Source organism: Salmo trutta, chromosome 10 (assembly GCF_901001165.1).
Source record: "Salmo trutta chromosome 10, fSalTru1.1, whole genome shotgun sequence".
Taxonomy (NCBI): Eukaryota; Metazoa; Chordata; class Actinopteri; order Salmoniformes; family Salmonidae; genus Salmo; species Salmo trutta.
In genome coordinates this window covers 7,772,866-8,025,918 of record NC_042966.1, presented here as the reverse complement: position 1 = coordinate 8,025,918, position 253,053 = coordinate 7,772,866, and the positions used below count along the sequence as shown (strand labels likewise).

The window sequence follows — 253,053 nt, the reverse complement described above, 5'->3', positions numbered from 1 at the left end:
TGCCTGTCACTTGTTCTCAACAGGTAGTCAGTCTCGGAAGGGGGACTCAAAGAGGAAGACAGTGAAGTCCAGGTACTGGTGCTCTGTTTGTTCTGAGTGTTTGCAATGCTAGTGTTTTTAGTTAATCTGTGTATCTCACATTATGTGCCCAGTATGATAGAGCAAGAACATTTCTTAGCAGATAATGACAACATGACAATAACAGTAGCTGTAGATTATGTAATGAAAAGTTGGAGGGTGGTTGGTAATGGAGGACTTCAGGTGGATCCATTTCTAGGTGTTAGGCAGAACCCCTAGGTCCTGGAGAACAGGAGCAGAGTAAAGGGAACAGGGTAGGAGACGGAGACGTAAACAAGCAAACACACAGGTTACAGTTTCATCAGGTATGTAAAAATACAGTTATTCAATGATTTCATTTAAATGTTTGATTAGACATGCAATATTGTTAATGGCAGACAGAAAAGAAAGGATACCCGTGTGTCATTTTTTTATGTCAGTGGGGTGGATGAGGGAGGTAAGGAATGGTCCCTGGAAAAGATGAGAGCGGTGAGTTGTGAGAGAAACTCTGGGGTGGTGTCATATCCCCTTGAGTCATACACCTTAACAGTACCTACCTGGCAGCGGAGGTTACTTAATGTGACCCAGTAGTTAGCCTTCATATTGACTATTTGGAGAAACGCCCGGGCCAGTTTTGGAACTGCTGACAGCATGGCGATGCCGCCCACCGAGAGGAGGAAAATACAAATAGTCATCATCTGAGATTTTTATATTCAACTTAACGGATGGTGACCCCATCTACTGTAGGAGTGAAAGAGAAGCAAGGTTTCCCAGGTCTCGCCTTCCATTCGTCCTTCAAAACCAAGTCATTCGCCCAGATGTCGAAGCTCTTGGTCCCCTCCTTGAATATCCTCCGGTAGCTTTCCTTCTGTTTCTCCTGCGCCTTGTCCATGTTCAATCTCACCTTGATTGATAATAGAAATAAATACCATTTATATTTCATATTATTACAAATACATCACTTACGTATCTCTCAGAGGGCCAGAAAATAGATTTACAGCGGCCAATAATTTTTACCTGGTCAAAAACCTCCACATCCTTCTCAGCCTGTGCCCGAAGGTGGTCCTCGAAGGCATTCTGATCTGGTTCGATAACTTCCACCATATCAGGTGGAGTTTCAGTGATCTGAAAGCATGTTATACAAAAATAGCAATATACAAACAAGATTAAGTCAATCACAAAGTTGAAATACTACAGTATATCCAATAATTGTAGACACAATTGCATTGTTTACCTCAAGTCAACAGGTGCAGCTCCCGTTCATACAGCAGGCAATAGGGTGAGTGCTCTGGAGGCCTGGACGCTGATTTTGTGTGCAAGGAGAATTACCTTCAGGTTGTCCTCCCACCATTCCTGGAACCATTCAAGGGACTTTCCCATGGCAGTCTTGAGGGTCTGGTTGGTCCGTTCATCCAAATCTGGAGGAGGGGGTAGGAAAGGGATATCTATTGACAATGGAAGATATTGAAATGTCTGATTATGTACCATTGAAAAACTAAAACTAATTGTAAAAAATGTTTTAACAAACCATTGGTGACAAAATATAACCTATAACATCCGTACCTTGTTCCAGAGTTGAGGACCTCGGTCACTCAAGATGAGAACCGTGGGTGTTGAAGATATCCATCATCGCTTTGGAGGTGGCCTCGCCAGTCTCGTCCTTGATTGGTATCATACAAAAGAAAATACATTTTTGGTTCCAAGCACCCTTTTTAAATGGGTTACAGAAGGGAATTCAGAGTTAAGCACGTTCTCTTCCTTTACATACCCTAATGGGTATTGCCTCCACCCACTTGGTAAAATAATCGGTCACCGTCAGACACCAGCAGTTGCCATTCCTGGATTTGGTGAAGGGTCTGATGAGGTCCACCCCTAACATATAAAGTCTTAGAGAGAAGATTACTTCATTCTTACCCGTATCTGTGTCATTCAGTATGCAGATTTTCATATTTGTAAGGATATGACACACAATCTATAATATTGAACTCTGCTGTGGTCAAATAAAGCAACTATTACAAAACAACTTATCAGGGCAAAATTTGAACTGTGACACTTACCGATCATGTGCCATGGTGAAACAACTGATGGGCTTCAACTCCTATGCCACAGTCTTCACCCTCTCAAACTTCTGTCAGGCTAGACAGGTACTGACCTTTAAGCACAAGGTGACAAATTGAATCATTGTATTCTCTCGAATATGACATTCATTGAAATCATAATCATTTCAGATATAATAGAATGTGATCGATAAACAAAAGGTTATTTCACTTGCCCAACTGTCCACATCCTTGACAATCCCAAGCCAAAAGAAGCGTATGTTTATTTTGGCAATCATGAGCTTCACTCTGAAATGGCCAACATGCATCTCGGTCAGCATGGTCTCCTTTTCCTCAATGAAAATCACCCTCCTGTGTGGCTGGCCATCCTTACACCGTAGGTACATGTGCCGAACAAGTTTGAAGACAAGAGTTGTTGAAATACTCAAGTCTAAGTAACTTTGTACGACTGTCTTTGTCTGTTTCTCCCCCCATCTCTCTCTGTCTTTCACTCTTTTCCCACCTCTCTCTTTCACTCTCACTTTCATCCTTTCTTTCTCCCCCCCCCTCTCTGTCTGTGTGTCTGCCTAGCAAAGACAACTAGTTAAGGGCAGTTGGAAAGACCATAATTGCTTAGACCTATCCATTTGATTGATCAGGGTTAACTTATAGCTAGATTCCTCAATATGACAGACATAACTAAGTGTATAACTAGCAACTTCTAGATGACCAACTACCTAGATGGAAAATGGTTGTTGAAAAATGTTTGTTCATAACTAAATCCTTCCAGTTATGTAATAGAAGTTAACTGCTTAACGTTACCCTGAATAGTGAATTTCTGCCCCCTACGATTGTTGCGCCCCTTGTCGAGATCAGTAGTGCCTTCATAGTACTTTGCCTGAACACTCCTCGAGGGATTCCATGGTAGTGCAAGCTACATACAAACAGAAAGCTACAAAACAGTTAGCTAGCTAGCTAACATTAGTTAAACAAAACTGTCTGACTAGCTAGCTAGCTGACTAGGCAGGCTGATGTAAGTAAATAAATAACGTTACAGTAGGTAGCCATTTCAATCCAAAAACAGCTTAAATTATTTATTCCTATTTAACAATATTTTGTTTTATAAAGACAAGTATATGGAAAAATGAACACTCGTTGTCTTCTTCTAATGTTTATGTCAGATTACAAACGGGGTCTTCTTCTTTGATACTATGGCGGTCTGCAAACAAATGTCACAGGCGCATGCCTGCGACAAGAAGGTCGTCCATCCTCACATAAAGAGGCTAAAACGGTTTTTGGGGTTTGCCAACTTCTACCGCCGTTTCATCAGGAACTTCAGCTCCGTCGCCGCTCCTCTCACCTCCCTCCTCAAGGGTGGGCCTCGTAGGTTGGTGTTGTCTCCTCAAGGGGTGTTTTACCTCCGCCTCCTTGCTAAAACACCCAGATCCCACGTTACCTTTTGTGGTTGAGGTAGATGCATCTGAGGGCGGTGTGGGGGCAGTTTTGTCACAAAGACAGGGTAACCCATTGCAATTGTATCCTTTTTTTCTCCAAGAAACTGTCCTCCGCAGAGAGGAATTAGGACATCGGCGATCGGGAGCTCCTGACCGGAAAGTTGGCATTAGAGGAGTGGAGACGCTGACTGGAGGGTGCCAAGGAACCATTTGTCATCCTCACCGACCATCGGAACCTAGAGTACATACAGATAGCGAGGAGACTGAATTCGCGCCAAGCCAGGTGGGCACTTTTCTTCACCAGGTTTGACTTCACACAGGTTCTAAGAACATCAAGGAAGATGCTCTATCCGGTATCTACGATTCGGGAAAGGTTCCTGACCAGAGGGCACCCATAATCCCATCCTCCCGAGTCGTGTGTCCAGTGAATTGGGACATAGATGTGGACATCTGCCAGGCTCTAGAGAGGGAGCCTGCACCCCGGAATTGTCCGCCCGAGAACATCTACATTCCCACAGGGATAAGGGATCGGCTGCTGACCTGGGGACACACAGCTGTCGTCGCTGGACATCCAGATATTTCACGCACCATCCACTCCATCGCTGAGAAGTGGTGGCCCACCTTGGTGCAAGATGTCACTCGATATGTCAACTCCTGTTCAGTATGTGCTCAAACCAAGTCCCCCCGGAATGCTTCAGCAGGGAAGCTCCTGCTGCTTCTCGTGCTTCAGCGACCTTAGTCACATCTATCCATTGACTTTGTAACCGATCTTACCCCCTCTGATGGTTTCACCACCATTCTGGTGGTAGTGGATAGATTTTCCAAGTCATGTCGCTTAATCCCTCTTCCTGGTCTCCCCACTGCTCTCCAGGTCGCTGAGGCACGTTTCCAGTAGGTCTTCTGGCATTATGGCCTTCCAGAGGACATCGTCTGCGACCGTGGCCCCCCAATTAACATCACAGGTTTTGAGGGCCTTCTTGGAGAAGCACAGTGTCACGTTCAGCCTCACTTCTGGGTATCGGCCTCAGTCCAACGGGCAGGTGGAGAGGATGAACCAGGAGCTGGGGAGGTTCCTGAGGAGTCACTGTCAGGATTGGCAGGGTGAGTGGGCTCGATTCCTTCCCTACGCAGAGTACGCCCAGAACTCCCTATGTCACTCCTCCACTGGGTTGACCCCCTTCCAGTGTATTTTGGGTTTCCAGCCGGCCCTGGCCCCGGGGATCCCGGTTCAGACTGCGGCTCCCGTGGTAGATGAGTGGTTCGGGGGCGCAAGGAGGTGTGGAGCGATGGGCATGTGAGATTCCAACGCGCCGTCCATCGTCAGAAGGAACAGGCAGACCGCCACCACAGTGAGACCCCTGTGTTCCATCCTGTGGACTGCATCTGGCTCTCTACCAGGAACCTCCCACTCCGCCTGCCCTGCAATAAACTGAGCCCCTGGATTGTGGGGCTGTTCAAGGATCTCCAGAGGGTCAACGAGGTGATGTACAGGTTACAACTATATAGTCACTATCACATTTTACCCTCTTTTCATGTCTCCCTTCTCAGGCCGGTGGTTCCTGGTCCCCTAGCTGATACTGTCCCCCACGACACACCTCCACCTCTCCTGGACATTGAGGGGGGTCCGGCATATGCTGTCAGATCCCTACTGGACTCCCGATGTTGTCGGGACCGGCTCCAGTATCTGATGGACTGGGAGGGGTATGGCTCAGAGAGCGGTGTTGGGATATGGTGGAAAACATTCTGGACCCCAACATCATCCGTGTTTTTCACTTTCGCCGCCCGGACCGACGACGCTCCTCGTTCTCGTCCATCTGGTCGGCGTCGTCCTGCGGCTGGAGCCACGCGTCAGAGGGGGGTACTGTCACATCTTCTCCTCCCCTCCGGCATACGACGTTGCCAGAGTACTAACCACTGGTCCTGGGATTCATCATTCCGCACACCTGGCACTCAGGTGTGCCAGGTGTGACGTACCCCGGAGGCACATCTGCTAGCCTGCTAGCCCCGGCCCGCTAGCTGTCTAAATCACCGTGTCTCCAGCTCGCCTAGCTACTCACTGGACCCTATGATCACTCGCCTACACATGCCTCTCCCTAATGTCAATATGCCTTGTCAATTGCTGTTTTGGTTAGTGATTATTGTCTTATTTCACTGTAGAGACTCCAGCCCTGCTCAATATGCCTTAGCTAGCCCTTCTGTTCCACCCCCCCACACGCGGTGACCTCACCTGGCTTAAATGGTGCCTCTAGAGACAACCTCTCTCATCGTTACTCGATGCCTAGATTCACCTCCACTGTACTCACATCCTACCACACCCTTGTCTGTACGTTATGCCTTGAATCTATTCTTCTAAGCCCAGAAATCTGCTCCTTTTTACTATCTGTTATCGAACGCACTAGACAACCAGTTCTTATAGCCTTCAGCTGTACCCTTACCCTACTCCTCCTCTGTTCCTCTGGTGATGTAGAGGTTAACCCAGGCCCTGCAGCCCGTAGCTCCACTCCCATTCCCCATTTGAGTTCTGTCATACTATCCAGGTCTGTGTCCGAACTTCTACTTTTAAAAATCTACCTTTCCAGAAACAAGTCTCTCACCGTTGCCGCTTTTTATAGACCCCTTTCAGCCCCCAGCTGTGCCCTGGACACCATATGTGAATTGATTGCCCCCCATCTCTCTTCAGAGTTCGTACTGTCAGGTGACCTAAACTGGGGCATGCTTAACACCCCGGCTGTCCTACGATCTAAACTAGATGCCCTCAATCTCACACAAATTATCAAGGAACCTACCAGGTACAATCCTAAATCTGTAAACATGGGCACCTTCATAGATATCATCCTGACCAACTGGCCCTCTAAATAGACCTCTGCTGTCTTCAACCAGGATCTCAGCGATCATTGCCTGCGTGCGTAATGGGTCCGCGGTCAAATGACCACCCCTCATCACTGTCAAACGCTCCCTAAAACACTTCAGCGAGCAGGCCTTTCTAATTGACCTGGCCCGGGTATCCTGGAAGGATATTGACCTCATCCCGTCAGTAGAGGATGCCTGGTTATTCTTTAAAAGTGCTTTCCTCACCATCTTATATAAGCATGCCCCATTCAAAAAATGTAGAACTAACAACACATTTTGCCCTTGGTTCACCCCAGACTTGACTGCCCTTGATCAGCACAAACATCCTGTGGCTTTCTGCATTAGCATCGAATAGCCCCCACGATATGCAACTTTTCAGGGAAGTCAGGAACTAATACACTCAGTCAGTTAGGGAAGCTAAGGCCAGCTTTTTCAAACAGAAATTTGCATCCTGTAGCACTAATTCCCAAAAGTTTTGGGACACTGTAAAGCCCATGGAGAATAAGAGCACCTCCTCCCAACTGCCCACTGCACTGAGGATAGGAAACACTGTCACCACCAATTTAAATCTACGATAATCGATAATTTCAATGAGCATTTTTCTACGGCTGGCCATGCTTTCCACCTGGCTACCCCTACCTTGGCCAACATCACAGCACCCCCTGCAGCAACTAGCCCAAGCCCACCCCGCTTCTCCTTCACCTAAATCCAGACAGCTGATGTTCTGAAAGAGCTGCAAAATCTGGATCCCTACAAATCAGCTGGCCTACATAATCTGGACCATCTCTTTCTAAAATTATCAGCTGAAATTGTTACAACCCCTATTGCTAGCCTATTTAACCTCTCTTTCGTATCGTCTGAGATCCCCAAAGAATGGAAAGCTGCCACGGTCATCCCCCTCTTCAAAGGGGGAAACACTCTGGACCCAAACTGTTACAGACCTATATCCATCCTGCCCTGCCTTTCTAAAATCTTCGAAAGCCAAGTTATAAAACAGATCACCGACCATTTCGAATCCCACCGTATCTTCTCCACTATGCAATCTGGTTTCCGAGCTGGTCATGGATGCACCTCAGCCACGCTCAAGGTCCTAAACGATATAACCGCCATCGATAAAAGACAGTACTGGGCAGCCGTCTTCATCAACCTGGCCAAGGCTTTCAACTCTGTCAATCACCACATTCTTATCGGCAAACTCAATAGCCTTGGCTTCTCAAATGACTGCCTCGCCTGCTTCACCAACTACTTCTCAGAGTTCAGTGTGTTGAATCGGAGGGCCTGTTGTCCGGACCTCTGGCAGTCTCTATGGGGGTGCCACAGGGTTCAATTCTTGGGCCAACTCTTTTCTCTGTATACATCAACGATGTCGCTCTTGCTGCTGGTGAGTCTCTGATCCATCTCTACACAGACGACACCATTCTGTATACTTCTGGCCCTTCTTTGGACACTGTGTTAACAAATCTCCAAACGAGCTTCAATGCCATACAACATTCCTTCCGTGGCCTCCAACTGCTTTTAAATGTAAGTAAAACTAAGTGCATGCTCTTCAACCGATTGCTGCCCACACCCTCCCTGTCACGCTCTGACCTGAGCGAGACTGTTTATTTCTCTATGTTGTTAGGTCAGGGTGTGGGGTGGGCATTCTGGTTTTTTTTCTATGTTTTGGCCAGGTATGGTTTCCAATCAGAGGCAGCTGCCTATCGTTGTCTCTGATTGGGAACCATACTTAGGCAGCCCTTTTTCCCTCCTTGAGTGTGGGATCTTATTTTTGTACTGCTCGTTATTAGCCTGCAAGACGTGACGGTCGTTTGTATTTGTTTATTATTTTGTTTAAGTGTTCTGATTTAAAATAAAGATGAACACTCACCACACTGCACCTTGGTCTAATCCTTTGGACGATCGTTACACTCCCGCCCGACTAGCATCACTACTCTAGACGGTTCTGACTTAGAATATGTGGACAACTACAAATACCTAGGTGACTGTAAACTCTCCTTCCAGACTCGGGTGAAGCGTCTCCAATCCAAAATTAAATCTAGAATCGGCTTCCTAGTTCGCAACAAAGCCCCCTTCACACTTTCTGCCAAACATACCCTCGTAAAACTGACTATCCTACCGATCCTTGACTTCGGCGATGTCATTTACAAAATAGCCTCCAACACACTACTCAGCAAATTGGATGCAGTCTATTACAGTGCCATCCGTTTTGTCACCAAAGCCCCATATACTACCCACCACTGCGACTTGTATGCTCTTGTTGGCTGGCTCTCACTACATATTCATTGCTAAACTCACTGGCTCCAGGTCATCTATAAGTCTACGCTAGGTAAAGCCCCGCCTTATCTCAGCTCACTGGTCACCATAGCAACACCCACCGATAGCACGTGCTCCAGCAGGTATATTTCACTGGGCAGCCCCAAATCCAACACTTTCTTTGGCCGCCTGTCCTTCCAGTTCTCTGCTGCCAATGACTGGAATGAATTGCAAAAATCAATGACGCTGGAGTCATATCTCCCTCTCTAACTTTAAGCATCAGCTGTCAGAGAAGCTTACCGATCACTGTACCTGTACAGAGCCAATCTGTAAATAGCACACCCAACTACCTCATCCCCGTATTGTTACTAATCTTCTTGCTCTTTTGCACCCCAGTATCTCTACTTGCACATCATCGTCTGGACATCTCACTCTTGTTAATGCTAAATTGTAATTATTTCACCTCTATGGCCAATTTTTGCCTTACCTCCCTACTCTTCTACATTTGCACACACTGTACATAGATTTTTCTATTGTGTTATTGACTGTATGTTTGCTTATGTGTAACTCTGTGTTTTTGTCACACTGCTTTGCTTTATCTTGGTCAGGTCACAGTTGTAAATGAGAACTTGTTCTCAACTGGCCTACCTGGTTCAATAAAGGTGAAATAAATTACACGCACCTGTTAATCATTATGATTCACACCTGGTCTTCATTGGTATTTTATTAGGATCCCCATTAGCTATTGCGAAAGCAGCAGCTACTCTTCCTGGGGTCCACACGAAACATAATACAGAATGACAATACAGAACATCATTAGACAAGAACAGCTCAAGGACAGAACTACATACATTTTACCTTCATCATTTCCTCCCCTTTATATGTCACTCCCTTATGTTTTCTCACCAGTTGGTATTGTTCTTGTGTACTGGCGTGTAGCCTTATGGAATTGTCTCGTTACTGGTTTTGTTTTATTAAATGTTTAACCTGCAGATGCTTCCCAACTCACAGCTCCATTATTACAAGTGTCAATTCTTTAATCCTATTAGTTAAATAGAGTAATTGCATTCCTCGTTTTACAGAGTAATTATTTGATTGACTAAATGCTTATAATTTAGGTCTATTGGTAGTTATTTACACTATACACATACTGTAGCATATTCTTGGGTTACACATTGACATCTCTGATCTGCTTGCCTCAATTAATTAATGCTTAAACATTGGTCGCCAGGATTAGCTATTTGTATTTAGTCACTTAATAATTGCATAAAGGTGCAAGTTAGATATGTTCATTATAGTCATACTGAGTAGGTGATGCAATGATTTGCTATCTTGCTGAATCCCCCAGAGGCACGCACAGGGCCTGTTCCATTTATTTTTTACAGAAAACCACAGAACCACTACTGCAATATTGGCCTACACTCAGAAAAAAATGTTATCTACAACCTTAAAAGATTATTCCGCTGTCCCCATAGGTCAACCCTTTTTGTTCCAGGTAGAAACCCTTCTGCGCCAAAGGTAGAACCCTTTTATGCTCCATTCCACAGAGGGTTCTACATGGAACCAAAAATACTTCTACCTGGAACCAAAAAGGGTTCTCATTTGCTGACAGCAAAAGAACCCTGTTGGAACCCCTTTCTCAGAGTGTACTCAACAAGTTTAGCCTGTTAAGTTTACACCATTTCATTCTGTACTCAAACATCTGCCTGGTATTCAAGATAACGCGCAACATAGCACCACCACCTTTGAAGGTTTTCATAAACCTCTGCTCAGACTTAAATAGCAGTGTTCCAAGAACCTCCACTAGGGGTGACTGTAGTATCCTCAAATGGACAAAAACGAGACACAGTAGGGCAACCCATACTCACTTTAGATCCCAAGGGGTCTTTATTTTCATACTGTATGGTCTAACTCTCATCTCCTTTGCTATCTTCTCATGTCTTTTCTTGGAACTCCATCCACACACACACAACTGTAGCATCTTGTTTACATTTCTCACATTTTAGGCATCCAGCTGAGGCATTGGATGGATCACGTTTCAATGAGATGTACAGTCCTTTTCAGTGTGGCGGCAAATTAGTTGAACAGGAGAAGAGGACGTGTTTGCTCGTGGAGGGAGAGCAGTGCGGGTGGTGGTAGAACAGCTGCGGTGACGATGATTGGTTTCTCTGGCTCATCACTTCTTGACCAAAAGAAAGATTTAGAAATGACTTAAACATTACCATAGTACAGCTCAAAAACCTTCATTAACATACTCCCAGAGATAGCAAGACATTCAGTTTTCCCTGAATGAAGTGGCCTACTATCCCCATTTACAATTTCATTCATCAATGAAATACGTTATACTATAGCACATTCAATGACATTATTATTGTAGACTATAGGCTAATCCTGTGTCTACCTTTTACAATACCGTAATCATTAAATGAGGTAGCGTACCCATCCAATTTCATTCATCAATAAGATCAATAATACTATCACATTCAGTTACATAATTGTAGAATAGGCTACCCTTTATCAAGACTATATTAGGATCCCGTTATGATTTCATTGGTCTTGTCAGGCATGATTTTAGGTCTTCGATCAAAGTTGTATGTTGTACCTCGTTTTTCTTCTTCAGTGAAAAGTACTTATGCATCCCCCATTTAATTCAGTTTGAGTGCGAATGTGTAGGCCTAGTGACAGTGAAAAAATAAACTCATAGCTCCAGCACACAATGACATGTAGGGGTAGTGTACCACAATGTAAAATATGTATATATCCTATAGTACAATGGCATGTAGGGGTAGTGTATTACAATGTAAAATATGTATATCCTATTGCACCACGTGTATTTATTTTCTATAAATCCATGAAATAAATAATACAAACACATCAAATTATGTTATGATTGTACAATAGTCTACTCGGCACAGTAAATAATATCGTCTACGTACTTTCAACTCGTTATCAGCAAAAATGTATTATTTTCAAATAAACCAAATTTGCCTTAACACAGCAGGCCTAAATATTTCCTAACCATATCACAACTTAAATATAGCCTACTTACTCCTCAATCGGATCAAAGACATCTTGGTAATTCTTTTCATTGTCTCTAAGGAAACTTTCTGGGGCAGACACTCTCGAAAATCTCGAGAAAAGAAATGTCTGTGTCACCGCTGAGCTGTCAAATACCGTGCCCGTCTCTCACCTTATGAACAGTCACTGCTATCCGGATTCCTTGGGACGTCCCTAACCTGAACCCTAAACTATGACCCTTAACTAACACTAAACGTAACCATTTTACACGTATACTTGATTGAGGTAGGAACCTCCCAAGGATCCTGGTTTGCACAGACCACCTGGGAAAGCCTATGAACTCCTCTATTCGACTGAAAGCCACTGACACAACTCTTATTGGTTGTCTGATACTGGGAACTGGTAAAAACACTGTCTGTGATTGGCTAACAATATTTAGATCTGTATACAGCGAGATAAGATAACATACCATCCCATGAGTTGTTGAGGGAAAGACAGATTACCTATAGATTGGACATAATCTTTTCTAGGCCATTAGCGATAACATGAAATACACACGCCGTAGGCTACACTATACCTCAGGGTGGCTACATCGGAATGTCGGCTTGCTCGCGAAAAACTGTACATTTCTAACATTTATGGTTGAGATTTAATCAATATAAATATAAACTATAAACCTTATGACTTTTATTAACATGCAGGCGTCACACAGAGGTTAGCCACACGGTGGTACTGCTGCCTAGGTTTATTAGCACGCAGGGTCAAGCAGACATTAGTAAGGTGTTTGTATCATGTCATGTCAGTCAGACATTCAATGTTAGGCTATTGCCGAGGCTTAATTCTGGCACATATCACCCCCTATAGAGGTGGTTTAAACCGTATTCTAATGTGGACTGCTTAATAAAGAACAGTATCAAGGGAAGTGCTTTGTGCATGCTTAGTTCTTGTGTCTCGGGGCCACCCGAGTGGAAATTTTAAATGGAAGTTATGGAACTCCCTCGCGAGGTTCTTTTTATGGGGAAAAGTCCTCAATGAAACTGACGTTAGGCTGAATGTGAATAATTATACATTTGCCTCTGTTGGCCATCCAGTAGCCTATTAATGTATATCTCATTGTGGGCTACCATTTCATACAATAAATATGTTTCAATTACGATATCACTGGAGTCATTGCAAATCAATGTATGCCACTTGTGTAGCCTATGTGGAGCTGGCAAACCAATTTAATAAAGAGCCTATAACTTCAGTTTAATGTTGTTGTAGGCTTGTGTTATTATGCAATTATTAATGGACATCTTTAGTTAATTATATTGGAAATGCTCTATCGCAATTGCCGATCAGTTGTTAGAAAGCATTAGATTGAAGGTAATAGGTGTCAGATTAGGCTACAGGTAAAAGAAAAAAAAAAAAAAACACTGGCTGTTGTTGACAAGCATATTCAGTTCATAATATATATTAATATTGAATTCAGTGATTGAAATTATGACCCCATCCTCAGCCTATACCAGCAGGCTATTGGGAAACACAAGCACTTCTTACCTCTTAATCGCCTCGCTATTCATGTTGAATAAATTCGTTTGTTAATTTGAACTAAGCAAGCTGCTAAATTGTTCAGTTCACATCTTGCCTACATCTTGTCTATCAGGGGCTATTGGCTACCTGTCTTTATCTAAGCAAACCATGGCAAAATTTAATTACAATCATAAACCCAGATTTTTGTCTGTAGCCTATTGAAATGATAAATCAATCTCGCAAATGGGCCATTTGTAGTCTTAACAGTTGGCACATAATAACAGCACAATTGCCAGAAAATAGCATTACATTCGTTTTTTTATGTTCATCAAAGTTTTTCTTGCTCGAGAGCCTCTGTCCAACTTTCAAAACTCAAACTCTCCTGTCGGATTTATCTGTAGTTATGGACATGCGCAAAGGGGATTTATTTACCCCGTGTGCAAATGATCTGGCAAGTTCAATAAAGGCGAATTATCTTTTATCTTGCCACATATTCAAATGACTTTTTTATGTCATGTCATAGCTTGCAATAATTTTTATTTTGAGGAAACTCGAATTTTGCTTCTAAGGTAATTACAAGTTACTATGATATTCCTTCTTAATTGGCTCGATAACGTTATCGGAGAAAACAAATTGTGTAAATATGGCAGCAACTCTCTTGCTGTGATTTGTTTTTAGGCTAGTTTCCAGGCCTTTTGTGTAGGTTTTAAGTGGTCATTTGGCTAGAGATTTTAGCTTGACCTGGCAACCCTGATAGGCGAGGACTCGCTGAAGCGCACAATGCACATTGACAAGGGTTGTCTCACAGATCTTCAATTTTCCTTTTTGTTTCCAAATGAAAGGTCGTTAGAGAATCGTTCTATTTTGTTTGTACTTGAAGACTGGTTACGATATATTTGGTTCAACCGGAAATATCGGCAAATAATTCAACTTCCCCCGACACAAGTGGATTACACTGTTGGCCGCTGAAGGAGTTGTCCTGCCAGGGGCTTGGTCGACACCGTCGTTAATGGAACTCAAGACCGAGGCTTCAGTAGGGCCTAGAATAATTTAGTTTTTAATGGCTGTGGCGCAAAAACAAATTAGTGTAGGGAGAGACATCGATAACACACGAATAGTGGGTGACAAAACAGTCACCATATAACGTCATATTTAGTGTAAAAAAAAGTATTGTGTGTGGATTAGCTAGGTATCTAAATTAGCTCGCTACCCAACTACGGCTAGCTAGCTACGTCTTTCTTTGATAATTCAACCATTCGTATTGGGCCCGTCGTCAGGCTGGAGAAAATGTTCGCTTTACTGTCAGCTCCAGGGTAACAGCTAGTTGTGTATTTTGTGCTAATCAATACTTCGGAAGGTATTTAAATAATGTTTTTGTTTAATATAACGTTGCCTACTCCGTGATAATTAGCTACAATGCGTTTGCAATAAACTGTCTAGATAATTATTTAACTAGCTAGCTAATACTAGCATAATAAAGCACTTGAATACATTTTAACGTTAGCTAGGTAGCAACTACCAAGTGAACATAATTCTTATGTATGGCTAAAGTTGGCTACAAAAACAGGTAATCAAACTGTTTAACTAAAATGCTTGGAATACTTGTGGATGCACTAAATGAGCTAGCTATATAGATGCTTTAAATTGGCAACAAATGATCTTGCTCTGGTGATTTGGCCGTGGCAGGTAGCTAACGTTATCGTTCGTCAGCTAGTTATCATTGGCTAATGTGCGATGTGGCTAGTTAACTAGGTTAGCTAATGTGTCAGCTCGTGCCGAAATTGTAATTAGAACGAGATGGGTGTGTATTTACATTGTAGCAGTACCTCAGTAAATGTAACATTCGTATAAAATAGGCGTTTTTGGTGAATAACTAGCAAGTTAAGTTAGACAGCTAACTAGCGTTAGTCATTTTTATTTACATACGCATATTTGGTGGTTGGCTTGCCAGCTAGCCTTCTTTGAGACTGCGAATTAGCCATGTCTTGACAGCTTAACTTGGATATACTTCTGCTGAGCACACTAGCTAATACCACCAATTCTGGAAATAAAGATTTCATCTTAGTGCATTGACATGACAGTCAAATTTAGCCGAGAGAAAGGCACAGATGCCATCCTGTCCGCAAAAGACACTAGTTAAATAGACTAACGTTACTTTTAACGCCATTTTAAACAGGGGCTCCGGTGTGGGCCTGTGTGGTGGTGTTTAACTTTTGGCTAAGGAAAGTGCCTTCGACTGGGACGGATTTTTAAAAGTGCCTTCGGTCAGACTGGGACTGGTGCTGTGTGTTTTGACATGGAAGGTCCGAGTCAAAGCAGTGGGTTCAGACAGAGCCGACGCTCCCGTTCTCAACGAGACAGAGAGCGGCGCAGGAGAAGAGTAGACCTTGCTGAGCAGCGGGCCACATCGCCCTCCTCGGGCTCGGAAAAGGAGCTTTGCGGGCCAGGATCTGTACTCGGTCCTGGAGGTAGAGAATGTCGACCCGGGTTCGCCGGCCCCAGACACAGGCCTCCTCGACGGAGGAAGCGAGAGTCGGTGTACTGTGAGGAGGACATCATCGATGGCTTCTCAATTGCCAGCTTCAACAGCGTTGAGGCCCTGGAGGTAAGTCTGTGTATTTCCTTATGTGAGCACAATACTCAATACTTCAACTGTATCTAAATAACATTTGTCAATGGTCTCCACAGACGTGAATTGTCCTCCCTCAATCTCTTTACTTTAAACCCCCTAGAGTCGATTTCTGTGGCTCTGCATACATCTAATTAGTATAATAAAAACATTAGCTTAAACTGACAGATTTTAATTGTGAAGATATGTTTTTTTGCATTGGATGCAATCTCAATCGACCGCATCTGCCAATGTTGCACTTCCGCATCTGTGGTGAAGGTTGGCAGAAGTAGTGTGTGTTTGTCAGACCATGAGACATCCCGAAAATTGTTGTCACGAAAACCTATCATGATCCTTCTATGGAAAGATGAGACTCTCAAACCCGATGGTGTTCAAGCAAGTTGGGACTCATCTGAAGTCGGTACAGCCGATCTGCCAAATTCTGTCTGTAGCTTCCGAACAGTTTGGGCTACCGACAATCTACATGTTGGTTGTTTTGCTCTAAGACACTCACAAGACTCACCTGAAGGTCCCCTTACCAGTTTTAAAAAAAATGAATGGAAGTATATATGGAGATTGTTTACTACCAAAATAAGGGGTCAAATTCTTTTTAGACTTTCCTGATCTTATCTCACAGATATAGGACACACTTCAGAACAAACTTCCTAATGGATTTTTTTTTTTTTAAATGATCAGTTTGTCCATGTAGTGAATCTGTTATTCAATGTGTTTGTATGGGCTAATAACAGTTCATCCAAGTGCTTGTAGTCTTAACATTTGGTACATAATAACAGCACAATTGCCAGAAAATAGCCTAACATTCATTTTTTTTTATGTTCATCCAAGTTTTTCTTGCTTAGAGATTTCGAGATCCTCTGTCCAACTTTCAAAACTCAAACTCTCCTGTCGGATATATCTATAGGCACCCCCGGGGTTTGCAGTATATGGCCAATATACCACTGCTAAGGGCTGTATCCAGGCACTCAGCATTGCGTCATGCTTAAGAACAGCCTTTAACCGTGGTATATTGGCCATATACCATACCCCCTTGTGCAAATGATCTGGCGAGTTTAATAAGGGCGAATTATCTTTTCTCTTACCACATATTCAAATGTACTTTTCTACGTCATGTCATAGCTTGCAATAGTAAGGCCAAATTCAAATTATCATAGATAAATGATCCTTGGTATGACCTTACAATAATTCCATATATAGTGCATTCGGATCCCTTGACTTTTTCCACATGTTGTTACGTTATATCCTTATTCTAAAATTGATGAATGTCTTTTTTTTTATCAATCTACACACAATACCACAATGACAAAGTGAAAACAGTTTTTTACATTTTTGCAAATGTGTAAAAAATGTTTTTATTTACTTAAGTATCCAGACCCTTTGCTATGAGACTCGAAATTAAGCTCAGGTGCATCCTGTTTCCATTGATCATCCTTGAACCACCAAGACTCTTCCTAGAGCTGGCCGCCCAGCCAAACTGAGCAATCGGGGAAGAAAGGCCTTGGTCAGGGAGGTAGGTGACCAAGAACCTGATGGTCACTCTGACAGAGTTCTTCTGTGGAGATGGGAGGACCTTCCAGAAGGATAACCATCTCTGCAGCACTCCACCAATCAGGCCTTTATGGTAGAGTTTCCAGGTAGAAGGCACTCCTCAGTAAAATGCACATGACACCCCGCTTGGAATTTGCCAAAAGGTAGCTAAAGACTTTGACCATGAGAAACCAGATTCTTTTGTCTGATGAAACCAAGATTAAACTCTTCGGCCTGAATGCCAAGCGTCACGTCTGGAGGAAGCCAGGTACCGCTCATCACCTGGCCAATACCATCCCTACAGTGAAGCGTGGTGGCAGCAGCATGCTGTGGGGATGTTTTTCAGCAGCAGGGACTGTGAGACCAGTCAGGATCTGGGGAAAGATGAACGGCGCAAAGTATAGAGGTCCTTGATGAAAACCTGCTCCAGAGCGCTCAGGACATCAGACTGAGGCGAAGGTTCACCTTCCAACAGGACAACAACCCTAAGCACACAGGCAAGACTATGCAGAAGTGGCTTCGAGACAAGTCTCTGAATGTCCTTGAGTGGCCCAGCCAGAGCTTGGACTTTAACAGAGCTTGAGAGGATCTGCAGAGAAGAACAGGAGAAACTCCCCAAATACAGGTGTGCCAAGCTTGTAGCAGCATACCCAAGAAGACTCGAGGCAGTAATCGCTGCCAAAGGTGCTTCAACAAAGTACTGAGTACTTGTAAATGTAAAATGTACTGAGTAAAGGGTCTGAATACTTATGTAAATGTATTATTTACATTTTTTATAAATTTGCAATAATGTCTCCACCTGTTTTTTCTTTGTCGTTATGGGGTATTGTGAGTAGATTGCGGGAAATACATTTTAGAATAAGGCTGTAACATAACAAAATGTGTAAAAAGTCAAGGGGTCTGAATACTTTCCGATTGCACTGTAGCTTAGACTGTAGGGGCTTAAAAGAACAAGTCCCACCTTGGAACTATTTTGGTTATATCCTCACACCTCCAGGTGTGAATCAGTTGTGGATTGAGATTCCAAAAATTCACAGTTCATTTACACCTTGTACACTTAGGTGAAGCAATCCAATCATCAACCACAATGAAAGAAATCAGACACAATGATCTTCTATGATGCGTTTCTTAACAACCTTAATTATTTGTGTACCAAGCACCTGGTGTCGATTACAAATAGCCTATGTTTATTAATCTGCTCGTCATTAGACCAACAATCCCTGTTGAAATGAAACGCCACACAATCCAGAATTTCAGGATTAGAATTTGATATAGCATGCTCTGAGGAGTGCAATGGCACCAATCCAGTACCCATGCACTGACCCATATGTCGACAGATCCTTCAAAGTGGAGTTTCTAAAACATGCAATGTCATTGTAACAGGAACTTATTTACCAATCTGAGTCATCAGTAGGTTCCCTTACCAGTTAGGCATCACTGACTGCTATTCATTTCCCCCAAAACATTTCTCAGTCAAGGTTTCCTCTTTTTTTTTTTTTTTTTTTTTTTGTGTCAATTTCAGTGGTAGGAAGGTCCTTGGCAGTTGTCAAGGCAGAACATGGGCAGCGAAAACCTGTCTGGGAAATGTTGGGAAATCAACACACTGTCATCGTTTCAGTGAACCTAATTGTTTTGTACTGCTTGTTTAACACTGGGATGCATCTTCTCTCCAGATGGACTGCTCCATGAAGCCTACCCAGCGTGCCGCCATGCTCATGGGAAGGGGGAGCAAGAGGAAGAGGGGCCCGGAGGAGAATGGTAAAAGGCCCCTCTCAGGGCCCGAGGAAGGGGCCCCACCTAGCGTCTCCCGCAGCTGTTGGAATAGAAATAAGTGGAGAAAGATTGAGGTAAAGGTGCGTCGCATGAGATACACAGGTGTTGTATGTAGTTGTCATCTCACATTTGGGTTTGAAAGTAGCTTATTCAAACGCAGCATTTGCATGCCTGGTCTGGATCCTGTTGGTCTTGTTTGTGGGAACTAGCTGGCCTAGCTCAAATATTCAGACTGTGAAGTCATAAACTTGAAATGGCCTACAGGCCTAGTGAGAGCACTAGCTGGCTACACACACCTGTTGTCACTAGTAAGTGTTACTCTTCAACATCTTTTTAGCACCCTGTCGGCTGAGCATGTGATGAATCGATGGGGATGTATTAACTCAGTCAGACAGACATGAGGATAATTTCAAGTTGCTAAATACCGTGTCGCTGGGTAAGCTATATCTAGAGTACTGCTCTTTGACACCAGATTTTCAGGTGGTGTGCATCCCAACCTAGTGACCGTTAGCCTACACAGCAAGTATAATTTGGAAATTCAAGGGTGCTGTCAACTATTTTAGTACTGAAATTAGTGATGTGACTTATTTGACCGATAACCAATATTTTCCTTGCCCAAAAAAACGATACCGATATTTAAAATGTTAGGTCCCTTTTAAGCATTCTAGTACAGATAAATACTTAAAACACACATGGACGCAGCGGTCTAAGGCACTGCATCTCAGCGCAAGAGGCGTCACTACAGTCCCTGGTTTGAATCAAGGCTGTATCACATCCGGCCGTGATTTGGAGAGCAATAGGGTGGCGCGCAATTGGCACAGCTTCGTCCGGGTTTGTCTGGAGTAGGCTGTAATTGTAAATACCGTCATTGTAAATAAAAATTTCTTAACGGACTTGCCTACTTAAATAAAGGTTACACACACCACACTGACCAAAAAGTTATTTTGTTGGCATTTACATATGTCCCCATTACCAGTAAAATATATTCAAAACCTATTTCTTTCACTTACTTGCTGTGCTGTTTCATTGTCCATTTGTTCAGTCGTTTCATTCGCAACCAGGATTTCTATGGAACGATGTTTGGGTCTTTGTGTGTCAAAAAAGATGCACGTCAAATAACACTATTTGACGTGTTAAATAACACTATTTGATGTGTCAAATAAGTTTGTCGACCAATCAGGACCTGAATATGATTGCACGTCACATAATAATTTAATGCTTTCATACATTTTTTACGTAGTTATTACACATTGATTACACTATCACTCGTATTTCATATGTCACAACGATTCATTGATATGTATGCTATGATGCTGGTAAAGTTGTCTCGCGCACCTACAGTGCTGGTCATAAAAAAGCTAGCTAGCTCATGGATGCAAACAATGTTCTTCCCCAAAAACATAGCAAAACGACATCTGTTTCAGTAGCTATAGCTAGCTAACTCTATAGCTAGGTGTCTTCTAAAATAACCCTAGTTTAGAAGACAGTTCTTATTTGATTAATGGTGGTCGGACCCATCTATGTGAAGCTAGCCACAATAAGGATTAGCCACAATAGTGGACTTTGCGGTTAGCCTTCAAAATAACAAAGTATGTCATTGACAGTGATGCAAATGAATACAAATGGTAGAATTATGCCATAATTGAATAGATCATGCTAAATGAGGTTGGAATGTTATATAAAGTCAACAAAGATAATAATTTGTTAATTTGACATCTGTTGAAATCACACTGTATTATGCTTTAGAATGGCTTTGGGGGCATACTTATTTCACTGTACAGCCTTACCTATTGATTGTGGATCAATGGCATGGGGTATCGTCTACTCAGTGACACTCGGAGAGCATTAGCGTCGTAGCTCTTATTGCGGGACTCTGAAACAACTGTGAATTGAGCCACATTTATTGTCAACCTGAGGAAAAACAATACTGCGTGGATGTTTTGGAGTCTGATAACTCTGAGGGCTTTGGGGAAAAAATATTTTGCGTATTGAGTAGAGGTCGACTGATTTTTCAGATTTTAATTTTTTTTTTAAACACCGATACCGATTTATTGGAGGACCAAAAAAAGAAGATACTGATTAATCGGACAATTTTTATGTGTGTGTGTAATAATGACAATACCAACAATACTGAATGAACACTTTTTAAATTTTAATTTAATACAGAAAAAAATCTATTTAGTCTCGCATAATTAATGAAACATGTTCAATTTGGTTTAAATAATGCAAAAACACAGTGTTGGAGACGAAAGTAAAAGTGCAATATGTGCCATGTGAAAAAGCTAACGTTTAAGTTCCTTGCTCAGAACATGAGAACATATGAAATCTGGTGGTTCCTTTTAACATGAGTCTTCAATATTCCCAGTTAAGAAGTTTTAGGTTGTAGTTAATATAGACATTATGCCGCGTCGACTATTTCATATACCTTTGACTATTAGATGTTCATATAGGCACTTTGGTATTGCCAGCCTAATCTCGGGAGTTGATAGGCTTGAAGTCATAAACATCGCTGTGCATCAAGCATTGTTATGAGCTGCTGGCAAACGCAGTAAAGTGCTATTTGAATGAATGCTTCCAAGCCTGCTGCTGCCTACCACCGCTCAGTCAGACTGCTCTATCAAATATCAAACCATAGACTTAATTATAATATAATAAACACACAGAAATACGAGCCTTTGGTAATTTATATGGTAAAATCAGGAAACTATCATTTTGAGAACAAAACGTTATTCTTTCAGTGAAATACGGAACTGTTCCGTATTTTATCGAACGGGTGGCAAATTAATTACGGTCTTTGTTAGACTTAATTATAATATAATAAACACACAGAAATACGAGCCTTTGGTAATTTATATGGTAAAATCAGGAAACTATCATTTTGAGAACAAAACGTTATTCTTTCAGTGAAATACGGAACTGTTCCGTATTTTATCGAACGGGTGGCAAATTAATTACGGTCTTTGTTAGGAAGAAATTATGTTCTCAAATGATCCAGGCGGCCCAAACTGCTGCATATACCCTGACTCTGCTTGCACTGAACGCAAGAGAAGTTACTTTCTCTAGTTAATATTGCCTGCTAACATGCATTTCTTTTAACTAAATATGCAGGTAAAAAAATATATACTTTTGTGTATTGATTTTAAGAAAGGCATTGATGTTTATGGTTAGCTACATTTGTGCAACGATTGTGCTTTTTTCACGAATGCGCTTTTGTTAAATCATCACCCGTTTGGCGAAGTTGAAGTAGGCTGTGATTTGATGATAAATTAACAGGCACCGTATTGATTATTTGCAATGCAGGACAAGCTAGTTAACCTAGTAATATCATCAACCATGTGTCGTTAACTAGTGATTATGTGATTGATTGTTTTTTCTAAGATAAGTTTAATATTTTCTAGTAACTTACCTTGGCTCCTTGCAGCCACAAGTCCTTTTGATGCTGCACTCGCGTAACAGGTGGTCAGCCTGCACCGCAGTCTCCTCATGGATTGCAATGTAATCGCCCATAATTGGCATCCAAAAAGGACGATTACCGACTATGAAAACTTGAAATCGGCCATGCTGATTAATCGTTCAACCTCTAGTATTGAGTAGACTGATACCCTATTTCATTGATCCCCAATCCTTAGGTAAAGCTGTACAGTGCAATATGAATGTCAATACACACAATAGGCTGACTGGGGAGGTGATGTCACAGTCCCCTGATAAGAGCTATAACGCTAATATTTTCGGATACTCTTCACGGTTGTGTTCTGTGGGTGTCACCAAGTAGACTGATACCCCATATCAATGCTTCACATTCCAACCTTGTTTAACATCATCTAGTCTAAATATGGCATGATTCCACCAATTGTAACCTTCTGCGTCACTTTCAAATAGGTACTTTTTTGAAGGCAAACTGCAAATTCCACTATTGTGCCTAATCCTTTTTGTGGCTAGCTTCAGAACACATAACCCGGTCCGGTCGTGCCTCACTAGCCAGATGAAGCTAGCTGACAGCTTATAACGTTAGCTTTGGTCAACCTGGTTAAGTAGTTGGCTAGCTATTTATTTTCATGAACTGAAGTTCAATTTCAATAGGTGAACAACAAGTGGCTACCTAGCTAATACTTACTCACAAGGATTCCTAAATCATTGCTAAGAATAATGAAAATGACTGCAGTTTCTACTGGTCATTGTTTTCAGGCTGGTAATATTGGTGTTAGCTAGGTACCAAGCTAAAGCTAGCTAGCTACACCAGAAGTTGCGGTCAAACAAATAATGCTTGATTACCAACGTAGTATTGTAAACACATCGTTTGTGGCCGGTATTTGCAGACTTTTTTTGTACAGCTTTGACAGTGCTACTGATAGTAGTGGTGGCGCTTGGCTTGCACGTGCAAATTGAGAACACACAACATTCTATAATAGAACTGTTATTTGACATATCAAATTAAAAGCGTATTTAACGCGTCAAATAGTGTTATTGTCAAATAGTGTTATTTGACGTGTATCTTTTTTGACACGCGAATACCCAAACGGCGTTTCGTAGTATGTCGTGAAGGTAATAGCAGTGACACTATTACTCTAACGCTGGTAGGGCAACATCTGAAAAATAGTGCACTTGGTAGTTGCGACCAGTTGCGAAAGCCAACATCACCCACAACAGAGAACGGTTGATTGTCAAGGGCAATGAATTCCATTATTTTGGCGTTAATGGATTTTGCCTTTTGATTTGTCACGCTTAAATGTTCTTACTCTCTCGAATGACTGCTCAACTTGTTGACTGCTTGATCCACACAGCAGACATTGTGGGCTAGGTTAGGAATGCTGTGTTGCACGTGTAGCGTAACATTTTACGTGGCGTCATTACGTCATGTACCTATGCTATATAGTTATGCACGTCAGCTTTGACATTGGTTTTGTGCATCAGCGTTAAACTAGACATCGGGCCGATACCGATGTTGGCATTTTTAGCTAATATCGGCCGATTCCGATATGTAAACCAATTTATTTTATATATATAAAAAAATTATTTTTTATATTGTGCATCCCTACTATGTACGTAGGGCAGCAGTCTCTAAGGTTCAGGGCAGGCTACCGGGTGGAGGCTGGCTAGTGGTGACTGTTTAACAGTCTGATGGCCTGGAGATTGAAGCTTCCAGGACCCAGTTGCACAGGGAGGGGTACAGACCCAGGGCCCTGAGCTTAGTGATGAGCTTGGAGGGCACTGGTGTTTAAGTCTGCTGTAGTCAATGAACAGCATTCTTACATAGGTATTTATCTTGTCCAGGTGGGATAGGGCAGTGCCGTGGCGGCGTCCGTGGATCTGTTGGGGCGATATGCGAATTGTAGTGGGTCTAGGATGTCAAGTTGGCGGTGATATGGTTCTTAACTTGCCTCTCAAAGCACTTCATGATGACAGAAGTGTGTGCTTTGGGGCAATAGTAATTTAGCTAAATTACCTTTGTTCCTGTACCCAGGAAAGCAATGGTGTGCATCTTGAAGCAAGTTGGGACAACAGACTGGGATATGGAGAGATTGAGTATGTCCGTAAACACTCCAGCCAGCTGGTCTGCACATGCTCTGAGAACGCGACTTGGGATGCCGTCTTGACTGGCAGCCTTGCGAGGGTTAACATGCTTAAATTACTTACTCACGTTGGCCACGAAGAACGAGAGCAAACAGTCCTTGTGATCGCCTGGAGCCTGTGTCGGCGGCTCAATGTTTTGTTCGAAACAGGCAAAGGTCTTTAGTTCATCCTGGAGCAAAGCGTTGTGGCTGGCTTTCCTTTTATAATTTGTGATTGGCTGTAGTCCTTGCCACATACAACTCGTGTCTGAGCTGTTGAATTGTGACTCCACTTTGTCCCTGTACTGTCGTTTTGCCTCCGATTGCCTTACGGAGGTCGTAACTGGTCTGTTTGTACACGTCCGTGTTCCCAATCACCTTGCCATGGTTAAATGCGGTGGTTCGCGCTTTCAGTTTTGCGCAAATGGGGTTTTTGGTTTGGATAAGTTCTAATCATCAGTGGGAACAACATCCTCTATGCACTTCCTGACGAACCTAATCACAGAGTGAGTGTATACGTTGATACTGTTCTCAGAGGCCACCAGGAACATTTCCCAGTTCATGTGATCAAAACAATGTTAAAGCATAGATTCTAATTGGTCAGACCAACGTTGAACAGTCCTTACCACGGGAGCTTCCTGTTTTAAGTTTCTGCCTATAGGTGGGGACGAGCAGAATTATCTGATTTGCCGAAGGGAGGTTCTTGTAGCCGTCCTGGAAGGGAGAGTAGCAATGATCCATGGTCCGTGTTGCGCATGTAGCATAGGAGATGTGTTGATTAGTTTTGGTTGCATTATCCTCGGATTTCCTTTAATAAAAGTCCCCAGCTACAATAAATGCGGCCTCCAATACTTTTGCACGGTACTGTGTGTTCACCAATCTTACATATTAACTGTTATAATTCTTTTAGGGTGGGGGCATCCTCTTCTTGGAGACTGGCTACATCGTAAGTTTCTTTATACTTCTATCGATTACAATACATAAGATGACCATAGAATACAGCTGCGTCCTATAATTGTAGCTTATGAATGTTGTGGCACACCTAAATGTTGCTTTTTATGTTATTTTTAGTGTGACACAGAGAGCGAGTCGGCAGATAAGGTGGGTACTGTTTGCATCAAACCGCATACAATTATGATTGTTGGAAGAGCAGTGTTTTTCCTGCTCATTATTGGGTTTAGATTTATTTGTGTTTTCCTCTCATCTCATCCCCCTAGGCCTCCGACAGTGACATGGGGCCAATATTCATTGTCAGCACCAGGAAAGGTAAAATGCAGTTCTCTTCTTACCATATCTGTATGCCTTTGCTTTATAAATATGCTCTCGTCATTTGGCGTTTAAAAAAAAAAAAAAAAATGTAATCCCAGTATGCACTTATTTCAAAATATGCGGTGTCCTTTCTTAGAACTGTTTTTTTTTTTCTTCACGTTTTTGTTTAAGTGCAGTTCTTTCTCGCCCTGTAGTTTTGGAACCTATCCCTGTGAGCATGGCCTCTATGGGCAAAGGCTGCCCTGCACTTCCGCTGCCAGGCCGCTGTGGCCTCTCCCGGCTGGCGGTCACCCCGCGCGTCTCTGGCCTGGAGCGCAGCCAGGAGAGGAGTCTGGAGCCGCCTTACCCCGAGCCCCTTTCTACCTCACCCTCCTCCTCCTGCCTGCCGTCCCTCTCCCCGGGCATGGTCGCACGGCCCGGACAGCTCAACGGCAGCAGCGATGGCCTTCGCCACAGCGCCCACCCCAGCCCGCCGCACTCCAAACACAAGTCCTTCCTCACCTTCCCCGGGCGACACCCATCCATCTACAGCATGGGCATCAACAACAGGTCAGTCACTGCCAGATCTGCCTAATAGTCAGCATTACTACTGCAGTAACAATACTACTTCTTCCACTTTTATAAAATAACTGACAACTTTTTTTTACTTGCCTGGTTAAATAAAGGAAAAAATTAAAAATCAAGACTGCTGACGCAAGCACCCATTTTCTTAAGAAAATATATTTTCTAGTCAACTTTTCTCTCTCCTTAGGAACGGTACATCAGTCAAGCCCCCATCCTCTTCTGCTGCTTCTTCCTCGTTGTCTATGCGACCCCCAACTCCCTCTTCCAGTATGTCGATGTCCCTAATTAGAGGTCCAGGGTCATCAGTATCTCTGCGCCCACCTTCACGTGCTGGCTCTGGGGCCATGTTCACCCCCTCCCCTGGGCTTCCCCCTCCACCTCCTCTCCTCACTTCCCACTCAGGAGCAGGTACTGTACAATTGGCACCAATGTGTAATGCTATTCACCTTTTTTCACAGCCTCAGTCAGACCTTCAACCATAATGCCAATTTGTAAGTCGCTCTGGATAAGAGCGTCTGCTAAATGACTTAAATGTAATGTAAATGTAATAATTGCAAATCTGTGTGTTTGTATTTACCAATCAGGTCTACTACTAGCTTCATTTGGGTTCTTGGACAGCCTACTGTCACAGTGTTGTAAAATGTAGTTATCTGGGCTCCATATCCACCTATTTAAAATGTATTCTCCATTCCTCTCCATCTGTCCCACTACTGCAGACCAGGACCTGCTGCGCCAGGACCTGCTGCGCCAGGGCCTGAACTCTCACTTCCTGGCCTCGCAGGATCGCGAGGGCCGCCGCAGCGTACCTGGGGCTGAGCTCAATGGTGGCGGGCCAGGCCGCTCTACTCCCGGTGGTCCATCGGGGGCCAGCCCCAGCTCCGGCTCCTCAGGCCGCTCTTCCCAGGCCCAGCCCGGAATTCAGCCCCTGGCCTTCCAGTTCCACCAGCACAACCACCAGCACCAGCATACACATACGCACCAACATTTCACCCCCTTCCTGCACCCCACACCTTCCGCACCACCGCCTCAGCACCTGGTAAGCGATTACATTCTACCCTATCAAATTGGGTTTCACAGAGCAGCTTCTGCTTTGAAATGCCAGTGTTGTGAATTTGTCATTAACCGCTTTTTGTGTTTTTAGTTTGAGAAATATGGCAAGCTGGAGGGGTTCTACAGAAACACTGTGAGTTTACGTTTACATGCTCCAGAATTGGTTTGGTTATACGTTGCTGTGGTGGTTGTTGAGATGAATGTGGTAGGACTTAGGCAGAATGGGGTCTGGGGAGTGTAGTTTTAACCAGCCTCTGCTTGTGTGTGTGGCTGATTTAGTTCTTCCCACAGTACCCTCCTCCCCCAGTGCCAGGCATCCAGCCCGTGCTTCCTCCCAATGGGCCCTTCAGCTCTCTGCAAGGAGCCTTCCAGCCTAAGGTGAGTGGAGCTTTAGCTACATAAGTCAATGGATGATATGTCATGTAGTGTCTGGATGACAAACTGTTTCCTGTGTTTTGATGCAGCCCCTTGTCCCCCAGGGAACAAGTCCTGAGATTACAGCTCGACTGGGGGTTGTGCCTCACCATTTGCAGCCCAAAGACCCCAGGGTAAGATGCGCAGTATAAAATGGCCATTTTGGAATATATGATGACTGGTTACAACTGAAGCTTGTAGTCTAGGATTGAGCTGGTATCGATGGACAATGCACATGCCTCTAAAGGCATTATGTGCAAAGACTTGGGCCTAGTAGTCAGTGCAGGAAGGTGTGAATAACAAATAGTAAAAAGAGTGGACAATCTTAACAAACATGGTTTACTATTCTTTTTTTTTTAGCTAACTGATCCATTTGGGACATCGTTGAAAGTCAGTAATGTAAGCAAAGCCAGATGCTTCATCAACACTTGAATACTTCATTTTTGAAAGTATTATGATACTGTACCGTTTTTTTTTTTTTCTTGCTCACTTTTGGTCATGACTGCTACATTTTAAAACTATTTGACTAAACGCCCTTGCACACCGTCTCTGATTTCTTCCAACTTTTGGCACACCACCTGTGAAACTCCCTGCAACTTTCCATCATTACTCATCTCAGAATCAGAAGTTTAAAAAAAATGTTTTATTCGTCCAGGAAAAATAAACCGAGCCATAATATATTGTTTTATTACTGACGCTTGCCTTACTAAATTGTACCCCCCCCCCACCATTCTCATGTTGATGCCGTGCCAGATGAACATTTCATATGGCAGATATTGACACCATCGCATCTGACTCTGTGTGCAAAGGCCTTGAGTCTTACTGCAAGCAAAACAGGGTCACCGAGTCAATCATGTGTTTTTGTCTACACAGAAACCAGGGAAGTGGTGTGCTATGCATGTACGTGTGGCGTGGATGATTCTGAGACATCAGAAGAAAGTGAAGGTGGGACTTTTTATTTTATTTTTTACTACAATTCAATCTGATCCTATCAATTGTGTTTTTTTTTTATCAAATAAGTAGAAAGTATTTCTGATTTAATTTGACCACTGAAGCATCTCAAACATTATCAGATGTGATCGACTCATCCCCCAAAAATAATAGATACTGGTCAAGTTGTCCATGTTTATTGAAAAAGCTATGGTCATTGCATTGACTGACCACTGTCCTCTCTCAGCTGATGCAGGCTGATCCGCACAAGCTGGACTTCCGTAACGAGATGCTGGCTCGTCTTCCGGGGGCCGGGGGCCTGGGCACACTGGGGCCCATTGGCGGTGGCCTCCCCTCTGCCCACGACCTTAACCGACCTGCCAGCCTCTTTACAGCCACTGGTGGGTGCTTGTTTTGTGTAGCAAGATATGTTTGAAGAAAAGGTGCTGCAATTGTATTCACCATAAGGATAAAACTATGGGCTTTTTAAAAACCTCAGGCACAGAGGAAAGATTCCTTGACATTGCAAATAGTAAATTATTTATAAATTTTTTTTAGTCTCATTTTGTCTCCATCAACGCCCCACCTCTTTCCTCACTCCAACTGCGTTCTTGGGTAAACGACTGCTTCAAAGGGCGCATCTGTACCACTTGCACCCTCAGTAAACACTTCTCATTTTAATTCACCCACTCAAGGAACTGATTTGCCTACTCACAGGTCACTAAAACACCTTATTAGCCTAGATATTACATTTAAAGTGTACTAACTCTTCAGCATGAGACTCTAATAGGCCCCAGTGAGTCTAAACACTAGTAGTGAATATTGCCAGAGGTCTAATGCTGTAAGGCTTGTGTCCGCGCATCAGTCCTGATGTTTATATGCTTATGTGTGGCAGATCCGTACGGCCGCTCACCTCCGTTCACCCCTCTCGGAGCCCTAGGCTCTGGTGCCTTTGGGGGACTGGGCAGCCCTACGCTCGGTGAGTCACCATTTCTCTTCCTCAAAAAAGAAGCATAGTTTGTCTTTACTCCGTTGTCCTTACTCTCCACTAAAATGACTAACTTTATTCTGTCTCCAGCTAACAGCTCGGTGTTTGGCCACAAGGAGCCTCCTGCCGTTGGGGGCTTACCCAACCCTCATGACCCCTGGAACCAACTGCATGGTGGGCCTCCCCCCTTGGCTGGCCCCAGTTGGGCCAAGGGGGCTGAGAAGAGGGACGAGCGGGACACGGGGAAGGACATGGAGAGGAGAGACATTATTCACATCAAAGATGAGAAAGACAGGTGAGACGCAACAGCCTCGACTCTAGATTATCGACTTAGTTCCTAAATATGCTGTTTGAACTCTGACTTATCTTTCTTTATTATTTTTCTGTCTGATTCAGTTACTCTTAACAAATTCAATACTGGAATTGATGTGAGTGCTGAATTTGCATACCTCTCCCCAACCTTCCTCTATCTTTTTTCAGAGACAATATGCTATATGGTCGTCAACCTGTGCGGATGTCTCCAGTGGCCCCGGCCCTCACTCTCCAGCAGCACCGCAGCAGCACCCCTGTCTCCCACATCAACGGGCACGGGGGCCCTCTGGGAGGCCCCGGCGGTCTCACTGAGGATCTGACACGCAGAGATAGAGACAAAAGACTGCTCCTCTCAGTCTCTTCCAGGCCACCTCCTCTAGGCCCTTCATCCTCAGCAGCTGCAACAGACAGAGACAGACCTCGCTCCTCCTCTTCCTCTGTGCTGACGACTCCCCCGCCCTCTGGACCCGGCGCCCCCTCCCCCTTGGATCTGTACCCCCGTCAGCAGCCCGCAGCACTGCACGGCCTCCACAGCGAACCCTCTCACTCATCACAGAGAGAGGGAGGCCCCCTTGCCTCATCCTGTTCCTCAGCCACGGTCACCTCTCTGTCCCAGGGCAAGAAGCCTGACCGAACCAACACCCCGGTGCCCAAGCCTCCCCCCCTCTTTCCCCCAGTCAAGGTCAAGGAGGAAAGGAAGGAGGAACCAGAGCTCGTGCCAATCTCCTTGCCGCCGCCTCTGCCCCCCAGCCACAACTACGACAGGCCCAACAGCCGCCCTCACCACCACCGCTCCGCCACACCCTCTTCTCTCTCTCTGACTTCCACGCCCGGGGTGCCCCTACCTCCTCCCACCCCGCACAACCCTCACCATCACCTCTCCCTCCTGGAGCGCTCTCGAGCGCAGGCTGCCATTGAGGCCTACCTGGGGAGCACACAAGGGGGTGGGGGGATAGTAGTGGGTCCAGGGGGGGAGAGGTTCTCCACCCACCCTCATGGCCCACCCCAGGGGCACGGCCAGCACCCCCACAGCTTCCAATGGGACCCATGGAGGGAGCTGGCTGCCCAACAACAGCAGCAGCAGCAACGCCGAGAGGCCATGGCCCTGCGTTCGGACCCCCACCTGGCCCGGCTGCTCCAGGCCCAGCACGCCCAGCGCTTCCTGGAGGCCGAGAGGGCGGCAGCCTTGGCAGCAGCTGTGGCTGCCAACAACCCTCACCACCACCCTCCTACCTCTACCTCCTCGGTCCGCCAGGAGTTTGGCCTGATGGCCCACCACTTTGACCGCCCTCCTCAGCTGGGGCCCCCAGGTGGCGGCCTCATGGATGAGCAGCAGCGCGCCCAGATCCTAAGGGAAGACTTTGAAAGGGCACGCTACTTCGGGATGCACGCTCACCCGCACCTCTCGGGGTCCCACCACCCACCGGGTTCTCACGCAGCCCACCTGGAGCAGCTGCACGCCGGGATGCTCTCCCACTCACATCTCCATCAGCCTGGAGCATCCAACTCCTCGCCCCACCACCCCGGCCTCTACTCCCGCCTGGGGCCTCTCCACACTCACCACGTGCCCAATGGCATCCTGGCCAAGACCCCTGCTGGCCTGGTGGGGGCACTGTCCGTAGGCGCCCCCCCTCCGCTCATTCCATCTGTGACAAGCAGGTCTTCCACCCCGACCCGTAGACTGGGTGGGCCAGGGGACTTGGCACTGTACAGCTCTCACAAAGAAGGCGAGTCCAGATAGTACAGGAACACACCAGAGGAGTAGTAAGGAAATGTCAGGATTACTGTGCTGCTCTCACTGTTTCCTGTAAGAAGGAACACCCTTTAGGAACTACAACACACAGCTTACTCAGGCTCTAGACCAATCACGGTCTCAACACCCCCAAATGGTGTTGCTGGTTGATTGGGTCGAAGGCGGTGAAGGGATACAGAGATTTGTCAGGGCGACTCAGTACATTTATCCACAATGGTTCTATCAGTGCAATTTTAAGGTACATGGTTTATGTGCATCCTGGTGTGTTATTATTTTAAGATTAGTTTTTTTCCATATGAGAGATATATACAATAATGATAGCTGTATGAAGAGGCAGAGGCTTTTCCAATCGAATATGATCAGGTTTGACGCAAGCTTTTTCAGGTTGGATAAGATGAACTCCCTAGAGAGATGTGCATATTTTGTACATGTGAATGGTTCATCCTTCTCTTGTTCTAAGTAATGAGATCTATAAATCCCTTTGCATAAATCAAACATGTTGGGCTGTTTTCTGGATGAGAGCTGAAGAATTATGGTAGTACATATAGCGCTGGGACGATACCAAGGGGCAAAATATTTTTCCATGGCCAAAATTAAAACACACGGCAGACCAAACTCTTTAATTTTTTGACTCTGGATAACAACAATGTTTGTTTCCAACATTTAGGGCTATTTGTCTAAAGAAGTTTAATCCGCTTCGTGTTTTCTTGCCACGATACTAACAAGTATCGTGACACTGGTATCGTCCTGGCCCTAATAGTGTATTTCTATGGTTTTCTTTTTTGTGTTCTCTGTTATTGTGAAAAGACTGTAGATTACAGATGAAACTTCTGAAGATTCTAAATCGATAAAGAACCATACACTTCTGTACTTCGGTTCTCCGCTCCTCCCAAAAAATGACCTTTCTCCTCTCAACTTCACCACTCCTCTGTGCTCTATGAACCTCTGTTCCAGCTCTTGTATTTAAAAGAATGATGTTATGAACTGTGCGGCCACGGTGGACAATGTCTAAAACTGAAACTTTCCCATTCACCTTTCTGACTCGACATTATGAGCAGGACCTGTAGTCTAGTGAAATTGCCTTTGTAATTATTAACATTAATTATCTTCTATAATGATAAAAAATATATTCACTGTTTTTTTGTTATTTGTCATTGTTATCAGGTATCACGAATGCACTCCCCTGTTAGTAACAAATTAAAGTTGTTCCAGATCAGGCAGTAAAAGTTTTGTATGACTGAGAAAGGAAATGCTTGTGAACGTGAGTAAGACGCAACCATAAAAACCTCTGGCCTCTTCATGGATCAGATCTTTGAATACATGATGAATACACTGAGAGGGAGCTTTGTGTTTGTGTCGCATCACATTTTGGACTATAAACGCCTGCCGGCAAGTCATTTTCACAGGGATGTTCCATGAACAGATAAATTATGTACGTGGAAGAATGGGACATCTACTGGACGATTGAGAAAGGAATCAGTAGACTTGTGCATACTACACATGACTGGACTGAGAGGAGGAAAATACATTTGGGTCGATTATTTTGAAGACCATTTTATACCTTTCAAACCCCTTCTAGAGACTACAAAGATGAGTTATTAAATGAATTGTTGGTTACTTGATTGTGTGGGTCTTGTTTGTTTTGGTGCCTAAAAGAGTTCAGCCACTTTAAAGGGATTTTTTTATTTATTTAACGAGGTAAGTCAGTTAAGAACAAATTCTTATTTACAGTGACGGCCTAGGAACAGTGGGTTAACTGCCTTGTTTAGGGGCAGAACGGCAGATTTTTACCTTGTCAGCTCGGGGATTCAAACTAGCAACCTTTTGGTTACTGGCCCAAAGCTCTAACCACTAGGCTGCTACATGCTGCCCCCTAACCACATATACTTAGACGTGGTCATATTGTTATTCTTCATGCTTTCCAGACAACGTTTATTTGGAGAGTGCATACAGTGTGGATCTCCAACTCTGACCTTGGAGAGCAGGACTTTGTTCCATCCCATCATTAACACCTTAAGTAGTGAATGGTGGGCAACCACCTAGTTCAATTGTAACATCCTGATCCCTCTGTACAATGACCCTTTTACAATAGCTAAACAGTTGTGTGACCACTGAACAAGTAATGGTAATTATTCTGTCCTGTCAGAGATACTGATATGACAATGGTGTACTTATTGACACCGGTTTCACAATTAACGCTTTATCTATTATCTAGTAATGCATGATATTTGGATTTAGTGTGCTATTGAAAGGTTATTTTTTTGCATATTGAGTCCACTTGGGTTAAGTAGAAAACACATATACAACACAAGTGCTGGAGTAGGGGAATTGTAAACTTTTCTATGGAATGAAACATTTGCCATAACCAGGTAAATTAATGAAATCCTAGTGGACTACATTGAATTGAATAAAAATAATAAAATCTAACCAGATAATGGCAACATAAAACATTTCCCCAAAATTATCATGGGATTTGCTATAATTTCAACTAAAATCTTACTTATCCCAAAAATTGCAGCGGCGCGCCGTTCAACTTCTCGCGAGATAATACTTTCTTCTGCACTTTGTCAGCAGTGGTTCTCCACCATTTCGCTGCGTCTAAAAGTCTCCTCCCCGCAACCACTAGATTCGGCGAGCCGAACCCGCTCTCTTTCAGTCCGTATTATAACTTCTTCCCACGGACCTACTCCTACCTCGTTGGGTACCGAGAGACAGTTTGGAATACTATCATCACGGATTGAGTACGATTTTATCCGGATGACGACTCCATCAACAAGAATTTTGTAAAAGAAAACTGGTCGGAAATTTCAGGTAGGTGGGAACTTAAGATGGCGGCCATGAGAAGGGGGGCATGGAGGAAGTAGTAGGGTGCACCAGGGGGGCTTGTTCGCGGTGGGACACAGCATCCAGTTAATTCTGAGAAATATATATAGAAGATTGAGGGTTATGAAAGTTTTCCTTGTCTGCATACTCCACAACAACACAGATTAAAACACAGGTGTCAATGACGGCGCAATTATAAAGTTGCTAATTATTTGGCTTGTTTACCCTCCCTGTAACGTTAGACTTCACCTGCAGCCAGAACATGTACTTCTTAGCATCATGGCCAAACAGCGTCTGTGGCATGGAATTTCCCAAATGCCAGCCAATTTAGCTGCGGCGCGAAAAGATTTAGCTAAAACTATCTGTACTAGCAAGGCTGCCACTAACGTTAGCTCTCCACAGAACAAGACGATACAAAATTAACAATGGCAATTTCTATTCAGCCGAAGGTGTTTGAGTGTAATCACGTTGGCCATATTGGAATCAGAATAAAATGGATTTACACTAAGTGCACTTGGGATATCACTTCTCAACAGGAAAAGTAAAACAAATAAAATAACTGGAGGACATCTTTTAATTCATAACTAAGTGTGCCTTGTGTGGGATCACTCGAACCCCCCTTTATCCCCCCTCGTAATCACTGCTACATTTTAGCGAGAAACATTGCAGCAACAATTTATTTTGTCAGTATTTTAATGGGGTAAATCATTTATATTTACTGGCTATATAGCTAAATGTATGATTTCAATGTTTAGTAGTTGTGGTTATATGACCCCGTGCAATGACGTCACAGGTAATTGTTGGGAAGCGGGTTTTAATTCGACTTTTTAAACCCCTTTTTCGCTTCAACCGAATCAGAAAGGCATTTATAAAGACCCAGACCATTACATAACTTCGGGTGGGATGGGGCGCGTGCGCGCCTAGTTGAAAGTATTGGGAGTATTTGGGCCAACAACGCTCATCTAGATATAAAGGCAAGCTGTATAGGTAGCTAGTCAACTAGCAAACATGCTAGCCATGTAGTTAGCCAACTAACAACAATAGTACCTAACTAGCTAAATCAACAGTTATTGAAACGACACAATCTGAAGAGCGCACGAAAACATTGAGCGCACGAGTGTCACGTTGCTACAAGAACACCTAACTGTTACATGCCATGTCCAGATTGTTATAAACTACAATAAATTGCATTTGCAACAGTGTAATACTGTTGATTTGAATGGCTGGAGGCCCGTGCGTCAATTTATGCGTGTAGCAATATGTTTGATAATGCCACATATCAGGGAAAAGGTCAGGGGTTACAATTGTATAAACCCAACAAAGTTGGTTTTGTTTTTTAAGTCATTCTAGAGATTGTATTAAATATTTGATTCCAAGTAGAAAATATATTGCATTTGCTAGCAAGTAGTGGCTAACTCGAAACACATTTGCTAAAGTCTGTTGGAAAATGTTGTGTTGTGCCTCAAACTCCTCACCTCCCCATATAATACAATGTTTGATTCATTAATATTGTACAGTGTTACTATGTTGCCACCCTCATTCATTGGCCAGTATTGTGCAGTTTTGGAACTCTTCAGATAAAGGGGGATACCTAGCCAGTTGCACAACTGAATGCATTCAACTGAAATGTGTCTTCTGCATTTAAACCAATCCCTATGAATCCGAGAACTCTTCAGAGAAACACACATGGACCAGAGTAGAACAATCATTTGTGGTTCTATGATTCTATGGAATTGAACATTGTATTATAGTCCAGAGAACAGTGGCATTGATCATTTTACTTTTTGGGGTTACCTTTTAACCACTTGTCTTTTTATTCAGAATATGTGGACAGGACCTTAATCAGCATCCTGGAAGTGGAAAGCACGGAAGCGCTGTGTCCCACACCGCAGACAGGTGATGAGTTCTTCCTTAACCAGAGACATTGACTAGTTTGACAAATTGTTCTTTGCTGGATACTTATTGAAATGTTTGTCTATAAATGCATGTACTGTACTTCTGTCCGTCAACTGAACTACATCGTCTCACTGCTTCCAGGTGCAGTGTGTAGCCGGAGCAGCACAGAGGGAGGAAGCTCTGGGGAGGAGGCGGTGCAGCAGCGCACCCCTCCGGCTGTGGATGTGCTGGGTGACGACCCCCAGGCTGCGCAAAATGTGGCCTGTGCGCCTCTCCCACCACTGGATAACACGACCACGTCACACCCTGAAAGACACGGACGCGTCAGTGAAAATAACACACCCACAGAGACTCACCCCAACAACAACACTAAGGACAGCCTTGAAAGAGGGGCAATGTCAGATAGTGGTGGTGGAGGAAGATTGGGCCCGTTGCACCCCAAGGACCCTAGTCTCTCTACAAAGTCCCATTCATACAGACTCTCTGACACACAGACAGACGGAACAGCGCAATATTCGTGTTATGTGTCACAAACTGATAACAGCAGGCACACAGACAGACAAACGAGCGGTACAAAGGGGAGTGCTGCTGGACCAGGCCAGGACCAGGCTCTGCATCAGAGAGTTGCAGGTGGACTGGTGGTCGTCAGTGGGACAGAAAGGGGCCAGCCTCTCCCAGAGAAATTGGAATATAAACACGAGACTGGAATTGAGGAACTTGGCAGACAACACCCAGCTAGAAACCTTCCCTCTAAATCCTGCTCAACAGTGTCCCCACTTCCCCTCAGCCCAAATAAAGATACAGTCCCAGACCACAACGAAGACAGAGGGATGGAGCAGCCTCAAACAACTCCGCCGACTCAGGCAAATCAGGCCAGCCACATACCTCTGTCTGAAGTCCAAGAGCAAGCAGGCATTCTCCCAAATTCTGAGCAGCCTATCCCCCCAGTGCTCATCACTGACAACAGTAAGAAGAAACAAACAGACATCTATACCGAACATAAAATCACGCAGAACTCCAATTACGACCAAGAAGAGATACAGGGAGCTAATGCAGTGGATCAGGGACCACAAGAATCTGAGAGATCTACAGAACTGTCTGAGAGCAGACATGTCACACTTGGGAGTTCACAAACGCTACTTCCAGACCCACCAACTGGCATATCCGGGACCCCGCAGTCAAGAGAAACATACTCTGGTCTTGTCCCCTACACGCCCCCTGGCAGTGGTAATTCCACCCCAGACTACACAACTGCCAGACAGGAGAGTGAGCGCGATATCCAGACAAATCCCCCTCTCCCAACAGAAGAACGGATTGAGACTAAAAGGGCAAAGGAGACTGAAACGGCCAAGCACTCACCCAACTTTACAATCCAGTCACAAAGCTCTTTCCTACAGGAGACAACAGCAACAACCCCTCCTATCCACCACCTCCCCAGTACAGAAATAGACTTAATGCAGACAGAACAGACAGAACAATCTATTGAAGTTCAGATGTCTAATCCTGACCACAAAACCAGGATGGAGACTCCACTGGTCTCTGAGCTCGTGCTGTCAGCTGATGCTCAAGGAGCTGTGATGCGTGGAGGAGAGACCAGCCTGGAGTTGGCTGAGGAGGTGCAGGTGGATCAGTGTGTCCTCCTGGAAGAACATCTTGTCAGTGGTGATACTGCTGTTATTGAATTAGCCTCTGAACATTCTGACAGAGAACCAAAGTCATTTATTGAAGGGACCCATTCGGATATCGAAATAGACCCACTGGCTGCAGGAGAATTTGAGATTTATAGCTTTGTGGAGGAGGAGATTGCGATAGAAGTTGTTGGAGAGAGACCGTCCCTCTCCCCAAGCTACGAAGTAAACTTATTCACCCCACTCATGGAACACTCTGAGAATTGTACAGCCAGTGAGGGACGAGAAATACGCCTGCTATCTCACCCTCAAGCGAGTAATGACAATGATCAAGTCATTATCCAGCATCAAAATGACTTTACCCCTAGTCTCTCCACACAAGATGTAGAGATGACTGATGAAGGGCAGAATTCTGAGCCCGAAAACACAACTACTGAAATTGACAATACTGTGTTGGAAGATTCAAGTGAGGTTTGTGTAGTCCAAACTGTCCCAGTATCAGATACTCCAGATGGACAGATGGACACCTGTACACAAGCTGCATTACCTTGTCTGGAGATCAGCACAGCTGTCTCAGACAATAGAGGGGTGAGAATTTCCCCAGCCACATGTCTGAGTGACACCCAAACGCTGCAAGGGGAAAGGGAAGTGAGAGCAATGGCCAGTACATCTTCTCTTGTCTCCCCAATGGAAGAACTAACAGAGGGGGTTGTTGTACAGTCAAACAGTCAACACAGTATTGAGGTCCTCTCGTCCCCAATTACCATACACTTGCCAGAGGGTAGAAAGCAGAATTGTCCTCTAAAAGAGGTACCAGGAGCCACCTTACAAAATACTACAGAACCCAAGCCCTGTGTTTCTTCTGATGAAGGGACCAAACATCCACAGCCCTGTCCAACACTGACAGGTACCCCAGTGGAGACCCAGCAGGATGTTTATCGTACTGTTAATGTGACAGCAACCCAGGCCAACCCAGAGGCTTTCCGGTCCACACTCTCTTCTGGCATCATCGACCCAAAACTCCTCCTACTAAAGCGTGGGGACACCCCTCTCCTCAAACATCCCCCCTCCTTATTGTTGGGGGTATCTAGGCAGCAGAGCAGCAGCCTGACGCAGGCTAGCACTAGCAGCTTCAGCTGTGGCTCAGACACAGCACCTGTATTAGAGTGCCTTCCAAACGCTGTGTCAGTCGCTGTGCCTATGCATGGAAGCAGTCATAGAGACCAGACAGAGCCCTCTGTCAAGAGAGAACCCACAGCAGCACCTCCTGCTATTCCCGCTACAAACACCCCATCCCAGTCCCGTATGCCCCCTCCATCTACTCCCACACCATGCAAATCTGACAAAGAGGCCTTAACTCCAATCAAAACGTCCACAGGCAAAGCAGTGACTGTGTCTCAAACCCTAAACCCTCCAAATATCATCAATGCGTCTTCCAAGCCCCTCTCTGCCCCCAAGTTGCCCTCAACATCAGGCAATGTGAAGAGGAGTAAACTCTACAGTGATGGGAGCCGGTCCGGACCACCGCCTGTCATCCGGCCACGGCTAGCCGGTGTGAAAGGCCCAGGGCTCAGCAGCCCCACGGAGGAGAGCAGTGATGAGGAGGCTGACCTGGCAGTGAAGGCCCAGCCTAGCCGCAGGAGCATGGTCAACCCCAGCCGAGCAGTGAGCAAGGTATGCCCCAAAATTGCTTTCTGTGTAGGCTTAGCTGTTTTCTTCAGATGTGCTGCCAAATCAGCAATTATATGGCTATGTATCAACAGAGACCATTCTTTTAGCATGAAAGATGGGCTAATGATTGCTCTTAAGTTTTCTGAAGCAGCATACAATAAACATTTTGCTACTGTGTGAATAGTTGTTTATTATGCTTATACTGAAGGCATAATGTGTTTAAATGCAATTTTGTGATATTTAATTCAGCAAAAACTGAAATGGAGCTATATAAATCAAATTTAAATTTTATTTGTCACATGTGCCGAATACAACACTTGTAAGTAAGCATTACCGTGAAATGCTTACTTACAAGCCCTTAACCAGCAATGCAGTTTTAAGTAAAATAAATACATAAATCAACACAATAAAATCACAATAAAGAGGCTACATACAGGGGGTACCGGTACCGAGTCAATGTGCGGGGTTACAGGTTAGTCGAGGTAATATGTACAGTACCAGCCAAAAGTTTGGACACACCTACTCATTCATGGTTTTTGCTTTATTTTTACAATTTCTTTTACAGACATCATAACTATGAAATAACACACATGGAGTCATGTAGTAACCAAAAAAGTGTTAAACAAATCAAAATATTTTTGATTCTTCAAAGCAGCCACCCTTTGCCTTGATGACAGCTTTGCACACTCTTGGCGTTCCAAAAGGTGTGTCCAAACGTTTGACTGGTACTGTACATGTAGGTAGGGTTAAAGTGACTTTGCATAGATAATAAGCAGCGAGTAGCAGCAACGTAAAAAAAAAAAAGAGATGGTCAATGCAAATAGTCCGGGTAGCCATTTGACGAACAGTTTGGCAGTGTTATGGCTTGTGGGTAGAAGCTGTTAAGGAGCCTTTTGGACCTAGTACCGGTACTGCTTGCTGTGCAGTAGCAGAGAGAACATAAACTCCCTTTTCACTTTTGAAGAATTTAGAGCTTGATGGCTATGGTTAATTAAATGTAGAAAAATGTAGCTGGCTGAGTCGGTGCAGCAATATCCACTATATATACAAAAGTATGTGGATTCGGCTATTTCAGCCACACCATAATATTAAGCACACTGCCATGCGATCTCCATAGACAAACATTGGCCTTACTGAAGAGCTCAATGACTTTCACTGTCATAGGATCCCACCTTTCCAACAAGTCAGTTTGTCAAATTCTGCCCTGCTAGAGCTGCCCCGGTCAACTGTAAGTGCTTTTATTGTGAAGTGGAAACGTCTAGGAGTAACCGGCTCAGCCGCGAAGTGGTAGGCCATACAAGTTGACAGAACGGGGCCGCCGAGTGCTGAAAAATTGTCTGTCCTCCGTTGCTCTGGAAGCAACGTCACACACTGTTTGTCGGGAGCTTTGTGAAATGGGTTTCCATGGCCGAGCAGCCGCACACAAGCCTAAGATCACCATGTGCAATGCCAAGCGTCAGCTGGAGTGGTGTAAAGTTCACCACCATTGGGCTCTGGAGCAGTGGAAACACGTTCTCTGGAGTGATGAATCATGCTTCACCATCTGGCAAGTCCGATGGACAAATCTGGGTTTGGCGGATGCCAGGAAAACGCTTTCAGCATGTTTTCCAATTATAGCATTTCATTCTCAGTTCTCAAGATTGTTTCTCCGTTTGTTTCATGCAGTGATCTTTCATATGCAGTGTTCTGCTTTAGTGGTTAAGTTGGCCACGTTTTAAGCCGTGTATGTTTTCCAGCATGAGCAGAGACAGAGCAGGCCAAACAGAAAGGCCCTTTTCTCAAAGGTAAGCGGTGGGTGTCAGACGCTACGATAGATCACACTTGTAGAATGCTCGCTGATCACTGAATGATTACATGAGATAGCAGGTTGTGTACACTGCAAAGTTTGTATGGGTATAGGCTACAGAATAGTAAACCTTTTTTTGTTTTGTATTCAATGCAGCATGTGATTTCTTGAGGTATAGCCTACGGTATCAAAGAGAATTGTTGATAGCTTGATATACAACATGTTTGAGACAGATTTAGCTGTGATCTCTATGCATGTTTGCATCTGTTCCAGTAGGAACAATCTTGTTATGGTCCTGCTCAAAAGTCCTAATTTCCTTCTCGCCTCCTTTCCCTCCGTTTCCAGGTACGCCAGTGGATAGCAGACAGGGTCACGCAAAGTTTGTCACCCGCCTCCTCATCCACTTCATCCCCCTCTCCTGGCCGATCATCCTTCATTGACTGGACTCCCAGCTCCACTCCCCTCATTCTCCGAGGTGCCCAGGGCAGGTTCCTCTCTCCGCCCTCTATGGGCCCAGGACGCTCCTCCCCATCGGACCCTGTCACTCCCCATCGGCCCCGCATGGAGCGTCACGCAGACATGGCTGAACTAGCCAAACACGTGAGTCAGCGTTCTGATTTGGACCACGGCTCCTGCTCATCCTTCTGACCTTTGTTCCAAATTGTCAACTGTGAATAGTTTTTCATTTAATCAACTGTCTAGATTGGAATAATTTGAGTTGCTTTATTTCTATCATTCCGGATGTGAACTATGTGTTTTAGGAGGCGGAGATAGAGGGCAGGACCGTAGCGTTGAAGAGGGAAGGCTTTTGGTCTATGAAGCGACTGACCCGCCTGACGGAGCCGGTCCGGCCCAAGGTTCACTGGGACTACCTGTGTGAGGAGATGCAGTGGCTCTCGGCCGACTTTGCCCAGGAGAGGAGGTGGAAGAGAGGGGTCGCCAGGAAGGTAAGAAACCCCCTTATATCACTTTTATTTTACACCACTTGGCATCCCTCCAAAGTGGCATCCATATTGCAGAGAGATTGGTATTACCTATTGTTTGCTTAACCACTGCCATGATTTCAGGTTACGTCCAACAAGTTCAAAAGAACTCAATTAGATATGCATGTTTCTTCAGGTGGTGCGGATGGTGATGCGACATCACGAGGAGCTGCGGCAGAAGGAGGAGAAGGCCAAGAGGGACGAGCACGCCAAAATCAGACGAGTCGCCTCCAACATAGCCAAGGAGGTCCGGACCTTCTGGAGCAGTGTTGAGAAGGTGGTACAGTACAAGCAACAGTCCCGGTTAGAGGAGAAGAGGAAGAAGGCTCTGGACCTCCAGCTGGACTTCATCGTGGGCCAGACAGAGAAATACTCTGACCTCCTCAGTCAGGCCCTGGAAACGGCACCGGCTGGGAACAGTGAACCTGCACCCTCACCACCCAAAAAATGTCTTCCACTTGTTGTGGATGAAGATGGTGAGAACTGTTTCTTTACTAATTGTTTCTTGAGTATCCAGATTGCCACCGTTCAGTCTCTCTAGTTATACCGGTGGAGGCTGCTGAGGGGAGGACGGCTCATAATAATGGCTGGAATGGAGTGAATGGAATGGTATCAAACACCTGGAAACCATGTGTTTGATATCATTCGACTAACTCAATTCCGGACATTATTATGAGCCGTTCCCCCCTCAGCAGCCTCCACCGGTATAACCAGAGAGCCTGAATAATTTACAACATAAGGAGGCTGTTGTAGCCACTGCTCTTACTTCAGCTGATGTACTGTGTGTTGTGCATCCTGGTGAAAAATGCCTTCTGCGTGTCACCTGTTGGTGCTACACGTTGGTGCTGGATGTGTTGCTTTGAGACGTTGTGAAAAGCACTGTTTTAAAATGCAATGAATTGCTATTGTTGACCTCAAAGCATCTTCTGTAAGATTCAGTTGCTAAGGTGAACACTACTACTCTTCAGTGTGCCTCTGTTCAGTCTCCATTAGCAACTGTCAGACTCTGTGACGACAGTCCAGCAACCCCCGCCGCCGCGGAAATATAATTAGCATTAAAAAAAAATATCCCCATCTAAAAAAAAAAAATCCGTCCGTTTTAAGCTAGAAATATATTTGTTTTGCATTGGATGCGTCTCGATCCACCGCACATGACGGTTGCCTCCGTTTTGCTCTACGACCCCCCACAAGCGTATTGGGATTCGTCTGAAGTCGGTACAGCCGATCTGCCAACTTCTGCCTGTAGCATCCGAACAGTTTGGGCTACACACTAATATGACCCCTCTGTGGAAAGTGGAGACTCACGAACACGTACAGTGCAATCGGAAAGTATTCAGACATCTTGAATTTTCCACATTTTGTTACGTCACAGCCTTATTCTAAAATGGATCCCTCATCAATCTACACACAATACCACATAATTACAAAGCAAAAACAGGTTTTTAGAAATGTTTGCAAAAGTATAAAAAAATGACTGAAATATCACATTTACATAAGTATTCAGACCCTTTACTCAGTACTTTGTTGAAGCTCCTTTAGCAGCAATTACAGCCTTGAGTCTCCTTGGGTATGCTGCTACAAGCTTGGTACATCTGTATTTGGGGAGATTTTCCCATTCTTCTCTGCAGATCCTCTCAAGCTCTGTCTGACAATGATCCAAAATACACAATCAAGTCTACATGAAAATGGTTAAAAAGCAACAAATTGGAAGTTTTGGTCCAGACCTAATCCCAATTGAGATGTTGTGGCAGGACTTGAAACAAGCAGATCATGCTTGAAAACTCCCAAATGTCACTGAGTTAAAGCAATTCTGCATGGAAGAGTGGGTCAAAATTCCTCCACAGCGAAGTGAGAGACTGATCAACAACTACAGGAAGCATTTGGTTGGAGTCATTGCAGGTGGCATAACCAGTTATTAACTAGTTATTGAGTGTAAGGGGGCAATTACTTTTTCACACGGGCATATGGTGTTGCATAATTGTTTATTAAATACATTAAATAAGTATGTAATTGTTGTGTTATTTGTTCACTCTGGTTGCCCTTTATCTAATATTAGGTTTTGGTTGAAGATCTGATAACATTCAGTATTTTAAAAAAATATGCAGAAGTAGAGCAAATTATAAAGGGGGAAAATACTTTTTCACAGCACTGTAGCGCAGTAGAACCCACCCCGGTTTAGACAGGGCTTAGGCTCTTATGGGTTAAAGTGCAAAACTGATTCTCAGCATAATTCCGTTATGGTGGAATTGCCCAAGGCAAAAGGACAGTCATTTCCTGCCTTCAATTTCTGACTAGAAACAATGCAATTATTGCATCTCTGAAGTGCAGTGACATTCCAGTCATCAGATGTGACTTAGTAGTTAGCATAATGGAAGCGAAAGCTTTGCCAGAGATTGGAGACTGTTCAGATAAGTCTGATGCGGTGTCCTGCACAGTTTCTAGCCCAGGTGCCTTAACAGACTGGCCAATTGGAGACAAGGTTTAACGTTCCTCCCTTCCTTCGTTCCGTCTGCAGACAGAGACTTTGAGCCTCCGTGTGGTGGTGAGGAGGAGGAGGATGATGAGGAGACCATCGACGTGGAGGAGGAACAGGATGGCAATGACCCTGAGACCCAGAGGAGGGAGATTGAGCTGCTGAGACAGGAGGGGACCATGTCCCTGGCAGAGCTTCTCAGCACCCTCAAACGGCCCCTTTCACAGGTGGGTACCACTGACACAGGAGATTGGGCAGAGCCCCTCACTCAAACACATGCATACTGCACTACCATGCCCTTCCTTTGTATAAGCTGGTGCACATTAACCTAATTGATCATACTTTAAAATGTTGTAAATGTTATTTGGTGGAGACTGACTTTGTTCCTTCCACAGGACTCGGAAGAAGAGTGCTCAGACAATTCGTCCACAATAGTGGACGAAGACGCAGAGTTCACAGCCAACGAAGAGGATGGTAAGTGAGGCCTTGTTATCTAATTGCAGTGAATGTTATATGCATGTAAAATAGCTCACTTGTCAATATATTGACTTGGCTGTGAGTATTGTGTAATTATTTGTCCCTGTCTGTGGTGCTCAGCTGAAGATGAGGAGGACACCATCGCAGCCCAAGAGGTGGTGGAGGGGGAAGCAGATCATGCAGGCGAGCTGGATGACTTGGCCAAAGAAGGTAACCCACACTACTCAAATAGTACAACAGCTGTATCTGCTGCACAGATGTTGAGTCCAATGTGCTATCTAGTTGTCTTTAAGCTATTGTCATTACAAGCTCCACCAGTCACTTTCCTATTCCTTACTGTTGCCATGACGTCCATTATTCAAGACCATTCTAAACTTCATTTTCTTCCAATTCCCCTCCCAGGTGACATGACTGTGGAGGAGCTGCTGGAGAAGTACAAAGGAGCGTATGCCTCTGATTTCGAGGAGCCCTCGGCATCCGCCTCTCCTGCCAGCTCCGAGGAGTCTGAAAATTCTGTAGACGAGGGAGAGGAGAGCGAGGAAGACGAAAGTGACATGGAAAGCAACATCACCACCTCAGGTACTGCCCACTGTAACAAAATAGAACATCTTTGCTCTCTAACCTAGCGAAAACTCTACGAAGCCTCACACTGAGCGTTCAGATTGAATTGATACTGTAGATGGACCTACAAACCAAAGGGCTTTTACCTTATAGATTTGACTTTCAAGCTAGTGCATTTGTCCTGATTTTATACCATGCTCACTGCATTACCCCTCTTCTCACCTAATCACTCACCAGATAATAAGGACAGTGATGAGGAAGAGGTCATTGACAATGATGAAGAGGACAATGATGAAGATGAGTGCGACGAGGGGATGGAGATCCTGCTGAAGGAGGGGGACCACAGTCCCCCTCTCCCAACCGGCCCGCGGCCCAAGAAGGAGATCAGCCACATTGCTGCTACTGCAGAGAGCCTGCAACCCAAAGGCTACACCCTTGCCACAACCAAGGTGGGTAACCCATGCCCTACAACACTGGCCAGATGATCAAACAAGGATACTTTGCTATTAGTTTGTAGTTGACTTAAGGGAAAGGTTAATATTGTTCCATTCATTCCGTTCTAGCCATTACAATAAGCCTGCCCTCCAATAGCAAAATACACTACATGACCAAAAGTATGTGGACACCTGCTTGTCGAACATCTCATTCCAAAATCATGGGCGTTAATATGGAGTTGGTTCCATATAAAAAAAAATTGCAAATTAATAAAACATTCTAAACAGAAATACCTTATTTACGTAAGTAAGTATTCAGATCCTTTTCTATGACACTCAAAATTTAGCTCCGGTGCATCCTGTTTCCATTGATCATCCTTGAGATGTTAATACAACATGATTGGTAAATTCAATTGATTGGACATGACTTGGAAAGGCACACACCTGTCTATATAAGGTCCCACAGATGACAGTGCATGTCGGAGCAAAAACCAAGCCATGAGGTCGAAGGAATTGTCTGTAGAGCTCCAAGACAGTATTGTGTCGAGGCACAGATCTGGGTAAGGGTACCAAAAAGAACACAGTGGCCTCCATCATTCTTAAATGGAAGACGTTTGGAACCACCAAGACTCTTCCTAGAGCTGGCCGCCCAGCCAAACTGAGCAATCAGGGGAGAAGGTCCTTGGTCAGGGGGGTGACCAAGAACCTGATGGTCTCTCTGACAGAGCACAAGAGTTCCTCTGTGGAGATGGCAGAACCCTCCAGAAGGACAACCATCTCTGCAGCACTCCATCAATCAGGCCTTTATGGTAGAGTGGCCAGAAGGAAGCCACTCCTCAGTAAAAGGCACATGACAGCCCACTTGGAGTTAAAGGACTCTCAGACTATGAGAAACAAGATTCTCTGATCAGATGAAACCAAGATTAAACTCTTTGGCCTGAATGCCAAGCATCATGTTTGGAGGAAACCTCGCACCATCCCTATGGTGAAGCATGGTGCGTGGCAGCATCATGCTGTGAGGATGTTTTTCAGCGGGAGGGACTGGGAGACTAGTCAGGATCGAGGGGAAATATGAGCGAGGTACAGAGCAATCCTTGATGAAAACCTGCTCCAGAGTGCTCAGGACCTCAGACTGGGGGTGACGGTTCATCTTCCAACAGGACAATGACCCTAAGCATACAGCCAAGACAATGTAGGAGTGGCTTTGGGACAAGTCTCTGAATATCCTTGAGTGGCCGAGCCAGAGCCCGGACTTGAACCCGATCTAACATCTCTGGAGAGACCTGAAAATAGCTGTGCAGCGATGCTCCCCATCTTACCTGACAGAGCTTTGAGAGTATCTGCAGAGAAGAATGTAGCGTCAATCCCAAGAAGACTCGAGGCTGTAATCGCTGCCAAAGGTGCTTCAACAAAGTACTGAGTAAAGGGTCTGAATACTTATGTAAATGTGATATTTCCATTTTTTTTATACTTTTGCTAACATTTCTAAAAACCTGTTTTTGCTTTATTGTTTGTTCTTCGTCAATAGGTTAAGACTCCCATTCCGTTCTTGCTGGTGGGCCAGCTGCGTGAGTACCAGCACATCGGCCTGGACTGGCTGGTCACCATGTACGAGAAGAAGCTCAATGGCATCCTGGCTGACGAGATGGGCCTGGGGAAGACCATCCAGACGATCGCCTTGCTAGCTCACCTCGCCTGTGAGAAGGGTAAGACATTGAGTCATTCATACACTAACGTTTTACCAGGACAATAGAAGAGATGTACACAACCTATATATCGGATACTAAATCAAGTTGGTTGTTCAGGTAACTGGGGGCCCCATCTTATTATCGTGCCAACCAGTGTGATGCTGAATTGGGAGATGGAGCTGAAGCGCTGGTGTCCTGGATTCAAAATCCTCACTTATTACGGCAGTCAGAAGGAGAGGAAACTCAAGAGACAGGTAAACAATCACCAAATCTCCTCGTAAATGGATACAAATCTTCACTGGCACTTACTAACTCGGGCCTATCGCTCCTCACGATGACCCCTCTCCAGCACACTCTATTCTGGGCAGTCCTCTCCATCTTGTTTCACCCTTTGCCGATGATTATTATTTTAATTTTTTTAATTGTCTGCCTTAAACTCCTGCCTCCAGGTATTTCTTTGGCAACCTCTTTACCTTTTCCCTTGCGGGTTCCAAAATAATCTTCACTGGCGCTGCCTCATCTCCTTTCTGGTGCTCCCTGTTTCATTCCAACTGAACAAAAAGTCAGCCTTGCATACTGAAGTGGATAAAAGCCCTGGCCCGCTGAAGTGGATCAATTCAAGTTCCAGACCCTTTCGATAAGCTAATAAAAACGTCTTATTTTTTTCAGGGTTGGACTAAGCCCAATGCCTTCCACGTGTGCATCACCTCCTACAAGCTGGTGCTGCAGGACCACCAGGCCTTCCGTCGCAAGTCCTGGCGCTACCTCATCCTGGACGAGGCCCAGAACATCAAGAACTTCAAGTCCCAGCGCTGGCAGAGCCTGCTCAACTTCAACAGGTCTGCACTAAGGGAGGAGGGAGGAGATGGTTATAGATGGCCAGTATAACTGTTGCCGTTGAACATCATAATCCTAATTTATGAATGAATAAATAATAATAATAACACAAAGGATTCTTATAGCGTTTTCTAAAAACCTTCAGACAAGTGCTTCCATTTCTCTGCATTCTTCCTTTACCAATATCAGTCAAAATTATGACAACAAAAGATGAAAGTTCTTTGTCCAGTAGAATATAAAAATCTTTAGTCACTACCTCTGGTCATTATAACGTCTTCTATGTTTTTTTTCCCCCTGGCCCCAGTCAGAGGCGCCTGCTCTTGACGGGCACCCCGCTGCAGAACAGCCTGATGGAGCTGTGGTCCCTGATGCACTTCCTCATGCCCCATGTCTTCCAGTCTCACCGAGAGTTTAAGGAGTGGTTCTCCAACCCCCTCACCGGCATGATTGAGGGCAGTCAGGAGTACAATGAGGGTCTGGTCAAGAGGTTACATAAGGTAAGAACTCAGGCTGCTGTAGATGGAGGAACACGCAGTTGGTCAAGGGGGGTGGATTGGTCTCAATATTTCGAAGGGTTCAGATTATCTGTTAAATAAGAATATACTATTTACTACCATGAACTGTTTTAGATGTTTGTGTTCATTGGAAATGTTTTGAAAGACATTCTGTTCCCTAACCCACCATATCACCACTTTCTGTTTTTCCCTTCCAGGTGCTCAGGCCGTTTCTGTTGAGGAGAATCAAGGTGGATGTGGAGAAGCAGATGCCTAAGAAATATGAGCATGTGGTGCGCTGCCGTCTGTCCAAGAGACAGCGCTTCCTCTACGATGACTTCATGGCACAGGCCTCGTAAGTATCTATAGACAAGGGTTACTGGACAAGGGTTACTGGACAAGGGTTACTGTTACTGGAAGCAAATTAATGCATTGCAGGAGGGCTCATTGGTTTGATAATCTGCCAGTAATTAGCTAATGACCTGTATAGTCCTATTTCTAACATTTCCCAGAATGTTTTTACATCTATGATGTTGTACTTTAAACAGCTACTGTTGCTTAGATCATCTACTAGTTAGCATTGTATAGGAATCGCCTTTTTTTTTGTCATCTCACTGTATTTCTCTCCCTTTCTATCGCTCGCTCTCTTAGCACCCGGGAAACGCTGGCCAGCGGTCACTTCATGTCTGTGATCAACATCTTGATGCAGCTCCGTAAAGTGTGTAACCACCCCAACCTGTTTGACCCGCGGCCCATCCACTCCCCCTTCATCACCAAGCCCATTGTCTTCCACACGGCCTCCCTGGTACAGAGAGCCCTGGAGATCTCCCCATTCAAGGTTAGCGTGTGTGTGTACGCACATAAACATTTAGATGCATATAAAATGCATTTTTTTACATTTACGTCATTTAGCAGACGCTCTTATCCAGAGCGACTTACAAGTTGGTGCATTCACCTTATGATATCCAGTGGATATCCTATATCTTTTTTTTGGGGGGGGGGGGTAGAAGGATTACTTTATCCTATCCCAGGTATTCCTTAAAGAGGTGGGGTTTCAGGTGTCTCCGGAAGGTGGTGATTGACTCCGCTGTCCTGGCGTCGTGAGGGAGCTTGTTCCACCATTGGGGTGCCAGAGCAGCGAACAGTTTTGACTGGGCTGAGTGGGAACTGTGCTTCCGCAGAGGTAGGGAGGCGAGCAGGCCAGAGGTGGATGAACGCAGTGCCCTTCTTTGGGTGTAGGGACTGATCAGAGCCTGAAGGTACGTAGGTGCCGTTCCCCTCACAGCTCCGTAGGCAAGCACCATGGTCTTGTAGCAGATGCGAGCTTCAACTGGAAGCCAGTGGAGTGTGCGGAGGAGCAGGGTGCCGTGCGAGAACTTGGAAGGTTGAACACCGGACGGGCTGCGGCGTTCTGGATGAGTTGTAAGGGTTTAATGGCACAGGCAAGGAGCCCCGCCAGCAGCAAGTTGCAGTAATCCAGACGGGAGATGACAAGTGCCTGGATTAGGACCTGTGCCGCTTCCTGTGTAAGGCAGGGTCGTGCTCTGCGAATGTTGTAGAGCATGAACCTACAGGATCGGGTCACCGCCTTGATGTTAGCTGAGAATGACAGGGTGTTGTCCAGGGTCACGCCCAGGCTCTTAGCACTCTGGGAGGAGGACACAATGGAGTTGTCAACCATGATGGCGAGATCATGGAACGGGCAGTCCTTCCCCGGGAGGAAGAGCAGCTCCGTCTTGCCGAGGTTCAGCTTGAGGTGGTGATCCGTCATCCACACTGATATGTCTGCCAGACATGCAGAGATGCGATTCGCCACCTGGTTATCAGAAGGGGGAAAGGAGAAGATTAATTGTGTTGTCTGCGTAGCAATGATAGGAGAGACCATGTGAGGATATGACAGAGCCAAGTGACTTGGTGTATAGCGAGAATAGGAGAGGGCCGAGAACTGAGCCCTGTGGGACACCGGTGGTGAGAGCACGTGGTGCGGAGACGGATTCTCGCCACGCCACCTGGTAGGAGCGACCTGTCAGGTAGGACGCAATCCAAGAGTGAGCCGCGCCGGAGATGCCCAACTCGGAGAGGATGGGGAGGAGGATCTGATGGTTCACAGTATCAAAGGCAGCAGATAGGTCTAGAAGGATGAGAGCAGAGGAGAGAGAGTTAGCTTTAGCAGTGCGGAGAGCCTCCGTGACACAGAGAAGAGCGGTCTCAGTTGAATGACCAGTCTTGAAACCTGACTGATTAGGATCAAGAAGGTCATTCTGAGAGAGATGGCAAGAGAGCTGGCCAAGGACAGCACGCTCAAGAGTTTTGGAGAGAAAAGAAAGAAGGGATACTGGTCTGTAGTTGTTGACATCGGAGGGATCGAATGTAGGTTTTTTGAGAAGGGGTGCAACTCTCGCTCTCTTGAAGACGGAAGGGACATAGCCAGCGGTCAAGGATGAGTTGATGAGCGAGGTGAGGTAGGGGAGAAGGTCTCCGGAAATGGTCTGGAGAAGAGAGGAGGGGATAGGGTCAAGGGGGCAGGTTGTTGGGCGGCCGGCCGTCACAAGTCGCAAGATTTCATCTGGAGAGAGAGGGGAGAAAGAGGTCAAAGCATAGGGTAACAAACGAGGATCGAATGTCGTCAACCTTCTTTTCAAAATGGTTGACGAAGTCATCCGCAGAGGGGGAGGAGGATTCAGGAGGGAGGAGAAGGTGGCAAAGAGCTTCCTAGGGTTAAAGGCAGATGCTTGGAATTTAGAGTGGTAGAAAGTGGCTTTAGCAGCAGAAACAGAGGAAGAAAATGTAGAGAGGAGGGAGTGAAAAGATGCCAGGTCCGCGGGAGTCTAGTTTACCTCCATTTCCGCTCGGCTGCCCGGAGTCCTGTTCTGTGAGCTCGCAATGAGTCGTCAAGCCACGGAGCAGGAGGGGAGGACCGAGCCGGACGGGAGGATAGGGGACATAGAGAGTCAAAGGATGCAGAAAGGGAGGAGAGGAGGGTTGAGGAGGCAGAATCAGGAGATAGGTTGGAGAAGGTTTGAGCAGAGGGAAGAGATGATAGGATGGAAGAGGAGAGAGTAGCGGGAGAGAGAGAGCAAAGGTTGCGACGGCGCAATACCATCTGAGTAGGGGCAGAGTGAGTAGTGTTGGAGGAGAGCGAGAGTGAAAAGGATACAAGGTAGTGGTCGGAGACTTGGAGGGGAGTTGCAGTGAGATTAGTAGAAGAACAGCATCTAGTAAAGATGAGGTCAAGCATATTGCCTGCCTTGTGAGTAGGGGGGGACAGTGAGAGGGTGAGGTCAAAAGAGGAGAGGAGTGGAAAGAAGGAGGCAGAGAGAAATGAGTCAAAGGTAGACGTAGGGAGGTTAAAGTCACCCAGAACTGTGAGGGGTGAGCCATCCTCAGGAAAGGAACTTATCAAGGCGTCATTGATGAACTCTCCAAGGGAACCTGGAGGGCGATAAATGATAAGGATGTTAAGCTTGAATGGGCTAGTGACTGTGACAGCATGGAATTCAAATGAGGAGATAGACAGATGGGTCAGGGGAGAAAGAGAGAATGTCCACTTGGGAGAGATGAGGATTCCAGTGCCACCACCCCGCTGACCAGATGCTCTCGGGGTATGCGAGAACACGTGGTCAGACGAGGAGAGAGCAGTAGGAGTAGCAGTGTTTTCTGTGGTAATCCATGTTTCCGTCAGCGCCAAGAAGTTGAGGGACTGGAGGGTAGCATAGGCTGAGATGAACTCTGCCTTGTTGGCCGCAGACCGGCAGTTCCAGAGGCTGCCGGAGACCTGGAACTCCACGTGGGTCGTGCGCGCTGGGACCACCAGGTTAGAGTGGCATCGGCCACGCGGTGTGAAGTGTTTGTGTGGCCTGTGCAGAGAGGAGAGAACAGGGATAGGCAGACACATGGTTGACAAGCTACAGGAGAGGCTACGCTAATGCAAAGGAGATTGGAATGAACACTCAATGACACTCAAATAAAACTTTCCAACTTCCACTTTAGAAATTGTAATTGATGTAAACTACAGTGGTTCAATGTTACCAGGAATAGGCTCAAACTTAGTTTATTCAGCTAGATAACTTGGTACAGTATTCTTCCAGCTTCTTCCAGTGCACCGTATCCTATGACGGCGTAGCGAACTAGCATGCTAGCATCCAATAACACACGGTTAGCACCAATACTTGGTTACAACAAACTACCAATGGATCATTCGTGTCTGTGTCTAGTACCTTTCATAACGCAGAAGTGATTAAACGTTGGCTAGCTAACACAAAGTCAGTCCTGCTAGCTACACAAGTGGACTACACATCTCGAATGTTCAGAAAGTTAAGCTTACGTTGCAAAAATCTTGTTGACTAAAATGATACAGTACTGCTCGCTGGTAGAGTTGGCTAGCTAGCAGTGGCTGCGTTGTTGACTTTGTTTGAAAATTTAGCTGGCTAGCTAACCTCGATAGCTACTCTGTACGACACTTTTATCTATGATACAAAGACAACTATGTAGCTAGCTAACATTACACTAATCAAATCGTTCCGTTGTAATGTATTTATACGTATCTAAACCTCCATAACCGAACCCCTCCACTCCTCTGTCCCTCAGCGCGGTGATCTGTCTTTGTTTGACCTGGTGGGTCTAGAGGGCAGCGTGTCCAGGTACAAGGCCGACGTGTTTCTGCCCCGACGGAAGGTCAGCCGCCAGCTGATCCAGGAAGTCATGGAGTCCCCCGACCCTCCTCCCCGCCCCAAACCTGTTCGTATGAAGGTCAACAGGATGTTCCAGCCCTTACCTAAGGCTGATGGTTGCACGGTGCTGGTGGTGAACAACCCTCGGCTCACCTGCCCGGTCACCCCTGCTGCTCAGGCCCCAAGGCCCCGTCTCATCCAGGATGTGACCCCAACCCTCACCCCTTCACCTCTAGTCCAACAAGGTTAGTACTAAATAGCATGGATTTAGAAGTAAATAATACATGAATAGTTGCTGATTTGACATGGAAAAGATCAACATGATCCAAGTTTTTTTCTTCCTTACCGTCTGATTTTAACATGCATTCCGTTCAACGTTTCTTGTGGAAACCTCTACACAGCCAAACAAACTATTCTATTCTACACAACCCAAATCTAAAGTAATCCTGTCTTCTCTTCCCTTGTTTCCATGAACCCTCAGCGGTGTATTCAGTGGCACCCACTTCCCCTTCACGCCCGCCTGGGCACCCCAGCGGCCCCTGTGCGGTGGGAACTGTCGTGAGGTCTGGCTCCCCAATGCCAGTCCTGGCTGTGCGCTCGCCCACCGCGTCCTGCAACCCCGCCACCCATTCCACCCCTCCTGCCAGCAACGTTATGACCCAACGGGTTCTGCTCAGCCCAGACATGCAGGCCCGACTTCCCTGTGAGTACCTGCCATTCTCTCAAACACTCTATCGGGCAACCAATGTGCGTGAAGTGTGCATAAGGACAAACTGAAAATGCACTGAATTACCTTTTTAAATTGTTTTATTATTCCTACTGGTGAAATGACCCTTGTCAACATTTCTTTAATGACTCTCTCTTTCTCCATCTCAGCTGGGGAGGTAGTGAGTATCGCCCACCTGGCCTCGTTGGCTGGGCGTCCTGTGTCGTCGTGCCAGGGCAGTAAGCCTGTTACCTTCCAGCTGCAGGGCAACAAGCTCACCCTGTCTGGAACCCAGCTCCACCAGGTCCCTGTGGCCCCTCCACGCCCAGTACAAGGTCCACTCAGATCCTAACAGTAACTAAAGTATCATAGAGCAGTATATATAAAAAAATAAAGGGAACACTTAAACAACACAATGTAACTCCCAAGTCAATCACACTTCTGTGAAATCAAACTGTCCACTTAGGAAGCAACACTGATTGACAATAAATTTCACATGCTGTTGTGCAAATGGAATAGACAACAGGTGGAAATTATAGGCAATTAGCAAGACACCCCCAATAAAGGAGTGGTTCTGCAAGTGGTGACCACAGACCACTTCTCAGTTCCTATGCTTCCTGGCTGATGTTTTGGTCACTTTTGAATGCTGGCGGTGCTTTCACTCTAGTGGTAGCATGCGACGGAGTCTACAACCCACACAAGTGGCTCAGGTAGTGCAGCTCTTCCAGGATGGCACATCAATGCGAGCTGTGGCAAGAAGGTTTGCTGTGTCTGTCAGCGTAGTGTCCAGAGCATGGAGGCGCTACCAGGAGACAGGCCAGTACATCAGGAGACGTGGAGGAGGCCGTAGGAGGGCAACAACCCAGCAGCAGGACCGCTACCTCCGCCTTTGTGCAAGGAGGAGCAGGAGGAGCACTGCCAGAGCCCTGCAAAATGACCTCCAGCAAGCCACAAATGTGCATGTGTCTGCTCAAACGGTCAGAAACAGACTCCATGAGGGTGGTATGAGGGCCCGAAGTCCACAGATGGGGGTTGTGCTTACAGCCCAACACCGTGCAGGACGTTTGGCATTTGCCAGAGAACACCAAGATTGGCAAATTCGCCACTGGCGCCCTGTGCTCTTCACAGATGAAAGCAGGTTCACACTGAGCACGTGACAGAGGTGACAGAGTCTGGAGACGCCGTGGAGAACGTTCTGCTGCCTGCAACATCCTCCAGCATGACCGGTTTGGCGGTGGGTCAGTCATGGTGTGGGGTGGCATTTCTTTGGGGGGCCGCACAGCCCTCCATGTGCTCGCCAGAGGTAGGCTGACTGCTATTAGGTACAGAGATGAGATCCTCAGACCCCTTGTGAGACCATATGCTGTTGCGGTTGGCCCTGGGTTCCTCCTAATGCAAGACAATGCTAGACCTCATGTGGCTGGAGTGTGTCAGCAGTTCCTGCAAGAGGAAGGCATTGATGCTATGGACTGGCCCGCCCGTTCCCCAGACCTGAATCCAATTGAGCACATCTGGGACATCATGTCTCGCTCCATTCACCAACGCCACGTTGCACCACAGACTGTCCAGGAGTTGGCGGATGCTTTAGTCCAGGTCTGGGAGGAGATCCCTCAGGAGACCATCCGCCACCTCATCAGGAGCATGCCCAGGTGTTGTAGGGAGGTCATACAGGCACGTGGAGGCCACACACACTACTGAGCCTCATTTTGACTTGTTTTAAGGACATTACATCAAAGTTGGATCAGCCTGTAGTGTGGTTTTCCACTTTAATTTTGAGTGTGTCTCCAAATCCAGACTTCCATGGGTTGATAAATTGGATTTCCATTGATTATTTTTGTGTGATTTTGCTGTCAGCACATTCAACTATGTAAAGAAAAAATTATTTTAATAAGATTATTTCATTCATTCAGATCTAGGATGTGTTATTTTAGTGTTCCCTTTGTTTTTTTGAGCAGTGTGTGTGTATATATATATATATGTGTATATGTGGCCCATATCATAACTCTAGAATGTGTTGATATAGGCAGTCATCTTGGTGTGTTATTAAATTTAGTGGTACAGTATCTATCCTATACTGCGCTGACAGGAGTGTCTAAATGGGTTCTTACTGTGGGCTCCGCAGGTAACTTCATGCATCTGGTGACCAGCGGAGGGCAGCACCACCTCATCAGCCAGCCAGCCCAGGTAGCAGTGTTCAGTTCAGCCAACACCCATGCTGCCACCCCCTCTCCCGCACCCTCGGAAATCCAGCTTCCTCTCAACGCTTCTCAAGGTACAGCAGTGTCCCCCTTCAAGACTACGGTCCCTAATCTGATCTTCTCTTCTCTGGTTAGCTGTCTTTCACCCTGGACTCGTTGTTTAAGCGGTTCATGGATGGTCATGTTCTTAATCGTCTTTCCTCTCCAGTGCCCTCCTCCATGGTGACCAACTCTGGGATTGTGAAGATCATGGTACGCCAGTCAAGCAAGGAAGGAGGAGCTGTACCCACCCTGGCAGTGCCCCCTTCTCCCCGCATAGCCCCCCAGGCATCACCCTCCATACACCACCATGCCAATACCAACATTGCTCTGAGATCCCCCCTTGCACATTGCCACCCCGGACCCGCCACTGCTCAATACACCCTGGCCCCCCCGAGAACCCCTACGTCAGTCACAATTAGAACCTCTACCCCAGCCCCTCCTCGTATCCCTATCCCAGCCCCTCCTCGAATCCCTATCCCAGCCCCTCCTCGAACCCCTACTCCTGCCCTCCTTCAAAACCCTACCCCAGCCCCCAGTCAGCCTGAGCCCCCTCACCCAGTGCTGAAGGTAGTGAAAGGGCCAGCAGAAACCAGCACAGAACAGAAAGGTGAGTTGATGAATGCAAATTATTTGAAAAATGTTTCTGTATTTACAATCCCTGTATTGAACAAGTCACTTCTCCTCTCTAGCTCGTCTGAATTCTTTGTCAACGCGTGAGGAGAGCAGCGACACTAAATCAGCCGTTCCTAAATCAGGGTCCCATGTTGGTGGATTTGTCCCTCCTCGACCTCGGGCACAACCTCGCCCACATCCTCGCTCCCCCTTTTACATGGTACTTCCACTACATCTGTTTTTTACAAATCTCTTTTTTTCCCCTTGTTTCTTATTTAAATCACCATGTAGGAAGTAATGAGGTTGTCATATTTTCTAGCCTATCCCACAGTAGTACCTTTTTGAGTTATATCAGTCCACAGCATAATTCTTAAACTGACCCCTGTCATGTTCCTTTAAAGAGACTTCATAACTTTTTTGTATATTTTTTGACAATGCTGTGCCGATCTGATCCCGCCAACCACTTTAACCTTGCAACCTCATTGGACATCATTCCACCTGCCAATCAACATTGGGCGAGTTAGTTTTGCATGGCCTGGTGCTGCCACTGGGCCATGTAAAACTAACTCGCCCAATTTCCCTCAAAGTTTGGTTGTGGCTAATTCCTTGTTGTACAGACTAGTATGGCAAGAAAGCAGTTGTGAGGATGTAATTTCATGCTATGGAAAGTTATAGCCTACTTATGTTTGCATCAAATGTCCTACTCCTTCAATGTCGTGTAATAATTGATATATTGCATTTGCTTACGTGCTAAATTATGATCGCTGGAAATCAACTGCAGTGTTGGATTGTTACATATCATGGAATACCTGTCTGCATGTTTACAAGGACAGATGGCATGGAATTATTTGATTTGGATGGTTGATAAAACAATTTTTTTTAAGCAGGTGAAATTTGCAGTATACATTTCTCGAGAGTTGTATTCGTGCCTGTGATTCCCGCAATATATTCCAAAATTCAAACAAAATACACCAGCGACAGCATTTAGGAGATACAGTGTTTCTGATAGTTTGACAATTGTCTGGCTACATTACCATCAGTAGCGCACATCATTTTCTGCTTGGTTTCCAGATAAATGTAGCCAATTGAAAGAGAAATTAAACTACTTCCGAGGTCTAATAGATCTAATTTTAAATGTTTTATTATTATGAAACATGGATTTGATCATTGCGTTTTTGTTGTGATCAAAATAACTAATGTTAAGTCCATGTAACAAGGCAATCCCACTCATTTCAGCGCGCACACTCACTACATGACATGAACGAGCATGTCTATCATGCACTAAATTATGCCAAGTAAAATTGTAACGATTCTGTGCCTTTTGCTGCTGGGAGAGGACTGCAGATGGTTTATTATTCATGTATGAGCCATAGATTGACACATTGAGTCCAAAATAGGAGGTTCAAAAAAAGAACAAGCTTGTTTTCAGTTCTCTTTGTTGCTGTCTTATCAACTCCCTTTCCTCCCGGTCAGTCATGGCTGGCAGACAGCCTCAAGAAGCAGCGAGACAGCCGCCTGGCCCAAATCATCCGGATCAATGACCTGCACTGCAGCGCCAAGCCCGTTTACGGCCATGAGGTGCTGGACTTCCTCACCTTCCTCCCGGGCTCCTGCCCTGCTCCGGCCCCCAGGGCCCTGGGTCAGTGGGGCCGCTCGGGCCACACAGCCTGCTTATTCGCCCAGTCCCACAGCACCGTGGACTACTGGGACCAAAGCCGCGCCCTGAGGGAGGCCATCCACACCACTGAGGACAGGCTGCAGCTGCTCAAAGATGTGATAGAAAGGTAACACACTGGCTGCTGCTTTCCACTGTCTGGAACCACGAGACAGTCTAGATTTTTGTTCTAGCCCTTCACTAACACCTGATTTTAAAAATAAAAAAAAATCACCAAGCCCTTCATTAGTTAAATCCGGTGTGTCTGTTTTCAAACACTTTCTGTTCATTTTTCTTGTGATGCCTACCTGATTTTTCTCCTCCAGGTTTACGTTTGTGATCCCACCGGTGGAGGCTCCGACCATCACCATGCACAGCTGCCACCCCCCTCCATCTCTGAGCCACAAGCAGGCCGTGTTCACCTCGCTGCTCTCCTCCCAGGTGGCCCCGCTCACACGCAGTCTGCACCGCATCCAGTGCAACATGAGGACCCACTTCCCTGACCTGAGGCTGATCCAGTACGACTGCGGTGAGTCCCCACTCCTCAGTCGTACTTGTTTGTTCTATAGGACTTAACACCCTAGAGTCGATTGACGCACTGGTGTGTCAATCTAAAAAAAATATAAAAGTAAAAAAATGACCACTCTATGGAAAGGGGAGACTCTCACAAACACGATGGTGGTCTCAAGTGAAAGGGGACTCGTCTGAAGTCGGTACCGTTGATATGCCAACTTGTGTTTTGACGCATCCGAACCGTTTGGTTTACAAACTAATGTGATCCCACTGTGGAACTCGATGGTGTTCTCCGTTATGCTCTATGACCCCCCCCCACAATTGTCACGGGACTTTTCTAAAGGTAACCGTTACAGGTTAAAAAAATTCATGCAAGTGTGGAGGTAGTTTTGTGCCTACCCTAAAGGGGTTCAAAATGTGTTACAAAATAATATTTATATATTTCCTGAGCTTTCTCATATCTACTAGATATCAGACAGACACTTCAAAACCTTATTCCTTATGAATTTTTTTTACCTGCCTTTTTTTGCCATTTATGAATGTGTTTTTCTATGGGTTATAGTAGTAAAGCGCAAATTTAAAATGTTATTAAATAATTGTTTTCTATTTTTTTGTGGATACCTAAAAGGGTCTTAAAATTCGAAATCAAATGGCCAAATGATCCATCTTAAAACAATTCCACATGTCAGCTTAGAACAATAGGTGAGGCTGGTACATCCTGTGTAAACGCAAACTCACTTCCTTGACAACAAACATGGAGAACTTTGATGAAAGGCTATCAGAACAAGTTCACAAATAAACATGTCTTTATGATACCTCGTGTAGGGATTTCCAAGGCAGGAAAATTAGTTTGAACTCCTGGAAAGAGATTGGGAGATAATGGGGATAGATGTGGTAAAAAGGTCGCTGGAATGCAGACCGTGGGGTAGAAAGACGCTTGATTGGCGCACATTCAACAAATCTGATCTATCAAGGTGGTCTGTCATGGTGATTTGATGTATAGTAACAAGCCCTCAATGTGGTTACTAAAATCCGATTTGGGTATACACTGGAAAACATTTTAACTGTGAAGTTTTTGGTCCCATGTTTCATGAGCTGAAATTTAAAAAAAAATCCCTGAAAATTTCTCTCAAATTTTGTGCACAAATTTGTTTATATCTCTGTGAGTGAGCATTTCTCCTTTGCCAAGATAATCCATCCACCTGACAGGTGTGGCATATCAAGAAGCTAATTAAACAGCATGGTCATTACACAGGTGCACCTTGTGCTGGGGACAATAAAAGGCCACTTTAAAATGTGTAGTTTTGTCATAAAAACACATTGGCACAGATGTCTAAAGTTTTTGGGGATCGTGCAATTGGCACGCTGACTGCAGGAATATCCATCAGAGTTGTAACCAAGCCAGCCCAGGACCTCCATCTGTCTTTTTCACCTGTGGGATTGTCTGAGGGGGGCCTATGCCCTCCCAGGCCCACCCATGGCTGCACCCCTGCCCAGTCATGTAAAATCCATAGATTAGGGCCTAATGACAGATTTTTCTTTAACTCAGTTAAAATCTTTGAAATTGTTGCTTTTTATATTTTTGTTCAGTATGTTTGATTTTTCGCTGCATAACATTTAGAAGTTGTTAGAACTGAATAACTACGAGTGGTGCGGTGCAGACCAATTTATTGGATGCGTATGAAAGCTCGCGGAATCGCAAGATGTATGAATGCGCTGACTTCTGCGGGGGCCGCATTGCAGCAAATGCGGTCCGGCCATTGCAGACATTGGATTGACCATGCAGAGTCTTTTAGGAAACTTGTCTTGTTTTAGCTTGGCATTCGTCGAGGAATTTGAACTCTGACACCTCCCATCAGTTTGGCTGTGTGTTTGCACACGCCGTGACACGAAAAGCCACTGTGCTAAGAACAACTGTTGTTACTTCAGTGATGATGAGTCGGAACGGGACACAGTCTCTCTGGGGACACAGTCTCTCTGGGTTCACTGGGTCAGGCTCAGGTTCTGTGTCTCTGGGTTCAGTTCCCCAGAGCAGCGTGTCTTTCAGTTGAAGACATTGAGGCATTTGTCTGAGGGGGAAAAAAGTGCTTTTAACTCAATACAGCCTTTGAACGATAACACTGTGGTGTGTGTGTGTGTGTGTGTGTGTGTGTGTGTGTGTGTGTGTGTGTGTGTGTGTGTGTGTGTGTGTGTGTGTGCAGGTAAGCTGCAGACGCTCCACACTCTGCTGCGATGGCTGAAGGAGGGCCAACACCGCGTGCTCATCTTCACCCAGATGACCCGCATGCTGGACGTGCTGGAGCAGTTTCTTGGCTACCATGGGCACATCTACCTTCGCCTGGACGGCAGCACCCGCGTGGAGCAGAGACAGGTGAGTGGCGCTGTGACTCCTGAGCTCTATGGGATTCTGTTGTTGTGTTGGTCTTCAGCAACTCAGTCAGTTGGAGTCAGTTCCATTTCAAAGGAATTTTCCGGCTATTTGGTTTCTTGAGTTGAATGGAATTGACCTGGAGTTCAACACTGTGCTGAAACTGCTAAAGGATTCCGACTGTTGGTTGAAAACCAAAAACATTTGTTTTCTCTTGTGTCCATCTTTCTCTCCCTCTCAGTCCCTGATGGATCGCTTCAACGCGGACCGCCGCATCTTCTGCTTCATCCTGTCCACGCGTAGCGGCGGCGTGGGGGTGAACCTCACGGGCGCCGACACAGTGGTGTTCTACGACAGTGACTGGAACCCCACCATGGACGCCCAGGCCCAGGACCGCTGCCACCGCATCGGACAGACCCGCGACGTCCACATCTACAGGTGCCCAGCTGAAACCCTCCCCTGAAAGTCTCCAGAAACAGCATGAGCTGTCCGCGTACTTCGACTCCGAAGGTACGACAATGTGTTGAACGTCTGGTGTGACTATTCTCCCCCCCCCCACCCCCTTCCAGGCTGATCAGTGAGCGCACGGTGGAGGAGAACATCCTGAAGAAGGCCAACCAGAAGAGGATGCTGGGAGACATGGCGATCGAAGGAGGCAACTTCACCACTGCTTTCTTCCGACAGGTACGTCTCCACTGACACTACTCTTTGACGTCGTAGATTCGCTCTGACTTGAGGGCAGTTCAAAAAACGAACTACGCTCCTCTCTCTCTCCTCTCAGCAAACCATCAGGGAACTATTTGATGTGACGGAGGGGGAGAAGAAGGAGCTGATCGTGGAGCTCTCTGTGCCCCAGCCTGAGGAAGAGGAGACTGTCAACAAACAGAGCACCACCATCCTGGAGCAGGTCAGACACAACCAACACACTGGCAATAACAGGATGTATAGGAGGTTTACTGGTGTGTTCAGAGCAGGTGTCTCTCAGACCATAGACGCCTGTTTATACCACAACATACAGCAGCAGGAGTCTGGAAGAGACCCAGAGACTAGCACCTGAGTGTTTGGATCAGCACTGACTCCATACAAACAAGCTTTAAAAAATATAATGAATAAACTTGATTATTAGAGGTCAAATGATTGTGTTATTTAAGTCAGCAAACATCAGTCTTACTCCAGGTGGCACTGTTCCCATAAACTCATTTTCTCTCTTTGCCACAGGCCCTGTGTCGTGCCGAGGATGAGGAGGACATAGTGGCCGCCTCCCAAGCCAAAGCAGAGCAGGTAGCTGAACTGGCAGAGTTCAACGAGGCCATCCCATTGGACGAGGCTGGTGAAGGGAGGGACCCAGAAGAAGAGGAGCTCTCCAAGGCTGAGCAGGAGATAGCAGCTCTTGTGGAGCAGGTGATTGTTGCTCAATATCCCTGTTTTTGCCCTATCCCATCTGTTATTTGACAATGTGGAGCAAATCTGACCGCCTGCCTTTTTCCCCCCATGTCTCAGCTAACACCTATAGAACGCTATGCTATGAACTTCCTAGAGGATTCATTGGAGGATGTGTGCAAGGAGGAATTAAAGCAAGCCGAGGTAAGATTGCTATTTCTCATTGCATTTAAGAAAGCTTGACATGTGTCCATGTTTAATTCGTTCACCCTATTACAGACCTGAGTTAAAGTAAAAAGCACTAGCGACTGCCCATCTCTCTACTCTGTGTTTACAGGAGCAGGTGGAGGCTGCCAGGAAGGGGCTTGACCAGGCAAAGGAGGAAGGCCTGAAGCTGCAAGCAGGCTCCTCAGACAACGACGACGAGGACTTCTCATCACAGCCAGCAGAGGAGCCCTCGACTCCCGGGTCGGGCCGCCGCCCACGCAAACACAAAGAGAAAGGCGCCCCCTCCACCAGGACCAGCGGCAGGCTCCGAGGGACCACGGCCTCCCCACCGCCCACTTCGCCAGAGCCCGACACCCCCACCCCCAGAGAAGTGCCTGAAAGACTCCGCTCTGCTCTGAGAGGACGAGGGGGGGCCAAAGACACCACCACCCCGGCTCGCACAGAGCACCCAAGGGCCCACACCACCTCATCAAGGCTCCAGGAATCTGCCAAACCTGCAGCGACAACCCCGGCCTCTCCTTCTAGAGACTCCAGTCTCATATTCGGCTCAGTGCCTTCCACTGCCACCAGTCCTCCAGCTGGGAAACCACTGACACAACCAGGGGACTCAGACACCAAGTCACCCAGGAGTGAGCAGGGAGTGTGTGTCTCCTCGGATTCCATGGGTCCGATGGACCACCAGTCATACTCTACCCAGGCCAGGGATTATGACAGCAGGGACCAGAAGTCCCTGTCTCCCCCCTTGGTGTGCTCTCTCTCCCGGTCGCCACGCAAGCGCCAGTCCGCCGACGGGGAGGTCCTGCTAGGCCTCCCGGAACATTCCCCGTCGGCCAAGGTCCTGCGGAAGCTCCCTGGTCGCCTGGTGACAGTGGTGGAGGACAAGGAGCCCAGGAAGAGGAGGAGAGGCAGCGGAACGGGAGGAGGCTCATCAGAGGAGACGGAGCACGCGGAGTCGGGCCGAGGCTCAGACGTGCCAAGCAGAGACGCTACATCCCAGGCCCCTGACAAAACCAACCAGTCCCCCAAAGAGAAAGAGAAAGGGACTGCTTCAAAATACTCCTCAAAGATCACCAACCTCCCAGAGGACCAAGAATCCCCTTTAAGACACATCCATCCTGCCAGAAGCTACCCTCCTTACTCCCCACCCCACCACTCCCCTGACATGCCGGTGCTGAGGAACCTGCCGGTGCGGCGGCGGCTTGAGAGTGAGTCTCGCGTGGCGGCGCAGTTAGGAGAGCAGGGTCTGGGCCGAGGGAGAGGGGGGAACTACCACAGGAAACTGGACACTCAGCCAGGAAAAGAAGGCAACGCATCCTCGGGCACTAATGTTGCTAACTCGACCCCGCCGTTGAAACGAAAGAGGGGCCGACCCCCCAAGACTCCCCTCAGGGTGGTGGAACCCCAGCCAGAGCATCTATCCCCTCCCCACCCTAGCTTACCAAGTGAGGAAGGGAGCCCCCCCTTCTCCCCAAAACGCAAGAGAGGTCGTCCCCGCAAGAACTCGACTGCTGTAACGAATGCAGTGGGTGCAGGAAAGAACTCAAACACCCCCACTGCCAGCACCACCAGCCAAGCTGGTTCCCTGTCTGACACTGCTGCTGCAGACACAGAGCCACTAGCCCCGTCTGCCCCCACTAAGCCTCAAACTGTGGCCACCTCTGCTGTCTGCACCAGCCAAGCCTCTCCGTCTACCAAAGCTGAGGACTCCACCGCAACATTAAAAGCAGACACTAAGACTGAGTTCCCTACCACAACCCCAACTGCTATTCCTGCGCCAAGCCGAACTCAAGTTCCCACCTCAATTCCAATCTCTGTCTCCACCTCAAACTCAACCGATGTCCCTGCCTCAAGCTCATCCACCATTTCCACCTCTGTTCCAGTTGCAGTCCCCTCCACAAGCTCACCCACAGTCCCCGCCTTAAACTCAACCTCTGTTCCTGCCTCAAGCTCACCCACAGTTTCCACCCCAAGCTCACATACAGTATCCACATCGAGGATGACCTTTGGTCATGCCTCAAGGTCAACCCCTGGTCCCATCCGAATTCCAACCGCAGTCCTCACCTCAACACTGGCCCAATTCCTCACTTCAAGACCTAGAGTCACCACTTCACAGTCAGTCTCTACTTCTCCATCAATCTCCACAACAACTACCACACAAATCTTCACCCCTACCCCCAACAAGATTTCCACCCCTCCCCTCGCCCAAATCACTATCCCTACTCCAGCTCTAGCCCAAATCCCCAAAATTACCACATCAGCCTCTACTCCAACCAGCACCCCCACACCAACATTCACAAATGTCAAACCAACCCTTACTCCGGTCCCTACCACAGTTGTCACAACCAATCTACCAACACTTAGTAAACCCGCCACGACCTCAATCGCAAATCTAACCACAATTTCCACACCAGCCCCACCCAGAATTGTCACCACCGTTACACCATCCCCAACCACAGCCGCCACAGCAGCTCCTGCCACAACCTCCATACCAACTTCTACCAAAATCACAACCCCCACACCAGGACCTACGCCAAGCATCACATCAACTGCTACACCAGACCCTACCACAACTGTAACAACCGTCACACCAACCCCCACACCAGTCCCTACCACGATCACCACAACCTCTGTTCCAATTCCCAACACCATCCCCACAGCAGCCACAACCAGAACTGCCACCACTGTTACAGCAGCCACTACCACCACCGAGAACCAGGCTTTGGAGCCTGCTCCAGTGGAGACTACCCATAACAGAGACTCAGAGAAGATAACAGACATGGAGGTAGAAGAGGATGGAGAAGAGGAGATTAGTGACTCTCAACCGAAAAAGAGGAAAGTGGAGAATTCTCCTGGAGCCAAAGACACTGTCCCAGAGGCCCCAGTGGCTCCTCGGCCAGAAGAGACTGATAAACAGGAGGTAGAGGAGAGCGTCGGTGACGACAGGGCGACCAGCAACAAGAGGCCTCTCAGTCGCCAGAGCAGTCAGGAGTCTGTGCGCTCCTCCTCTCCCTCCTCGGTGTGTTCCACACGGTCAGCCCAACACAGGAAGGGTGCAGAGAAGAGGGCACCTGCCAAGAGGTTGCGAGGGGAGGTTTGCTCTGACCCAGAGAAGGGAGAAAGAAAGACAGAGAAAGATTTCACCAGTGCTACTCAGAGGAGGCAGTCCAGGTCCTCCTCTTCAGACTCTGACACCTCTGAAACCAGGAAGGAGCGCCTCCTCACCCGCTCAGCCCAGAGCCGACAGGAGACCGAGGGGGACGGCGAGAGCAACGGGCGGATTGGAAGACCCGCCAGGAGCTCTGAACGGGAGGGCAGGACTGTGTCCAACAACACCGGTACTGGGGGGTCTGGCAGCCAGACATCCTCTGTGAGAGTCACCCGGAAATCCTCTGTTCCTCAGCCCACCCCAGAGAGAGAACCCCAGTCCAACAGCGTGCCCTGTAGCACTAGCCAGCCGGAGGTCCTAGGGAAGAGGTGTTCAGCCCTGAACGCTGCAGCCAAACTCCTTGCCATGCGAGGCAGGATTGACACCCCTGGCAGCAGGAAAGACCCTGCGGCTAAGACCAGTGGGCAGAATGCCACTTCTCCTGCTTCCTCTGACAAGAACCAGAAGTCCAAACCTAAAAGTGCACCAGCCACTCCGCAAACCAACTGCAACAACAAAGTAGGAAGCAGCAAGACAACAACCCCAACCCAGTCAAGCCGCACCGCCGCACGCTCCACCCGCCAGTGCCCTGGTGCCCTCGTCCCGGCCCTGGAGACGAACCGCAAGAGGGGGAGCAAAAAGGAGGAGAAGGAGAAGGAAAAAAAGAAGCCCTCCGAGGGAAAGGAGGAGGGTGAGCGGGAGACGCGCTCGTCCAGGGGCCACAGTGCATGCAGCAGCATGAGTAGCGATGGTGGCGGCAGCAGCAGGAGCCAGAGCAGCAGCAGTAGCCTCAGCTCCCAGAGCACCGGGCGCAACCACTCACGAGCACCCTCCTCCGGCAGTGAACGTGAACGCAGCACCGAGAGGGGCAGGAGGCGCAGGAGGCGCAGCCACAGGAAGGAAGGAGAGGGCCGGGGGAGGGAGACCCGGAAGGAAAGAAAGGAGAGGCACGCCCAGAAGCGGGAGAGGCTTTCCCAGGAAGGGAACGCCGGCTCGGGAGAGGGCACCCCGGACAGGGTGCTGCGCAGCGTGGCGGCTATGGCAGCGGCTCAGGCCCGCACACCAGCCGCTAACACCCGCTCCTCCTCTGCCCAACACAACAAGACATGATGAGAGGACTAGAGATGAGGAGTGAGGGATTCTGACTGGAAAAATAGAGGGGTAGGTTGTAACAGAGGGGAAATGACCTCTAAAGTTGCTGCTTTGTCTACACTGACAGACCAGAGCAGAACAATGAGTGTTGTGCAGGTCAGTGACCTCTTTCCCTCTTGGGCCCCTCTCCCCCCAACCCACATTAAAGCTGGTCTCCTCTCCAGTTCAGCCATCATCAACTGGGGGAAAGGCTCAGGGATGCCAGACTGTCTGCAAAGAGAAAGGTGGCACCATGGTAGTGCCATTCCAGAGGTGAGGTGTTGGTAGTCCTGAAGGTGTCACTTCATACAGACAGTGGCTTGACTGCGGAGACTTTGTTGCGAGTGAGTAAATTGTTAGTTCACGCTATGTACTGTAAAACATTTAAAAAGACTGGAATACTAAGAGATGTATGTGTCCGAGAGAGGTTTAAATTGTGCCCTATATACAGAGTTTATTCGCTGCCAGGGTTATTGATTCAAAATAAGCTTTTGAGTGACCGTTGTATCGTCAGATGAAGGTTTTAGACAGTTGGGTTCTGGACATATTGTCAACTGTTTTCTGTTTTCAGTCAGTTGATAAGTGATGGATATTTTATGGTTTCTTCCAGGGAATTAGGAAGAGAGCAGATCTGTAAATGTGATCTTTGCTGCACTATGCTGGAGTTGGTCTTTGCTTGGGCCTCCCTATCTTGTGATTTTTCTGCCCATCTTTTTAAATCCAGCCTGCATTTTTTTATTTGCACATCAGACATGTTGTCCTCAGCATAATTTGAGTGCATCGTTGTGTAGTATTTCTTTTACATACATTTCAATCAAAATACTACTATGTTCCTGGTACCTCACACAATGCATCTCTCAAGCTCTAAATATGTCTGTCTCTCTTATGTATCTTGAAGATAGTACTTATTTTTGCTTACTGGCAATGCAGAAACAGGAGCAGAACTTTGATTTAATTCTCCTCACCTTTCCAAAGTCAGTCAGACATTATGGTCAACGTCGTGAAGTTGATCTAAAAGGGTATTGAATCTTTGGGAATGAAATGAGTGCCTGTTAGGCCGAGCAGGTGGACGGAGATCCCAGTTTGCCTTGTCAAGTACCTGACGTTGGGGTGTTGTCATTAGTATTAAAAAAAACCCACCTTCTGTAAATCACAAGTAACGCACCCTACGCATCAGTGCTATCAAATTCTATATCATTATTTTTTACTTTTGTCATTTCTTCATTGCTCCTCTCATGTAAGTACTTGGACAAAACATGTGAATAAAACACTGGTACAGTTCCAGGTGGCTCTATATATTGTCAATTTACTTGAGGACTTGCATTTGGAAAAGCTATTTTTGGGCAGGGTGCTGTTTTGAGTGAATGGGTGGGTGGAATATGGTAATGGTCTTATTTTGTTATCTTGATGTCTTTCATTTGTTACATTCCTCTTTTCCCTTGTAATTCTACATCGTTTTACTTGAAAGATTAAAAGACAATGAGTTGAATAAAAAGACCAAAAATGTATTGGGTGTTTGGATGTCTTTACGTACCTTAGTTGAATCAACTGACTAATTGATGGAAAACAGCATCTGCTAAATGACTAAAGTGGAAATGTGTTTGTGCATGCTGCTTGTATTATACACATCTAATTAGGTGTCATGCAGGATTCGTTGTAAGATTAATATTGCTGGTTGGAATGTAGGCATATGGGGTAAATGTATACTGAACAATAATATAAATGCAACCTGCAAAGATTTTACTGAGACAGTTCATAAGGAAATCAGTCAATCTAAATAAATTCATTAGGCCCTAATTTATGGATTTCACATCATGACTGTGCAAGGGTGCAGCTATGGGTGGGCCTCGGAGGGCAAAGGCGTACTCACTTGGCAGCCAGGCCCAGCCAATCAGAATGAGGTTTTTCCCCACAATGGAAAATTAGACAGAAGTACCCACACACGATTCTGCAGGTGAAAAAGCCGGATGTGGAGGTCCTGGACTGGTCTGCGGTTCTGGGGCCAGTTGGACGTACTGCGAAATTATCTAAAACAACGGAGGCAGTTTAGGGTAGGGAAATTAACTTTGAATTATCTGGTGGACATTCCTGCAGTTAGCATGCCAATTGCACGCTCCCTCAACTTGAGACATCGCGTTGTGACAAAACTGTACATTTTAGTGGCCTTTTATTGGCCCCGGCACAAGGTGCACCTTTAATGATCACGCTGTTTAATTAGCTTCTTGATATGCCCACCTGTCAGGTGGATGAATTATCTTGGCAAAGGAGGGATGTAAACAAATTGTGCACAATTTGAGAAGCTTTTGGTGCTTATGGAAAATTTCTGGGATTTTTCCATTTCAGCACATGGGACTAACACTTTATATGTTGCGTTTATATTTTTTTTCAGTGTACCATAAATCTTTGCCTGTCAGGGATTTGCTTATGTAGCCATGTCTTTAGTACATCAATCTGATGGCTATTGAGAACATATACAGTACTGGAAAATGTTACAATATAAATGTGTGCGATGTTTCCCTCAGGGAATATGCAGCCGTAGCAGAAAAAAAGGCACGGAGACAAACCATGCTTTGCAAACTTTAATCTGTGCAACAGTTAAACATTTAAATTGCTGAAAGTTTGATACAAAATTCAACAGCCACATAATATACAGTAACAATGTACTTCACTGCTCTCCTCACTCATCCCGTTTCTCCCTTCGCCAAATACTGTACAAGTATTTAGCTCCTCTAGTCACTTCATAGGGAGGAGCTAGTCAGCACAGAGAATTAAGGCTAGGGTAAAGTACCATGGCTGATCTCTATGCAGTTTGAAAACAAAATCTGATAACATGGTTAATGAGTTCTTGAAGCAGAAGAGCATTGAATAATTACAGCACAGATTCCATCCCTTCTTTAAAATAAGGTAGACAAAGCCCTTAGATGTCCGCAAACACAAGAAAATGTTAATTAGGAAAAAAGGCACCATAACTGTAAGGGTTCCTATTACTGTGGTGGCAAGACTAAACATAGCAGCTTCCACAATATTAAAATTATAAATAAATACTGAAGTGAATAGGACAACATGGAGGCAGTGGGCAATTCATTGCAGTGCTTAGACAACATTCTCCTAATGGGAGAGAAAGTTCAAGTGCCAATTCTTTATAAAAGATCTCTATATACAAGGGTAACATGGAACCCATTTCAGACACCTTTCAAATGTGATAACTGCACGTCTTAATTACTCACCAAATAATAAATTGGCGATATACAATTATATTATTCTAGATCTGCATTTAAAAAACAAGAAGCCCTAAGCGCTTAAAATGTTTTCTTTCGCTTTGTCCTTATACAAGAAGAATCACTTGAGCACTTAGGTTTTCCTGAGCAAATCTGATCAGCACCTTGTCAGTGTCGGTTCTAATACTGCATTCTTCCTTGGGGGACACGTAGGGGTCCAACAAGTTGAGTAAGTAACGAGTTGTCCACACATTTTCATTTAGGGTGCCATTGAAGAAAAGGGCACCACAGAGAGAGCCAAAACAAACTTTCAGCTTTTGCTGAAAGTGGGGCAGTAAACGTATAAGCATGAGAGACGATGGCTGTTTGTGTATGTGTGCCTCCCGGTCTGTGCCAGGGTATAGATAGTTAAGAGGTCAGTGATATCAATAACACAGGACTTCTCTTCTTTTCAAGGTCCCAGGGCAGAAGTGGGTTAGAGGAAGATGACACTGCAAGGAAGAATTTCAAAAAAGTACAAAATAAGTTGATTGAATACATTGACCTAATCAATAAATAGTTCATAGTTTTGTATTTGCAGTAAATTAATGTTGAAATATGGCCATTTTTGCTAACTACAAGAACTCACATCAGAATCTCAGGAGAAGCTGATAGCCAATGAGATGGCTAAAATGAGGAGGAGAATGGCACAGCATAACGCAATCCATATCTTCTTCTGTAGAGGAAGAGAGCGATAGAAAGGTAGTATCAATGTTCATTAGCTAACCTGTCCAATAATTGTCACAACAACCTTAAAATTAATTCCTACCTTGCGTGCTTGGTTTTGATAGGTGGCAGCTTTCGCAGTGTCTGCCACTGCCTTTTCCACATAGTTAGTTGAATTGATGATGTTGGCTTCAATGCGGTTGACCATCTCCCCCTGCATAACAGAACAACAGTTTGTCAATTCAGCAAACACTTCACTAAAGGTATTTTGCCAACCAACTTTCTCAGTAACAAGTCTCCAAAGCCCATTTTTCCTTTCTCCCCAAAGTGTGTGCACTTGTGCTGGTGTGGGAAATAGAATTTGAAAAATGGATTCTGCCCATGCTTGCACCAATCCAAAGCTTGTACATCTTTGACAGGGAGTTAACAAGTGCACACTTGGGTAAGAAAGGTAATAGGGCTCCAGTTTGTCCTCCTGGGGTGTGACAGTCTTACCTGAGCCTCCACCTCCATGGCCAGGTACTGGAACATGTCATGCAGGTCCCTAATGCTCCTTTCCAGTTTAAGGATCTCATCATGCCGGGACTCAATCTCATTCAGCGCCTGCTTAGTGGCTTTAGCGTCGATCAGAATCTACAGGAGGGAGAGAGTAAATGTTACAATCTGGTTCTGAAGAGCCTGACAAAATGTCTGAGAAATGATATGACAAGTGTCTATTTAACTGCTCATAAAACTTAACACATCTAGTCAAGAGAACATCAACTACGCTTGAACTGAAACAGCTATAGTCACACTTTCTAAAGCAGGGGTGGCCAAAGGGTTCCATCTATGGGGTTCTCTTTCACAACTATGGTGACTATACAGATTTCTAAGAATGTCCCCAGACACAGGCATTGCAATGAGTGCTTACCAAATCCAAACCTGTAGTCCAATGCAAGCAAACAAGAGTGTCTTAAAAACAAATGTCATAATTTTACTCCAGGAGCATGTAGTGCCTTCAGAAAGTATTCAACCCCCTTGACTTTTTCCACATTGTGTTGTTACGAAGTTGGATTGATCGGTCATTTTTTTGTCAAAGATTTACACAAAACTCTGTTCAAAGTGGAAGAAAAATGTATTTAAAAAAAGTAATGAAACAATAATATATATTGAGTAGATAAGTATTCAACCCCTGAGTCAATACATGTGAGAATCACCTTTGGCAGCAATTACAGCTGTGAGTCTTTTTGGGTTAGTCTCTAAAAGCTTTGCACACCTGGAATGTACAATATTAGCCTTTTTTTTAACGCTCTGTCAAGTTGGTTGTTTCAAGTCTTGCCATATATTTTCAAGCCAATTTAAGTCAAAACTTTAACTAGGCCACTCAGGAACATTCAATGCAGTCTTGGTAAGCAACTCGAGTCCAGTGTATGAATAGTTGGCCTTCTGTTTTAGGTTATTGTCCTGCTGAAAGATGAATTTGTCTCCCAGTCTCCGTTGGAAAGTAGACAACCAGGTTGTCCATAGGATTTTTCCTGTGCTTAGCTCTATTCATTTTATTTTTATCCTGAAAAACTACAGTCCTTATCGATGACAATTACACCTCTAACATCATGCAGCCACCACCATGCATGAAAATATGAAGAGTGATAGACCGTGTTGTGTTGGATTTGCCCCTAGCAAATGTATAAAGGACAAAAAAAATGTTTGTTTCTTTGCAATATTACTTTAGTTCTTTATTGCAAACAGAATGAATGTTTTTGAATATTTGTATTCTGTACAAGATTCCTTCTTTTCACTGTCATTTAGCTTAATATTGTAGAGTAACTACAATGTTGATCCATCCTCAGTTTTCTCCTAAAATAAAATCACCGTTGGCCTCATGGTGAAGCGGTTTCCTTCCTCTCTAGCAACTAAGTTAGGAAGTATGCCTGTATATTTGTAGTGTCTGGGTGTATTGATACACTATTAGTGATGTGCAGTTCGCTAACGATTCGTTCTTTTTGAACGACTCTTCACTGACTCGAGTCATGATTCGTTTTTCTGAGTGATTTGTTCATTTTAGTTGGATGTTTGACCTAACTTACTATTGCTGGCCGCAACGAGTCCAACAGCAGGATTAACACACGCTCCTCCGGCTCAGCAGCTCCAGAGACATGGGCCGACCACCAACTGTCTGTCATAAACACGCAGGGAAATACTTCCCTACCAAGCAAAAGAGCAGTAACTACACATTTGGTCAAAAATGAGTTACACATTTTTGATACATTAAATACATGATTTAACATGTGGACAAATATCCAGCCTCCACTGTGTTGAGAAAATGGGGCTCATGTCTGCAGTAACTGGAAAAAGTGGCAGTGAAACCAGGGACAAAAAGCAGTAACTGGAAAAAGTGGCAGTGAAACCAGGGACAAAAAGCAGTAACTGGAAAAAGTGGCAGTGAAACCAGGGACAAAAAGCAGTAACTGGAAAAAGTGGCAGTGAAACCAGGGACAAAAAGCAGTAACTGGAAAAAGTGGCAGTGAAACCAGGGACAAAAAGCAGTAACTGGAAAAAGTGGCAGTGAAACCAGGGACAAAAAGCAGTAACTGGAAAAAGTTGCAGTGAAACCAGGGACAAAAAGCAGTAACTGGAAAAAGTGGCAGTGAAACCAGGGACAAAAAGCAGTAACTGGAAAAAGTGGCAGTGAAACCAGGGACAAAAAGCAGTAACTGCCATCACTCACGTCAGTTACTGCCTTTTGCCTTGGGTTCACTGAGCTTTGGGCTGCAGCTTCTATGGTTTACCTTGGTATTATTGATTGTTTTTTGTTGATACAAGTATCAAACTATATGAAACGGACAGCAGCATACAAATAAATCTATGAACAAGTGTGTGCAATAAAAAAAACGAAAAAACAATGGAAACCAGTGTATTCCAGTGGGTATACCAAGCAAGAAGGCAGTAACTGCCATCTAGGGTCAAGGTCAGTGTAAATACAAATTTCCTCATGTTAAGACAACAGATAACCACATCTCTAGTGATCTGACTACAACTCATTTGGCTGAACAATTAAACTATAAAGCCATTTTTCTGAGTTCCACTCCATGAGCAGTTACTGCTCTTTTGCTTGTGTTCGATTCTAACTTGAAATATCCTTCTTCATGTTACAATATTATAACTGAGTGTATGGAAATCTACTGAGTGAGAAAGGGTAGTGCAGAAAGATTACATTCTGTCAAAACATGTTATTGTTAAATCTCATGTATCCCATAGAGAGAAGGGCAACGGTCTGGTTTCAGTCACAGATAAAGTAGGACAGCCGTGAGTTAGGGAGGAGTGAGGAATTCTGGACGAGGTCAGGTCAGATGAAGTGAGAACGAACAATCGTCACTTGAATTCCTGCCGAGCAACAAAAATGTATTGGCTGTCTAAATGTGCAAGGAAGAGACTCAGCCTAGGAGGGTATAAATATACAGTAGCAGTCAAACATTTGGACACAGCTACTCATTCAAAAGGTTTTTCTTTGTTTTTTACTATTTTCTACATTGTAGAATAATAGTGAAGACATCAAAACTATTAAATAACACATATGGAATCATGTAGTAACCAAAAAAGTGTTAAACAAATGAAAATATATTTTAGATTCTTAGCCACCCTTTGCCTTAATGCCAAGAGTGTGCAAAGCTGTCATCCTCTCAACCAGCTTCATGAGGTAGTCACCTGGAATGCATTTCAATTAACAGGTGTGTCTTGTTCACTTGTGGAATTTCTTTCCTTCTTAATGCGTTTGAGCGAATCAGTTGTGTTGTGACAAGGTAGGGGTGTATACAGAAGAAATCCCTATTTGGTAAAAGACCCAGTCCATATTACAGCAAGAACAGCTCAAATAAGCAAAGAGAAATGACAGTCCATCAGTACTTTAAGACCTGAAAGTCAGTCAATCTGGAAAATTTCAAGAACTTTTAATGTTTCTTCAAGTGCAGTCGCAAAAACCATCAAGCGCTATGATGAAACTGGTTCTCATGAGGACCGCCACAGGAAAGGAAGACCCAGAGATACATCTGCTGCAGAGGATAAGTTCATTAGAGTTACCAGCCTCAGAAATTGCCGCCCAAATAAATGCTTCACGGAGTAACAGACACATCTCAACTTTTCAGAGGACACTGTGTGAAATCAGGCTTTCATAGTTGAATTGCTGCAAAGAAACCACTACTAAAAAGACACCAATAAGAAGAAGACTTGCTTGGGCCAAGAAACACAAGCAATGGACATCAGACCGGTGGGAAAATGTCCTTTTGAGATTTTTGGTTCCAACTGCCGTGTCTTTGTGAGACGCAGAGTAGGTGAACAGATGATCTCTGCATGTGTGGTTCTCACCATGAAGGAGGTGGTGTGATGGTGCTTTGCTGGTGACACTATCTGATTTATTTAGAATTCAAGGCACACTTAATCAGCATGGCTATCACAGCATTCTGCAGCAATACACTCTCCCATCCGTTTTGCGCTTAGTGGGACTATCATTTGTTTTTCAACAAGACAATGACCCAAAACACACCTCCAGGCTGTGTAAGGCTATTTGACCAAAGAGAGTGATGGAGTGCTGCATCAGATGAGCTGGCCTCCACAATCACTCGACCTCAACCCAATTGAGATGGTTTGGGATGAGTTGGACCGCAGAGTGAAGGAAAAGCAGCCAACAAGTGCTCAGCATATGTGGGAACTCCTTCAAGAATGTTGGAAAAGCATTCCTCATGAAGCTAGTTGAGAGAATGCCAAGAGTGTGCAATGCTGTCATCAAATATATTTTAATTCATTTAACACTTTTTTGGTTACTACATGATTCCATGTGTTATTTTATAGTTTTGATGTCTTCACCATTATTATGCAATGTAGAAAATAGTAAAAATAAAGAAAAACCCTTGAATGAGTAGGTGTGCCCAAACTTTTGACTGGCACTGTATGTGCTTGTGTAAACATGTATTTGTCTTTTCAGCTGTTTGACCCAGTGGATGTTTGGGCTTTGACTAGTTGTCCATTAGTTTGTCAGGACCTAACACTTGGTAGGGCAGAATAGATCATGAACAGAGAAGAAAAATACATGTTTATAACTGATCACATGGTGTAAGAATGATTGCAATTAATTGATTATCGAATATTACGATGGACACAGCTTTGTAGAACCAAAACATACATAGCCTTTGCTCAACAAACTCAACCTCCAGAATAAATAGTTTGGGGGGGGCTGCAGTTTGCGAACGACATTGTGCTCATCACCATCACGGACGGAGGTCAAGCAATGCATTCTGCCAAGAGTCGTTCACAATCTCGTCCGGTTACGGCCACAACTAGACCTCGTTACAAATGTATCAATGCATCTTATTTGTATGCCTAGCAATCAAACAAATGTTGGCTACATTGTTTAAAGCACACGTTTACAAGTCTGTCACAAATGACAGCTCCAATAAGCTCCCCATGATGAACGAGAAGGTTGTACTCTTTCGAGTTTTCAGTTCCCTTGTTTTCCAGTAAGGATTTCTGCATGCTCTGGGCATTACTGACTCAAATGAACATAATCAGTCTAAAAGATTTGTTCTTCTGACTGAACGAGTTGAAAAAATCTGAGTCAGTAAAAACAGCCAAACTTCATCACTATCCAAAGCGTAATTACTTCACCATTCTCAAAGGGTTATTCAGTGTCTGGTTTTCCCATTTTTACCCATCTACCAGTAGGTGGCCTTTGTGGGGCATTGGAAAAACCTCCCTGATCTTTGTGGTTGAATCTGTGCTTGAAATTCACGACTTGGCTGAGTGGCCTTATAGATAATTGTATGTGTAGGGTACAGAGATGGGCAAGTCATTCAAAAGTCCATGCAACTTATGTGATTTGTTAAGCACATTTTCACTTGAACTTATTTAGGCTTGCCATAACAAAGGGGCTGAATACTTATTGACTTAAGACGTTTCAGTTAAAAATGTATTCATTTGTAAACATTTCTAATTACAAAATTCCACTGGCATTATGGGGAATTGTGTGTATATCAGTGATACAAAATCTCAATGTAATACATTTTAAATTCAAGCTGTAACATGTGGAAAAACACAAAGGGGGTTGAATACTTTCTGAAGGCACTGTATATGCATTTGTCTTGGTCCCAAACCTAACACTAAAGAGCTTAACTAGACAATGCCATGTCTATGTTTTTTTGTCATTCTGCTATAATCAGAAAAACTCAAGAGCCTGAAAAGTCATAGTTAACAGAAAATTACCCAACAAAAAGAGGAAAAGAATAATGTTGTGGGATTGCCAACAGGTGGTTTCATCATGAATCATGGTTACTTTAAGTCAGTCAGTCATACTCACATTCTGTGTGAAAACATCAGTCAGTCCACTTTCAAGCATACCGTCCAACTCCTCATCTGTAACATTGGTGCCCGCTGGAGGGATAGAACAACGGTTGCTGCTTTTGGGTACATTTCATTTTCACATGAAATCACCTTTGTAGATGAACTTCTACATTGTAGTCTTGAATTCAAAAGATAAAAATCCATGGTGTTGAAATCCCTTTCTGATCAGCGGTATGATAACCGTCACAGATGACATTCAGACTCACTGATTCTGAGCTGCCTCTGTATCCTCTCCACGTTGCGATCTCTGTAGGAAGCCTGGATGGTGTTACAGTGGCCCATCAACTCCACAAACTCTCGAGACAAGACACCATGCTGGAGAAAGAGAGGGGAGGCAGAGAGATGGAATAAGTGTTAAATTCATGTCAGCCTACTGTATATTGGATTACAATCAATACTTTATTAATTATATAGAAGCCTCACTTGTGCTCTCTGCATCCTTAGGTTTATGGGAACGTATTTCCCATCATCATCTCCTTTTTTGGGTTCAATGGCTGTAAAAATAAATAAATAACAAATCGGTTGGATATTTCTGTATTCAGGTATATCCACTGCGGGCACCGAATCACCTGTGATCATTAGTCAATAGCTAACCATATCATTTCAGCTTAGAATACTCACTGTTCAGTTTCTTCTGGATCTGCATTGCCATTGTTTTGATCTCTTCCCGAAGGGTTTGGAGTTCCCTTTTCATACCTGAACCACAAAGAAACGTTACGACCTCACCTTTTATTTACTGTCAACAGCCAGAGTAACAAATCCCTCAGCCTGTAGGGAATAATGGTACCTAATGGTATGCTTAGCAACAACTGCTTTATCACCAAAAAGGAAAAATGCCCTTCAAACCGAGAAACCTTTTAGTACAATGTGTCCCTTCTGACAAGACATGGAGGTTCAGTGATCAATTTGTGACAGCTCACATTACATAAGGGTATTTCCATGTAAAAACCTCCATGAGCAATAGCATGTGAAGCTCATAGCGGCACATCAAATTTGGTGTAAAATGAAAGCTAAGAGTATTTCTGAGAAGTTAATGCATTTCTACATATTTCAACCATTTTCCCATCCTAAAAATGAATAAGCAAAGGCTTTGATTTCTGGTCAAACAGATGGAAAAGGGGTCTTAGAAAACATCTAGCAGAAAAAGTCTTAGAAGGTATTAGAAATACATCAAAGCACAATAATGTTGAAGTCCCCTACCAACTAATATCAACATTTAGTTTTGCTAAATGATCTGCCTTCTGTAGGTTTAAGAAATATTGCCTAGTGTCTTGTCTTTCTGTTACCAAAAAAACCCATCGATCTTTGATATATTTTCTAATTAAATTAAAGTGCACAAAAGTAACAAAAAAAAAAAAAAAAGGTGTACCTCCCAATTAGTTATAAGCAGTAATACATGAGGCCATGTGTTATGACTATTTTTATCGGGAGGCAAAGCCACTCAAGTGTATTTCTGCTGTTATACAACAGTTTACCAGCATGAAAAAACAAGATTCTTTCCCAAACCATACATTTTCCAACAAAACGTGATGTTACATTCACTAACACTGCTTGTAAAGTGCAATTAGCGGCATTCTCTGGTCGTTAGTTCGATTTGTATTGACTGCCATGTGACGCAAATCTACACAAGTGCTGGTTGATAGTTCCAGAACTTTGGAGGTTGCTATGGCAAACAAAAATGGTTGCTATGGAGGCTCTTACCGTTGCTAGCTAGCCAACACAGCTAACACAATCACTTCAGACTGAGGCTGGAAAGACTGCAAACTAGCGGCGTTTCCTTTTACTTGTTCATTTATTGACATTTCTTTGTGTATCCATACAAATGATGCTGAATCATGATATCGACTGGCTGAGAAAATCTGCCTGTCTGTATTGCAACAATGTTGCAAATTACAGAGATAATGTCTAGATGCTTGGGAAAACAATGGGAATTTCAAACCACCCGTTCATTAAAATGTTTTAACTGATAAGAATTCGGTTTATTAAGTTATTAAAAACGTGTCATTCTGTTACCAAATCGACCAAGAAAATCTGTAACAATGACTACAACTGAATTGGCTACAATGAGAATTCCTAGTATTTTATTTTATTTAACTAGGCAAGTCAGTTACGAACAAATTCTTATTTTACAATGACGGCCTACCCTGGACAAACCCTCCCTTAACCTGGACGACGCTGGGCCAACGCTGGGCCAATTGTGCGCCACCCTATGGGACTCCCGATCACGGCCGGTTGTGATACAGCACGGGATCGAACCAGGGTCTGTAGTGACATCTAGCACTGAGATGCTGTGCTTTAGATCGCTGCGCCATTCGGTAGGGTAGTTCCATGTCATTTCTGCAAGCCATGACACCCACCATCTCAGATTGTTCTGATATCATTTCTGTAGTTAGAAAACAAATAAGATTAGCATTCCTGCAACAATATTTTATTGAAATATAATTAGAACTCTGAAAAATTAAGCTAATTGATTGCACCCAAATTGGCTATTTTAATTGATAGGATTCATATAATATAAAATAAATATAGTAGTACCTAACATCTGATTTGGACCAAACTTTTTTCTAAAAGTAGCTAGGTTTCTATCCAATAAGCGGCAGATTGTCATGCAAATATTCTAAAATCAGCATAAATAAAATATGCGCATTTCCCCACCAATGGTGCGTTTACACCAAACTGACTTGTTGCGGATACAAATCTGTATGTGATGACATAGCGCACACAAAATGTACATTTTCACTTAAGTTTTCATGTACCGAATAAAAATCAAAAGTTCAATGTGTTACCATCACATTTTCAATTCTACCGATAGTTTTGTCACTAAAAGCAAATGTGCCTACTCCGGTCTTGTCGCGTGCGCTCTAGCCAGCTCGTAGATACAGCGCGGGTAGGTTAGTCTACATGATGAGATTATTTTTGACAAAACGTCAGTCAAGCATCAAATCACCATGTCACCAGAATAAGACCCTCGATATTTATTGGAAAAGAGCATCAAGCTGCACTTTCACCCCTCTGTGAATTTCATCATCATTTATTTCACCTGTAGCCTAATAAATTGCATGCTTTCCCAAGTCACAGTGGGTGGACCATGCACCATATCATCACGTGACTCCAATTTTACTTCAATAGGATGTTTATTATATCAATATTTGCGCATAAAAATGAGTTTCTGCCATTTCTCGCATAATTCATTTTACCAACACAAAAATATCTATTTGTCGAACATTTATAAAATTGTAACGAAACTTCCTGTTTCCATCACAGCTCTACCTGTTACCAAACTTTATATCTGCACTGTTTTTCGAGTAAATGTGTTCTTGTTAAATTCCCAGTGGAAATTGTTCAAAGTAGTCCTTGTGCATTGAGTTGTATGGTTTGTTTAACTTTGCAATCAATGGTTTTTGTTTGGAGTCTCAGTGTCATTTTGTTACCATGGAAATGCAATATTCTATGCATATCATATAAGAACTCCTACATACATTACCACCATGCCATATATTTACATACAGCATATTAGCACTAATGTCAGTGTGTTAGTGTTGATCTACTGACCGTCCTCTGGCAGTGCCACACCCAACACTGTCTTCTGTTTGTTCTCAAGGTCAGAGACCACCTTTTTAAGCATCTCCATTACCCCTCGAATCTCTAGGACCTTATGAGAAGGGATAAACAGGCTGGTAAATGTAATAGAAGCTAAACTGTGAAATTGTTTTTTTTGGGGGGCACTAAAGAAAAGACCAGGAGACAAATTCCGCATCATCCTGTGTGTCACTGACGAGATGACTGTGTTCGCATAACATGTACATTGGGCATACAGAAATGCTACTGATTTTGACTTGACATTATTTCAGCCAGATCACATTAGTATGATAGTTTATGTTGGCACAACAAACTGTTCCTGTGCTTGGCATCCACAAGCCAAGATAAAAATACTGCAGAGTAGCATAACATTGAAACTGCAAACTGAAACTAAAAATGCAAACAGATGTCTCAACTCTTGAATTATTTTGCATGATTTCACCTTCTTGAAAAAAGCATCATTCTCCTTCTCTTCCTTCACTGTAGAAATCCCCGGTTTGACCATAAGGGCCTTGCCCTCTTCCTCCTCGTCTGACGCCTCTGCGGTCTGGTGTGTGGGGAAGAGGGAATAGGGAAAGAATGGACACAATCATCACGTCATTAACAGGTAAATCCAACATGCAACCCATATTGAGTGCGGCATTGAACTTTCAATACACTTTTAGCCACTGGCCCACCCTTGGTTCTAGACTATCTTAACTATGCTAACTTAGCTAGATATCCTAGGTTTACAAATAACTAGCTAGGTTCGCCAATTATAAAGCAATGTAGCTAGCACTAATAGCTACCAGATAAAGAATACATTAAATACCCTATGAAATAGCTACAAATTCTGCATTTGACCATGCATAAGCGTCTATGTTCATTGATATTGGTTAGTAGAAGTTAGCTAGCCTGTTTTTCTTTTTAAACTCACATTGCCAAGTTCCTTAGTTCGGTCCCGCATTTCCTCTCAGTCCAAATGCAATGTATTAACGAAGATACTATTACGATATCCTGTATCAAGGTAAATATTTGTTTAATCAAATGAGCAATAAAACATCAAAAAAAGTTTGTGTCATTCAACAAGTACACTCTGGTAAACTGCTACCACAGATATAAAACATATTTGCTGCTACTTCCTCTTCAGCTAGTATTTCAGAGAAAAACAGTCCACATTAGGACACACGCCACCTATCGTACTGTAGTTTAATATAGGTAATTGATGGCGCATGCGCGGGAATTTTTAAACTTTCAAACAAGCCGCTGCGTAATGTTGCCCTCTGCTGTAAACATGGTCATATTTATAATTCATTTCTGCTTAATTTTAATTGTTGTACCCCACAACAAAATCTGAAAGTCCATTACCTACTGTTTGTAAAATGACTAACAGATACTTCAGATACTTCAATCTTTCAAAATGGCTTCACCTGGAATCTGTCCTTCAGAACACATTCCAGACTTTACAGCAAGTGAAATGCCTTTGTGCTAAACTATTTGTTTGAGCCTGGTAAATCTATGAAGAGGCCTCCAGATCCACAAACGGAGGGGATCGGAAGTTGTACGCGCTATAAAAGCTCTGAGCCAAGCAGAAGTGAAAACAAACCAATAATTTTACAACGCAAGGATAGATACAAGACACTGTGATCATCCAAGTCAAATCAAATGTAATTTGTCACATGCGCTGAACACAACCTTACCGTGTAAAAAAAGTAAGCTAAGTAAACTAAAAGTAAAATAGCAGCACAATAAAATAACAATAAGGAGGCTATATACAGTTGAAGTCGGAAGTTTACATACACTTAGGTTGGAGTCATTAAAACTAGTTTTTTAACCACTCCTCAAATTTCTTGTGAACAAACTATAGTTTTGCCAAGTCGGTTAGGACATCTACTTTGTGCATGACAAGTAATTTTTCCAACAATTGTTTACAGACAGATTATTTCACTTATAATTCACTGTATCACAATTCCAGTGGGTCAGAAGTTTACATACACTAAATTGACTGTGCCTTTAAACAGCTTGGGAAATTCCAGAAAATGATGTCATGGCTTTAGAAGCTTCTGATAGGCTAATTGACATCTTTTGAGTCAATTGGCAGGGTACCTGTAGATGTATTTCAAGGCCTACTTTCAAACTCAGTGCCTGTTTGCTTGACATCATGGGAAAATCAAAAGAAATCAGCCACGACCTCAGAACAAAAATGGTAGACTATCCTTATCCTGAAGGTACCACGTTCATCTGTACAAACAATAGTACGCAAGTATAAACACCATGGGACCACACAGCCGTTATACTGCTCAGGAAGGAGACGCGTTCTGTCTCCTAGAGATGAACGTACTTTGGTGCGAAAAGTGCAAATCAATCCCAGAACAACAGCAAAGGACCTTGTGAAGATACTGGAGGAAACAGGTACAAAAATCTCTATATCTACAGTACAAGAGTCCTATATCAACATAACCTGAAAGGCCACTCCGCAAGGAAGAAGCCACTGCTCAAAAACCGCCATAAAAAAAGCCAGACTACGGCTTGCAACTGCACACGGGGACAAAGATCGTGCTTTTTGGAGAAATGTCCTCTGGTCTGATGAAACAAAAATAGAACTGTTTGGCCATAGTGACCATCATTATGTTTAGAGGAAAAAGGGGGAAGCTTGCAAGCTGAAGAACACCATCCCAACCGTGAAGCACGGGGGTGGCAGCATCATGTTGTGGGGGTGCTTTTCTGCAGGAGGGACTGGTGCACTTCACAAAGTAGATGGCATCATGAGGTAGGTAAATTGTGTGGATATATTGAAGCAACATCTCAAGACATTAGCCAGGAAGTTAAAGCTCGGTCGCAAAATGGTCTTCCAAATGGACAATGACCCCAAGAATACTTTCAAACTTGTGGCAAAATGGCTTAAGGACAACAAAATCAAAGTATTGGGGCGGCCATCACAAAGCCCTGACCTCAATCCTATAGAAAATGTATGGGCAGAATTGAAAAAGTGTGTGCGAGCAAGGAGGCCTACAAACCTGACTCAGTTACACCAGCTCTGTCAGGAGGAATGGGCCAAAATGCACCCAACTTATTGTGGAAGGCTTCCTGAAACGTTTGACCCAAGTTAAACAATTTAAAGGCAACGCTACCAAATACTAATTGAGTGTATGTAAACTTCTGACCCACTGGGTATGTGATAAAAGAAATAAAAGCTGAAATAAATCATTCTCTCCACTATTATTCTGACATTTCACATTCTTAAAATAAAGTGGTGATCCTAACTGACCTAAGACAGGGAATTTTTACTAGGATTAAATGTCAGGAATTGTGAAACTGAGTTTAAATGTTGGAAGACCCATCAGATCAGATTAAATCAAAACCAACATCAAGATTTCTAGGGTAAGAAAACACAACATCCCTTGTATAGGTATGATATTCTCATTAATTTAATAAATAAATTATGTGTTGTTTGACAAGTCACAGTATTATCACTTTAAACGCACGTTCTCAGTGTAGTACTGTTTTGCATTACAATGCATATACTGGGGAAGTTCCCAGATATGGTAGCCTAATAATAAATAACTGCATAGCACCCAAAGTAATTTCTGTCTTCGATGACAGCATATTCCTTCGGATATTTTTCCTTGAGAACAGAAAGTGTATGTGTTGCTGTAAAAAGCTATCACTGACTTTTGCAGCCAATGCTAAGCACTAATTATTCCAATTCAATGAGTAAAGAATCTGTGTGGTGCTCTTGCTTTAATAGCCACAAGATGATGCTGTTTTCCTTAGTGAACCACAGAATACTTTTTTTCTGCAGACTAAGTATAACTAGTTTAGGTAGGCCATCTGACTGCTTTATTGTACTGTCAACAAACCAAATTGTTCAACATAAGGACATTTTAGGGACATGTGCCAGGGTCTGTGTGTGACTGACCAGGTATCAAACCAGGTTCCTCAGACATTATCTGACATGCTGTATTAGATGCATATTTCACCTAATATTGTAAGTAGATTAAATGTCTATACTGAAATGCAAAAAGTACATTTTGGTACTTGGGGTCTGCAAGTAGACCTTGGCCCATACGAACAGTGAATGCACACTCAATTCTTGTTTTTCAATGTAACCTACCTATAGAGCAATGGAATTGCTTTGAAACTGAACAAGGGTGTTAGCTAGATCTTTTGTCAGGTTGAAAAAAAAGTGTATTCACCTTGTTTTAAACACTGTGTCATGTAGAATTCATGATGGTCTCTTTGTAGGTTCAACGTTTGGTCGGTGAAACTACATTCCCCATACTGCGCTAGTGCGCAGCGTCGTGTCGGAGAAATTGGTCCAGCATCTCTGAGCAGTGGACTGCGTGACAGGGACCATAAAATGAGTTGAAATTGTCTCCCCTATTACTCTTTATTTGCGATGCGTTCCTTATGGCTATGATGAAAACGGATTGTTAAAAGGTGGGCTGTCTTGTAATTCTCGTTGGAGAACCGGACTGTTTGTCAATGCGATATGTGGAGTCGCTCTATCCATCGGTGTTAACGCAGAAAAATAGAAGATGAAGAAGCAATTCAATAGAATGCGACAGCTCGCCAACCAAACAGTGGGCAGGTAAGGGCACATTTATTAAGAGACCCATTTAGTTGTGCAATCTTGGACGTACTTCGATGAGGCAGAAAAGGCTGTCTTTATATGCTCCATCCGACTTCTCGGTCGAAAATGATTGAATCTTACGTGAAGTTTGCATTTTCATATTGCAGATGACATCTGTATGCACCACTGATGGTTTTAGAAGTTTTCTTTATAAGGCCTAAATTGATATAACAGTGGTCGCGCAGTTGACCATGGTTCGCGCGCACAATCGGGGAGTGTGCGAATATGACACGACGCGAATGCGAGGCATTCTCTGCTTGGGTACTATTCCAAACTGATGTTGGACACCTGGACATCGCAAAAGCAAATTATTCAATGCTTTACTGTAATGGAATAGCATAGTGCATACCGTATGTAATTTAAAGGTAAAGTCCAAACCAAATCTCATGTAGCCTATTCGCTAATCAAACGAAGAGTCATTGATGTTGAAACTATGTTGTACCACAATTCCTGGGTATTAACCGCATTTATTCACCACATTCAAGAGTGCTATCCAACAATAGAAAATACATGTACAAATTGCATAGCATTTGAAAACATAAGGCTCACTGTAGAATGTAGACACAGGTTGCATGCCATTTGCCTGTTCTGTCTACTATGTCTTGAAGGAAGGCCTGCAATATCAGATAGTCTGAACTGGTGTTTTCTCCTAATTTGAATATTTATGGGGGCAAGCATGTGCCCCCTATTCAGTGAAATGAAATCCAAGATCTGTGTGTCTCTGTTACTATGGCAACAGCAGTGCCAAGAGCACTAGTGGTTTTTATGTCTCTGGGGTAGTGGTATTAGTGAGGCCAAATTGGGTTGTGGCAGACAGGGAGGGATACAGTAAGAGAGAATGGGACCCACCCATACCTTATAAGGTAACTACACTAACCAAAAATATAAACATAACATGTAAGGTGTAGGTCCCATGTTTCATGATCTGAAATTAAAGATGCCAGAAATTTTACATGCACACAAAAAGCTTATTTCTCTTATATTTTGTGCACAAATTTGTTTACATCCCTGTTAGTGAGCATTTCTCCTTTGCCAAGATAATCCATCCACTTGACAGGTGTGGCATATCAAGAAGCTGATTAAACAGCATAATCATTACACAGGTGCACCTTGCGCCAGGGCCAATAAAAGGCCACTTTAAAATGTGCAGTTTTACATTTTTTTGCTTTTACCTCCCTTATCTCACATCATTTGCTCACATTGTATATAGTCTTATTTTTTTTTCTACTGTATTATTGACTGTATGTTGTTTACTCCATGTGTAACTCTGTGTTGTTGTATGTTGTCGAACTGCTTTGCTTTATCTTGGCCAGGTCGCAATTGTAAATGAGAACTTGTTCTCAACTTGCCTACCTGGTTAAATAAAGGTGAAATAAAATAAAAATAAATAAATACATTTTACATTTTAGTCTTTTAGCAGACGCTCTTATCCAGAGCGACTTACAGTAGTGAATGCATACATTTCATTTCATGCATTTATTTATTTATTTATTATTATTATTATTTTTTATTTTTTTTGTACTGGCCCCCCGTGGGAATCAAACCCACAACCCTGGAGTTGCACACACCGTGCTGGCATTGCAAACACCATGCTCTACCAACTGAGCCACAGGGATGACAGCTTTGTCACACAACACAATGCCACAGATGTTTCAAGTTTTGAGGGAGCGTGCAATTTGCATGCTGACTGCAGGAATGTCCACCAAAGCTCTTATCAGAAAGTTGAATGGTCATTTCTATACCATAAACCGCCTCCACCGTTGTTTTAGAGAATTTGGCAGTACGTCCAACCGGCCTCACAACCGCAAACCATGTGTATGGCGTTGTGTGGGCTAGCGGTTTGCTGATGTCAACGTTGTGAACGGAGTGTCCCATGTTGGTGGTGAGATTAGGGTATTGGCAGGCATAAGCTACCGTCAATGAACACAATTGCATTTTATCGATGGCAATTTGAATGCTCAGAAATACCGAGACGAGATCCTGAGGCCCATTTCGTGCCATTCATCCGCCGACCATCACCTCATGTTTCAGCATGATAATGCACGGCCCCATGTTGCAAGGATCTGTACACAATTCCTGGAAGCTGAAAATGTCCTAGTTCTTCCATGGTCTGCATACTCACCAGAAATGTCACCCATTGAGCACATTTGAGATGCTCTGGATCGACGTGTATGACAGCGTGTTCCAGTTCCCGCCAATATCTAGCAACTTCGCACAGCCATTGAAGAAAAGTGGGACAACTATCCACAGGCCAAAATCAACAGCCTGGTCAACTCTATGAGAAGGAGATGTCACGCTGCATGAGGCACCAGATACTGACTGGTTTTCTGATCCATGCCCCTACCTTCTTTTTTTAAGGTATCTGTGATCAACAGATGTGAAATCCATCCAGTCATGTGAAATCCATAGATTAGGGCCTAATGAATTTATTTCAATTGACGGATTTCATTATATGAACTATATGAAACTCAGTAAAATCTTTGAAATTGTTGCATGTTGTGTTTTATATTTTTGTTTAGTATAAAAATCAAAGTGATGTCAAACATTGTGTCTTTGTCGCATGACCGAAGAGCTTTTCTCTGTCACTGATGCATAACCCAATGCACAATCAATGTTGTGTTTGTTTCGACTCGACTCATTATTCTTCAGGTAATCAAAATTGGCAAACAGGACCTCCTAGTCAGATCAAACACAAAGACAATGATGTATGCGCCACAACCAGATGAACTCGTTTTCGTTCTCAGGTTAATGACTTCCGTATTGTCAGTGTTGACTCTGATACAGCCCCGCGGTGGTATAAGTATGTTACATCCACTTTGTTTTTCTTGCCTGAGTCTGAGACAATGTTAACGGATGACGCTGGCACACCTACAGGATATTCTATGTCATAACATCCTTATAGCAGAGCCTGCTGACTTGCTCTTTAAGGCTTCGCTGAGTCAGTTAGTCAGACACTGATACGGATGCTGATCAATGCAAAAGGTATAACCTCTCAACAGAGTGGACTTGGCAGGCAGAGGTAATAGGAAACTGTGATGGAAGCAGTTTTAAGGGAAAAGGGGATACCTAGTCAGTTGCACAACTGAATGCATTCAACCCGAAATGCATCTTCTGTGCGGGGGGGGGGGGGGGGGGGGGGGGGCTGGCTTGATCAACATCATCGGCACCCGGGGAGCAGTTGTTGTCACGCCCTGATCTGTTTCACCTGTCTTTGTGCTTGTCTCCACCCCCCTCCAGGTGTCGCCCATTTTCCCCATTATCCCCTGGGTACTAATACCTGTATTTTCTGTCTGTCTGTGTGAGTTAGTTTTGTTAATTCAAACCTACCAACAGTTTACCTTGATATAGTCCCTGTTTTGTAGTTTCCCGGTTCTGACCTTGCCTGCCTGCCCTGACCCTGAGCTTACCTGCTGTCCTGTACCTTTGCCTCTACTATGGATTACCGACCTCTGCCTGACCTGACCCTGAGCCTGCCTGCTGTTCTGGTGCCTTTCACCCCCTCTGGATTATTGACCCCTGCCTGCCTTGACCTATCGTTTGCCTGCCCCTGCTTAATGAATAAACATTTGTTTCTTCAACACTGTCTGCACTTGGGTCATACCTTAAAATGTGATAGTTGTTGGGGGTTAACTGTCTTGCTCAAGGGCAGAACAGCAGATTTTTCCACCTTGCCGGCTATAGGATTTGAACCTTTGGTTACTGGTCCAACCTGCTTAACTGCTAGACTACCTGGTTGTAAGTCAGTACTGGAACTAAGGAGGAGTCTTAGACCATATTCTCCAACCACTATCATTTAGAAAGGATGAGTCACTATTAAAAAGCCTTGGGAGGATTCCTTTGTGACCATTGAATGCAATCTGGAGCTACAGTACTAGTCAAAAGTTTGGACACACCTAGTCATTCAAGGGTTTTTGTTTATTTGTACTATTTTCTACATTGTAGAATAATAGTGAAGACATCAAAACGATTAAATAACACATATGGAATCATGTAGTAACCAACGAATATATTATATTTTAGATCCTTCAAAGTAGCCACCCTTTGCCTTGATGACAGCTTTGCACACTCTTGGCATTCTCTTAACCAGCTTCACCTGGAATGCTTTTCCAACAGTCTTGAAGGAGTTCCCACATATGCTGAGCACTTGTTGGCTGCGTTTCCTTCACTTTGCGGTCCAACTCATCCCAAACCATCTCAATTGGGTTGAGGTCGGGTGATTGTGGAGGCCAGGTCATCTGATGCAGCACTCCATCACTCTCCTTCTTGGTCAAGTAGCCCTTACACAGCCTGGATGTGTGTTTTGGGACATTGTCCTGTTGAAAAACAAATGTTAGTGCCACTAAGCACAAACCAGATGGGATGGCGTATCGCAGCAGAATGCTGTGGTAGCCATGCTGGTTAAGTGGCCTTTAATTCTAAATAAATGACAGACAGTGTCACCAGCAAAGCACCCCCACACCATCACACCTCCTCCATGCTTTGCGGTGGGAACTACACATGCAGAGATCATCTGTTCACCTACTCTGCGTCTCACAAAGACACGGCGGTTGGAACAAAAAATCTCAAATTTGGACTCCAGACCAAAGGACAGATTTCCACCGGTCTAATGTCCATTGCTCGTGTTTCTTGGCCCAAGCAAATCTCTTCTTCTTATTGGTGTCTTTTTAGTAGTGGTTTATTTGCAGCAATTCGACCATGAAGGCCTGATTCACGCAGTCTCCTCTGAACAGTTGATGTTGAGATGTGTCTGTTACTTGAACTCTGAAGCATTTATTTGGGCTGCAATTTCTGCAGCAGAGGTAACTCTGGGGTTTCCTTTCCTGTGGCGGTCCGCATGAGAGACAGTTTCATCATAGCTCTTGATGGTTTTTACGACTGCACTTGAAGAAGCGTTCAAAGTTATTGAAATTGGACTGTCATTTCTCTTTGCTTATTTGAGCTGTTCTTGCCATAATATGGACTTGGTCTTTTATCAAATAGCCCTGTCTTCTGTATACCACCCCTACCTTGTCACAACACAACTGATTGGCTCAAACGCATTAAGAAGGAAAGAAATTCCACAAATTCACTTTTAACAAGGCACACCTGTTAATTGAAGCGTTGCGATCTCATTTAGTATCTCATTTAGTAACTTTGTAAGAGAGTCAAAGCGTGCATGTACCTCTGCCCTGTGGGTGCGGCCAGGCGTGGTGTGTTTAAATCACCGCACTCTTAGCGACAGCATCAACATGTTGTCCCATCCAGCTGTGTGTGTGCGCGTGTGTCTCCATGCATGCACAAGTGTGCGTGTGTACCTGTCTACTTTGAGAGCTGAAGCTGATGCATGGAGCACTAGCCCACTGAGGCGTAACACCCCGCTAATGAGTTCTAACCTGTATCCTAAGAAGCAGAACTGTAGGGGCAATTAGTCATATTTAGAGGGTGGAGGCACCAGCAGGGCTCCTGACTGCTGGACATCCATGTAAATGGGGATGTCTCTGTGACCTTGGCAGCTGCCTGGCTTACACTGGCTCACTCAGTAAGCTATGGGAAGAAGACGCATTACCGCAAAGGCTTAGTCAATGATATGTTGTACTATTTTAGCGTGGTCCTGGGTAACAGTGTTGTATAAAAATGTGTGTCTGTGTGAAAATGTGTGACTGTCTGGGCTGTGGTGAGGGAGGCAACAGGCAAGTCACAAAGACAACTGCTTTAATTCCTCTGGCTGTTTGTTTTTTTATCTTCTCATTCACCGTTTTTGTGTTGATTGGACTTTCTGTGAGAGGTCAGGTCTTGATTGGGGGAAACTTATGTTAGCGGGAAGTGGCGGCATCTCTTTAAGAAAGGATGTTTTCATTTCAAAAACGTGAAAAAGAGATTTGCGTTTTGGAATTTTCGGCCATGCTGCTGGGTCAGCAGCGGAAGTGAAAGAATGTGGGCACTGATAAAACAGCAAAAGGAAATGGGGGAAACTGTTATGTTATCCCCATTCCCTGTTTCCCAGGAAATGAGGATGTCAGAAAATGGGTTCCTAATCCTCAGCAACAGTGAGAAATTGTATTTTTTTTCTCACTTTATGATTTGTTTCGACTATCAGACCCAAGGGGCATTATTTGCCTTCATACATTGCATTTCTGGCCTTACCATTACTGACTGACTGTCATTCTGCCCTGTTATGGCTGATGATTGAAGACATTGGCGTAAATTGCATGTTATTCTCAGGGAAAAAGCAGGCACGCCACTAATGTCTTCATTATTTTGGGGTATCCATCTCGTGGAATGATGTATAACCGTGCCTGGAACCATTACTTGATTGATGAACGGGTTTGTTCAATGACAAACAAACTATACTTCTTTGGACCTTGGCTGTGGAGGTTCGAGTGCCATACTGGGGATGGTAAACCCTGTTCAAGGCCTTGTGTGAGGATAGGTGACATTGCATACCCTGAGGTAGCAGGCAGTACCAGTGTCCCACAAGACAGGGAAGAGAATGATGGGACATGGCTGCCAAACATTGCATGTGGAATCCCCAGGATCCCTGAAGTCTCATTGAAGACAGATCCAGAGTTTCTCCCTCGAGCTGCTGTACTTACAGTAAGCAAGGAGTCGCCAACCCGTTGATCGCGGTCGACAAGTCAATCTTGGAAGCATTCAAAGTCGATCGCGACTTTTTTTTTTTCAAAATCAGAGAAAAAAAAATCATGAACGTCTAAATGTTTTAATGTATTTATTATTATTTATAAATGCCATTTCAAATGAAATGCGCCATGTGTAAGCCCTGTGTGTAGTGATGGGGGTGGAGGGGCGGGGAAGGGGTATATCTGGCCAATCAAATACAGTTTCTAGGTTTAACGTCTGACAAATGTCCCTGACTCCTGCCTTAACTAGCTCAGGCACTTGTTGTAACGCTCACGAGCTATCAAGCTAACGATACGCAATCTAACGAAACGATGGCGGAGGAGGCACAACGGAAAAAGCCAAAAAAACGTATCATTTTCACGTAGAATGGGAACACGATTTTCTGTTCACCGTAGTTAAGGACAAAAGGATTTGCCTGATTTGTCACCCGGCTGTAGCGTTCGCAAAAAGGGGGGCCTACTTTGGATCAACATATCTCTGTGAGATGGCCTTTTCACAGATGAACATAATAAAGTCACAGAACAGGTCTTGCCTAACTAATAGCCATCTTACAGACCGTGTTAGACTTGCTGTGTCAAACTATGAGCCAGACTACAGAGCACTTGCTGATAGTGTGCAATCACAGCCATCACATTGAATGTATGTGTGTGGGGAGGTGATCTCATCCACAGTCATCAGAGGGAGTGAGTGTTGCCAGTTTTGAAATGTGTTGTAGGCTGTATTGTTTACAAAAGGATGTGATCTGTGTTGTATGCTGTTTAAAAAGGGAAAGTGAGACAGTACTGTACATGATTGGCTTAGGCCTGTAATTGACTGATTATTGAGGTAATGAATGGTAATAGGGCTGTGATTTGTGTGAAAATATTTTTGAACAATTGAATGATGTGACTGTTGTCATCCTATTTTGAATGCTAGTTGCACTTACTTGAGTATTGTCATTTTGAAGTGTCTTGAAGTATGATGTTTAAAAAGGGAAAGTGAAACTGTACATGATTGGCCTAGACCTGTAATTGACTGATTTATTGAGGTTATATATGAATGGTGAATGAGTAATAGACCTGTGGAAATATTGAAACATGTAATATGACTGTTCTAAAATGTTGAATGATAAGTTGCACTTACTTCTGATTACTTACTTCTTATTTGTGTAATTAAATGAATACTTTGCTTGTGACTGACAGGTAACAAAATAAAGAATGTCAAAGTGGAACTACATTGTGGCCTCGTTTGGTCATCATTATTTGCAAGCGGTAGATCTTGGTTTACATTTGGACTTGGGATGTGATCTTTGGCTTGATAAGGTTGGTGACCACTGCAGTAAGCCTATGTGTCTGTGACAATGCTCTGTACATGTGCTATCTAACCAGTTAATGTCTCACCAGGGGCAACGATTGTGGTTCATCTCAGAGCTTGAGTGTTTTCTTAGCTTTGTTTCAGCGTTTCATCAATGCGGATACAAGGGCAGGCATGTGGCACTTGTCTGTGTCTGTCCGGGTATAGATTTCACCAGGGATTCTAAATCCACTCTGGGATTCACTGTCAATCCCGGACTTATTTTACCACTGCATGGATGTCCCCATGTGGCAAGCACTACTGTGTCCTTGTATACATAGAAGAGGCGTTGTTTTCTTGACCCTGTCAACCCTCAACCCTCAATACCATTAACTTGGTCTTGGTTTGAAGACCACCGCCACCCAACTGCTGGGTCTTAATGAGAGTGTCTTTCTACATGTTTTCGGGTTAGGACAAATGACTCCGTAAGGGGAGTACTCCATAAATTACGTTCATCTGTTTTTCCTCCTCCCTGACTGCTGGACCATTCAGTTAAAAGTTAATGAACCCCATTTGTCAAACATTGTACGAATACGTGACTTAATTCTACAGTGCAGTGAATGTATGGTCATTTTCAGGGCTTATGAATTGATAGGCCTTTTACTTGGAACGTAATCAGTATTCTGTAGTGTCTCCGATGCCTAATGCAATGACAAAATGTTGTTGTGCATGCCAAATTCAATCATTTAGGTATGACAGACTGGGTTTAAACCCGGGTTGTTTGCACACTATTGTGTTAACACTCTGAGCTAAAGCCTAAGCATTAGCAGGGGTGGCTAATGTGAGTTGTGAGGTCAAACAAGATGCAGTGAGTGGTGTATTGCTACAGGGGGTTCCGTAGTAGACCAGTTAATGGGAGCTGACCGAGGTGAAGTGTTGCACCTCACCAGGGTGTTGAAAGGCGCTGTCATCATCACCTTCTTCACACACGATGAGTGTGTGTGTGTGTGTGTGTGTGTGTGTGTGTGTGTACATCCTCGTTAATCATGGCGATAGGGCAGTAATAATAGATTCCTATAAGCAATTAGAGACGGGCCCCATCTCTGGGCTCCACTGTAATTATGAGAAAATGAAAGGTGTATGTCGCGTTTATATATTTTTTTCTGTGTAAATGTGTTTTTGTACAATTTTCATTGGAAATTGTTGAAAGTTGTCCTTGTGCATAGAGTTTGTTAGCTTTGCGATCGATGGTTTTTGTTTGGCATACATTTGATGATACATTGTTTTAAGTCTCAGCGTCATTCTGTTACCATGGCATTGCCTCTCTCTCCACGTTCCTCTCTCTTCCTCATTCTCTCCATTTTTACATATCACTCTGACATCACTCTGTTTCCCCTGCAGTCGACCCTTTTTGTGGATCCTGATTGCTTCACAGAAAACAGGCCACAGCCTTTCAGAGCTGTTACATGCATGCCGTGAAAGTGACAGAAATTCAGGAAGAGAAGATAGGGGGGATGGTATTGCCTCTCGAGATATGGTTCAGAAATGTGCCTCTCAGAGAGATGAAATGATCTTGTTTTCTGTGCGCTCCACTGATCATGATCAAACAGGACTTGCAACTTACTAGTGGTCCATAATGAGATCCTGTAGTTAGGGTTAGCGCCATGAGTTGTTCTTGGTCAGGTCACGTGCTCAGGGAAAACTCAGGGCCTTACCAGTACCTATACTACTGAAATGGCATAGGGCAATTTTAGACGGTAGTCTCAGTCTAAAATCATCTGAAGACAGTTCGATTGTCAGGGCTTCTGAGTGTGTTCCTGTGGGACGTCATCAGCCCAGTTCTCTCTGTAACCTGTGGAGGCTCTCGGTCAGAGACGTTGCTGTCTGCAGCTGAGCGTTGCTGCAACCACTGTAGCTGGGAGACATGCAGGCACTGCTGAGGGATATGAGTCGGAGCCCCTTAGGACCACGCAGACGCCACACCCGACCGTTCTTTGCTCTTCCCGATGACAGCATCTTCTAAATCAGAGGATGGGAGGTGGACTGGAGGAAGCCAATGGTCTGGAACAGTGTGTTTCTCCTAGCTGTTTGGCCTGTGTTTATCAACAATGACAGACAGAAATGATAGCCTCAAAATGGCTGCCTTTTTTGTCATTTTGGCTCATACTTTGATTAGATGCCATGTCTTTCCCCGTGAAAGACCAAAGAAAGATAGAGCTTGTCATAATGATGCAGTAAATCCTCAAAGAGTGATCTGTCATAGGAGCTGGAAGAGGGTGGGGGCAGGGAGGGAAAGGAACCAATGATGTGGAGTAAGTCAGAGAGGTGGCCAATGGGCATTATAGCATGGTAAATTCTATGACATCCTTCCATCACCAGGGCAACCCGGGTGATTTGAGTGAAGCTGAGCCAGGGATTCCTTACTCTGGCAGTGCCAGTGAGTGGCCTCACAACCCTCCACACCTTTCCTGCATGCCCGCCTCTCTCCCCTGCCAAACTCTGGGATTTCAACATTACAAAACAGGACTCGACAATTTTACTCGCAGTGTGCCTAGAAAAAGTAAGGATTATAGCTTTAATATCTCAAATATTTTTAATTGTGCTCTTAAATTTCTTTGTACGGGCCTACATTTTTCAACTTAGGCGCACACTTGCTCCTAAGGTCAGCATAGAGCTATGCAAAAACTGATTGAAATCCCAACTTGCATGACTTTCTTTCTGGACACACTCTTAAGTAAACATAAAACTTACTCTACACACAACATCTTTTTGTACATGTTGACAAAATACTAATGTTTCAGAGTCAGAGGATTTTACAGTGCATTCAGAAAGTATTCAGACCCCTTGACATTTTACACGTTTTGTTATGTTACGGCCTTATTCTAAAATGTATTAAATCGATTTTTTCCTGATCAATCTACACACAATACCCCATAATGACAAAGCAAAAACAGGTTTTTAGAAATTTGCGCACATTTCTAAAAACAATAAACGGAAATATCACATTTACATAAGTATTCAGACCCTTTTTTCAGTACTTTGTTGAAGCACCTTTGGCAGCGATTACAGTCTCAAATCTTCTTGGGTATGACGCTACAAGCTTGGCACACCTGTATATAGTGACTTTCTCACATTCTTCTCTGCAGATCCTCTCAAGCTCTGTCAGGTTGGATGGGGAGCGACACTGCACAGCTAATTTCAGGTCTCTCCAGAGATGTTCGATCAGGTTTAAGTCCGGCCTCCGGCTGGGCCACTTAAGGACATTCAGAGACTTGTCCCGAAGCTACTCCTGCATTGTCTTGGATGTGTGCTTTGGGTCATTGTCCTGTTGGAAGGTGAACCTTCACCCCAGTCTCAGGTCCTGAGCCCTCTGGAGCAGGTTTTCATCAAGGATCTCTCTGTACTTTGCTCCGTTCATCTTTCCCTTGATCCTGACTAGTCCCCCAGTCCCTGCCTCTGAAAAACATCCCCACAGCATGAAGCTGCCACCACCATGCTTAACCGTAGGGATGGTATTGGCCAGGAGATGGTGGTGCCTGGTTTCCTCCAGACGTGACGCTCGGCATTCAGGCCAAAGAGTTCCATCTTGGTTTCATCAGAATAGAGAACTCCAAAAAACCTGTGATGTGCCTATTACTGAGGTGTGGCTTCCATCTGGCCACTCTACCACAAAGGCCTGATTGGTGGAGTGCTGCAGAGATGGTTGTCCTTCTGGAAGGTTCTTCCATTTCCACAGAGGAACTCTGGAGCTCTGTCAGAGTGACCATCGAGTTCTTGGTCACCTCGCTGACGACCCTTCTCCCCTGATTTCTCAGCTTGGCCGGGCGGCCAGCTCTAGGAACAGTCTTGGTGGTTCCAAACTTCTTCCATTTAAGAATGATGGAGGCCACTATGTTCTTGGGGACCTTCAATGCTGCAGAAATGTTTTTATCCTTCCCCATATCTGTGCCTCGACACAATCCTGTCTTGGAGCTCTACAGACAATTCCTTCGACCTCATGGCTTGGTTTTTGCTCTGACATGCACTGTCGACTGTGGGACCTTATATAGACAGGTGTGTGCCTTTTCAAATCATGTCCAATCAATTAAGTTTACCACAGGTGGACTCCAATCAAGCACCTAAGCTTAATTTTGAGTCTGATTACTTATGTAAATAAGGTATTTAAAAAAAAAAAATGTTCCTTATGTCATTATGGGGTATTGTGTGTTGATTGATGAGGAAAAACATTTATTGAATCCATTTTAAGGCTGTATCGTAACAAAATGTGGGAAAAAGTGAAGGTGTCTGAATACTTTCAGAATGCACTGTAAAACCCTCTGACTCTGAAACATTAGTATTTTGTCAACATGTACGAGAAGACGTTGTAACGTATACGCCGGGAGTCAGAAAGCAGGTGCAGAAGGTGAGTTTAATATGGAACAGATACAAAAGAACATTTACATTACATTTTAGTCATTTAGCAGACGCTCTTATCCAGAGCGACTTACAGTAGTGAATGCATACATTTCATTAAAAAAATGTCATACTGGTCCCCTGTGGGAATCGAACCTACAACCCTGGCGTTGCAAACACCATGCTCTACCAACTGAGCCACACGGGACCAGAACAAACATGGGAAGCGTACTGAACATGAGAGAAAAACAATAACACCTAAGGAATGATGACAACTGAGGGCTAAATAAAGGGGGAATAATCAGGGTTGTGATCAAGTCCAGGTGTGTCTAATAATGGGGCACAGGTATGCGTAATGATGGTTGCTAGGTGTGCGTAATGATGGGTTGCCAGGATGTATAGTTAGTAAATCAAATAAAATCAAATCAAACTTTATTTGTCACATGCGCCGAATACAACAAATGTAGATCTTACCGTGAAATGCTTACTTACGAGCCCTTACGATAGTTAAGAAAATATTTACCAAATAAACTGAAGTAAAAAATAATAAAAAGTAACACAATAACATAACAATAACAAGGCTATATACAAGGGGTACGGGTACTGAGTCAGTGTGCGGGGGTACAGGTTAGAGGTAATTTGTACATGTTGGTAGGGGTGAAGTGACTATGCATAGATAATAAACAGCAAGTAGCAGCAGTGTACAAATCAAATGCGGGGGGGGGTTCAATGTAATAGTCCGGTGGCCATTTGATTAATTGTTCAGCAGTCTTATGGCTTGAGGGTAGAAGTTGTTAAGGAGCCTTTTGGTACTAGACTTGGTGCTCCGGTACAGCTTGCCGTGCGGTAGCAGAGAAAACAGTCTATGACTTGGGTGACTGGAGTCTGACAATTTTATGGGATTTCCTCTGACACCGCCTATTATATAGGTCTGGATTGCAGAAAGCTTGGCCCCAGTGATGTACTGGGCCATACGCACTACCCTCTGTAGCGCCTTACGGTCAGATGCCGAGCAGTTGCCATACCAGGCGGTGACGCAACCGGTCAGGATGCTCTCAATGGTGCAGCTGTAGAACTTTTTGAGGATCTGGGGACCCATGCCAAATCTTTTCAGTCTCCTGAGGGGGAAAAGGTTTTGTCGTGCCCTCTTCACGACTGTCTTGTTGTGTTTGGACAATGATAGATCATTGGTGATGTGGACAACGAGCTTGAAACTCTCGACCCGCTCCTCTACAGCTCCGTCGATGTTAATGGGGGCCTGTTCGGCCCACCTTTTCCTGTAGTCCACGATCAGCTCCTTTGTCTTGCTCACATTGAGGGAGAGGTGGTTGTCCTGGCACCACACTGCCAGTTCTCTGACCTCCTCCCTATATGCTGTCTCATCTTTGTCGGTGATCACTGTTGTGTTGTCAGCAAACTTAATGATGGTGTTGGAGTCGTGTTTGGCCACGCAGTCGTGGGTGAACAGAGAGTACTGGAGGGGACTAAGTACACACCCCTGAGGGGCCCCAGTGTTGAGGATCAGCATGGCAGACGTGTTGTTGCCTACCTTTACCACCTGGGGGGGCGGCCCGTCAGGAAGTCCAAGATCCAGTTGCAGAGGGAGGTGTTTAGTCCCAGGGTCCTTAGCTTAGTGATGAGCTTCGCGGGCACTATAGTGTTGAATGCTGAGCTGTAGGCCGGCGACGTCGAGCGCCAGAGCGGGGGAGCGGGTGTAGACGTGACAGATCTGGTCTCATGCCATCATGGGTTAAGTAACAAGCCCAGGGCTCCAGCTGTGATTTCGGTGTTGAGAGTAACGCTGAGAGTAACCTTTTCACTGTATGCCAAGCAAAAACCATTGATTGCAAAGTTTAACAAACCACACACCTATATGCAGAAGTCTACTTTTAACATTTGCCACCGTACATTTTTACTGAAACACATTCAGATGCTGAAACACATTCAGATGCAAAGTTTGGTAACAGATGACAGTAAAATCTCCCTCAGTTTTTTTATGTGACCACGATTTCTAAAAAAAACAGTTCAATATCTACTCCTAATTATGACTCAAAGATGTCTGCAGAAAAAATGGGGTATCAGCATACAGTCATGGAAGCCAATAGTAAATACACGGTTGAGCATGGCACTGACTGGTTGGCATTACTCACTCGGTCCCAGGAGTAGTCTATTCGCACAGTGGAAGGGTGCTCCCCCTTACAACATATACACGATCTATTTTGGTTGTTGAACTACAGTAAGTGAAGTGGCTCGACAGTATCAGAATGACGATAACAGAATGACATCATGGGTCCTTGATCTTTACTATAAAGTAATGCATAATTATGAATGTCATTTTCTTGTATCCTGAACAGGTACCCAAAAGGTACAAAAATATCAGTATCCTCCTTTGCATATTTGGCTATTATTTTACACACATTCTAATGAGCTCCACCCCAAACAGACCTGACCAAATCTATACCAATCATAGACATCTATGTTTCACAAGTTTGGACAGCACAGTAGAGTACAGTACAGCACATTACAGTACAGAAGAGCACAGTACAGTAAAGGTAAAAATAGTAAAGTATAGTTCAGTAAAGTAGATAAGAGTATAGTACAGTACAGTAGGGCACAGTAGAGTACAATACAGTAAAGAAACACAGAGTAGAGTATAGTTCAGTAGAGTAGAGTATATTACGTTGTACTGTACTCTATCCGTGTGTGCTGTATTAAACTGTACTCTACTTAACTGGGCATTCCGCGGGCCGGCTATCCCTGATAGCCGGCCATTAGGGTCAGGGTTAGTCAGGGAGTCTACGGTGCCACTGGACATGGTAACGCAGGGGAATCATAAGGAACGCATTAGTTTTTTCCTTATTGATTCGCCTGCGTTTCCGGTGGTGCTGGGGGTCCCCTGGCTGGCTGGTCACAATCCCCGTATTTCGTGGAAACAGGGGGTTCTCCAGGGGTGGTCAGAGGAGTGTTCAGGTAGGTGTCTAGGAGTTTCCATAGGTGCCACGTCGGTGGAGAGTCCAGACCAGGTGTCCACCGTGCGCATTCCCCCTGAATACGCCGATTTGGCGATCGCTTTTTGTAAAAAGAGGGCGACTAAATTACCACCTCATCGACAGGGGGATTGTGCGATAGATCTCCAGGTTGACGCTGCGCTTCCCAGGAGTCACGTGTACCCCTTGTCACAGGAGGAGACTGCGGCTATGGAGACATATGTCACGGAATCCCTGGGACAGGGGTACATTCGGCCCTCCATCTCACCCGCTTCCTCGAGTTTCTTTTTTGTGAAGAAAAAGGAGGAAGGTCTGCGTCCGTGCATTGATTACCGAGGTCTAAACGCTATTACGGTGGGGTTTAGTTACCCACTACCTCTCATCGCTACGGCGGTGGAATCATTTCACGGAGCACAGTTCTTCACAAAACTGGATCTCAGGAGCGCGTATAATCTGGTGCGTATCAAGAAGGGAGACGAGTGGAAAACCGCCTTTAGTACCACATCAGGCCATTATGAGTACCTCGTCATGCCGTATGGGTTGAAAAATGCTCCAGCCGTCTTTCAATCCTTTGTTGACGAGATTCTCAGGGACCTGCATGGGCAGGGCGTGATAGTCTATATCGATGACATTCTGATATATTCCGCCACCCGCTCCGCGCATGTGTCCCTGGTGCGCAAGGTGCTTGGTAGACTGCTGGAGCATGACCTATACGTTAAGGCTGAGAAGTGTGAGTTTTCCAAACGAGCCGTCTCCTTTCTGGGTTATCGCATTTCCACCACGGGGGTGGTGATGGAGTGTGACCGCGTTAAGGCCGTGCGTAATTGGCCGACTCCAACCACGGTGAAGGAGGTGCAGCGGTTTTTAGGCTTTGCCAATTACTACCGGAGGTTTATCCGGGGTTTTGGCCAGGTAGCGTCTCCCATTACCTCACTGCTGAAGGGGGGGCCGGTGCGTTTGCGATGGTCGACGGAGGCGGACGGAGCCTTCAAGAAGTTGAAGACGCTGTTCACCGACGCACCCGTGTTGGCGCACCCGGACCCGTCTTTAGCGTTCGTAGTGGAGGTGGACGCGTCCGAGGCTGGGGTGGGTGCTGTGCTATCACAGCGCTCGGGTGTGCCACTGACACTCCGCCCCTGCGCTTTCTTTTCGAAGAAGCTCAGTTCGGCGGAGCGTAACTACGATGTGGGGGACAGGGAGTTGCTAGCAGTGGTCAAAGCTTTGAGGGTGTGGCAGCACTGGCTTGAGGGGGCTAAACACCCCTTTCTCATCTGGACCGACCACCGAAACCTGGAGTACATCCGGGCAGCGAGGAGACTGAATCCGCGTCAGGCGAGGTGGGCCATGTTCTTCGCCCGGTTTAGGTTTACCATCTCCTATAGACCGGGTTCCCTGAATACTAGGGCCGACGCGCTGTCCCGTCTCTATGACACGGAGGACCGGCCCATCGATCCAACTCCCATCATTCCAGCGTCTAGGCTGGTGGCACCTGTGGTATGGGAGGTGGACGCGGACATCGAGCGGGCATTGGTGTTAGAACCTGCGCCTGCGCAGGTGCCCTTGGGGCGCATGTATGTGCCGCTCGGTGTTCGTGATCGTTTGATTCGGTGGGCGCACACGCTACCCACTGCGGGTCATCCTGGTGAGGCGAGGACAGTGCAGAGTCTAAGGGGGAAGTACTGGTGGCCCACCTTAGCTAAGGACGTGAGGTCCTATGTCTCTTCCTGTTCGGTGTGTGCCCAGAGTAAGGCTCCTAGGCATCTACCAAGAGGGAAGTTACAGCCCCTCCCCGTTCCACAACGACCATGGTCGCACCTGTCCATCGACTTCCTGACAGATCTTCCCCCCTCTCAGGGGAACACGGCGATTCTGGTGGTTGTGGATCGGTTCTCTAAGTCCTGCCGTCTCCTCCCATTGCCCGGTCTCCCTACGGCCCTGCAGACTGCGGAGGCCCTATTTACCCACGTCTTCCGGCACTACGGGGTGCCGGAGGACATTGTCTCTGATCGAGGTTCCCAGTTCACATCCAGGGTCTGGAAAGCGTTTATGGAGCGGCTGGGGGTCTCGGTCAGTTTGACCTCCGGTTATCACCCCGAGAGCAATGGGCAGGCGGAGAGGGTGAACCAGGAGGTGGGCAGGTTCCTGAGGTCGTATTGCCAGGACCGGCCAGGGGAGTGGGCGAGGTATATTCCCTGGGCTGAGTTAGCCCAGAACTCACTTCGCCACTCCTCTACTAACATATCACCCTTTCAGTGTGTGTTAGGTTACCAGCCGGTCCTGGCACCATGGCACCGGAGTCAGACCGAGGCTCCTGCGGTGGAGGACTGGGTCCAGCACTCCAAGGAGACCTGGAGAGCCGTCCAGGACTCACTAAAGGAGGCCAGTGCGCGGCAGAAGAGGAGTGCTGACCGCCACCGCAGTGAGGCGCCCGTGTTCACACCGGGAGACAGGGTCTGGCTCTCGACCCGGAACCTGCCCCTCCGCGTGCCCTGCCGGAAGCTGGGGCCGCAGTGTGTGGGGCCCTTCAAAGTCCTGAGGAGGATAAACGAGGTGTGTTATCGGTTGCAACTCCCTTCCTATTACCGTATTAACCCCTCGTTTCATGTGTCTCTCCTCAGGCCGGTGGTAGCTGGTCCCCTTCACGAAGATGAGGTGCCGGAGGTCCCTCCGCCCCCTCTGGACATCGGGGGGTCCCCGGCGTACAGCATACGGGCCATACTGGACTCGAGACGCCGGGCGAGGGGCCTACAGTACCTCGTTGACTGGGAGGGGTACGGCCCGGAGGAGAGGTGCTGGGTGCCGGCGGCGGACGTCCTGGACCCATCTATGTTGAGGGAGTTCCACCACCTCCGTCCGGATCGCCCTGCGCCTCGCCCTCCGGGTCGACCTCGAGGCCGGTGTCGGCGCACTGCGGGAGCCGCGCGTCAGGAGGGGGGTACTGTCACGATTCCCACCGACGGTGGCGCCCCCTCCTGCTCGGGTGGCGCTCGGCGGTCGTCGTCACCGGCCTATTAGCTGCCACCGATTCCCTTTTGCTTTTCCCTTTTTTGTTATTTTGTGACACCTGTGGTCAATTAGCCATTAGAAGGGCTATTTAGTTTAGCTGGCCCGCTCCTGTTCGTGCGGGATTAATGATTGTTTATTTGATAGACGGCTTATGTTCGTGTCGACGTTGTTTTGACGCCGTATGTATTTTCTCCCCTGTGTGTGGGAACCTTTGTTTTTTGTGCGAGTGTATATATTAAAAACACCACTACCCTGTGTTCGCTGCTTCCTGCGCCTCATTCCTCCTCCACGATCACCAAGCCGTTACACTAATTCACAAGGGACACATGCCAGCATAGCACCGGCTGGTTGGCATTACTCACTCGGCCCCAGGAGTAGTCTATTGGCACAGTGGAAGGAAGGGTGCACCTTCTTACAACATACAAGACACACATATACAGTGCATTTGGAAGGTATTCAAACCCCTTGACTTTTACAGCCTTATTCTAAAATGAATTAAAAAAAATAAAAATCCTCAGCAATCTACACACAATACCCCATAATGACTAAGCAAAAACAGGTTTTTAGAAATGTTTGCACATTTATAAACATTCAAAACAGAAATACCTTATTTAGATAAGTATTAAGACCCTTTGCTATGAGACTCAAAATTGAGCTCAGGTGCATCCTGTTTCCTTGGATCATCCTTGAGATGTTTCTACAACTTGATTGGTTGGACATGATTTGGAAAGGTACACACCTGTCTATTTAAGGTCTCACAGTTAACAGTGCATGTCAGAACAAAAACCAAGCCATGAGGTCGAAGGAATTGTCCGTAGAGCTCCGAGACAGGATTGTATCGAGGCACAGATACAGTGAGGGAAAAAATTTGATCCCCTGCTGATTTTGTACGTTTGCCCACTGACAAAGAAATTATCAGTCTATAATTTTAATGGTAGGTTTATTTGAACAGTGAGAGAAAGAATAACAACAACAAAAAATCCAGAAAAATGCAAGTCAAAAATGTTATAAATTGATTGGCATTTTAATGAGGGAAATAAGTATTTGACCCCCTCTCAATCAGAAAGATTTCTGGCTCCCAGGTGTCTTTTATACAGGTAACGAGCTGAGATTAGGAGCACACTCTTAAAGGGAGTGCTCCTAATCTCAGTTTGTTACCTGTATAAAAGACACCTGTCCACAGAAGCAATCAATCAGATTCCAAACTCTCCACCATGGCCAAGACCAAAGAGCTCTCCAAGGATGTCAGGGACAAGATTGTAAACCTACACAAGGCTGGAATGGGCTACAAGACCATCGCCAAGCAGCTTGGTGAGAAGGTGACAATAGTTGGTGCGATTATTCGCAAATGGAAGAAACACAAAAGAACTATCAATCTCCCTCGGCCTGGGGCTCCATGCAGGATCTCACCTCGTGGAGTTGCAATGATCATGAGAACGGTGAGGAATCAGCCCAGAACTACACGTGAGGATCTTGTCAATGATCTCAAGGCAGCTGGGACCATAGTCACCAAGAAAACAATTGGTAACACACTATGCCGTGAAGGACTGAAATCTTGCAGCGCCCGCAAGGTCCCCCTGCTCAAGAAAGCACATATGCATGCCCGTCTGAAGTTTGCCAATGAACATCTGAATGATTCAGAGGACAACTGGGTGAAAGTGTTGTGATCAGATGAGACCAAAATGGAGCTCTTTGGCATCAACTCAACTCACCGTGTTTGGAGGAGGAGGAATGCTGCCTATGACCCCAAGAACACCATCCCCACCGTCAAACGTGGAGGTGGAAACATTATGCTTTGGGGGTGTTTTTCTGCTAAGGGGACAGGACAATTTCACCGCATCAAAGGGACGATGGACGGGGCAATGTACCGTCAAATCTTGGGTGAGAACCTCCTTCCCTCAGCCAGGGCATTGAAAATGGGTCGTGGATGGGTATTCCAGCATGACAATGACCCAAAACACACGGCCAAGGCAACAAAGGAGTGGCTCAAGAAGAAGCACATTAAGGTCCTGGAGCAGCCTAGCCAGTCTCCAGACTTTAATCCCATAGAAAATCTGTGGAGGGAGCTGAAGGTTCGAGTTGCCAAATGTCAGCCTCGAAACCTTAATTACTTGGAGAAGATCTGTGAAGAGGAGTGGGAGAAAATCCCTCCTGAGATGTGTGCAAACCTGGTGGCCAACTACAAGAAACGTCTGACCTCTGTGATTGCCAACAAGGGTTTTGCCACCAAGCACTAAGTCATGTTTTGCAGAGGGGTCAAATACTTATTTCCCTCATTAAAATGCAAATCATTTTATAACATTTTTGACATGCGTTTTTCTGGATTTTTTTGTTGTTATTCTGTCTCTCACTGTTCAAATAAACCTACCATTAAAATTATAGACTGATCATTTCTTTGTCAGTGGGCAAACGTACAAAATCAGCAGGGGATCAAATACTTTTTTCCCTCACTGCATGTGGAAGGATAATAAAACATATCTGCAGCATTAAAGGTCCACAAGAACACAGTGGCCTCCATCATTCTTAAATGGAAGAAGTTTGGAACCATCAAGACTCTTCCTAGAGCTGGCCAAGCTGAGCAATCGGAGGAGAAGGGCCTTAGTCAGGGAGGTGACCAATAACCTGACGGTCACTCTGACAGAGCTCTAGAGTTCCTCTGTGGAGATGGGAGAACCTTCCAGGACAACCATCTCTCCAGCACTCTACCAATCGGGCCTTTATGGTAGAGTGGCCAGATGGAAGCCACTCCTCAGTAAAAGGCACATGACAGCCCACTTGGAGTTTGCCAAAAGACACTTAAAGACTCTCAGACCATGAGAAACAAGATTCTCTGGTCTGATGAAACCGAGATTGAACTCTTTGGCATGAATGCCAAGCGTCACATCTGGAGGAAACCTGGCACCATCCCTACGGTGAAGCATGGTGTTGGCAGAGTCATGCTGTGGGGATGTTTTTCAGCGGCAGGGACTGGGAGACTAGTCAGGATCGAGGCAACGATGAATGGAACAAAGTACAGAGAGATCCTTGATGAAAACCTGCTCCAGAGCTCTCAGGACCTCAGACTGGGGCAAAGGTTCACCTTCCAACTGGACAACGACCCTAAGCACACAGCCAAGACAATGCAGGAGTGGCTTCGGGAGAAGTCTCTGAATGTCCTTGAGTGGCCCAGCCAGAGCCCGGACTTAAACCTGATCGAAAATCTTTGGAGAGACCTGAAAATAGCTGTGCAGCTACGCTCCCCATCCAACCTGACAGAGCTTGAGAGGATCTGCAGAGGAGAATGGGAGAAACTCCCTAAATACAGGTGTGCCAAGCCAATATAAACCGTACCAATATCATCTAAACACCGGTTTCAAGGGCATTGTAACTTTTATACAGCAGGTTACCAACATATTAAAATAATGATTATTCATACTAAAATAATGACTTTCCAAGCTGGCTACATCCTATGATTATCTAGCAAGCTAGTATCCAATTAAGTGCCTGCTCTGTATTGAACCTAAATGCCATAGGCTGCAGTTAGCCTATTGGTAGCTAGCTAGCTAAAGTGAGATATGCACATCTTTCTCTGACATGCTACATCCCATTAAACGCTAGCTAGATGTATTTCGCTAGCTACAGTATCATTCCCCTTTCATCAAATTAAATCAAATTGTATTGGTCACATACACATGGTTAGTAGTTGTTATTGCAAGTGTAGCGAAATATTTGTGCTTCTAGTTCCGACAGTGCAGCAATATCTAACAAGTAATATCTAACAATTCCACAACAAATACCTAATGGAATATGGAATAAATATAAATATATGGATGAGCAATGACAGAGCGTCATAGACTAAGATGCAATAGATAGTATAGAATACAGTATATACATATGAGATGTGTAATGCAAGATATGTAAATGTTATTAAAGTGCCGTTAATAAAGTGACTAGTGATCCATTTATTAAAGTGGCCAATCAATGTTTTCAAGTCTGTATGTAGGCAGCAGCCTCTCTGTGCTAGTGATGGCTGTTTAACAGTCTGATGGCCTTGAGATAGAAGCTGTTTTTCAGTCTCTCGGTCCCAGCTTTGATGCCCTGTACTGACCTCGCCTTCTGGATGGCAGTGGGGTGTACAGGCAGTGGCTCGGGTGGTTGTTGTCCTTGATGATCTTTTTGGCCTTCCTGTGACATCGGGTGCTGTAGGTGTCCTGGAGGGCAGGTAGTTTGCCCCCTGTGATTCTTTGTGTAGACCGCACCACCCTCTGGAGAGCCCTGCGGTTGTGGGGCGGTGCAGTTGCCGTACAAGGCGGTGATACAGCCTGACAGGATGCTCTCAATTGTGCATCTGTAAAAGTTTGTGAGGGTTTTAGGTGACAAGCCAAATTTCTTCAGCCTCCTGAGGTTGAAGAGGCGTTGTTGTGCCTTCTTCACCACCCTGTCTGTGTGGGTGGACCATTTCAGTTTGTCAGTGATGTGTACGCTGAGGAACTTTAACTTTCCACCTCATCAGTGGTATCATAGCTAGCCTCGCTAGCATGATCAATTAATGTTGTACGTGTTGAATGTAATCCATTCCTGGCCATCTGGCAATATTGTTGAAATGCATTGGAGGTTTTCACCAACTTTATGGATGCCCATTTTCACTCCTATTTGCCGAGCACCCATATGCAGACTTGGCAACAAATGTCCACATGGCAGCTGGGGGCGTGTTGTTTCTGGTCAATTTGGCGTCATTGGCAAACATGGGCATGTAAGTAATCCATACGAACTCACTAACAAAACTCAGTTTTGGACGAGACTGATTTTATGACCAAAGTTATCCTATTTACACTTTGTAGTCAATTTTGACACTCAAATTAATGTTTCTGACTCATATCGATGTCACATACCTGTAGGTCGTTTTAAAGCAGAGAAGTTGATTCTGAGGGGCAGTTGGCTTTTAAACCTACAGAAGGCAAGTCATTTATGCAAAACTAAATATAAATGTTGATATTAGTTGGCAGGGGCCTTTACCTTTTAATACCTTTTCTAGTAGAAGTTTTTAAGACCCCCTTTCCATCTGTGTGACCAGAAATCAAAGCCTTTGCTTATTCTAGGATGGAAAATGTTAGGAAAACGTATCTATGCCTTCATTTCCACAAAATATAGACTCTTAGCTTTTGTTTGACACCACATTTTATATGCTCCTATAAACTTCACATGTTGGTGCTCATGGGTCCTTTTTCATGGAAATGACCGGTTGTAAAAATAGACGCTAGGCTAATTGTTGCCTGTTGGGATTGGGAGTAAATATGAATCCCACTCTGTGACCACATGCTCTTTCCAGTACGTTGACATCTAACCCATCCATCTTATTGGGATCTCTGGTTCCTGTTAGTGTTTTCACTCTCTTCTGTTATTAGATTAGTCGAATGTAATGCAGAAGCATGGTTATTAAATTGCTACAGAATATAGGAGTGGTCTTTATTCAACTTTGTGTAAAAAAAAAAATGGAACTCAATACAATGCAATAACAAAGCTATTACACTGATGAGGTTTTATGAGTAATCAACGGTGTCTACTCTCTCTGTTCTTATCTCATTGCAGTTCATAAACATTCTCATAAAGCAATGGTGCTTGCATGGTCAAAAAAAATCTCCTTCTCCCGCCCTCTCCAATCCAGCAGTGTAACAGTGAGGAATAATGGATGGAATTATAAATTAGGCTGATGTAGGAGAGAGAGGCCCTCCTCATTATATTCACATTAGCTTTATGCTCCTCTTAGGGCGCGCTCAAATCATTCCCCACGTCCTAATGGGCAAGATTTTTCTTCTTTCATGCTCCTTTCCCTCCACATATCCATCCTCCAAGGTCGTTTCTTCATTCGCTGTAATGGTGGCCTTTGCCCGACACACTATACCCCCCGTGGAGTGACATTCACTGAGGCTAATCTTCTCGGAAACAGGGAAATTGTCCAGCGGAGTTAACTGCCCGACATTGATTCAGCTTTGATTTAACTTTATTAAACGAGAACCATTCTCCAGAGTAGCTAGTTCTCTGGGCAGCCAAATGAGTAGAGCAGAGAATCCCGCATATGCGCAGAAGTTTCGGACCTCTAGCTGTTGGGAAGAGATGTCCTGGGAAGTCGGATCCGCAGCCACTCTGCTTTTGAAAATGGGGACCATTGTGACTGTGACTGATTGTGACCATTGTGACTGTGATTGATTGTGACCATTGTGACTGTGACTGATTGATTGTGACCATTGTGACTGTGACTGATTGTGACCATTGTGACTGTGTCTGATTGTGACCATTGTGACTGTGACTGATTGTGACTGATTGTTTTGAGACTATTACATACGTGGGGGTTACAGACATTTCTGGGGAGTCACAGATATCTGTTGTACAATTGGGTAACCTGTATAAAGGATAAATTAAGGCCTAGATTGAATCAGTCCGAGCATTAACCCGCGATAGCCGACCCAGTTTTTTAGTTGTGTCGGAGGTGTAACTGCACTTTTGTGGTCATTGTCACGAAGCCACCCCCGTCCCACTCATGTTTCAGAACGAGAAAGTGTAGGCTAAATAGAAATAATGACACTCAAATTGAAAATCATTAAACTAAATAATGAAGATTTCTATCAGGGACGGCAGGTGGTTAGAGCGTTGGGCCAGTAACCGAAAGGTTGCTACATCGAATCCCCGAGCTGACAAGGTAAAAATCTGTCATTCTGCCCCTGAACAAGGCAGTTAACCCACTGTTCCTAGGCCGTCAATGTAAAAAAGAATTTGTTCTTTAACTGACTTGCCTAGTTAAATAAAGGTTAAATAAAAAATTTGCCTAATCGAGGTGCAGGCGTGTGCACATGTCTAACTGTATGTCTACGTGTGTCTAGATTTAGTACGTATTGTATGATCGTGTGTGTGTGTATTATAGATTTCTAAATAACCTCTAACACCATTCTTCCTACCGTTGACTGGAGTTTGCTTTATCAACTCCCCCAGGTCACTTGATCCATATGGGATCAGGATGCCAAACCTCCTCTCCTCACCCAGCTGTCAGGGGGTGTGGCCACAGCGACCATGTAACCTACACTACTATACTTGCCTGTTAAACGTTAATGGCAAGTCAAACCTCTGTGGCTCAGGTGTCACCCATGCCATCCGCTGGGTGAGACAGGGTCCAGGGGTGAGGAGGGTAGCTGTGGGGTACTGGGTAGGTCTATGGAGGAGAGATGAGGACTGGAGCAGGCACAAGACTGGCATAGCTCTAGAACTGGCACAGCCTCTGAGGAGCTGAACTGTAGTATGACCCAGGTCAGCCATGAGCGGTTGTGTAATACAGTGAGTGGATGTGCGGCAGAATCAAAATGACTTTACTTAAATATAGCAATTATGCAGAGACAGTAGATTGCTATTACGAAACCATGATATGTCAACCTGTCTCTATTTTGTTGACATTCTATATTCAACACTGCTGCTTTATCTCTGAGAACCCTGAGGTAGGTCTAAACACTGTCTGGCAGTTGCAGTATTTTGGAAGTGGCTTCCTTTAGGCCTTTTACTGATGGCTATCTCAGACCAGCATCACTCTTGAGTGTTAAGTGACCTCGTGTAGAGTGCCTCAAAGGTAAGGGCTACTGAACTGTTCCCTTGCGGCTGGAATGACTGTCTGATAGTGGCCCGTAGAGAGAGAGGGGGAGAGAGAGATAGAGAGAGTGGGAGGGAGAGCGCGAGAGAGAGGGAGAGTAAAGATATCAGTGTGAAAAGTGGCATTCTGGGAAGGGGAGTCCACTACAAAAGGCTGGCTAAGGGGGATGAAGCATTGGCTCTCTGGTGGAAGTTACAGTATCACAACACTTTTATTTGTATTTATTTTATTTAACTAGGCAAGTCAGTTAAGAACAAATTCGTATTTACAATGACAACACTAGGGATGGGCAATAGAGGAGAGCGAGATAGAGAGGGATGGGAAATAGAGAGAGCGGGATCGTCTGAGGATGCCTGAAGGGAAACGGCAGTGGGCTGAAAGAAATCCTCCCCTTCATTTCCTGCCTCCCTCTCCGGAGCGTATGTCTCCCCTCAGTGCAGCATTAATTAACCCCTTCAATGAGTCGCTAGGTTTTGCTGTCGTATATCACTTTTATAGGCCCCAGCCCACACGCTCTCATTTCCGGACAGGAATTCCATGGCAACAGTTGATTCATTCGCATAGGATGCCTCAGTAGTGATGTAAAAATGTTGCATTCATGCGATATTTCGCATATTTGAACAACATTATCGACAGTATCAGCTGGGGGAAATCATCATCGATGAGCATACTTCAGATTTTTTTAATCATTCCTACCACAACAGATTATGTTCTTTAATGTAGGATATCATTTGAACAACAAAGTGGCTATTGTCTCTGTGTGAAATAGGCTGTTATGGACCTTGGAATTCCATAATTTAATAATTTAAATCAATGCAGAATTTGATTTAAAATAATGCTGGAATTGCGTTGAGGGGAGCATTGTGCAGGACTGGATTATGTCTTTCCAGGCCTGCGAGTGACTGTGCTAGCTGTGTCTTGCTGTGCAGAGATAGAAAACATTGTTACGAGCTAACTCTTCCTGAAATTAATCAGAGACTTCCCTTCCCGGCAGGGGCCTCACACACCTTGTAAAGAACAGCATCATAGCTAATGCGCTAACTGAGCTCAGTTCTGCAACACAAAGTACTTCTTCATAATAATCTAACATAATTGGACAGCGCTGCGCGAGCAGAGCTAAGTGCCCCTTTAAAAAAAAAAATGCTAATCCACTCTTTTCTTTTTTGGATTGTAATGCTATTAGATTGGACGCGGAGACACTGAAAACTAGGCCACCCTATCAGACTCCACTGTCTCAGCTTTTCTTTTATTTCCCTTCCCTCCACTTTTTAATAAGACTGGGTCGAATACTAAAATAACTGCTCTTGTTTTGTCCTTTTTTTTATACACCCTCATCAGCATTGTATATTGCCCCACACAAAGTGAACTTCCTATTAGTGTCTTTAAATCAACATGGTGGCTAACTCCACGCTAAATCCTGCAACAACACAGGATGATTAATTGTCTACTTTATATCAATACTTGTAGCCATTTCCTTCAGTCTTATGACCAAAGTGTCCTCTAGTGGCCTCATGGTGTCACGTCCTGACCATAGTAAGTTGTTATTTTCTATGGTAGAGTAGGTCAGGGCGTGACAGGGGGTGTTTGTCCATTTTTGTATTTCAATGTTTAGTTTCTAGTTTTGTATTTCTAGGTTGGGTTTTGTTTGGCATGACCTCCAATTAGAGGCAGCCGGTTGCCGTTGTCATTGTCTCTAATTGGAGGCCATATTTAAGTTGATGTTTGTCCCACTTGTGTTTTGCGGGTGATTATCTTTTGAGTAGTGTGTTTTCCTCTCTGCGTCACGGTTTGTTGTTTTTGTATTTTCAAGTATTTGGTGTTTTGCAGCGTTTCACAATAAATCTAAGTATGTGAAACCACAACCATGCTGCGCCTTGGTCCGATCATTTAAACAGCCGTGACACATGGGTGGAATGTTATTAGTATTTTTCATAATTTCATAATTAATCAACATTAAAAATCTGATGTTTCTATGTCAAACAGTTTTGTTATATTTCAGTCTTTTGTGATGTATATAAAGTGCAATATTGGGATGCAAACTCTAAGTTTGATACATTTCAACACTATATCTGACATGATACAGGTGCCTTCGTATTTAAAAACCCATAACCATGTGTGTGAGGTGTATACTTCTATTTCAAAGTAGATTTGTTTAAGACTACCAAGAAACACTTTGTGTGACCCTGATTTAGCCGACTGCAGTAAAAGGCTAAAGAACCTAAGGTACATATTGTCTGTGACACTGTGTGCACCATGTTAATGACTTTCCTGTGTAAGAAACTGCCACCTCCTGTATTGTATTGGAGGAACGATGCAGTGGGTGACACTGACAGCCAGGCAGACAGTTCAGGAGTGGGCGTGGCACACACACACCTACACACCCGTGACAAGTGACGACACCCACATCCTCTTACACTATCACAAGTAAACAGGTGTGCTCTTACAGGTAACCAGAGAGAGAGAGCGACATGACTTGGCTAAACCCTCACAGCCACCCTCTGTGTTTGTGAATTGTTGATGTTCCCTGCACCGACAAGGCAGCAAGGCAACGGAGCTTATTTTAGCTCATGGACTTCAGATGCCCTCTTTCTTTCTCCAAAAGTTTGTCTGCGAGCATCGCACAGCACCAATCATCCCTGCAACTCAGAGATTAAAGTCTTAGATGAAACATAAAGACGTTGCTTATGAAGTGATATGACATGATATGTTTCTATAATGAGCCAGCGCACAACAGGAGCAATGTTAGCCCAGATTCTGTCTTCTTTCAAGCTCTAAAAGCCGTCTTCTACCCCGCTCAACAGCTTTTTACAAGGAGTGTGGGTCTTTGTTGCCTCCCACTGCGAACAGTTTCAGATCAGATAGAGGTAGATGGAGGTTGAAGGGGAGATCTAACTCTTGCACTAACAGAGCTACCTGTTACCGCTCTATGTGATAGACAGGGTCATGGGTTAAAGGATGCCTTTGCACCCTAGGTGAACAAACAGGAACAAACAGGGACATACCAACAACAAAGCGTCAAATGAGACTTAATATAGAGTGGCTCGAGTGAATGACGAACCTTGTGCGTGTGTGAATAACTAATTTCAGTGATGATCTCTGCCAGCTAAATCCCTGGTTCATTGATCTCTGGATAGCCAGCTGGTGGGAAATTGATACAGGCCGTTTCCCCTGTGTCCGCACTGGTTTTATAGCAGTGAATATCTTTGTCACAGAGTGGCGATTTTAGCATGTAAATCTTGGTGGGGCAAACTCCCCAAAAAATGTTTAGATGCATGCCAGCAAAGCCACTACACAACACAACACTAAACAATACATTAATTGCACTATAACGGCGACAAGCGGTGCCCACAAACTGTTAGGGCCTACATAAAGCTGTCCCAACAGCAGAGCTTTCTTTTCAGCACAATGGAGTGAGTCCTTACCACTGCTACACCAGGCTATCAGCGGAGCCTTGTCTGGCAGTGAGACAGTTCATTCAGCCTCATGGCTGACATGCTTAAACAAAGGAAGGCACATGGGCTACTAACATCTTACTACACAACATACACTTAGTATTACTTTCTTAGCTACAGTATACATATCTCCCTGGCATATTACATCATTTATGCAGCAGCATACAATACATTCTTGGACTCACCTTGTTGTTCTGTGCTCACTTAAACAGGAAGGTGGTGCGGCGGTCCTTCGTGGGCAAATTATGTCATCAAAGAAAGAGAAAGATTTACAATTCCGAGTTGGATGACTGTTCAAATGTATATTCCCAGTCTGAGCTTGTTTATTCCCGACTTCCCAGTTGCAATGCTTGCAGTTAGCTACTGTCACCGATTCCTTCCAAACCACTCATTTGTTGAATTTGCGATTTCCAACTTATTGTGTAATGTTTATGTCCAATGGCCGATGAGCACCGATACGTTTTATCTATAATTTCTCTTCATTATTTCTCTTCATATGACAAGGATTAAAAAGGATTTGCCAGTAGATTGTCAATGTGATTCATGATGATGACTGCTAGCTAAGATTTTGAAAGTAAGATTTTGACATGATCAGTCCAATCAAAGCTACTGTACATACAACGTGATTTGACGTCATTTTATCTGTGGCTAATGACCTTGAGCCTTCTTGGAAGGGCACTACTAAATGTAACTATATGGCAGGACCCAGAGGGCTAGAATTTTTGATGTCTACCCTTCCAAAGGACTGGTGACCTAGTTTCCCCATGAGTGACAGAACACTGAGCATATCACAGCGCAACGCTCCTATTTTCTGATTTGTTTAACACTTTTTTGGTTACTACATGACTCCATATGTGTTATTTCATTGTTTTGATGTCTTCACTATTATTCTACAATGTAGAAAATAGTAAAAATTAAGAAAAAGCCTTGACTGAGTAGGTGTGTCCAAACTTTTGACTGGTACTGTACATGACACTGTCATAGATGTCCCAGTGTTTGTCAACAGGTATGCCGTGTGGTGTATATTTCTGTCTCAATATACAGTATTTGTGTAGCCTACATGTGTGCATAATGTGCCAAATCTTGATTTAGTGCATTATTATAGGGTAAGTGTTAGAATAAGCCGCCTCCAAAATGTGTAGCAATAGGTGATAATATCTCATAGGAACTGATCCGTCGTCAGTATTGAGGATACCAGTGTTTGTCAACAGGTATCCTGTGTGGTGTGTCTCAATCTGTTGTAGGTACAATATTTAAGGATATTTAAGGATAGGCCTTTCCTTGGTTTGTGCTGCAGACATTCTGCTCCCACTGAAGAAACTTGGGCCCAGTTTCCCAAAATATCTTATGGCTAAGTTCATCGTTATAACCTTCATAAGAGCATCGTTAAACCTCCGACCTCTTTCCCAAAACCATCATTACTAAAGTTGCACTTGAAAAGGCTTGTTATTTAACGACAGCCTCAGACCACTTATAGAACAGCTAAGTGCATCGTTAGATGCTTTTTTGCCCTACTATGTCACTTTATATACAGAAGATCTCCGCTAAACACAAACTCAAGATGTTTCTGTCTTTCTGTACTAACGATAACTACATAACGAATCTGACTACAAATACAATTGCAATTGTTACAAACAAGCGAAGGATATAAAGATGATTGTATTAAAAGATAAATACAGTATCGGCTACATAGACCTACAGTTGAAGTCGGAAGTTTACATACACCTTAGCCGAATACATTTAAACTCAGTTTTTCACAATTCCTGACATTTAATCCTAGTAAAAATTCCCTGTTTTAGGTCAGTGAGGATTACCACTTTATTTTAAGAATGTTAAATGTCAGAATAATAGTAGAGAGAAGGATTTATATCAGCTTTTATTTCTTTCATCACATTCCCAGTGGGTCAGAAGTTGACATACACTCAATTAGTATTTGGTAGCATTGCATTTAAATTGTTTAACTTGGGTAAAATGTTTTGGGTAGCTTTCCACAAGCCTCCCACAATAAGTTGGGTAGATTTTGGCCTGTTCCTCCTGACAGAGCTGGTGTAACTGAGTCAGGTTTGTAAGCCTCCTTGCTCGCACACTTTTTTTCAGTTCTGCCCACAAATTTTCTATAGGATTGAGGTCAGGGCTTTGTGATGGCCACTCCAATACCTTGACTTTGTTGTCCTTAAGCCATTTTGCCACAACTTTGGAAGTATGCTTGGGGTCATTGTCTATTTGGAAGACCCATTTGCGACCAAGCTTTAACTTCCTGACTGATGTCTTTAATATAGCCACATCATTTCCTTCCTCATGACGACATCTATTTTATGAAGTGCACCAGTCCCTCCTGCAGCAAAGCACCCCCACAACATGATGCTGCCACCCCCATGCTTCATGGTTGGGATGGTGTTCTTCGGTTTGCAAGCCTCCCCCTTTTTCTTCCAAACATAACGATGGTCATTATGGCCAAACAGTTCTATTTTTGTTTCATCAGACCAGAGGAAATTTCTCCAAAAAGTACGATCTTTGTCCCCATGTGCAGTTGCAAACCGTAGTCTGGCTTTTTTTATGGCGGTTTTGGAGCAGTGGCTTCTTCCTTGCGGAGTGGCCTTTCAGGTTATGTCGATATAGGACTCGTTTTACTGTGAAAATAGATACTTTTGTACCTGTTTCTTCCAGAATCTTCACAAGGTTCTTTGCTGTTGTTCTGGGTTTGATTTGCACTTTTTGCACCAAAGTACGTTCATCTCTAGGAGACAGAACACGTCTCCTTCCTGAGTGGTATGACGGCTGTGTGGTCCCATGGTGTTTATACTTGCGTGCTATTGTTTGTACAGATGAACGTGGTACCTTCAGGCGTTTGGAATTGCTCCCAAGGATGAACCAGACTTGTGGAGGTCTACAATTATTTTTCTGAGGTCTTGGCTGATTTCTTTAAATTTTCCTATGATGTCAAGCAAAGAGGCACTGAGTTTGAAGGTAGGCCTTGAAATACATCCACAGGTACATCTCTAATTGACTCAAATGATGTCAATTCGCCTATCAGAAGCTTCTAAAGCCATGACATCATTTTCTGGAATTTTCCAAGGTGTTTAAAGTCCCAGTCAACTTAGTGTATGTAAACTTCTGACCCACTGGAATTGTGATACAGTGAATTATAAGTGAAATAATCTGTCTGTAAACAATTGTTGGAAAAATTACTTGTTCATGCACAAAGTAGATGTCCTAACCGAGTTGCCAAAACTATAGTTTGTTAAACAAGAAATATGTGGAGTGGTTGAAAAATGAGTTTTAATGACTCCAACTTAAGTGTATGTAAACTTCCGACTTCAGCTGTATATATTTCAATTATATTGTAAATAATTGACACATCCATATATTCTCAGTTTATTAGGTACACCCCCCTGTTCACCACGCTCCTACAGACAAATGGCTGTGGCTTGCTAAATAAAGCAGGCAGAAAGGCATAGAATTATTCAGTTAACGTTCGATTGAATGTTAGAATGGGCAAAACGAGTGAACTAAGAAACTTTGAGCGTGGTATGATCTTCGGTACCAATCGTGCTGGTTTCAGTATCTCAGAAACGGCCGTCCTCCTGGGCTCTTCACGCACAACTGTATCTTGGGTTTACTGAGAATGGTGCAACAAACAAAAAACATCCAGTCAGAGGCAGTCTTGTGGGTGAAAACAGCTCGTTGATGGGAGAGGTCGAAGGAAAATGGCAAGAACCGTGCAAGCTAACAGGTGGGCCACAAACAGGAAAATAACAGCGCAGTACAACAGTGGTGTGCAGAACGGCATCTCAGAACGCACAACTTGTCGGTCCTTGTCACGAATGTGCTATTGCAGCAGACGACCACACCGGGTCCCACGCCTATCAGCTAAAAGCAAGAAGAAGTGGCTCCAGTGGGCACGCGATCACCAACACTGGACAATTGAGGAGTGGAAAAACATTGCCAGGTTCGACTAATCACAGTTTCTGTTGCTGATGGCAGAGTCCATGGCCCCATCCTGCCTGGTGTCAACGGTACAGGCTGGTAGCGGTGGTGTAATGGTGTGGGGAATGTTTTCTTGGCACACATTAGGTCCCTTGATACCAATTGAGCAACGTTTGAACGCCACACCTTGTAGAATCCATGCCCCGAAGAATTCAGGCTGTTCTGGAGGCAAAGTGGGGTCCGACCCGGTACTAGATAAAATGTACCTAATAAAATGGCCCCTGAGTTTATGTCAAGCGTGTGTGTGTGTGCAGGGATTCTCCTGCCATTGAAATCCTTTTGCATGCCACCATAGCAATGTAAAAATGTTTTAATATATTATTATTTTCAATTTTCAGGATGGAAAAATGCTTTCAGTGGTATCTTAAACAACTTAAACAAGATATAAAGTATGTAGAAAAGATCATGGACCTAAATATTATTTAATAATCTTTGAAAACTAACATTCACCAAAATAAAAGATAGACAGTCAGGGTAAATTGAAAATTCCAAAAACAATTAATTTAGCAGTATAGATTTTGTTATTATGTTTGAGCAAAAGAACACAGCATTCACATAGAATTGCAGCAAATTACCTTTTAAACTTCAACAATTTCTCTCAGCCCCATGGAGAACTTTGTGGAATTGCAAGAAATTTTCTTAAAAATTCAGAAATTTCTCTACACCACCAAGATGGGGCCTCTAAAGTTTTCTCTAAAATTCAGTCGTGCAGACAAGCCAACTGCGTCCCCTGTCACGCCCCCTGCCACGGCCACCACCTAAGCCTCTTTTTTTATCTAGAAAAAAACCTGTGTATGTATGTGTGTGACTGTGTGATTGCTACTTGCATATTTATGTATATTGTGCTCCATGTATACTTGCTCATATGAGAGACAGAGAAGCCTGCTGCTTACAATGCCATGCCTGTGCTTGAATGTCCTTCCTTGAAGTAGACAATCTTTCTCTTCCTGTATTCCCAGCATCTCTCTCCTGGTCTGTCATTTCAGAGCTGTAGAGAATGTGTACGTGTTTGAAGACAGATGAGAGGATAGGGATTTGCTGGGCTTCACTCGTGGGCCCGAGGGCTGCCTTTCAGCCCAAGCATCTGGTGCCCATTCGGAGAGCCTTAGTATGCGCATGAAGTCACCGCTGACATTTTGAAAACCCGCTACGCATCCAGAACAGTAGATAAGATGAGGCATACCGATAGAATACATTTGGTCTGATGCCGAGATTTACGAAATCACTCCTAAGAGCCTGGACCCTCTCTTCATATTTCAAGACTGCATTAAGATATTGACTCAGAGACAGACCAAGCCCCGCTCAGGTAATACCTCCCATCCTTTCTAAGCGTTGTCGTCTTACTGTTGTCTATACTGGCATCAATGGTGGCAGTTGGTGCCATTTAAGATGAGGGAGGATAATACTTTTTTTATGGGCATGGGCTTATTTCTATTACAGCATATTGGATGACGGTCATTCATATTCCATACACCCAGCTCAATGTAACATCGATTGGTTTAGGCTACTTTTTTCGGCTATCACATACAGCTGATGTGTTGTGCATTGAAGTTCACAAATGAAGGGAAAAGGTGAGAAGGAGAGACCGCATAGATGCGAGTAAGAATACAACGTGGCTGCTATGAAAGTGAACTGTGTATACGCGTGATCAGGGGTGTATTCATTCCGCCGATTCTGTTGAAAAACGTTTCTCAAATGGAATCAAAACAGAACGAAACGGGGATAAACATATCTGAATTTGTCCAATAGAAACTCGTTTGCAACTGTTGGACTAATGATTCCAGTCTAGATTACAGTGCCTTGCGAAAGTATTCGGCCCCCTTGAACTTTTTGACCTTTTGCCACATTTCAGGCTTCAAACATAAAGATATAAAACTGTCATTTTTTGTGAAGAATCAACAAGTGGGACACAATTATGAAGTGTAACGAAATTTATTGGATATTTCAAACTTTTTTAACAAATAAAAAACGGAAAAATTGGCCGTGCAAAATTATTCAGCCCCTTTACTTTCAGTGCAGCAAACTCTCTCCAGAAGTTCAGTGAGGATCTCTGAATGATCCAATGTTGACCTAAATGACTAATGATGATAAATAGAATCCACCTGTGTGTAATCAACTCTCCGTATAAATGCACCTGCTCTGTGATAGTCTCAGAGGTCCGTTTAAAGCGCAGAGAGCATCATGAAGAACAAGGAACACACCAGGCAGGTCCGAGATACTGTTGTGGAGAAGTTTAAAGCCGGATTTGGATACAAAAAGATTTCCCAAGCTTTAAACATCCCAAGGAGCACTGTGCAAGCGATAATATTGAAATGGAAGGAGTATCAGACCACTGCAAATCTACGAAGACCCGGCCGTCCCTCTAAACTTTCAGCTCATACAAGGAGAAGACTGATCAGAGATGCAGCCAAGAGGCCCATGATCACTCTGGATGAACTGCAGAGATCTACAGCTGAGGTGGGAGACTCTGTCCATAGCACAACAATCAGTCGTATACTGCACAAATCTGGCCTTTATGGAAGAGTGGCAAGAAGAAAGCCATTTCTTAAAGATATCCATAAAAAGTGTCGTTTAAAGTTTGCCACTAGCCACCTGGGAGACACACCAAACATGTGGAAGAAGGTGCTCTGGTCAGATGAAACCAAAATCGAACGTTTTGGCAACAATGCAAAACGTTATGTTTGGCGTAAAAGCAACACAGCTCATCACCCTGAACACACCATCCCCACTGTCAAACATGGTGGTGGCAGCATCATAGTTTGGGCCTGCTTTTCTTCAGCAGGGGCAGGGAAGATGGTTAAAATGGATGGGAAGATGGATGGAGCCAAATACAGGACCATTCTGGAAGAAAACCTGATGGAGTCTGCAAAAGACCTGAGACTGGGACGGAGATTTGTCTTCCAACAAGACAATGATCCAAAACATAAAGCAAAATCTACAATGGAATGGTTCACAAATAAACATATCCAGGTGTTAGAATGGCCAAGTCAAAGTCCAGACCTGAATCCAATCGAGAATCTGTGGAAAGAACTGAAAATTGCTGTTCACAAACGCTCTCCATCCAACCTCACTGAGGTTGGATGGAGAGGAATGGGCAAAAATGTCAGTCTCTCGATGTGCAAAACTGATAGAGACATACCCCAAGCGACTTACAGCTGTAATCACAGCAAAAGGTGGCGCTACAAAGTATTAACTTAAGGGGGCTGAATAATTTTGCACGCCCAATTTTTCCGTTTTTTATTTGTTAAAGTTTGAAATATCCATTAAATTTCGTTCCACTTCATGATTGTGTCCCACTTGTTGTTGATTCTTCACAAAAAAATTACAGTTTTATATCTTTATGTTTGAAGCCTGAAATGTGGCAAAAGGTCGAAAAGTTCAAGCGGGCCGAATACTTTCGCAAGGCACTGTAGCTAGATGTAGGCAAGAGTGTGCAATTGAATGTATTGAATGTGTCACTGTCTGTCCTATGTCCTTTCGTACATAGGCTAGGTTGTAGCAACCTCATGATGGGTATAGGGAAAATTAGAGTATCATATAGTAGCCTAAACCTATCGATGTTACATTGAACTAGGTGAATGGAATATGAATTACTTCCCATATGTTATACTAGAAATAAGGTCATGCTCATGAAAAAAAATGTGTCCTCCCTCATCTTTTTTTTCAAATCAAATCAAATTGTATTGGTCACATACACATATTTAGCAGATGTTATTGCTGGTGTAGCGGAATGCTTGTGTTCCTAGCTCCAACAGTGTATTAGTATCTAACATTTCACAACAATACACAAATCTAAAAGTAAAAGGAATGGAATTAAAAAATATATAAATATTAGGACGAGCAATGTCGGAGTGGCATTGACTAAAATACAGTGGAATAGAATACAGTATATACATATAAGATAAGTAAAGCACTATGTAAACATTATTAGTGGCTAGTGTTCCATTATTAATGTGGCCAGTGATTCCATGTCTATGTATATACGGCAGCAGCCTCTAAGGTGCAGGGTGGAGTAACCGGGTGGTACCCGGCTAGTGATGGCTATTTAACAGTCTGATGGCCTTGAGATAGAAGCTGTTTTCAGTCTCTCGATCCCAGCTTTGATGCACCTGTACTGGCCTTCCTGTGACATCGAGTGCTGTAGGTGTCCTGGAGGGCAGGCAGTGTGCCCCCGGTGATGCGTTGGGCCCTGTGGTTGCGGGTGGTGGAGTTGCCATGCCATGCCGTGATACAGCCTGACAGGATGCTCTCAATTGTGCATCTGTAAAAGTTTGTGAGGGTCTTAAGGGCCAAGTCAAATTCCTTCAGCCTTCACCACACTGTCTGTGTGGGTGGACCATTTCAGATTGACAGTGTACGCCGAGGAACTTGAAGCTTTCCACCTTCTCAACTGTGGTCCTGTTGATGTGGATAGGGGCGTGCTCCCTCTGCTGTTTCCTGAAGTCCACGATCAGCTCCTTCATTTTGTTGATGTTTGGGGAGAGGTTATTTTCCTGGCACCACTCCTCCAGGGCCCTCACCTCCTCCCTGTAGGTTGTGTTATCATTGTTGGTAATCAGGCCCACTACTGTTGTGTCGTCATCAAACTTGATGATTGAGTTGGAGGCGTGCGTGGCCACGCAGTCATGGTTGAACAGGGAGTACAGGAGGGGGCTGATCACGCACCCTTGTGTTGAGGATCAGTGAAGTGGAGGTGTTGTTTCCTACCTTCACCACCTGGGGGTGGCCCGTCAGGACGTCCAGGACCCAGTTGCACAGGGCAGGGTTCAGACCCAGGGCTCCGAGCTTAATGATAAGCTTGGAGGGTACTATGGTGTAGAAGGCTGAGCTCTAGTCAATTAACAGCATTCTTACGTAGATATTCCTCTTCTCCGAATGGGATAGGGCAGTGTGCAGTGCGATGGTGATTTGCATCGTCTGTGGGTCAATTGGGGCGGTAAGTAAATGGAAGTGGGTCTAGGGCAGTGGTCACCAACCTTTTCTGAGTCAAGATCACTTTCTGAGTCAAAATGCATGCTGAGATCTACCGCTCTGATTTTTTTATTAACATGACTTAAAAAATGGTAGCCTATGCAACAATAACCAATTAAAAACAGTACTGTAGCAATGAGGTTTGTGCAGTAAGCTATAGGCCCAATACATTATCACCGCATACTGGCTTTGCTTGAATTTACCTGCGAATGCATTGTTTTTCGGGACATTGTAATTATATTTCAAAATTTGAGGAAGGCTATATGATCACATCCGTACTAGATCCATTGTGGTATTACTTGTGAGGCACAGGTGAGTGAGCATACATTTAAATAATTGGCTTTTTATTTTACTGGGCTGATGGTGCCTGCATCTGATGGTCAGTCTCAGCAGAGTCGAGAGGGCAGCAGACTGAGGGTCTGTCTCTCAACATCCCTCCGCTCTCCCTTTCCTCCACTGACACTAACCAAAAAGGGACACCGTCTTCCAGCTGATGGCGAAACTCAAGTCACACCGCATTATTTCTGCTTCATACACAAATTCATGTTGTTACTCCTATGAGTATAACATTAAAAAAGACCCAAGCCGCTAATAATAACAACAACGCAAGCCTATAGATACACTTTCCTACTCATTCATTACTGCTGCACTGCTTGTTGTAGCACTGCGTGGAAATAGGAAGAACGCACATTTTATGGGTTATAAAAGTGTTGAATACAAAGTGTTGACAGTGCTAAGTAAGAACTTCAACATTAACTCACTCATAAAAACAGCAGCTCTTTGCTGTATTCATGACAGTCTCTCTCTAGTCGCGGTTTTAAACGTTTTGAAATCTCACAGTATCAATTTTGACGTAGCGTTCTTTTATGCCTGCTACGTTACTGCAGACTCGGTCATCTGAGCAATCTGATTGGCTATTGGTGGCATAGTGCACTTGATTTCCTCTCCAGGCCCACCAGGAAGGCAGAGTTTGTACCTTCAGACACATGAAATGGCAACAGTTTGCCTACCCGGCGCGCAGGGCAGCTGTATTGACTGCACCTACCACTAACAGTTCGAGACTAATAAAAAAAAAATAGGAACACAAGCCTTTATCGTTGTTGTTTTACAGAAATGTTTGGCAATCGACTAGAAATGCCAATGGTGGAACAATGGTGGACATCTTGAAGCAAGTGGGGACAGCAGACTGGGATAGGGAGAGATTGAATATGTCCATAAACACTCCAGCCAGCTGGTCTGCGCATGCTCTGAGGACGCAGCTAGGGATGCTGTCTGGGCCGGAAGCCTTATGAGGGATAACACTCTTAAATGTCTTACGTCGGCCACGGAGAAAGAGAGTGGCACTGTGTTATCCTCAGAGCGGGCGAAGAAGGTGTTTAGCTTGTCTGGGAGCAAGACATCGGTGTCTGCGCCGTGGCTGGTTTTAGCTTCGTAATCCATGATTGTCTGTAGACTCTGCCACATATAGTACCAGTACCTCTGTCCAGTGTCTGTGTTCTTTTGCCCATCTTAATATTTTATTTTTATTGGCCATTCTGAGATATGGCTTTTTCTTACCAACTCTGCCTAGAAGGCCAGCATCCCGGAGTTGCCTCTTCACTGTTGACATTGAGACTGGTGTTTTGCGGGTACTATTTAATGAAGCTTCTAGTTAAGGACTTGTGAAGCATATGTTTCTCAAACTAGATACTCAAATGTACTTGTCCTCTTGCTCAGTTGTGCACAGGGGCCTCCCACTCCTCTTTCTATTCTGGTTAGAGCCAGTTTGCGCTGTTCTGTGAAGGGAGTAGTACACAGCGTTGTACGAGATCTTCAGTTTCTTGGAGTAGACTGACGAGTTTCAGAAGAAATGTATTTGTTTCTGGCCATTTTGAGCCTGTAATGGAACCCACAAATGCTGATGCTCCAGATACTCAACTAGTCTAAAGAAGTTTATTGCTTCTTTAATCCGAACAACAGTTTTCAGCTGTGCTAACATAATTGCAAAAGGGTTTTCTAATGCTCAATTAGCCTTTTAAAATGATCAACTTGGATTAGCTAACACAATGTGCCATTGGAACACAGGAGTGATGGTTGCTGATAATGGGCCTCTGAACGCCTATGTAGATATTCATAAAAAATCTGCCGTTTCCAGCTACAATAGTAATTTACAACATTAACAATGTCTACACTGTATTTCTGATCAATTTGCTGTTATTCTAATCGACAAAAAATGTGCTTTTCTTTCAAAAAAAGTATATTTCTGTCAAGCTTGGGCGTAGTGGGTGAGGAATCAAGCGCAGGAATCAGTCCAGATCAGAAAAGGGTGACGCGCCCCCTCAAGCCAATGTCTCCACACCTTCAGGGCTCTGACCACAGCCAACAGCTCCCTGTCCCCCACATCATAGTTACGCTCCGCTGGACTCAACTTCCTAGAGAAGAAGGCGCAGGGGCGGAGCTTGGGGGGGGGCGCCCGAGCGCTGGGACAGCACGGCTCCTACCCCAGCCTCGGACGCGTCCACCTCCACTATGAAGGGCAAAGAGGGGTCCGGGTGCGCCAGCACCGGGGCGTCGGTGAACAAAACCTTCAGATGACTAAAGGCCCTGTCCGCCTCCGCGGACCACTGCAACCGCACCGGACCCCCCTTCAACAGTGAGGTAATGGGAGCCGCCACCTGCCCAAAGCCCCGGATAAACCTCCGGTAGTAATTGGCAAATCCCAAAAACCGCTGCACTTCCTTCACCGTGGTGGGAGTCGGCCAATTACGCACGGCTGAGACGCGGTCATATTCCATCACTACCACTGATGAGGAAATGCGATACCCCAAGAAAGAGACGGCTGGTTCGGAAAACTCACATTTCTCAGCCTTGACGTATAGGTCATGCTCCACCAGTCGCCCAAGCACTTTAAGCACCAGAGACACATGCTCGGCGCGTGTAGCGGAGTAGACCAGAATGTCATCGATGTACACCACTACACCCTGACCGAGCAGGTCCCGGAGAATCTCGTCCACAAAGGATTGAAAGACTGCGGGAGCATTCTTTAACCCATACGGCATGACGAGGTACTCATAATGGCCAGATGTGGTACTAAATGCAGTTTTCCACTCGTCCCCTCCTCGGATACGCACCAGATTATATGCACTCCTGAGATCCAATTTCGTGAAGAAGCGCGCCCCGTGAAATGACTCCATCGCCGAGGCGATGAGAGGTAGTGGGTAACTGAAACCCACTGTGATGGCATTTAGACCTCTATAGTCAATGCACGGGCGCAGACCTCCCTCCTTCTTCTTCACGAAAAAGAAGCTCGAGGAGACGGGTGAGTGAGATGGCCGAATGTATCCCTGCCTCAAGGATTCAGTGACGTATGTCTCCATAGCCGCTGTCTCCTCCTGAGACAGGGGATAAACGTGACTACGAGGAAGGGCAGCGCCCACCTGGAGGTTTATCGCACAGTCTCCTCGTTGATGAGGTGGTAATTGGGTCGCCTTCGTTTTACTGAAGGCGATAGCCAAATCGGCATACTCTGAGGGAATGCGCACGGTGGAGACTTGGTCTGGACTCTCCACCGTAGTCGCACCGATGGAAACTCCTATGCACCTGCCCGAGCACTCATTTGACCACCCCTTAAGAGCCCTCTGTCCCCACGAAATCTTAGGGTTGTGAGTGGCTAGCCAGGGAATCCCTAGAACCACTGGAAACGCTGGGGAATCGATGAGGAAAAGACTAATCCCTCCTCATGACCCCCCCGCATTACCATCACCAGAGGTACAGTGACCTCCCTGACCAGCCCTGACCCTAGTGGTCGACTGTCTAGGGCGTGCACGGGGAAGGGTTGGTCCAACTGGACCAGGGGAATCCCTAACTTAGCCGCGACCCCACGGTCCATAAAACTCCCTGCTGCGCCTGAATCGACTAGCGCCTTAAACCGGGAGTGAGGGGAGAAACAAGGAAAAGACACTGACACATACATGTGACGTACAGGGGGCTCTGGGTGAGGCTGGTGCTGACTCACCTGAGGTGTCAAAGGAGCGCTCTGCCTGCCGTCTGGACTCCTAGGGGAGTCTCCCCAGCACCGGTCCACAGTGTGCCCTCTGCGACCACATGAGGTGCAGGAGCGACCTCCCCCTCCAGTCTTCCTGGCTGCTGCCCCCCCTATCTCTATAGGCGTAGGAGCAGGAGGGCTGGAGGGTGGAATGAGCAGGGCCCGGGTCGGACGTCCGCGGGCGGCCAGCAGATTGTCCAGTCGGATGGACAGATCCACCAGTTGGTCCAGTGTGTGGGTCGTGTCCCGACAGGCTAATTCCCGGCGGACGTCCTCCCTCAAACTACAACGGTAGTGATCTATAAGGGCCCTCTCATTCCACCCTGCTCCCGCGGCCAGGGTCCGGAACTCGAGAGCGAAATCCTGCACGCTCCTCGTCTCCTGCCTCAGGTGAAACAGCCGTGAACTCTGGGTAGTTGTCCCTGGCTGAGTCCGGACTGTCCCACACGGCGTTTGCCCATTCCAGGGCCTTACCCGTGAGACAGGAGACGAGGACGCTGACGCTCTCCTCCCCCGAGGGAGGAGGACGAACGGTCGCCAGGTATAACTCCAACTGGAGTAAGAAGCCCTTACACCCAGCGGCCGTTCCATCGTACTCCCTGGGGGGAGCGAGTTTCACCCCACTGGCACTGGGGCCTGTGGGTGCTGGAGGGGGCGCAGGCTGTTGGACTGCCGCGTTCGGGGGGCCGAGAGCGCGTCGGTCCCAGCTCTCCAGGCGCGCCAACACCTGATCCATGGCGTTCCCCAGCCGGTGGAGCAGGGTAGAGTGTTGGTCCACGGTTTCCTCCATGGACATGGCTGGCGCTGCAGCTCCTGCTGACTCCATTACGTTGTGGTACGTGATTTCTGTCAAGCTTGGGCGTAGTGGGTGAGGAATCAAGCGCAGGAAGCAGCGATACAGGGTAGTGGCTTTTAATGAGCACAACGGCGAAACACAAGCCACCCCAACAGCGATCCAGAGCGCACACAAAACAATGTGCCCCAAACACAGGGGACAGAAAACAGTCGGCGCAAAACCACGCACTAGAGCATAAACACAATCAGCGTGAACACAAGCCAAAATACAGAGCAACACACAATCACGTACAAACACATACATCCTACGCTAACCTAAATAACCCCCCCTTTCTAATGACTAACCCAAAACAGGTGCGTGCCTACCTAGACCTAACCAAACGAAAGTGAAACAAAAAGGGATCGATGGCAGCTAGTAGGTCGGCGACGACGACCGCCGAGCCCCGCCCGGCCGAGGAGGGGCGCCACCATCCGTCACTGTCGTGACAATTTCTAAGTGACCCCAAACTTTTGAATGGTAGTTTATATGTATATTTTGTGTATAATGTGTATATTTGTGTTGTATTGTGCAGGGCACATTTGAAAAATAGACCGTGGTCTCAATATGTCTTCACTGGTAAAATAAAAATATATATGTATATATATATTGCGGCTTTACCCAATCCCTCTACTGGCTCGGTGTTTATGTGACTAGGTGTAATTGGAAACGATCAATCGTGGCATGAAGCCATTGTCATTCCTTTGATGAGCTGGCTGACCTTTCTAGATTGTAAATGGCATATTGTGGCGCTCTGGAAGAGGGAATTACAAGGAACAACATCAATGAAGTCACATATTAAAGGACCCCTATAGGGACTCTAAGAGAGGGTCATTGTAAAAGATGACTCCTGCACACACAATTACCTCTGCATGTTTACTGTTGATGTTTTGGTACGTTGGTGATCTTTCTCAAGACAAGATGGAGGAGTATTATTTTTACAATGGTGGAGGAAGAGTGACACTTGGCCAGTCTATAGTTATCAAGACCTTTCCTCACTCAGTTCCATCACACAAAGCAAGGATATGATGAGATAACCATGAATTCACTATGATCTGTGATCTGATCCGATAAAGACACAGAGCGTGTCCGAAATGGCACCCTATTCCCTATAAAGTGTGCTATGTTTGACCAGAACATTATGGAACCATATATAGGGAATATGGTGCCATTTCAAACACAAACGCAGTAACAATGCACACTGCTTTCCCATGCTATTGTGGAGGCAGAAAGGAATCATGATCAGCAGTGATACGATGAATATTTCAGCGTGATAGGATGGAATGTGGGTCGGAATGAGGGAGAGGCCATGCAGGCAGCCAGAGCAGTGCAGCAGAGACTTGTGTGCCATAAATATCCCTACTGTTTAACTGGTTCTGCTGTGCTTCATTAGAACTGTGTGTGTCTGCAGGGCTCGTGGTATAACGGGTACAAGTAAACCCAGAGGACCTCCACATTGCCTGGAGGGACCTTCTCTCTCTTCATCTGCAGTCTGTGCAGCAGCAACAAGGAATTCCTCTATGCCTGTATTATTCTACTTCAGGCTTTGTGGGTTGCTGACTGATAAAGGAATCTGTGTGCAGGGGAAGGGTGCATGTATGTGTGTTAGTGTGTGATAGAGTGTGTGTGTGTGTGCGCGCGTGTGTATGCTTGTTTGCGTGTGCGCATGTCCAGAAAGAGTGTTCTTTGTACATTATGGCACATTTCGCCGCACTTGTGGTTTGTGCGTGTCAGTCTCCTGCTCTAGTATATGCATGATGAGGCAATGTGCTTTTTTCAGTGTGAGTCATATAGGTATGTGTTGTATACATATGTGGGATTATGGGATAACAGCTCTCTGTTTGTGACCCATGTGGGTGGTGTGTTATACCAACACCTGTATCAGGTGATGCTGGTCCCTGCAGACTGAGATGAGAGAGAGAAAAAAGCTATGCACAAAATATCATAGATCTGCACACAAGAAGATGTAGCAAAGATATTTTTCACTGGACAGGAGATGCCTTACACAGACATTTTGGCTTAGCTGAACACACATATTTTTTAAGGTTTAATACATCCCATTTATGTGTCTTATCTGTGTTAGTGGCCATTGTCTTGGCTGTCATGTACGACGGCAGCTATTATAACTCTGTGCCGGCTGTATTATCGCAGAATGTAAGGCTGGATTCCCTTCCTGGTTGCCTGGTTGTTTATCTGGAGGGCTGTCACAGTGGGCGTCACTCTCACCTGTCACAATGTTGTCCTTTTTTTTAAAGGAATGCCTGTAGAAAAGTGCCTTGGTAAACAGACACACCTGTAGTAGAAAGTACAACGAGTTGTTGCTACTTTATTGTGACCTTGACGCTGGTTGGTTCTCTTGTCACTTAACATTCACTGTTAGCCTCTCTCTGTTAGTCACTCATTCACTGTTAGCTTCTCTCTGTTAGTCACTCACTTCATATATGCTTGTATACTCTATGTGTGTGGTTTTGTCTATGTTATATTGTATTGTACATCTATCATCAAAAACCCTCTTACTATTTTACAATCGGAGTGCACATTCCTCTGAACCTCCCAGTCCTTCCGGCTGTGTCGTCCCTCCTTGAGGTATTCCCCCCACCTCAATGAGGATCCAAGCTGTTTCTGATAGGAAGACCGGAGCCATTCCTGGACTACAGACACACACTCCCACACACACACACTCCCACACACACACACACAAACTCTTGCTGAGTCAGGATAGAGAAACTCCCAGGGTAGCCAGCTGTACACCATTATCCATCTGATCCCACATTCTGAACATATTCTATACAGCCCTCCTAGAGATCTGTTAAAATGCAGGTTGTGTGTTTTTGTGTGCAGCCTGGCCACTTTAAACAGACATTTGCTATTTTACGTAAATTGTTCTACCTGGATTTAGTATGATTTGTTATGTTACGTTATAAGTGGAATAATGGTTTGGTTCCTTAAGACAGAAATGAAAGTAGGGTGTTGGTCGGGGAAGATGGGTGGCATATACCACAACCGTCTAGTAATTTAGCTAACCCTTTTCCTAATTATCCTAACCTTTTACTTAAATTCTCTTAACCTTTAGAGTTAGTTCTCCTAACCAGCAAGGTAAATTCTCCTAACCTTTGTCGTTAGTTCTCTTAACCGGCAATGTAAATGATCCAAACCTTTGTCGTTATGACACACAAGCAGCCTGGTCTCAGAAAATATAGTATACGTCCTCCATGACGCATAATAAGTTACATCATTCAATTCGTATGATATTATACGACAGGGTAAGACCTATGATACTATACCTCCTCCAATTCGTATGATGTTGTCAAATCAAATCAAAATGTTAACATTTTGTTACATTACATTTTGTTACATTCTGAAATTGATTACATTTCCCCTCATAAATCTACACACAATACCCCATAATGACAAAACAAAAAAGTTTTTTTAAACAGAAATATCACATTGGCATAAGTATTCAGACCCTTTACTCAGTACTTTGTTGAAGCACCTTTGGCAGCGATTACAGCCTCTAGTCTTTTTGGGTATGACGCTAAAAGCTTGGCACACCTGTATTTGGGGAGTTTCTCCCATTCTTCTCTGCAGGTCCTCTCGAGCTCTGTCAGGTTGGATGGAGAGTGTCGCTGCACAGCTATTTTCAGGTCTCTCCAGAGATGTTCGATCGGGTTCAAGTCCGGGCTCTGACTGGGCTACTCAAGGACATTCAGAGACTTGTCCCGAAGCCACTCCAGTGTTGTCTTGGCTGTGTGCTTAAGGTCGTTGTCCTGTTGGAAGGTGAACCTTCGCCCCAGTCTGAGGTCCTGTCTGAGGTCCTGAGCGCAGGTTTTCCTCAAGGATCTCTCTGTACTTTGCTCCGTTCATCTTTCCCTTGATCCTGACTAGTCTCCCAGTCCCTGCTGTCGAAAAACATCCCCACAGCATGATGCTGCCACCACCATGCTTCACCGTAGGGATGGTGCCAGGTTTCCTCCAGAGATTCAGGCCAAAGAGTTCAATTTTGGTTTCATCAGACCAGAGAATCTTGTTTCTCATGGTCAGAGTCCTTTAGGTGCCTTTTGGCAAACTCTAAGCGGGCTGTCATATGCCTTTTACTGAGGAGTTGTTTCCATCTGGCCACTCTACCATAAAGGCCTGATTGGTGGAGTGCTGGTTGAGAGAATGCCAAGAGTGTGTAGCGCTGTCATCAAGGCAAAGGGTGGCTATTTGAAGAATGTCAAATATAAAATGTATTTTGACTTGTCTAACTGTCAGGATATGCGTGAAGGGCTGTAGGAAGTCAGGAGCCTTTTATTTGGCGACCCAAAGGCACACGGCACAAACTAACACAAAATACAAATAAGGGTTTAACATAACCCAGCTTAACCAGCCTAACGTGCGCATACATGAACAGATAAACAATACCACACAAAGACATGGGGAAAACAGAGGGTTAAATACACAACACATAATGAGGGAAATGAGAACCAGGTGTGTGGAAAAACAAGACAAAACAAATGGAAAATGAAAAATGGATCGGTGATGGCTAGAAGACCGGCGACTTCGACCGCCGAACACCGCCCGAACAAGGAGAGGCATCGACTTCGGCAGAAGTCGTGACACTAACACTTTTTTGGTTACTACATACTTCCATATGTGTTATTTCATAGTTGTGATGTCTTTACTATTATTCTACAATGTAGAAGATAGTAAAAATAAAGAAAAACCCTTGAATGAGTAGGTGTTCTAAAACATTTTACCAGTGGTGTATTTAGCAGATGTTATTGCGGGTATAGCGAAATACTTGTGTTCCTATCTCCTCCAACAGTGCAGTATTATCTAACAATTCACAACAATACACAAATCTAAAAGTAAAATAATGGAATTAAGAAATATTTAAATAGTAGGACGAACAATGTCAGAGTGGCATTTACTAAAATACAGAAGAATAGGATACAGTATATACATATGCAATGAGTAAAGCAGTATGTAAACATTATTAAAGTGACTAGTGTTCCATTATTAAAGTGACCAGTGATTCCATGGCTACGTATGTACAGTCGTGGCCAAAAGTTTTGAGAATGACACAAATATTAATTTCCACAAAGTTTGCTGCTTCAGTGTCTTTAGATATTTTTGTCAGATGTTACTATGGAATACTGAAGTATAATTACAAGCATTTCTTAAGTGTCAAAGGCTTTTATTGACAATTACATGAAGTTGATGCAAAGAGTCAATATTTGCAGTGTTGACCCTTCTTTTTCAAGACCTCTGGAATCCGCCCTGGCATGCTGTCAATTAACTTCTGGGTGGGCCACATCCTGACTGATGGCAGCCCATTCTTGCATAAGTTTGTCAGAATTTGTGGGGTTTTGTTTGTCCACCCGCCTCTTGAGGATTGACCACAAGTTCTCAATAGGATTAAGGTCTGGGAGTTTCCTGGCCATGGACCCAAAATATCGATGTTTTGTTCCCCGAGCCACTTAGTTATCACTTTTGCCTTATGGCAAGGTGCTCCATCATGCTGGAAAAGGCATTGTTCGTCACCAAACTGTTCCTGGATGGTTGGGAGAAGTTGCTCTCAGAGGATGTGTTGGTACCATTCTTTATTCATGGCTGTGATCTTAGGCAAAATTGTGAGTGAGCCCACTCCCTTGGCTGAGAAGCAAACCCACACATGAATGGTCTCAGGATGCTTTAGTGTTGGCATGACACAGGACTGATGGTAGCGCTCACCTTGTCTTCTCCAGACAAGCTTTGTTCCGGATGCCCCTAACAATCGTAAAGGGGTTTCATCAGAGAAAATGACTTTACCCCAGTCCTCAGCAGTCCAATCCCTGTACCTTTTGCAGAATATCAGTCTGTCCCTGATGTTTTTCCTGGAGAGAAGTGGCTTCTTTGCTGCCCTTCTTGACACCAGGCCATACTCCAAAAGTCTTTGCCTCACTGTGCGTGCAGATGCACTCACACCTGCCTGCTGCCATTCCTGAGCAAGCTCTGTACTGGTGGTGCCCCGATCCCGCTGAATCAACTTTAGGAGACGGTCCTGGCACTTGCTGGACTTTCTTGGGCGCCCGGAAGCCTTCTTCACAACAATTGAACCGCTCTCCTTGAAGTTCTTGATGATCCGATAAATGGTTGATTTAGGTGCAATCTTACTGGCAGCAATATCCTTGCCTGTGAAGCCCTTTTTTTGCAAAGCAATGATGACAGCATGTGTTTCCTTGCAGGTAACCATGATTGACAGAGGAAGAACAATGATTCCAAGCACCATCCTCCTTTTGAAGCTTCTAGTCTGTTATTCAAACTCAATCAGGCTGACAGAGTGATCTCCAGCCTTGTCCTCATCAACACTCACACCTGTGTTAACGAGAGAATCCCTGACATGATGTCAGCTGGTCCTTTTGTGACAGGGCTGAAATGCAGTGGAAATGGTTTTTGGGGATTCAGTTTATTTGCATGGCAAAGAGGGACTTTGCAATTAATTGCAATTCATTTGATAACTCTTCATAGCATTCTGGAGTATATGCAAATTGCCATCATACAAACTGAGGCAGCAGACTTTGTGAAAATGAATATTTGTGTCATTCTCAAAACTTTTGGCCACGACTGTATATGGGGCAGCAGACTCTAAGGTGCAGGGTTGAGTAAGCGGATTGTAGCCGGCTAGTAATGGCTATTTAACAGTCTGACGGCCTTGAGATAGAAGCTGTTTTTCAGTCTCTCGGTCCCAGCTTTGATGCACCTGTACTGACTCTGCCTTCTGGATGATAGCAGGGTGAACAGGCTGTGGCTCAGGTGGTTGATGACCTTGATGATCTTTTTGGCCTTCCTGTGACATCGGGTGCTGTAAGTGTCCTGGAGGGCAGGCAGTGATGCGTTGGGCAGACTGCACCAGCCTCTGGAGATCTCTGAGGTTACAGCCGGATTAGTTAATACAGCCTGACAGGATGTTCTCAAGGATGTTCTCAATTGAGGATGTTCTCAATTGTGTATCTGTAAAAGTTTGTGAGGCTCTTAAGGGCGAATTTCTTCAGCCTTCTTAGGTTGAAGAGGCTCTGTTGCGCCTTCTTCACCACCTTGTCTGTGTGGGTGGACCATTTCAGATTGTCAGTGATGTGTACGCTGTGGAACTTGAAGCTTTCCACCTTCTTCAATGCGGTCTCGTCAATGTGGATAGAGGAGTGCTCCCTCTGCTGTTTCCTGAAGGTTATTTTCCTGGCACCACTCCGCCAGGGCCCTCACCTCCTCCCTGTAGGCTGTCTCGTCATTGCTGGTAATCAGGCCTACTACTGTTGTGTCGTCATCAAACTTGATGATTGAGTTGGAGGCGTGCGTGGTCACGCAGTCATGGGTGAACAGGGAGAACAGGAGGGGGCTGAGCACGCACCCTTGTGGAGCCCAGTGTTGAGGATCAGCAAAGTGGTGTTGTTTCCTACCTTCACCACTTGGTGGCGGCCCGTCAGGTTGTCCAGGACCCAGCTGCAGAGGCCGGGGTTCAGACCCAGGGCCCAGAGCTTAATGATGAGCTTGGAGGGTACTATGGTGTTGTACGACCACTATTCTGTTTGCAATGTAATGTAACATATCATACTAAAATAGATAATATTTTGCAACCATGGAGAGGGAAATACTTGTCTATTTATGGAAAAATGACATTGATTAACTCTTTGGTCGTATAACGTTTTACTTACTTACTAATGGCATTGCCTACTCCAGATGATTTGTTTTTAAAATCATATGAGCGAAAAATATTTTATTTTATTTGGAATGCTAAGCAAGACAAAATTAATCTTGCCTATTTATATAATGAATATGAGTTTGGGGGGCTAAAATGATTAGATATTAAAGCTTTAAACCTCTCACTAAAAGCTTCACTTATACATAAATTATGCTTAAACCCAAAATGGTTCTCCAGTAGATTATTAAGAAAAGCTCATCCTTTGTTCAAAAATGCCTTTTTTGCCTTCATACAGATTAAAACTTCTCATTTCCGACTAATTGAAAATGACATTTTGTTTAAAGTATCGCCCTTTCTTAAACAAGCCATACAAAGCTGGTTACAATTTCAGTTTTGTCCTCCAGAAAAGATAGAACAAATGTTATGGTTAAACTCAAATATATTGATTAATTAAAAACAATTCTTTATGGAAAAAAAGTTACAATTTTGTATTATATTTATTAATGATATTATGACTAGAAATGGAGGCGTTATGTCACATAGGCAGGTGGAAAAGGGAGAAGGTAGGGAACTTGTTTGCCTACCATATATTAAAGATGCAAATTGTCTGAAAGGAACTGGCATAAATAGAAAAATATACCAGTTTCATCTGAGGACAAAAATGTTGACAGCTGCGCCATACAGGTTGCAAAATAAATGGGAGGAGATTTTCGATGTACCAATTCCATGGCACATGGTTTATGAACTGGTACAAAAAACTACACTTGATTCAACAGTTTTTCAATTTAAATTATGATATAGAATGCTATATATATGAGGCATACAACAATCTCAGCTCTGTAGATTTTGTTGTGAAGAGACAGAATCAATAGATCACTTATTCTATGTAGCTTGTTTCTGGTCACAGGTTCAGGAATGGTTAAAAAATCACAACATGCACTTAAAATTAACCTTACAAATAGTAGTGTTGGGCGATCTGGAAAACCATAGCCAATCAATAAATAATATAATAATACTCGTAGGAAAGGTTTTCATCTTTAGCTCACAATCTGTGGATAATATACGATTAGAAAGATTCAAAAATGTTGTAAAACATCACAGCACAATCGAAAAATATATGGCACATAGAAACCAATGTGGCGGTCTATGGTGATAGGTGGGATGGGCTGAGAGTGGCTGAGGGTTGGGATTAAAGAGTTTGTTTGGTAATGTATTGTTGTTATATATAAAAGTACCATCTATGCAAAATGTATATGTAAAATGTACATGTAACATGTATGTATATGTAGAAAAAAAGCTGTAAAAAACCCCGAAGATATTTATCTTCATTTTTTTTACAGCTTTTTTTCTACATATACATACATGTCACATGTATATTTTACATATACATTGTGCATACATGGTACTTTGGTGGGGTGGTGGAGGGGTTAAAAAAATGTTTTAATACAAAACCCCCCCAAAAATAAACATATCATACTAATTGGAGGGAACCAAATTTACTTCCCAAATGTTACAAATTGCCCTGAGGCCAGGTTAGTGTGTGTGTGTGTGTGTGTGTGTGTGTTTGTTTGTGCGTGCCTGTTTGTGTGTGTGGGGGATATTCAGACAGTTTTTTTGAAGGCTGTATGGATTACAGTGGGGTTGTATCATTCCATCAACTAGTTTCCCAACCACCTCCCTGTGTAGTCTGTTTTATATATAAATGTTTTTTTGTATTTTATTAGGATCCCCATTAGCTGTTGCAAAAGCAGCAACTACTCTTCCTGGGGTCCACACAAAACATGAAACATAATACAGAATGACATAATACAGAACATCATTAGACAAGAACCGCTCAAGGACAGAACTACATACATTTTTTAAAAAGGCACACGTAGCCTCCATATCAATGCATACACACAAACTATCTAGGTCCAATAGGGGAGAGGCGTTGTGCCGCGAGGTGTTGCTTTATATGTTTTTTGGAACCAGGTTTGCTGTTTATTTGAGCAATATGAGATGGAAAGAAGTTCCATGCAATATGGGCTCTATATAATACTGTATGTTTTCTTGAATTTGTTCTGGATTTGGGGACTCTGAAAAGACCCCTGTTGGCATGTCTGGTGGGATAAGTGTGTGTGTCAGAGCTGTGTGTAAGTTGACTATGCAAACAATTTAGGATTTTCAACACATTAACGTTTCTTATAAAAGGAAGACATTATCTATCTTTAACCTAATCTCTCGTGGACAACGCACGTAACATAAATAGTGATGTCAACAGACTGTGGGCATCAGGAATCTAGGAAAGACCCAGGTGCAGACTGTTGAGGTAACAATGTTTATTGTAGCAACAGGGGCAGGCAAGGACAGGTCAAGGCAGGCAGGGGTCGAAAATCCAGGGTAAGGCAAAGGTACAGGACGGCAGGCAGACTCAGGGTCAGGGACAGGCAGAGTTCAGTAATCCAGAGGTGGAGCAACAGTACAGGACGGCAGGCAGGGTCAGGGTCAGGGACAGGCAGAGGTCAAAAACCAGGAGGACAAGGAAAGAGAGGCTGGGAAACAAGAGGAGCTGACAGGAAAACACTGGTTAGCTTGAACAAACAAGACGAACTGGCAACAAACAGACAGAGAACACAGGTATAAATACACAGGGTATAATTGGGAAGAGGGGCGACACCTGGAGGGGGGTGGAGACAAGCACAAGGACAGGAAAAGCAGATCAGGGCGTGACAGTCGGATGCGACAACAAATGAGGAACTTTGTTCCGGTACACATATTTTTTGTCACTGATCATTTGGACAAATCACGATTTCGCAGGTGCTCGCATCTTTTGAATTTCGTAAGGGAAAGGGACATTAGGCCCGTAGACTTGCCCGAAACTGGCTGAGAATTTTCGTTTAGAGGGGTGAAGACTTCGCTAGTCTAATTAGTGTCTTTTCTTATGGGTGTCCGAGATTACCTGTAGCCTAGTCCCGTTTGTGCTCCCGAAGCACCTCTCACTCACATGACTCTCTCAGATAGCTCAATTCTTATTAGCCAATCCCCGTCACATGATCGGGTCTTTCTCACAGGCTACAAGTGAAGACAGATACATCGGGCACACAACTGCGCGCATATTGAAGATATTGGAACTGTCTACATTTACTTTTCGTCAGCCAACAAGATGAGTAGGCCTAACGAACAGCAAAAGCACTAGCCTATGTCAATTTACTATCCCCCATAGTACAAAAGTTGACCTATTATGTGCGAGAAAGAAATATTCCAAACATAGTCTGTGTAAGGACAGACGCTGGGAGACGAGAAGCAAGTACAGGGAGTGAATATTTAATAAATAACCGACATGAAACTTAAACAAGGACAGCGTCTGGACAGGGGAACCAAAATAAACTTAACGCTGACACATGGATGAAACTGAGTAATAGACAGATATAGGGGAGGCAATCAATAAGTGATGGAGTCCAGGTGAGTCCAATGAAGCACTGATGCGCATAACGATGGTGACAGGTGTGTGTAATGTTGGGCCGCCTGGCGCCCTCGAGCGCCAGAGAGGGGGAGCGGGGGCAGGCGTAACAGTACCCCCCCTCTAGGGGCGCCACCCGGCGTCCCACCTGGGCAAGCCTGACGTGCCGGCTGAGGCGTGGAAGCCCGACGTGCCGGCTGAGGCGTGGAAGCCCGACGTGCCGGCTGAGGCGTGGAAGCCCGACAAGCCGACTGAAGCGTGGGAGCCTGACAAGCCGGCTGAGGCATGGAAGCCCGACGAGCCGGCTGAAGCATAACGTGGGATGGGAGCCTGCCGAGCCAACCGAGGCAAGAAAACCTCTCGAGCCAGCTAAGGCATGGAAGCCCAACGAGCCAGCTAAGGCATCCCGGATTCCTTCGGCAGCGGCCCCTGGACCCAACATCACCAACCCCAACAAAAACGAACTCCCTGATGCTTACGATATTGATGTCTGCATTCTGTGAGGACAGACGCTGGGAGACGAGAAGCAAGTAGAGGGAGTGAATATTTTATAAATAACCGATATGTAACAAACCAAGGACAGCGTCTGGACAGGGGAAACAGAACAACATTAATGCTGACACGGGGATGAAACTGAGGAATAGACAGATATAGGGGAGGCAATCAATAAGTGATGGAGTCCAGGTGAGTCCAATGAAGAGCTGATGAGCGTAACGATGGTGACAGGTGTGCGTAATGATGGGCTGCCTGGCGCCCTCGAGCGCCAGAGGGGGAGCAGGTGCAGGCGTGACAGTCTGGAACATTTGTGGGATGTGACAGGTCTCAAATTAATACAACCACTAGAATCAAAAACACTTTTTTAAGCAATGAGGCTGAAGTAACAGATTAGAAAGTTTATCAACATTTTAAGCTAAACGATTAGGCTATTTCTTCACATTATAAGCGCAGCTATGCGCACATGGCAGGTAAGCACGAATGTTAAGCACGAATGTTACAAAATTCCATCAGTTAGCGGGAAAACACCATTCTCAAAAGTGACCGTAAATGCGATTATGTATGGGATGCTTTTATTATAAAGTGCATTTTTAAGGTGAAAATGATCGGCCAATTGGGCTCTACACCCGTTGTAAAGCGGATTAATGTACTTAATTTTAAGAAGTTATTTGGCCACTTTAGTTGGGCATCATTCACAAGTGATAATATATCATTCACAAGTGATAGGCTAATATTTTCACCCATCAGACTATTCTTGATTTAATCTTGTCTTTACATATCCTCTTAAGGATCGGACACTTTTTTTCCTTTTTCACCTAAAATGACATACGCAAATCTAACTGCCTATAGCTCAGGACCTGAGGCAAGGATATGCATATTCTTGATACCATTTGAAAGGAAACACTTTGAAGTTTGTGGAAATGTGAAACTAATGTAGGAGAATATAACACATTATATCTGGTAAAATATAATGCTAAGAAAAAGCATGCGTTTTTTTACAATCATCTTTGAAATGCAAGAGAAAGGGCATACTGTATTATTCCAGCCCAGGTACAATTTAGATTTTGGCCACTAGATGGCAGCAGTGTATGTGCAAAGTTTTAGACTGATCCAATGAACCAATGCATATCGGTTCAAAATGTAGTATCAAGACTTCCCAAATGTGCCCTATTTGTTTTATCAATACATTTTCAGGTTCATAATTGTGCACTCTCCTCAAACAGTAGCATGGTATTCTTTCACTGTAATAGCTACTGTAAATTGGACAGTCCAGTTAGATTAAAAAGAATTTAAGCTTTCTGCCCATATCAGATATGTCTATGTCCTGGGATTTTTATTTTGTTACTTACAACCTCATACTAATCACATTAGTCTACTTTAGCTCAACCGTCCCGCGGGGGGGACCCCGATCCCGTAGAGCAGTGGTTCCCAAACTTTTTAAAGTCCCATACCCCTTCAAACATTCAACCTCCAGCTGCGTACGCCCTCTAGCACCAGGGTCAGCGCACTCTCAAATGTTGTTTTTTTGCCATCATTGTAAGCATGCCACACACACACTATAGGATACATTTATTAAACATAAGAATGAGTGTGAGTTTTTGTCACAACCCGGCTCGTGGGAAGTGACAAAGAGCTCTTACAGGACCAGGGCACAAATAATAATATAATAATAATCAATCATTTTGCTCTTTGTTTAGCCTTCTTACATATAAAAACGTATTTGTTCATCAAAAATTGGGAATAACTCACTACAGGTTAACCTCTCTAGGGTAGGTGGGACGAAATCGTCCAGCACTATTCAACAGCACGTCAGAGCGCCAAATTTAAAACAACAAAATGTCATAATTCAAAATTCTCAAACATAGGACTATTTTACACCATTTGAAAGATAAGACTCTCGTTGATCTAACCACACTGTACGATTTCAAAAAGGCTTTACAGCGAAAGCAAAACATTAGATTATGTTAGGAGAGTACATAGTCAGAAATAACCACACAGACATTTTTCAAGCAAGCATATATGTCACAAAAACCAAAAACACAGCTAAATGCAGCACTAACCTTTGATGATCTTCATCAGATGACACTCCTAGGACATTATGTTATACAATACATGCATGTTTTGTTCAATCAAGTTCATATTTATATCAAAAACCAGCTTTTTACATTAGCATGTGATGTTCAGAACTAGCAACTAGCATACCGCAAACCTCCGGTGAATTTACTTAATAACTCACGATTAACATTCACAAAATACATAACAATTATTTTAAGAATTATAGATACAGAAGTCCTTTATGCAATCGCGGTGTCAGATTTTAAAATAGCTTTTCGGCGAAAGCACATTTTGCAATATTCTGAGTAGATAGCCCGGCCATCACGGCTAGCTAATTTGACACCCACCAAGTTTGGCCCTCACCAAACTCAGATTTACTATAAGAAAAATTGGATTACCTTTGCTGTTCTTCGTCAGAATGCACTCCCAGGACTTCTACTTCAAAAACAAATGTTGTTTTGGTTCGAAATAATCCATAGTTATATTGAAATAGCTCCGTTTTGTTCGTGCGTTCAGGTAACTATCCGAAGGGTGACGCACGGGCGCATTTCGTGACAAAAAAATTCAAAATATTCCATTACCGTACTTCGAAGCATGTCAAACGCTGTTTAAAAAAAAAATTTATGCAATTTTTCTCGTAAAATAGCGATAATATTCCAACCGGGCGACGTTGTATTCATTCAAAGACTGAAAGAACAAAATGGAGAATTCACAAGAATGCGCATCTCCAGTGTCACAGTCCCCAGGCAGGCCAGTAAGAAACAGAGCTGCTGTACTTAACCCAGAGACTGCAGAGCTCTCATTCCACTTTCTGGCGCCTTCTGAGAGCCAATGGAAGCCTTAGAAAATGTCACGTTACAGCAGAGATGCTGTATTTTTGATAGAGATAACCTAGAAGGACAACAAATTGTCAGACAGGGAACTTCCTGCATGGGATCTTCCCAGGTTTTGGCCTGCCATATGAGTTCTGTTATACTCACAGACACCATTCAAGCAGTTTTAGAAACTTTAGAGTGTTTTCTATCCAAATCTACTAATTACATGCATATTCTAGTTTCTGGGCAGGAGTAGTAACCAGATTCAATCGGGTACGTTTTTTATCCGGCCGTGCAAATACTGCCCCCTAGCCCCAACAGGTTAACGAGAAGGGTGTACTTGAAAGGATGCACATACAGTTGAAGTCAGAAGTTTACATACACCTTAGCCAAATTCAGTCGTGGCTAAAAGTTTTGAGAATGACACAAATATACATTTTCACAAAGTCTGCTGCCTCAGTTTGTGTGATGGCAATTTGCATATACTCCAGAATGTTATGAAGAGTGATCAGATGAATTGCAATTAATTGCAAAGTCCCTCTTTGCCATGCAAATTAACTGAATCCCCAAAAAACATTTCCACTGCATTTCAGCCCTGTCACAAAAGGACCAGCTGACATCATGTCAGTGATTCTCTCGTTAACACAGGTGTGAGTGTTGACGAGGACAAGGCTGGAGATCACTCTGTCATGCTGATTGAGTTCGAATAACAGACTGGAAGCTTCAAAAGGAGGGTGGTGCTTGGAATCATTGTTCTTCCTCTGTCAATCATGGTTACCTGCAAGGAAACACATGCCGTCATCATTGCTTTGCAAAAAAAGTGCTCAACCATTTATCGCATCATCAAGAACTTCAAGGAGAGCGGTTCAATTGTTGTGAAGAAGGCTTCAGGGCGCCCAAGAAAGTCCAGCAAGCGCCAGGACCATCTCCTAAAGTTGATTCAGCTGCGGGATCGGGGAACCACCAGTACAGAGCTTGCTCAGGAATGGCAGCAGGTAGGTGTGAGTGCATCTGCACGCACAGTGAGGCAAAGACTTTTGGAGTATGGCCTGGTGTCAAGAAGGGCAGCAAAGAAGCCACTTCTCTCCAGGAAAAACATCAGGGACAGACTGATATTCTGCAAAAGGTACAGGGATTGGACTACTGAGGACTGGGGTAAAGTCATTTTCATGTGTGGGGTTGCTTCTCAGCCAAGGGAGTGAGCTCACACACAATTTTTCCTAAGAACAAGGCCATGAATAAAGAATGGTACCAACACATCCTCCGAGAGCAACTTCTCCCAACCATCCAGGAACAGTTTGGTGACAAACAATGCCTTTTCCAGCATGATGGAGCACCTTGCCATAAGGCAAAAGTGATAACTAAGTGGCTCGGGGAACAAGACATCGATATGTTGAGTCCATGGCCAGGAAACTCCCCAGACCTTAATCCCATTGAGAACTTGTGGTCAATCCTCAAGAGGTGGGTGGACAAACAAAACCCCACAAATTCTGACTAACTCCAAGCATTGTTTATGCAAGAATGGGCTGCCATCAGTCAGGATGTGGCCCAGAAGTTAATTGACAGCATGCCAGGGCAGATTCCAGAGGTCTTGAAAAAGAAGGGTCAACACTGCAAATATTGACTCTGCATCAACTTCATGTAATTGTCAATTAAAGCCTTAGCTCGTAATTATACTTCAGTATTGCATAGTAACATCTGACAAAAATATCTAAAGACACTGAAGCAGCAAACTTGGTGAAAATTAATATTTGTGTCATTCTCAAAACTTTTGCCCATGTCTGTACATGTAACGTTCGGCGTCTGGTGACGAGGAAGCGGACCAAAACGCAGCTGGGAGCGAACACATGTTTATTCTTTTACACCGAAATAAACACGTACACAAAAATCAAGAAAATACCGAAACGTTAGCTGCTCAAAATCAAAGAGACAACAACCCACAAACATCGTGGGGGAAAAGGAACTTAAATGTGATTCCCAATCAGACATAACTAGCGACAGCTGTTTGATTGGAAATCACCCCCGAGCCCAACATAGAAATAAACCACAAAGAAAGGCTATAACAAAACATAGAAAATAAACCATAGAAATGCCACACCCTGACCAAAATAGCAGAGTTCACCTGGTCAGGGCGTGACAGTACCCCCCCTCCAACGGTGCGTACTCCCGGCGCACCAACCTAAAGTCTATTAGGGGGGGGACCCGGGTGGGCGCCTCACCCTCGGTGGAGGCTCTGGCCCCGGGCGTGTTTCTCCCCCTGCCTCCACCCTAGCCCTACCCCTCTGGCTCAGACTGGACCACGGTGGAGCGGCATGCTCAGGCTCCGGAGCGGAGCCGCCGACCGGAACAGGACTGGTCACCGGTGGACCGGACACAGGCCGTGCCGGACTGTGGACACGCGCCGTGGGCCTGGTGCGGGGAACAGGGACGGGCCGGACAGGACCGGGGACACGCACCACCAACCTGGTGCGGGGAGCAGGGACGGGCCGGACTGGCCTGGGGACACGCACCACCGGCTTGGTGCGGGGAGCCGGGATGGGCCGGACAGGACTGTGGACACGCACCACTAACCTGGTGCGGGGAGCAGGAATGGGCCGGACAGGACTGGGGACATGCACCACTAACCTGGTGCGGGGAGCAGGGACGGGCCGGACTGGACTGGGGACACGCACCACTGGCTTGGTGCGGGGAGCAGGGACGGGCCGGACTGGACTGGGGACACGCACCACTAACCTGGTGCGGGGAGCAGGGACGGGCCGGACTGGACTGGGGACACGCACCACTGGCTTGGTGCGGGGAGCAGGGACGGGCCGGACTGGACTGGGGACACGCACCACTAACCTGGTGCGGGGAGCAGGGACGGGTCGGACTGGACTGGGGACACGCACCACTGGCTTGGTGCGGGGAGCAGTGACGGGCCGGACTGGACTGGGGACACGCACCACTGGCTTGGTGCGGGGAGCAGGAATGGGCCGGACTGGACTGTGGACACGCACCACATTCGCCCGGCAAGGGCGCGGTGCTGGCACAGGACGTGCTGGACCGTGACCGCACACCGGCGACACAGTGCGCATAAGCGGCGCCGGATATCCTGGACCGAGGAGGCGCACTGGAGGTCTGGAGTGCACAGCTGACATCACCCGTTCTGGCTCAACTCCCACCTTAGCCTGGCAAGTGTGGAGCGCTGGCACAGAACGCACTGGGCTGTGCAGCCGTACCGGAGACACAGTGCGCGTCCTCGGCGCAGGATACATCGGACCGAGAAGGGGCACCGGAGGCCAGGAGCGCTGAGCCGGCACAACACGTCCTCGCTGAACACTCCCCCCAGCCCGGCAAATGTGGGGCGCTGGCACAGAGCGCACTGGGCTGTGCAGGCGCACTGGCGATACCGTGCGCACCTCTGCCACCCAAGGCTCTTCCTCCACGCTGTCCCTACGCAGGTCCTCCAGGACCTGCCACATCTCTGCCTCCTCCTTCGCCGTTATCCCCCACGAGAGCAGTGGTCTGGGCTCTTCCTCTGCCCTTCCGGACCACCCCATTAGCCCCCCCCAAAAAATTTCTTGGGGGTGTCTTCCGGGCCTCCTCGACCGCCGCCTGCGACTCCTTCCACCAGCTGGCATCACCTCCTCGACCTGGGAATCCTTCCGCCAGGGTCCTTTCCCCGACATGATCTCCTCCCAGGTCCAGAACTCCTTCCCCTCGCGAGCCCATCTCTCGCGCTCCTTATCCTCCCGCTGCTTGGTCCTGGTTCGGTGGGTCGTTCTGTAACGTTCGGCGTCTGGTGACGAGGAAGCGGACCAAAACGCAGCTGGGAGCGAACACATGTTTATTCTTTTACACCGAAATAAACATGTACACAAAAATCAAGAAAATACCGAAACGTTAGCTGCTCAAAATCAAAGAGACAACAACCCACAAACATCGTGGGGGAAAAGGATAACTAGCGACAGCTGTCTGATTGGAAATCACCCCCGAGCCCAACATAGAAATAAACCACAAAGAAAGGCTATAACAAAACATAGAAAATAAACCATAGAAATGCCACACCCTGACCAAAATAGCAGAGTTCACCTGGTCAGGGCGTGACAGTACATTTAAACTCAGTTTTTCACAAATCCTGACATTTAATCCTAGTAACAATTCCCTGTCTTAGGTCAGTTAGGATCACCATTTTATTTTAAGAATGCGAAATGTCAGAATAATAGTAGAGAGAATGATTTATTTCAGCTTTTATTTCTTTCATCACATTCCCAGTGGGTCAGAAGTTTACATACACTCAATTAGTATTTGGTAGCATTGCCTTTAAATTCTTTAACCTGGTTTAACTCCCCCCCCAAAAAAGATATAGATGTACTATTGTAAAGTGGTTGTTCCACTGGATAACATAAGGTGAATGCACCAATTTGTAAGTCGCTCTGGATAATAGTGTCTGCTAAATGACGTAAATGTAAAAATGTAAAATGTAATGGATGAAACATTTCAGGTAGCCTTCCACAAGCTTCCCACAATAAGTTGGGTGAATTTTGGCCCATTCCTCCTGACAGAGCTAGTGTAACTGAGTCAGGTTTGTAAGCCTCCTTGCTCGCACACGCTTTTTCAGTTTTGCCAACAAATTTTCTATAGTATTGAGGTCAGGGCTTTGTGAACACCACTCCAATACCTTGACTTTGTTGTCCTTATGCCATTTTGCCAGAACTTTGGAAGTATGCTTGGGGTCATTGTCCATTTGGAAGACCCATTTGCGACCAAGCTTTAACTTCCTGATTGATGTCTTGAGATGTTGCTTCAATATATCCACATAATTTACCTTCCTGATGATGCCATCTATTTTGTGAAGTGCACCAGTCTCTCCTGCAGCAAAGCACCCCCACAACATGATGCTGCCACCCCATGCTTCACGGATGGGATGGTGTTCTTCGGCTTGCATGCCTTCCCCTTTTTCCTCCAAACATAACGATGGTCATTATGGCCGAACAGTTATATTTTTGTTTCCTCAGACCAGAGGACATTTCTCCAGAAAGTATGATCTTTGTCCCCATGTGCAGTTGCAAACCAAAGTCTCACTTATTATTGGCGGTTTTGGAGCAGTGGCTTCTTCCTTGCTGAGCGGCCTTTCAGGTTATGTCGATATAGGACTCGTTTTACTGTGGAAATAGATACTTTTGTACCTGTTTTCTCCAGAATCTTCACAAGGTTTTTTGCTGTTCTGGGTTTGAATTGCACTTTTCACACCAAAGTATGTTCATCTCTAGAAGACAGAACACATCTCCTTCCTGAGCGGTATGACGGCTGCGTGGTCCTATGGTGTTTATACTTGCGTACTATTGTTTGTGCAGATGAACGTGGTACCTTCAGGCATTTGGAAATTGCTCCCAAGGATGAACCAGATTATTTTTCTATTGTCTTTGCTGATTTATTTAGATTTTCCCATGATGTCAAGCAAAGAGGCACTGAGTTTGAAGGTAGGCCTTGAAATACATCCACAAGTACACCTCCAGTTGACTCAAATTATGTCAATCAGCCTATCAGAAGCTTCTAAAGCCATAACATCATTTTCTGGAATTTTCCAAGCTGTTTAAAGGCACAGTCAACTTAGTGTATGTAAACTTCTGACCCACTGGAATTGTGATACAGTGAATTATGAGTGAAATAATCTGTCTGTAAACACTTGTTGGAAAAATGACTTGTGTCATGCACAAAGTAGATGTCCTAACCGAGTTGCTAAAACTATAGTTTGTTAACAAGAAATTTGTGGAGTGGTTGAAAAATTAGTTTTAATGACTCCAACCTAAGTGTATGTAAACTTCCGACTGCAACTGTATCTCTGCAATGTTGGGTTGTATTGGAGAGAGTCCTCAGTCTTAAATAATTTTCCACACACAGTCTGTGCCTGTATTTAGTTTTCATGCCAGTGAGGGCAAAAAATCCACTCTCACATAGGTACGTGGTTGCAAAGGGCATCAGTGTCTTAACAGCGCGATTTGCCAAGGCAGGATACTCTTAAGCGCAGCCCAATCCAGAAATCTGGCAGTGGCTTCTGATTAAATTCCATTTTCACAGAACCGCTTGTTGCAATTTCTATGAGGCTTTCTTGTTCAGATATCGGTAAGTGGACTGGAGGCAGGGCAGGAAAGGGATAACGAATGCAGTTGTTTGTGTCATCCGTTTCGGGAAAGTACCTGCGTAATTGCGCACGCAACTCACTCAGGTGCTTCGCTATATATCACATTTGACATTGTCCGTAAGCTTGAGTTCATTTGCACACAAAAAATCATACAATGATGGAAAGACCTGTGTGTTGTCCTTGTTAATGCAGACAGAGAAGAGCTCCAACTTCTTAATCATAGCCTCAGTTTTGTCCCGCACATTGAATATAGTTGCGGAGAGTCCCTGTAATCCTAGATTCAGATCATTCAGGCGAGAAAAAACATCACCCAGATAGGCCAGTCGTGAGAGAAACTCGTCATCATGCAAGCGGTCAGACAAGTGAAAATTATGGTCAGTAAAGGAAACTTTAAGCTCGTCTCTCAATTTAAAAAAACATGCCAATACTTTGCCCCTTGATAACTAGGGCACTTCTGTATGTTGTAAAAGCATTACATGGTCGCTGCCCATATCATTGCATAGTGCAGAAAATACATGAGTTCAGGGGCCTTGCTTTAACAAAGTTATCCATTTTCACTGTAGTGTCCAAAACATCTTTCAAGCTGTCAGGCATTCCCTTGGCAGCAAGAGCCTCTCGTGGATGCTGCAGTGTACCCAAGTGGCATCGGGAGCAACTGCTTGCACGCGCATTACCACTCCACTATGTCTCCCTGTCATGGCTTTTGCACCATCAGTACAGATACCAACACATCTTGACCACCAAAGTTCATTTGATGTCACAAAGCTGTTCAGTACTTTAAAAATATCCTCTCCTGCTGTCCTTGTTTCCAGTGGACATACCAGGAGCTGTGCCAGGCCCGCCACGTCTGTTGACTCAGCCAGCTGTTATGCATAGAATTCACTGGCTTGTATGCGAAGCAGTAATTCTTTCAAAACATCTCCTGCCATGTCACTGATGCGTCGTGAAACAGTGTTGTTTGATGAAGGAATTGTCTGTATAGTTTTTTTGGCCTTTTCCCCCAGCATTGTCCCAGCCAAATCCGCGGCAGCAGGAAGAATTAAGTATGGGGCTTGCCTGTCCTAGCCAATCGGTAACTCAACATATAAGACGCTTCTAGCCCCTTCTCATTAATGGTATCTGTTGCTTTTATATATGTCTTACTACTCAAAAGTGGTCTTAATTTGCGCTCAAAAACTCCCATAGCATATTTTTCAAATGGGCAGGTTTTGTTTCTAAATGTCTGCGCAAGAGTGAAGGTTTCATCGAGTTGTGAGATAGTACTTTTGCACATATAACAATTTGTGGCTGAAGAAAGACACTACTCCCAATATAAGTGAACCCCAAATCAATGTAGTTCTCATTATATTTGCCCCTCTTAGATGGTCCAACGTCCCTGTCTGTTGTTCGGTGCTTTCCCGGGTAAGGGGGCAGTTGCTCTTCAGCTGCATCAGATTGTCAGTGTCCATGCTAGCTGGGCCAACAACAAATGTAGAATTAGTGATGCTAGCATTGGATGTGCTCATGGAAGCAGAAGAACTTGTGTCGTCGACAGGTGCAGGTGTAGTACTGCTGGTAGTAGCAGTATTACCAGTAGAGCTGATATGTGTCTCTATGGACGTGGGCCATACTTTTTTTAACCATTTATCAATTTTCGAGCAAATGGAATGAGCACCAGCTACGTTTGGCTACATACGGACCATTAGTGGAATTCCCGTGAGAGAGTAACGGTTAATGTGATTGAATGTTAATTATTTAACTAGGCTACCTGTATTTGACATTGTGGTGTTATGTTTGCTGAACACTAGATGGTTTAATTTTATTTTTGGCAGTGAAACGAGGCTACTCAGGCGAGGAAATTAACCTCATGTACCCAAATGTATAGCCACGTTGGAAAATATAAATAGACTGTTTGAAAATGTGAAGAAATAAAACTACAACTAAATATAGTTGCACACACTGTATATAGACTTGCACACACTGAATATAGACTTTCTTTTTTCTATTGTGTTATTGACTGTACGCTTGCTTATTCCATGTGTAACTGTGTTGTTGTTTGTGTCGCACTGCTTTGCTTTATCTTGGAGTTGTAAATGAGATCTTGTTCTCAACTAGCTTACCTGGTTAAATAAAGGTGAAAAGAAATATATCTATATATCTATATATATATATATATATATATATATCTGCTCAAAAAAATAAAGGGAACACTTAAACAACACAATGTAACTCCAAGTCAATCACACTTCTGTGAAATCTAACTGTCCACTTAGGAAGCAGCACTGATTGACAATACATTTCACATGCTGTTGTGCAAATGGAATAGACAACAGGTGGAAATTATAGGCAATTAGCAAGACACCCCCAATAAAGGAGTGGTTCTGCAGGTGGGGACCACAGACCACTTCTCAGTTCCTATGCTTCCTGGCTGATGTTTTGGTCACTTTTGAATGCTGGCGGTGCTTTCACTCTAGTGGTAGCATGAGACGGAGTCTACAACCCACACAAGTGGCTCAGGTAGTGCAGCTCATCCAGGATGGCACATCAATGCGAGCTGTGGCAAGAAGGTTTGCTGTGTCTGTCAGCGTAGTGTCCAGAGCATGGAGGCGCTACCAGGAGACAGGCCAGTACATCAGGAGACGTGGAGGAGGCCGTAGGAGGGCAACAACCCAGCAGCAGGACCGCTACCTCCGCCTTTGTGCAAGGAGAAGCAGGAGAAGCACTGCCAGAGCCCTGCAAAATGACCTCCAGCAGGCCACAAATGTGCATGTGTCTGCTCAAACGGTCAGAAACAGACTCCATGAGGGTGGTATGAGGGCCTGACGTCCACAGGTGGGGGTTGTGCTTACAGCCCAACACCGTGCAGGACGTTTGGCATTTGCCAGAGAACACCAAGATTGGCAAATTCGCCACTGGCGCCCTGTGCTCTTCACAGATGAAAGCAGGTTCACACTGAGCACGTGACAGACATGACAGAGTCTGGAGACACCGTGGAGAACGTTCTGCTGCCTGCAACATCCTCCAGCATGACCAGTTTGGCGGTGGGTCAGTCATGGTGTGGAGTGGCATTTCTTTGGGGGGCCGCACAGCCCTCCATGTGCTCGCCAGAGGTAGCCTGACTGCCATTTGGTACCGAGATGAGATCCTCAGACCCCTTGTGAGACCATATGCTGGTGCGGTTGGCCCTGGGTTCCTCCTAATGCAAGACAATGCTAGACCTCATGTGGCTGGAGTGTGTCAGCAGTTCCTGCAAGAGGAAGGCATTGATGCTATGGACTGGCCCGCCCGTTCCCCAGACCTGAATCCAATTGAGCACGTCTGGGACATCATGTCGCGCTCCATCCACCAACGCCACGTTGCACCACAGACTGTCCAGGAGTTGGCGGATGCTATCGTCCAGGTCTGGGTGGAGATCCCTCAGGAGACCATTGGCCATCTCATCAGGAGCATGCCCAGGCGTTGTAGGGAGGTCATACAGGCACGTGGAGGCCACACACACTACTGAGCCTCATTTTGACTTGTTTTAAGGACATTACATCAAAGTTGGATCAGCCTGTAGTGTGGTTTTCCACTTTAATTTTGAGTGTGACTCCAAATCCAGACCTCCATGGGTTGATAAATTGGATTTCCATTGATTATTTTTGTGTGATTTTGTTGTCAGCACATTCAACTATGTAAAAAAAAAAGTATTTAATAAGATTATTTCTTTCATTCAGATCTAGGATGTGTTGTTTAAGTGTTCCCTTTATTTTTTTCAGCAGTATATATATATATATATTTATTATTTTTTAAATGTTATTTGGCATACCCCCGACGGTATGTGTGAAATTTGTTTTGATTTAAAATGGACCGTTATCATGCACCTGTCTCGAAACAGGGGCAGAAGAAAAAAATACATGTCATCTATGCACTTAAATAGCGAATGGTGGACACCACCGGACAATTTACATTGAACCCCCCCTCTCTTTTGTACACTGCTGCTACTCACTGTAACTAACCTGTACCCCCGCACACTGACTCGGTACCGGTGCCCCCTGTATATAGCCTCGTTATTATTATTCTTATTGTGTTACTTTTTATTATTACTTTTTATTTTAGTATACTTGGTAAATCTTTTCTTCTTCTTGAACTGCACTGTTGGTTAAGGGCTTGTAAGTAAGCATTTCACAGTAAAGTCTACACTTGTTGTATTCGGCGCATGTGACAAATAAAGTTTGATTTCATTTGATTTTTCCCGTGGTTAATTTTTTATGCCAGCCAGGTAGGCTATACTCCTGTTGTAAAGAGAAGCAATGTGCTTAATATTAGGAACGTTGAGAAATACATATAGTCGGCCTAGTCTATAGAAAGCTGAGCTCATGGGCCCTCATGAAGTGTTTGATTAGATTTTTGATTACACTTGCATTGATGTCAGGGTGATTAGTGGGACAATAGAGTGCTGAGTACCAGGCAGTTTGGTTGGCTACTAATGACCATCAGCAGAATCAGAACTTGGAGAAGCCTAATTACTGTGACTAAACGGTCACGTGGAATTTGACTGCCATGAGTCGTGACTGCCGGTGTGGCAGTAATACCGTCAACGTAACAGCCCTAGTCACCCCTCAATCTTAGCTAGCTAGCTAATGTTATACTGCATCTAAGGTCAATCATGCAATATCACAATGATGACAAAAGGTGTTCGCTACTAATTATTTGCCTTCTTTAGAAATGTCATTGTATTTCCAATCCACTGTAATGCACTTTTGATGAAATCATCTTCAGCGACAAATGACAATGCATTGATGCATTTGGCGTCAGTCCTAAAACGAAAGTTCAAAACATTATTGTGATGAAACGTGCAACCCATAAATAGGCTAGTGTTGGTTAGAATATATTACAAAAGCAATGTGTTTTTAAATGTAAGATTGTCATTCACTAGCAGTAAGAGTGTTCATCCTGGAATGTGAGCTGTGTTGTTTGTTTGAGTAACATTCTGGGGCCCAGAACTGACTCTCCAGCCTCAGATTTGAGAGAAACAACAAATGCCGGTATATATAAGTGTCTTATATCGGCTGAAAGCTTAAATTCTTGTTAATATAACTGTACTGTCCAATTTACAGTAGCTATTACTGCGAAAAAAATGCCATGCTATTGTTTGAGGAGAGCTCCTAACAACAAAACACTTTTTTCACAGCGATAGGTTTGATAAATTCACCTCTGAAGGTGGAATGTGTACTTACATTCTGAAATCTTGCTCTGATTTATCATCCAAAGGGTCCCAGAGATAACATGAAGTGTCGTTTTGTTAGATAAAATCCTTTTTCATATCCTAAAAAGTGAAAGTGAATGTAGCATGCACGATCGATTTTGTATTTCCACTCGTTCAATTTGCAAAGAAAGGAATCTGTGAAAATCTCACCCTAAACGTTGTTTCAACCAGTCAAATCGCATTCGTATATATTCCTCAGAGATCCTAGAACGTAACAAGACTTCACTATTTCATTAGGGGTGTAGTATATCCTATAGGACACCATATTTGATCAGAGAGCGACGCCTTCATGGCACGCCGATGACGCGGGCGGTCTTCATTTGATTGACTGTATCTTTGTCAAATAAGCACCAATGAGCTGGGCTTTATGGGAGTGAACCCTGTGTCTGTCGCAAAATGTAGGGGTTAACCTTTTGCGATAGCATGCCTTTTCCTTTTGGACAAAAATTATAAGAATAGTCAGAGTTATGAAGTTATGAAAACTGGTTGTTTTGCAAATGTTCAACTTATAATATGGCTACTAATACTGGAAAAGCTAAATCAAAGTCCAAGTATACAGATTTGACAATATTCTTGCAGAAAAATGTAATATGAATGCCAATGTCTCCTTCACGATTTGCCGAAATGTACCTGGGTGACTTCACACTAAATGTCATGTAGTTCACTCACGCTTCAAGTTGTCTGTCTGAAACATTGCACATACACTGCTGCCATCTTGTGGACACCATCGGAATTACAACCAGAGTGATGGCTAGAACTGGGACCTTTCTCTTGCAGTTCAAAGATGGTGGTAGAAAAAGACTGGTTGTTTTTTTTCTTTGTATTTTCTTCTACCAGATCTATTGTGTTATATTCTCCCACATTCAATTCACATTTCCACAAACTTCAAAGTGTTTCCTTTCAAATGGTACCAAAAATATGCATATCCTTGCTTCAGGGCCTGAGCTACGGGCAGTTAGATTTGGTATGTCATTTTAGCCGAAAATTGAAAAAAAAAACAAAGAAGTTTTAAAGGGTTAAAGTGGTAAAGAGGAGGGACTTGTCCTGAGTGACAGATTTCAGATGTGCTATTTGTGTTATACTCCCACGCCTCCCTCTTCCTCCGTGTTCTCTCCCAGAGTGTGTAAGGTATCACCATGTATGGGAGTTAGGCTAGGTTAAGTGTTTTTGTGAGAGACAGTGACTGTAATGGTCTTAGTTCAGTGCTGGTCTATAGCCTCTGGATCCTAGCACAATGTACTAACTCCTCACTAACCACGGAGCACTGGTAGTGTGGGATCTACCCCTGCAGCCATAGCACCCAATTCACTTGAGCTGCAGGTGGGTGAGTGACAGCCAACAGCCTGGCAGGTTATAGAAGCCTGCTGGGGCAGAGCACCATACAAATGCATCACTGTAAACCTGTCAGTAGTATGTCATACAAATCAGAGAACAGATGCCTGCAGCATTGAAGGTCCACAAGAACACAGTGGCCTCCATCATTATTGAATGGAAGAAATTTGGAACCACCAAGACTCTTCCTAGAGCTGGCCACCCGGCCAAACTGAGCAATCGGGGGAGAAGGGCCTTGGTCAGGGAGGTGACCAAGAACTCGATGGTCACTCTGACAGAGCTCTAGAGTTCCTCTGTGGAGATGGGAGAACCTTCCAGAAGGACAACCATCTCTGCAGCACTCCACCAATCAGGCCTTTATGGTAGAGTGGCCAGACGAAAGCAACTCCTCAGTAATAGGCACATGATGTTTGCCAAAAGGCAAACAAGATTCTCTGGTCTGATGAAATTAAGATTGAACTCTTTGGCCTGAATGCCAAGCGTAACGTCTGGAGGAAACCTGCACCATCTCTACGGTGAAGCATGGTGGTGGTGGTGGCAGCATCATGCTGTGGGGATGTTTTTCAGGGCAGGGACTGTGAGACTAGTCATGATCGAGGGAAAGATGAACAGAGCAAAGTATAGAGAGATCCTTGTTGAAAACCTGCTTCAGAGCGCTCAGGACCTCAGACTGGGGCTAAGGTTCACCTTCCAACAGGACAACGACCCTAAGCAGACAGCCAATACAATGCAGGAATGGCTTCGGGACAAGTCTCTGAATGTCCTTGAGTGGCCCAGCCAGAGCCCGGACTTAAACCCAATCGAACATCTCTGGAGAGACCTGAAAATAGCTGTGCAGCAACACTTCCCATCCAACTTGACAGAGCTTGAGAGGATCTGCAGAGAAGAATGGGAGAAACTCCCAAATACAGGTGTGCCAAGGTTGTAGCAGCATACCCAAGAAGACTCAGGGCTGTAATCACTGCCAAAGGTGCTTCAACAAAGTACTGAGTAAAGGGTTTGAATACTTATGTAAATGTGATATTTCAGTTTATTTAAAATAAATTAGCAAAAATGTCTAAAAACCTGTTTTTGCTTCATCATGATGGGGTATTGTATGTAGATTGATGATAATTTTTTTTATTTTTAATACATTTTAGAATAAGGCTGTAACATAACAAAATGTGGAAAAAATCAAGAGGTCTGAATACTTTCTGAAGGCACCGTATACTGTGATCGGTGTCCCAACATTCCAGCGGCCTGCAACAGTTTCTCTGTCCCTCTTATCGTTCTCAGGAGCACAACAAACAAGAACCCTCCCTTAGAAACAGCACAAGTTGATACATTTTCCGTCATTTCAATCCTGTCTGCATAATTGTTTGCTCTGACCTATCCACTTTCATTACTATGCACTCAAATATGTCCATGTAGATTTGAAGACGCTTTTGTGCCGCATTCTCAGTCTGCACTGCAGTGAACACTTGTAACTTGGGATGGGTTTTTAGGGTGTTCATCTCCTCTTACTTTCCTCCTCTCCCTCCCGGCACAGCTATTAGTCATTCTTTCTACTCAGTCTCTTGTTCAGTATGAGAACTTGGCAGTGTCTGAGCCTCCCCATGCTCCTGCTGTGAAGAGTCCAAATAACTGTCCCCACACAGGGTGCCAGAGTTCTCTCTGTCAACAAAACACAACACAACACTGGGGGGAGAGTTGGAGAAACGGGATGAGAGAGAAAGGAAGAAAAAAGGAGAGACATAAATAGGGAAGGAGAGAGAGAGAAAGAAAAAGACAAGGAATGGAGAGAAAAGTGAGGGAGTGTGAGAGAAAGATAGAGTGACGTAGGATAGAGGAGAGTGAGAAACAAAGGGAAAGAGTATAGGTCTGTTTGCCAAGTGTGTGATTCTCCAGAATAACACCATTGGCTCTGGTTCAGGCCTGATTGGGGAGTGAGAATTGAGTAGTAGCGAATCTGTAAAAACGGGCCGATGAACCATTGGTGTTGTTGGATGCAAAACAGTCCTCTGACCAGACGTTCACTACTCTGGGGAAGCATTCCCTGTTTTTATGCTCCTTTTAACATATTGACATGTGGTAGTTAATAGCAGTCACGTCCTTACACTCTGCCCTCCATCACAACTACACAGTACCAAACATACCTACCAATACGCTACACTGGGCCTCTGCTACGTTATATCAGTGTTGAAATATTGATGCCGCAAGAGCATGAAGCATTAATGTTTCAGCGACACTCATCTTGGAGCAGCATAGCAACGCTACTTCCTGAGACCTCTGTTGCCCATCTCATCATGGTTCTGGGCTAACCTTTGAACCATAATTGTGAGTTACTGTAGGTAAACCACTTTCATTGTTTTGAGTAGTTCTCTGTAAAATGGCAACCCCTTGGAGAGTGAAGTAAGCTAGTAGACTTTTCAGATGTTGCTCATCTTTCGGGTTAACACAAGAGGCTTTAAGTTTGGCTTGGCTATGAGTGCCGCTTGTGTTTGTCAAGCTTTTTGAAAACTTGAAGTCTCTAGTCTTGTGTGTCCCTTATACTGAGTTTTCTGTTTCCTATGCAGCATGTGTATTTGGCTGTGAGGTCATTCCCAGACCGGACATGGGGCGTACATAATTGTGATATACAGTTGAAGTCGGAGGTTTACATACACTTAGGTTGGAGTCATTAAAACTCGTTTTTCAACCACTCCACAAATTTCTTGTTAAAAAACTATAGTTTTGGCACCTCGGTTAGGACATCTACTTTGTGCATGATGATTTGTTGTTTACAGACAGGTTATTTCACTTATAATTCACTGTATCACAATACCAATGGGTCAGAAGTTTACACACACTAAGTTGACTGTGCCTTTAAACAGCTCGGAATATTCCATAAAATGATCTGATAGGCTAATTGACATCATTTGAGTCAATTGGAGGTGTACCTGTGGATGTATTTCAAGGCCTACCTTCAAACTCAGTGCCTCTTTGCTTGACATCATGGAAAAATCAAAATAATCAGCCAAGACCTCAGAAAGAAAATTGTAGACCTCCACAAGTCTGGTTCATCCTTTGGAGCAATTTCCAAACACCTGAAGGTACCACGTTCATCTGTACAAACAATAGTACGCAAGTATAAACACCATGGGACCACGCAGCCGTCATACCGCTCAGGAAGGAGACGAGTTCTGTATCCTAGAGATGAACCTACTTTGGTACGAAAAGTGCAAATCAATCCCAGAACAACAGCAAAGGACCTTGTGAAGATGCTGGAGGAAACAGGTACAAAAGTATCTATATCCACAGTAAAACGAGTCCTATATCGACATAACCTGAAAGGCCACTCCGCAAGGAAGAAGCCACTGCTCCAAAACCGCCATAAAAAAAGCCAGACTACGGTTTGCAACTGCACATGGTGACAAAGATCGTACTTTTTGGAGAAATGTCCTCTGGTCTGATGAAACAAAAATAGAACTGTTTGGCCAGGAAAAGGGGGGAGGCTTGCAAGCCAAAGAACACCATCCCAAACGTGAAGCACGGGGGTGGCAGCATCATGTTGTGGGGGTGCTTTGCTGCAGGAGGGACTGGTGCACTTCACAAAATAGATGGCATCATGAGGAAGAAAATTATGTGGATATATTGAAGCGACATCTCAAGACATCAGTCGGGACGTTAAAGCTTGGTCGCAAATGGGTCTTCCAAATGCACAATGACCCCAAGCATACTTCCAAAGTTGTGGCAAAATGGCTTAAGGACAACAAAGTCAAGGTATTGGAGTGGCCATCACAAAGCCCTGAGATTAATCCTATAGAAAATTTGTGAGCAGAACTGAAAAAGAGTGTGAGAGCAAGGAGGCCTACAAACCTGACTCAGTTACACCAGCTCTGTCAGGAGGGATGTGCCAAAATTCACCCAACTTATTGTGGGAAGCTTGTGGAAGGCTACCCGAAACGTTTGACCCAAGTTAAACAATTTAGAGGCAAGGCTACCAAATACTAATTGAGTGTATGTAAACTTCTGACCCACTGTGAATGTGATGAAAGAAATAAAAGCTGAAATAAATCATTCTCTCTACTATTATTCTGACATTTCACATTCTTAAAATAAGTGGTGATCCTAACTGACCTAAGACAGGGAATTTTTACAAGGATTAAATGTCAGGATTTGTGAAAAACTGAGACTAAATGTATTTGGCTAAGGTGCATGTAAACTTCCGACTTCAACTGTTGCTGTTGGAATGGAGGTCTTGTTTACAAAGCTTATCCCACAAATTTGAGGGCAGCAAGGGATTTTTTCCAGCCAAGCGACCCATGTTATTATCAAAGGATTTTCAGTGTTTCATACTACTTTAGAAGACATCTGCTAGTGACAGCCTGCAGTTTATGTATCTGATTATTTATCCAGTCGTGTGTTTGTTGAAATAGAAAGAACAGCCAGGCCCAAAGGATATCCACTGAGATTAACACTAACACACACTGCAGCATACACACACAGACTTACATTTACTTAGATTTCAGCATACAAAGACACCTAGTACAAGTATGAAGACTCAATTAAGATTTTTTATTCCTCCCCCTCACACACATACACACATTGCAGCACATGACCTTGAAGGCAGTGAAGAGATGTATTTTGTATTGTATTCTGGATACGGATTAGCTTCCTGGGGTCCAATCATGATTACGCAGTTACATACAATAAAACAGTACATAACACAACATATTATTACACACTACCATAAAATATCTACAATACAAAATCAATAATAAAGCCAAATAACAATATTAAAATGTATGTGTATGTAGAGTGCGTGTGTTAGCATGCTCGTGCGCATGCGTGTCTGTGTGCCTGTGTGTGTGTGTGTGTCTCTTCACAGTCCGTGCTATTCCATAAGGTGTCATTTTATTTGTTTGTTTTTTTTATCTGATTTTACTGCATGACTGAGTTACAGGTATTGGTCAAAACATATTGATGCAACGGTAGCTAAGATCGGGAAAGGTTACACCAAGCAGTTTAGTCTCCTCAACTTGCTCAATTTCCACATTATTCAATACAATATTTAGTTGAGGTTTAGGGTTTAGTGAATGATTTGTCCCTTATACAATGCTTTTAGTTTGTGAAATATTTAGGACTATCTTATTTCTTGCCACCCATTCTGAAACTGACTGCAGCTCTTTGTTAAGTGTTGCAGTGATTTCACTTGCTGTGGTAGCTGACATGTACAGTTTTGAGTCATTAGCATACATAGACACACAGGCTTTACTCAGTGTCTTTGGCAGGTCATTAGTAAAGATTGAAAAAAGTAAGGGGCCTGGACAGCTGCCCTTGGGAATGCTTGACTCTACCTGGATTATGTTGGAGAGGCTTCCATTAAAGAACACCCTCTGTGTTCTATCAGAGAGGTAACTCTCGATCCACAATATAGCAGGGTATGTAAAGCCATAACACATACGTTTTTCCAGCAGCAGATTATGATCGATAATGTCAAAAGCTGTATTGAAGTCAAAACTGCTCCCACAACCTTATTATCAATTTCTCTCAGCCGATCATCAGTCATTTGTGTAAGTGCCATAAATGTTGAATGCAATTCCCTATAAGTGTGCTGAAAGTCTGTTGTTAATTTGTTTACTGTGAAATAGCATTTTATCTGGTCAAAGTTTACTAAGGGTTGGTAACAGGTGGATTGGTTGGCTGTTTGAGACAGTAAAGGGTGTTTTTCTTTTCTTGTGGAGCGGAATTCCTTTTGCTTCCCTTCAGGCCTGAGGGCGCATACTTTCCTGTAGGCTTAGATTTAAGAGATGGCAAATAGGAGTGGCAATATAGTCCGATATCTTCCTCAGTAATTTTCCACCCAAGTTGTCAGACCCAGGTGTGTGTTCTGTATGTGTGTGTGTTTGTGTGACAGATCTCAGCTCAGTAGGTGTTGACAAATGAATGCTTGGCCTCCATCTAGCTCTACCACCACCGTGTTCCCCCATTAGAGAAACCACTCATGTTTACTTCAAAACTGCATTCATCATCAGACGACATCTACACATTACAGTTTTATCCACCCCGACCGTTGTGGAACGTTGTGCTACCATGGCAACCCATCCCCCGCACCCCACCTCCATTGCTGCAGAGTGAAGCATGCTGGGTAATCTAAATTCACCTGGAAGAACTCTCTTGGGGGAGGGCTTGAGTCCTTGAACTAATGGCCCTCCTTCTGAATAGACCGTACTTTAATGTAAGAAGCAGAGTTACAAGGGGAAACAAATCTACTGGCGTGAATAACAGTTTAGCTAACATTTCACTGCTTCACTCCGAGTGGAATGTTAGCTAAACAGACTGGTACACGGCGACAAATCTACAGCGTGATAACATTTTACAGTTACATTTACCAGTGTGAGGCATGAACAAATGCATGACTATCTGTCTCTTATACCAGTTTTTAGGCCTAGCGGAGTCATTGCCTGCTGCTTGTTTAAGCCACAGGGAGCACACATGACATGATTACCGCTTTATTGAGTGCTGTGTGCCTGTGGCAGGCAGGTGGGGGAAATCCAGGGTGTAATTGAATGGTGTTATGAAGAGCCATTTTATTTGGCCCAATGTGACTCTTCTCAAACAGGGCTGTTATTTGTTGAGTCATGCCATGATGTCATGGAGTAAAAGGGCGGTGGCTTGTGATATCAGACCATGCAGTGTGTCCATGAATCCAGAGAAAAACAGTTGTTTTTGGAGACTGCTAATACTATCCTCCCATTTTGATTTTCATTTCGATAGGGAAATCACTCAATAAACTATTGTAAACTTTCTCTCAATTTGTTATTGTGATGTGGCAGCCTGAGTTGCTCTTGGGAACTGTGCTGTTATGTCAAATTTTTTAACTCTTCAGCTTTCGACCAACCAGGTTGTTAATGTAAAAGTGTCTGTTACCAGTGACTTACAGTTGAAGTCGGAAGTTTACATACACTTAGGTTGGAGTCATTAAAACTCGTTTTTCAACCACTCCACACTTTCTTGTTAACAAACAATAGTTTTGGCAAGTTGGTTAGAACATCTACTTTGTGCATGACACAAGTAATTTTTACAACAATTGGTTACAGACAGATTATTTCACTTATAATTCACTGTATCGCAATTCCAGTGGGTCAGAAGTTTACATACACTAAGTTGACTGTGCCTTTAAACAGCTTGGAAAATTCCAGAAAATTATGTCATGGCTTTAGAAGCCTCAGAAAATAATTGTAGACCTCCTCAAGTCTGGTTCATCCTTGGGAGCAATTTCCAAACGCCTGAAGGTACCACGTTCATCTGTACAAACAATAGTACGCAAGTATAAACACCATGAGACCACGCAGCCGTCATACCACTCAGGAAGGAGATGTGTTCTGTCTCCTAGAGATGAACGTACTTTGGTGCGAAAAGTGCAAATCAAACCCAGAACAACAGCAAAGGACCTTGTGAAGATGCTGGAGGAAACAAGTACAAAAGTATCTATATCCACAGTAAAACGAGTCCCATATCCACATAACCTGAAAGGCCGCTCAGCAAGGAAGAAGACACTGCTCCAAAACCGCCATAAAAAAGCCAGACTACGGTTTGCAACTGCACATGGGGACAAAGATCGTACTTTTTGAAGAAATGTCCTCTGGTCTGATGAAACAAAAATAGAACTGTTTGGCCATAATGACCATCGTTATGTTTGGAGGAAAAAGGGGGAGGCTTGCGGGCCGAAGAACACCATCCCAACCGTGAAGCACACGGGTGGCAGCATCATGTTGTTGGGGTGCTTTGCTGCAGGAGGGACTGGTGCACTTCACAAAATAGATGGCATCATCAGGAAGGTAAATTATGTGGATATGTTGAAGCAACATCTCAAGACATCAGTCAGGAAGTTAAAGCTTGGTCGCAAATGGGGTCTTCCAAATGGACAATGACCCCAAGCATACTTCCAAAGTTGCGGCAAAATGGCTTAAGGACAACAAAGTCAAGGTATTGGAGTGGCCGTCACAAAGCCCTGAGATTAATCCTATAGAAAATTTGTGAGCAGAACTGAAAAAGACTGTGAGAGCAAGGAGGCCTACAAACCTGACTCAGTTACACCAGCTCTATCAGGAGGAATGGGCCAAAATTCACCCAGCTTATTGTGGGAAGCTTGTGGAAGGCGACCTGAAACATTTGACCCAAATTCAACAATTTAAAGGCAATGCTGCCAAATACTAATTGAGTGTATGTAAACTTCTGACCCCCTGGGAATGTGATGAACGAAATAAAAGCTGAAATAAATCATTCTCTCTACTATTATTCTGACATTTCACATTCTTAAAATAAAGTGGTGATCCTAACTGACCTAAGACAGGGAATGTTTACTAGGATTAAATGTCAGGAATTGTGAAAAACTGAGTTTAAATGTATTTGGCTAAGGTGTATGTAAACATCCGACTTCAACTGTAGCTGGCTAAATAAAGGTTAAATCAATGTGTTTCTCAGTGGGTTCTGTCACACTCATTACCCTGCTCTGTCCATTAGGCATTTGCTTAGAGGAATGCCTGTGAGCGTACCACAGAGGCTAACCAGGGACCAGAGAGGAAATGGAATTATGGGAGCCCTGGCTGGGCTGACTTGGCCTTGGGCCTTATCCGGTACCTACTGTACCTACTGTATCCTACACACACACACACACCCCCCTCTAGAGGTAAGCAGTATTTAAATCCCGCCGTAGTGCTTATCTGATTATTTTTTTTAAATTGCAATAAAGAAAACCAGGATTGATCCCCCCACACACCGTACTGCCGTAGGGGTCCCGGCGCTTAACAACATTAATAACGGATTTATCTCCCATTCATAGCTGTCCGGTCCCTATTTAATGCTGAGGAAAGCCATTAACTAGTGATTTGATGGGATCGTGACAGCACGCTAGCAAGCTTCAGTCAATTCATTGAGAGCTGCTACTTAGCTTTTAGCATCCTCCCATAGAGATGCACTGCACAAAGGGCTAAATAACAGCACCATCCAAGATCAGTAGCCTTTAGCCACTGTAGCCAATGATAGGACATTCCTTGGTCCTTGAGGCTGATTGAGATGAAGTACTAGGCAGATGAATGAATATTTGATGAGAGTAGTCATCCTCTGTGTGTGAAGTGTTTAAAGGGCAATTTAAGGTGGCTGGTCCACAGCCTGAACGAGGGATGGAGGGGCAGGGACCCATGTAGGATTGAATGGCGGGAACCCAGTTGCCGAGATTTACCGGGATTTGCCGCCCAAAACCACTCCCTTTTCCCGGGATAAATAAATGAGAGAAACCGGTAAATTACAATCAATTATTTATATGACCAGCATGGCGTGAAATTATATGCAATGTCTAAATCTGGCTTCTCTATGGCCTCTGCATGATGAATCAACGCTCAGGGTGGTGACAGACAGCCCATTTCAGTATGGAGCGCAGATCACAATGCATGTAGACCTATCATCTCATAATGATAAAAACAAAAATCTTTGACAGGTAGACCTACATTTGCTGTAGAATATCCTATGCTACAGTAGCCTAATATAAAGACTTAATGTGTGTCTAATGTACCCATCTCCATCTGGCTTTCAGTGGTCACCTTGTTTTTAAATTGTAAAGATGATTTTAATTTTTATTGCACCTGCAGAGTTTTAAAACTCCTCACTCGAATATCATTACTTTAAATCTGTGCACGCATGAGCAGTCTCTCACAGTCTTTCTCTCTCTGCATCAACTCCATTCAAATTGCATCCAAAATAGATAATCCTGTTCTAAATTGATATATAGCCCTATATATAGATGTCCTAGTAGTATTAGGATTTTATTTAGCTAATTAATGATGGGTTATGCATAATAAGCTTCTAATTTATAGCCTGTGTCTCTTGTGCAATATGCAAGCACCTGTGCTCCGCTGGCCTCTCCTTAAAAAACGCTCCTTAGCTCTTGGAGTCCCATGCAGGAAAAGCTAGACTAGAATAGCTTGCTGGACATTTTTTTTTTTTTTTGCATGTCTTATACCAATAGACTTCGAAGAGGGACGCAAGGTATTTTTTCGTGAATGTTAAATACAGCAGCCAATAGAACTCACAGGTAGTTTGAAAGAAGAGTGAACGCGCGACGGCAGTAGGCTATAGCAGTTATTGTTATAATTATGTATTTAAATAAAAATACAATTTAAGGGGTAGATCAGCTGTAATATTGCAGATAGATTGTAGCTTCCATCAATGTAATTGCCTGCATCATTTCCAATCCCCCCCACATATTTTTTTGTAAAAACTAAATATAGATATAAAATATATCTATATTTTTTTGTATGTATGTATGTATGTATGTATGTATGTATGTATGTATGTATGTATGTATGTATGTATGTATGTATGTAAAAATATGTATATGTATGTGTGTGTGTGTGTGTGTGTATATAGCCTCGCTATTGTTATTTCACTGCTGCTCTTTAATTATTTGTTACTTTTATTTTAGATTTTTTACTTATCAATTTTTTACTTATTTAAAAAAAACTTTATTTTTCTTAAAACTGCATTGTTGGTTAAGGGCTTGTAGGTAACATTTCACAATACCTGTTGTATTCGGCGCATGTGACAAATAAAATTTGATTTGATTTACTGTATATAAACACATCTAAAATATATTTTCCTTTATTATTTTCCACTAACCCTACCACCCCTTCCCTATTTGGAGTAAACTAATGAACAACAACACTTAGGCTCCTACTTCCAGCTTATACGTACTACATACATTTTCCGGACACAATCAAGAGATGGTGATGATCGCCTCGCTTCGAGTCCTTGGGAAACTATGCAGTATTTCGTTTTTTTATGTGTTATTTCTTACGTTGTTACACCAGGAAATCGTAAGTCTTATTACATACAGCCGGGAAGAATTATTGGATATAAGAGTGATGTCAACTCACCAACATTACGACCAGGAATACGACTTCCCCGAAGTGGATCCTTTGTTTGGACCACCACCCAGGACAATGGATCTAATCCCAGAAGCCGACCCAAAACAACGGAGCCGCAGAAAGGGCAGACGGAGCGGCCTCCTGGTCATGCTCCGTAGACGTGCACATCGCCCACTGCTCCCGAGTATACTACTCGCCAATATCCAATCTCTTGACCACAAGGTAGATGAAATTCGAGCATGGGTCACCTTCCATAGAGACATCAGAGATTGTAACATCCTTTGTTTCACGGAAACATGGCTCTCTCTGGAAATGTTGTCAGAATCGGTTCAGTCACCTTTCCTTCTCCATGCATCGCGCCAACAAAAATAAACACCACTCTGGGAAGAGGAAGGGTGGGGGTGTATGCTTCATGATTAATGACTCATGTTGTAATCATAACAACGTATAGGAACTCAAGTCTTTCTGCTCACCCAAACCTAGAATTCCTTACAATCAAATGCTGACCATACTACCTCCCAAGAGAATTCTCATCAGTTATCGTCACAGCTGTGTACATTCCCCCTCAAGCAGACTCCACAACGGCCCTCAAGGAACTTCAATGGATTCTATGTAAACTGGAAACCATATATCCTGAGGCTGCATTTATTGTAGCTGGGGACTTTAACAAAGCAAATTTGAGAACAAGGCTACCTAAATTCTATCAGCATATCGATTGTAGTACTCGCGGGGGTAATACACTCAATCAATACTACTCCATCTTCCGTGATGCATACAAAGCCCTCCCCCGCCCTCCATTTGGCAAATCCAACCACGACGCCATCTTGCTCCTACCGTCTTATAGGCAGAAACTCAAACAGGATGTACCAGTGACTAGAACCATTCAACGCTGGTCTTACCAATCGGAATCCACGCTTCAAGATTGTTTTGACCACGTGGACTGGGATATGTTCTGGTCAGCCTCAGAGAACAACATCGATCTATACGCTGACTCGGTCAGTGAGTTTATAAGGAAGTGCATTAGAGATGTTGTACCCTCTGTGACTATTAAAACCTACCCTAACCAGAAACCGTGGATGGGTGGCGGCATTTGTGCAAAACTGAAAGCGCGAACCACCGCATTTGACCATAGAAAGAGGTCTGGGAATATGGCTGAATATAGACAGTGTAGTTATTCCCTCCGCAAGGCAATCAAACAAGCGAAATGCCGGTACAGGGACAAAGTGGAGTCACAATTCAACAGCTCAGACATGAGACGTATGTGGCAGGGTCTACAGGAAATCACGGACTACAAAAAGAAAACCAGCCACGTCATGGACACCGACATCACACTTCCAGACAAACTAAACACCTTCTTTGCCCACTTTGAGGATAATACAGTGCCCCCCCTCCTTCTCCATGGCTGACATGAGTAAAACATTTAAACGTGTTAACCCTGTCTGGGTTGCTGGCCCAGACGGCATCCCTAGCCGCGTCCTCAGAGCATGCGCAGACCAGGCTGGTGTGTTTACGGATATATTCAATCGCTCCCTATCCCAGTCTGCTGTCCCCACATGCTTCAAGATGGCCACCATTGTTCCTGTACCCAAGAAGGCAAAGATAACTGAACTAAATGACTAACGGGGCATAGCACTCACTTCTGTCATCATCAAGTGCTTTGAGAGACTAGTCAAGGATCATATCACCTCCACCTTACCGGCCACCCTAGACCCACTCCAGTTTGCATACCGCTCTAACAGGTCCACAGACGATGCAATCGCCATCACACTGCACACTGGCCTATCCCATCTGGACAAGAGGAATACCTATGTAAGAATGCTGTTCATTGACTACAGCTCAGCATTCAACACCATAGTACCCTCCAAGCTCATCATCAAGCTGGAGGCCCTAGGTCTCAACCCCGCCCTGTGCAATTTGGTCCTGGACTTTGACAGGCCGCCCCCAGGTGGTGAAGGTAGGAAACAACACCACTTTGCTGATCCTCAACACTGGGCTCCACAAGGGTGCGTGCTCAGACCCCTCCTGTACTCCCTGTTCACCCAAGACTGCGTGGCCATGCACGTCTCCAACTCAATCATCAAGTTTGCAGACGACACAACCGTAGTGGGCTTGATTACCAACAATGGCAAGACAGCCTACAGGGAGGAGGTGAGGGCACTCGGAGTGTGGTGTCAGGAAAACAACCTCTCACTCAACGTCAACAAAACAAAGGAGATGATCGTGGACTTCAGGAAACAGCAGAGGGAGCATCCCCCTCTCCACATCGAAGGACAGCAGTGGAGAAGGTGGAAAGTTTTAAGTTCCTCAGGGTACACATCACAGATAAACTGAAATGGTCCACCCACACAGACAGTGTGGTGAAGAAGGCTCAATAGCACCTCTTCAACCTCAGGAGGCTGAAGAAATTTGGCTTGTCACCCAAAACCCTGACAAACTTTTACAGATGCACAATTGAGAGCATCCTGTCGGGCTGTATCACAGCCTGGTACGGCAACTGCACTGCACACAACCACAAGGCTCTCCAGAGGGTCGTGCGGTCTGCACAACGCATCACAGGGGGCAAGATACCTGCCCTCCAGGACACCTACAGCACCTGATGTCACAGGAAGGCCAAAACGATCATCAAGGACAACAACCACCCGAGCCACTGTCTGTTCGCACCACTACCATCCAGAAGGTGAGGTCAGTACAGGTGCATCAAAGCTGGGACCGAGAGACTGAAAAACAGCTTCTATCTCAAGGCCATCAGACTGCTAAACAGCAATCACTAACTCAGAGAGGCTGCTGCCTACATTGAGACCACTTTAAAAAATGCCACTTTAAATAATGCCACTTTAATAATGTTTTACATATCTTACATTACTCATATCATATGTATATACTGTATTTTATACCATCTATTGCACCTTGCCTATGCCGCTCGGCCATCTCTCATCCATATATTTATATGTACATATTCTCATTCACCCCTTTTAGATTTGTGTGTATTAGGTAGTTGTTGTGGAATTGTTAGATTACTTGTTAGATATTACTGCACTGTCGGAACTAGAAGCACAAGCATTTAGCTACACTCGCATTAACATCTGCTAACCATATGTATGTGACCAATAAAATGTGATTTGATTTATCTATATTACAATAGTTATCTTTTGTTTGTTTTTACTCCTATCCTTCCGCTACCCTCAACCCTTCCCATCTGTTTCTAAAGACCATTCTATTTGCCATATATTTTGAACTGTGCTGTTTCAGAAAAGTTCTGAACCTTTCTATTATCATAGTTTCTACAGATTGTAAATTAAAGATAAACAATTTTGCTGAAAGTATTATTATATTATTGATCGATTGACTATGACTTTTCAAATCACCCAGTAGTGCTATCTGTAGAGTTAGATCCAGGTAAATGTTGCAATTCTTCAGCCATTCCTGGCGCTGGGACCAAAAACAAGCTACATATGAACAGTAACAAAACAAATTATCTAATAATTTTTTTCTCTTAGCAGCAAAATCTACAGAGCTAGGATGTTTGTGTCCCCCATATATATAACATTCTTTTGGTTGCAAGAATTTTGTATAATAATTTAAATTGAAAAACTCAAAGTTTGAAATCTGGCGTCGTTTTGCTTATCAGTTCATAAACCATGTGCCATGGAATCGGTAGATCGAAAATCTCTTCCCAACTATTTCGCAATCTATATGGCACAGCTGTAAATGCTTTGGTCCTTAAATTAAACTGGTATACTTTTTTAGTTATCAATCTTTTCTTTAACCAATTTTGGTCTTTAGTGCAGGGCATACGGGGTGGCAGGTAGCGTAGTGGTTAGAGTGTTGGACTAGTAACCGGAAGGTTGTAAGTTCGAATCCCCGAGTTGACAAGGTAAAAATCTGTTGTTCTGCCCCTGAACAAGGCAGTTAGGCTGTAATTGAAAATAAGAATTTGTTCTTAACTGACTTGCCTAATTAAATACAAACAATTTCTTTACTTTTTCCCCCTTCCACTTGCCTCCTCCGTTTTTGCGGTAATTGTAATTTTGAGTAGAGCAGTCTTTTCCAAATAATTTGTGTATGTGTGACATACTGTAGTTCCACCAGTCCTATTTATGATTTAATTTACAAAGATTATAACATTTGTAAACATTTTTTCGCAAGATATATATTTTTCATCAATTAGTATATTTGAATTTAACCACAATATATATTGTATTATTTGTTCTGTCTTTTCTGCTGGATTAAACCGAAATTGCAATCAAATTTCTATGGCTTGTTTTAAAAATAGCGATATTTTGGAGATTAAGGTCTACTACACCTGTTGTATTCAGAGCATGTGACAAATAATATTTGATTTGACAACATCCCATAATGACAAAGCAAAAACAGGTTTTTGGAATATTTATTATTTAAATAAATGTATTTACATAAGTAAAGTGAAGGGGTCTGAATACTTTCCAAATGCACTGTATATACAGTACCAGTCAAAGGTTTGGACACACCTACACATTCAAGGGTTTTTCTTTATTTTTACTATTTTCTACATTGCAGAATAATAGTGATGACATCAAAACTATGAAATAACACATATGGAATCATGTAGTAACCAAAAAGTGTTAACCAAATCAAAATATATTTTATATTTGAGATTCTTCAAAGTAGCCACCCTTTGTCTTGATGACAGCTTTGCACACTCTTGTCATTCTCTCAACCAGCTTCATGAGGTGGAATGCATTTCAATTAACAGTTGTGCCTTGTTAAAAGTCAATTTGTGGAATTTCTTTCCTTCTTAATGCATTTGAGCCAATCAGTTGTGTTGTGACAATGTAGAAGACAGAAGACAGCACTATTTGGTAAAAGACCAAGTCCATATTATGGCAAGAACAGCTCAAATAAGCAAAGCGAAATGACTGTCCGTCATTACTTTAAGACATGAAGGTCAGTCAATCCGGAACATTTCAAGAACTTTGAAAGTTTCTTCAAGTGCAGTCGCAAAAACCATCAAGCACTATGATGAAACTGGCTCTCATGAGGACCGCCACAGGAAAGAAAGACCTAGAGTTACCTCTGCTGCAGAGGATAACTTCATTAGAGTTAAATGCACCTCAGAAATTGCAGCCCAAATGAATGCTTCACAGATTTCAAGTAAAAGACACATCTCAACATCAACTGCTCAGAGGAGACTGTGTGAATCAGGCCTTCATGGTTGAATTGCTGCAAAGAAACCACCACTAAAGGACACCAATAAGAAGAAGAGATTTCCTTGGGCCAGAAACATGAGCAATGGACATTAAACTGGTGGAAATCTGTCCTTTGGTCTGATGAGCCTAAATTAGAATTTTTGGTTCCAACCGCCGTGTCTTTGTGAGACGCAGAGTTGGTGAACGGATGATCTCTGTATGTGTAGTTCCAACCATGAAGCATGAAGGAGGAGGTGTGATGGTATGGGGGTGCTTTGCTGGTGACACTGTCTGTCATTTATTTAAAATTCAAGGCACACTTAATCAGCATGGCTACCACAGCATTCTGCAGAGATACGCCATCCCATCTGGTTTGTGCTTAGTGGAACAATCATTTGTTTTTCAAGAGGACAATGACCCAACACACCTCCAGGCTGTGTAAGGGCTATTTGACCAAGAAGGAGAGTGATGTAGTGCTGCATCAGATGACCTGGCCTCCACAATCACCCGACCTCAACCCAGTTGAGATGGTTTGGGATGAGTTGGCCCGCAGAGTGAAGAAAAAGCAGCAAACAAGTGCTCAGCATATGTGGGAACTCCTTCAAGACTGTTGGGAAAGCATTCCAGGTGAGGCTGGTTGAGAGAATGCCAAGAGATTGCAAAGCTGTCATCAAGGCAAAGTGTGGCTACTTTGTAGAAAATAAAGAATAACCCCTGAATGAGTAGATGTGTCCAAATTTTTGACTGGTACTGCATATATATATTTAAAAAAAAAAAAAAAAAATTATTGTGGCGCAACCTGCCCACAAGGTGGCACAGCGCCTCTCTATCATTCTTTAGCGAGAACCCTGGTATTAACTAACAGATAAAAAGGACCAGTACATCAGCCTATATGGCCAAGACCGGAGTCATATAACCTGAGTGTACAAAACATTTAGGAGCACTTTCCTAATATTGAGTTGCACCCCCTTTTTGCCCTCAGAACAGCCTCAATTCGTCGGGGCATGGACTCTACAAGTTGTCGACAGTGTTCCCCAGGGATGCTGGCCCATGTTGACTCCAATGCTTCCCACAGTTGTGTCAAGTTGGTTGGATGTCCTTTAGGTGATGGACAATTCTTGATACACACAGGAAACTGTTGTGCGTGAAAACACAGCAGCGTTGCAGTTCTTGACACACTCAAACCAGTGCGCCTGATACCTACTACCATACCTCGTTCAAAGGCGCTTAAATATTTAGTCTTGCCCATTCACCCTCTGAATGGCACACGTACACAATCCATGTCTCAATTGTCTTAAGGCTTAAAAATCCTTCTTTAACCTGTCTCCTCCCCTACATCTACACTGATTGAAGTGGATTTAACAAGTGACATCAGTAAGGGATCATAGCTTTCACCTGGATTCACCTGGTCAGTCTATGTCATGGAAAGATGTTTCATATACTCAGTGTGTACAGGGCCAATGCGATTTCTGTCTGATCGTTCCGAGAGCGCCACTTTCTCCTCCATAGCCGTTGCTAAGTGAAAATCAACACTGTTTATTTCGGATAGTTTTCAGATAGTTTTCAAAACTGATGAAGATGCCACGAGAAAGCAGATATGCAATTTGTTGACACCACAACACAGTACATACATGGATACACATATATCCAGAATGCCAATCAATAAAAATGTCTGTTAAATTCGCTGCGTTGTTTCGCTTGTTTGCAGCGGGACATTTCATAGGGAATCGTTGGAGGCACTCTCGTATTGTTACGTCACCAACATTTTGAGAATAAGGCGCTAACATGGTAGCCATTCTAAAACCTGGCCAAACTCTCTCTACGGCTCTGGTCAAGACTAGGCTGACTCTCTTTTTCTTTTTGATAAACTCTATAGTATACCGTCTTTATGTTCTTACAGCTGGAGTAGTTCTATTAGTTAGTGGCTACTTCCAAATGTAATCTAACCACCTTCTGTCTCCACCTGAAATGGTCAGAGCTGGCCGTCTCTGTAGCAAAAGTGTTGGTACTGTAACAATAATAGATGAAGAAGTAAATTGAGGTTTCCGTAGAGAAGCCTCCATGTTCCTCCCCAGCCTCTCACGCCTCAGCTGTGATCCCCATACTACACTAACTATAAGGGCCAAGTCCCCATGGTAAATAAAACCAACGTCAGCAAAATAGACACCCGATATTCTGCTTTCTCTACTCCATCCTGTCTCTATACCCCCTTCTCTCTCAGCCCTCTCTCTATCCTTTCTCCTTCCTTCCTCGTTCAATTCCACCTGGAACCACCTTCTGACCGGTGTTTTGTCAATGACGACCATCCTCTTTGCACATCTGTAGTGTCTGTGTGTGTGTGTGTGTGTGTGTGTGTGTGTGTGTGTGTGTGTGTGTGTGTGTGTGTGTGTGTGTGTGTGTGTGTGCGTGCATGCGTGCGTGCGTGCGTGTGTGTGTTGGCTGGCTAAATATGTGCTAGGGAATGAAAAACATGTCTGCAGAGAGAACTAGAGCTCAGACGATAACAAAGCAGCAGCCATGTGGAATCTGCTGCTCTGAGGAGGCGGTGTCGGATTTCTCAGCCTCTATCCCTCTGTGTTGTGTATGTGTAGGCCATACATGTGTACAGTAGTATTTCAAGTCGTTTTTGGCCTAGAGGTGGACATTTTGGCCCCGTTTTATTTTCTGTGTAAGTCTTTGTGTGCGTGTTGCATGATCCCACTGGGCACACACTGGTTGAATCGACGTTGTTTCAGTGTAATTTATCAACGTATTGTGACGTGGAATCAACTTGGAAAATACATTGGATTTAAAAAAAAGTCATCAACCAGTACTGTTTTCATCTCATTTCAAGCAGCGTTGTAAACATTGAAATTAGAGGTAAAATGTAAACTTAAATACTGTACATTGACTTGACATGATTAACAGGTTGTTACATCAATCTAATTTCAAAATAATCATCAGAACTATATATACGTTGAAACTGTGTTATAAATTCCACATAGAAATATAAAAAAAATATATAATTTTTATTCTATATTCAACATACTATGTGGTTGGAATTATGTTACAATTTTGATTTGATTAGACCATACAGTGTTTTATTTGACCTTGTTTCAATGTTGATAGTAAAATGGTATGTTTGAATCAACGTCATTGTTTCAACATCATGCTATCAACCTATATAAAGAGGTGTATTGAAATAAAATGTGAAGTCCAATGATTTCTGCCTGAACAGTGACTCCTACTGGTGTATGAAATGTAATGCACATCAGTGAGAATGAGTCTACCGTCCAGATGCCTTCCTCTACTGTCTGTACTCTGCTTAGCTTTGCGAAACAAGCTGTGTTTGTTTCAGCTGAGCTATCATGTCAACACATTTAGACATTGATCATCTTCCATACTCATTTCTGTAAACGACTTAAATATCATTGAATAGTTGAAAGTAACTCCTCTGACTTTTCTTCCACAAGCTGTATGTGAAAGTACATTCGGAGTGAGGTTGGTTTATGTAGGCTACATTGACATCTGATTTGCCCAACAAAGGGCACCATCATTTCACCGTGTAGCTAGATATACTATCATTCATCCATGGTTGATTGGATCATTGAAAGTATCTACCGTTAGCCCTATAAATTGGATATTTTCTTGTATGTGAAGGATGGTCAGTTGATTTCAAATGTTATTAATATGTTGGATTCACGTCTCTCATCTCAACCACAAATCTTTAAAGTTTGATTTGATTTAGTGCTATTCTTTGACTTAGATTTTTGGTTGAGATGGAGAAGTGAATCCAACATATCAATCATTAATTTGTAAAAAAAAATAAAAAATGGATATTGAATTGTGAACACAACCAAATATCAACATTTGAAGGAGATGTGTCTTCTGCTTCAATAGTATACAGTGCCTTCAGAATGTTTTCACACCCCTTGACTTTTTCCACATTTTATTGTGTTACAGCCCAAATTTAAAATATATTTTTTGTCACTGGCCTACACAATACCGCATAATGTAAAAGTGAAATTATGTTTTTTGACATATTTACCGATTCATAAAAAATGAAAAGCTGAAATGTCTTGAGTCAACAAGTATTCAACCACTTTGTTATGGCAAGCGTAAATAAGTTCAGGAGTAAACATTTGCTTTACAAGTCACACAATAAACTCAGCAAAAAAAGAAACAGCCCTTTTTCAGGACCCTGTCTTTCAAAGATAATTCGTAAAAATCCAAGTATCTTCACAGATCTTCATTGTAAAGGGTTTAAACACTGTTTCCCATGCATGTTCAACGAACCATAAACATTTAATGAACATGCACCTGTGGAACGGTCATTAAGACACTAACAGTTTACAGACGGTAGGCAATTAAGGTCACAGTTATGAAAACTTAGGACACTAAAGAGGCCTTTCTACTGACTCTGAAAAACACCAAAAGAAAGATGCCCAGGTTCCCTGCTCATCTGCGTGAACGTGCCTTAGGCATGCTGCAAGGAGGCATGAGGACTGCGGATGTCCGTACTGTGAGACACCTAAGACAGCACTACAGGGAGACAGGACGGACAGCTGATCGTCCTCGCAGTGGCAGACCACGTGTAACAACACCTGCACAGGATCGGTACATGCGAATATCACACCTGCAGGACAGGTACAGGTACAGGATGGCAACAACAACTGCCCGAGTTACACCAGGAATGCACAATCCCTCCATCAGTGCTCAGACTGTCCGCAATAGGCTGAGAGAGGCTGGACTGAGGGCTCGTAATGTTGTAATGCAGGTTCTCACCAGACATCACCAGCAACAACGTCGCCTATGGGCACAAACCCATCGTTACTGAACCAGACAGGACTGGCAAAAACCTCGCGGTTTTGTCTCACCAGGGGTGATGGTCGGATTTGCGTTTATAGTCGAAGGAATGAGCGTTACACTGAGGCCTGTTCTCTGGAGTGGGATCGATTTGGAGGTGGAAGGTCCGTCATGGTCTGGGGCGGTGTGTCACAGCATCATCGGACTGAGCTTGTTGTCATTGCAGGCAATCTCAATGCTGTGCGTTACAGGGAAGACATCCTCCTCCCTCATGTGGTACCCTTCCTGCAGGCTCATCCTGACATGACAATGCCACCAGCCATACTGCTCATTCTGTGCGTGATTTCCTGCAAGACAGGAATATCAGTGTTCTGCCATTGCCAGCGAAGGGCCCGGATCACAATCCCATTGAGCACGTCTGGTACCTGTTGGATTGTACTTGATGCAGCTGGTGGCCACACCAGATACTGACTGTTACTTTTGATTTTGATCCCCCCTTTGTTCAGGGACACATTATTCCATTTCTGTTAGTCACATGTCTGTGGAACTTGTTCAGTTTATGTCTCAGTTGTTGAATCCTGTTATGTTCATACAAACATTTACACTTGCCATGCGGTAGCAGAGAAAACAGTCTATAACTTGGTTGACTGGAGTCTCTGGCAATTTTATGGGCTTTCCTCTGACACCGCCTATTATATAGGTCCTGGATGGCAGGAAGCTTGGCCCCAGTAATGTACTGGGCTGTTCGCACTACCCTCTGTAGTGCCTTATGGTCAGATGCCGAGCAGTTGCCGTACCAGGCGGTGACGCAACCGGTCACGATGCTCTCGATGGTGCAGCTGTAGAACCTTTTGAGGATCTGGGGACTCATGCCAAATCTTTTCAATCTCCCGAGGTGGAAAAGGTTTGTCGTGCCCTCTTTACAACTGTCTTGGTATGTTTGGATAGTTCGTTGGTGATGTGGACACCAAGGAACTTGAAACTCTCGACCCGCTCCACTACAGCCCTGTCGATGTTAATGGAGGCCTGTTCGGCCCGCCTTTTCCTATAGTCCACGATCAGCTCCTTTGTCTTGCTCACATTGAGGAAGAGGTTGTTGTCCTGGCACCACACTGCCAGTTCTCTGACCTCCTCCCTGTAGGCCGTCTCATCGTTGTTGGTGATCAGGCCTACCACTGTTGTGTCGTCAGCAAACTTAATGATGGTGTTGGAGTCGTGTTTGGCCACGCAGTGGGTGAACAGGGAATACAGGAGGGACCTAAGTACACACTCCTGAGGGGCCCCAGTGTTAAGGATCAGCGTGGCAGATGTGTTGTTGCCTAATCTTACCACCTGGGGGCGGCCTGTCAGGAAGTCCAGGATCCAGTTGCAGAGGGAGGTGTTTAGTCCCAGAGTCCTTAGCTTAGTGATGACCTTCGTGGGCGCTATGGTGTTGAACGCTGAGCTGTAGTCAATGAACAGCATTTTCACATAGCTGTTCCTTTTGTCCCGGTGAGAAAGGGCAGTGTGGAGTGAGATTGAGATTGCGTCATCTGTGGATCTGTTGGGGCAGTATGAGAATTGGTGTGGGTCTAGGGTGTCCGGGAGGATGCTATTGATGTGAGCCATGACCAGCCATCATGGCTCACAGTTGCCTCTTCACTGTTGACGTTGAGACTGGTGTTTTGTGGGTACTATTTAATGAAGATGCCAGTTGAGGACTTGTGAGGTGTCTGTTTCTCAAATTAGACACTCTAATGTACTTGTCCTCTTGCTCAGTTGTGCACCGGGGCCTCCCACTCCTCTTTCTATTCTGGTTAGAGCCAGTTTGCGCTGTTCTGTGAAGGGAGTAGTACACAGCGCTGTACGAGATCTTCAGTTTCTTGGCAATTTCTCGCATGGAATAGCCTTCATTTCTCAGAACAAGAATAGACTGATGAGTTTCAGAAGAAAGTTCTTTGTTTCTAGACATTTTGAGCCTGTAATCGAACCCACAAATGCTGATGCTCCAGATACTCAACTAGTCTAAAGAAGGCCAGTTTTATTGCTTCCTTAATCAGCACAACAGTTTTCAGCTGTGCTAACATAATTGCAAAAGGGTTTTCTAATGATCAACTAGTCTTTTAAAATGATAAACTTGGACTAGCTAACACAACGTGCCATTGGAACACAGGAGTGATGGTTGCTGATAATGGGCCTCTGTACGCCTATGTAGATATTCCATGAAAAATCTGCTGTTTCCAGCTACAATAGTCATTTACAACATTAACAATGTCTACACTGTATTTCTGATCAATTTGATGTTATTTTAATGGACAAAAAAATTTGCTTTTCTTTCAAAAACAAGGACATTTCTAAGTGACCCCAAACTTTTGAACGGTAGTGTATATTTTGTTATTGTGAAAGATGCTGTTAAGCCTCATAGACTACCTCAGCCAGTTAAGTTATTTTATATAGGCCTAGGCTCAGAAGAAATAGACTCCAATTAAGCCCTCTTGTTATGTGTAAAGTCACATTAAAATGAAGATTATTGTTGAAATGAATTACTCGACTGGTGTAGGTTTTCTCCATCTGTTGCTGTGCAACACTTGTATAACAAGTTAGCTATATTTTCAGCACCAGGCGCTGTTCACCTCCTATTGATTGCGCTGATGTTGCAGCTTTGCGTTTCAGCACCACAAAATGGTCCGCTGCCTGCTTTATTAGTTGACTGTCTCCTGTGTTCTCTCTCCTCATGAATTAAGTTCAAATGTAACTTTTGCATTATTTAGGTAGGGTAACTTCCTTCTTGGGAAATTGCATTTGAGAGTTTTTGCATTATTATTTTTAATGACAATAATATTCATCATTATTCCATTTTTTTGGGGGGGGGGGGCAAATAATATTGCTGCGGGATGCCAGCAGCTTTTAGTTTTTTCCTTTCAATTCAGCCCTAGACAACCAAGTGCGGGGGAGTTCCTAATTAGCGACCTTAATTCATCAATCAAGTACAAGGGAGGAGCAAAAACCCACAGACGCTCAGCCCTCCGTGGAATGAGTTTGACACCTGTGCTATACAGAATAAAAAGTTTTCCAAAACATGCATCCTGTTTGCAACAAGGCACTAAAGTAAAACTGCAAAAATGTGGCAAAAGCAATTAACTTTTTAGCCTGAATACAAAGTGTTATGTTTGGGGAAAATCCAATACTTCTCATTACTGAGTACCACTCTCCATATTTTCAAGCATAGTGGTGGCTGCATCATGTTATGGGTATGTTTGTAATCGTTAAGGACTGCAGAGTTTTTCAGGATAAAAATAATAAATTAAATGGAGCTAAGCACAGGCAAAATCCTAGAGGAAAACCTGGTTCAGTCTGCTTTTCACCAGACACTGGGAGAGGAATTCACCTTTCAGCAGGACAATAACCTAAAACACAAGGCCAAATCTACACTGGAGTTGCTTACCAAGAAGACAGTGAATGTTCCTGAGTGGCCTAGTTACAGTTTTGACTTAAATCAACTTAAAAATCTATGGCAAGACCTGAAAATGTGTGTCTAGCAATGGTCAGCAACCAATTTGACAGAGCTTGAAGAATTTTGAAAAGAATAATGGGCAAATGTTGCACAATCCAGGTGCGGAAAAATAATATTTAATACATTTAGAATTCAGACTGTAACACAACAACATTTGGATACAGTGGAGGCTGCTGAGGGGACGACGGTTCATAATAATGGCTGGAATGGAGTTAATGGAATGGTATCAAACACATCAAATATGTGGTTTCCATGTGGTTGATAGCACTCCATGGACTCCATTCCAGCCATTATTATGAGCCATCCTCCCCCCAGCAACCTCCTTTTCAAAGAGTATCTTAAATATCCCTCTCCTAGCTCTGAATTTGCTGATAGCTACTTTATTGAGGAAAAATGTACTTACTATGCCTGTGATATGTGGTTGTCCCACCTCGCTATCTTAAGATGAATGCACTAAGTGTAAGTCGCTCTGGATAAAAGCATCTGCTAAATTACTAAAATGTAAAATGTATGAATCATTTCTGAAGGCACTGTATATAGTGTAGCCTATATTATGAATAACATATATAAAAGACAATATCCAAAGGTAAAAGTTTATTATAAATATCATGAATTTGGCATCCTATTTATAGGGGGAATGGTAACTACTGCTCAACTTCCAAAGATCCAATCAACCATAGACAAATGATAGTATACCTAGATTCGCGTTGAGATGACGTCCTTCACATATCAGATAGTGTAAGAGAAGTTAAAGGAGTTACTTTCAGCTATTCAATGTTATTTAGGGATCCGACGCAAATGAGTGTGGAAACTGATCAATGTTTAAATGTGTTGACATGAGAGCTCAGCTGAAAACAAACACAGCTTGTTTCCAAAGTTAAGGAGGGGTACATAGAGGTAGGCATCTGGACGGTAGACTTGTTCTCATTGAAGTGCATTACCCCTAATACACCAGTAGGAGTCACTGTTCAAGCAGGAATCATTGGACTGTGGCTTCATATTTTTTTTTTAAATATACCTCTTATTTCAGGTTGATGGCATGGCGTTGAAACAATGACGTTGATTCAGACTTACCGTTATCATATAAACATTGAAACAAGGTCAAATAAAATATGTCTAATCAAATATGAAATTCAACATCATTTCAACCACCCAGTAAATATTGAATAGAGGATGAAAAATATTCCATGCAATTTCAACGCATACATAGTTCTGATGATTATGTTGAAATTAGATTGACGTAATAACCTAGTCTGGTTAAGTCAATTCAGTTTTACCCTAATTTCAATGTTTACCATGCTACTAGAAATGAGATGAAAACACTACTGGATGATGACCTTTTTCAAATCCAATGTACTTTCCATGTTGATTCCAGAGAGGGGCACGTCTCTCAGGATAATTCAACTCCTATTTCTCTTATGCAGTGGTTCGCCTGTAGACTGAAAGGACTCTACCTGGAACCAAATTATTCAAAGGGTTCTCTTATGGGGACAGCCAAAGAACCCTTTGAATAACATTCAGATCCATATATATATACCGTTCTGGTACCCACTGATATGCACTCAGGTTTACATCCAAGAAGAAATGATTGATTGTTCATAAATGGAGTTCCGTTGACACTGTACTATAATGTACTCTTCACGCACCCACTCACCCCACCCCCACACACCTTCACCCACTAACACACAGCTTCATTTGCTAAGTGTTGAAGTGTACTGCAGAAGACCTAAGCAGAAGCCATAGGGAGCTACACGCTGCTACTCTTAGCACAGAGAGGCTGCTGAAGATGGGAAAAAGACCACAAGTCTCCGCTCCAGCCTCTCCTGTTATTCATCACCTAGATCAGTGTTTCCAAAATCCAGTCCTCAAGTTCCCCCAACAGTACACATTTCTGTTGTAGCCACGGACAAGCGCACCTGATTCAACTTGTCAACTAATCATCAAAGCCCTCAATGAGTTGAATCAGGTGAGTTTGTCCGGGGCTACAACCAAAATGTGTGCTGTTGGGGGGTACTGGAGGACTGGAGTAGGGAAACTCTATTGGATTATAGTTTTATGAGATACCTCGTGAGAGCCTTCGTGCCCAAACCCATGCAGCGTGATAAATGCAAAATATTTGGTCATGTGTCAAGTGGATGTAGCGAGAGGGCTATTATATGCCAGCTGAGCCTAAATGCTGTAATTGTGGTGGCGAACAAGCACCCGAATTTCTGAAGTGTCCTGTTAGGGTGAAGGAGACGGAGGTGGTAAGAATAAGGGCTGTCCAGTATGTCTCCTATACGGAGGTGGTGAGAAGAGTGGCAGAAAGGAGTGAAGTTGAACAAGAATGGCAGTAGGAGTATATGCGCCAAATAATATTCCTTGTCAACAGATGGATTCTGACATGTTGCATGTGAAGAAGGTGGACTTTGTAGCGTTTATTGTATTGGTTATCAACTGCACAGCACAAACGGAGAGGAAATCAGAGAAAATAGGCATCATTGTGAGTGCGGCTGAGCGTTTTTATGGGGACTTTACAGCAGAGGTATTACAAGGAATCCTGTTGATGAATGCTCCGTCCTCACAGGCACCTTAGCCTGTTCAGGAATGACATTTGAACTGTGAGTGACTGAAGGAGTGGGATGGTTTTCATATTTTTTTGTATGATATGGCCCCCCCCTTCCTGGAAATGAATATTTTTTGGTTTCAATACCCCGTACAGTAGGTGGCAGCAATACACCAATAGCTGTAGTCTGCCATAAAACCTTAAAGAAGAAGAAGAAGAAATAGGCAGAGTTTATGACTTTGTGGCTTGAGATCTCCCCCAATGTAAAGTGAACATTCCTGTTATATGGTTAGCTCAACGCATGAACATGCCATATGTTTGTGATTTTTTATTTATTTATTACTCTACCTTTAGTGAGTTATTTTGTTTATTCACCTTATTGAAAATATACATTCATGTTCATCCAAGTGATCTTAGCAACACCATTCTCCGTTATACCAAAGTAACTGACAAAATGGCAACTTAGCTAAAGTAAACAGAAAACCTATGTTTGTTGTACAGTATTGAGCGATATTCTGTGACAGTGAGTGAGGAGGGAGTGGGTGACATCATTTGTCAGATTTCTATTCACTACACACCATAAATGTCCCAAATGAAGCTTGGCCTAGTTTGTTCTATAAGGCTGTTACTCAGAAGAATGTTACATTTTTTTCTTTAGCACACTGTTTAGTAAAGTAAACCTTCCTGATATATGGTTAGGTCAAGGGATTATCAGGGAAATGAATTATCCAAATGAAAATGCTCTCTAATTACGTTGATTCATCGGTACGTGCATACCTTTACCAATTCCCACGATAACTTGTAATATAATGTATCCCCAAATTCCCCATTCCACACTAACCATCTCTGTTTCTTCATCTTCATCGCAGAGCTGAAAAAACAGAAGTATTAAGCGAAGACCTTCTACAAGTAAGAAATTAGTAAAAAAGTAATTTTGTGTGTGTGTTTGTGTGCTTATAAAGGCCTAATATACAGTACCTGTCAAACGTTTGGACACACCTACTCATTCAATGGTTTTTCTTTATTTATTTGTACTAGAATAATAGTGAAGACATCAAAACTATGACATAACACATATGGAATCATGTAGTAACCCCAAAAAAGTGTTAAACAAAATCAAAATATATTTGAGATTTAAGATTCTTCAAAGTAGCCACCCTTTGCCTTGATGACAGCTTTGCACAGTCTTGGCATTCTCTCAACCAACTTCACCTGGAATGCTTTTCCAACGGTCTTGAAGGAGCTCCCACATATGCTGAGCACTTGTTAGCTGCTTTTCCTTCACTCTGCCGTCCAACTCATCCCAAACCATCTCAATTGGGTTGAGGTTGGGTGATTGTGTAGGCAGATCATCTGATGCAGCACTCCATCACTCTCCTTCTTGGTCAAATAGCCCTTACACAGCCTGGAGGTGTGTTGGGTCATTGTCCTGTTAAAAAAACAAATGATAGTCCCACTAAGCGCAAACCAGATGGGATGGCGTATCACTGCAGAATGCTGTGGTTGCCATGCTGGTTAAGTGTGCCTTGAATTCTAAATAAATCACAGACAGTGTCACCGGCAAAGCACCCCCACACCATCATACCTCCTCCTTTGTGCTTCACGGTGGGAACCACACATGCGGAGATCATCCCATCACCTACTCTGCGTCTCTACAATGTAGAAAATAGTCAAAATAAAGAAAAGTCTTGAATGAGTAGGTGTGTCCAAACGTTTGACTGATACTGTAGGTCTAGGATATGCCTGTTTGCTGTGTGTGTGTGAACTGCAAGTAGGTCATACCTCTTTCCTGAATGTGAAATTCTAACCCTAAAACAGAGTATGCTATGTGTGAAATGGGTGTCGAATTCCCCAAGGCAAAATTCATCAGCAATGGGAGACAAAGTCTGAACATCCCCTCTGATTTACTGAGGGAGTCTGGTTGCTGTCTCTGTTCAGCTATTTCATTCCAGTCCTTGCCACTCCTGTCATTTGGCAAATGGCAGGATTGGAATGTTATGTTAGCTAAAAAGACTGGTGCCCAGACTAGGCTACTGGCTATAATTGCTACAGAGGAATGAAGTCGTCAATGGATGTGACATCGGTTCCACTGGATGGGTTTCGGATGAGCGTAGCCGTGTAGGGAACACTTAAGTCTCAAAGAACACACTTACTTGGCACACTTCAGATTACCTGTGTGTTTGTGTGTGTTTGTTTGTGTGTCCGTCTGTAGAGAGATGCCCAGCTTACTGAGCCCTGTCCTACTGTCTTTCCGTCAGGTGGAGAAGCGGCTGGAGCTGGTAAAGCAGGTGTCCCACAGCACCCACAAGAAGCTGACTGCCTGTCTGCAGGGCCAACAGGGGGTGGATGTGGAGAAGAGATCTGTCAGATCGCCCTCGGTAAGTCTGCCTGTCTGCCTGTATTTTTCCTTTTCCTTCTTGTAATGCTGACATTGATATGACAGAGAGTGTGGTACATGTTCTCCTGTTCTACTTCCTGTGTAGAAAAAGCTACCCCTCACAACACTAGCACAATGTCTGGTGGAGGGAGCAGCAGTGTTGGGCGATGACTCGCTACTGGGGTGAGAACACACACAAACAGACACAAATACACAAACACACATACGTTCATCTCCTTAATTACAGACTGATCATCTGCCACATCCGTCATGGGATTTTTTAAAGTGTGCTGAAATGGGAAACGTGGCAGTGTCACCCAGTGAACCAGGCCTGATTCATGATCATGACACATGATCAGCAGCAGAGCGATTATTACGGTCATTGCTAGTGAAGACTGAGCTCTTGTCAAATTAATGACTTTATTGTATTGCATCAGCAAATTTTAACAGCATATAACACTTTTATCCATTATTGTGAAGGTGTGGACTTTGCCATAGTGATAGCACATAGTGAAATGAGGTCTGGTCCTGTTTTGTGATCTAATTGGCTATGTGCTATTTTCTCTGGCCTCTCATTGGCCGGTTGCAGGAAGATGCTGAAGCTGTGCGGTGAGACACAGGAGAAGATGGCTCTGGAGCTCATCCTGTTTGAGTTCACCATTGAGAGAGACGTGGTGGAACCCCTATACGAACTGGCAGAGGTACTTACTGTAGATCATAACAACCATCATCTGTACCACGGCCATGAAGACTACACTGCAAATGTATCTCACCTACAAAGCTACACAAGCTGTGAGAACATGATTCCTATGACAATGCCCGCGTGTCTCTCTCCAATCTCTCACACTACAGAACAAACCAGAGTAAAGTGTCTTTGTTTTATGATGTGATTTCACTCAGGTGGAAATCCCCAACATCCAGAAACAAAGGAAACATTTAGCAAAACTGGTTTTGGACATGGACTCGGCACGCACAAGGTACGAGCTGCTGACTGACAGTGTGTGTGGGTGTCTGTGTCAGTATGTGAGGAGTCTCTGTGTGTGATTTTCAAGGTGCTTTCTTTTGTGTGTATCTGTGTGTGAAAAATGATTTGTGATTTGCTCGTCGTTTCCAAAACAGGGAGAAACTCGATCCTCTGTGAACTGACCTCTTTACAGCATTCCACATGAATGTCACTGTTTGATCGCCCATATTGTGAGTGAAGATCTAGGAGTGGCCACATTCTCCACCCCTCAAATACTCACCTCATCATACCCCTTCACCTTAATATACCCTTCACCTTGGCTCTCCGTGGATCTTCTTTCCTTTACCTGGATTTCCTTTTACAGTCACGCTTCCGGTATACCTCTGTATCTCTCCACTGCCCATCCCGTATTCAGGACTGTGGCTCAGGGATAGACTGCAACCACAGCCTCTGCCTCTGTGCTGAGTCTGACCTATACATATTACACACACATTAGGGGCCAAGACATTGGGGAAATGTAATGCATTTTCCTCACAGAGCTCCTGCAGTTTCTTCTGCTGACCCAAATGTGTGCCAAGTTTTTTCCCATCGCCCTGCTGTGTGCAATTGAGCTCCCCTGGCAGCAGTGGACATTATCTCTGCTCTGTGACTCAGACCTCTCAGACACATACAAATAAACCAGAGAGAGAGGGGGAGAGATACTATGGACAAGTGGGTAGGATAGAGAGGAGAGATGGGAAGGCAGACAGACAGACACAGACAGACTGGGAAGTGAACAAGTGCACACTTAGGGCATAACGATAGAGAACTGGGAAGCAGCGGATGTCTATATGTTTGCATAGGATGTGTAACCCCCCCTCTTTCTTCCCTCCACCCCTCAGGTTCCACCAGTCCTCCAAGTCTGGTGTGTCCAGCAACGTGCAGCCAGGGGCCAAGGGCGAGCACCTCAGGGAAGAGATGGAAGAAGCAGCCAATCGAATGGAGATCTGTCGAGTAGGTCTACATCTCCTTTTCCTCGCTCTCGTTCTCTTTCTAACGCTCCTCAAGATGTTTTCTATGAAATCGCTGTTTATTTTCTGAAGTTATCCTTTTGTATTTTTCCAGGATCAATTATCAGCAGACATGTACAATTTTGTGGCCAAAGAAATTGACTATGCAAGCTACTTTCAGACAGTAAGGACTGAACGGTCTCTCTCTAATAGCACTCACTATGTCTTCATTGAGGTACAAACAGGGACACAGAAAATACACTAATATCTCTCTATTTCTCCTCTCTCTCTCTCTCTCTCTCTCTCTCTCTCTCTCTCTCTCTAGTTGATAGAGGTGCAGGCAGAGTACCACAGGAAGTCGTTAGAGCTCCTCCAGAATATTCTGCCTCAGATCAAAGCCCACCAGGGTGAGTCTGTCTGCCCAGTGCCCACCCGGCTCTCACTCATTATTACACACGCCTTACGCCATCTCTGTCCTCATTCAACCCTGCAGTAGGACCACTGGTGCACATCTTCTCTCTATTCATCATGGTTGGTCAATTCCGTTTAAATTTAGTCAGTTCTGGAGATGAATAGAAATTCGATTTGTGAATTTGAATTTGAAAAGGTCCATTTCTTTTTTTAATGAAGACATTTCAATTCATGAATGGAATTTCAATTAACTCACAGAATTTCTGTAGTTTAAATGGAACTGAACCCAGCCCTGATATTCACAAGGCACCCATATCTGTGGCTGCAGTATGCTTTTCGTTAACTTTTTATGTATAATTTAAAGTCAATAGGGATTGCTCAGAAGCTATAGGGTGTATGAGGCAACCTTAGTAATAACCTGATTAACCTGCTGACTGTGTAACCTTGGTGCTGTGTGTGTTGGGGTTGACAGAGACCTGGGTGGAGAAGCCATGCTATGGGAAACCCTTAGAGGAGCACCTTGCCCTCAGCGGGCGGGACATTGCCTTCCCCATCGAAGCCTGTGTCACCATGCTGCTGGAGTGTGGCATGCAGGAAGAGGTCGGTGTGTATTCCACGCTATCAGTATGTCTTCCCATTACCAAGTGACAACATACTGATTAGCCTAACCTCCTGTGTCCCTGTCCCATTCCAGGGCCTGTTCAGAGTAGCGCCCTCGGCCTCCAAACTGAAGAAGCTCAAGGCGTCTCTAGACTGTGGGGTGATGGACGTACAGGAGTACTCTGCAGACCCTCACTCCATCGCAGGTGAGTTGGCAACCAAACCCCCCCCCAAAATATCTCACTTCCTTTCACTCTGCACTGTATTATCATGCCAGCTGACATTGCCATGGAGATCGTCCCGAAACCTGCCCCTAGTCTATTCGGGTTATCAAGGGCTCCCTGTCAACCTAAGAACTTCAACTTAGGTCTTATACACAGCTTTCTTATGATCCTGGCTGTGTGAGTACCTGTGAATACACAGACCCTGAGTGAGCCTTGAAAAGGATCGTCTCTGAATCCTCTTCCATGTTCATTTCTATTGATTCCATGTTAACCAGGGTGATACACAGAACCAGCACCAAAAGGAAAGCCCATTTGCAACCCTCTCCTGAGGAAAGAGTAGTACCAAGGCGGATTCATGTCCCACATCACCCAGTCTAAACACATCAGAATCAAGTCAACAGCGTAGCACTTTCTAACAAAGGGAATAACATTTTTTAAATGTTTTATTGTCACATATACCGGATAGGTGTAGTGACATCTATTGTTTTACAGGGTCAGCCATAGTAAAGATCCTCCTTGGAGGGATTCAAACTGCTTTGCATTCAATGTGTTTATCTAGTGCAGATAGACACACACACCGCCATGCCTACACATACAGTTGAAGTCGGAAGTTTACATACACTTAGTCATTAAAACTCATTTTTCAACCACTCCACAAATTTCTTGTTAACAAACTATAGTTTTGGCAAGTCAGTTAGGACTTGTGTGCATGACTGTGTGCATGACACAAGTCATTTTTCCAACAATTGTTTACAGACAGATTATTTCACTTATAATTCACTGTATCACAATTGCAGTGGGTCAGAAGTTTACATACACTAAGTTGACTGTGCCTTAAGCAGCTTGGAAAATTCCATAAAATGATGTCATGGCTTTAGAAGCTTCTGATAGGCTGATTGACATCATTTGAGTCAATTGGAGGTGTACCTGTGGATGTATTTCAAGGCCTACCGTCAAACTCAGTGCCTCTTTGCTTGACATCATGGGAAAATCAAAAGAAATCAGCCAAGACCTCAGAAAGATTGTAGACCTCCACAAGTCTGGTTCATCCTTGGGAGCAATTTCCAAACGCCTGAAGGTACCACGTTCATCTGTACAAACAATAGTACGCATGTATAAACACCATGGGACCACGCAGCCGTCATACCGCTCAGGAAGGAGATGTGTTCTGTCTTCTAGAGATGAACATACTTTGGTGTGAAAAGTGCAAATCAATCCCAGAACAACAGCAAAGGACCTTGTGAAGATGCTGGACGAAACAAGTACAAAGTATCTATATCCACAGTAAAACGAGTCCTATATTGACATAACCTGAAAGGCCGCTCAGCAAGGAAGATGTCAAGGGTACTCAAGGAAGCAGGAGGGGTGAAGTCAGGCACAGGAGACGTGAACACACGTTTAATTGGCACAATCCACAACTGCCAAAAACAGGTAAGGCAGGGCAACAATACAAACAACGGAAGAGCCTGAAAACAGAGTAGCCTTACAAACACGAAGGCAGAGGAAAAAACACCTAACCCCAGCCTAACTAACCTGACGAAAACAATCACGCACAAACCCAAACCTAAACAGAAAGACTAAATAACCCCCCCACTAATGAACTAACACAATACAGGTGCAAACCTAAACCAGACCTAACCAAAAGAAAATGAACAGAGGATCGGTGGCAGCTAGTAGACGATGACCGCCGAGCGCCGCTTGGGAGAGGAGAGGCGCCATCTTCAGTCGACGTTGTGACAGTACCCCCCCGACGCACGGCTCCCGCAGCGCGCCGACGCCGGCCTCGAGGACGACCCGGAGGGTGAGGCGCAGGGCGATCCGGATGGAGGCTGTGGAACTCCAGCATCAGTGATGGGTCCAAGATGTCCTCCACCGGTACCCAGCACCTCTCCTCCGGACCGTACCCCTCCCAGTCCACGAGGTACTGCAGGCCCCTTACCCGGCGCCTGGAGTCCAAGACGGACCGGACTGTGTACGCTGGGGCCCCCCCGATGTCTAGGGGGGGCGGAGGGACCTCCTGTACCTCAGCGTCCTGCAGTGGACCAGCTACCACCGGCCTGAGGAGAGACACATGAAACGAGGGGTTAACACACCTCGTTTATTCTCCTCAGGACTTTAAATGCGGACCCAGTTTCCGGCAGGGCAGGCGGAGGGGCAGGTTCCGGGTTGCGAGCCAGACTCTCTCCCCCGGGGTAAAACGGGGGCCTCACTGCGGCGGCGGTCTGCGCTCTCCTTTTGTCGTCCCCTGGCCGGTTCAAGGGATTCCTGAATGGCGTTCCAGGTCTCCTTAGAGCGCTGGACCCAGTCCTCCACCGCAGGGGCCTCCATCTGGCTCTGATGCCAGGGCACCAGGACCAGCTGATAACCCAACACACACTGAAAAGGTGACAGGTTGGTAGAGGAGTGGCGGATAGAGTTCTGCGCCATCTCGGCCCATGGCACAAACCTCGCCCACTCCCCTGGCCACACCCGGGACGTGAACTGGGGGCCTCGATCAGAGACAATGTCCTCAGGCACCCCGTAGTGCCGGAAGACGTGGGTGAACAGGGCCTCCGCGGTCTGCAGGGCCGTAGGAAGACCAGGTAAAGGGAGCAGACAGCAGGACTTAGAGAACCGATCCACAACGACCAGGATCATGGTGTTCCCATGAGACGGCGGGAGGTCAGTGAGGAAATCCACCGACAGGTGCGACCATGGTCGTTGTGCAACGGGGAGGGGCTGTAATTTCCCTCCCTCTAGGCAGGTGCATAGGAGCCTTACACTGGGCGCACACCGAACAGGAGGAGACATAGAGCCTCACGTCCTTCCCCAAGGTGGGCAACCAGTATTTCCCACTAAGACCCCGCACCATCCGCTCAATCCCTGGATGACCCGAGGAGGGTAGCGTGTGCGCCCACCGAATCAACCTATCGCGGACACAGAATGGGATGTACTTCCGACCCACGGGACATTGAGGGGGAGTAGGTTCCGCCTGTAGCGCCCGCTCGATGTCCGCATCCACCTCCCAGACCACCGGTGCCACCAGGCAGGAGGCTGGAAGTATGGGAGTGGGATCGGTGAACCGTTCCTCGGTATCATGGAGACGAGACAGTGCGTCGGCCTTAGTGTTCCGGGAACCTGGGATGTACGAGATCGTGAACTGAAATCTCGTAAAGAACATCGCCCACCTGGCTTGACGAGGGTTCAGTCTCCTCGCCGCCCGGATGTACTCCAGGTTACGGTGATCAGTCCAGATGAGAAAAGGGTGTCGCGCCCCCTCAAGCCAATGTCTCCACACCTTCAGGGCTCTTACCACAGGCAGCAACTCCCTGTCCCCTACATCATAGTTACGCTCCGCCGGACTCAGCTTCTTAGAGAAGAAAGCACAGGGGCGAAGCTTCGGGGGCGCGCCCGAGCGCTGTGATAGCACGGCTCCCACCCCAGCCTCGGATGCGTCCACCTCCACTATGAATGGCAAAGAGGGATCCGGATGCGCCAGCACTGGAGCATCGGTAAACAGAGCCTTCAGCCGACTAAAAGCCCCCCCTTCATCAGTGAGGTAATGGCAGCTGCCACCTGCCCAAAGCCCCGGATAAACCTCCGGTAGTAATTGGCAAACCCCAAGAACCGCTGCACGTCCTTCACCGTGGTGGGAGTTGGCCAATTACGCACGGCCGAAATGCGGTCACATTCCATCACCACCCCGGATGTGGAAATGCGATACCCCAGAAAAGAGACGGCTTGTTTGGAGAACTCACATTTCTCAGCCTTGACGTACAGGTCATGCTCCTACAGTCGCCCAAGCACTTTGCGCACTAGAGACACATGCGCGGCGCGTGTGGCGGAGTAGATCAGAATGTCGTCGATGTACGCCACCACACCCTGACCGAGCAGGTCCCGGAGAATCTCGTCCACAAAGGATTGGAAGACGGCGGGAGCATTTTTTAACCCATACGGCATGACGAGGTACTCATAATGGCCAGATGTGGTACTAAATGCAGTTTTCCACTCGTCCCCGTCTCGGATACGCACCAAATTGTACGCGCTCCTGAGATCCAGTTTTGTGAAGAAGCGCGCCCCGTGAAATGACTCCACCGCCGTGGTGATGAGAGGTAGCGGGTAACTGAAACCCACCGTGATGGAATTTAGACCTCTATAGTCAATGCATGGGCGCAAACCCCCCTCCTTCTTCTTCACAAAAAAGAAGCTCGAGGAGACAGGTGATTTGGATGGCCGAATGTATCCCTGCCTCAAGGACTCAGTGACGTATGTTTCCATAGCCACTGTCTCCTCCTGAGACAGGGGATACACGTGACTCTGGGGAAGTGCAGCTTCAACCTGGAGATTTATCGCACAGTCTCCTCGTCGATGAGGTGGTAATTGAGTCGCCTTCGTTTTACTGAAGGCGATAGCCAAATCGGCATACTCTGAGGGAATGTGCACGGTAGAGACTTGGTCTGGGCCCTCCACCATAGTCGCACCGATGGAAACCCCTATACATCTGCCCGAGCACTCCTTCGACCACGCAGAGCAACATAGGACAAGCAAGACATAGCATACAGACAGAGCAACATAGCACAAAAAGCAACAAGACAAAATCCATAAAAGCAACAAAGTGTTTCCATACCTCACAAGCTACAGACAACAGACAACATGGAAAGCGGCAATACACAGCTAGGGATGATTGACCTTTAGCCATGTCTTCATGTTTTTTTGTGAAAGTGTGATAGGTGGTGCAGTTATGTGTGTCTGATGGCAGTGTATTCCAGACATGGGAAGCTCTCACAGAGAAACACCCCCAGACCAATAGATGTGTTGGTGACCTTAGTAATGGGGCCAATGAGTGACTCTTTGTAGTTTTTAAGGAAGGTAGAGTCCAGCCCAAACACATCTTTGGCTTTAGAGTTCTTTAGTGAGCTAATCACCTTGTTCACCTTTGACTCAGAAACCTCCCTTATGATGAAGACAGGTTGAGCGTCATTCACTAGCACTGAGCCCAAGAAACCAGTGGAGGGGTTCTGTGTCAGTACCCTGACAGAGTCAATAAAGTAGGAATTGAAGGCTATTGCTATTTCGACTGCATCCTGTGTTAGATTGTTATTCACCATGATTTCTAGTCTTTTTGCAGTGTTACTGTGGTCTTTCCCTGTTAACTTTTTAAGATTCTCCCAGATCAATTTAGAATTTTGCTTCACCAATTATGTTAATAAAAAAGTTTGCTTTGGCCTGTCTGATTTCTTTCATCACCTTATTTCTTAACATGGTAAACCTACGTCTGTCATGCTCTAATTTGGATTTTAGGGCTGTTTTTAGAGCATAATCTCGTTCTTTCATCAATTTCCAGATTTCTCCATTTAGCCAAGGAAGACTGCTCTTTTGGCCAGGTTTGGATTTGATTTTCTTTAGGAAACCATTTATTGTAGTCTGGATTGTGGATAGAAAAACCTGACTATGCGCTTCCACATCTGTATAGGACAAGAGATCATTCCAGTTAATTCCCTTAATTGCGTTTTCAAAATAGTTGAATTCACTCTTAGGTATTCTTAGTTGATCCGGCTTTCTAACAGTAGAGAGGTTAAACCTGCTCTGGAATGGGGGTGGCAGCATCATGTTGTGGGGGCGCTTTGCTGCAGGAGGGACTGGTGCACTTCACAAAATAGATGGCATCATGAGGGAGGTAAATTATGTGGATATATTGAAGCAACATCAGTCAGGAAGTTAAAGCTTGGTCGCATATGGGTCTTCCAAATGGACAATGACCCCAAGCATACTTCCAAAGTTGTGGCAAAATGGCTTAAGGACAACAAAGTCAAGGTATTGGGGTTGCCATCACAAAGCCCTGACCTCAATCCTATAGAAAATGTGTGTACAGAACGGAAAAGGTGTGTGCGAGCAAGGAGGCCTACAAACCTGACTCAGTTACACCAGGTCTGTCAGGAGAAATGGGCCAAAATTCACCCAACTTATTGTGGGAAGCTTGTGGAAGGCTACCTGAAACGTTTGACCCAAGTTAAACCATTTAAAGGCAATGCTACAAAATACTGAGTGTATGTAAACTTCTGACCCACTGGGAATGTGATGAAAGAAATAAAAGCTGAAATAAATAATTCTCTCAACTATTATTCTGACATTTCACATTCTTAAAATAAAGTGATGATCCTAACTGACCTAAGACACAACATTTTTACTAGGATTAAATGTCAGGAATTGTAAAAAACAGAGTTTAAATGTATTCGGCTAAGGTGTATGTAAACTTCTGACTTCAACTGTACACTCTACACACAGAATGGTGGCACAGCTGTTGTGGTTTCCTCTGTACCATCAGAATGCAAGGGACATCCTGAAGTCCTGGTCCATCCTTCACATAGAATACATCCCAGGAGAAATAGTTGCATTAGAGACCTACACCCCCCCCCATCCCCCCTTTTCTCCATATTTCTGTGTCTGTGTGTTTTATGAAGTGTTTCATCCCTTGGCACTGATGTCTTTAGGCCTACACATTAGCCATTTTACAATTTCTTACTCTCTTACTTCAAGCACTCCCTCTCATTTTCAGCACACACACCACCCTCATCCTCTCTGTTTATCCATCTTTCTTTCCCTCACCCTCCTATTGTCTCATCCCAACAGGTGCTTTGAAATCCTACCTACGGGAACTCCCTGAGCCACTGATGACCTTTGAACTTTATGATGAATGGATCCAAGCTTCTAAGTCAGTATCAGTTTGTAATGGTGCCGCCATTAGTTTATGTTTATTCATTGTGTTTGATTCATACTCTATGCTGCTGATTCTTTATTTACTTGAAAAGTATGAGATCATTGGATTTGGGGTTTCTCTTTCACGCTAAGCTGTTATTTTGTGGTTTGTCTGGCAGTATTCAAGACCAGGACAAGAGACTCCAAGCCCTCCTCACAGCCTGCGAGAAACTACCCCTGGCCAATGGCAACAACTTCAAGTGAGTTGCCCTATCTGTGTTTCACTTTTTCTCTGTCCCACTCTCTGGTCTTTCCTGGCACTTGCCTGACCATTATATGATTTCAGTTTCAATCACCTTTCACTGTTTCTCTCCTTCGCTGCTCTTTTCACATCAGCAGTTGCACTGAACTGGTGAGGAGTTTATCATAGCCTTCAAGCAACCAGAACTGGGTGTGCTTTTTGTGTTTTTCTGCGTTGGCTGCTTGATCAAGGATAGCATCATGGAATATTGGTTGCAGGAGCTTGACATATGATCAAAAAGAGCTGGAGTAGAGGGTGCACGGGTGAAACAGAAATCCAAAGGCTGACAGACTGCAGTGCTTGTCAGTGTCATCATTGAATCTCACTTAATGGGCATATTTTTAGGTTGTCTTCTTTTGCGAACACCTGTCAAACCTGTCCTTGTCATAGCCCAATTGAAATGAGCTGCCTGGGGTTCTGTCTGAACAATCGGTTCATCTTAGATGAGCCAGAAAACAATAGTCTGTAGGATTCAGAGATTTGTCAGCCAATGCAGTATACAGTACATGAATGATCATGATCGAAAAAAACAAACGTATTGTTAGTTTCATTGTTTCTTTTTCAGGTATTTAATAAAATTCCTCGCCAAGTTAGATGACTACCAGGATGACAATAAAATGACTCCTGGGAATATTGCAATAGTCTTGGGTCCCAACCTGCTGTGGACAACGCAGGAAGGGTAGGACTTCACCTATCTTTAACACACTATTTAGTCACACCATAGAGACTATACATAAAGTACCTTATTTTAAAAGCATTTCCTGGTCATTGATAGTGACTTAAAGAGATAAAACGATCCAAATTAAATAATACTCATATCTCCAAGGTTCAAGTTAATAATTTCCAGTGCTGAACAGTTGCATTGAATTCACTGTCTGGCAATCGCTCTTCATCAAATTAAACTAAATCCTCCATATGTCTTCTTCTCCCTCCCTCCAGGAACATTACAGAGACGATGACCACTGTGTCCCTGCAGATTGTAGGCATTATTGAGCCCATCATCCAGCACGCTGACTGGTTCTTCCCTGGAGGTGAGAGAGGACACAGTGTCTGTTCAGCCTCTGTAAGCCACGACCGCCTATCTCATCCATTAGAATGTAATACTGTTGCTTTAATGTCCCTGTATCACCCTCTGTATGTGGGTAAATGGAAACAGGCACCTGCTCTTACATATACAGTATGACAGTCAGTCAACTAAAGGGACCGTAGGAGACCTATTCACAATTTTAAGAATCAGTTCTTATAACGGGATACATGTTTATTGTCACAAAAGTAATCACCTCACTTATCTCTTTCCTCTCTCTCAGAGATTGAGTTTAATGTCACAGGAAACTATGGCAGCCCGGTCCACACCAATCACAACGCCAATTACAGCTCCATGCCCTCTCCGGATATGGACCATTCCGATCGCAAGCACAATGACCAGAGCCGACGTCCGCTCAGTGTGGCCACTGACAATATGATGCTAGAGTTCTATAAGAAGGATGGGTAAGAAGATCCGACTCGTCTTGTACCTGTCTTGCCCTACCTTTTCCATCTCTCTTAAATCCCTCTTTCTGAAGTCAACTACCTAACCGCCTGTCTTCCCGTAGCCTCTCTGGGCTATGTGGGACGCTACCGTCCCACCTGCGGGACACAGCCAGTGAAATAGCAGGGTGGCAAATTCAAAACAGCAAAAATCTCATAATTCAAATTTCTCAAACATACTACTATTTTACACCATTTTAAAGATACACTTCTCCTTAATCGAACCACATTGTCCGATTTCAAAAAGGCTTTACGACGAAAGCAAAACATTAGATTATGTTAGGACAGTGCCTAAAAAATAAAAACCACACAGCCATTTTCCAAGCAAGGACAGGCGTCACAAAAACCAGAAATACAGCTAAAATGAAGCACTAACCTTTGATGATCTTCCTCAGATGGCACTCATAGGACTTCATGTTACACAATATATGTATGTTTTGCTCGATAAAGTTCATATTAATATCCAAAAAACCCATTTTACATTGGCCCGTAATGTTCAGAAATGCTTTTCCTCCAAAAACTTCCGGTGAATGAGCACATCAATTTATAGAAATACTCATCATAAACGTTGATAAAATATTAAACTGTTATTCAAAGAGTTATAGATAAACATCTCCTTAATGCAACCACTGTGACAGATTTCAAAAAAGCTTCACGGGGAAAGCACACTTTGCAATAATCTGAGTACTGCACTCAGAAAACAACAGCAGGCAATACAGATACCCGCCATTTTGGAGTCATCTAAAATCATAAATAGCATTATAAATATTAACTTACCTTTGATGATCTTCATCAGAATGCACTCCTAGGAATCTCAGGTGCACAATAAATGTTGTTTTGTTCGATAAAGTCCATCATTTTTGTCCTCTTTGTTAGCGCGTTCAGTAAGCTACTCCAAATGTAGGAAGCCCGCTGAAAATTTCACGACGAAAAGTCAAAAAAAGTTATATTTACGTTCGTAGAAACATGTCAAACGATGTATAGCATCAATCTTTAGGGCCTTTTTAACATAAAAGTTCAATAATATTCCAACCGGACGATTCAAATGTCTTCAAAAATGTAATGGAACACAGCTACCTCTCACGTGAACGCGCGCAATTGAGGCCATGTCCTTTCCTGAGTCAACAACTTCCAACTTCCTTTGTTCGCTCTCTGTTCACCATAGAAGCCTCAAACAACTTTCTAAAGACTGTTGACATCTAGTGGAAGCCTTAGGAAGTGCAAAATGAACCCTAAGTCACTGTATACTGAATAGGCCCAGTCTTGAAAAACTACAAACCACTTCCTGGTTGGATTTTTTTTCAGGTTTTTGCCTGCCATATGAGTTCTGTTATACTCACAGACATCATTCAAACAGTTTTAGAAACTTCAGAGTGTTTTCTATCCGAATCTACTATGCATATCCTACGTTCTGAGCCCGAGTAGTAGGGCACGTCATTCATCCGAATTTCCGAATACTGCCCCCTGTCACTAAAAAGTGAATGTCCTTGCTGAACACTCTTAACTGGAACATGAACCATTGGACAACAAGGATTACTAGTGATATTGGTTATTGCAGTAGAGTTCAGAATTAAGGATAGTTGTGTTGACATGTTAATGGGGACAATGGGCCTTTTGAGGTATGGATGAACAGATGAAAGCTGATGGTTTGATCAACTAGTGAGAGGTTTGAGTGTTTTGTGAAAGCTATATGCCTTAGATATAGCATCATGCCACCTTTCCATGTCAATAGTTTTTGTTTTTATAATAATTTAACCCTGTACACTCAGTGAAAAGGAGAGCTTAGTAAAGAGTTCAGTCTGGGTATGAGAGGGGTGGAGAGAATGTCACTAAATTATTCTTCATCTTGGGTGAGAGCGAAAGAGAGAAATGCACTAAGACAGACAGACAGAACAGGGAGCTCAGAGAAATATGTTGGTCTATGGTGGTGCAGTAAGCAGTCTTGTGCTGTATGGAGGATTAGTTTCAAGTCAATCATGTTTTCTCTCTCTCTTTTCAAATTACCTCTCTGTCTTGTCGGCCCCTGTTCAGCAGACGTCTGAGCCCCTCAGCTCAGGGGCCACGTAAACCCAGCTAATTAAACTTGGCGAGGACTGTGTTGGGACCAATCAATAGAGCGCTGCTCTCATTAGAAACACACGCCCCTCCAGATAGGGCAGGAAGATTAGGACAAGGAGCATTCGGCCCCCTAGTACAAACTGAGACCAATGAGGAAGTAGCATTCCCAGATTTCATGTCCAAATTCAAATCCATACCTTTGTTATGGTTTTATTTATTCTTGGCCTTTCTCTAAAGCACTATGGGAGATGTCATGCCATGTCCTTGACCGTTTCTTTGCTTGGTGTGTGAGATTGTCATTGATTCCAAAAATATCGGAATATTACGTAGCCTTTAACCATCCATAGTTGTACATTGCTTTTTTATGGTAAACAAGCACATTGACCACTGCTGCAAGTGACTTCCTGTATGTTGGTGATATTTTGGGGTATTTATTACATCGGTGGGGAAATGTTGCCCTAATTGGTTAATTGGCTCACTGGTAGGACATGCTTGGAGCTCTTTTGGGAAGGAATATCTTCACCCGTCAAATCCCTCACCTCATTCCTCTCATCATGACTTCCATCCCGCATAACCCCCTGCAATCCAAGCCTGAAGGCTCGACCTGGTGATCCTCCATCTTAGACCCAACCCCTGACCCGACTGCTCCCCCAGTTACTTTGATATACATGTCGTGATGCTTTGAATCAATTAACAGAGGTTCTCATGATCCTTACCTTTTATTGTGATGTTTTTGTCCTACCAAGCAGCGTTAGGAAAATTCAAAGGTACTTTACTTACTCTGTTCTTCTCTCTGTTTACCCTTGTCTGAACTGCCTGTGGAAAGAAAGCCTTTCTCTGTCATCATTTGTCTGTCAGTATTCCAGTAGTATTCCAGTCATGATAATGCTATCGTCCAAATGACACACTTGTAATCCTATAGTTCAACGTTCCCTATAGAGTGCTGTTGACAGACAGTGCTGCCAACTAACTGTTGTCAAGTTCCTGTGTGTACAATGTTATCACACTGTGTGGTTTATTTACTTAAAATGCATCTTTGCAATTTCTGGCATTAGATGTACTCGTCTGATTTGCTTTGACAAGTACAAATGGCAATAACAGGGGCCAACAGTTGTTTGTCACACAGAGACCAACCATACATACACCCACACTGTGACACATTATTACAAATGTCTCCTTTCCCTAGTGTTTTTATGCATATTGTTCGGTAAGGAGTGTCCTGACGATTGTGAGCACTACAGAATGAGGCTCCCTGGGCTTGGCTGACCTCTGACCACTGTATTTGATTGACTGTGTGTCTCTGTCCCACTGCAGCATGGGGGTCAGAGTGATGGACACCTCTTGGGTGTCGCGCAGAGGCTCGTCGTCAGTGCGTAAAACCTCCTCCACGCCCCCGAGTATGCAGACATCCCTCCCTCCCTCAGACGCTCTCATACCTGAGCAGGGGGAGCTCTCTGCGTCCCCCTCACCAACCCCTCCTCCCGCTGGCAGCGACCGTGCCAGGTAAGGCTGTTGTGCCCCCCCCCCCACTCCAATTTACCCCAATCCTCGCGTCCTGAAACTGACATATCGACACGGCGTTGTCTACTTTTTCCGTCTGTTTACGTCTTCTAATTCTCTTTCCCATGCATCGTCTTCACCTTTCTGTGAACCAACGCCCAGTTTCATCTCAAACTTGGTTTGACCTTGTGTGATGTTGTTTTCATTGTGGTTGATTGTCCTTGTGTTTGATCTTCAGAGTTTCCAGAGCCCTTTGAAGTAAAATGTGTGCTTGTTTAGTTTCATATACAGGTTGTACCAGAGGGTTGTTTTTTCGGTAGAAGGACATAAAGTATTATTTTTATTCGTTTTTCAGATTGCGCTTTTTTATCCATTACCCATGAAATTGTAACAACGTGAGCAAAGAAAAGGCTCACCTCATCTCAGAGGTAGCTTGCCAATGCGGCATGTACATGTTTTTCCTTTCTATCTATCAGAACAGGTTTTGTTAACACCTGACAGCCTAATGTTACTCCTTGTAGTCCAAAGACGATTACACTTTCTGTTTTACAGGCCATTTGTCTCTGGAAGCCAAAACAGCCAAATACTCCATCTAAACTTGAATCGATTCTCAATTGCGGAACGGTCCTAGAAGCATAAATCCCTCTACTTTCATGTCACATCAAAATAATTTCACAAATGCAAAAATACATACTTACTGTTTTAACTGGTTTTAACACAGTTGCAGCCGACAGTGTTTTTCAGTGACAGCACGTTTGTGGCTTCAGTTTTCCGTTTACACACAAGTGTTCGGAGATGCACATAGCTTATTAGCGCACCCCTCTGTCTTCCGTCTGTTTTCCGTAAACAAACGCTATGGAAATATGGCCGTGTGGGAACCCTAACCCTATAAAGGTGTAATTTCCTTATGGTTCCTTATGATTCCTAAACCGTACCGCGAGTGATGCGTGTCAACGTTTAGAGCAAACATTGGGGGCTCGTAACAAAAATTCCCTGGTCAGTGGCGCAGAGGTCTAAGGCACTGCATTGCAGTGTTTGAGGCGTCACTACAGACCCTAGTTCAATCCCAGGCTGTGTCACACCCGGCCGAGACCGGGAGACCCATGAGGTGGTGCACAATAGGCCCAGCGTCGTCCGGGTTAGGGGAGGGTTTGGCCGGCCGGGATTTCCTTGTCCTATTGTGCTCTAGCGACTCCTTGTGGCGGGCCGGGCGCCTGCAAGCTGACTCCGGTCGCCAGCTGGATGGTGCTTCCTCCGACACATTGGTGCGGTTGGCTTCCGGGTTAAGCGAGCAGTGTGTCAAGAAGCAGTGCGGCTTGGCAGGGTGGTGTTTCGGAGGACGCATTGCTCTCGATCTTCACCTCTCCCGAGTCTGTAGGGGAGTTGCAGCGATGGGACAATTGGATTACACGAATATGGGGAGAAAAAGGGCTAAAAGTGTATATATAATAATTAAAAAATATATATATATAATAATAATAATTCCTGTTCAGAAGATACGATCGTCAATAGACGCTAAAGCAGTTAGCGTCTATGAATGGGGTATGCTCATGTAAGATGGCAAATGTTTTTTTTCTTGCATTTGTCAAGCAGTTTTAGGATTTGTGCTGAATGAATATACTGTATGGCATGGCCTGTATTAATGTTTTTCCTTTGCTCTTTTTTCTTTTCAATTTTTCAATTTCTTTAGACCTCTCCCTCTTAACATGACTTTGTTCAACTTTGGTTGACTAATTCCTTCCCTGATACAAAAACCCGCACTTGTTCTCCTTCACACTTAACTGCACTGGTTATTGAGTGTTCACAAACATTCCAGAATGGCCCATTGGACTTCCTCACATACAGTATAATTTTTTATACAATGCTTTTCGTTCCGCAACAAGAACGTGCCAATATTGGCCTCTTCCTGACTCAGAACAATTCATTTCCCTGTGAAATCATTTCAATTTTTATCATTGCAGCTCCGATGATGCGTCATCCACTTGGTCGGACTCCTGTTATGCCTACCCCTCCCCGGAGGAGGAGAGGCCCCCTCCCCCTTACCCCTCTTCTTCCTCTTCTTCCTATTGCTACCCACCTCCTCACCATTTCTACCCCCGAGCACCGCAGTACGCGCGCCCTGTCGCCCCCGGTCCCGAGTCCGTGCCCCCCGGGCCGTCCCCCCCACCTCCCCCGCGCTGGTCTGACTACAGCCCTCACCCACTGCCCCCCTCCTCGTGCCCCTCTCCCTCCCCCTCCCCGCAGCAGCTTGATATCAACTCTAACCCCAAGCCCAGCTCCCTGCACCTGCCCAAACAGAGTCCCCTGGCCGAAGCTCTGCATGCACCCCCACCGTCAGAAACTAACGCCTCCCCCCTCAACATCAAACCCCCACTCGTGCTAACCCGACACGACCCGTCCCTCGTTCCCCACCCCCCTAACTTTCCCCTGTCCGCACCTCTTCCGTGGGCCGCCTGTGCCTGTAGCCGAGAGAGAGGAGCCAAGCTGACCGGGTAAATACTAAGTCACATCGTCCGGCCCACTCCTAGAACCTGGACACAAACTCAGTCTCCGTAAAACACACACAGGCCTGAGTGGCTCATAATGACAAGATGAGAGAGGGATATTGGGAGACAAATGGGAGAGTGAGAGAGAGGGAGCTGCCTCCAATATGCCAACATCCTGTTTTATACATTTTGTTCATTTTCTCACTCTGTTCTATTGGAGCGTTTTAGTACCTTATTTTATAGCGTGATGTTGCCAAGCAACAAACAATATTCAAAGCTCTCAGCGATAGCAGAATATAGTGGGTGTTAATGAGTCATTTTAGTGGGCCCAGTTGGCCTTGGATGGTAGTTGGCTAGTTTTGTTTTGAATAGGAATTGGATTTAGGAGTGACTAGGTGAAAAATATGGATGGGCTGGGCATGATTCCTAACCAATCATTGGCCTTCATCGGAATGGGGTCTTTTACATCAACAGCCATAAGGAATGCCTCATTGGATAGCTCCACCCTAACTCCAGATCCCTCCAGTCCTGATCACCCATCCTCATCTGCTGTCAATGGGAGGGGGAATTTGGAGCTGGGAGAGCTGTCACTCCCATCCTATTATAAACTGGTTAGGTTTTTTCCTTCAAGCTCTCTACCCATTGGCATTCTGGCTGGATAGTGCCATAAAAGGCAACAAAAATCTATTAAGCCTACAGGCTTGGGCTTGGATTTTGGGGGGGGTTTATGCTCCACTGCGATATAGCTGGTAGTGCGTATACTTGCAGTAGTGAAAGTGGTCACTCAGATTATTTGACGTATTTGACTACGGGGATTTTCATTCCTATGGATGTCATGACGTGCAGGAATAAGGTCAATATATTCAACCTGATTGGCAATTGTTAGCTACATGTTGTTCACTGCTTACTGACAGGCAGTGAACACGGACACACACAGTCACACACACACACACACACACACACACACACACACACACACACACACACACACACACACACACACACACACACACACAACCTGAAGAAGATGCTATGAAAATTACATATTGTTGTTCATATATCCTTTTCGCCTCCCCAGTAGTCTGATGAACAAGGAGCTGTCTCCAGTGATTGGACAGAAGGGCTTCCAGGGAACAGCACCCTCTGGTGGGCCATCACAGCCCTCTTCTGAACATAGCCCTCACACCCTGAGAAGAGGTACTGATGAAAGAAGTGTGTGTGTGTGTGTGTGTGTGTGTGTGTGTGTGTGTGTGTGTGTGTGTGTGTGTGTGTGTGTTTGTGTGTGTGTGTGTGTGTGTGCGTGTGAGAGAGACTGTACTATGCACAAAGCAGCCAGAGTGTTTTGTTTTGCCTTGTCACCTCTCAATTACAATCTGTGTTGCTTTTCTCTCACACTTGGCATTCTGTCTGGTCTCTCCACAGCTAAAAAGCTGGCCCCCATCCCACCTAAGCACTACTCTCAGTCTGGGGGAATGTCTGACCAGTCCACAGGTCAGCCCTCTCCAGTCAGCCTGTCCCCCACCCCTCCTAGTACCCCTTCCCCGTATGGCTTTGGCTACCCTCAGGGCTACGCCACCATCGGCTCTCCGGGACAGGCTCAGACCGCCACCCTCTCCTCCCCTCCCTCGCTAGCCGGCACCCTCACCAAGGCCAGGCCCACTCCCAAGCCTCCCCGGCAGAGGCCCAGCCTGCCCCCGCCACAGCCCCCCAGCACCCTTGGCTCCAGCCCCCAACCCCTGGAGCACAGTGGTGGCCTGCTGGATGGATTGTCTCCTGGGGAGAGCATGTCCACAGGTAAATGCTTCAATGGAGTTTCTACACACTAGGAGCCCACTTATACACTCTCATCTCTGGTAAATTCTCTAGTGTGCCTCACAGCATTTTAATCATAGAATTTAATTTAATAGGATCTCTGTGGTTTTAATGTGGTTTCTGCAAATTGAACTCTTTTCTGTCATTTTTTTTAAATGACTGATACTTTAAACCCTTTCACCTGTGTAAAGCTACAGGGAACAGGTTAAAAGATTCTAATCAATATCTCTTATCTTGTTCTTCCATATTTTTCATTATTTTGTCTACTATTATCGTCTGCCTACAGCGGTATGAGGTGAATGGTTCAATATGGGCTAAATGTGAAAGGGCCTTTTAGGGTAAGCAGGAATTCCAGTACTGTACTAAAGCCTCACCCTCCTGCCCCTCCAACCAACCAACCGTCCGCCATCCTGGCTCACTGTGGAGCTGCATGGCTCCAGCTCTCTGTGTATATACCTATATACATGACGTCCCATATGTATATATCTATATATCTCTGCATTGTTCAGTCCACCACTAACCAATTTCGTTGCCCTTTGCATGGTGGCTGAGACTGGCGCGATGCATGGCTTGTGGATGTGTCTGAAAGACCGTCCACTGACTCCACTTCACACAGAAGATTGATGTCATTTTACTATCCCAAGAAGCTTTCTTTACTGTTTTTCCCCCGAAACCATGCCACATCCCACCGCTGTCCCCTTGCTTACACTCTGCAAAGTCACCCCCCACCCCACCCCACACTTCCTGTTGTCCACCCACTGGTTGTTGTCCATTTCAAGTGTTACACAATGGATGTCATCATTCTCACATGACTGTGAGATCAAAGACAAAGTATAAATGTTTGCGGTGACTGCACTGGACACTGTTGGGGAATTGTTGTTATCCACACCTTGAACAAGTGTTGTTTCTTCACATGAAATTTGCAGTATTACAAACCTACCCCGAACACCTCCCTGCTGTGTGTAATGCATCATTCAGCATTGACTTAATCATGTCCGGGAACAGACTTATTCTAAGCAACCCTTATTTTCTCTATGTCTTATTTTCTATTCTCTTCTCATGTTGATCTTTGACCACTCAGACTCTTTCTGCAACCTGGATATCCCCATCATCAACGTTGAACTGGATGACATCTTCGACGAGCCTAAGATGGTCCCCTACAGGAACTCAGTGGCGGTGGTCCAGCCTACCCCCAAGACAGAGTCAGAGGAAGAGTCTGAGAGCACGATACTATGACATCACGAGTTTCCACCCCCAGCCCTACTATTCTAGCCTGTCCCCAGGACCCATTCTCTGACCTTTGACCCAATGGGACTCACTCCAGACCTCACCTCCACCCATAGAGACCAAACACTGGGTTCAGCCCTGTAAAGCAAAGTTAATCTTATAACCTGAAATATATATGAATACAGAAAATACATACAGTATATCCACATCCAGAGAGTTTCTCTCTGAGACTGTGGGGGGAGGGACTTTTGATACACAGAATCGGACACAATGCTTTGTTTTTATGTTGACTGGATTCCTTTGATTCTGTCTGTGGTGCGTTCATTTTTAAGAATTTTATTTTTCAACAATTGCGTTTATTTTTCTTTACTTTTGCCTTATTTGAGTCATTTCCAATATTGCCTCTAACTTCACCTACAAGACATGAAAACGATTTGCTCGGTGGAATGGATTCTACTCTTTTGAGTGTAGTAGTAAAGGAAAGGGACAGTAGATTTCTGATTTCCTCTCCCTGTCACCAAGTCTATAGCATTCCTTTTGACGCCATCCTAACTCATCCCTCATACTTTGAAATCACTGGCAACCCCTTGTTCCTTCCTGGCTGAACGTGTGTTTGTGAATTGTGTGATGTGTTTGGAAATGTGCTGCATCATTAAGTGGCGAGTTCTGCCATAGAAAATATATATGGTACTGCAAGACCAGTTTGAGCTTGAATCCCCAATCACACTCTTCAAAGGGAGATTAAGATTGCATTTGGCTGTTAGATGGGAAGTTGAATCTGGATAATATAGTATTGACTATTTAAAATGACTGTTTATACTGTACATTTCAGAGTATATGATATTAACAGTGATACAAGAGATATTATATGTGTCATATAATATAAGAATACAACCATAGGTATACAGATATATAATTATAAATACGGTATACAGATATTCTATAGTATAGCATGTACTTGATTGTACATTATCATAGGAGAGGCTGTAGAGGGAATGGGACATAGAAACAGAAGAAACAGAATAATTCTATATAAAAGGAATGGAATGCTGAAAAGTGAGTATGAGTGGAATGTGCAGGGTGGGACTATACCTCCTCTCTGTAGTCTCTGCACTCAGCCTCAGCTTCTTTAATGAGCGCCCTGAGAGCCTTATCTGGCAAGAGCCTGTCAATGGGGAGCCTGCTCAGCTGTTTGAAAGCCAATATTGAAAACTTTTTTGTTAGAGCAAGTGTGTATATGAGTGCGGTCCTGTATGTGTGGGTGTTATCCAGAATATAGATACATTTCTTCTGGTGCTAGAACATATGTTTATATTCTATCACACAGGGAATAAGAATAGGCTCTCATTGAAATTATACGGCGGTTGCTGTTTCAGTTCCCTATACCCCCCCCCCTTTATTAAGAGGAATCCACCATATAAAGAATTTGATGATGAGGAATGTGAATAAGTATTTGCTGTTGTGCTGAAAGTATTTATACCGATGATTACGGTGCAGAGGAGTATGACTGACATCCACAACACATAATATCAATGTTCCAATCTGATGATCCAGTGATGGGGTTCAAAGGTGAGGGGCCCGCCCATGACAAACACAAACCTATGGTCTCCTTAGAAACGTTCCATCCATAACACTGATTAGTGTTTGGAAGCCACAACAAACGCTGCTCTGTCATGCACTTACGTTCAAGTGCTATATATTTTATCCATCACAACACTATTGTAAATACTGAAGCCTCTGTATATGTGTGTATATAAAAAGGCGAGAGGATGAAATATATACAGTACCAGTCAAACGTTTGGACACATCTACTCATTCAAGGGTTTTTCTTTATTTTTACTATTTCTACATTGTAGAATAATAGTGAAGACGTCAGAACTATGAAATAGTACATATGGAATCATGTAGTAACCAAAAAAGTGTTAAACAAATCAAAGTATCCTCCCTTTGCCTTGATGACAGCTTTGCACACTCTTGGCAAGAATCTAAAATATATTTTGATTTGTTTAACACTTTATTGGTTACTACATGATTACATAGTAGGTAGTAGGAGTAGATGTGTCCAAAATGTTGCCTGGTACTATATATATTTCATCCTCTTGCCTTTTTATATACACACACATATATATAGTTGAAGTCGGAAGTTTGCATACACCTTAGCCAAATACATTTAAACTCAGTTTTTCACAATTCCTGACATTTAATCCTAGTAAAAATTCCCTGTCTTAGGTCAGGTAGGATCACCACTTTATTTTAAGAATGTGAAATGTCAGAATAATAGTAGAGAGAATGATTTATTTCAGCTTTTATTTCTTTCATCACATTCACAGTGGGTCAGAAGTTGACATACACTCAATTAGTATTTGGTAGCATTGCCTTTAAATTGTTTAACTTGGGACAAACTTTTCAGGTAGCCTTCCACAAGCTTCCCACAATAAGTTGGGTGAATTTTGGCCCATTCCTCCTGACAGAGCTGGTGTAACTGAGTCAGGTTTGTAGGCCTCCTTGCTCGCACACACTTTTTCAGTTCTGCCCACAAATTTTCTATGGGATTGAGGTCAGGGCTTTGTGATGGCCACTCCAATACCTTGACTTTGTTGTCCTTAAGCCATTTTGCCGCAACTTTGGAAGTTTGCTTGGGGTCATTGTCCATTTGGAAGACCCATTTGTGACCAAGCTTTAACTTCCTGACTGATGTCTTGAGACGTTGCTTCAATATATCCACATAATTTACCTGCCTCATGATGCCATCTATTTTGTGAAGTGCACCAGTCCCCCCTGCAGCAAAGCACCCCCACAACATGATGCTGCCACCCCCTTGCTTCATGGTTGGGATGGTGTTCTTCGGCTGCAAGCCTCCAAACATAACGATGGTCATTATGGCCGAACAGTTATATTTTTGTTTCATCAGACCAGAGGACATTTCTCCAAAAAGTATGATCTTTCTTTGTCCCCATATGCAGTTGCAAACCGTAGTCTGGCTTTTTTTATGGCGGTTTTGGAGCGGTGGCTTCTTCCTTGCTGAGCGGCCTTTCAGGTTATGTCAATATAGGACTCGTTTTACTGTGGATATAGATACTTTTGTACCTGTTTCCTCCAGCATCTTCACAAGGTCCTTTGCTGTTGTTTTGGGATTGATTTGCACTTTTCGCACCAAAATAAGTTCATCTCTAGGAGACAGAACACATCTCCTTCCTGAGCGGTATGACGGCTGTGTGGTCCCATGGTGTTTTTACTTGCGTACTATTGTTTGTACAGATGAACGTGGTACCTTCAGGCATTTGGAAATTGCTCCCAAGGATGAACCAGACATGTGGAGGTCTACAATTCTTTTCCTGAGGTCTTGGCTGATTTCTTTTGATTTTCACATGATGTCAAGCAAAGAGGCACTGAGTTTAAAGGTATGCTTGGAAAAAACCCAAAGGTATACCTCCAATTGACTCAAATGATGTCAATTAGCCTATCAGAAGCTTCTAAAGCCATGACATCCTTTTCTGGAATTTTCCAAGCTGTTTAAAAGCACAGTCAACTTTGTGTATGTAAACTTCTGACCCACTGGAATTGTGATACAGTGAATTATAAGTGAAATAATCTGTCTGTAAACAATTGTTGGAAAAATGACTTGTGTCATGCACAAAGTAGATGTCCTAACCGAATTGCCAAAACTATAGTTTGTTAACAAGAAATTTGTGGAGTGGTTGAAAAATGAGTTTTAATGACTCCAACTTAAGTGTATGTAAACTTCCGACTTCAACTGTATATATGAAGATATGAAAAATATAAATATTGATTTAAAGTGTATACATATATACATATGTTATATATGTTAACTTGTCCGTGTTGTTCTGGTCCTGACCACAATATTGCCAGATTCACACATAACAAAATGCAGTAAGTGTTGCACAGTTATCAGTCACAAGCTTTATACAGTACAGTAGTAATAGCAGTAACATAGTTTCAAGGTTAAATCTATTTTAGAGGAATGTTAGATTAAAAGTGCAGAGTCATCAGCCTAGAGCTTAATGATACAGTATGTCTAAACGGAAAGTGCTGCATCACAGTGTGCAGCAAGTCTCCACTAGTCCATAAGCCTGACCAGTAGAGCTATTATAAGGGATGTATTCATGATTGTCAATTGGTAAGTAAAACGAGGACCACCATCCCTCGAGGCAAAAACCAGTTGAGTCAACATAGTTTCCTAGTTATTCCAACCTTACAGTACAGAGTATATTCCCCAGTGGAGAAGACTAATATTCTCCTCTGAAAGCAATACAGTTCAACCCAGTGCTTACTAGACAGTTCCAGAACAAAAAGTTAGAATTTCTAAACGATAATACAAAGTGCAATTACAGTATTTATGAACAGAGAAACCTCAAATATTAAGAGGGTCCCATGTTTTTTTACTGTTTATACTGATATTTTATTGCTTTTGTCTTAATTCTGCCTGTCGTGATGCGACAAGTGCTAATCATGCCATATTATTTTGAGGAATTCAAAAAATGTATAATATAGACAATATTGCATTTACATTATTGAAAGCTGTTCTTACAATTTGGATGTGCTGAAGTGAATGGCCAGTTCTGTGTCTATCTGGACGTTTGTCGGTGGGGATAATGTGCTGTTCTGTGGCTGTTCTGTTCATGAGTGATGGTTTGTACATATTTATTGAAAACACAACTTTATTAACATCAGAAATCCTGTCTATCAAGGGCAGTGGTTGGTGAGAGAGATTCCACAGAATATTTCCACTGTTACAGTTTTTCTAAATATGCCCTTTGAGTTACTGTAAGATAAAAACATGTTTTTTCAATGAATAGGTGGAATGTACTGGTGACTATTTGGACTGTTTGCCTCAGGTTGCTTTAAGGGGGAATTCTGTGTGTTGTGGATGTAGTTTTAACAGGGTGGACAGATGTTTGGTAGTGATGTGAACAGGCTTGGGGATTATGACTAGACATTGTTCTATGTGTGAAAATCAGCAGCATGATTTTTCATCATGCTTGTGAAATTTGTCTTATCTTTGGTCCTATTTACCTGTACTTGTCATATTTATTTTTCTATGTGAAAAGAAAAAAGAGCCTTGCAATGCAGGTAGAATTATTCAGTTTTGCCCTATGATCAGTTTATCAGTCCACAGTTCCTGTATTGCATTTTGCTCCGACTTCCATCCTGTCAATCAACTATTCACTCAGCAGAGTCAAATAAATATGAGGTAGGCTACTGTACATCTAAGCATGGCTTAATAATTGCCAAACTGAATTACTTTATACAACTTGGAGACAATATAGCATCTAACTTTGAGCTTTTCTGCCTAATGAGTCAAGACAGAATGACACTTGATGACACAGAATGATGACTTGTATTTATTTTTGTCTGTAAACATGGAATGTTATTCTCTGAGGATAACCTTTATATCGGCATAAATCACTCCAATTATCCATCAGATTAACAAATCCTCCTGATTTATATTAGGCAAAACAAAGATACGCCTTTTTTGTTGGCCAATCAGGCTAGCCTGAAAAAATGTGAGATATAACACACCTGGTTTGCCTGTATGAACATTTGCAAATGATGACACAGTGGTGCATGCAGCTATTGTTTGGTAAGCAAGTACATCTTCATGAATGTTTTTGCATAGTTTATGTTCAAATAATACATTTATACAAGGGGGCCAAAATAAAAGGGAAGGTTTGATGATCCAGAGACATTGTTTTTAGATATAAAAAGGCCCTAATGTACATGTCAACTGCGGTGATATTGGGGACACTGAAATAAGACATACCCTCTCCCAGTCAGAGCAGAACACTTGCTGTGGACAGGTACTGTAAGATTGGAAACAATCCTCATCAGAATGTTAAAACTATTAAAAAACATTTTTTTGTATGATTTGGGTTTGGTGTGTATTTATTAATGCTTTGTGAGTATGGTGTGTGTGGCAGTATGTTAACAGGAAAGAAAATACATAGGTCATTGTGGAGTGGATTTACAAAGGATTTAAATGGACACATAAAATCGGATTTCCTGATTTATCAGAAACTCAGCCATCTATTAACCAATCCCTTAGACACCTACATACAATGTTTCAAGTGTCTAGGTCAAACGGGGCGAGGGATATGAGGGTTTAAGTGAGACTGCTTATAACAGCAGCCTCTATAGGCCAATCGGTGCCATTATTTTTGACCAAGTTACTCATGGGCTTTAGTTTCTGTGTGGCAAATTAGAAAACAAGTTACCAATCTATGCTTGAGTTATTTGACCACGTCAAATAATAATAATAGAACTCAGGCAATAACAATAGGTATTCACAGGTACGCTGTGAACCCCAAATTATATGTACAGCATAACCTCAGAATCTCGGGGGTACACAGCAATATATTGTGCCGGAATCAAAATATCCTTCATTCAGAGAGAATCCATTCAAAGTCATTCAGGTCAAAAGTGAGATGATGCATGCAATGTTAGACTTGTGAATTGGTTTGATGTGACATGCTGACAGACCCATACCTTTGACCTTTGGGCCAAACACTAAACCGCTTCCAAACATGTGCCCTTTAAACAATCACAGAACATACAGCATGTGGTAATGTTTAGGTATCAAAGTTATCAGGTAATTTGACCCATGTAACAATCTGAGAGCCATTGACTTTCATTGGCAATTTGTTCAATTAATTAATGTACTGGAACTTCATATAACTTATTAAATTGACTGAATTCAAATGGAGTTAGCCAGCCCTGTTGATGAGTGTGTAAAGTCCTGCTCACCAGAGTCCATGAGGATGTGGCGAAGGGTGTGTTAGGCCCGCAGGTACACTCTTAGAAACAAAGGTGCTATCTAGAACCCTAAAAGGGTTCTTCGGCTGCCCCATAGGAGAACCCTTTGAAGAACCTTTTTTTGGTTCCAGGTAGAACCCTTTCCACAAATGGTTCTACATGGAACCCAAAACGGTTCTACCTGGAACCAAAATGGGTTATCCTATAGGGACAGCCGGAGAACTTCTGCCAAAGTTGTTTCCTCTCCTTGTTTGGGCGGTGTTCAGTGGTCGGTGTTGCCGGTCTTCTAGCCACCATCGATCCACTTTTCATTTTCCATTTGTTTTGTCTTGTCTTCACACACACCTAGTTTCAATTCCATCATTACATGTTGTGTATTTAACCCTCTGTTCCCCCCATGTCCTTGTCCGGAATTGTTTATTGTAGTGCTTGTGCACGTTATGCTGGTGTGTAACGGGTTTTGTTTACCCATTGAATTATTGTTCTGTTTACGGTGGTTTTATTTATTAAACTGTGCCGTTGTAAATCAGTTTTTGCTCTCCTGCGCCTGACTTGTCTGCCGCCAGTACGCACCCCCTACAGTTAGATCTTCCCCACAATGAACCCAAGACGTGATTGGATAAGTATGTCTCTATAGTTTGACCACCAGTGGCAATGCTGCTATTGATGACTCACGTTGGTTGCTTTGAGGAGGTGGTTTCCCAGCTTGAGCAGCATGGACAGGGCAGTGCTGACCAGTGTTTCTGTGTCCTCCTCCTCGTCAAAAGCCTGTCCCTACTCAAAGCCCCACCCACCCTGGCCTGCACGTTCAGCACCTTGCAGCTCTACTGCTGAAACAGCCTGTTGGGAATGTAATGTGACATCACCAGGACCCTGAGCGCCTCGATCAGGACGCTGCATGACGATGACAGGGACCATGACAACATCAAGACAGCATGTCAAATAATGTTTATGGCCGAGTTTTAGTCAAGCTATAGTGATTTTGGTTGGTCTGTCAACAGAATGCACATGCTTGACCCTCTGAATTTAGTACCAGAACAGATATAACTGTGATATATTGATTCAAATTTGCATGAAGTAAGATACTCTGCCAGTGCGGCCGTTCCTGCATGTCTCTCAGATCCTGCAGCAGAGACACAAGAACCTCGCTGGAAGACTAGAAGAGAAACAAAAAAAATGGCAATGATTGAAAATCCCATATCATTATCCTAATCAATGGAAAGATGGGCCATAGAGGTTTTACTTGTATTCAAGTAATTGACAGATTTGCATATAATTATTGCTATGGGTTTCATTAAAAGGTGTCACTGGCTAATCTTGACTACCTCAATGATATGAAGTATGTTGGGTACAGCAAAAGCAGGCTTGTGATAGTGTCACCTTGGTAATACCTTTGCAAGCACTGGTTCAGCTCCTTGTAGTCTACTGCACAACCAAAGGAGAAAGAACGTAAGGTTAATTGCGTAACCCTGGTTCTACGATAACAGAGCGAAGGTATCTCACTATGGGAAACGCCTTGCTTCCCATGAATAAGCTTTATTGCATGCATTACATTACGTTTTTTAGTTTAGAGAGTCGTCAATCTGAGGGAGACAAAAGGCCATAATGTCCTTTCTTCTCATTCGCAGACCAAGGTGTGACAGCCATAAAGTGACCCATAACAAGGAACTTGTTAGAGTAACTACAATAAGGATCATTCAAAATTGGAGTAACTGTTGAAGGCTTTTTATAACAAGAGGAAGTTGTACAGGAAGTATGTCTCAACTTCAGAGACTCAAACGCATTATAAAGAATATTGAACATTGATTTTGATTTGACATATCAGCTATAAACAAAACCGTGCTTAGGAGGAGGAAGAGAAGCCTGCGTCAATGTACAGGGAAGACTTCTATCAGTGAAAGAGTGATGCCTCCTAATCCGTCCTGGGATGCACATCCTCTTTGTCCTAAAAGCTCTTAAATGTGTTCTACAGTAGCGTTTGGCTGACCTCCCAGGTCTCTCCTGTCGGTGAGTTGCTGGGGGAGGCAGGCGGCGACCATCAACCGGTGTAACAGGAACTTCTGGAGAGGCAGAAAATAATGGTATTAAGGTATCTGATGAGTGAGAGAACAGGTGTCAAGAAATGAGAAATATCAGTAGGTCTATTGGCCCTACTTAAAGACTTAAGGCTACAAGCCTAGCTAACTCTGGATTGGGTGGGTTGGATTGGGAAAGGGCTAATGATAGGTAAATCCATCTGTTTATGTTAGGTATGTTCTTTTGTCTCAATTGATTAACTATATATACATACACATATATACATACACATACATACTGCTCAAAAAAATAAAGGGAACACTTAAACAACACAAGGTAACTCCAAGTCAATCACACTTCTGTGAAATCAAACTGTCCACTTAGGAAGCAACACTGATTGACAATAAATTTCACATGCTGTTGTGCAAATGGAATTGTCACGGTTGTCGTCTGTAATGGAGGACCAAGGCGCAGCGGAAGTGTGGATACTCATATTTTATTTCCCCAACAAAAGGAGTAAAGCATCCACCGGAAAACAAAAACCACAACAGCAACAGTTTGCAGGCTTCAAAAAACGCAGTGCAAAACAATTCCCCACAACCCCAAAGACAAACACACACACCTATATAGGACTTCCAATTAAAGGCAACTATACACACCTGCCTTCAATTGGAAGTCCCAATCATCAACCCAACATTTAACAAACACAAACTTGCCACGTCCTGACCCCAAAACTAAAACACTAGCTCCATCTGCTGGTCAGGACGTGACAGTACCCCCCCTCAAGGTGCAGTCCCCGGAATGCACCTACCAACAGAAAAACACCAACAAAAAAAACATAAACAATAACCCCTAAACACTAAGGGAGAGAAGGGAGGGTGGCTGCCGTCACCGACGGCACTGTGCTACACCCTCCCTCCCCAACCCACCTATCCTGGAGGTGGCTCCGGTTCTGGCCGTTCCAGGCAGTCGGGCCACTCTGGCAGTTCGGGGCAGTCTGGCTAGTCTGGCAGCTCGGGGCAGTCTGGCCAGTCTGGCAGCTCGGGACAGTCTGGCCAGTCTGGCCAGTCTGGCAAGTCGGGACAGTCTGGGCAGTCTGGCAACTCGGGACAGTTGACTGTTGACTGGCGGGCAGCTCCGACGACTGTTGACTGGCGGGCAGCTCCGACGGCTGTTGACTGGCGGGCAGCTCCGACGACTGTTGACTGGCGGGCAGCGCCGACGACTGTTGACTGGCGGGCAGCGCCGACGACTGTTGACTGGCGGGCAGCGCCGACGACTGTTGACTGGCGGGCAGCGCCGACGACTGTTGACTGGCGGGCAGCTCCGACGACGGTTGACTGGCGGGCAGCTCCGACGACTGTTGACTGGCGGGCAGCTCCGACGACTGTTGACTGGCGGGCAGCTCCTGCCCCGTCACACAGCCCTTGTGCCCCCCCCTAAAAAATTATTGGGGGTGCCTCTCGGTCTCCCAGTCCTTGCCAGCCTTATTCCGCTGCTTGGTCCTGTGAAGGTGGGGAATTCTGTCACGGTTGTCGTCTGTAATGGAGGACCAAGGCGCAGCGGAAGTGTGGATACTCATATTTTATTTCCCCAACAAAAGGAGTAAAGCATCCACCGGAAAACAAAAAACCACAACAGCAACAGTTTGCAGGCTTCAAAAAAACGCAGTGCAAAACAATTCCCCACAACCCCAAAGACAAACACACACACCTATATAGGACTTCCAATTAAAGGCAACTATACACACCTGCCTTCAATTGGAAGTCCCAATCATCAACCCAACATTTAACAAACACAAACCTGCCACGTCCTGACCCCAAAACTAAAACACTAGCTCCATCTGCTGGTCAGGACGTGACAGGAATAGACAACAGGTGGAAATTATAGGCAATTAGCAAGACACCCCAATAAAGGAGTGGTTCTGCAGGTGGGGACCACAGACCACTTCTCAGTTCCTATGCTTCCTGGCTGATGTTTTGGTCACTTTTGAATGCTGGTGGTGCTTTCACTCTAGTGGTAGCATGAGACGGAGTCTACAACTCACACAAGTGGCTCAGGTAGTGCAGCTCATCCAGGATGGCACATCAATGCGAGCTGTGGCAAGAAGGTTTGCTGTGTCTGTCAGCGTAGTGTCCAGAGCATGGAGGCGCTACCAGGAGACAGGCCAGTATATCAGGAGACGTGGAGGAGGCCGTAGGAGGGCAACAACCCAGCAGCAGGACCGCTACCTCCGCCTTTGTGCAAGGAGGAGCAGGAGAAGCACTACCAGAGCCCTGCAAAATGACCTCCAGCAGGCCACAAATGTGCATGTGTCTGCTCAAACGGTCAGAAACAGACTCCATGGGGGTGGTATGAGGGCCCGACGTCCACAGGTGGGGGTTGAGCTTACAGCCCAACACCGTGCAGGACGTTTGGCATTTGCCAGAGAACACCAAGATTGGCAAATTCGCCACTGGCGCCCTGTGCTCTTCACAGATGAAAGCAGGTTCACACTGAGCACGTGACAGACGTGACAGAGTCTGGAGACGCCGTGGAGAACGTTCTGCTGCCTGCAACATCCTCCAGCATGACCGGTTTGGCGGTGGGTCAGTCATGGTGTGGGGTGGCATTTCTTTGGGGGGCCGCACCGCCCTCCATGTGCTCGCCAGTGGTAGCCTGACTGCCATTAGGTACCGAGATGAGATCCTCAGACCCCTTGTGAGACCATATGCTGGTGCGGTTGGCCCTGGGTTCCTCCTAATGCAAGACAATGCTAGACCTCATGTGGCTGGAGTGTGTCAGCAGTTCCTGCAAGAGGAAGGCATTGATGCTATGGACTGGCCCGCCCGTTCCCCAGACCTGAATTCAATTGAGCACATCTGGGACATCATGTCTCGCTCCATCAACCAACGCCACGTTGCACCACAGACTGTCCAGGAGTTGGCAGATGCTTTAGTCCAGGTCTGGGAGGAGATCCCTCAGGAGACCATCCGCCACTTCATCAGGAGCATGCCCAGGCGTTGTAGGGAGGTCATACAGGCACGTGGAGGCCACACACACTACTGAGCCTCATTTTGACTTGTTTTAAGGACATTACATCAAAGTTGGATCAGCCAGTAGTGTGGTTTTCCACTTTAATTTTGAGTGTGACTCCAAATCCAGACCTCCATGGGTTGATAAATTGGATTTCCATTGATTATTTTTGTGTGATTTTGTTGTCAGCACATTCAACTATGTAAAGAAAAAAGTATTTAATAAGATTATTTCTTTCATTCAGATCTAGGATGTGTTGTTTAAGTGTTCCCTTTATTTTTTTGAGCAGTATATATATATATATATATATATATTTTTAAGAACAGTGACATCAACATCAACCCACTGACTCATCACACAAACAATCAAAGAACAATCACTGACCTATTCAGATACTGTCACAGAATAGTCCAATAGTCCAATATTATTTAGAAATGTAACCTGAGAGGTTATGACAAATCGTATAATGCCTTTGTAAATGGCATGCACACACATGGTCAACCAATAAACATCCTATGGTTCTCAGACACTCTTTATACAGTATAAGCTGTTCAAATCTTACTAATTGGACTCTTAGATAGCATTGAACCTGACTATTGAATATAGTTCCTGTAGTCCTACCAGACAATAAACCCCCTGCCAAAAAACTGTTCTGCCAACTCTGACTTTAGCCTACAGCGCATTGCTATATTCGCGGGTTAGGGTCAGGTGCCGACCTCAGATTTTCAATTTATCACATATAGTCGGGCGGTTGCAAATGGTCTATTAGCAATTGCGGGTGGGTGTGGGTGAACCCGTGCACCACTACTATAGCTCACAACTGTGGTGCTATGAGTTTGTATGGAGAGCACCCATTTCATGCACTGAAAAGTTCATTTTTCCAGCACTGCAGCACAACCTGCCAGCACAAACCTTTATAAGGGCCCTCGAGCCCTGTGGGATTACTCCAGCTTTGCAAACAGCAAATTTGACATTAGTTGTTTGGACTTGTTACTAAGCAACATGTGTGTGGACTGGGGATTTGGAAAGAAGGGGAGCGAGTGGAAAGAGGCAGGGATATGCACCTGTGTGCGAGCTGGATGCTGGATGCATGCATATTTCATTTTATTTAACCATTATTTAACAAGGCAAGTCAGTAAAGAACAAATTCTTATTTACAATGACGGCCTACCCCGGCCAAACCCGGATGAACGCTGGGCCAATTGTGCGCCGCCCTATGGGACTCCCAATCACGGCCGGATGTGATCCAGCCTGGATTCGAACCAGGGACTGTAGTGACACCTCTTGCACAAGCCCGAGGAACTTGCTTATAATAAAGCCTTTAATAATAAAGCATATAATAAAGTATATAATAAACAGCCTATAATAAACAGACGTGTCCAGTGAATAAGTTAGCAAAAAAATTCCCCCAGAATGTTATACATGAATAGGAGAGTATATGACTCGATCACCCCCAAAAATCAACCAATTAATTCACCACTCAACAACAATATATAATTCTGCTTCGAGATAGGTTGTTGTTACGTTTTCAGTCAAACACTGTAGTAGCTTAAACATAATCAATCATATAGAACACAGAGTTATTTATTAACTGGTCGGCTTTAGAACCGTGTAATTGGAAAAACTATTAATTGAAGACGTGCATTGCAGCTTTTGGCCACCAGATGATGCTAAAATCTATTCTGATGCACTTGCTCTGCTCTAGTGCGTGTCTTGTCCATGAATGACGAAGGCTGCGCGTGTGTCCCAGCCTACACGTAGCATCAACAGTTTCTTCCCAACAGAGTAGCGATGGGAAGTTCTATGGAGGTAAAATACTGACTTCATTATACAAGCATGTAAAGTAGGAGTTGCACCTGAAGACTGAGTTTTGTACTTATTTTGAGAATAAATGCAACACTTGGAAGCGTGATGTGTGAATAAATACAACACTTGCAAACATGTAAATTGATATGTGAATAAATTCAATAAGATTTGCGAGCACGCAACTACATTTCAGAATGAATACAACTCATTTAGTAAACTTTCGACTGGTGAATCTTCGTCTGTGAATCAAAACTACATTTGCCGATGTCGAATCTGTGCACTCAAGAGTTTTGGCACACATTTTGCGACTAACCTGTGCCAAAAGTTTAGCAGTTAAAAAAAATAAAAATCTGCAAGCAAGCACTAAAAGAAAGACATGAGCTCTGGTGGACAGGACATTTTATTCCGACCAATCAGGTGAGGTGTTGACATTCTTGAAATGTGCTTTCACGTTTTACTCGAGTTCGTTGAGGAGATGCGGTGTATGTTTTGGTTATACAAAGCTGTTTTTAATCATAATGTTCAATAATCAATTATCAGGTGTAAACATGGATTTGTCTTTATGCTCGTGATCTATTTCCCTGCGCGCATATGACAGACAGACGAGCGTGTATTAATCCTGCTGCAGGACTGACTCATTACTGCCAGCACTTCAACAGTTACAGTAGGTCAAACAAACCCCAAATATGAACGAGTCCCTCAGAAAAACGAATCATGACTCTCGAGTCAGGAAAAAAAAAGAGTCGTTCAAAAAGAACGAATCGTTAGCGAACCACCGAGAGGACAACTATGGACTGAAAACCATCGAAAGGGGCAATACACCGACTGGAAATGTTCAAGTACGTCGCAATATGTATGTATTACATTGTGTTGGGATTTTACACAATGTAATCGTTGTCTTTATTATCGCAAAATGCGAGAAAATACAATTCGTTCGAATTGATGGGGGTAGCTACCAGTAAGTAGCTAGCTAGTTAACGTTAGCCAAGCGTCACCCCGTGTGGCCAGCGACTCGAGACCGGGCATGTTTGACAGCTGACAGTTTGGTTTTGACAGTTCATTTTGGCGTACTATCTTGTAACTAATGACAGCGAACTAAATGACAATGCCATACTTTATTTGTTATAGATGGATAGAATTGTGAAGTATTATTTTTCCACATGCCAAATGGGCTTGTCAAGTCAGTGGTTTTTCTGCCGGCAGATGTTCTTCACGTTAAGGATTCCTGATGCAAGAATGAGATCATGATGTAGCTAGCTAACGCGTTACCTTCAGTAAGATCCAGTATATTCACCATATAGCCTATTCTTTACTATTATTCTGCACCACGTTTTGTGATATCATTTTTTGCCAGAGAGGAGAATTTCTCCTTTTCCCACTAAATAATTCAGTGGTAATGGAAAACGTGTCAGGCACTGCATGCATCTTCCTGTCATGTGGGATTAATATTATAATGAGTAGTGGCCTTCAAGTACAAGCTACATTACCTCTTTCTCTCCTCTCCAACTCCCTTCTCTCAGTCCTAGGGTTGCAAAAGTTCGGAAACTTTACGGTAAATTCTGGAATTTTTCCATGGAAAGTTAAGCCCTGGAATTTGGGGAATTGTGCATAAATTCATCAACAAAGTTAGCTTATAACAGTGAACCTTTTTTGTGGGATACACATAAGGCAATTCTAGGTCTTGTGGCATATTTTGGTTAAACTATCCCCAATTCAATGGAATTTCTACATGCACAGTGCATTCTTCCATCACATGTGCAGTGCACTCATCCATCATATGTACAGCTGATTCTCAAGATCTTGCACTCTAATGATGCTATTGAGCCCACGCTACTTCACTGTCTGAGCCAAGGACTACATGCTTTCTGGTAAGTTTTGATGGTAATACTGGGTGGGGTGAATATATTTTATATGACATAATGTTTTGTTAATTAGTAAATAGTAGCCTACAGCAAAATGTGTTTAAATCATTTCTAACTTGTTAACAATTTCTGCTAGTTAGTTTTTGCTACATGTGGGTTTTAGCTTGCTTGAGCCTGCTAACTGAGGAGTGTTAATTCACCAGTTTCCATACATGTTTCATTTTAAAACATTTATCTTACAAAGGAGTTGTTTAATCTAACTGCTTAGCTATTTATCTGTACATGGAATTGTGTTTATAAATTTTTTTTAGTCTTTTTTTTTTCTCATCTTTACAGGAAAATACCACGGGCACTATCTGATGTGTGGAGACATTTCACTGCAGCTAATGTAGAAGGAAAAGCTGTGTACAATTGCAAATACTGTGCCAAATCATATGTGAAGAATGCAACAAAGAGTCCCTCTACTTCTATTCGAGGTGAAAATGATGAATCGGACACTTTATCGATAGCAACAGCTCATGGTCCTCCTGAAATCAGAAGTTTTTTTTGGACTCAATGGAGGAATGTAGTCAGAGAAATGCTGATTAATGTCTTGCTCGAGCTGTGTATGCAACTGGTTCACCTCTGATGCTCACAGGGAATGTGTATTTGGAAGAGATTTCTGAATGTTCTTCGCCCAGCATACACCCCTCACACCATACATGCTTTATCTACATCTTTTGCTGCATGCAGAGTTCAACAGAGTTCAAGTGAAGGTCAAGCAAATCATAGAGAAAGCAGGCTGCATTGCAATCATCTCTGATGGTGATCGAATGTTCGTGGGCAATGAATAATTAACTACATCATCTCCACCCCTCAACCAGTATTCTACAAGAGAACAGACAAGGGGCAACAGAAACACTGGTTTCTACATTGCAGATGAGCTAAAGGCAGTCATTAATGACCTTGGACCACAGAAGGTATTTGCACTGGCGACCAACAATGCTGAGAACATGAAGGCTGCTTGGTCTGAAGTGGAGGAGTCCTACCCTCACATCACACCCATTGGCTGTGCTGCTCATGCATTGAATCTGCTCCTCAAGGACATTATGGCACTGAAAACAAGAGAGCCAAGGAAATGGTTAGGTATGTGAAGGGTCATCCAGTTATAGCAGCAATCTACCTCACCAAGCAAAGTGAGAAGAATAAGATCACCACATTGAAGCTGCCCAGCAATACCTGTTGGGGTGGTGTTGTCATCATGTTTCCTGGAGGGGAAGGAGTCTCTCCAAGAAATGGCCATATTACAGACTGCCGATATGGACAGCCCCATCAAGAAGATCCTCCTGGATGATGTATTTTGGGAGAGAGTGATAAGCAGCCTGAAACTCCTGAAACCTATAGCAGTAGCAATTGCACGGATTGAGGGAGACAATGCCATCCTGTCTGATGTTCAGACTCTGCTTGCAGATGTAAGATAATAAATCCGTACTGCCCTGCCTACTTCACTGTTGCTCCAAGCAGAGGAAACTGCAGTTCTGAAATACATCAAAAGCGTGAAGACTTCTGCCTTAAGCCCATACACGCCGCAGCGTACATGTTGGACCCCAAGTATGCTGGCAAGAGCATCCTGTCTGGTGCAGAGATCAACAAGGCCTATGGTGTCATCACTACCGTGTCTCGCCACCTTGGCCTGGATGAGGGCAAGGTTCTTGGCAGTCTGGCGAAGTACACTTCCAAGCAAGGGCTTTGAGATGGAGATGCAATATGGCAGTTGTGCCAACATATCTCATCAGCCACCTGGTGGAAGGGACTTTGTTGGTTTGAGGCTCTTTCCCTTGTTGCCTCCATCATCCTCCAAATCCCACCAACATCAGCCACCTCAGAGAGCAACTGGTCCTTGTTTGGGAACACACACACCAAAGCACTCAACAGGCTGACCAATACAAGGTTGAAAAATCGGTGGCCATCCGGGCAAATTTAAGGCTTTTTGAGCCTGACAACGAGCCATCCTCAACAAGGTTGGAAAGTGAAAGTGAAGATGAGGCCTCAGTCTGATGTTTAAGAGGTGGACATTGAGGAGGTCCAGGGAGAAGACATGGAAGCCTGAGAGGAAGACAACCAAAGCTTTAGTTTCTAGACTATCATTTTACAGAAGTATGTTGAAACCGTTTTTGGGAAATGCGATGGATCATTCAATATTCCCTTTCTTTTGTTGTTCAGTGAAATCATCCCATGTGAAGAGTCAACTCAATTTAAGTTCAATTTGTAACTACTTTTTTCCTATTGGAAGGATTTAATAATTTGCAATTATGTCTACTTATGATAAAGTAAAATGTTTGTCTCCATATGATATGGTAAATATATCCAATGCAAAAAATATTATATTATTTAAATGGTATTAATATTAATTTGCATATATTTCTGTTAATTCCCACGGAAAGTTTCCACCTCTGAATATTCCCCAAAATGTTCAACCCTACTTGGTCCACATCCCTATTTTCTACAACTCTCTTACCACCCATCACCAACTCTCCAGACAGAAAAACACTTTCAAAGTAAGGAGTAAGGAGAGTACATGGCAATTCCACTGCAATATTCTGTTCATCCTTGTATGCTTTCTGTACAGCAAATTGAGCTGTTTTACTGGTCCTGTGCTGTTTTACTAGGTCCTGTGTAGCTCAGTTGGTAGAGCATGGTGTTTGCAACGCCAGGGTTGTGGGTTCGATTCCCACGGGGGACCAGTACGGGGGGGAAAAAAATGTATGAAATGTATGCTTTCTCTACTGTAAGTCGCTCTGGATAAGAGTGTCTGCTAAATGACTAAAAATATAAAAAAATATAAATATATACTGCCTCTCTCAAGGCGAAGTCTGGCTCAGTCCTTTTTAGCCATCAAAGGTTTTGTCACTACATTCAATATAATGTAATTCCAGAGTAGAGGTCAGTCAGTCAGCAACATTTTGTTCCCAAGGTTTAATCAGAATGCCACTAACTGTACTGCACAACAGAAGCGTTGTCCATCTCTCCCTATTTACCTCTCGCTCTCTTTCCTTGAGTTGTCGGCTATCTGGCTATTGGTTGCCCACCTGTATAAATCCCATACCAGGGCAGGAGATGACAAGAGAAGTGTCAGTAGTACAGTGACTTTCTCAGTTTGTTGTAGGGATGGGTACGATTATTCGAATATCCGAATGGACGTTAGTATTCGAATACTTGCAAGAGTATTCATTTTTGTCAAAAGAAAATAATAATCATAGGCATATTTTACAATGACAAAGGCTTTGTCTCCATTCAATAAAATGATCTATGTGACATTTCTACACACAAGGATATACCATGACATTTGAAATCCTTAATTTAATAAAACAAACTTTTGAATGACTTTTTCATTTTTTATAACGTGGTATTCATCTCTTACCCTACGAGGTCTAGAGCCTGCTGGTTTTCTGTTCTACCTGATAATTAATTGGACCCACCTGGTGTCCCAGGTTTAAAATCCATAATTAGAAAGGAACAATTAAAAAACGGAGTGGAATTGGCTTCGAGGTCCAGAGTTGAGTTTGAGGGACGTATAGCCTACACAGGTTTCACACGTGAACTGTAGCTTTATTTTGTTGGCACTGCAGTAAGAGGCTCCATGTGTAGCAACGTAAAGTGGGAAATATCTTATCAATGCAAATAGAATATGGAGTCACTGATGAAGGTGACTCCTGGCTAGGCCTGTTGCGGTTACGAGTCATGAAGGCAGTCAAATTCCACGTGACTGTTTAGTCACGGTAATTAGTCTTCTCCAAGCTCTGATGCTGCTGATGGTCATTAGTAGCCTACCAAACTTGCTAACTGCCTGGTACTCAGCACTCTATTGTCCCTCTAATCACTCTAACATCAATGTAAATGTGATTCAAAATATAATCAAACACTTCATGAGAGCTCATGTTGAGCAACATTTCTGTTGGCTATGCAATTGTGTGAGAGAACTTAGTGATGGCCTCTTAAAAAGAGGAGGATCCCATCAGCTTTCTATATGCTAAGGCCTACTATATTTATTTCTCAACTTTCCTATTATTAAGCACATTGCATATCTTTACAACAGGAGTGTAGCCTACCTGGCTAGCATGAAAATGAACCACGGAAAAGCATCTCACTATTTAAGTGCATAGATGACATGTATTTTTTTCCCCCTGCCCCTGTTTCGAGACGGGTGGATGATAATGTTCCATTCTAAATCAAAACAAATTTCACACATATGATTTACTGTATGTAAAGACGAGATTAAATTAAGAATATTCTGATGGGTGACAATATTAGCCTATCACTTGTGAATTATATTCAGTGCATTTGGAAAGTATTCAGGACCCTTCCCTTTTTCCACATTTTTCTAAAATTGATTCAATAAAAATGTTCCTCATCAATCTACACAAAATACCCCATAATGACAAAGCGAAAACTGGTTTTCAGATTATATATAAGGTCCCACAGTTAACAGTGCATTTCAGAGCAAAAACCAAGCCATGAGGTTGAAGAAATTGTCCGTAGAGTTCCAAGACAGGATTGTGTCGAGGCACAGATCTGGGGAAGGCTACCAATAAATGGCTGCAGCATTGAAGGTCCCCAAGAACACCGTGGCCTCCACCAAGACTCTTCCTAGAGCTGGCCAAACTGAGCAATCAGGGGAGAAGGGCCTTGGTCAGGGAGGTGAGCAAGAACCTGATGGTCACTCTGCTCCAGAGTTTCTCTGTGGAGATGGGAGGACTTTCCAGAAGGACAACCATCTCTGCAGCACTCCACAATCAGGCCTTTATGGTAGAGCGGCCAGACGAAAGCCACTCCTCTGTAAAAGGCACATGACAGCCCGCTTGGAGTTTGCCAAAAGGCAACTAAAAGACTCTCAGACCATGAGAAACAAGATTCTCTGGTCTGATGAAACCAAGATTGAACTCTTTGGCCTGAGTGTCAAGCATCACGTCTGGAGGAATCCTGGCACCATCATGCTGTGGGGATGTTTTTCTGTGGCAGGGACTGGGAGATTAGTCAGGATTGAGGGAAAGATGAACAGAGCAAAGTACAGAGATCCTTGATGAAAACCTGCTCCAGAGCGCTCAGGACCTCAGACTGGGGCGAAGGTTCACCTTCCAACAGGACAATGACCCTAAGCACACGGCCAAGACAATGCAGGAGTAGCTTTGGGACAAGTCTCTGAATGTCCTTGAGTGGCCCAGCCAGAGCCCAGACTTGAACCCAATCGAACATCTCTGGAGAGACATGAAAATAGCTGTACAGCGGCGCTCCCCATCCAACCTGACAGAGCTTGAGAGGATCTGCAGAGAAATACAGATGTGCCAAGCTTGTAGTCATACCCAAGACGACTGGAGGCTGTAATCGCTGCCAAAGGTGCTTCAAGAAAGTACTGAGATATGGTTCTGAATACTTATGTAAATAAGGTAATTCAGATTTTTTTATCTTTAATACATTGCAAAAATGTAAAAAAAAACAAAAAAACCTTTTTTGCTTCGTCATTATGTGGTATTGTGTGTAGGTTGAGTAAAACAATGTATTTAGTCCATTTTAGAGTAAGGCTGTAATGTAATTAAAAATGTCTAAAAAGACAAGGTGTCTGTATACTTTCCGAATGCACTGTATTATCACTTGTGAATGATGCCCAGCGTTAGGCAAGAAATAATGCCTTTTTTTGACAACTAAAGTGGCCAATTTAAAATTTAAGCATATTAATTTGCTTTACAAGGGGTGTAGAGCCTAACTGGCATACATAAGCAGTGTGTGAGTTTCAAGTTTGGGGAAGATAATTTTCACAATAAAATGCACCTTTTATAATAAAAGCATTACATGCATAATCTCATTTGCGGTCACTTTTGATAATGGTGTTTTCCCGCTAATGGAACACTCGCACTTAGCCTACTGCTGTGTGTGCATTGCTGTGCTTATAATGTGAAGGAATAGCCTAATAGTTTATCACATTTGAAGCTAATTGTTGCGTAAAAATTTGTTTTGATGCTAGTGGTTGTATTAATTTGGGATCTATCGCATCCCACAACTGTCCCAGACGATGTTTGGAATATTTATTTCTCGCACAGAATAGGTAAACTTTTGTACTATGGGGGAGAGTAGATTGACATAGATTAGTGCGTTTGCTGTTCGCCTACTCTTCTTGTTGGCTGACGAAAAGTAAATATAGACAGTTCTTCCGAAATCTGTAATATGCACCTCGGAATTGGATAAGGACGTACGCAGTTGCATCCCCAAAGTTTCTGTCTTCACTTGTAGCCTGTGAGAAAGACCTGATCACGTGATGGAGAGCCATGTGAGTGAGAGGCTCTTCGGAGCACGCAGCACTCAGGAAGAATGGAACAACGGCCACTGGCTGCAAAAGGCATTGATTTTTTTAGGGTGCATTACGGCCACACACAGGGGATGCCCCTGGGAAATTCCTGTCATTATCAAGTGCTTGTCAAATTGTGAATGAGAGACTGTTGAAGTCTTTACATACAGCCTGTGCAAAAAACTAAGCAGAGCTCATGCCTTTCAAATCATGATTACTCGCATCATACAGCCTTACAATGTATTAACATCTAAACATATAGCCCAATGTTTGTAGGACAACTAAAGTTACATATCTCTAAATTAAGCATATAGGAGTACCTATTTATTTCTTAACCGCTCAACACAGAATAGCTGCATGTGTGCACTCCCTCAAATCATTTGGAGAAGATATCCTTTCTTTTTTATTCAGCTTTGTTCAATTGTATTCTACATATTATAAAATAATGCCACAGAATTCTAACCAAATCTTGTCTGCTAAATGAACTAGTGTAGCCCACAGCCATATGGCATAGCCAGATCAGGACCTTAAATAAGGACAACTCAGAGTATGCTATTCTGTTCTTCTGAAATAGACTACATTTTCTTCATATCATGTTTCACCTGTCTAAAATAAACAATGGATTTATTGTGAAGGTGTAGGCTATATTACATGGATTTATTAGACTTGTAGATGTTCCAAAGGTCTGCATCAGTGGCTTGTAGGTTGTGTGTGGAAGCCAGGAGATGCTAAATGTGTTTGTTAATTAACGATAAGTTACCGTGAGACCGACGGTTATTTGCTTGATAATCACCGGCTGACGAAGTTTCATGACCGCCACAGCCCTACTCCTGGCCGCACTTTTTTTACCTCCAGGGAAATTAGAATGTCACGTTTTATACTGCTACCTATTTCCCATTTTTTACATTTGAATCTAGAGAGTTATCTGGAACTTAATACTGCAACAGCAGTTGACAGCAGATCTCTGTGTATAGGCTAACACATCGCTTTTTAAATTCTGTTTTCTCATTCCAGGAAACTCAAATATGCGTAGTTACATCCCTTTTTTCTGTGCTAGGGGAAATTAATACAGTTATTTTAATAATCGACCCTGTTTGAGGCTAGGGACTCAGACAGGCCCTTTGATTAGTTCCCAGAAAAATCATTGATCTACAGATTTCTGCGTCCTGATGGGACGTGATGCCACAGCCCAGGAGTTGATGTCTGTCTTATTAGGCGATAGATCTAAGCTAGACAGGCTAAAGCTTGCAGTCCTGGGAGTCCAACACTAACTGGCCTGGGAAGTTCAAGAGCTAGGCAACCTACGGAAGAGCCAGCTGCTGTGGCTTTGGCATACAGTGCATAATAAATGATTACTAGATAAGAGTTGAAATTGCTGAGTTGAAAATCATTCCAGTGTGTTTTGCAACTATACAGAAGAGCGGGCTCGAGAGAGGACGAGCGGGGGCACACATCCATTACGCATAAACACACACTATGGCACTCGGCTACAACTGTACTAAAATAGCTTGAGAGGATGTTGGGAAGGTATCGATTGGAGAGGACAGAGCAGGGTACTTCAGGTCATTCTGTCAATGTTTCTAATGAAGAATGTCCTGTGTCACTGATGGATGCTCTGTGTACTCTACTGTGGTCCTATTCCTTTTTGGAAACATGTCTAATGTACCATATTTGCTCTGGTGGTTGTTTGTCTATATGAAGATGATGTATTGCCACTCAACTTTTGCAACCCAACAGTGCTACTGATAAATATAATTGTTTGTTTGTACAGTGCTTCTACACCTGCATTTGCTTGCTGTTTGGGGTTTTAGGCTGGGTTTCTGAACAGCACTTTGAGATATCAGCTGATGTAAGAAGGGCTATATAAATACATTTCATTTGATTTGTGTAATATAAATTGTTTCTGTTGATTTTTCCAGATCTAAATGTATATCATGAACACAGATATGATTCCAAAATTCACCTCAAAAGACGAGGAGATTGACTTCTGGAAGACTCTTTCCCTCAAGTACAAGAAAAAGTAAGATATGCACAAATCATGCCTTTTATGTTACATTAATGCTATATCTAAGACCATCAGGCTTCTTTTACTTGAACTCACCAGAAACTCAGAAGTATGACAATATGTTGGAATCCTGTGGTTTCACTACCTGTACTTTAAAATCCTGAGTACTTCTGAAAGGAAATTCCCCAGCCAGACTTGTTACATTGACCTCATAGCCTAGCTCTCCTCACTCTTTCGTTTTTAAGAGCATTAATGAATGACCGATACAGTTTAACCTGTGAAAGTCCTTTATGTAAGACTATGTTAGGAATGTCCTTCAATACTAATTTATACTTCCAAAGGGACAGATCTGGTTTCACATTTGAAAGTCTCTTAAGTGAGTGGCGCAGCGATCTAAGGCACTGCATCGCAGTGCTTGAGGCGGCACTACAGACCCTGGTTCTATCCCAGGCTGTGTCACAACCAGCCGTGAACGGGAGTCCCATAGGGCGGAGCACAATTGGCCCAGCGTCGTCCTGGTTAGGGGAGGGTTTGCCCGGGGGAGGCTTTACTTGGTTCATTGCGCTCTAGCAACTCCTGCGGGTTGGGAACCTGCAGGCTGATTTCGGTCATCAGTTGAACAGTGTTTTCGCCGACACTTTGGTGCAGCTGGCTTCCGGGTTAAGCAGGCAGGTATTAAGAAGCGCGGTTTGATGGGTCATGTTTCGGAGGACGTATTACTCGACCTTCGCCTCTCCCGAGCCTGTTGGGGAGTTGCAGCGATGAGACAAGATCGCTATTGGATATGACGAAATTGGGGAGAAAAAGGGGGTAAAATACCAAAAAGATATATATATATCTTATGTCTACACTGAATGGGATTATGTAATAGCGGTCTTAGATGTATGTTTTCTTTTCCCATCTGTGCGAGACTGGTAGTGGGCGACAGACGTGACTCTGTGGTCTATTTCTCTCAACGAACATCCTCATCACACAGCAAAGGCGCACTGCTGTTTTGATACAAAAGACTGCTGATAAGATCGCAGTGGACAACAGACACACCCAGCACTAGGGGAAACTACACCCAGTTATATGAGGCTCTATGGACATTTACACCCAATGGGAATCAAAGCCACTCCCCTTTGTATCGCTCAATAAATGTGTGTTTAAGATTGTCATGAATTTAGTAGTGAAGCAGCTCCTTAGTATCAACAATAGATGCTCTTGCTTGAGGATTCCCCTAAACACTGTTGCAAAAATTGTTTGCCAATAAAGAGGATGCTCGGGTTCCCTGACAGGTCAGGGATATCCGAAAGGGACATTCACCTCTTGGGCAAAACAAGCAGTTCAAAGACCGCCGAGGGTGCTGATGCTGCTTTTGGAACTAACCACAGATGGAGGAAGTGGTAACCTGCTGGGGTTTTAAAGTTAAAGATCCCACTTGGCTTTCCCCTTCAAAATACCACTTACCCCCAAGTTAGCAACACAGGACAGACAGCCCATAGCAGGAAAGTGGGTGCTGTTTGCAGGCCCCCCTTCCACCCTGTCCCACCGGTCACATGCCTGTAGTGTGCAATGCCGATGGCCCCCGGACACAGCCATTTTTAGAGCAGCTGTGTGTCCATGGCTTTAGCGGGCGGCAGACACTTACTTACATAACCCCATTCAACCCAACCCCCACCCTGAAACGCTACCCTGTCCTGGCCACATGCCCACAGTAAACAACCCAACCTTTTGGTTATTTATATAATATCTACTTTTGCTCTGGGTAGCAGACAGACAGTCTGTTGCCGTTTTGGAGAGGCCAGGGTGGACAAGTGACGCGATGTGTTGTTGGGAAAGTCAGAGGGTTCTTTGATTGGCTGGATCACGATCAAGTGTAACAGTGCAAATCCTGTGTGGGCTTTGTGAAGCGGCCAGGATCTGCGCTTTTAATTTCCACTGTTTAAATGGCCTGAAGACAGTTGTGTATGTTTAAGTACCTACTGTATGTCATGTAGGATTTTCATGTTATTAGATAAACAAAGAAGATTGGTCATTTATGGGTTGCTAGTTCCTGTTACTGTCTACAAACCAGGATATTTATTCTTTGACTTTAAGAAGTCTTGTAGATTGTAGATACCATTCATCATAGAAGGCTGTAACATGATTTTGTGATTTCTATTTTTTAAGATGTGCTCCGGAACTTTGGTGAATACTGAGTATGTTTTAAACCTCCCGCTATGAGCAGAATTACTGTCTTACCGCAATTAGCCTAGCCACAAAATCCCTAGTTTGAAAGCGACTGTTTCTCTGGAAGCTGTGCTGCGCCATTTTCCCCCATGTGGTCCAGCCTCCTAGCAATTTGAGTTCAACCAATGAGCTTCAGCCCCTCACCATATGAGTGACAGCTAGCAAAAGTCACATCATGCACCCACAGCAGAGCAAGAGAGCGAGAAGGCAATGATGTGGTGCACATAGCTGCACATGTGTGACGTTGTACTCAATTTTCGGGGACCACTTTTGGATTGTGAGCTCTACTTTCAGAACTACTGGTTAAAAAGTATACAAAAGTACAGGAGAGTTTCTTTAAGTCTTATATACTTAACCTGGGTACTTTCATAGTAAAAACCAAATAAATACTAATGGACTGTTAAATAACAATGTTGTTGTACTAACCATGTCCTCCGGCGGTGTCTGCCCTGTCAGTTGCCAGGAGGCCCAGGAGGAGCTGCTGGAGTTTCAGGAGGGCAGCAGAGAGCTGGAGGCAGAGCTGGAGACCCAGCTGGGCCAGGCCGAGGACCACACGAGAGTCCTGCACTCTGAAAACAGCAGGCTCAAGAACGAGGTGGACTCACTCAAGGTACACAAGAGGGACACAATGCACTAGATCGGCTCAAGTAAAAAAATACATGTTGTTATTGGAATGTGAGTTTACTGCATGAATTGACAAGAAAATATTTTAGAGGCGCCTTTAGCATTCATGCTCCTCTTTTGACAACCTAAGAAACACGCCATACCCTTGACATAATAAATAATTGATGACTATTTGAAGCTGCCTTATATCATCATGGCTTGTCCTTTATTGCGGTCTCCAGAGAGGAAGCACGTTAGCATGTGTCTGTCAGTATTCCAACCTATAGAAGTTATTAATGACGTATCAGGCATGTTCAACAGTAAAGGAGACAGGGTTCTTAGACAGAAATCGTATCAGTCAGGCAGACAAGGAACTCTCTTTCCCAATCTTGCTCTGATCACTACTATGGGGAATCGGCACCTGTGCTTTACTGCCCCTCGACATCCTGTTATATCCAGCTGTGGTTCATTTGCATGAAACTCATGATTCTCATACACAATGCATCAGCAGCACATTCATTCTCATGCCGTAATTAGCGTGTGGCTCTGTGTCCATGTTCACATCACGACTCAAGCCATGCGAGTCACCCCACCGGTGATGGTGAGATTGTCTTTTGTTCTGCTTTTTTTTTCAACTGTCTGGTGGTTATTCCAGGCAATAAACAATTATTGCTTTCATGCCTTTGTTTATGGGAAATACCACAGCAATGACTGGTTTTCTCATTCTGATGATGCCAGAGACTGTGTCTGTCACCTTGAGTAACGCCTTGTTATGAGATACGTGCTACTTGACGTAGGCTAGAATGTATGTGCTGATGTAGTAAGTATGAATATGAAGTTCATGTAAAACGGCATTTCAGGACAAAGCAGGATTTGTCTGGCCCAGGTTAGTGGTTAATTGATTCAGACGTGACATATCCAGAAGATATAGGTCAGAAAGACTGGCAGACCCAGTGACATTTATTGAGCTGAGCTCCAGAGAGCTGGAGGAGAAGATAGGGGGTCATCATCCCATACCCTGAGCACGCTGGAGTAAACGGAGCATTACCACGGTGGTTCCCTCCACTGTTTGGGTGTGCGTGTGACTGCGAGGTGTTAGGAAAATAAAGCTTTAACGTCCTTCGCCTATTTAAAATGGTCTTCCCCCTCTCTTCTCTTGACCCCCCCCACCCCCTCCAGGAAAAACTGGAGCAGCAGTATGCCCAGAGCTACAAACAGATCAACATGCTGGAGGATGACCTGGGACAGACCCGGGGCATCAAGGAGCAGCTCCACAAATATGTGCGGGAGCTAGAGCAGTCCAACGACGACCTAGAAAGAGCCAAGAGGTAAGCAAAGACACCAGACCACTACACAGTATCTAACAGACAGATTCTGGATACAGCATTAGAAGAGGAGCTGTAGAAGTCGTCATAACCTGATATTTACTGTATACTTCAGGATGTTCGTTTGGACGAAAAAGGCAATAGTAGAGACAATATCTACCAGTAGTACTAATCTAACAGTAGAAGCAAAAGTATTCATCCTCTTTCAGAACACAAACTCATACATTAACCCCATGCAGAGAGGTGCTGATGAATGCTGGAGGCTGAGATGCTTGTTGAATGTTTCCTAATTAATTCCCCACTGTGCTCTTCATTGGGAGTAATCGGATGACTGATGGAAAATCCCCATTCCAATTAAAACAGGCCACTGGCCCAAATGGGTCTGATTGCTGTAAATTCCCTGGCCAGTTTATTAGGCACACCACCCCGTTCACGAACATGGATCGCTCCTACAGACACTGAGTCACGTGGCCATAGCTTGCTATATAAAGCAGGCAGACGGGCATCAAGGCATTCAGTTACTGTGCGATTGAACGTTAGAATGAGCAAACGAGTGACCTAATCGACTGAGCGTGCTATGATCGTCAGTGCCATTTGCGCCGGATCCAGTATCTCAGAAACGGCCACCCTCCTGGGCATTTCACTCACTACATTGTCTACGGTTTACCGAGAAACAACCAGTCGGCGGCAGTCCTGTGGGCAAAAGGAGCATGTTAATGAGAGTAGTGTTGTCACGATACCAACATTTTACTAACGACACCAGGCCAAGTATTACAATGCAAAGTCATTTCGTAATACCACGGGGAAAATTCAGTGTCGTGTTCTGTTCGCCTCGTCCTCCCGACAATTGTTCCCGTTTTCTAAACGTTTAGTGCATGTGCTACACAAAAAAAACCTGTCACTGATATTCACACTTCTACTCAATACAACACATATAGCATTTAACTTCACACTGTATAATAAAATACTGCATGGAATGGCTGAGATGATCATATTTGCAAAGGCCTACCTATGATTTGGCTAGAGGAATGGGAGGAATGAATATACATCAAATCAAAGTTTATTTGTCACGTGCGCCAAATACAACAGGTGTAGACCTTACAGTGAAATACTTTCCGGTTCTAACCAATAGTGCAAAAAAGGTATTAGGTGAACAATAGGTAAGTAAAGAAATAAAAACAACAGTAAAAAGATAGTGAAAAATAACAGTAGCGAGGCTATATACAGTAGTGAGGCTATAAAAGTAGCGAGGCTACATACAGACACCGGTTAGTCAAGCTGGTTGAGGTAGTATGTACATGTAGATATGGTTAAAGTGACTATGCATATGTGATGAACAGAGAGTAGCAGTAGCGTAAAAGAGGGGTTGGCGGGTGGTGGGTGACGGGACACAATGGAGATAGCCCGGGTAGCCAATGTGCGGAAGCACTGGTTGGTCGGGCCATTTGAGGCAGATGTACATGAATGTATAGTTAAAGTGACTATGAATATAGTACCGCATTATGGGGTATTGTGCGTAGATTGATGAGGAAATAAAATGTCAATTTTTTTTATTTTAGAATAAGGCTGTAACGTAAATAAATGTGAAAATGTGGAAAAAGTCTAGGGATCTGAATACTTTCCGAATGCACTGTATATGCTCCCAACAATTTTAACGGGTAAAAACCTAACAACTTTTAGACAATCAGTACAACCAATGAACATAGTAAGGGTCATACTAATTAGAGTTAATAAGGGATTAAAAAGTATAACTGTTTTAAAAAAAAAAAAAAAATAGTTTACAGCATGTTGAATATATGGGACTATTATTTTCATCATATTTCGAAATGATTCATTGTATGATACATGATATTAACGTCATGAATCGTTGTTTCATTTAATTTTTGTTTCATTGTTTTCATTTCATGTAATCTTTTGGTTCAAACAATGCTTAATAAGCATCATTGACATGTGGAATATGATATGTGCAAGCTGGTAAGCTGTGGAAAGAATATGTCCATTCAGCAGACATGTTAATTGAAATGTTAATTTAGCACTGACCTCTGTTAACCAAGAACAAAAATCATGCATAATTTATATTTGCGGACTTTGTCCACGAGAGATTAATTTAGCACTAAATAGCAGTAATGCATCACGGTGAATGTGCCTTTTGTGTACAGAAGCCAAGAGTCCACTGAACAGTGTTTTCCTTTGAATTAAATTATTTATTTATTTCTGCAGGGCTACAATTGTGTCCTTAGAGGACTTTGAGCAGCGTCTGAACCAGGCTATCGAGAGGAACGCCTTCCTGGAGAGCGAGCTGGATGAGAAGGAGTCCGTCCTGGTCTCAGTGCAGAGATTGAAAGACGAGGCCAGAGGTGCTGATTGATCCGTTTTCACTCAAACCCCTGCCTGTCTTCACTTATTAGAAAATTAGCTGTTCCCTTTTCTCTTTCATCTTCTCAGTGATATGTGTGAAATGAATAGAACCCATGTGCTCACAGCATTAGCATTGCTTACAGCCACAAATTATTGTTGGGAGAGACTATCGCACCATTAACCTCAATCTGAATGTCTGGTCTGACTTCGCCTTAAATAGTCTGTCTGTCTGCTTGTCTGTCAGACCTGCGTCAGGAGCTCGCCGTCCGAGAGCGAAGTACGGACGTAACCAGGATGTCGGTGCCCACCTCGCCCATCCAGGATGACAATGACAAGATGGATTACTCAGTCCAGGCCTCACTGTCTCTCCCCGCAACGCCACTCGCAAAGAGCGCCAACCCCACAGGTACCCTTTTGCTCTGACCTCAACACTGTCTCCTTTTTTATGTGAAGTATACTGTATGTCAATGACTGTTCTATTGGCGAACGTACAGTCACTGGATAACAAAATGGACGAGCTCCGTTTGAGACTAAATGGGACCTGAAGAACTGTAATATCCTATGTTTCTCGGAGTTGTGGCTGAACAAGGACATGGATAAGATACAGTATGTGGAAACCCCTTCCAATTAGAGGATTCGGCTATTTCAGTACACCCGTTGCTGACAGGTGTATAAAATTGAGCACACAACAATGCAATCTCCATAGACAAACATTGGCAGTAGAATGCCTTAGTGAAGAGCTCAGTGATTTTCGACGTGGCACCGTCAAGGGCTCCCACCTTTCCAACAAGTCAGTTCGTCGTCCCCACAGTGACCGTACGTACATATCCCAACCAGAAGCCATGATTTATAGGCAACATCTGCAATGAGCTAAAGGCTAAAGCTGCCGCTTTCAAGGACAAGGGCACTTCTAAGAAATCCTGCTATGTCCTTTGAAGAACCATCAAACAGGCAAAGCGTCAGTATAGGACTAAGATCGAATCATACCACACCGGCTCTGATGCTCGTCAGATGTGGCAGGGCTTGCGAACTATCACGGATTACAAAGGGAAACCCTACCACCAACTGCCCAGTGACGCAAGCTAAATGCCTTCTATGCTTGCTTCAAAGCAAGCAACACTGAACCATGCATGAAAGCACCAGCTTTTTCGGACGACTGTATGATCACGCTCTCCCTAGCCGATGTGAGTAAGTCCTTTAAACGCGTTAACATTCAGACGGATTACCAACATACGTACTCAGAGCATGCGCTGACTAGCTGGCAAGTATCTTCACGGACATTTTCAACCTGACCCTGTCTGAATTAACCTACATGTTTCAAGCAGACCACCATAGTCCCTGTGCCCAAGAACTCCAAGGTAGCCTGTCTAAATGACTATCGCCCCGTAGGAGTCGCATCCGAAGCCAGGAAATGCTTTGAAAGGCTGGTCATGCCCCCATCAACACCATAATCCCAGACACCCTGGACCCACTCCAGTTCACATACCGCCCCAACAGATCCACAGATAACGCAATCTCTATTGCACTCTACACTGCCCTTTCCCACCTGGACAAAAGGAACACCTATGTGAGAATGCTGATCATTGACTATAGCTCAGCGTTCAACACCATAATACCCTCCAAGCTCATCACTAAGCTAATTACCTGAACACTTGCCAATACAACTGGATCCTGGACTTCCTGATGGGCCGCCCCCAGGTGGTGAGGGTAGGCAATAACACATCTGCCACGCTGACCCTCAACACGGGGGGGCCCCTCAGGGGTGTGTGCTTAGTCCCCTCCTGTACTCTCTTTTCACCCACGAATGTGTGTGGCATAACTCCAACACCATCCTTAAGTTTTCCGACGACACAACGGTGGGAGGCCTGATCACCGAAGACAGTGGGGCAGCCTATAGGGAGGAGATCAGAGATGCCAGGACAACAACCTCTTCCTCAATGTCAGCAACACAAAGGAGCTGACCGTGGACTACTGATCGCTGGAGGAATGGGAGGAAGGAATGTACATGAATAATGGTCTGCATGCCATTGTGGCAGTAAGGGGAAAACACTGCATGAAACCTTCTTTACTCTTCAGTTAACACCAGCGCACACACTCTCCTTCCCTTACTCACACACACTCCGTCTCCCTCTCTCTCATAAACACACACACACACCACTCTCTCTCTCTCTTCCGGGATGCTGGCCTTCTAGGCAGAGTTCCTCTGTCCAGTGTCTGTTCTTTTGCCCATCTTTACTTTTTAATGGCCCGTCTGAGGTATGGCTTTTTCTTTGCAACTCTGCCTAGAAGGCCAGCATCCCGGAGTCGCCTCTTCACTGTTGACGTTGAGACTGGTGTTTTGCGGGTACTATTTAATGAAGCTGCCAGTTGAGGACTTGTGAGGTGTCTGTTTCTCAAACCAGACACTCTAATGTACCTCTTGCTCAGTTGTGCACCGGGGCCTCCACCTCCTCTTTCTATTCTGGTTAGAGACAGTTTGCGCTGTTCTGTGAAGGGAGTAATACATAGTGTTGTACGAGATCTTCAGTTTCTTGGTAATTTCTCGCATGGAATAGCCTTCATTTCTCAGAACAAGAATAGACTGAGTTTCAGAAGAAAGTCCTTTGTTTCTGGCCATTTTGAGCCTGTAATCGAACCCACAAATGCTGATGTTCCAGATACTCAACTAGTCTAAAGAAGGCCAGTTTTGTTGCTTCTTTAATCAGGACAACAGTTTTCAGCTGTGCTAACATAATTGCAAAAGGGTTTTCTAATGCTCAATTAGCCTTTTAAAATTATAAACTTGGATTAGCTAACACAACGTGCCATTGGAATACAGGAGTGATGGTTGCTGATAATGGGCCTATATATGCCTATGTAGATATTCCATTAAGTCTGCCGTTTCCAGCAACAATAGTCATTTACAACATTAACAATGTCTACACTGTATTTCTGATCAATGGGATGTTATTTTAATGGACAAAGAATGTGCTTTTCTTTCAAAAACAAGGACATTTCTAAGTGAACCCAAACTTTTGAACAGTAGTGTACAGTACCAGTCAAAAGTTTGGACACACCTACTCATTCAAGGGTTTTTCATGATTTTTACAATTTTCTATATTGTAGAATAATAGTGAAGACATCAAAACTATGAAATAACACATGGAAGTAACCAAAAAAGTGTTAAAACAAATCAAATATATTTAGTAGCCACCCTTTGCCTTGATGACAGCTTTGCACACTCTTGGCATTCTCTCAACCAGCTTCACCTGGAAGTTTTGAAGGAGTTCCCACTTATGCTAAGCACTTATTTGCTGCTTTACCTTCGCTCTGCGGGCCAACTTATCCCAAACCATCTCAATTGGGTTGAGGTCAGGTGGTTGTGGAGTCCAGGTCATCTGATGCAGCACTCCATCACTCTCCTTCTTGGTCAATTATCCCTTACACAGCCTGGAGGTGTGTTGGGTCATTGTCCTGTTGAAAACAAATGATAGTCCCACCAAGCGCAAACCAGATGGGATGGCGTATCATTGCAGAATGCTGTGGTAGCCATGTTGATTAAGTGTGCCTTGAATTCTAAATAAATCATTGACAGTGTCACCAAAAAGCACCATCACACCACCTCCATGCTTCACGGTGGGAACCACACATGCAGAGATCTTCCTTTCACCTACTCTGCGTCTCACAAAGACACGGCGGTTGGAAACAAAAATCTTACATTTGGACTCATCAGACCAAAGGACAGATCTCCACCGGTCTAATGTCCATTGCTTGTGTTTCTTGGCCCAAGCAATTATCTTCTTCTTATTGGTGTCCTTTTAGTAGTTGCTTCTTTTCGGCAATTCAACCATGAAGGCCTGATTCACGCAGTCTCCTCTGAACAGTTGATGTTGAGATGTGTCTGTTAGTTGAACTCTGAAGCATTTATTTGGCTGGTAACACTAATGAACTTCTCCCCTGCAGCAGAGGTAACTTTGGGTCTTCCTTTCTTGTGGCAGTCCTCATGAGAGCGCTTGATGGTTTTTGGTGACTGCACTTGAAAAAATGTTCCGCATTGACTGACCTTCATGTCCTAAAGTAATGATGGACTGTCGTTTCTCTTTGCTAATTTGAGCTGTTCTTGCCATAATATGGACTTGGTCTTTTACCAAATAGGGCTATCTTCTGTATACTACCTGTACCTTGTCACAACACAACTGTTTGGCTCAAACGCATTAAGAAGGAAAGAAATACCACAAATTAACATTTAAGGCACACCTGTTAATTGAAATGAATTCCAGGTGACTACCTCATGAAGCTGGTTGAGAGAATGTTTGTGCAAAGCTGTCATCAAGACAAAGGGTGGCTACTTTGAAGAATCTCAAATATAAAATATATTTTGATTTGTTTCACATTTTTTGGGGGTTACTACATGATTCCATATGTGTTATTTCATAGTTTTGATGTCTTCACTATTATTCTACAATGTCGAAAATATTAAAATAAAGAAAAACCCATGAATGAGTAGGTGTGTCCAAACTTTTGACTGGTACCACACATATCTGCCTCAATTACCTTGTACCCCTGCACAACGACTTGGTACTGGTACCCATATAGCCAAGTTATCGTTAGTGTATTTATTATTACGTGTTCTACTTTTCTATTATTTTGCTATTTTCTTTCTCTCTGCATTGTTGGGGAAGGTCCGTAAGTAAGCATTTCACTGTTAGTCTACACCTGTTGTTTACAAAGCATGTGACTAATAAAATGTGATTTTGATTTGTATATTGTGTTCATTTTTCAGAGTTGTCCAATGTCCTTGGTAACTCTGCTAGAATATCAGCCCTCAACATCGTCAGTGACTTGCTACGGAAAGTGGGGGTGAGACATACATTTTTCTATTTGCACACGTTCACTATTCACTGTATACTCTGGTACACTAAGACTGTGTCTTATACAATATATCGACCTCTTGCTAATAGTGGACGGCTATCTTTTTGCGTTCTCTACGTCCATCTCAGTCTCTGGAGTCTAAGCTGACGGCCTGCAGGAACTTTGCCAAGGACCAGAAAGCCAGGAACTCTTATGCCATCACGGAGAACGGGAACGTGATCAACGGCAACACAGCCAAGTTCTCCCATACACTCCACACGACGTCGTCATACTACGACAAAACGTAAGTCCAAGCCAGATTCAGCTACGCCCTCTCTGACTCACACGCACACGCACACGCACACACACACACACACACACACACACACACACACACACACACACACACACACACACACACACACACACACACACACACACACACATTACTCATTTGTGAGGTACAGGTTGATTGAAGATATGGTTTTCCGAGAAAGCCACTTTTGTAAAGGACAACAACATTTCTTAGATGTCAAATCTTTGTTTTGGTTATAAGCCTAATGCATTAGTCATTTTCTCGATGTATTGTTTTCTGTGTTAAGACCCCTCTGGTTTTACAGTTAGATTTCTTAATTTTGATGTTGATCCTTTTGACGGTAGAAATGTGTATATGAAATGTTTGTTTAGTGTTGGGAGTACATGGAAGTGTGTTGACGTTGGAGGAGTTATGGAGGTTGACAAGGACTCTCAGACCCATGTGTTTTTCCCCAGCAGGAGAGAGAGGGTCATATTCCCCGCATTAATTCTGGGTAATGATCTTCCTCCTCTCATGATGAGTGTGGGTCACCTGCATGCAGTTTGATTAACAAGCCTCCCTACTTTTCTCTTGTAGCGCTGGGGTAGACTCACTCACTGTGGGGCTAGATAACTGCTCTGGGTGGCGGTACATTTCTCTGCTTCTTAACACTGCTGATATACATTAATATATCTGTTAATATATCTGTATGTCTGCTGGTGTGTTGGTAGCTTTCATGGTAGTGTCTTCTTTGGATCAATAATCATTTTGGGGGGATATTGATTCTCAGTTTTGTGGTGTGCATGTACTGTAGTGCAATGGAAAGTTGGTTGTGGTACACTTTTGAATTTTGTGCTCAATTATTGTCAATTAACTACAAACTACTGCATGTGAAGAATACATTTTTGCAGCTGATTCTAAAGTAAAAAGTAACCTTTTCCTGTTCTTATGTAGCCGGTGCTGTCCTTCTGTTTTTCCTTATTGAGGTTGTCTTTCAAGGTATGAATACTATGTCCCCTGTAGAGGTGGTGTGACTGTGTGTAGAGGTTGTAGTGCCGTGGCGTTGTTTCTACTGTGTGAGGAACTATGGATATGAGCTTGACTGAGTATGTTGACCAGGACATGCTCACAAGGACACGGTTTGGGTTTCACAGCAGGGAGGAGTAGAGAAGCTATAAATATAGCTCTTTACTAAAGAGCACACTGTCACCACTGTGCCATACTATTCAGAGTACTAGCTAGCTAAATAGATAAGAAGGAATAGGATTCCAGACACGGGATTTTGAAGTGGAGTACATTAATACACAACACACCTTTTAGAATTAACTATTTTTTTTAAGCAATTTTTTTAAGGAGTGGGGCAGTCCCACTCCTTTCGCCCACTCCTTTCGTCATTTTTTTTTAGCTCTATTGTAGAGCGATTACAGTGGAAAGATGGGGGAGCCAAAGGGCAGTGGGCCGGATTCGAACCCATGCTGACTCTGGAATTTACTTTTTTTATATAGTCAAAACTAGGTTGAACAAACTCCACTAGGTCTTAAAAGAGAGGGGAGGGAGCATGTGTATGGTTTTTACATTTGACTGGCAATACCTAGGTATTAGGCTAGGCAGATTTTATGTTTGCTATGCTAATGTACCTGTTTTACCGTCCCATAATATGAATCCAGCAAGGTTCATTTTGTAAGTAGCAATACGTGAGATGTTGCCTAACCGTCAGGAGACCAGACTAACCCATGTTGTGTTTGTCTTTACAGCAGGGTGGTGAATGGCCTGGACCCTGGCACACTGACAGCCATCACAGCACCCCCCTCTCCCTCCCCCCCTGACCTACTGCCTCTCATTGTGTGACGGTGACAGACAGTACCCCTGCCAAGCCCCCCTCCCCACCCCCCCAACACCTTCCTCTGCCCTTCTGCCAATGGACAAGACTATGTCTTAAAACAGAAAGCATTGTGTTGACTTTCAAATGAGGACATAAAAATGGCCAGCACAATTAAACACTTTTCACATACTGTAATACTGGCCCCTCTTTGCAGTCACTACATATTAACAGGCTGTCTTTGTGTCATTCTGACCCTTTAGTGCTTGTGGGACTATTATAGAGGAAACGGTGAGGGATTCAAATATACACTGAGTGTACAAAACATTAAGAACACTTCCTAATATTCAGTTTTACCCCCTCCCTTTGAACAGCCACAATTCGTCGGGGCATGGACTCTGCAAGGTGTTGAAAGCGTTCCACAGGGATTCTGGCCAATGTTGACTCCAATGCTTCCCAGAATTGTCAAGTTGGCTGGATGTCCTTTGGGTGGTGGACCATTCTTGATGCACACGGGAAACTGTTGAGCGTGAAAAACCCAGCAGGGTAGCAGTTCTTGACACAAACCAGTGTGCCTGGCACCTACTACCATACCCCATTCAAAGGCACTTAAATCTTTTGTCTTCCCATTCACCCTCTGAATGGCACACATAGACAACCAATGTGTCACTTGTCTCAAGGCTTTAAAAAAACATATTTAACCCTTTTCCTCTCCTTCATCTACACTGATTTGAAGTGGATTTAACAAGTGACATCAATAAGGGATCATCGCTTTCACCTGAATTCACCTGGTCAGTCTATGTCATGGAAGGAGCGGGTGTTCACAATGTTTTGTACACTCTGTATATTTTGTTGAACTGTTACAATTTGTCAGTGCGTGGCAAGAGATACTGTATTAGGCGAGAGACTATAGATTAGCCAGAGTCAGAAGAAATAAGATGCACATGTCTGTATTACTGTATCTAGCCGCTTTGCCTCAGGCTGTGGAGAGGCCCTATCTCCTGCAACTTTCCATCTGTTATTTTCCATTTATGAATGGAAAACTACGGTTAATGACTTGGCAGCTGGCACAGGGGTGTAGATGTGTTTAATAGCCTGGAATGATCCTTCACCACATGGACCTGCTCCTAACAAGCTGACATATTGCCCATCAATAATTGATGGTGGTTTAAATATCCTATGTCAACGTCATCTGCCTTTCTGACCTTGAGTTTAATTCCAGTAACCATTTGAAGAATCTAATATTTTACAGTTTTGTATTATTTGTGTGTCTGTGTTAAAATTGAATGGAAACCGTAAACATGTGTTGGCTTGAACACATGTTCAAAAGGGATGATGAAGGAAATCCTCCTTGTCTCGTTGTGGTGAGCAGGGCTTCCTGCTCTGTTTAACCATGTGACAACGTGCACAGTATTGGTCATATTGATCACATATTTAAAGATGTCCACTTGAGTGGTGTGCTGTCATGGTGTTTTAGACCACTTTTGCCAGTTTTCAGTTTTGGGATTTTAACTGTAAGTTTTTCTTAATTTTCAGTGTTATCTAATTGAAGAAGAATTTTTTTTTATATACAGTGCATTCGGAAAGTATTCAGACCCCTTGACATTTTCCACATTTTGTTACGTTACAGCCTTAATCTAAAAGGGATGAAATTGTTTTTTCCCCTCATCAATACCCCATAATGACTAAGGAAAAACAGGTTTTTAGAGTTTTTTTTTAAAATGAAACATAAAATAAAAAATGAAATCTCACATTTACACAAGTATTCAGACCCTTTATTCAGTACTTTGTTGAAACACCTTTGGCAGCGATTACAGCCTTGAGTCTTCTTTGGTATGACGCTACAACCTTGGCACACCTGTATTTGGGGAGTTTCTCCCATTCTCTTCATATCCTCTCAAGCTCTGTCAGGTTGGATGGGGAACGTCGCTGCCCAGCTAATTTCAGGTTTCTCCAGAGATGTTAGATCAGGTTCAAGTCCGGGCTCTGGCTAGGCCACTCAAGGACATTCAGAGACTTGTCCCAAAGCCACTCCTGCGTTGTCTTGGCTAGGTGCTTAGGGTTGTTGTCCTGTTGGAAGGTGAACCTTCTCCCCAGTCTGAGGTCCTGGAGCAGGTTTTCATCAAGGATCTCTCTGTACTCTGTTCATCTTTACCTCAATCCTGAGTAGTCTCACAGTCCCTGCCGCTGAAAAACATCCTCACAGCATGATGCTGCCACCAACATGCTTCACCGTAGGGATGGTGTGAGGTTTCCTCCAAACATGACGCTTGACATTCAGGAAAAAGAGTTCAATCTTGGTTTCATCAGACCAGAGAATCTTGTTTCTCATGGTCTGAGAGTCCTTGTGGGCTGTCAGGTGCCTTTTACTGAGGAGTGTCTTCTGTGTGGCCACTCTACCATAAAGGCCTGATTGGTGGAGTGCTGCAGAGATGGGAGAACCTTCCAGAAGGACAACCATCTCCACAGAGGAACTCTGGAGCTCTGTCACAGTGACCATCGGGTTCTTGGTCACCTCCCTGATCAAGGCCCTTCTCCCTCAATTGCTCAGTTTGGCCGGGCAGCCAGCTCTAGGAAGTCTTGGTGGTTCCAAACTTCTTCCATTTAAGAGTGATGGAGGCCACTGTTCATGGGGACCTTCAATGCTGCAGACATTTTTTGTTATCTTTCCCCAGATCTGTGCCTCGACACAATCCTGTCTCGGAGCTCTACGGACAATTCCTTCGACCTCATGGCTTGGTTTTTGCTCTGACATGCACTGTCAACTGTGGGATCTTTATATAGACAGGTCTGTGCCTTTCCAAATCATGTCCAATCAATTGAATTTACCACAGGTGGACTCCAATGAAGTTGTAGAAACATCTCAAGGATGATCATAGGAAACAGGATGCACCTGAGCTCAATTGAGTCTCATAGCAAAGGGTCTGAATACTTATGTAAATAAGGTTTATCTTTTTTTTATATATACATTTGCAAAAAAATCTAAAAACCTGTTTTCGCTTTGTCATTATGGGATATTGTGTGTAGCTTTGAGGATTTTTTTTATTTTTATTTATTTTTTAGAATAGACTAACGTAACAATGTGGAAAAAGTCAAGGGGTCTGAATACTTTCCGAATGCACTGTATGTCACACAATCCTGTGTTGGCAACCTATATTTTAAGTAAGTAGCACTTCATCCTGTGCAAATATTTTCCTCTTATTTTCACATTTATTTGATCAGTTTTATTCAATTGCAATACTTCCTGTTTGTTTTAATGTACATAGTTTTGTTAATTTATTTCAGATTTATTTTATGGGATGATGGGTTCAAATAAACATTTTGATTATATATCAGTCTATTAGTCATGATGTAGGATCAGTTGTCTTCAAATGTTGAGAAAATAAAAATATATAAAGCCAACTTCAGGGAGCCAACTATAAATCAACTTCAGGGAGTCAACAATCCAAATAACAGAAATTCAATCATAGCGTCCTACGACGAGCTAAATACAGATTGTATATTGGAGTTTTCCTTTGATCTAGGCCAGGTTTGAATCCGATCCACACTATAGGGCATCTGCGCTAGACAGCCGAAAATATGCTTTTTAATTCTATTTCATATCCGCGCTGTTGGATGTCTAATGCAGTTGCGCTACAGCCCAGTTTGGATATAATCTGGCCCTAGTTTTGAGGGCAGCTCTGCCTGAACAACCTGGACTCGGGGGAAGATGTAACATAGTAAACGAAAATCGAATTAGTATGTATCAAATTGTATTTGTCACAACAGGTGTAGACTAACAGTGAAATGCTTACTTACAGCCCCTTCCCAACAATATAGAGAGAAAGAAAATAGAGAAATAATTGAAAAGCAAAACATTTAATAATAGATACAATAGATACAATGAGAAACAATAACTTGGCTATACAACTAAATACATTACAAAGGAACGTCTTGATTAGTGTTATGTTAGCTAGCTACATAGTTGCCTTTGTATCATGATAATGGTGTAGTACTGAAACTATCGAGGTTACCTAGCCAGCTACACTTTCAAACAAAGTCAACAACGCAGCCACTGCTAGCTAGCCTACTTCACCAGCCAGCAGTACTGTATCATTTTAGTCATTTTAGTCAATAAGATTTTTGCAACGTAAGCTTAACTTTCTGAACATTCGAGACGTGTAGTCCACTTGTCATTCCAATCTCCTTTGCATTTGCGTAGCCTCTTCTGTAGCCTGTCAACTATGTGTCTGTCTATCCCTGTTCTCTCCCCTCTGCACAGGCCATACAAACGCTTCACAACGCGTGGCCGCTGCCACTCTAACCTGGTGGTCTCAGCGCGCACGACCCACGTGGAGTTCCAGGTCTCCGGCAGCCTCTGGAACTGCCGGTCTGCGGCCAACAAGGCAGAGTTCATCTCAGCCTATGCTACCCTCCAGTCCCTCGACTTCTTGGCGCTGACGGAAACATGGATTACCACAGATAACACTGCTACTCCTACTGCTCTCTCCTCGTCTGCCCACGTGTTCTCGCACACCCCGAGAGCTTCTGGTCAGCGGGGTGGTGGCACTGGGATCCTCATCTCTCCCAAGTGGACATTCTCTCTTTCTCCCCTGACCCATCTGTCTATCGCCTCCTTTGAATTCCATGCTGTCACAGTTACCAGCCCTTTCAAGCTTAACATCCTTATCATTTATCGCCCTCCAGGTTCCCTTGGAGAGTTCATCAATGAGCTTGACGCCTTGATAAGTTCCTTTCCTGAGGATGGCTCACCTCTCACAGTTCTGGGTGACTTCAACCTCCCCACGTCTACCTTTGACTCATTCCTCACTGCCTCCTTCTTTCCACTCCTCTCTTCTTTTGACCTCACCCTCTCACCTTCCCCCCCTACTCACAAGGCAGGCAATACGCTTGACCTCATCTTTACTAGATGCTGTTCTTCCACTAATCTCATTGCAACTCCCCTCCAAGTCTCCGACCACTACCTTGTATCCTTTTCCCTCTTGCTCTCATCCAACACTTCTCACTCTGCCCCTACTCAGATGGTATTGCGCCGTCCCAACCTTCGCTCTCTCTCTCCCGCTACTCTCTCCTCTTCCATCCTATCATCTCTTCCCTCTGCTCAAACCTTCTCCAACCTATCTCCTGATTCTGCCTCCTCAACCCTCCTCTCCTCCCTTTCTGCATCCTTTGACTCTCTATGTCCCCTATCCTCCAGGCCGGCTCGGTCCTCCCCTCCTGCTCCGTGGCTCGACGACTCATTGCGAGCTCACAGAACAGGGCTCCGGGCAGCCGAGCGGAAATGGAGGAAAACTCGCCTCCCTGCGGACCTGGCATCCTTTCACTCCCTCCTCTCTACATTTTCCTCTTCTGTCTCTGCTGCTAAAGCCACTTTCTACCACTCTAAATTCCAAGCATCTGCCTCTAACCCTAGGAAGCTCTTTGCCACCTTCTCCTCCCTCCTGAATCCTCCCCCCCCTCCTCCCTCTCTGCGGATGACTTCGTCAACCATTTTGAAAAGAAGGTCGACGACATCCGATCCTCGTTTGATAAGTCAAACGACACCGCTGGTCCTGCTCACACTGCCCTACCCTGTGCTTTGACCTCTTTCTCCCCTCTCTCTCCAGATGAAATCTCGCGTCTTGTGACGGCCGGCCGCCCAACAACCTGTCCGCTTGACCCTATCCCCTCCTCTCTTCTCCAGACCATTTCCGGAGACCTTCTCCCTTACCTCACCTCGCTCATCAACTCATCCTTGGCCGCTGGCTACGTCCCTTCCGTCTTCAAGAGAGCGAGAGTTGCACCCCTTCTGAAAAACCTACACTTGATCCCTCCGATGTCAACAACTACAGACCAGTATCCCTTCTTTCTTTTCTCTCCAAAACTCTTGAACGTGCCGTCCTTGGCCAGCTCTCCTGCTATCTCTCTCAGAATGACCTTCTTGATCCAAATCAGTCAGGTTTCAAGACCGGTCATTCAACTGAGACTGCTCTTCTCTGTGTCACGGAGGCTCTCCTCACTGCTAAAGCTAACTCTCTCTCCTCTGCTCTCATCCTTCTAGACCTATCTGCTGCCTTTGATACTGTGAACCATCAGATCCTCCTCTCCACCCTCTCCGAGTTGGGCATCTCTGGCGCGGCCCACAATTGGATTGCGTCCTACCTGACAAGTCGCTCCTACCAGGTGGCATGGCGAGAATCTGTCTCCGCACCACGTGCTCTCACCACTGGTGTCCCCCAGGGCTCTGTTCTAGGCCCTCTCCTATTCTCGCTATACACCAAGTCACTTGGCTCTGTCATATCCTCACATGGTCTCTCCTATCATTGCTATGCAGACGACACACAATTAATCTTCTCCTTTCCCCCTTCTGATAACCAGGTGGCGAATCGCATCTCTGCATGTCTGGCAGACATATCAGTGTGGATGACAGATCACCACCTCAAGCTGAACCTCGGCAAGACAGAGCTGCTCTTCCTCCCGGGGAAGGACTGCCCGTTCCATGATCTCGCCATCACGGTTGACAACTCCATTGTGTCCTCCTCCCAGAGTACTAAGAACCTTGGCGTGACCCTGGACAACACCCTGTCGTTCTCCACTAACATCAAGGCGGTGACCCGATCCTGTAGGTTCATGCTCTACAACATTCGCAGAGTACGACCCTGCCTCACACAGGAAGCGTCGCAGGTCCTAATCCAGGCACTTGTCATCTCCCGTCTGGATTACTGCAACTGCCTGTTGGCTGGGCTCCCTGCCTGTGCCATTAAACCCCTACAACTCATCCAGAATGCCGCAGCCCGTCTGGTGTTCAACCTTCCCAAGTTCTCTCACGTCACCCTGCTCCTCAGCTCTCTCTACTGGCTTCCAGTTGAAGCTCGCATCCGCTACAAGACCATGGTGCTTGCCTACGGAGCTGTGAGGGGAATGGCACCTCCGTACCTTCAGGCTCTGATCAGGCCCTACACCCAAACAAGGGCACTGCGTTCATCCACCTCTGGCCTGCTCGCCTCCCTACCTCTGAGGAAGCACAGTTCCCGCTCAGCCCAGTCAAAACTGTTCGCTGCTCTGGCACCCCAATGGTGGAACAAGCTCCCTCACGACGCCAGGACAGCGGAGTCAATCACCACCTTCCGGAGACACCTGAAACCCCACCTCTTTAAGGAATACCTAGGATAGGATAAAGTAATCCTTCTAACCCCCCCCCCCCTTATTGTAAAGTGGTTGTTCCACTGGATATCATAAGGTGAATGCACCAATTTGTAAGTCGCTCTGGATAAGAGCGTCTGCTAAATGACTTAAATGTAAATGTAATGTAAATGTACCAGAACTGAGTCAATATGCAGGTGTACATATAACTAGTAAAATAAAGTGACAGATGGTAAACAGTAGCAGCAGCGTATGTGATGAGTCAAAAAAGGTTAAATGGAAGAAGTTTGGAACCAACAAGACTCTTCCTAGAGCTGACCAAACTGACCAATCGGAGGAGAAGGGCTTTGGTCAGGGATGTGAGAAGAATGGGAGAAACTCCCCAAGTATAGGTGTGCCAAGCTTGTAGCGTCATACCCAAGAAGACACGAGGCTGTAATAGCTGCCAAAGGCTCAGTTGGTAGAGCATGGTGTTTGCAACGCCAGGGTTGTGAGTTCGATTCCCACGGGGGGCCAGTACAGAAAAATAATGTATGAAATTAAATGTATGCATTCACTGCTGTAAGTCGCTCTGGATAAGAGCGTCTGCTAAATGACTCAAATGTAAATGTAAATGTGCTTCAACAAAGTACTGAGTAAAGTGTCTGAAGACTTAAATGTGATATTTCAGTAAATTATTTTATTTTTTATTTGCTAAAATTTCTAAAAACCTGTTTTTGCTTTGTCATTATGGGTTATTGTGTGTAGATTGATGAGAATGATTATATATTTTTTTATTATTCTAAAATTAAGGCTGTAACGTAAGCAAATGTAGAGCAAGTCAAGGGGTCCGGATGCATCAGGTTGGCTTTTCCACTCATTAACAAATATGGTAATGATCGGAAGCCCAGTGGCCGGCAGTGGAAGGAAATGGGGCGAGATGGATTTTGGCCTACATTCTGCCAATTTTCTCATCGATGAAACATTTGATCTCCATACAGTTTTCTGTTTCCAAAACTACAATCAGTAACAAACAGAGTGGTCTACGTTTAGTAGACTTTACCCTTTGCCAAAGATTCTTTGCCATTGTTTGGAAAGAGTGCAAGGGCGAATTGAGTAATTTCACACACGCATTTCACAGAGTGCAAATAAATGCTAGAACGCGCTCTGCCCACATTGCTTGTTATACCCGCTATGATTAATTTGCTCCCGTTGGAAACGTCAGGCTCTGGTCTATCTTGGGTTAAACATCTTTGCTATGACTACATTAAAATGGCAGAAGCATGGGGGAAGCCCTCGAAGGCGCTGCCCTATGGCTTGAACCAGGGTCCTCTGCCTCGCCAACACACATGACCGCCCGATTGACAACGTACAAGTACAAACCAATTCGATAGCTTGAAATGTTTCCAATGGTGCTAACTGTGGAGTGAGCAAGGTCGAAGGTCCCCCACTTGGACCTTCTCCATTGCGGTTTGAGGAAGTGAGGAGAGACTGTGCAAGGAAACGAAGGACGATGCATTGAGAAAGAGTAAGATTAAATAATGAAAACGCCGTTGAGTGTAAACTCTGCCACTGA

At 44.2% G+C, this 253,053-nt stretch overlaps 5 protein-coding genes across 18 annotated transcripts; 4 read left to right on the top strand and 1 right to left on the bottom strand.

Annotated features, from left to right (window-relative positions):
• Window positions 1–13,616: 13,616 nt before the first annotated feature.
• LOC115201030 (autism susceptibility gene 2 protein-like) lies at window positions 13,617–33,552 on the top strand. 7 transcript variants are annotated; one of them, XM_029764234.1, is made up of 17 exons: window positions 13,617–15,785; window positions 19,007–19,186; window positions 25,566–25,601; window positions 25,727–25,756; window positions 25,873–25,921; window positions 26,119–26,473; window positions 26,676–26,896; window positions 27,205–27,524; window positions 27,630–27,671; window positions 27,830–27,916; window positions 28,003–28,086; window positions 28,313–28,351; window positions 28,826–28,897; window positions 29,130–29,283; window positions 29,778–29,861; window positions 29,961–30,165; window positions 30,351–33,552. In XM_029764234.1, exons 1-17 carry the CDS (start codon window positions 15,477–15,479, stop codon window positions 31,921–31,923), a joined length of 3,840 nt encoding a protein of 1,279 aa, XP_029620094.1. In that variant the 5' UTR covers window positions 13,617–15,476; the 3' UTR covers window positions 31,924–33,552. The 7 variants fall into 7 exon arrangements, with proteins under 7 accessions (XP_029620094.1, XP_029620096.1, XP_029620099.1 ...); XM_029764236.1 differs by having other exon boundaries at window positions 27,818–27,916; window positions 28,018–28,086; XM_029764235.1 differs by having other exon boundaries at window positions 13,619–15,785; window positions 27,220–27,524; window positions 27,818–27,916.
• Window positions 33,553–34,498: 946 nt separating this feature from the next.
• On the top strand, window positions 34,499–69,841 carry LOC115201029 (helicase SRCAP). 2 transcript variants are annotated; one of them, XM_029764230.1, is made up of 33 exons: window positions 34,499–34,746; window positions 36,580–36,654; window positions 36,796–39,956; window positions 41,690–41,737; window positions 42,085–42,339; window positions 42,501–42,686; window positions 42,859–43,198; window positions 45,238–45,422; window positions 45,591–45,669; window positions 45,793–45,882; window positions 46,075–46,251; window positions 46,471–46,682; window positions 48,196–48,373; window positions 48,473–48,609; window positions 49,025–49,194; window positions 49,497–49,689; window positions 49,905–50,041; window positions 50,338–50,524; window positions 54,274–54,601; window positions 54,838–55,059; window positions 55,233–55,397; window positions 57,185–57,334; window positions 57,469–57,909; window positions 57,992–58,134; window positions 59,388–59,698; window positions 59,895–60,097; window positions 62,283–62,452; window positions 62,691–62,887; window positions 63,019–63,133; window positions 63,231–63,356; window positions 63,668–63,850; window positions 63,950–64,033; window positions 64,167–69,841. In XM_029764230.1, exons 3-33 carry the CDS (start codon window positions 37,050–37,052, stop codon window positions 68,310–68,312), a joined length of 12,465 nt encoding a protein of 4,154 aa, XP_029620090.1. In that variant the 5' UTR covers window positions 34,499–34,746; window positions 36,580–36,654; window positions 36,796–37,049; the 3' UTR covers window positions 68,313–69,841. The 2 variants fall into 2 exon arrangements, with proteins under 2 accessions (XP_029620090.1, XP_029620091.1); XM_029764231.1 differs by lacking the exon at window positions 41,690–41,737.
• A 1,056-nt stretch (window positions 69,842–70,897) lies between these two features.
• LOC115201028 (syntaxin-4) lies at window positions 70,898–83,349 on the bottom strand. 2 transcript variants are annotated; one of them, XM_029764228.1, is made up of 11 exons: window positions 83,121–83,349; window positions 82,647–82,751; window positions 82,178–82,277; window positions 79,247–79,321; window positions 79,049–79,119; window positions 78,832–78,940; window positions 78,582–78,655; window positions 72,752–72,889; window positions 72,360–72,470; window positions 72,180–72,266; window positions 70,898–72,042 (listed from the first exon to the last, which is right to left on the bottom strand). In XM_029764228.1, the coding sequence occupies exons 1-10, from the start codon at window positions 83,148–83,150 to the stop codon at window positions 72,189–72,191; spliced, it is 891 nt and encodes a 296-aa protein (XP_029620088.1). In that variant the 5' UTR covers window positions 83,151–83,349; the 3' UTR covers window positions 70,898–72,042; window positions 72,180–72,188. The 2 variants fall into 2 exon arrangements, with proteins under 2 accessions (XP_029620088.1, XP_029620089.1); XM_029764229.1 differs by lacking the exons at window positions 82,178–82,277; window positions 83,121–83,349 and having other exon boundaries at window positions 82,647–82,732.
• LOC115201027 (rho GTPase-activating protein 44) lies at window positions 82,745–208,583 on the top strand. The gene is made up of 22 exons (XM_029764226.1): window positions 82,745–82,811; window positions 86,429–86,774; window positions 184,860–184,899; window positions 186,249–186,368; window positions 186,474–186,550; window positions 186,957–187,068; window positions 187,268–187,344; window positions 188,213–188,324; window positions 188,436–188,504; window positions 188,646–188,727; window positions 189,204–189,331; window positions 189,426–189,537; window positions 196,165–196,246; window positions 196,410–196,490; window positions 197,097–197,210; window positions 197,471–197,562; window positions 197,839–198,019; window positions 200,863–200,883; window positions 201,431–201,619; window positions 205,181–205,299; window positions 205,525–205,896; window positions 206,996–208,583. Exons 2-22 carry the CDS (start codon window positions 86,722–86,724, stop codon window positions 207,148–207,150), a joined length of 2,388 nt encoding a protein of 795 aa, XP_029620086.1. The 5' UTR covers window positions 82,745–82,811; window positions 86,429–86,721; the 3' UTR covers window positions 207,151–208,583.
• Window positions 208,584–220,994: 12,411 nt separating this feature from the next.
• LOC115201026 (nuclear distribution protein nudE-like 1-B) lies at window positions 220,995–244,574 on the top strand. 6 transcript variants are annotated; one of them, XM_029764224.1, is made up of 11 exons: window positions 221,176–221,588; window positions 230,850–230,950; window positions 233,603–233,756; window positions 234,929–235,077; window positions 237,295–237,431; window positions 237,677–237,838; window positions 242,195–242,271; window positions 242,412–242,566; window positions 243,037–243,071; window positions 243,512–243,556; window positions 244,312–244,404. In XM_029764224.1, exons 2-11 carry the CDS (start codon window positions 230,856–230,858, stop codon window positions 244,320–244,322), a joined length of 1,020 nt encoding a protein of 339 aa, XP_029620084.1. In that variant the 5' UTR covers window positions 221,176–221,588; window positions 230,850–230,855; the 3' UTR covers window positions 244,323–244,404. The 6 variants fall into 6 exon arrangements, with proteins under 6 accessions (XP_029620082.1, XP_029620084.1, XP_029620080.1 ...); XM_029764222.1 differs by lacking the exons at window positions 221,176–221,588; window positions 244,312–244,404 and adding an exon at window positions 220,995–221,166 and having other exon boundaries at window positions 243,512–244,304; XM_029764220.1 differs by lacking the exon at window positions 244,312–244,404 and having other exon boundaries at window positions 243,512–244,304.
• Window positions 244,575–253,053: the final 8,479 nt, after the last annotated feature.

What these genes read in the sequence shown, in the direction of transcription:
- LOC115201027 (XM_029764226.1), top strand. Translation starts at nt 86,722, where the DNA reads ATGAAGAAGCAATTCAATAGAATGCGACAGCTCGCCAACCAAACAGTG. An exon ending in ATCGAATGGAGATCTGTCGA is followed by an intron (nt 188,325 to 188,435) that starts GTAGGTCTACAT and finishes GTATTTTTCCAG; the next exon opens with GATCAATTATCAGCAGACAT. An exon ending in GCCAATGGCAACAACTTCAA is followed by an intron (nt 196,491 to 197,096) that starts GTGAGTTGCCCT and finishes TTTCTTTTTCAG; the next exon opens with GTATTTAATAAAATTCCTCG.
- LOC115201028 (XM_029764228.1), bottom strand. Translation starts at nt 83,150, where the DNA reads ATGCGGGACCGAACTAAGGAACTTGGCAAT. An exon ending in GATCCAGAAGAAACTGAACA is followed by an intron (nt 79,120 to 79,246) that starts GTGAGTATTCTA and finishes TTATTTTTACAG; the next exon opens with CCATTGAACCCAAAAAAGGA. An exon ending in TAAGGATGCAGAGAGCACAA is followed by an intron (nt 78,941 to 79,048) that starts GTGAGGCTTCTA and finishes CTCTTTCTCCAG; the next exon opens with CATGGTGTCTTGTCTCGAGA.
- LOC115201029 (XM_029764230.1), top strand. Translation starts at nt 37,050, where the DNA reads ATGTCAGATAGTGGTGGTGGAGGAAGATTGGGCCCGTTGCACCCCAAG. An exon ending in GACTTCATGGCACAGGCCTC is followed by an intron (nt 50,042 to 50,337) that starts GTAAGTATCTAT and finishes TCGCTCTCTTAG; the next exon opens with CACCCGGGAAACGCTGGCCA. An exon ending in CCCTCCACGCCCAGTACAAG is followed by an intron (nt 55,398 to 57,184) that starts GTCCACTCAGAT and finishes TGGGCTCCGCAG; the next exon opens with GTAACTTCATGCATCTGGTG.
- LOC115201026 (XM_029764222.1), top strand. Translation starts at nt 230,856, where the DNA reads ATGTATATCATGAACACAGATATGATTCCAAAATTCACCTCAAAAGAC. An exon ending in TCCCTCAAGTACAAGAAAAA is followed by an intron (nt 230,951 to 233,602) that starts GTAAGATATGCA and finishes CTGCCCTGTCAG; the next exon opens with TTGCCAGGAGGCCCAGGAGG. An exon ending in GACCTAGAAAGAGCCAAGAG is followed by an intron (nt 235,078 to 237,294) that starts GTAAGCAAAGAC and finishes TTATTTCTGCAG; the next exon opens with GGCTACAATTGTGTCCTTAG.
- LOC115201030 (XM_029764232.1), top strand. Translation starts at nt 15,477, where the DNA reads ATGGAAGGTCCGAGTCAAAGCAGTGGGTTCAGACAGAGCCGACGCTCC. An exon ending in AGCATGGGCATCAACAACAG is followed by an intron (nt 26,474 to 26,675) that starts GTCAGTCACTGC and finishes CTCTCTCCTTAG; the next exon opens with GAACGGTACATCAGTCAAGC. An exon ending in ATCAAAGATGAGAAAGACAG is followed by an intron (nt 30,166 to 30,350) that starts GTGAGACGCAAC and finishes ATCTTTTTTCAG; the next exon opens with AGACAATATGCTATATGGTC.